This window comes from Aulostomus chinensis, chromosome 12 (genome assembly GCF_037954235.1).
Source record: "Aulostomus chinensis isolate RoL2024-O1b breed Wild chromosome 12, RoL_Achi_v1.0, whole genome shotgun sequence".
NCBI lineage: Eukaryota > Metazoa > Chordata > Actinopteri > Syngnathiformes > Aulostomidae > Aulostomus > Aulostomus chinensis.
Genome location: NC_141331.1, coordinates 12,544,192 through 12,832,549, shown reverse-complemented (window position 1 = coordinate 12,832,549; position 288,358 = coordinate 12,544,192). Strand labels below are relative to the sequence as shown.

At 42.3% G+C, this 288,358-nt stretch overlaps 9 protein-coding genes across 19 annotated transcripts in view; 3 read left to right on the top strand and 6 right to left on the bottom strand.

Annotated features, from left to right (window-relative positions):
• Positions 1-10,033, top strand: part of epsti1 (epithelial stromal interaction 1) — a 15,904-nt gene extending 5,871 nt beyond the window's left edge. The window contains exons 6-10 of the mRNA XM_086221214.1: positions 432-505; positions 1,444-1,528; positions 4,104-4,165; positions 5,777-5,967; positions 7,988-10,033. Coding sequence (XP_086077340.1) covers positions 432-505; positions 1,444-1,528; positions 4,104-4,165; positions 5,777-5,967; positions 7,988-8,127 — 552 coding nt within the window. The 3' untranslated portion in view covers positions 8,128-10,033. The remainder of the gene's footprint in view (positions 1-431; positions 506-1,443; positions 1,529-4,103; positions 4,166-5,776; positions 5,968-7,987) is intronic.
• Positions 10,034-36,627: 26,594 nt separating this feature from the next.
• tnfsf11 (TNF superfamily member 11) lies at positions 36,628-46,433 on the bottom strand. The gene is made up of 5 exons (XM_086220233.1): positions 46,357-46,433; positions 44,948-45,194; positions 42,961-42,996; positions 40,168-40,294; positions 36,628-38,536 (listed from the first exon to the last, which is right to left on the bottom strand). Exons 1-5 carry the CDS (start codon positions 46,371-46,373, stop codon positions 38,097-38,099), a joined length of 867 nt encoding a protein of 288 aa, XP_086076359.1. The 5' UTR covers positions 46,374-46,433; the 3' UTR covers positions 36,628-38,096.
• An 18,164-nt stretch (positions 46,434-64,597) lies between these two features.
• On the bottom strand, positions 64,598-86,235 carry akap11 (A kinase (PRKA) anchor protein 11). 2 transcript variants are annotated; one of them, XM_086220231.1, is made up of 12 exons: positions 85,859-86,235; positions 83,283-83,379; positions 82,377-82,484; positions 82,235-82,288; positions 82,013-82,144; positions 80,863-81,127; positions 76,095-80,493; positions 75,823-75,963; positions 74,284-74,370; positions 70,077-70,123; positions 67,967-68,166; positions 64,598-67,080 (listed from the first exon to the last, which is right to left on the bottom strand). In XM_086220231.1, the coding sequence occupies exons 2-12, from the start codon at positions 83,343-83,345 to the stop codon at positions 66,907-66,909; spliced, it is 5,670 nt and encodes a 1,889-aa protein (XP_086076357.1). In that variant the 5' UTR covers positions 83,346-83,379; positions 85,859-86,235; the 3' UTR covers positions 64,598-66,906. The 2 variants fall into 2 exon arrangements, with proteins under 2 accessions (XP_086076357.1, XP_086076358.1); XM_086220232.1 differs by having other exon boundaries at positions 74,284-74,367; positions 85,859-86,234.
• A 7,302-nt stretch (positions 86,236-93,537) lies between these two features.
• dgkh (diacylglycerol kinase, eta) lies at positions 93,538-144,376 on the bottom strand. 6 transcript variants are annotated; one of them, XM_086220226.1, is made up of 31 exons: positions 144,174-144,376; positions 142,905-143,069; positions 133,169-133,279; positions 132,555-132,713; positions 128,300-128,380; positions 121,096-121,200; positions 119,443-119,575; positions 114,844-114,950; positions 114,486-114,611; positions 112,809-112,911; positions 110,409-110,571; positions 110,172-110,280; positions 109,623-109,844; positions 109,239-109,330; positions 108,477-108,576; positions 108,071-108,368; positions 107,805-107,936; positions 105,294-105,428; positions 104,921-105,038; positions 104,669-104,779; positions 103,923-104,019; positions 102,526-102,633; positions 100,472-100,585; positions 100,246-100,380; positions 99,937-100,097; positions 99,734-99,839; positions 98,388-98,480; positions 98,148-98,267; positions 97,857-97,984; positions 96,112-96,242; positions 93,539-94,983 (listed from the first exon to the last, which is right to left on the bottom strand). In XM_086220226.1, the coding sequence occupies exons 1-31, from the start codon at positions 144,213-144,215 to the stop codon at positions 94,931-94,933; spliced, it is 3,858 nt and encodes a 1,285-aa protein (XP_086076352.1). In that variant the 5' UTR covers positions 144,216-144,376; the 3' UTR covers positions 93,539-94,930. The 6 variants fall into 6 exon arrangements, with proteins under 6 accessions (XP_086076355.1, XP_086076354.1, XP_086076352.1 ...); XM_086220225.1 differs by having other exon boundaries at positions 97,857-97,962; XM_086220229.1 differs by lacking the exon at positions 96,112-96,242 and having other exon boundaries at positions 93,538-94,983.
• Positions 144,377-145,105: 729 nt separating this feature from the next.
• Positions 145,106-217,503, top strand: vwa8 (von Willebrand factor A domain containing 8). 3 transcript variants are annotated; one of them, XM_086220222.1, is made up of 46 exons: positions 145,109-145,401; positions 146,436-146,513; positions 146,699-146,829; positions 147,253-147,363; positions 153,916-154,083; positions 154,338-154,502; positions 155,069-155,118; positions 155,205-155,313; positions 155,426-155,530; positions 155,716-155,847; positions 156,591-156,725; positions 156,812-156,889; positions 159,912-160,072; positions 160,229-160,342; positions 162,319-162,508; positions 163,685-163,762; positions 163,954-164,069; positions 164,222-164,316; positions 165,760-165,866; positions 168,495-168,566; positions 169,402-169,478; positions 171,507-171,582; positions 172,527-172,662; positions 173,120-173,239; positions 173,324-173,529; positions 176,068-176,219; positions 177,874-177,982; positions 178,979-179,117; positions 179,244-179,431; positions 181,814-181,933; positions 182,132-182,196; positions 182,285-182,410; positions 182,596-182,687; positions 183,202-183,353; positions 183,861-184,065; positions 184,161-184,242; positions 184,567-184,771; positions 192,774-192,882; positions 192,993-193,149; positions 197,283-197,391; positions 199,773-199,898; positions 200,520-200,678; positions 202,194-202,292; positions 202,510-202,748; positions 203,871-205,777; positions 217,481-217,503. In XM_086220222.1, exons 1-45 carry the CDS (start codon positions 145,263-145,265, stop codon positions 203,977-203,979), a joined length of 5,691 nt encoding a protein of 1,896 aa, XP_086076348.1. In that variant the 5' UTR covers positions 145,109-145,262; the 3' UTR covers positions 203,980-205,777; positions 217,481-217,503. The 3 variants fall into 3 exon arrangements, with proteins under 3 accessions (XP_086076349.1, XP_086076350.1, XP_086076348.1); XM_086220223.1 differs by lacking the exons at positions 200,520-200,678; positions 202,194-202,292; positions 202,510-202,748; positions 203,871-205,777; positions 217,481-217,503 and adding an exon at positions 199,365-199,473 and having other exon boundaries at positions 145,106-145,401; XM_086220224.1 differs by lacking the exons at positions 199,773-199,898; positions 200,520-200,678; positions 202,194-202,292; ... (1 more) ...; positions 203,871-205,777; positions 217,481-217,503 and adding an exon at positions 199,213-199,333 and having other exon boundaries at positions 145,106-145,401.
• Positions 217,504-223,827: 6,324 nt separating this feature from the next.
• On the bottom strand, positions 223,828-228,600 carry rgcc (regulator of cell cycle). Its single transcript, XM_086220221.1, has 5 exons — positions 228,442-228,600; positions 228,075-228,248; positions 225,428-225,535; positions 225,221-225,283; positions 223,828-224,480 (listed from the first exon to the last, which is right to left on the bottom strand). The coding sequence occupies exons 1-5, from the start codon at positions 228,467-228,469 to the stop codon at positions 224,473-224,475; spliced, it is 381 nt and encodes a 126-aa protein (XP_086076347.1). The 5' UTR covers positions 228,470-228,600; the 3' UTR covers positions 223,828-224,472.
• A 2,492-nt stretch (positions 228,601-231,092) lies between these two features.
• On the bottom strand, positions 231,093-243,789 carry f5 (coagulation factor V). The gene is made up of 25 exons (XM_086220216.1): positions 243,531-243,789; positions 243,033-243,115; positions 241,490-241,612; positions 240,765-240,977; positions 240,507-240,665; positions 239,868-240,089; positions 239,627-239,792; positions 239,115-239,295; positions 238,339-238,435; positions 238,052-238,257; positions 237,598-237,745; positions 237,277-237,489; positions 235,443-237,180; positions 235,155-235,323; positions 234,506-234,742; positions 233,948-234,164; positions 233,544-233,723; positions 233,347-233,463; positions 233,185-233,256; positions 233,021-233,106; positions 232,773-232,928; positions 232,530-232,674; positions 232,313-232,464; positions 232,048-232,230; positions 231,093-231,710 (listed from the first exon to the last, which is right to left on the bottom strand). The coding sequence occupies exons 1-25, from the start codon at positions 243,683-243,685 to the stop codon at positions 231,564-231,566; spliced, it is 5,565 nt and encodes a 1,854-aa protein (XP_086076342.1). The 5' UTR covers positions 243,686-243,789; the 3' UTR covers positions 231,093-231,563.
• Positions 243,790-244,766: 977 nt separating this feature from the next.
• On the top strand, positions 244,767-250,232 carry slc35a5 (solute carrier family 35 member A5). 3 transcript variants are annotated; one of them, XM_086220220.1, is made up of 10 exons: positions 244,767-244,898; positions 246,108-246,258; positions 246,352-246,450; positions 246,537-246,670; positions 246,921-246,988; positions 247,213-247,401; positions 247,535-247,735; positions 247,829-247,956; positions 248,445-248,567; positions 249,508-250,232. In XM_086220220.1, exons 2-9 carry the CDS (start codon positions 246,138-246,140, stop codon positions 248,561-248,563), a joined length of 1,059 nt encoding a protein of 352 aa, XP_086076346.1. In that variant the 5' UTR covers positions 244,767-244,898; positions 246,108-246,137; the 3' UTR covers positions 248,564-248,567; positions 249,508-250,232. The 3 variants fall into 3 exon arrangements, with proteins under 3 accessions (XP_086076346.1, XP_086076343.1, XP_086076344.1); XM_086220217.1 differs by having other exon boundaries at positions 248,299-248,567; XM_086220218.1 differs by lacking the exon at positions 244,767-244,898 and adding an exon at positions 244,936-245,042 and having other exon boundaries at positions 248,299-248,567.
• A 264-nt stretch (positions 250,233-250,496) lies between these two features.
• On the bottom strand, positions 250,497-265,523 carry ccdc80 (coiled-coil domain containing 80). Its single transcript, XM_086220215.1, has 10 exons — positions 264,100-265,523; positions 263,791-263,988; positions 262,002-262,549; positions 261,512-261,859; positions 260,526-260,682; positions 257,181-257,317; positions 255,420-255,571; positions 254,646-254,749; positions 252,372-252,455; positions 250,497-251,646 (listed from the first exon to the last, which is right to left on the bottom strand). The coding sequence occupies exons 1-10, from the start codon at positions 264,773-264,775 to the stop codon at positions 251,324-251,326; spliced, it is 2,727 nt and encodes a 908-aa protein (XP_086076341.1). The 5' UTR covers positions 264,776-265,523; the 3' UTR covers positions 250,497-251,323.
• Positions 265,524-288,358: the final 22,835 nt, after the last annotated feature.

Genomic DNA, 288,358 nt, shown 5'->3' with positions numbered 1-288,358 from the left:
CCAAACATTCCATCTACATTTTTGCAGCTCATAAGGCTATCAACCGATTGAGCCGCGAGCCAGTGAAAACCACGACATACTGACGGATAAAAGGCTGCAGCAGGCGGAGGTTTGGAGAGGTGACCACTGAACAGAACCACACAGGATCACTTAAAATAAAGACTGAAGGAAGCAAACGAGACAGAGGGCAAGAGTGAAAACGATGGAAAACACTTGTTGAAAAAGTAGATATTTTTCGACACACATCTCCCTTTAGATGTGCAGATAAAATGTAACCATCCCAAACTCTCAGTAATATTTCAGCTTTGTATGTTGTAACCGTACTTATTGACGGCACTCACACCTGCATTGTTGGACAAAAGGACTTTTTTTGCTTGTTTGCACACATCGAGTTGTGTGCTGTGGTGTGACTGCCGACTGATGTGTTGCAGGCTGAGCGTCTGGAGGAGAGGAAGCGACAGGAGGATCAGAGGAGGAAGGAGCAGTTTCAGCAGCATCACCAAAGGTCTGGTTTATTACTGACGCCGCGCTGTCTCTTTTGTGCATTCTTGCTCAGTCAGCAATGAAGCATCAGATGACATCATCACCAAACCTGATGACCATGAGCATTTACTGCTGGCATAAAAAAAAAACCTGTAGATAAAAAAACACAGGAAGAATGAAAATTGATCATATTTACCTGTCTTAGCTTGTAATATCTTATTATTGTTACTACAAAAAAACTTTTGAAGTTGAAGAATAATGTTAAAATCAATATTACGGAGACACATCTTGTATATCATGTGATAAACTTTCATTATTGTCAATGAAAAGTGTATGTTTTCAAAAAGTTACACAGCCAATTTATGAAGCAGAATTTGTTTAAAGAATGTGTAGTAGCTTGAAGCTCAACCCAGATCTGATCATCGTGTTGGACGGACTGTGCCTTCCTCTCCATGACTAGTAAATTGATTCAGACATGTAAAATTGCGGGAGCGCCCTTTAAAGTGGACTGGTGTTCTTGATATTATATTGGATATTGAGACAGTAATGATTTAGAGGGTCTACTCTCTACACAAGCATTTCATGCCATATTCTCCAACAGTGTATCGGACCACTTAAAGTTAATTTTCCAGACATTCGTGATGTTATTGGAAGATTATAAGCAGTCAGCTCTGAGGGAAATTGCTTGTCAAGTAGCATCTCTGGCGTCCTTACAAGAGAAACAAAAACAGGAGACAGCAGACCAGTGTTTGAACCTGAAAGAAAAATAAGAATATTAGACATGTGGCTGTGGAGACAGAGTGGGACAGCGCAGCACAGCAGTGTCACTGTGGGACAAACAAACTTGGTCAACCTTGTGGGACTCCAGTGTTGGCTGCCAGCCGGCGGAGCGCCTCTGGAGGAAACTGATCCACCTCATTATTTGTGTCTGTCTTCTTGAAATGTGTATATTTATTGCAGGATGACTGATACTTTTCTACAGAGTTTGGAGAGGAGAGATCCACCTCCACCAGGATCAAGCAATACCACGTGCACCTCACCCAGAGTAAGCCACTTGTGCGTGCGTGCATGTGTGCGTGCGTGCATGTGTGTGTGTGTGTGTGTGTGTGTGTGTGTGTGTGTGTGTGTGTGTGTGTGTGTGTGTGTGTGTGTGTGAGCACTTGCATGGGCTTCCACATGTTTTGTGCATCTGTGGAGAATGTGCCCTAATACAGGGTCCCTGGGTTCAGCATGGAGTCTCATATCTGTGGCTGTGGGGGTCATAGGCTGAATCGCTGTGGTCATTCACACCAATGAATTTGCCTTTGAACGCTGTTTTCTCAGTAAATACACTTGGGTGCGGAGTTTTCATCATCTAGGGCCCGAGTTGGTATTAAGAGCTATCCCCTGTTGGCCGGGTGGGGTGAGGAGCCCGATTCCCCCTGCAATTATCTCCTGGTCAGAGCCGGGGCACACAGCAGTACAGCAGGCTCATGGTTGAGTAAAAGGAAGTGTAAACACAGAGGAATAGGCCACTGCTTTTCCTCTCTCTGCCTCTCCCCTGCCGCCCGATGTCGTCTGTCTGCCCCTTTTTGCCTCTTCTTTTGTTTTCTCTGCTTCCTTTTCTCAGCCTCTTTTCCTCTCCCTCTCTCTCTCTCTCTCTCTCTCTCCTAGTCATCCCTTCTTGGTTTTCATGGGAGGGAATACATGGAAGGCTCTTAGAGTTCAAGGGACTTCCCAGAGTTCACACTGAGCAGAGACGGAGACACAACAAGACCTTGAGGAGTCTGTAGAAGACAGTAGAATGGAATAACCTGTGCTAGTAAAAGTACCTGGCAGACACCCAAACTCCCCACTGTCCTCGTCCTCATTGTTACTGAACCTCCTCTTGATCAGCAACCTTTTTATGACTAATTGCTGCTATTAGTCCTGAATTGAATAGACACTTAAGTATTAAAAGTAATGAGAACAATGCTAATTTTAGCTCAGATCACATAGATGTATTAGAACGTGTTGACAGCTTCTGTCAGGATGCCAGACACCGTGTTAAGAGTGTCTGCCCTCCTCCACCCATCTTTACGTCTGTCGGTGATGTTTGACACCGTGAAGGAGAAAGTGAGCAGGAAACACATTGTTTTCTGCTGCGAGCTTATTATGTGGTGACTGACAACACACTTAAAACTGCACATTCAGCTGCCTCGGGTGACAGAGGAGATGTTTTCTTTCGCCGATTTTCTCTCAGTGTTGCACATTTCTTTGCTGTTTCTTCTTTTGCTCACAGAGACCTGATGTAAATCTGTCACAATGCAACTAAGTAGCAAGAGTGATTAAAAAAAAGAGAGGCACAAGGGTCAGATTATGGTGTAGGAATGAAATATAAAGCATTCAGTTACAGTCCAAAAAGGAATTTTGTGGTGAACACACGCAGCGAAATGCACTCTGGCTAAAAAGAACATGTACTGTAACGGGATGACACCAGGGTTACAGACAGGAACAGGCGCACCTCTTCCCGCCTTTTCATCTCACTTTGCTTCATTTTTCCTGTCTCACCGCCTCTTGCATCTCCTTCTCCCTTCTCTCCAGACTCTCTCAGGCCTCAGCTCTGTCAGATAGACGTCATAGATTAGGAGATGAAAGCTTGCGGCTGCAGAGAAGCAAAATCTAACTTCTTGATGTGGCTCTGACTGGAACCCTGGGATCTGTTGTTCTTTCTCCAATGGCTTCATAAGATAAACTGATCTCTCCTGTATATCCTTTATTGGCAAGTGTTTTTGTGCTATGTGGGAGTGTAGGTATGAGGCAGCTTTGATGGGAGCACAGAGAGGTGCAGATGGGCCTTGCTAAATAATCCAACCCCCAAATAAAGACAAGCACAGACAACTGTAAATACATGAATGAAAAACAGCAATACAGCACCTGTCTGTCAGCGTGCAGCTGAAATCACGTGACAATTCCAAACTGCCTGAAAGAACTGAAACTACAAGCCGTGTTTGTTACTTTTGTATATTAATTGTGCAGTTAAACAGGTTTGGGATCAACTATTTGATTTGAGAAACTAAATAGGAAGACAATGCAACAAGTTGCTGTTGAGCTGTTGAATCTCATTCATTGCAAAAAAAAAAAACCCCAAAAAACAATTTCCAGAAATGATGAATCCCTTCAAAACTATCTGATATTTTATTTTTGTTCAATAGGTACCCTTTACCTTTCCTTGCTGCACACTTGAGTTTTTGTTAAAATGATAATCATACGCTGGAATTAACTTCTCTATTTTTATGTGTTTATAAAACTATATTTTTAACAATTAAGGCTAAACCTCAAGACCGAAATGTTTTCAAAAATAATGAGGAGGACTTAGACCAATTTATTTTAAGACTTATTCCTAGTGGCCAGTCTCAGGACTACAAGACTCAACAGCAGACAAATTGGATTTGCAAAGAAAACATTCTGACTTTTTTTTATGTCAAGAATTTTTTGAGGTCGGATTACTATATTTTTAAGCACACATTTATTTTAATTGCAGTTAAATGGGTATTTAATTAAAGTGTTGTTCTCGTGCCAAATCTGGTCGATTGCACAGTAAAGTTGCCCTCCTTTTCATTTTCTACCAAATGTGATTGAATAATCTCTGCTTTTGTCAGAGTGAGACTGTGGAGAATAAATTGGCGAAAGACATCAAAGACCTGCAGATGGAACACAAGAGGTATGTAAAACATTCACATAATTTTTCATTTTTAGCATTATAATCACATTTTATTTCTGACATTGCAACATCAAAACAGAAAATATTTTAGTTTCCGACAGAAGTATTACAGTCATCTGTTCACTACTCTGTGGTCTTTCCAAAAGCCTTGAAAACTTCAGTAATCAAGCCATTAAAAAAAAAAAAAAAAAAAAAAGGCAGTCTGGATCCATCATTGCTAAATAACTACAGGCCCGTATTAAACCTGCCTTTCATTAGAAAGATCATAGAGAAACAACTCTGGCAGAAAACAAATGCATCAACATTTTCCAGCCTGTATTAGCGTGAGGCCCCATCTTATCAAGAGTATGAATGACATCAACCTCAGCATTTATTCTGCTAAAGTCCTTGTGTTATCAGACTCTACTGCTGCTTTTGATACAGTTGATGGTAATAATAATAACAGCAGACAAAGTTAAACAGTCCTCTGGTCTCCTAAACTGCTTCAAGACCTACCTCCTAAAACTTATTTGGTAGATGTTCCTCACATCATCTCCCAACAATGTGTGGGGTTCCACAAGGGTCAATCCTGGGACATTAAATCTGTACAACCAACAATTTGCTGGTAACCGTAAACATGAAATGGCTTGATAAAACACATATGCAGATGACACCCAAATATACATAGCTGTCATTCAATAGAAAACAGCTGAAGTTAGGCACTTTGTTATCCTCGTTTCAGTAAAAAAAAAATAAAAAAAAACAACGACACAGAAGTCTGAAACTTGATGTCATGATTTAGAGAAACCTGTACATGCTGTCATCTCTATCAGGCTGGATTACCACAAAGGTCTGTTCACTGGTCAGTTTAAGACAGTAATCAGACAGCTATAACTGCCCCAGAAGGCTGCTGCCAGGTTTATAATGAGAACCAAAACAAAACACAGCACATTATTCCAGTTCTTAGATCACTTCATTGGCCACCAGTATCAGAAAGAATTAACTTCCAAATGCTATTAATTGTTCATAAATCATTGACTGGCTTGGATCCCAGATACCAATTTCCTGAACCAGTACAAAACTTGTAGACCACTCAGGTCAGCTGGTTTGGGATCACTTGTGGCTCTCAGGATTAAACCTCAAGCTGGTGAAGCTGCCTTTAGTCACTATGCTGCCCAACTTTGGAGCAAAATGCCAGAAAATAATCAGAAACAGGACTGAGCATTTTAGAATTTCAACTGGATACCTACCTTGGGACAGTTGCTTTTAACAGATGCCATTCTACTATTTTCAAATTAAATGTTTCTTTTTATATTGGCTTTAAATCTAAACTCAAGACGTCTTCTTAAAGTTGCTGTTCTAATCCCTGGATTTGCTTTAATGTTTTTACTGCACATGTTCTTACTTGTTTTGTTGTATTTTTGTGAAGCACGTTGGGTTGCCTTGTGCAGGACAAGGTGCTATATGAACACATCTGCCTTGTCTTTTTTCCAGAACTGTATTTCATTGAGTATAAAGTTTAGAAAGCTGTCAAACACATTCTTCTCAATGCTATTGGAGCCTGCCAACATGTCATATCATCACGTACAGTATTTTCATACATATCATTTTTTATTTTCAATATTTTGACAGAGTGAACTTGGCCTTTCTGGACAAACTCGAGGGTCGCAGTGGAGGGAGTGAGAAAGACGTTTGTGAAAATTTCTGCTTGGCCTCTGATGATTTTAGTCCCCCATCATCCGACACACCTGGATGGACATTACCCACTCCTCACCTGGAACCAGACCCAAAACAGAACTACCCTAGCTGGGAGGATGCATCTGGTGAGTTGATGTGTGAACAACCCTCAGGCAACAGGTTCTCATGCCTTTTTTTAGTCTGCTGGTTAACCAGACTTGTGACAAGAATTGCCCACCTCATTCCTTCTCAGAAGATGGTGATTGTCTGTTTAGTCTGAGTTCAATCAAAGACTCCATGTACTTGAGAAATGTAGGCGTGAAGTTATTCCTGGTACATAGTGATTCTGTCACTCCCTGTGTTCAGATCTTGCTGATACTTGTAGTTTGAGGGTAAATGTGTGTTTGCGTGTGTTTGTATTATGTATAAGTGTGAGTAAGAAAGTATGCATCGTAGGCGTGGAAAGTTGAAGACAGGACACAGAGCAAAACAACATTAACACGCATTTTGAAAGCTAATAAGATTCTGTCAGTCAGAGTGGAAAATGCTCCGGGAGAGGTGAGCTCAGGCTAGTCTCTTAACCTGGAACCACACACAATGAAGGAAACATCCCCGCCCTTTTAAAATTGATTTGGATTGACACACTGCGGTTGGCTACTTGTCTTACACCCACTAATACCTGTCACTCAAAGCCAAAAGTAGAAAAGAGAAAATATCATTTGATTACCTACTTCTCCTGAGACAGCAAATGAAACAAATACATATGATAATTGCTCAATGTGTTCGATTGTTGCTAAGACGGTTAAGTGTGATTTGATATGGCTGGAGGCCGACTGTTTTTAGGGATGTGCTGTTACTACTGCAGATTATTGTCTCGATCATTTAATCATTACGTGAGTAAATGGCAAAAATAAAAAGCATTACTCATCAGTCCCCAAGGAGACATTTCAACTGTTGTTTTGTCCGTTTAAAAAAACCAGAACAGATTCAGATTACAGTAAAATAACAGGAATTTTTTTGCGAGAGAAATGACTGAAACCGTGAAAAGATCATCAATTGTTGGCTGATTGTTTCTCTGACAAGTAATTTACTGCATAAAGTACTAAATTCTTTAGTTTTAATTTACAAAAATTATTAGTATCGGATGAAATATGAGCAGAAAATAAAATTGGGCGTTGACAGGCCTTTGACTGACTACCGGTCCCTCGCCTCAAGTTATTACACAGAAGAAGTAGTCACCTTTTGGATTTGGAAACAAGAAAAAAACAAAAGAGGGCACTGATATTATCGTTTATATGCTGAAAGTTGACATAAGAGAATTGGTTGGAGGAAACTACAGGGCATTCCAATTATTTTTCAATATCCAGTATGATACACATCTTGTAAGCCCTTCACTGGCTGTGCACTTCTATGACCTTGCTACATCTTTGACTAGCTGCCCATCCGAACTTCAGCCGCAGCAGGTCGAAGTCACCAGCCCGAAGCTCAAAGACTAAAGAATATTTCAAATCCGCAGCCCTGGCGCTGCCTCTCTGACCACAATTCCGCATGTCTGAATCCCACAGCATCCTCAGTCCTTGTTAGGTTGCATCCATGAGCGGTCTATATTTTCCCAGAGTGCTGATGAGATCTTTCCACTCTCTCATTATCTGCCTAAGCCAATCTCCTGCCTGCTTGGTTGATGGCCCGTCCCTCACTGCTGCCCAGGCCGGATTTTTTTTTTGTTGTTGTTTTTTTTTGACTGGATCCAAATGCTCAACAAGTTGATGGCAGGAAGAAGCAGCGGGAGTCTAATCCTAAACAGTGTGGGTAGCTGTAAGGAAAAAGATGCCAGAATTGTCAGGCAGATGACAGGAGAGCTTTCAAGCTCAGTTGAGAATCCAACATCTCTGTCTTCTCCTTTTTGACCAAACATCTGAGGAAAAAGACCATTTTGTGGGGATTGCCTCAACAACGCTTTGGAGGCTGATCGTATGTGCAAATGTTCAACCATCAAAGTTTTCACTGGCTGATCACAAAAAGAAAACAGTCAAACATGTGGAACCCTGTGTTAGACCGTGCATTGTATGTCATGACAATTCGTGTTTCTACAGCAGCCTGGTGGGAACAATAATGAATAAATTGGGCTCGATGAGGATTATGTCTTTCCATGTGCTTGCTTTTCAGAGCCAGACGATGAGTGGGCCTTGATGAAACTAATGAGCAACTTTCCTGAATGCAACAAAGTCTTCCTAAAGGACATCCTTGACCAGTGCAACAACGATTATGAGCAGGCCTACACATTAATCATCAGCACGCTCACTTGAATCTTACCTTGGATTGTCTTGTTGCCTTAATCTGGTGTTTGATGCTCCACGTGTCAGGACAATTACAGATACATATTGGGATGTAATACACCGGAAAATTGAACCTACACCTACAGAGCTGTATGTGCTTGTTACGATCTGTTTTTCATTATCCCCATTGATCATCAAATGTTTGGTGTCTTGTATCTGTCTGCATGCGCGAGTGAGTCATGTCAGGTTTTTTTTTTTTTTTTTTTTTTTTTGCCCTGACATGGAGTTGAATTGATGTTTGTTTTCACCAGTTTAGTAGAAGGTCATCGCCATGACTCATAATCTTCAGATCATATTTGCGGCTCTTAATTAATTCAGTATGTGCAGCTGGAAGAAGCTCTACCCAAATACATGATGTTTTTTGTTTATCTTATAATCAAGGTCACATGGGAATGTATCTATAGCAGGATTATTGAGGACAGGCGCAAGATGCAAATCCAAGTTACAACAGCTTTGAGGATTCCAGTAATAAATACCTAAACAAATATCCACTGTATGAGCTGGTGTGTCAAATGTCTCTGGCAAAATAATGCCCACTTCATTAGAAACATTGCTGATCTGGCCAGTAGAGATTGTTATCACCTGACCAAGGAACAAAAAGAATAAAGGGTGGTGTTCTCTCAATGGGGGACTTGAAATCCCCTTGTAATAGCTGCTAGAATGAAGTCATGCTGGGAGTGTTTGTCTGCCGATGTCATCGGATTAATGGAGTCCAACAAGAAACTGAGTATCACTGAGTGAGGTTTGCATTCAGAAAGACCATATAGCTTCATGGTCCACACAGATGGAGGGTCTGGTAATACGGTGTGGATTGAAGTAATAGTAGACATTTAGGCTGAAGTGCTGATAAACCTGTTTGTAAATGCATGTTTGTTAGTTTGTTTTAAAAAATAAGAGTTTAAGACTTAAATTAGTCAGTCAGAGGTAAGGGTCAGGGTTAGGGTGAACTTTATGGTCATCTTACACAGTTACAATCAACTTCCTTCTCTGCATCCTCAAGAGTGGATAGAAGCAATTATGTGGAACCAGAGGAGGATTAGATTAAGTGTGATGAAGAGCAGGACGACGGGATAATTGGTTCGGAGATGATTGAAGTAGATGTCTGGATCCCAGGAGTAAAACAAAAAAAGGAATTGAGGAACGGGGGAGGCGAGGGGTAGAGACGAGATGTGGAATGATTCGAACGTCTTCAGGTATTCTGGCCATCTCGATCCTCAACACCCTTGGTGACCCTATACACGAGCATCTCAGAGGGGCCTCCTTATTGTGATACAAAACTGAATTCAAGAGTTTGCAAGGGCCACTCTCCCACTGGGGCCATGGGTAGTCAGTCCCAATCCCTGTGAAGCCCGGTGCGACCCAGCAGCGGCTTGATAAAACAGAGAACAAACACCTTTTTCATGCACCCCACAGAAATCTATGACAAAAGGGCCTTTTATTCATCCAAAATATTTAATATGTCTTCAGTGGTGACTTGCAGTATCTCAACTAAAAGATGTCTCGTTTCTCCAGTGACAGACGAAAAAGGAAAATGAGCGTCTTCATGACGGTATTGTTCATTGTGCATCTCTGTTTAAGGATTCGATTTGCTTTTCAACAAGACCTTTTTTCCGTCTTTTATTTCTTTGCCTGAGACCACACTTTTATGTCATGTATCTTCCTTAAATTACTAATTACATGTCATTTCTTTATGGAGCACATTAAGTCATTCACCTTGTACGTGTAGGCCCTTCATTGTCTTGCAGGAATTCAATCTTACATGTTCTTACTTGATGGGTTGTTTGTTTTTGTTGTTTGTTTTTTTTTGCCCCACCACAACCCCCCCAACCCCCAGCCCAACATCATGTCAACTATTTTTAGTAAACTTCTAAGTGACCAGCAACAAAAAATCATCAGCATAAATTTCAAAATATGCAGAGAGAAATCACACTGCATCTGCAAAGTCAATAAAAGGTGCCAAGTGAGATGTAGCACGATGATGTTGCATCATCTCATCTGGGCGTAAACGTTCCACAATGGATAACTATACATGCCCTCTCTGTGACAGCTGAAGAATCTCTTTGGTAGAATATTCCAAGTTCCTTTTTTAATGCTGTTGTCTCATGATATCTACATTTAGAGAGTACGGTCATTCAAATACGGCCTTTTTCTCGACCTACTTCTTACTCCTATGTCCACAGGTTTATTGCAGATGTTTTATGTGTGATGTGGAAAAAATACATTAATTTAAAAACTGAACAAAACACTGAGAAAGCTTAATATAGAACTGCATTTCAGGAATTCAATTAGATGAGTAAATAAAACCATGTTGCCATGGTTACGGACAGTGTTTAGATTGGTGCTAACACAGACGATCATAGTTGGGATTTAGCGTAGGTTTAACATATACATGCGCAGCACTCATAGACATAACCTAGCCTTAACTAAGCATTATTATTAAGACATGCTTTTTGTAAAGTGGTGTCTGTTGTTTTTGTTTTTGCCCCTCAGGGCCACCGTAGCTGTCTAATTTCAATATGAACCACTCCCAAGAGTCCAATCATCGAAATCTGTTTGTCTGTCATCAGCGGTTTCCTTTAACCATGAATGTGATCTTTGCACAATTGTAACCATGTCATTCTTGTCTAACCATACCTCAGTGTTCATGAGTCACTCTGTGATTCTGGCCTACTCAGTTCATGCTCCTCTGTGTGTGTGTTTACACAGATACCGAAGTGTGTGTCGATTAGTCCCGAGAGCAAAAGCGAGCTTTTTGGTGTAGCAAGAGAGAGAGGAGGAAGAGGGCAGGTGCAGGAGGAAGACACTGCAATGTAAGACACCCACATCCCCCCAGCAGAGTGAGAGATACTGATCCTTTCCTCTCTAATCCCACTGGTGCACTGTTGGTCTTAATCAGTGATGAGTCACAGAACAAAGTGTACAGGGGAGAGCTGCCATTTCACTCCTTCCATTTCCTTTTTTTGTGTGAGTGATAAATGGACTTCTAGTGAAACCAAAAGAAGCAGAATTTATTTGAATCAACTCAAAGGCTTAAATTCGCTTCATTACTGCCAGGCTGCACAGCTGCAAAAACCCTCTGAACTTTTGGAAGAGCAAAGCAAACGTTTGAGGCTGTTTTTAGGAACTTGTTACGAGTTTGTTCGATTCTCACTGCACTGAGGCCGCCTCTCTTCTTTTTGTACCTTTTCTTTGTGTAACTCTCCCGTTTTAAGTTGCACGGACCACCCACCGGTTGTTTCTGAGGATGAGTTGTCCCCGCGAGAGCGACCATTACATCAGCGTATGGCCCAGCTACACACACACACACACACACACACACACACACACACACACACACACAGTAGATGCAGAGGCCCTACAAACAGTTTTGAGTCGGGGGATTCCCAGAGGGTGGTTCACAGTCAGAATGAGGTCACCTCAAACGAGTGTTGCGCGCACACACCCCAAAACTTCTGGGTGAAAAATACAATAAATACATCAGATACACCCTTGACAGTCACAGCCGCGAAGCTCTGGAGATTATTGGACTGAAGAACATAAAGCATCTTGATGTATCGGAAAGCACCTCCAGTTGTTTTAAAAGCTCTGGAGATTAGAAAAGTTCTCCTGTGTCAAGTTACTCGATGAGCTCTTTGCGTGACAGCAGTGAAAAACTTCGGAGTCCAACTTTGTTCTCCTGCCAGAATCAGAAGGTGTAGAGCAAAGACAAAGCCGTCTTAATCACGGCAGCGATTATTAAACAACCCAGCTCGTGAGGATCTATGACCTGAAGAAAACTTAAAACAGTTCTGGAAAAAAAGAATTGTTTGTCCATCCAGAACAACACATAGAAGCGGTATCATGTCTTTCAAAATTGTCAGAAAATAATGATGTTTTATGAAGTGTCACTGATACGGAGGTCTAGTTAAGTTTAGGTACTAAAACAATATGTTTAAATAAAAACATTTGTTACGGTTGAGGCAACGTTGTGATTTGGGTTAATGTTACAACTTCCTTTAGGCTCGGGCAAAGTTCGTCGTCATGGTTACACTAATAATCACAAACTCAGATTGAGAGAACAATCTTGGTCATGTTTTTAAAAACAGTCTTGAGTCGCGGTTGGATATTTGAAACATACAGTTGGAGGAAACAAGCGAGCAGAAGTCTCTCCTGACAAAGCTCCATGTTTTACTTTAAACTCATCTGTTTCCCTCCTCCTGCTCTGGCCAGGAGGCCATCGCTCACTTCAAATTAGCCATTTTGGATTTCTTTCATATACCAATAATACAATATTTTTCCTGGAAAGACCTGCTTGAGGAATGTCCCTCACTTACATGATGCAGTTGATTTTTTTTTTTTGTTAAATTTTGTTGTAACATATTTATGGAACGGTTAAACTCTTAAATCTTGGAGATTTATGAAATCAGCAAAATCATTTCTACTCAATCTTTCTGAGTAAATGAAATATATAAAGAGGCAGCGACCTCTCAGTGGCATTGCACCACAGGAGGCAGCATGTAATGTGGTAAAACCATGGTGGAGCGACACGCAACAACGGCAGTGTGACAGGAATTCCTTCGTTCGGTAGTACCTCATGATGGTGGCTGCTGTTGGGAAAACTCAAGACAGGCACAGGGAGAACATGCAAACTCCACACAGCAAGACGCCGAGCTTGAGCCGGGGCTCAACCCGGAACCTTCTTGCTGTGAGGCGACAGTGCTAACCACTGCACCACCGTGCCACCCTGTAAATTGAATTTGTCAGGAGAAATTTCTACGCATCCTTTATGTTCTCTTACATTTCACTTGTTAATTTGGCTCTCATTCCAGAGGCAACCAGATGTGCGCTTACTTATTATACACAAAGGCTGAGTATATTCACAGCTGGGAACTGGGCTTGATAAGAAATGTGTCTTCCCAGAAACAATGTCCCGGATGATACACAGACCTCAAACAGCAGCTTGAACAGGAACTACTGGAAATCATTTCCAATGAAAACTCTGACTATGTTCACAGTGAGGTTGCAGTGTGAGATTATCCAGAACAACCCAGACGTTCTTTATAGAAATAGATGTTTTTCAATAGTAATTTTTCAACATGTTGAACACCGCAAACAGGCTCAATCACCTCCATCGTACTGAGGTGGCGAGAGAAATAGCACACGAGGATATATCAAAACTTCAGCACACTTTGCCAAAACTATCTCCATGGTTTAGGTTGCAAGAGAGTCAAGAGAGAAAATCAGTGATCCCTTAAATCATTTCTAGTATGTGAAGCTTTAAGTTTATGCGCTGGGGCACAAGTCCCACACTTGTCTGGTGCATTTGGGTTTTGATTGCACCCTGTGGGCTCCTCTTAGACTTTACATACTGGGTGTAGCCGTGTGTTGTCTGTCCCAACTATCATAAAACATTTCCAACAGTGAGGAACCAGAGGTACACACATATCAAGGCACCGATAAACATGCAAGATTGGGGTCTCAAACCTCTAAAAATGCTTGAGCGTACACAAACGGACAGTCACAAGAATGTAAGCATGAGAAGTGCATTCACAGACACTCCTGCTCTGACTATGAATCCCCCCACAAACATACACACATATGCACTCGCAAACAATGTCAAACCACAACTGAGTCATTTTGCTTCCTGAGGGAAAATTGACTCCACAGAGAGGAACGGTGAAGGCAGACCTCAACCAGGCCAGCTTTACACACACACACACACACACACACACACACACACACACACACACACACACGCTTAATCCACACTCCCCCGCTGGCATGCATTCACAGTCTCTGCTTGAAAAAAAAAACGGAGAAAAAGAATTGATATTAACTGTAAATGCACGTCAAGACAGGGCAAAGATCTCCATTTAGGTCCGTGACACTTTTCTATTGCGATTCCTGAAAATGGATACAAAATATATATATATATGTATATATTTTAATAAAATCTCATTTACCAATTTACTTTAGGTTTCTTGAAATATGATTCATTCGGCTGAGATGCTACTTGTCGTGGAGTGAGTCTGTATCACGTTAAGAGTAATGAGACTTCTTTGACTGGACAAGAGATAAAATTGCACGACTTGCAAGATGCTAGGGAAATGAATTTAGCCAATAATGATATATTTTGTGATACAAGACATTTATGTGTAAAAAGGGACATTTGTGGTGAGGACAAGAACTCTGGATGTGATGTCACACAGTCGAACCTCTGAACCTTCTGTTCTCATTATCCTGAACTTATTAGTTTCAGCACTTGAGTTTTGATCCTTCTATTTATTCCTTCTTTGCCTGTGTTTAATCCAACGCCTTCTATTTGTCTGAAGCCTGTTTTAGTTCGTTCCCCTTCTATTTTGGAGATCTCCACCTTCTAGTCTTTGTTTGCTCTTCCTTCTGTCATACCTTCTTTTTTTTCCGTGGTCACTTTCGTCAGTCCTAGTCAGCCCCAGACCTGTTCCTGTAATGGTCCCGATCCAACTTGCTCGTCCCCCGCATGTTCTCCCGCCTCTGTCTTGTTGTGTGATTAATCGAGTGCAAGTCTCCTTACCAGCATTTTGAAAGTTCACGTCTGTGTTTAGTCTTGAATTGCTAATAAATTGTCAACCTACTTAAAACAATACTTTACCAAAAAAGGGTATTTTGCCCATCAAGTTCTTAGAAATATGTGCCTTGAATTCATAAAGATGTTTTTTTCAAAGCTGTTTTGTGACCCCAGATTGCAGAAAGAGCCAGCCATGAAAATTTAGCTTGAAGCTAATGGCACCTCAGGGCTAAATACCAACAACAGCAAAACTGTCCGTTTACCATCTCTCAACTGTTAATTTTGACCTTGTTTGTATTTGACGTCTTTGGATAGTTTTGCTCTTTGTAGCTGGTGGCTATGGGGCACGATTAGCTTCAAGCTAAGTATACATGGCTGGTTCTGTCTGCAGTCTAGAGTCACGAAGAAGTGATGCAGTGGTGCAAAAGAAAACCATCTTTGTGAGGTATTTGTGACACCTATTTGTGAGTACTTGAAAGACAAAATACACTTTTTGGGTGAAGTATCATTTCAAGTTCCTGTTGTCGCTCCTGCTTCCACTCGACCGACCGTTGAACATTAAAGCAAATGAAAAATAATTTGTGAATGAGCCCGGTGATTCAAATCTGCTCTGGGATCTAATGGTTTCTTCCCTTGGCTCTTGCTCCGCCCCTCCAACGAGTTTCATTGAGATCAATGAAGTCGATTTTTTTTTTTTTTTTTTTTTTTTTTTGCATAATCCTGCTAACATGCAACCAGACAGACAATCACAGGTGAAATCGTAACCTCCTCTGATGGAGGTAAAACAGACATGTCAGGAAGGATCCTGCTGCAAAGGTATGCAGAGTTTTTGGCTGCGCCTCCTCAGAAGTTTCCTGTGTGGTCCATAGTTTTCATCTACTATTACACAGGCTATATTTCACCCAGCGTCACTTACACAGACAAAGCCAGAGTCAAAGCATAGATATTCCCCTGTAATGATGATTTATGGGCTAATTCATTACTCTGTGACATCTGAGAAAATGAAGAGAGGTAAGATAATATACACTCAATTGAATCCTTTGGGATTTTTTTTCAGATGCGGCTCTTCAGTTTCACTTCATCCAAGTCTGTGACAGCTTTGACTGCCTTTTCACTTGCACCACAAATGTGACCAAGAGGAATAAAACAAGAGCCTAATCAAAGCTAGGGGAGTAAGACTAGATGACCACTATGCATGGATCAAGAAAAATATAGCCTGTGACAGGTGAGTTCAGTGCGTGTCAACTGGTGTTTTCTTTAATGCTTCAACCTCAGAGTGGTCTGTACATCCACTCCGTTCTAATGAAAATGACTCAACTGTTTATAATGGCAGGTTCCTGCCAAACACTGCAGTATGACAGCAAGCTATGAGTTCAGCTGCTTAAATGTTGCAGGTCATGAGGTGAAGTTGAGGTGAAAGGCTGCTGGGTTCATTATCATCATCATCGTCATCATCAAACACACACACACAAACACACACATGCGTGCATGCCCTCCCACTAAATGGCAGCTTCCCACCTAGCATCTGTTAATAGCCACTAAAGGCAGTGACATCAGAAGTGTCCTCCAACGTAATAATTTGACTCCGGTCCCGTTGCTATTTATTTGTTTAATACACATGCAGTGGGCTGAAAACGACTGAAACCTCTAATTATTTCAGGCCCGCTGTGTCGATTCCCATTTGCCTTCAAAAAGACACCAAGAGAAAGAGAGAGGGAGTTATTTGTTTGTTTTCCCAGGATTCACATCCTTTACCCTCGACCCAAACGTGGAGCGGCGGTTGAGTTTGTTTGCTTGTCGACAAGGGTGTTAATGTGTGCGGTGGCTGCTTCTATATGTTATTCTGAGAGGAGGTTTTGGAATTGAGACACATCGAGACAGACGGAGCGTGAGACGACTTGCTGGTGGACGCAGACCTGCAGTGCAGCGTGGCTGGTTAGCGTAGCATACACGCTGTGGTCCAGTGGGAGTTGACTGGGAATATAATTAGAGGCTTGTTTCAAGTGGAACAGACCCTTCAAGCTGTATTGGTGACAGATTGATGACATGTAATGGGGGGTTGGGGACAATACTGGAGGTCCTCTTCATGAATGGATGGTCATTTCATCTGCTAGTCTGCAGCATGTCATGTACACGAGCTTTTCTGGGAAAGAAGATAGGGAAAATCCCACGGGGCACATATGTGCACATGAGGCGTATAGCTGCATGGAGTGACACGTTACAGAAGGAGCAGTATGCACCGTTTGTCAGTGATGCAACTTTGCTAGAAAATGTCAATTTAACTGAAACAGACACAAATGACAACATTATCCTGTCATGTCATGTGTTAAGAAGAAATGCAGTTCCCCCCGTATCACAGCAGGGTGGCAGAGAAGAAACACAAGTTTCAAGCTGCACATTAGGAAGGATTAATGGTTTGCAAAAAGCCTCTGTGGGAAAACAATTTGCCCAGTTTCTGTGGTGAAATAGAAATGATTCAGAAAGATTTAAAACTGCACAAATTCTCTTGTACAGAAGTCTGACAAATATCCAAACTTCTAAATTGCTTATGCTGAAATCAAAATGATTGTCCAGAAAAGGCTCGATTCAGAAGCAACAGACAGAAAAACACAAACAGCTTACAGTACACTGAACCCAAAAACACGGGTCAGCTCCTTTCCCTAAAAACATTCCCTGAAACAGACTCAGTGACTTAATTTAGCCATTCCCTCCGGACCCTGCCCTGACCCAAGCTTGACCATGCCCTGACCAATCCTGCGGTCGCTCGCTGTCTCACTAGGATCCTCACTGATGATTCTGAACTCTCAGCAGTGCTTTGGCTCTGCAGACCCACTTCATCAAGTCAGGACATTGCAGAACAAAACACACACGCACACACACACACACACACACACACGCACACACACACTCATACACATTTGTACACTATAATGCTTTCTCAGCATACTGTAGCAGGCTACATTTGCGCAAGAGCCAATTCCAAACAATTATGGTCTTCCTACCAAAACAGGTCTGTCCAACTACTCTGCACAAAGAGCTTTATTTCACTCCGCCAAATCATGGACGCTGCAACGTAAATGCGATGTATATTTTCTTGTGGTCACAGCTCACCATAGTAGATCTATGCAAATATTTTCTATGAAGAAGAAAGATTGTGTTTCTAAATCAGATATTTAGTTTAATAGACTGTTGTCTCTGTGTGACTGTTTGGCAAAAGCAAAGACACTCATGTTTTGGAGTGAATGCCTAGAGATCATTTTTCAAGAGGGTCGCCCTGAAGAGTCCCATTAGATTAGGGGTTTTGACTACATAAATGTTGAAAAGTCTAAGGAAAAATTAAAAAAAATACACTCCATCAGAGGCTGTTCATAAAGCAAGTAGAGTTGCAAGAAACAACATTTTTCTGTATCAGAAAAGAGAAAGAATATGTATTTGTACTGGAAAGGTGATTTTTATCTTTAAGTTGGCGAAGACGTAGGAGTTTCTTATCGCTTTGTACTGCTAAGAACGTCTTGTAAGAACTCAGATTTTTCAGTATCTGTCATAGCACATCTAACATTAAAACACAGCCATATTTCTTTTGCCACATTACCTTTAAGGTTCTTTTTCAAGCTTTGGTTTCTTGTTATTTTTGCACGCTGGTGTGAAAACACCCAGAAAGTCTCGATTGTCCTGACAAATATAAACCAAAATGATATAACTAATCATCAAGATTATTTGATCTCCTTAGGTAACATTAAGGTGAATTTGAGAGTGAGAGACTGCATCGACAATATGTGACGCGACCTCGAGCTCTGAAACACCATTTTTTTTCGTGGCGGTTGCACCATGTGGTGACGTGATGGTGGCACAGGAGCAACGTCAGTGTAAATCATCTTTCAGGGTGGACACACTAATCCTCCCCTTCAACAACGTCATGTGATGGGTGATGGGTCAGGTTGTTAAAACCCAAGAAAGTTAGCATCAGGGGGCCTAACCAACAATGTTTTCCTAACCTTAGCCAAGTGGATTTTGTGCCTAAATCTAACCCAATTGTATTGACACATCATAAAAGATTATTTTCCAACAGTGAATTTCATTTCAAGAAGCTGTTGTCAGGGAATAACTATAAAATAAAGTTTCCTAAACTACAAAAGAGCACCACATTAATGAACTGGGGATTTTATTTGTCCACAACAGAGGGATTCCAGTTGATTTTTTCTATTCGTATTGTTTCCATGGAGACTCATAATGTGACGTTATGAGGTCGTGGTCTGTGAGCTCAGGTTAAGCAACGTTGATTGTGAATCTAAACCCTCGGAGAAAATGTCTTCGTACTTATTTTTCCGCCGACACACTTATTTTTTGGGATGTTTTCTGCCTTGTTATTTAAGAGCGATGATCTGCTGCAGAGATTCCTTCACTCTTCAGCTCAAGACCCCAAAAATAAAGGTGCCAGAGACTCGTGACCCCCACCCATGCACTGCCAATGCAAACACACCCAAATATAAATTGATTTAAGATTCATCAAGTCGCACTGTATTTATCTTAAGAAACCATGAAGGCGTTTTTAATAAATTTGAAATCTCCCCGTCTTTCTCATGGCCCCCCACTTAGGGAGCCCCTGATCTACGAGATGTACTGACTCATGTAGCTAAAGGCTTAAAGATGCCACATATTTGTGGACGCTTTGACTTGGACTCCCCCACCGTACACCCTTCACTGGTGGTGGTCTGATACCAATTAGACTCTGAGAAGATTAATAGTCAAGTAATGCATGCAATGTGGCAGCAAATATCCTGAGAAAATATCCCAAAACCAGACATGATGGGCAATATTAGCAGATGGTGTGAAGGGGAGCCACTGTAGCAGTGAAGTGAAATTGTCCATAAAGTTGACACTGTCCATAAAGTTGAGCCCAGGATCATCAGTGTAACCGCTGCACTATGTATGTGTTCTATTTTTGTTATGATTTAATTAAATGTCCATGGGGTTTATGAGTCAGAGATGATGAACTGCTGCGTTCACCATGGAAAAGTCAAACTGCGGTGTGTATCATGATGAAGGCTTTTATTCTGTCTCTCAACAGCCCTCTTTCTTTTGTTTCACTTTGTGTTTGAGCGAGTGCGTGCAAGCGTGCGTGCGTGTGTGTATGCACAGCTAAGCATAAACACACAAAAAAACATACGGCTGGGCGACACATACACATATGTAACAGAAACACAAACAAATCAACACCCTCAAAAGAGATTAATACCCAGCGTTGTTCTCAGAAGTGAGATCTATACCACAACCGCACTGCCAAACCCTACAACACACACACACACACACACACACACACACACACACACACACACACACACACACACACACACACACACACACACAGGAAGGCAGACACATGACGGCTGCATGAGCGAGTATTTCCTGGCCTTTTGCTCCTCTTGTAAGGGAGTCTTACCAGAAACGTGTCTCTCCAAGATCCACCAAATCTGTCTGAGGTTGGAGACGTAACACCTAGCGTGATGTCTCATCCTCCTCCAACTCTGTCTGCAGTCCCATGAAAAATCAGCCAGAAATGGGTGGACAGGCTTAACTAATGACGTGTAATTGTTGCAATTATTGGCAAAACAAATCAACTCATAAGCCCGTCTTGAAAAGCCAGATATGTGGGTACCAGTCTCCTGGCCAGCGGACATGTAGCGCGGCGAGCACTTGCGCAAAACACAAGAGTAGTTGAGAAATAGATTTTGACTCAGCGAGTTGACTTGCAGCTGGGGGTTTGGGGTCATTATCCAGTTGCTTGTGTTGAGCGTAGCCAGTTTGTGAGAGCAGAAAAGTGAAATGGTTCTTTCTTTTAGGGATTAGTGCAGACAGATGTCAAACGTGTTTTTGTTTGAGAAGTCTTTTACACACGTTCTCATCCCTTTCTTAATGGAAAAGCAACTTCTGGATGTCCTCTAAATTGCAGACACCATCAAGTTGGGATGTTGCTGCTTTCCAGGAAATAAAACGTTATTCCGTCATTTAGCCATTTTCGCTTCTTCTTCTTCACTGAATGATTGTGTATTTCCCCGGGGGGACTTTCATCAAGTTCACTACACCAGATGGAAACTTTTAACATTCAGAGAGTGAAACAGTGACAACCGAGAGTTTCAATCTCTTGATTCAAAATTGTTTTGTGGTTGAATCGCATTCTGGCCTGCTGAGGTAACTGTCAGCAAACGAATAGCCTCTTTGCCTCCTTGAGAATGGATTCCTCCTCATGTGATTATCGCAAGCACATAATTTTAGCGGTGGACACCAATACCTCATCTGCTATTTTACCATTGTTCTCTGCTAAATAAACATTTCCTCCAGATGCTTTTTTTTTTTTTAATTATACCACATTGTTTATGTTTAGCCTGTAATCTACAGAGGTAAAAAAAAAAAAATGATTTGACTTCCTTTAACTACAGGCTGAAGTTGGACAATCAACAGCAGCATACAGAAAATGGTTAAATAGACTGCAGAAAGCAAAGTATTGGCAAGTACATTTGTCTTACTTAAGTATGAAAATCTCACAGCTTCATAAAAGACCCGGTCTCTTAACAAATAACATCCAAGTAAAATAAATGGACTTGTTTTAATTCAATTTCAAATAAGTTTAAAATCATAAACATAATTTCCATTTGTACTGCAAATTTAGAGTATGATGAAATATGAGGGCTGAGATGTCAAGAATAAAATTATTTTAATAAGAATGAAGTCATGACTGAGAAAAGTCGTAATATTCGGGAAAAAAATCATGATATGCCAAGAATAAAGTCCAAGTATATAAAGTTTAATTTTTATAGTTTGATAAGTTGGAATGATTTTGATAGAATCTGACTTCAGGGATCAAGAAATCATAATTGAAAAGTTAGAATAAATTCAAACTCATCTTTGCCACCACCCTCAGTTAGAGAATGAGCCTCAACCTAATTTCACTGGTCTCATGTTGGTAACAACAATTCTCTGAGGTTTATTTCTTCATTTATTTGTTTGTTCTGCATGTGTTTTGGCAAAATTCTGATTGTAAAAATGATTCAATTTATATTTGCTGTAACCTCTGTTCGGCTTTGATGCCTTTGTCTAACGCACATTCACTCCATCTAAATGAGATGCCACAGGTTTATGTGAGTCTATCTTATAATAAGTATCATTTATTTGACAAGTAATGAGACATCATCCTCATTTTTTTGCAGCGCAGCAAGAATCAGAGTTTCCAATTTTACATGATGTTTTGAGGTCATTTGAACTTCTCGGTTATTCGTGGGTGGTTTCCGCCTCATCGTGACCTTTTCTCAAAGAAATGCTGCAGACAGAGTTCTCAGTCCCCCTGCAGGTAAACTAACTGCGACTGATTTTACGTATCTGAAGTGTATTTCAGTACCGTGTTTTCTAAAAGCGCAGACAAAACCACTGTTAACCCTCCACCTCAGTGAGATTTAGTGGAATGATTCTCAGGATTATGGAGGCCCTGCACTCTTTTTGTGAAGCTAAGTCTGGAGAGCGGTGACGTCTGCAGCTGCATTCCAGCTCAAGTGGCTCTCACTTACAAGCAGGGTAACAGAAAATCCTTGTGGCGGTTTGTTTGACTGAACGCAGCCTTTCACTTGACATTGTGAAGAATAATAAAACACATTCTGTGGGAAATGTCAAGCTTGTGTGTGCTGTTCAATAAACATGCAGCCAATCAGGGTTGATGTCTGGTGATTTTCAACAGGCAAAAGCTGTGACAAACACATTAACTGGGGCACTGAACTGTTCACCCTCTGGCAGCATTAATGTGCACGTTGTTTAAATTCATTGAGATTGAGATAAATCCCTCTGCCTGGCAGGAGTCAGTGACACCAGCTTGGAGGATTCCCTAGAACTCACAATTAAGAAGTTGGTGTGGTGCAAGGGTGTGTATTAGATTGAATTTGTCTCTTTATGTGTGTGTGCGCGTGTGTGTGTATCTGTTGGCTGGAGGGAACATAGTGACTGTGAAACCCAAAAAGTGCCCTGCCCACTCCCACGGTGGAAAGAATGATATATTCTGTAAATGACATTATTGACCACACAGATGCTTGTGAGACACTGGGCATTGTGTGTGTGTGTGTGTGTGTGTGTGTGTGTGTGTGTGTGTGTGTGTGTGTGAGTGTGAGTGTGAGTGTGTGTGTGGCATTTTTTTTCAGATTATAGTTTTTGGGTGCAAAAACTGGGAGCCCAGTATGCTTGTGGGGTCTGATATGCTTTGTGGGACCACACAACTTTAGATGGCTGTTTGAGGGTGTGTGTGTGTGTGGGGGGGGGGGGGGGTGTAGGAGAGTGTGAATCACCTTGCGTGCAGCTATCAAAACATTTCTTCCGAATTCTTTAGCATTTTGTGTGTGTGTGTGTGTGTGTGTGTGTGTGTGTGTGTGTGTGTGTGTGTGTGTTTGTATGTGTGTGTGCTCCTGTGCCTGGCACCGCAGCCTCCTGTGGAGTGTTGATCTGCCAAAACTCCAAACAGTGTGTATGTGTGTGTCCAGTGAAGAGGCCGACCTGCTTTCTAATCACCACCACCACAGAGGAAGTTGTTTATGATGTGTAGGTGTACATCCATGTGAGCTGCGGGTGGCTCGCTATCGTGAGATTGCAGGTGCGGATGGTTTTGGTTTATGAGCGTGTAAGTGAGTGAGTAAGTATAGTGTGTGAGAGTGGCTGAGCGAGCGTTTTGCGTGAGAGTCTGCCTCCCTTCATGTGGTCGCGGGATCTTGCCACAGTTAGAATAATTGTGTTTACAGTAAAGATACTGCCTACTTTTGACTGGCTGTGGAACAAACACTTACTGGATCACAATCAAACCAGCAGCCAGAAGTCCTGGAGTGTGGGACTGAAATCCAGCGAGCCTATCAAGAACACAGCATTTCAACATGTAGTCAATATTATACCTTAAAACACACTCATCCACATGGATGCTCATCCACGGTGATGTGAACAGGAGCGTTGCTGTCACATTCAGCCTTTGATCTACAGGTAATTATTTAATTGTTTTCAAAAATGATCTCCTAAGTATTAGCCCCGGGCTTTTTTTTTTTTTTTAAGAGTAGTTTCACAACCTCAGTTTCAGCTTTTTTCCTCTGAGGTCATTATAAAGGGCTAGCCGTACATGCTGCATCCTGTTCCTCTCCACGCACACGTGGAAAAATAAAGGTGCAGCGAAGAATGCTTCTTTTTTTTTTGTAGGTCACGGTTCTTCACGAGACGTTTTAATGCACCTGTTTTCCCATGTGTTGGAAGAGACATTCTGAGAACCCAACGTTGTAACGTTCTATAATGGTTTGGAACATCCTGAACCTTTAAAGAACGTTGCAGATGTTCTTAAAATGTTCTTGTTGGTTTTTATATGCATACTTTTTCAGCAGGTGAGACATTTTTCTGATTTTTTTTTTTTTCTTGAATGGACAATGTAGTTCAAAACTAAATGTCACCAGTTCCTGCACTGCGCCGGGTTAGAGCTGCAAGCTGATCCGCATATGCAGTCTCCTGACAGGCCAAGACGAAGGTGTTGCTTTCCGAGTAGCAAGAAAAGCTGAAGTTGTGTTAAAACAAACAACCACAGCTCTAAATTCAGGAGACCAAAAACATGGAGTATCGGTCCATCTCAATATGAACCGAGCTGGGGGACGTTTAGTGAGCCGTTGAGCTGGTTATAAAAGAGCTCCATTGATTTGCGGCTAAATGTAGTCGGTCAAGATGGTGTGGTGCAATCGCGTGATGATAATCTGGAGAATCTAATAGAATTAACTGAGCCAGTATCCACAAAATCACATCGTGGAGCCGGGCCAGCCCATTGACAATTGCAGAAACCAGACCCAAATTTGAAAATCATGTAAAATTCTTAACGCTCAGTCATTTGTATTTGTTCAGAACCCTACAGGGATGAAAATACATTGGCGGACATTTTAGAGTTTGTTTAATGACTGCAGAGGTCTCACACATGTTCCGCCAGCCCGCCCCAACATCTGATCCATTCATACTCATGTGAAGGGATCATAGCGTACATCCACGTCTAGGCTGCAATTCATTTATACTTTTAATATATATTTCTGTATTTGTATAGAACTTTTCATAACTCTGTAGGGGAAAGTGTGTCGGAGCTGGCAAAATCAGAACGATGACGTAGCAATTTGAAAAAACCGGTGCTTTGATGGAAATAATTATTTCATCCACTGAATCACCGGATGAACAACGTAATTGCACACAGGTGAACTGCACACATCTTTTCACCACAAATGCACTGGAGAGCAAACACATGATTTTGTGTTTACTTTTTTTATTTTGGGAAGTTATCTCAGCGTGTTGGAGACAACCGAAGACATTTGCTGGAACTTCATAACCGGTTGCTCAACAAAGCTTTAGGTATTAAACCTTCGACCCCTCCCTCCCTCCCAAATGGTCGGCTGGCCTTAGCAATACTGGTCTGATATTTCTGAGCAGTTATAGGTTTGACCGTTATGGTTGAAAACAAAAACTTGCTTGTTGCTGTGTCTCTGTCAGAGCCTGCCTCCTGCTGCAGGACATCTTGGACCTCAGAATGGGAGTCGCTCTGCCAGCACATCCATCCTTTATAACCGCTTGTGCTGTTTAGGGTCGCCGGCACGTACAGCCGGGCGGAAAAAGAGGAGCACAGGGAGCACGTCCAGCTCCAGTGGTCATGTCTGTCCAACATGGGAGGTCGAGGACATCACGCAGTCGCCACTGCCAGACGCACGATGAGCTTGATTTCCTGTCTGATGTCTAGGTGACAAAACTTTTCGAACATTTACACTGCCGAATGAAGTTTTCAGACCTAACTGTCTTAAATTTGACCCGATTGTACCTTATTTAAACTTGTGATGTGAAATGTGGGTGGGTGGGCAGGCAGGTTCTCTGAGCTCGGTCGGTGTAACCGCCAAACACTTCAGGTCCTGAAGATGCTCGTGAACTATGATCATGACGGTAACCAGTCACACTGCTTTCAATTTGTATTGTATGGTTGTGAAATTCATTTTCAAACGACAATATGACACAACATTACAACAAAACACCACAAAATGACAGTGTTTGGCGATGATATTAATTTCACAATCCATGAAACCATAATTGTCCCCGTTTCGTTGTTCAAATAATAATGTTTAGTTATGTTTTGACCGCTGAAATAGAAATATCCCCGGTATTCATTTCAGAAATCGAGTCGCCTTACATTCGTGGTAAATTTGAATCAAATTTCTTGGAGGCATTCCTGCAATACCAGGTTAATTTAATTTTTGACCTTTAACCAAACAAAATCTTTTCAGTTCACCCTCAGGTCCTGGTTTGTGGCAAATTCGGACAAATCCAGAACTACTCAGGTGTTCCAGACAGTGTTGATATAATGGCAGGAGTCAGGTGTGTCTTTCACAAGCACCCCCACCCCAGGTTTTTCCACCATACCGCGTTGATATGATGAGGTTGAAGGTTCTAGCTTAAATGAATGGAACCCTAACTGAAAACCACCACCTTCCCTGCAGAGAGTTGAACTTTCCTGTAAGCTGCTTTTTCTTAGCTGAATTTATAAGATGAACAAAAGCCCTCAGGTGGATTTGGAGCCATAGATACTTGTTTGTTAGATCCTAACAGTCGACACGCCATCAGCAGACATCAAAGATGTTACAAGAAATGTACAAAGATTATGTAAAAAATTCCCACGTCCTCATCTGTCTTGAATGTCGCTGTCAGTGAGTTCATCATCAGCCTGCCTAACTCTTAACAGCTGTGTGTGTAAGTGCTTGACTGTCTGCGCATGCATGTAACCCTGTGTGTGTGTGTGTTACACTCAGTGTGTGTGTGTGTGTGTTACACTCAGTGCGTTTTTTCTATCATCCTCTTGCAGACTGCCTTTAACCCCAGCACACCCCGCTACACCGCACAGACATACGCTTGTTGATTCCTGGATTCCTCTCTGTAATCTGCTGCCGCTACCGTGGTTTACAGCAGACACACTGATGGATCACTGCGGGGAAGTGGCTCAACATGACATGTTTGTTTCCAATCAGTGGCAGGATTAACTAAGAATAAATAGATTCCTTCCTTCTCAGGTGATACACACACACACACACACACACACACACACACACACTTCCTCCACTCATAAATGTGGTCTTGTTGCTAGTTAATCCGGCAATAAGAACGGTATTTGAGTCTGATCCTGTCCTGGGGTCAGCTGGATTCTGGTAAAAGGATGTTTGGCAGAGGTGCACAAATTCATGTCAATAACCCTGTGGGTGGAAGGTTTTACTAGCGCTGTGTGTGCAGAACGCTTTCCTTAAACATCTTGCACTTTTGTTTAAAATAGCATGTTTCACTAGGATATTTGTTTATCACAAACACTTAATAATAACTAAGGGTCATTGTGTAAGAAGCAGTGATGAAATGCAGTTTGGAAGGAGAAAACAAGCCGAAATTGAATAAGAGGAAGAGAAAGAAACGGTCTTGGGACTTTTATCATTCTTAGATTTTGCAACGTATCACCTGCAATCCTCAGCAGACATCCGACAGATGCTTGTCAGTGAGGAAGATAAGGACCATTTAATTCAAAAGGAAATACTGATTCTGTTCAATTTCTAAAAGCAGATTGTATCTAATAATGTTTTCATCGAGAGCAGAACATTACTCCATTGTTTATGTCATTTTGGGATAATCTGCCCCTCAATATGGGTTGCAAGGTTTGTTCCTGCAAATGGATGACACTCTGTGGGACAGAATGTTCCCCATATCTGGGGGTGAATGAAAGAAAACAAGCTATTTGTTTGTTTTTATTGACACGTTCCAATGAATTTTTTAATACTGTCATTACAGCTTCTTTGAAGAGTTTCCACACTTTTTTTTTTTCCCAAAAGAATGTTGATGCATCTGTGACAGGTTCGTTGTGGGTTCATTGCAGGATACAATCACTATTAAGCAGGAATTTAGAACAAAGTGCAACTACATTTCGTGCCAAGATAAGCAAGAGAATGCAATGAACCTGCTTGTTTACTTTGTGTTACTGCAGTGGTGAATCTGCAGAAGGTTTCCTGATAATACATGATTCCTGATTCTGTTCTTTTTCAACCTGCAGCATTCTTACAGAAAATGGATATTAGCCGTCTGGAACTGTTTTCCCAACCAAATTGTGGCAGGTTCTTAAACCAATGCCGAGCAACAGTTTCTGAACTTTTGTTCTGTCTACGGAAGCGGCCTGCTTTGTTACCAGTCTTGAGCTGAACCACTGCACTGATAAATATTCACACGCCTCGCGGAACTATTTCTACACCTATATCTAAATGAAGTTGCTGAACTATAGAATGTATTCATGTAACTGCATACAAGCAACTACAAGCTCTAAAAGTTGAATTTCTCAACTGAAAAATATCAAAACTAAATAAAGTGACATAAGAGATTCTTCAATTTTTTGCCTGCTGGTCATCTGATGTACCTATGACACTAAATTATTGCCACTACCATCGAGCCCACTCCCATCCTGGAATTTCCCCCCAAAAAACAGTTCTGTTTGCTGCATTTTTAATAAACACTTTACCTTTGTCACAGTGTCTTTTCCTAAAATGCTTTGGATTCAATGAGTAAGCTGCACGTGTAGCAGAAGAGATATTCCACAGATCCGTGTCTCGTTTTGAATTAAGACCAGCTGGATCTTTTTTGTTGTTTTCCAGCACGGTTGCTCCATCAGTGTTCAACACTATAAGGGTGAAGCTACACCCAAAGAAAGAAAGACAGCAGCATTTTGATGTGTAATACGTGCAGACCTATGGCATGTTATTTCCTTCATATTGAGGGAATGATGACGTGCGTATTGCATTGCTTCTAACAGTGCCACAAGCTAGTAATGCCAGGCGGGATGTGGTGGTCCTGGTGACAAGCGGTCCATCAACCACTCATTGGGTCAAAAGGTAGCCAACCAACCAAAGAAGCAATAAATTTCATAGTCAGATAGAAACCATACTGCAGGGAAAAAATCAGGACCATATGAATGACATTCCAGCTAGACTCAAATCTGGGTGTGTGTGTTGCTTGTTGTTGCTGGCGGTTTGTGGAAGTCTGGGAACCTCTGCTGATTTAGGTCTCAGATGTTGACTTTGTCTGAATCATCTCCCAACTATCACTGGATTACTTACTGTAAAAAGACAGAACGCACACTCGCATATACGAATCAAAAGATCTGCGTCCTATTACAAAAGCAGTGGGAAAAAAATGACCAAAGGCTTTGAGCCGATTGGATGAAGGGTTCCGTCTAGCTGAGGATTAGTCCGTCAATGTTAGCTATGACTGTCCAGGTGTCACCACATCTTAATGTAAGCTAGCTGATCCATCTGAGACACATTATCCAGCGATGACACTGAGGATTGCTACTGTGTGTTTGTGTGACTCAGATGGGGATTCCCTGCATATGTGTGCGTGTGAAGCTACATGTGTGTGTGCGTGCGTACTTGTGTGTGTGCGTACTTGTGTGTGTGTGTGTGTGTGTGTGTGGGCGTGGGTGTGTGTGTGTGTGTGTGTGTGTGTGTGTGTGTGTGTGCGTGCACGCGCATGAAATTCTGGATGTGGTGCGGTTGCATGGATGCATGCATCTCCGTCTGTCTCACTGTATTGCCTGTGTCTATTAACGTAAGAACAACCACAATATTTCCTGTTTTTACATTCCCTCCTGCACTGGGCATCATTCCCATGGTTTAATCTGTGGGTTACCTACTGATCAGAGGCCAAAACACTGCTGGCTTTTAGTCAAAGCATTGGACATTGACCTATAAAACTGGAAAAATATTATTTTACATAAACCTTAAATAGTTCCCATAACATAAATTAGGAAGTTAGGAATGGTAAATGGACTCCGTTTTATATAGCGCTTTTCTACTTTAGCGGCACTCAAAGCACTTGTGTAGCACATTTTCATACAAAGGTAAATTTAAAAAAAAGAATTGAATTTAACAATGAATGTGAGAGGTTAGGAATCTTTCTTTCTCAATTTAAAAAAGAATGTAGTTTTAGTTGTAAAAAGTAAGTCCAAACGTTCAATTCCAGGCTTGCTGCTGAATCAAATCAAATATGGTACACACATGTTTTTGTTTGACAGTTTATAATACATTTATCAATTGCAGGATATCATACTTAAAAAATAATAAACTCTGGTTTATTTCCATCACTGGTGGTGAGGCCAAAGAGTCCACAAATTTATAAATAATCTGCTGGTGTGTGCTGTCAAATTGTGAACACTGTATTATATTTTGTGAGTTACATAAGTTTTTTTGTGTGTTTGTCTTCATCATTTTCCTTGACATTGTGGTCAAAAGCGATTTTGCTTTCGTTGCTCATAATGCAAAAAAAAAAAATGGTTTGGCTTGCTACTCTTAAACTAAGCAACCCAAATATGTGACAAACTCAGTGGAAATTCACAAACGTGACAACATCAAGTGTCGTGCACCAATCGCTCTAGAATCTCTAATAAATGTACGAACAGTCTCACAGTCCCTCCAAGAGCCAAATTAACTAAATACATAACAAGTATTATTACCTCAGACTTCCTAAATGCCATAAACACCTACGTTCATGCAGACATCATGCATCATCATGCAGACCTTTGCATCCTCCTGCACATCTCCAACTGTGGCTGGTGGCGAGAGGGCCTTCAGTAAAATGAAGCTCATAAAAACTGCTTGTGCTCTACCATGTCCCGGGAGAGGTTAAGTGGTTTGGCAATGCTCCCCCTTGAGCTTCAACTTGCCCAGAAACTGGACTTTAAAGACATCGTAAATGACTTTGCGATGAGGAATGTTCTGCACTTGACATTTTCAGTTACACTAAACATGCCACACTAACAGTAGCCAGAGACACTGGAACTATTTCGATTATTTGTGGGGTAAAGAAAAGGTTAGTACAGTGGGTTTAGTCTATTCAATCACTGCATGCCTACATTGGCTCAATAACAATGGGAAGTCTATGGAATACATAACACAACCAGTAGCTTTTGTCACATTTAAATGTGAAAGATTGACATGGCGACTGTGGTTTGTTAACAATAATGACTGGTCTACAGTGCACAAGTATTTAAATGGGACGTTGTTTGGACTGTTCAAGGTCCAGATGTGTTTTATTTTCACATAAATCTGATAGAGTATTTTTAGATCGACTGTTATCAGTTTGACATCGGCAACTTGAGTTTGGAATGACAGCTTCTCAAGTATTGCAAATATGACTACATTTTGGTGGTGAGGCTTCTGGGTTTATTCAGCTTGTATTTGAATTAAATAGTGGGTGGGAGAGAAGAGCTCTTTTGTTTTGCGCAATTGGAACATGTGTTGAGGGTGAGTTATGGCCAGTCAGCAACCCGATGACTGAGACTTGGGGCATCTTGTTCTCACCAAGACACACAGCAGGGTGCTTTTTAACAAGCAGATTACTGCTTTTAATTCAGTTTCTTTTAATTAATGTTTGGTCAGTCATTTTTGTCATTTTGATGTTTATTGCAAGGAAGGCGCAGGAATACAAGGGACACTATAACATAAGAGAGGTCTGTCTGACTTTGAAAGTGAAGAAACCTAAATGCTACATATATAGCATGGATTCATTTTTTAAGTTGGGTGTTTTTGACAACTTTTTTTCCTCCATGACTTTGCTGCCACTGCTCTCTGCATAGAAGATGCCAAACCTACTGAAGGTAAGACCTATTCTGTCAATGGCTGCCTCAAACAGCCTCTCTCCAATACACCCGAAACATGTTAATAGGGAAAAAAAGCAAGTCCATAATTCAGGGAAAATTAAACTAAACCCACAGAAAACGCTTACAAAAAATGTATCATATGGTGAGGAGCTATGTCTTGTACTAATGCTCTTGTCATTAAAAAAATCCAGTCAAACTTTGTATCATTGCTTTCAAAGGCCACTGATCAACAAATGGTAAAGTTTAAAGAAGATCTGAGACAAAGTTTTGTCAGACCGAGGCATCATAAAACAAAATAGAGTTTGTGGTGACTAAAGCATTAAACATCCAAGAAAGTATGCCGGCCTAACCCCTCTACAGCTTATACAGCCTGTGGCAGAGTGCAGTAAACACGCTATCCCCTACTGTTTTCAGTCCCATAACAGGCGTAAGTGTTGCTCAGATTGCTGGCCTAAGACCTAGCAGAGGTACCAGCAGCTCTCTGATACTCCCAAGGTTATTAAAGCCTGTGAGGTCACATCAGAGGAAGGCTTGTATTTGTCTTGCTGACTTTTCCAACTTCTTTTTTTTTTTTAACCAAAGAATGATATTTTACATACAGTGGTGCTAAATTTATGGAGTACCCTCCTAATTTTATAAAATGCACTATAATGCATGACACTCAGTTTGACACGTCCTTTTTTAATTTATGTATTTGTAAGCAAACAGGGACACGTCATACTGTACATGATCGTTAAACCACTGTGACAATGATTGATCTCTCTATTGTTCGAAGGAACTGCTATTAAGTACACAGTTGTCCTCTTTGAGTCCTGAAGTAGGCAACCGCTAAATTCCCCTTTGGTTAGTCAACCTACATCAAAGCTCATTACCATTAAGTTGCCATGTTTTACATTGGCAAAGACGTTCGACCAACTGCTGTTTTGTTGGCTGCAGAGAGATGCTGTCTCACTGAAATTGAATGACTTCCAGTCGGTTTGCTGCTCTGTGCGATCATGTTGAAAGATGCTTTAGTTTGTCTTAGTAGTTTTGCTAAAGCGTTTTGGACTAACTGCAACCTGGTTTCCCAGCTTACACAGAGCATAATTTTGCTAGAGTGCACATTATGCATTCTACATACATACGTACATAATGGTAATAAAATGGGACCAAGAACTGACTCTTGAGGCACCCCACAAGAAAAGGAACACAGGTTGAAACAAGGAACTTCCACTTATACGAAAGAAAAACAGTTTAGTGCAACACTAACATCACAATCCAGCAACAGTATCAAAGGCCACTGACAACTGTAAAGAGCTAAAATGGTAATTGCGCCATGGTGTAACTGTGTGAGCATATCATGACTTACACCCTCTTAATGCTGTGGTTCTGATGAAACCACATTACAGACATAAGGCACAGTCTCCATTCCTAATGGTGTGTAATCCTCTATTCTCTAACACATGATGACCACATGAAAGTTAAACGGTTGGTATTGTGCGGCTGCTACCGCAAATTACCAAGAGCATCCAGTAAAGCACAAAAGAAGGATTTAGGATAAATAATAAAACATCATCTGCATATGTGATTTTTGGAACAAACCCAGCCCATATGTTAAAGGCTTTTCCCTCCGCATCGCCACTGCAGAAACAAGTGAAAACAAAGGAACGCAACATTTTCAAACAAAAGTGCATTTATTCAATTGCAACTACTGGCTGATTACTGGATGACAGGACTAAACCTGAGAAAGAATCACTGGCAAAACTGTTAAAGTATATAAAAAGGAGTTTTGCCATTGAGCACAAATAAAGGTTTTCTTTGCAGTGAGGGAGACTTCAAGGCCCACAACTGGAGCCATCACAGCTTGGTACATTTCCCCATCTAGAGGGGGATTTTCGGGCAGGTTTCTTGGTCTTGTGAAGGGAACAGGTTCTCAATCAATGTACAAGTTCTTAAAATTTTCATTAATTACAGTATAGTACAATTAGAAGAATATAGGTCCCATCTATAGCTGCTTCAGTGGTTTGAGAAGTTACTTGTTGCTTGTTGCTGTAATGGAGTAAATGAGTTTAAGTGAGTACCTCCTGGAATTTAACAGGAGAATAATAACATAATCCATCCATCCATTCAATCCATCATCCATCCATCCATCCATTTTCGATACTGCTTATCTGTTAAAGGGAACCTATAATGCTTTTCCAGCCTTTCAGACTTATAAGTATGTTTAAAATGTTGGATACTTGTTCTAGAGGACGTGGAAGTGTCATATCATGAGGTAGGCGTGTGTTATTATAGTCTATGAGGTAAGTTTCAGGCAGCTTTGCACTGCTGAAAATGCTTTTTTTCAAAAGTCTCATTTTGTGATGTCACAACTTCAGAGGAAGCTCCATATACGGCAACTCACTTGGCTCTGGTCTCGGCGCCCAGTGGTGTTGCCGCCCCACCCCCTCTGCCATGGAAGTATACAGTACAGACGACAGGGCTAGCAGTGTTATCATCGAAATGGCTACCAGAGTGGTTCTTTTTGGGTGCAAACACTTCTTATCTTTTTTACAGACTTCCCAAAGAAGATTAATTAAGGCAGCAATGGGAAGATTTTTTTAAATTTCAGGGAAGAAAGTAACTCTTTCGCCTTTGCCGCTCGTGTGCTCTTGGCATTTCACAAACAGCAGTTTCCTTCCTGGAGTCTATGCCAGCTGACTTTAGGCGAGAGGCCAGGTTCACCCTGGGTTAGGGTTAGGGTCCGCCACAGGGTCATCAGGAGCAATTAAAGGCGAACTTCCACGCTACCTCTGAGCCATGCCACCCCTTGGTTATCAGTGTACCAATGGGAATTCAATACACCTGAAATAGCTGATGTCCTGCAAATTTTCAAACAGGCTCTCACACCCTTTGCCAGCAGCTCATAGTGGAGATGACAGTACAGTAATAACCCTCCTGCTATCTCACACCCATGCGTCTGCAGCATAGCCTGTAAATCTGACTCTGTTATTGTTGCAATAACACCAATGTTAGCATTAGCCAAGTGTTACAAACATCAAAAGCCCAATCCATCGCAGCTATATTGGGGTGAAGACAAAGAGAGCTTGTGAAAATAACTGGGCATGCTGACTCAGCAGAGGGGGAGTGTGTGTGTGTGTGTGTGTGTGTGTGTGTGTGTGTGTGTGCGTGTGTGCGCGCGCGCACGCGCGCGTGCGTGCACATTAGCAAGGATAATTGTGTATGTGTTTGCGTTAGTGTGTGGGCACAAATTTATGCATCGGCAGAGTCTAACCAACCTGACTGTAACAAAACCCTCCAGCTGCTTGGTCTTAAAGCTCCATTTCCTCAAAACCACAAAGTCTCATAAAGCTCAAAGTTTGCTAATGATATAAAATTCTACATTGATGCCCTTATTGGGGGAAAATACCCAGATATGTTTTCCAACACATTACTTTGTTTTTCTTCATCAACATCTCCACCTCTTTGCGGAGGACTCTGAAGTAACGTCTGATGGAGATGCAGCATCATAAAGTAATCGGGAATAGATGACATGAGTAAAGTCCCGCATGTGTTTCTCTGAATTTCTCCTACAAACACTCGTCATGGAATATTCTCCAGGCTGGAGAGAAAACACGAGTCAGCAAGTCATTTAACGCCCTTCAGTGTAAGTTAAGAGCAGTACCTTCTTTGACATGGCCTGGGCCATTGCGTTTTATTACAACAACTTGGTGTGTTTTTACATATGAGAGTCATAAAATAAGCCATACAGTCAGATTTTATGTACCACCAAAGCAAGCAGGCAAAAGCGAGTTAAACCTCTGTATGTGTGGATATGAATGCGACTGGCCTCTATATATGGAGTGTGTGTTTGTGGGGGCGGGGGGTGAGGGGGGCACAGAGCTTTCCATAATGTTTAGTGACATAACACATTTTAATGGTTACTCTTCGCAGCCAAGGACTGAGACATTAAGTCACTTCAAACAGGAATCTTTTACACTCACAGCTTCAGCTGTTTACATCTGAAGCACACAAGGTCACGACTGGATTTTTGGTTGAAACTTAATTTGAACATCACTTGTAATTTGATTTAAGCTGAGCTTTAATATCATGTGACAAGTGAGCATTGCCCCTTCAAAGTCATGATTCTCTGAAGACTTTGGATTTTTTTTGAAGCGGGGTTTGTGGGAAATATTTATCCATATTAATGGTTTTACCTTCAGATGGGACCAACATCTTCCCTGCATTAAGCACTGATAGTTGTACCGCTGAGAAAAATCAGCATCAAAACAAACATTTACACATTCATAATTGTAAAATTGTCATCATTTTCTTTCACTGTCGGACAGTTGTTCCTTTGGGCTCTACGGTTTAACCATAGAACTTTCTTATATTCATGTGTGTCGTGCACTTTCTTACTTTGCAGCAGCATTTCTTTTTTTATTCAAACAGTAGATCAGCGGTGCTCCTGACCAGTAGTATAGTGCAGATCGTGTGTAGGAATACAAGTTCTATAAATGAAAAATGTAGAGCCAAAAGAAGGCCTGTCTGACAGAAAAAGAAATCAACAAAACTGTTACTAATATAGCACACATGCAAATAGATGTAGGGTTTGTTTTTTGGTGGGGGGATAAAATAGGCTTCTTGGCAGCCCCCCATCCTCAGCCGGGCAATCCTGAGAGGAGCTGCTATGGGTTCGGTGCAGGTGAGACAAGTACCACGGATGACTATCTCATACAACCCCTTTGTCAGTAAATCCAAACTCTCTTTTTAAGAGCTTTTGTGCTCGCTGGCTCCCTTGATGTCTCAATATAGCAGGCAGGCCCATCACTGCCGTACATCTGGCACTGAAAATGTCAAAACAAATTGAAAACTAATCAACTCCTTGTGTGCCTCCACCACGTATTTCTTTTCAAACCCCAGATTTGATTTCAAACTCTCTCGAACAATGAGCTGAAAGTTGTGTGAGGTCCAGGCATACAGAACAAATGTGTGAAATCCAGACGTTCTCTGGCCATATGCTGGCGAGCGCCCATGTACAGACAAAAGAGAATTATAGAGCCAATTGTTTAGCTTTGGTTCCAACTTTAAAAGTTTTTCTCACACGCAGTGGGGCCTCAATGATCAAAATGTCTTACACGCGTTACAGTAATGAAATACTGGTCGTGGCTGGCATCCCGTGCAGTCTGTTTCTTGTTTATTGCTCAGGTCATTTTGTGCTGTGGTCCAAACGTCTGCTGTGAGTTAGCAGCGCTGTAGCAACAGTGGGCAGTTTCTCTATACAACCTGGAATGAGCTGGTGGGCTGCAGCAGGCTAAGATATGGCATGACTTCACTCTAAGGCCATTATGGCTGCAAAGATTACAGGGATCATCAAGTTGCACATCACAAAGATATAACAGACAGGGTGGCCTGTTTATCATCCTCTTCACTGCAAGCACTAGCCATGAAACATGGTTACAAAAGTAGGGTTTTTTTTATTAAAACATACACAAACATAAATTAAAAATGAAAAAACAAAACAAAACGCTGAATGGAAAAGATCTATCACATGACACCAGATGAAGATTTTACAGGTATGCTACAATCTTGTAGAATAAACAATATATCCATATTGCTTTTGGCTAGGCAAGTGCACACAGAATTGTCAAAAATCAAGATACATAAATATGGAATTTAAAATGAAGCCCCTGTGTTTTAATAACAAAAAGCATGTCTAATATTTCCTCTAAGTGCTGCGTAATGAATGTCATACAGACATAAAATATAAATGATTTGTACAGCCGAGAGGTCACTCTAACAATGACCCGTCTCTGTATTTCTATAGCTAATAAATAAATATTTAGTGCATATTCCCATTTACCTCACTGAAGAGCCAAATGAAAAACAAGAATTAAGTTAAAGATGAACCAAACTCAACTTGGTTCCTCTAGTTACAGAAGACAAGAGTCTATTCGTGTCATTAATGGCCAGACAGTCCAGCTATCTGCATTGCTTGTTGGTTGTTAACCAACAGATGTCACTTCCTCCGCAGTTTAACATTGTCCTGTAATCGCCTTCAATGAAGCAGACCACTCATTATATTTCAGTAAGACCAGGTAACAAATGAGTTTTGGGGGCACGCTCATGGCCTTCTTATTTCAACTCTCAAAACTTTCATGTATTGAATTTCCACAGTTCCTTGTAGATTCCGAGGGTAGTGAATCAAGGGATTTACTGATGAGTTACCGACTGTGAGGATGCCTCTTTGCCTGCCTTGTTCACACTGACAAAAAAAAAAACAACTTTCAGGAAAACATTTATGCATTATGGTTCAGAGGAAGGCCTGGGAGTTTTGTTATTCTTATCCTGTGCTAATCTTCTAAGTACAAACAGATGCTCTATCAGTGTTTCCATGATGAATCCTTTTCACTGAAAATCAGCCCAACTCCTTTCGTCGCTCCCTTTTGATTTGTTTAATTAGAGCATACACACATTGCTGTGCACAAGTCTAAAATGTCGCAAGTGAAATGTTGACTATTTCTAATATAAACCATGATACAAACAAAAAATAAAATCCAGTGCTATTTTGAATAATGTGTTGAGAGCTGTGTGAGGGTTTGTTGCGAGACGAGTTTCTCATGACGGCTAATGGTGAGAAGCAGTATAAAAAAAAAAAAAACACATGCAAAATAAAAACTTTTTTGACAGACAATTACAAATCAGTGGTTCTTTGGCATCAATGTTCAGTAGCATGTCCGCTCCCAACATGAAAATTCAGTTACCCAATTTTATGGCCCCAACATACGTCCCTTCTCCCTCTGGGTCCAGCATCCAAGCGTTGGACACGTTAACAAACAAAGCGTCTCCTTCCTCCAGCCGAACCCCTCGGCCCTGCTGGGCGCAGTACATGTTATAACTGGTGTTGTTCCAGCGCATAGTGCTGCCCGTCTTCATCAGCACCACAGCTTTACTGTTCTGTTTGATGCTCTCGTGGTAGACGTACTGGATTAGCTGGGTGTTGCTGACATCCACCGGCGGGACTCCGTTCTGACTGCTGTCCTCTGGTACGTACTTGTAGTAGCGGAAGCAGGTCTTAGCATAAATATAGTAGAAACCAGACTCCATCACAAGCAGTTTTCCCTTCTGGTAGCCCACCTTGTGGCGGTATCCGTGCACCTCGTCCCAGTCAATGGTGATTGCCTTTGGTTCCCCCTCTGCGAAGGAACAACAGCGGTGTAAAACAACAACAAAAGTTTGGGTTCATCCATTTGTTTTATAATACACCAAGCAAAAAAGAAAAAAAAAAGAACCATAACACATTTTTGCCACAAAGCATTTCCTGAAAGTGTTCCCGTCACCTTGTAATTCCCTAGGATCTGAACTATCCTTGATATTCCCCTGTCTTGAGTGAGCTTCCAAACATGCAATGCTTCAGGGGAACTGGGAACCAGCGAGGGAAGAACCAATCATCAGTCTTTCCAAAAATCTCTGAGGAACAAGCTACAGTTGACCTTATCACTTTCATTCTTACAAATGCAGCGTTGGTTTGGCGAGCGTCGCCATGTAAATTCAGTGTTATATAAATGTTTGTTAGTTCTCAGTCCTACTGTTGGCTGTTATTCATTAAATAGAAACTACATCACCCACCATGCCTGCTGCAGCGTAATTCCTACTCATACAAAGCTTCTCAGGGCTCCAGTGGTTCCTTTCACAAGAAATACCCTTCCGCAAAAACCCTGATCATGAATTAGCTGAAGAGTTGAACATATTTTATACCAGATCTGATCAGCTTCCTAATTTTCATCATCTTTATCTTCATCATATGAAGGCGAACTACCGTGTTTCTCTCAGTGTTTGCCTTCAGTGTACGGAGGGGGGCGGAGAACACTACAACTGCTCTGTTGAAATTTGTACTGAGGCTTTTGAAAGTAAAGATCTACACCATGCGTATATGCCTTTTTCCTTTTTTTTTCTGGTTTGATCTAGTATGTTGTCTCTCTGACTTTTCAGAGGGTCCAGGTTAACAGGACACTGTTTAGTGACCAGACCGGGACTGTCTCCTGTACCCCCCCAATTTCCCCTCGAGGACCATAAACTTTTATTGTATATTTCAACTGCTGTCTTGAGACCTTTGCAGCTCAGGTGAATTAGTCTGCTGACGTACGAAAAGGTTCAGCATTTTCACTTTGTAAATTGCTAATTCTAATTCCCGATGGATGTCATCTTCATCCTCAACAGCTGGTAAGACAAGTACCTCTACATCGGTCCATCTGTTGTAAGCTTTCTTGTTATTCTGCTCCTTGATGTCGCTGGGATATCACCAATTAACAATAGTACGCCGGTTGAAATAAAATGTGGCGAGCCCTGAACCAATTGCAAATGTTCTGTGGAGAAAGACCCTGCAGTCAGATCAAAGGTAGTTCCTCTGATGGGTTCTAGGTCCTGGGAAAACTAGAGGCTCTGGATGTGAGCAGGGGCTGCGCTTGTGATGTTGCACGGCGTTAGAAATGAAGGAAGTTTATCAAGGGAACTTCCCTCCGCTTTCTCTGAACGAGGAGCAGGGACTCTGGTTCTGGGTTAGATCCCGATTTTTACAAGAAAAACTACAAAGGGTCAAAAGGTCAGAAAAATTTCAGCCTCTGACTTTTATAATGTACGTTTTGATTGGTAGAAAACTTCTGTGTCGATGTTACGAGCAAAACGTGTAACTTTAGCATCTCAAGCTGTTGTATAATTGCCAGAAATCAGTTAGCAGAGGGCAACAATTTGCAAATCCTTGGTTACTGTGTTACTTTGAAAATAATTAAGTAAATATATGCACACACATTAATTCAATGAGACTCACTCTTAGAAAACTCTTGATGTGCTTTGATTGGTAGATGAGCAGACGGCAGGTTTTCCTTTTGAGTTTTGCAACGTCTGTTTTTCCTTGTGTCTCTCAGCGCATTCAGCACCGGCTCTGTCTGCACTTCCTGTAGAAAAAAAAAAACAGGAAAAAAGAAAACAATGAACCAAATACTCAATGATGATGGATGGTTTTCTGGTGTGTGTGTGTGTGTGTGTGTGTGTGTGTGTGTGTGTGTGTGTTATCCTACTCTGAGATGTTTCCCAATTTGAAAATTACACCCACATCGGTTAAAAAGACATCCACAATTAAGCCAGACCCACTTTTGATTTAGCAACAATATGATTTTGACATATTTCGCCCACGGCTGTGTTTTGCTGTCTCTTTGTGTTCTTCTGTGTGCGTATCTGAGGACACATTGATTGCGGGTCTGTGTGCGTATGTGTGTTTGTGTGTATGTCATCCATCCTCTTTGGCGAGCGTGCTAACTTAATATCACAGCGGTGGGTTGTGCTCCGGGCCAGAGGCTGTGACAGCGAGGCCTCTTGGTGAGTTTAAACTTTCAGACAGCTTCTCACAGATTTGGCACAAACACTATCTGGACAGGATTCAGCCCAGAATGCTGATTCTATTCAAGGTCGATGACGCCGCCATCCTCAGCCTAAGCCGGGCTGTCCTCCTCTGTCAGGCAAGACGGAGCATATACACTCTGTCTTGCCTGACAGAGCGCTCAAGGAAAAACATGGTTTCCAAGCAAGTAAACAGTCACTGTAGCAGAGCTGCCAACTCTCTCACACATCTGGCATTAAGATACGAGGCATGACTCTTGTGTTTAGCGCCTGTATCTACAATCCCACCACCATCACCAACCGTCATTTAAATTTGAATAAAACTCTCTGATATGAGTGTAAGATTGTGCAACGGGCAGATAAATAAATGCAACAAATAACAAATCAGTCCAAAAGTCATGCGGTTGAACTTAGAGGCCCGAAGGTGTTACAAGTTGAAGCATTTCAGTGTAACTGGTGAGTGCAGTAATGTCTGGTATGCTGCATGTTTCATGTCACTCCTACTTCTTAGCTAACAGTTAAAAAGGGAAAGCAAAGTGTTGAAATGGATCAACTTTTTTTCTTTTTTTGAAACATAGCGGCTTCAAAACCGCACGTAGCAAACACAGCAGTGACTCCTTTTACAGAGCTGCACCTGCGCTGCACTGATGTTACTGTGGAGTGTTTATACAGACACATTTGTTCTCACAGTCATATTTACAGAATTCGCTGCACAAACATGTTAGGAGTGCTGCGTCTTTGAATGAGGTGGACAACATCTTACCAAGGCCGCTGCAACAAAAAACTACACTTGCCTGATTGTCTCTCCATTGGGGGATCTATCTTGATTTGTGGTGAGACAACACTATATCTCTTTAACTAGACAGAGGATATTATCCAAACACAATAGCAGCGGCTTGGCAGCTTATTCAACAAAAACAAAAAAAGTGTAGAATATTGACAATCACCGCACGGAAGGATGTGTCTGACTTGACATATACATCCAGGAAGGGAGGCGTGATTGCACATGCTTGGTTCTGCAGCACCACACACCGCATACATCCCTCAAGGTCTCTTTCATGTTCAGGAAGGATTTCTATGATGCTCCACTGGAACTGAAGTCCTCTCAATCAAAGCTTGGCCAACAAAGCTGACTGTCTTCTTGTGTTTCACACTCCCGTCAATCAGCTCTCTAGCAGACTGTAAACATCAAAAATCTTCTCACCACTCCCGATATCATGCTGACCACATCCCCGGCCCGGTGTGGGTCGGCTCTGCACATCCTGTCTCACATCAAAGAGCTTAAAGCTGACAGCCGTCTTCTGAGAGCTGCTCTCTAACTGATCTCCCGGACGGTCAGCTGAGCTCCAGCAGTCTCTGGGTGGACCCTACCACAACACAGCCTGGGCCAAGTGGACCTGTCACCCTGACACCTCATAAAGCTCCCAGCTCGTCTCCCTGTATGCCGTGAGAAACAGCCGGGGGGGGGTAAACGACACAATGAAGTCTTCAGTCCAGAGCAGGCTGGGTGGTTTGTGTAAACACCCTAGCAGGAATACCAAGGGAAAACACAAATATATAATTTCAAAGGAATTTAAAGCATTATGGGTAACCAAACACCTAGAAATCCTTTTATTGTTTTCTTTTACTTCCTGGATGAGTTTTCACTTTACTTAAGTGAAACCGCAGCCAAAAAACAGACGGTGACTCTGAGGAGAGCCGGCATGCTACTGATCATCCGAGCAACTCTGCAAAGTGTCGAGAAGAAATTCAAGAATCTGAAATGACATCATCATTGAATCCAGATCAAACACGACCACCTTGGTGCGGGTCTAACTGAAGCACAACTGAAAACACATCATGACTACTGCCACTGCAGAACCATAGATGAATACGGCACATATTTATTTTTTTCTCCTTGAACTCTTTGGCTTTAAAATCCATTATTACTATGCTTCTAACATAAACTAACAGAAGGAAATAGCTGGTATGCTTTAAAACATTCAAGAGGCAAATTAATGTGAACCTCTTTGGCGTTATTTTTGGACTTTGTTTCTCGAGTAATGACAACATGATCGCAGCAAATGAATTTAAGTTGACCAACGCTAAGTAGAAAGGCTGGAGGTTGTGTGTGTGTGCGTGTGTGTGTAATGTCAGCAGGAATGTATGCGAGTGAACTGTGCACCAGTAAGAGGGTGTGTTGAGTTTGTCGTGTTGCCTGGGGTCAACCAGGGGTCAGACGCACCTCTATGGGCCGATGTGGAGCTGTGGTCAAATCTACCTGGAGACAGAAACAAGAGGCGCAGAGGTTAGAGAGGGATGAACCTGACATGAGGACATTTTTTTAGCCCTAAAATTTGTTTTAAAGGCATGGAGCAAAACCTCCAGACACCGATTGCGTGCAGACCTCTTGTAACATTAAACAGACTGAGAGTTACACAAGAGGTACACAATAGATGGCATCAGGCCTAACTTCCTGCCTTTAAGACTAAATTCAGGGCTAAAAGGTTCTACAGCCTGTAAGAAAAGATTTGAGCATTTTATGAATGAAGGCCCCTGACAAGTGAGATAATTATTCTCTACAAAGGATACAGGAAGTCCAGCAGCAGTGTGTGTGTGTGTGTGTGTGTGTGTGTGTGTCTGTCTGTGTGTCTGTCTGTCTGTGCAGGAGTTTAGTTATTTTCCACATAGTCTGCACTGCAGCAGGCAAAGGTCAAAATGATTTTTAGTTTATTAGCAGCACTTCCCTCTCTTAGAACTGGCTTTGTGCGCATGCATGCAAATTAACACACACTCGACTGAATCACAGCACTGCACATTCTTCTGTTGGCAGATTCAAGCTGCCTCCTTTGTCTCCTGGAAGTCTTTCTACAGGTGTTGTGGGCAATTGAGGGCCAAGTGCCAAACTGTAGTTCACCAGTAAACCCTGAGTCACGTTAAGAGTGCGGCAGCTGTCATCCACTTTAGAAAAGACTGTGTGTGAGTGTGTGAGTGTGTGTGTGTGTGTGTGTGTGTGTGTTCATTCAAAAACCCAAGAGTTGTCTCATACCACTGGGTATTCGAGGAACGCTTCAGATCTGTAGCGTCTCTGTACACAATCACGACTATGATCACACAGCCGGATTTCTGCTCTGATTTCAGCGGTTTTCACTCGTTTAGATATTCGCTGCGTTTCTCTCAGCTGACAGCCAGCATGGAACAAGCTACTGCATGCGCGTGAGCCAAAGAAATTAAAGTAACAAACATTCTGGAAAGGAGACAAACAGAAGACAGATGATCTCCAGGTGAACTTAAAGCATCCTGACAGAGCCGAGGAGATGTGGTCTGCTCTGTTGGCTTGTTGAAACATGACTTTTATTTATCTCCAACAAAAAAAACTGCCAAAGTAACAATAACAATCTCAACAGTATGTAAATATTATTTTGAAGGAAAATGCATCCAGACTATGAATGTTAAATGAGCTGACAGAAATCAACGCTCCATTTAGGGACGTCTACTTGATAGCAGGTCTAAACTTCTCAGTCAGACCAGCGCAAACGTCCAGATCCCTTCCTGAACTTCCCCAGACAAACTCCCTCTTCTGTTTATGCTCCAGCAGTTTAGAGATTATGACACACGTAAATTAATAATACGACCGAGCACACTGCATGTAAACACGGAGAGCTACAGCCTGCGGAGCCTCAAGTCCAAACCATCTGTATTTTTTTTTTTTTTTTACAAAGAAGACATCTCTGCAAGACTGTCGCGCGTCTGCAGCAGAGAGGAGCGCTGAGATGTTATCACTTGACTTTGAATCGAGCTGGAAAAGATCTCAAGCTCGGTGGAAAGTTTCACCTCCTCAGATGCTATCAGCCAGATTTACAGTGTTGTCAGTAAATGCCGCAGAGGCGAGAAGCCAGAACTTCACGCACAGAATCGCTTTCCTTTTATTTACCCCCCCCCCCACCACCACCACCACCACCACCCACCCACCGCTTAATAGATAACACCGCTTTACTTCCAAGCCGCCAACTTTGCTCGGAGTCCTTTAAGTGCCATTTTTATGGCATAATAAATTGCGTAAATTGCGCTTGACTCTGTTAACTCGTTGTTACCTTGGAGTGAGTTGGTGACAGCATGTATACATAAACACCACATGTAGCCACTCGCTGCACGATTGAAAACCACACACACACACACACACACACACACACACACACACACACACACACACACACACAAGTGGAGCCTACCTCTTGCAGGTAACCTGTCAGATGTAATAAGATCGCCACGCTAGAAGCCACCTGAAGCAATCCCATAACAGCGAGGGTCCCGAATAGGAGCGGCCGGTAAGTTGGCTCCGAGCTCTGCACCGGGTGGAAGCGGTGCTGCCCTGCCTCCATGTCGACGGTGCTCCGCAGGTAGCCTCGGTATTCGCTGTGGTGGGTAGCTGCCATGATGCGCGCCGTGTGTGTGCCGCGGGGCCAGGTCCCAGACTCACTGCGAGGAAGGAAGCGGAGAGAGTGCAGCAGTGGTCGGCGGTGGGAGGGCTGAGAGAGAGCGAGAGAGAGAGAGCGCGCCAGTGGGAGAGAGAGAGCGCTTCTCCGGAGCCAATCACAGTGTGTTCTAACCCAACCGCGGCGGCCGCACAGACCAGAGCGCCCGACAGGTAAAGTGAGCTTTTTATGGCTCCAGAGGACCTTAACAGACACGTACGACCACGTGATCCACCCCCTCCTAACGTCCGTCTCTGTGTCACAGAGGCTGACAACAGAGATGGAAAGGGGGAAGGAAGTACACGCATTACTCAGTTACTAAGTCATGAAAGAAAATACATTTTGATTTTAGAACTTAAAATCAGATTATTGGTCAATTTAAGTTTGGCCCTCAAATGTACCGGTAGGATCCATTATTGGTCACAATGGAATATATCATTAATAATCAGACTATCAAACTAAAAAAAACAAAACAAAACAAAACATTGTGTTTTCATGAGTTTAGAGTTGCATGTTAAAAGTGATGACCTATTTTTATAGGCATAACCGGAAGGGATGGGTTCTCTTGATCAGAAGCCAATGGGATTTTGGATTATTGCCAAAAAGTGGCAAACAAAGGATTTTTTTTACACTAAAATGTTCACATATTAACAGTTTTCTTCTTTTATTTATTTATTTATTTTTTTAAGCTTTAATGCAATCGTTAGTAGTACAACTCTCTTTGCTCTTGGACCATTCAGGAACCAGTTGCATCTGTGCAGCCAATTGCAACCTTAACAACGGACATTCCTGCTGCCATTATGAGGACATACAGAGGACGAACAGGGATGAGGAAAAGAAGCTGAGGCTGAGAAGTAAGTGGATTTAACAGGTAAACCAGTGCGATAAGTGATGAACGATAAGTGGACGACCTGAGGAATTCCAGGGAGTCCAGTGTCACGTGATGGTCCGGTAAGACATGAATACATTTGAGGGTGGGAAGAAAAGACAGGCTTTCAGCAGTTACGAACAATAGATGAACAATATTTCAGTAATTCTGCAGCCAAGACAGTGAACCGTTAGCCGTGGGGCTAACCATACTTCCTTCCACCAATGCCACAGAGTTGTTTTTGTTTATGTCTCTCTTCATTGGACTAGTATTTCATGAGATCCAGTCTGATACCAACCCTGCACTTTCTTCCATGACTGGACAATTATTTCCTGCTTACTAATTTTTGAGCAATTCTACGCTAACAAAGTCATTTCCATGCAAGGTTAAACTAAGCTTCCTTGTTCTAATTTTATTGTTAAGTTTGGTTGTGAATAAGTGGGTGATGGTGCTGGCTAGTGAGATATCTGAGAAGCCAAATGTAGAGAATTTTTGATGGTACGTTCATGACCCTGCAGGCTACCGTAGGTCATCCTGAGTGAGGGGGAGGGGGCTGTGAGAGGCTGGAATTTCTAGCCTCACCACTAGATGTCACATACAGTGTGTAATTTTACAAAGACACTGAAGCCAAACCTCAACATGATTCACACATGTAATGACTGAGATGAGACTATTTCTCAAAGTGCAACAGTAGCAGTCAGTCCAGATGTGTGCAACCAAGTTAACTCTCCTGACTAGCCGAGATTGTTAGCATGCTATAGCCCCTCCCAGCTCTTGATGACCCGGGTGGGCAGGACTCACAATCCCCATTGCATACAGCCCCAGGCAGGATGCCGCTTCAAACTGATTGGAAGTCGTGACACAGGTTCATGCGAACATCTCAGTCAAAGTTCAATATTTTCGTGAACACGCAGAGGAGATGACCTTCCTGCCACCACACAAAAGCTGGCATGAAAATGGGTTAATTAATGTCTTTGCGTTGACTTTATATGTACTCCAATCACAAGTGCTGAATATCTTTGGATAACATTATTCACATCTTGTAACATACTGATATTGATTAGCTTCTGATTGTGTTTAAAGTATCTGGGAATTCACAAGTATGCAAAAGCAGTGAAGATAAATGTGGATATAGCGTTACAGGAGCCTATATGCACAGGCTAATCTCGCACTGATAAGCTCAATAGCAAGTGACAATATACAAAACGCATTTTGGAGAGGAAGGAGACTTTAGTCATTTGGTATTTGACTATCCTGAGCAACTTGTAACATAATTATGACATTCTTTTAAAAAAAAGTCTCATTGAGCAGTACGTGTTGAAAAAAATCAAACCTGAGGGTGATTCAAATTCATTTTCCTTGAATGTGTTTAGTGTTCCTGTCGATAAATTTAAAAAAAAAAAGTAATAACATGTCTGAGCTAGCTTCTTTCAACACACACTGTTAAATAAATGGAGACTGTTCTGAAGCATAGGTTGTACAGAGGTTCCTGACTGCCTTAAACTTGTATTGTTCCTAATCGCCAGCAGGGGGTGACTTGTGTGGTTGCAAAAAGCAGGCAAAATTGTACAGAAAAAAAACACTTCTCACTTGATTTATGACATCAATAAACATTTTCTTAACATGGTTGTGGTTTAAATCACTAATTTTAAGTGTTCTTCTTCTCACATCATTTTGGAAATCATGGCCCCACTTAGAGTGAAATATCTCAATCAGATCCTCTCCAGTTCCACTGTCACACATGGTCACGGCTGGCAGATGAACGCAAAAACAGCAACAGCTCAAATTCAGAACTAGAGGCTTTAAAACAGGAATAGGGAAGCCAGTGGGACATCACATTTATACCGTCCACTTCTTATATAGTTGATGCTCTTGGAGTGTTCATCACATCCTTTTGTAATGTCATCAAATTGGTTAAAAGTCCCTGGCAGTCGTCCAGCTCAGGGGTGATATGGTGGGCCTCCCCTCAGACAGAGTTTAGAAGGCACCGCCTCACCCCTCCTTATTTTATTTGCTTGGTTTGGCCAAGGTCCATGTTGCCTATGATCTTGATTGTATTATTTGATCCCAGAGTCACTTGACAATCGAGCCAAGGTTGACTAATATTGCTGTTTTACATTACTGAAGATGACAAGAGATACATAAAAGGACGGCACTCAGGTATTCGTTAGTTTCTGCCTCTTGGAAAGTAGGAAATTAGTCAAATTCCCCCGAAAACGTTCTAAAAAAGCACATTTGAGCAACATTTAAGCATGATGTCATTCTGATTGCTAGTCTAATAACCATTCTTTTGAAATTATGATGGGCCCCCCAGTGAGTCCCACCTCCCACTTTGGAAACCTCTGTTGCAGCTCATTGAGTATGCTGCTGGATGGTGAAGAAACAGGACCCCCGAACCCACCACATTCTGACATTTTTTTTATTTTTAATTTTTTTAGCATGTCAATTTTTTTAGGTCCATCTTGGCCACCGTGCCCCCATCCTCACACGATTTAGCCTGCTAGCTAATGTTCACTACCAGAGACAAAATGAAAGCGAAGTCACATAATGTTTATTTAAGTAATTTTATTTCTCTCTGATCGTGCTGTGCAATAAACAATCATGCAGTTATCTTCACAACTAGTGGGGAAATGCTGGGACCCAGGAAAGTGCAGTGCAGGGTCTTCCAGAGTGTTTTGACTATTTTTTTCTTCTTGTTACAACTTACAGTACTATGCACATTCCTCCTGCCAGTCTCTCTGCATCTCCTCCATCTCTGTCAGCCAGTAGTGAAAGCAGAGGAACAGATGGGAAGACGTCTGCTGTTAATACTCTGTAACTCATATGTTAATCGCCATTCCAAAAAAAAAAAAAAAATCGCTGAAAGTTCATCATAGCCCCAAATAGATGAATTTGCAAGCAAAGATCACTTCATCGACCAAATGCAATGATTAATTAAGGACTGCCTCCACCACACCACCACCACCACCACCAACACCACACCACCACGAGGTCCCTGAGGAGAGGAGGAGGTACCAGGAAGACATGATTGGAGGAAGGAGTGCTGGATGAAAGAAAAAGAGAGGGCTAGGAGTATATTTATAGAAGCTGAGGAGTGGCCTTGCTCCTGAAAGTCCTCTAGGTAGTTTCAATATCAAACCACCATTTAATAGGCCTGTCATCAGCCAAACCCGGTAGAACCACACTGCAGTCCTTGTGGCTACAGACGTGCTTGGCACCAAGATCAGCCCAGTTAGCTAGCTCAACCTGTAGCTGCTCTTCATAATACAAATAAAAATGAATGCAAATTAAGTTCATTAGCTCATCACTGGACATGATTTCACATCAGATTAATCAAGGGTACTATGAAGACAACTTCACACCTTTGCAGTATCTTTGTGTATCTTTGCTAGTGAACTCAGGCTAGCATTAGCTTCGTGCTAAAAAGAGTTAAAAAGCCATCAGTTAATTCCCTCTTAGTTTCCATTACAATCCAGTTACATGCATTGTCCAAGAACATCAGCCTGTGATACTGCTGGATCACCTTGTTACGACAGAGTCCACCGGTCCCACATCCCTTCGCTGTTGCAGCATCTAAACACGGCAGCGCCTCCTGTTAGCCCAGAAATTGACCTCCCTAACCTCCCCTATTTTCCCAGTGCCAGCAGAACAACCGTGTAGTATTTGAAAACCCAGCAGAAAATGAACCTCGTTCAGGAACAGCAGTTATTTTAGGCAGAAGCAGTGACAATGGAAAGGGGGGTGGGGGGGTGGGGTTGTACTAGGTTGGGTGAATTTGCGAAATCCAAGCAAATTTCTGGGTGCCAGAGCAGTTCATGGGAGAACGCTGGCTTTTTATATGTACCCCCCTCCCCCTGCCCCAAACCATCAAACCTCATGGCGCTACAATCATTTAATACTCCGTCATTATGGGCTTTCTAACTTCATAAAACCACACACGAGTCTGGTTATGTTTTAGTACGACCACATTCTCCCACTTACTATTACTCTCATTTTCACTACGCTTGTATAGAACGACTTCTATTGATGTTTTGCTTCTGAAAGGACTGGAGTCTCTTCAGCTTGACGGTTCTCCTGACCCTCCTGTCTCAGCACGCCTACCAGGAAGTATCGTTTTTGACCCCATGTCACAGCTCCAGTGACCTCCTGCACTTGGCTGGCCTTGGCTTGTTCTCGGTATTGGATGTAGTACCGTGAAGAGTTCTTTTCTCTGTCAGGGGTCGTTGATACGCCATGAGAACCTGTTTAGCTGTGGCTTTCTTGTACCCTCAGCTATTTCCTTCAGGAGCTCTTTGCTGTGTCAGAAGAGGCAAGGTTTGGGTGGTATTCAGGTTAACGTGTGTTTGTTTGGGTTGTATCACACTTGTTGGGTTGATCCTCGAGCGTGCATGTGTGTGTGTGTGTGTGTGTGTGTGTGTGTGTCAGAGGGAAAAGAGTGTTTGGACGGTCTCCATGCCTCAGTGTTATGCTATGTGCAGGCTGCCAGAGAGTGGAACCTGATGCTCTTTCAGATGATGACAGACGGCCAAAAGCCCTGTAGCTGCAGAGGGGTGCAGAGGGGAGGAGGGGGGAGGGATACAAAAGTGCCCATATACTGTAGCTGCATGCAAAGATAAAACTTGAGACAGGGTGTTTACCTTTTCCACTGGCCAACTCTTGCTTTGTTATGAGCAACTGATTATCTCCGGTTTTTAAGAGCATTCCTTGTTAACCATGCCCCTGCACTCACCCTGACATTAAACTCGACAACCTCACACTTGTCCGTGAACTCTGACGTCTGCAGTTTATCCAGTCTGAGGTATAAGGGTCAAAAGTGAAGGGTCAGGGTTCGGAGACAGACTGTGGAGTCATTGTGAGCAGGGCTTGGTCAGTCTGGTTCCGCCCATGGCTATTTCAGCTTCAAAGCAACCAGCATGATTCCACTGGATTCAGCCTGTTTTTGAAACCAGAAGAGAAGAAATGCATAAATTATAGAAGCCAAATATGAGGAAATGGTTGTGTTTCTTCTGGCGTAAAAAAAATATAATGGCGTAGATCCTGGAAACAGCTGTTGTATTAGTGCTTGATTAGCAGCACAGTTTGAAATGATAACATGCCTTCTCAGGATTCCTCACACATGAAACGAATATCATACGCCAAAGGTATAATAACCATAGATTTTCCACTGTTATTGGCCTTTTATCTGATTGAGAGGCTGCTTTTCAAGACTCATGAAGAGCAACAAATTCTCCCACATCCTGCGGTAAGAGGGTCACTCCAAGTCTTCTTTAAAACACACACATACACACTCTGCCTTTTCCGATGGTCTTTCTTCTTCCTCAGAAATTTTCTTAGACTGCCGCCACCATAGCAACCCCGGTGTTTACATCCCACCTCCGTCCTCCTCCACTTCTCCTGTCACATCACACCAGCCTGCGGTTTTATCAAAACTTCACGTTTGAAAAGAAAATTAGAGTGATGATCAGCCAAAACAGGGATATTCCAGACCATTAGGCAGATCCTGTTTCAGTTGATGTGTGTGGGTGGGAGAGTGTGGGAGAGTCGAGGTGAACGCAGAGCAGACTATCAAAGCAGCTTCTTCTGGATGGCGTAGAGGGAAACGCAGGTGACATTACCACTAACTCCAGAAGAGCCACATGCTAGGGCATCAATTATTTATTTTTGCAGTAATTATCTGACTTATGGTATTTCTGGTGCTTCCCGGATTTCCCTGGGAGCAGCAGCACATGGGAACAAGCCTAGGGAGGGGCTAAGAGAGGAAGAGGATGTCCTATGAGCAACAGCACATTTTGGAGTGCAGCTGTAGCAAACACAGAGCCTCCTGAGAAAGAGTATTCCCTAAATAGATGATGTTAGATGAGATGTTTGAAACTCCTGTCGCTATGTTCCATCAAGTATAAAGCTCTGAGCATAAAAATTGCATCCAATCTCATAGAAATACATGAAAGACCAATAACCACAACGAGGACGTTCTGTTTGTGATTGACAGCTAGCATGCACACAGAGCTGATATATCTAATACAGGGATATCTCGGTTAAACATCGTCAGTTAGGTTCATGTTGACTTGAACAGGACTGCAGCACAGAACTTGTTGGTGTGTGGTTTGGTGTTCCAGTGGTTAGCACTGTTGCCTCCAAGCCAAAAAGGTTGTAGTGCCAGTACTTCAAGGTTCCAGGGTAGTCAGTGGATATCCGGTCCAAGAATTCCTTGTTCCGTCCGTTGCTCTTTGTTTACTGTCCATGTAGTAACTTGAGACTTTTGCAGAGAGTTGGAAGACAACAAATACAAACAGGTTGTTTCAAAAGTAGCCAGTTTAAACTTAGTTAACAGTTTAAAACCTACTACAAAGTCACTCCAGTGATTTTGCTCAATCCTCCGACTACAGTCATTTTTCTCATGTTGTCGGCCAATGCGTTCCGCCTCTTTTGCGCTCCAGGTCCGAGGCCTGTTCAAAGGGGTCAAAACTACTCAGGAACCAGACAGAAACTTCCTGGTCCCAACATTTTCTCCATGGCCTACAGATTCTGTATTTCTATGCAGGATGTGTTCATAGAGGTGACTGCAGGTTAACTGGAAAATCTAAATTGTCTGTAGGAGTGAACGGCTGTCTGTCTCGATATGTGAGCCCAGTGATGGGCGCATCCTTGCCTCTCACATGATGTCAGCTGGGTAGGCTCCAGCCCCCCGTGAGCCTAAACAGGATAAGCAGTGGTATAAACGAAAGATGGATGGAAGTTGTTGGTGCTAACCACGACCCCAACCTGCCCCCGATGCAGACTTTTGCATGTCTTAACACAGTAAACATTGCCTGTCGTGTGACGTTGTGGACACTGAAAAAGGACAATTGCCCGGCCTTTGAATCCGCCAATTTCTCTGAGTTGACGGATACATGCGCTATTTTAACATGAAGCAACATTTACTCAGTCAGGAAAAATTTTTGGGCTAATACCAGAGCACTAATACAGAGAACACTGCAAAGTGTTGTCACGCTGGGTGGCTTCGCTCTTAACCATGCAAAATCAGTTTGTTTGCATGTCAGTGTCAACATAAAACAAAACTCAGACTGATACGTTGGATCCCCCATTGGAAATCAACGAGAGTGTAAGCAATTGAGGATTGGAACTAAATGTAGCAATTTGACAATTCTGTCTGATGTCAAGCCACAAATACTCGCCTGCACAGAACATAAGGCCAGACTTTGTGCTGTACACTCTTGTGTGGGCATACACAGCTGCCAAAAAGATGGACTTAAGCTCTGTCAGGGGGAGTTGAGCGTTCCCTGTTTATTCCACACATCGCTCCCCCACTTAGAACTCAACATACTTGCCCAAAGTTGAACAGCGAGTCTGTCAGCACTCCCCCTGCGCCCACATCCTCTCACCCTCAGCTCCTTCCTCTTTGCTCCCCTGCTTCCGCTCCTCTCATGTCTCAGTCTTACATCACATTACCGACAGTGTTCTCCGTCCATACAAAACAAGATTCATGCTCCCATTTTGCTTTAACTGTGGGAATTAGAAGATTTTCCAGTGACGCAGGAATCCCACACATTGTGTTCACATCAGGGCCTTTTTTTATGTCAGGTAAATGAACCTGAAGAATTGTGAGTTTGCTTAAGCTGCCAGAGCTCTGTTTGAGTATGGGAAGCTAAATAAGAAGGGTTTGGTTTAAGCTAGCAGGGTGCATGTGAGTAAATCAGTGCAACACTGCAGGTTTAGTATCTTGGATGACCTCTTGTACTTTATTCATCTCCAAACCACGTCTCTCATGTACAGCCTCCAGTCCTGCAAGAGGAAATCCATTTCCATCACACCAGGGCAGGTCTGATCATGACATCAGCAGGATAGGTCCCTGCTTTAGTTGGTGGTGTCAGGATCTCGCCGGCATGACCTCCGCTTCCTCTCTGTGGTCACAACAAAGCTGCCTGAAGACACAGACCACAGTCATCGTCAAGGTGGGTGTGGGTGTGGAGGAAGTGCGATGAGGTCATTAAGAGAGATGATTTGTCAAGATGTTTCTTCATTCAAGAGTTGTCTGTCAGAGCCAAACTTACGCACAAACCTGAGTCAATAAAGCAGTGGGTGGACACAGACAAGAAGATGAGCAGAGACACAACAGAGGGTGAGGCAACACCAGTTAGCTTCAACAGTGAAAGCCTTCCTCTTCTGTTTTCTTTCCCTCCGGGGTGGGAACAAACGGTGCACTGCATACATCTGTGGAGGGATACTTGTTGTTTTGTGAGTCAGACAGGCTCACTACTCATGTTCACAGCTAATAGCAAATATTATTTACCACGTTACCAGGTCCACGTCAGGCTCCATCTCTGTTTTCAATCACTAGAGTCAAAACAGAGCTGACGGTTTAGGAAACATGAGCATCCCATCTTGATGAGGATATCGCACCTCCGCCCAAGTTCCACTTGTTCTGCTCTCATCCTATCATTTTCAGATAAACACTCATTTCACTATGATTCAGTCGTTCCCTCTGACACAAACTCTTATCTCTCGCTACCACCTTTCATCGCTGTCTCCGTCCCTTGGCTCCCACGCCTATAGGTCCCATTGTGCCAGCGTTACTGCCCGTCACTCAGCTTTCTCTCCCTCTCACACACGCACACACACACACACACACACACACACACACACACACACACACACACACACACACACACACACACACACACAGTTATAGCTTTATTCTGTGGTCACTCTAGGAAACAAAGGCAGGACCATGTGAACATAGAAGAGCTCCTCACGTTTAGAAAGATGAATGTTTCCAACTCCGGCGGTGACTCCGTGGGATTTTTCATGTAGCGAGGCCTCACTCATAAAGTCAACAGGATTAAGGAACCACAACTCCTGTTACCATGACATCAGCTAGAAAAAAACATCACAGGATATCTAATATTCTACAGAAGTGATTTCCAAATCTGGGGCAGTTTTTGTAGTTGCCAGGGGTTTCCAAGGTAAGATTGTGTAAAAGTAAAATTAAAAGTTCCCTCCTGGAGAGATTGTTCCACCAAAAGGAAAATTATCTTCCAGAATCCCAAGTGGTTTGATCACAATTACCTTGGAAGAATAGTAGAGTTGGGTACCAAAGTTTCTATGTTCAAGGTTACTGACTGAATTACATTGGGAATATTGACTATTTGTTAAATCACTGGTGCTAAATTTCATTGCCTTGAGAGAACATGTGGATGAGAGAGTAAAGAATACAGAGAGTATGTGTGTGAGATCATGATGTCACTGCTGCAAAATGTTCAGGCACACCACATGGACAATACATTGACTGTTGAAACACAAAATTGACTTGCTAACACTAATAGCATGTTAGTAGACAGTAAGCAGCATGTTTGCAAGTTTGGAGTAATTTCTTTCAACTGTAATGACATTGTTTTTCTTGGCACTCTAGTTTCCCAGGTCAGTTGGTGTGCTCAACTGTTGCTGTACATCATACTAGCAAGTATAAGTATAGCAAACAGTTAAGCGGTAGAAAATGGATGGTGATTTGACATACAAACGTGGGCACAAACTTCTATGACCTCCTGCCTGATATTTAGTAGGTTTCCTTTGTGCTATTTAAACAGCTTTGACTCCTCGAGGCACTGACTCCACAAATACTCCAAGAGATTAGCAAAAGATCCTTTATGTCCTATAAGTTGGAATGCGGGTCCGCTATGGATAGGACTAGTTTGGCCAGCACATTCCACATGCACTTGATTGGGTGGCAGGGCACATGATCCTACTGTAAATTTCCATCAAGGGTTGCAAAAATGTTCGCAGAGGTGGTCTCTGTCAAAGTGGCATCCGCAAGAATGGCAGAACCTTCGGTTCCCCAGTAGAACATTGCCTAAGGCATCACACTGCCTCCATACTATATGCTGGTGCCATCTCTTCCCCACACACCCAGCCATCCACATGATGTCAATAAAAATGTGATTCATCAAACCAGGCTTTTTCCAGTGCCCTGTAGTCCAGTTCTGATATTCACATGCCCATTGTACACCCTTTATGAGGTGGATTGGTCAGCACAGGCACTGGTCTGGTGGTCTCAGACTCAACAAGCTGCGATGCACTATGTGTTCCGAAAGCTTTCTATCAGACCCAGCTTGAACTTTTCAGCAATTTGAGCTACTGGCGCTCTTCTATTGGATCAGACAACATGGGTTTGCACTCGCTCCCCATGTGCATCAGTGAGCCTTGGCTGCCTATGAATCCGTCAGTTCCTTGCTTGGACCACTTTTTGTAGGCCCTGACCACTGCAGACCGCAGATCAGCCAGCAGTTAAGGAGATGCTCTGACCCAATCGTCCAGCTATCACAATTTGGCCCTTGACAAAGTTGCTCAGACTCAAACTTGCCCAGTTTTCCTTCTTCCAACACATCAACCCACCCAACCCCAACACTGACAGGTTCCACTGTAATGAGATCATCAATGTTATCCAACACTGCAGTGGTCACAACGTTACAGCTGATCTGTATATAGAACTAATCATACTAGATTAACAGATTAACTGTAGAAATAGCTGAAAGTATTAATTAGATGAGGAAAACAGACAGCAGAGACAATGTATTTGTTATGCATTTCTTGCGTAATTCGCAATGATGAGAAATAAATAATAAAATGAGAAAAGATTTCACATAATGCATGAATAATTGCCTGGAATTGCTGTGCTTGAGGTAAATTAACAAGGTAAGTCGATCAAGTTGCTAGTTGATGGATAAACATTTGATGTCAAAGGAATGATGCATAAAACAGGAGGAATAGATAGCAGTTTTCTGACCTTATAGGTAAATATAATACAGCACAAACCTGAAAGTAGTCATATTGTTCACATGCAAACTTGGCAAAAAAAAAATAGCTCATATCTTCAGTTTAGATAAAGTTTTAAATGAGCTGAAATGAATATAATTTGTAAGATGCTGTCAATGGAGGAAATGTGAGCTACATAACATAGTGACATATGTAGAGAAAGAATTAAAACCTGGAATGGTTTTACGTAAACAAAGTCATGAAATAATAATAAAACATTTGAAAGTACGAAGGTTTTGGCAGGGAGAGCTTTTAAAATGACGTGAGCGTTCCCTTCTTGCATAAACGTGAGGGAACCACCTAAAAACAATTGATCACAACTTCCAGACGATCATTCATGTCTGATTCAGTGTTTGTGTCAGAAACTGCCTCATTACTCTGCATGTTAGAGTACAGTGGGTCATCCAACGTGACCTAAGACCCTCCTCCGTGATTCAGACACTTGGCTCATTGACTGCTCACACCTATTAGCGCATAGTGATGAAAGACAGAACAGATGAAGATAGAAGAACAAAAAAAACAAAACAAAAGATATTTTCTTCCGCCAGCAGTAAACTAAAGCCGAGTCGGGATGATGTAGCTGGATTTCCCCTCTCCAACACAAAGCCTGGTACAGTATATCATGGATTCCATGGACTTGACTCAACCCCCCTAAACCCCCCCACAACCTCCATCCAATGGACTCTCCCAACAACCCAGCCGTTTGTTGCTGTTGGGCTGGAAGTGATGTCAGTGACTCACTAGTCGGCACCGTGGGGGGAGGCAGCGGGGGATGCACCAAGCCAGGACCCTGCCTATCTGATGTCAGTGTGTGTGTGTGTGTGTGTGTGTGTGTGTGTGGTGCGGGGATATCAGAAGACTGTGGAATAGACTGAGGATGGTATGTTATTAGGCTCCTGTCTGTCTCTCTGTACTGCTGACTGATGATTTTCTGCACAATAACTGCCACACATTTCCTTATGTGCTGAGGACAGTGTGTGTGTGTGTGTGCGTGTGTGTGTGTGTGTTCCAGATTAATAAATTTCCTTATACCCTGCTGTTGTGACTATGTTGTGACATTCCTGTGGCCTCACTTCTGTGAAGGAGTTTCAGTCTTCCATTAGGGTTTCTGTGGTCATGTTTGAGTATGACTCTCATCCTGGCTGCTCACTCCACTGTGACCACCTAAATTATCAATTGACGCACTCTAAATGACGGTCTGTGTCACTCAACCGCCGCACCGTGTTAATGCCTTGTGAGAATATCGAAGGCATGTACTGATAACATTATTTGACTTCCTCTACTGAGAAGAAAAAAGACCTAATGATAAAAATCAGCAGGATATTTTCCTGTGAAAGTATGATAATAACACTAATAATAATAATCTGCACTCCAAGATGGATGTGATGAACCCATTTGACACTGAAGGTTCCTCTTATGAACCAGCCAGTTACTGCATTGGGCGCCTAATCTCCTTTAATATTATATCCTTATTTCATCGCTGGTATGTAGGTCTTAACATAATGTCTGATTTTATATGACAGTTTTCTTACCTCTGCTTAGTTGATTATGTTTGCTAGTTTTTCTGTTAGTGAGATTAAATGTAATAAAAAAATCAGGCTAAAGGGTGGAGCAGCTCGGGTAAACATAAACGATGTATTTCTCATCTTTTTTATGATACAGCATTTAATTGACAGAATGTTGGAGATAGAGATGTCAGACACACGCTTGACCTCCCAGCCACATATTCCATAGGAATTTTTCGGCCAAATGTCAGCACCTACACAAATTTTTGATACTGCACTTTTATTTTGAAGGGCATCCATTTTCCATGATGCAGTGTGCATCCAAGTTTATCATTAAGCATTGTGGCTGTACTGTATTAATTTGAGCAGTTTTCAATAAATCCAAGAACAATTACATTCAATATTGAGTTTCTTATATTGATATTAAAAAAAACTGAATACAGGTCAGTGGTCGGAATTTTTCAGAAATTTGGGTCAAGCCTCGCTGGTACAGTACTGTACATTAACTTCAACTGAATCTGTTAATGCTGCTAATATTATTGCACTGTAGTTGATTGTTGTTTATGATAGTGTATTATAGTTTTTACTGTAGTTTATTGTAGTTTCTGCTATTTATTACTCTGTACTTTGTCTGCTGCTACTTCTCTGTTTCTGCTGCTGCAACAGTGCCAATTTCCCAACTGCAGGACGAAAAAAGGCTTATGTTATATTATGTTATCTTATCTTAAGGGTCGTGTGTGTGTGTGTGTGTGTGTGGGGGGGGGGCTGGAGCCTATCCCAGCAGCCTTCAGGTGAGAGGCGGGGTTCACCCTGGACAGGTCACCAGTCCATCACAGGGCCAACACATAGAGACAGACAACCATTCACACTCACAGTCACACCTACGGTCAATTTAGAGTATCAATCAGCCTCGTCCTCTCTTGATGTCTTTGGACTGTGGGAGGAAGCTGGAGTACCACAGAGAACCCACACAGGAACAGGGAGAACATGCAGACTCACACAGAAAGATCCCGGGTCTTTTCTTGCTGAACCTTCTTGCTGTGAGGCGACAGTGCTAACCACTGCACCGCCGTGCCGTCCTTATTTACCAAACATTTGACTGATACTTCTGTCAATCTAACTTCTATTTGAACTCAAGTTATAGTTGAAACACATTGTTTCATCATGTTAATGATGAGATAAAGTCAGTATTGGGACTAATCTATCCTGAGTACAACAATAGAACATAGACAAGTTATGTTCGCATTCATAAAGATTATAAAAATATTGACATTTACATGTATTTCTCAGGGATGAGACTCTGAGTGAATGTCTACGTAAAGACTGTTGCTTTTAACTTCTTAATCGTTTTTAAGATGTATTTTGTCTCACAGGGTCTCAACCTGTAAGCATAGCCTTAAAAATATTATTATTTTTGTTCTTGTGGGACAGTTGAAAGCTCCATCAGCGGCCTGTTAGATGGTCTGGTTTTTAAAACCACAATGTCAAGAATGAACTTGACATTGAAGCCAAGTGTTTTGGATGAAACCAAAACAGCTACAGAGGCTGAATGCTAAGAGATACATATTCTAACGACAGCCTAGCAACAGCTGATGAAGTTGGGGTGATGCTGCTGAAATGTGTGGTAAACAGAGGTGAACCATATTGAGTCTTTTCCCACATTAATTGCCCTTTGGCTTTTCTATAAAAGAACCGCTGCTGAGGTACAGTGGAACCATTTATAGTTATCATATATGCTATTTTGAATGCATTTTTTTCTCCAAATGTTGATGAAAACTCCTTGAAATGTATCATTACCAAAAAAGCGACAATGTCGTGAACTGTTCCATAAACCAAAATCTTTTTTTGTCTTTTAAAGAGTTAAACATACATGCCTTTCTTTGCTAGACTACGCAAGAAACTTCTCCTGATGCGCTGGGACTCTTCATCAGTGATGTGACCTGAGGTCAGTGGTCTTTGGGTCTCACAACATCAGACACCCTCGCTCAGGTGACCCAGCGGTGGTCGATCAGGCTCCTACTCGAGTCCCAGCTCCTATGGCTTTCTCTGTGGCTTCGCTGGCAGATTGAATGGCCCTATTCTTGGCTGCTCCTGCAATTCCCACATGGGTGAGGACTTGGCAGAGTGAGCACCCTGCAAATTCTCTGCAGCCGACTTCAATATGCTCCTAGGAGGTCCTCCCTCTGTCCCTGCACCTCACCGAATCCTGGCGAGTAGCGCATTTCCTCTCTTTGGCTTCGATACGCTCCTCCCAGGCCACTGTAAGAGCCAGCATGATCAGGTATTTTGAGGCCTCAGAGGTGATGATCAAGTCTGGGCAGAGTGATGGAACTTCAGCTGCTCTCTCAGATTAGAGACAGTGTGGAGGAGGCCTGTTGTTTTGCCTGTGCCCAGGGTTTCTCACCAGCTTTGATGAAAGTGACTGCCTTTCTCGGCGCCTGATAATCTTTACTTGTGCTCATGGCTGAGGCTGAGGCCAAACTCTCAACACCTGCCTTTAGTTCCTGGTCATGGCGCCAACAGTAGCAGTCCTCTGAAAGAACCTTTGGGCAGCTGCGAAGCAGAAGCTCTAGAGAGCCTCTTCCAGAACAAACCAGGCAGGAAGGAGTCTCACTCTTCGCCCAGCCATAGAGGTTTGCTGGGCTTGGCAGGGCAGTGTGAACTTTTCTGCAACAGGAACCGGATGCGCTGGAAGTCTGCCTGCATGATGTTCGACTTGGTGACCTTTGGCTGCAGTGTACTCTGCCACTTTGTCCATGCCCCCTGCAGCCAAAGCCCTCCTTAGTAGACAGAAATAGTAAATAAATTGAATTCCTATAGAAGAACAGTGGTTCTAGTCTGGTATCCTCTGAGACATTCCACCGCTGCTGGGAACGCCGACCTCTACAGACCACCAACTTTAACATGTTGCATTTTCTTGGATTTGTAAGCCTGCTACAAAAGGAAGTATTACCAAAATGAAGTAGGCCTATTATATGACAACATGACAGTGTTCATTTTGTTGCTTGTCAACAGAAGCAACAAGCACAACCAGCTAGTGCATGCTAGTCAATGATAGAGCCAAACCAGGAGTGATACATAGTTCACTTTTAGCTCAAACTTTTTTTACTAAACGAACATTTGGGCAGTTTAAGCTCTTGTTAGCTGTCAGTCCCTAATAGCCTCAAGCTAAGTACAGTAAGTGGCTAGCTCTTACTGAATTCTGGACTCTAGAGGGGGAAAAAAATGTCTGAGTGTGTACTTGAAAAGGCAAAAATACTTCTTTTGGGTGAAAAGTCACTTTAAAAACTATTTAATCTGGTGGGGGGGAAAACAGAAAATGCCACTTCAGTCATTTTTCTCAGTAATCCCGATCTTCTTCCTCTCCAAGGGAAAATGATTGTACGACATTTCGATCTCCTCACACTCCCACGCAAACTTTGCCCAGTTTCACGCCTGCTGGAAGTGACTTCACTCAGTCAGGTTGGCCGTGAGAGGAGCCAACTCTATCTTTGTATGGCTGGTCTGGGAGCCTCTTGTTGTCTGTCAGCGGGCTTCCCGCCACTCCAAAGATCAGAGATGTGCTTGTCAGACACATTCCTGGTCTCCTGTATCACTACACAGCCTGCAATTAGGTCTTCCCACCTTTCCTCCTCCCCCTCGTCTTTTCTCTCCCACCATGTCAGACAGATACCTCCATTCATTCATTCACAGGGAGCTGGATGCTGACAGGTGCTGGCCCATGCAGCCAGTATTACCTAAGTATATATTTGAGCATGTGTGGTAGTCTAATCACGCAGCAACAAAGGCTGTGTTGTGTAGCTGCTTTGACGCATAACTAAGGGCTGTAGCTCTGTTATTGAGACCAGTGATGATAAATACACACATCCCTTCTGTTTCCTTTGGCACCTGCAGCACAGGTAAGAGCCTCTAGTAAAATATTCTGACAGCTTTTTAAGAGGAGAAATCTTAACAGCTTCATCACGCTGCCGTCAACTAGAAAATCCACCATAAATACACTCTCACTAGGATTTGACATTACAAAGAGAAAAGAGATAGAATGTTCATCAAAATCCTAAATAAACAAATACTTTTGCACTGACAGAGTGATATTGAAGTGTTGTTTTTGGGTTACCACATGACTGCGGAATTTTAGCGTATTGGTTTAAGCTTCAGGAATGGTATATAGTACATTTAGGTGTCGCAGAGGTGCTTGGATAAGTTCATTAATGTAAAAGCATCTTAAGGTATTCATTACCAGCTTGTTCCAGTGTGGATGTAGTCGATTGTGGGTTTACATGTTGCTGCTTGTACAGGTGGGGCTCATTTTTATAAAGTATTATTTAAAAAAAATGCATTTTTCTTGCTGATGCCAAGATCATGTTTTCAATGGCGTTTGTCTGTCTGTCTCTTTGTCTGTCTGCAGGATCACGAAAAACAAACCAAAACTGAGTTTAATTGTAGGCAGACGATGGAGGTGTATAGAATGAACCCAGGAAGAATACATTCCTTTTTTTGGGCAGATTATCATAGCGCCACCTAGTGGTTACAGGAAGTAAGCCTGATGTAACAAACATCGTTACACTGTGTTGTTTTAATGTGACGTACAGCAACATAACATATGATAAGCATATGTTCTCTTGCTCCAGCTGGTGCTCACACCAACTGATATTTGCACCACTGTGCAGCATTCATTTGCTCCTCCATGTCAGATCCAAATACCGTCAGGTTCCATCTCCTGTTCACTCTGTGGATCCGCTTTCTTTTCAGGTCATCCAATCCTGTTTAATGGAGATCCCCTGTTGTTATCGGCGCTTTGTGACAATGTGTTACATTTATATAGTCTGCCAGTTAGTCGGGTTTGATACGAAGCTAATTATGCTTACACCCACACAGCAGTAAGCATAATTAGCTCATCAAGCTACGCTGGTACTCATTGATGGCAGCTTTTGCTAAAGAAGTAACGTAAAAGCACCAGATGGGTCGATTGCATGTTCCAGTTTATACAGCAGAGAATAGGCGACCCCTACTAAAGTCCTAGATTCCTATTGAATATTAATGGGCGATCCGATCGTCCTTGGACAAAATAATCGTGATACCTCCATTCAATCACTGATTAACGGTCCGATCACCAATCGGAACAAGCCCACTACAAACTGAAGTGCAGGGGACTGCGAGGGTCTGTTCATGATCACCTACAGCTTAATTATGACCTGAGCCTGGAAGTACTGGAAGTTGGCCTGAGTGGAGGTTTGTGGTCTCCTAGTGGTTTATTGTTTTCAATATTTTGCATGTAATCTCCTATTAAGTACATAGTCCAGAAAAGAGGACAAAAATGTTTTCCTTTGATACAAAGTGGAGTTGATGAAGCAGCATAAAACAGGAATACTACTGTATAATACTTAGGGGAGTGAGTAAATATACTTTACCACCACTAAAAATATCCATCGCTATCTTGAAGAGCCCAAGGTGATGAGTAGGGTTGGGTACTGACCAAATCAAGTCAGTACTGCCAAGTACTACTTCAGGAGAAACCAATCAACCGGAGAGTGAAGTACTACGTGACATCACCGCTGTAATGAGCTCAGACCCAAAACACATTAAGTCACACTTTTCTAAACGTGACACATAAGATAACACCTCAGCAATGTTTATAATGTGAGAGTGACAACAGTGATACATCACACCGCAGGGATGACACCTGCTCAAACAAAAAAAAACATATCTACACACTGGGAAGAGTGAATACTACATTAGAGGCAATTCACAGGGTTATTATGGAGAAAGCACCAAAAGAAGTACCTTTAGGTGCCAGTATTGGTTGAAATGTGTACCGTACCCGATAATAAATACTGACAGAATACTAGAGAAGATCCAAATCCTTACACTTTAGACGTTACTACACGGCAATGTTTGGTATTTTTAGCAGATTTAGAACATTTTTAAGATGTTTTAACATCTACTTTGAATAACCTGTGCGTAAAATAGTTTGTTAGTAGTAGTGAGTAAAACATTTGTGTGTGTGTGTGTGTGTGTGTGTGTGCGCGTTGCAGAAACCTATAACTCGTTTGTTTTCTGCGACTATACAAATCAATAAATGTCTTAACCTCAGTAAGAGTATGAACTTCAGACAAATCATCTTTGTTAAACGGATTTTTCCTTAAATTAATTTCACTTAAAATACAGCTTGTTGCAGTTACAGCTTGCCTAAAATATGAAATGAGGGGAAACATTTAAGATCACATGAAAAAGCTTTATTGTCACACCAAGCTTCAACATTAACAATTTTTTTGACCTCAAGCTTCGAATGTGTAAACTATGCTGCAGTCACAAGGGAGGACAAGTAATAGAACTCGCTATTATATAACTTAATAATTTATTAAATATCTTTTTTTGGCAGGACTTTACAAGGAAGCGAGAAAACTACAGAAGTGACTGAAGGTGAGGTACGTTTTGTTTTTGTTTGTTTTTTTATTCCTTTCTCTACAAGAATTTTCCTGTGTGTGGTCATATAGAAGCAGAAAATAACACTGGAAACCACAGTAGCAAAAAAAAATGTACAGAACCTGCTTCTAAATGGAGTCGGGTCTTCGCAGGTACACGTCCATCATTCACCGACACAACACTGTAGCACTACAGGAGGTCTGGGATGCACAGGAATGTAAATATAGAAAGAAAATAAGAAAGAGGGAAAGTCCTACTAAACATTCACGCTAGGAGAGTGTGTGTTCTCTCTTCATGACTCTTAATACATTCCTTTAATGTATAGCAAGTTATATACTCTCTCTCACACCTCTCAGGTTAATACTTCACATTTGATTTTCAACGGTAGGTATAACTTGGGTGTTTTTTTGTTTTTTGTTTTTAAATAGTGCATTTAGTGATATATTTGTTTTGCATGTAAACAAATCATACAGGACATATAGGGTTAATATGACCGTTTTGGCAGCCTAAAGATTAAAAAGGGAACAGACAAGGCATCTGCGAGAAGCCCAGAGCGTACTGACGAATCACGGCAGCTCAATCGGTGTCGGCCGATACATTTAGAAGAAGAAGAAGAAGAAGAAGAAGAAGAAGAAGAAGAAGGTCGAGCTTTTAAATGAAGATTCAGCCATGCAAGTGAACACCACCGACAACACTGACTTTTATGGTCACAGATGCAAGGCTGTGGTATATTACAGTGTTTCAGATAGAAAGTGGAAACTCACGCAGCAACGCTCCTTTTTAAAATACAACACGAAAGGACTCTTTTTTCTTTGGGGGAGGGAAGTTTAGGGTTTAAGGATGGAAGGAGATGTTTCTTACTGCATCTCAGCAAGTGGCTGTGTGTGTGTGTGGGGGGGGGCAGGAGTTTTTTTTGGGAGGAGATGTAGGGTGGGGGGGGGTTACTGAGTGGAAGTTGTGGTTTAAACCCTCCAGGAGGTGTCTGAGGATGACACAAGTGTGATTCCAGTGTTAAACTATGCAAATCCTGTTATCTCGGAGTTTTTGGGGGTTTACAGACGTGTCTTTAATTACTAAAAAGATCCTCTATCTGCGTCACTGGATCTTCCCTGAACTGGACAAAGGCTGCTGACACACATGGACACATACCACTGACTGGGGGGGAATAGGAGGGGTGTCGTCAAGTGAGCTGGCAAATCACGTCAATACCGTGGCTTCTTTCATAGCTTTGGGCAGCATTTTCACATCTGATTAGATGTACTATGCCTTCAAAAATAGACTTTTATTTCCTATACACTGATCATCCTAGTAAACATCGTCCACTCTAAGTATTTTACTAAGTCTGATTACCAAGGTGATTGTTGCTAGGCAAGCGCTGTTACAGTGTTAAGATACGACAGGAATACTGGCAAGAGGCATCCAAGCACTATTTAACCTTCTATTGCCAAATAAATGGCCCGTTCAGTCATTTAACACTAAATTATTATACTTCTGTTTATGAAAATAAATATTACACCATAATTGTGTCTTGTAGCACATCGTCATTACGTGACTCATCAGAAAACACATTCTAAGTGGAATAATACAATTCATAATTTCGTTTTAACACTGATAAATGCAAGGGCGTGGTGTCCTGTGGTGTGTATGAGTATGCGCACAGTTGGTCTCGTTAACATGTGGAAACACGGCCACAGAGGTGAGCCGTGGGTTTGATGACATAATCTGCCCAGCAGCTATGGGGATTCCCTAACAAAAAACACATTCTCTCTTTCTCTCAACTCACTGCATCTCTCCATCTCTGCCAGGAACAGACGGGGTGGGTCTGTCTGTCTCGCTCACTCTCATTCTGTCTATCTCTCCTGCTTTTTTCTCTCAAACACAATGGCAGCAAGGTGTGAAGGAGTGTGGGTGGACAGAGGGGACAGCTCATTAAATCGACATGAGTGACCAGGTAAATCCAATGAAACAGAAGGTGAGAAAACAAATACAACAGAAGGAGTCTATGGCAGAAAATGAAAAATGTGCCGCCCTCATTCATTTAACATCAGCTGATTTATAAGGCGCCCTCTAGAGGAACATTTGGAAAGATGTGTATGGGGGAGAGGGGAGGACTAAGCATGCTCCAGGAGCCACTGGAAGAAGGGGAGGTGTTGAGTTTCTCTGCCCGCCTGGAGTGCCTCGTCTCTGGGCTGACTCGGACTCTCTTCACAGTAGCGCAGCAGGATGTGCAGCAGGTCTCCCACCCTCCACTTTCTCTCCTGAAGCCTTTGGACCACTGCTGGCAGCTGAAATAACACAGTTCCAATTCAACTGAGTAATAGATTACTGACACCTTATAAACTCAGGTTTGTATGTCATTGTAAATTCAATTAAGGAGAACGTTCTGGATGGAACTGATGCACGAAAAACACTTTGTTTGTAATGCTTGATGTAGTATTTGTTGTTTTATTAAATGTGTTCTTTCTTCATAATGTAAAACTGTTTGTTTTGGGATGAAAGACACATTTTAAGGGGTGCATTTTTTTTATAATCATGTCAAGTCAAATCACCTGATCTGAATCAGTTGCTGAGTTTGTGAACTCAGAGCATTTCGTTCTTATGAAGCAAAACTTTAAAAAAATCATTCCTAACCATGTGACAACATTCAGTCTGCTTATTACAGTCAGAAGTGACCGGGAGCAAGACAGCAGGAACCTACAGGTGAAAGGAAGTCAAATTGTAAGAAAAAACATAAATTCAATATTTGAATGCTTAAAAATAAATGAATGACATGCACCAGGGTGACACTGATACTGTGAGACTACTGCAAGGCTTTTTTTAGGGGGGTTGGCTGACAGATGGTAACAAGCTTTATTGTATTATATCGTTTGCAGCTCAAGGTAAAGTTGTGTGCGAACTATGTAAGTATTGTAATTAGTGTGTAAACCCAAATTCTATTTTATCTTGTGTTGAGAAGAAGTTTTGTGGCGTATATGACATGTTTAAAGGTGTTGCAACTGTTGGGGATGCAGATTGTGAGTTTACTAAGAATTTAAATGTATAAATGGCTCTTTCACTCTCTCAGGGCCTGTAAAATAATCATGAACAAACCCTTTGTGATGTCACACGAATGTTTACTGACCTAAAGCACCGAAATACACGATGAAGAAGGGAAATCTGTTTCATGTTCACCTGCTGGAGCTCTCTGTCAGGACTCAGTTGGATCTGGGGGGTGTCGGCCATGGAGGCTGCGACCCACTGCAGCATGCTCCTCAGCTGAGGGTCAAGGGTCACGTGTTGCGGCCCCTGCCAGAGCTCCCTGACATCCGAGTTCACGATGTGCAGTGCGGTCCTGGAGGCTTGGACCTGAGTCCTGTCCACACACAAGGTCCCTGTAGCACACAGAACATGGTTGGATCATGAATAATCATTAATCTTACAAACATCTCTGCAGAACCATTCCAGCTGGTTGATTAGACACATTCCAAGATGAAAGGACACAGATTCCAATGCAACTGCTACTAATTTTCTGATGTGAAATACAAAATACTTCAAGGTGCTGTTCCATGTCTGGACCAAATTACACACCGTCATATTCTGAATTTCCAGTACTATGCTGATGATACTCAGCTGTATCCTCCAATAAAAAATTATAATCATACCCAAATTATTAGAGTACAACTTGGCTGCTAGGCAAACCTGAATGTCACGTAAATTCCTGCTTCTAAGTTCTGATAAAGCTCAGATGTTTGGCCCTGCTTGACATAATCACCGGTTTGATCAAGTAACAACTATTTGATTTAACTGCCAAGAGTCTCGGTGTTACATTTAAACTTAGACTGCCAGTTTGCATCGATCCAACGCAGACTTAATTTGATCTTTTCTGCTCGTGGCTGGTACAGACGGTACTCTGGCTCCAGCAGACTTTAAGATGCTTCAGATGCCCTCTCATGTCTGATCTCTGACCGGCAGGCTGGAGGGCCTTTTCATCAAGCCGTCTGATTTTGTTGAAACCTTTAAATCTACACTTCTATCTTTCTTCCTTAACATTCAATTATGTGCTTGTTTTCTTCTGATGACCTCAAGCTGTTTGACCGAAATCCTGGCAGGCTACACTTGGTCTCAATTTATCTACTGAGCCTTGGTTGAAGTCTACGCAGCCGTCAAGGATACTGTCAACGGACTGAAAACCGTTGTCCCTCAAGACCACAACTGCATTAAGGTGTATGGATGTCTCATTCAATTTTTCTCCCGCTCCTTCATTTTCACTTTGGCTTTGCCGTGCTGGATCATTGGCTGCTGTGGGACCTCCCTCCCTCCCTTTGAATTGGTGGTCGATTCCAGATGTTTTGGCACTGGAATCCTCGTTGTCTCCATTTCCTCCTCTGAGTTTTGCCTCTGTTGTGTGTGAAGTCTTTCCTGCTCCGAGAACAGTTTTTCCCCCTGCATATATGCCTGTACAGGCAAGTTTTAAAGCCCACTAAAAGCAATTGCTCTGAAAATTTGAAAGTCAGCTGTTTTTTTTGTTTTTGTTTCTTTTCTTTACACAGGTTATCTGTTCGTATCCTGCTGATCAGAGCTGATCATTTCCCAGGATTCAATGCTGATGAAACTTGTTCCCACTGCAGACTAAAGCCAGATGTGCGCTGTTTTTTTTAGGCAGTGGAAAAGAGGGCATATGTTGTCAGGAAGTCCCCATGACTCAGGTCCTTTCAGTTTGGTAGCCCCCCGTCTCTCTATCTTGCCTGTCCGTACTTAAAAAGGGCCTTTTGTAAAACTCCTTTCTGTTGCAGATGATGTTCACATCCTAGCTAAGGTATGCAGACCCTAAAGCCTGGAGGTAAACTTGTGATGTGTAATATTGGGCTACACGAAAGGAAACAACGGTCTTTTCCACCCGACAGGCCCCATCACTGGTGTCTGTTCTGGTTTAACACACAAGATGCAGAATGAGTGACTGTGAAGGGAGTGGACATGATGAATGAGCATTAGTGCGGCTGAATATGGGGGTGGTAAAATCCCCGGGGACACACTCAGACAAACCGACACATGCACAGGCAGCCAGATCAAGTTCGAATCAAGACGAACCCTCAGAATCTTCAGGCCCACTTGCCTTTTGTTGCCAAAAAGTGTGCCATATCAAACTATTGTGTGGGTTTTTTTTTTGTTTTCTTCACACAAAATGACTTTTTTTTCTCCGGAACTCTTTCTTAACAATAGCGTTCATGGAATAAGAAAATCTAGTATTACCACTAACAACAGCATACTAAGAGGTGAAGCTGCAGGGAGTGAAGATCCTTACCGCTGGATTCCTCTTTGACCTCAGTCTCTTTGTCCTCTGTATTGTCACTGTTGGATGAGAAATATCACACTGGTTAGTGACGAGGGAGAAACCGCAGATCACAAGCTCGCTGGAGTCAGGGTAAACACAACCTTCTATCTCAGATCAGAAATCTTGAAGTTGTCGTATTTTAAACACTTCAGGACTGAGCAGGGTCACACAGGCGCGCGCACACACACACACACACACACACACACACACACAGGTCAGGACGAGCCTGTCTAATCTCCAAACTATGTTTTGTCACAAAAACACACACACGCTATGTGACACTAGAAACCAGATATCAGGTGCAAGACAGGATGTTCAGTTCCAAAAATACATGTCCCAGGGAAAGGAGCAATTCAAGATGAAAGAGCGGGAGTTGGATTGGGCTGCACGGGCAGACTTTCAAACGTGTTCACTATCTATAGCTCCAGTCCCCCAGGGTGCAACAACAACGGTGGTCCGTGTTGCAAATGCAAACATAGGAAAAAAAACAGTTCCTGTTGTAACAGATGACATCTCCTCGAAGTTCGCCTCACGCCGTTTTCGTGTCGGCTCTCCTGGTCGAAACCTGACACTGACTTATCCAGACTGGTGGTCGACCGATATGGGTTTTATCAGTCAAGTATCCATATTTAGAGAGCAGTTTATGGCTGATGAATAACGTGGGGTTTTAAACAAAAAATACAATTTAGTAAGATTAACAAACAGGAAACAAAATTGCTCGCCCCTGTGCACGTCGCCAGCAGTACCTCTGTTTCTGGGCTCAAAACAACATTAAATTGTTTAAATCATGATTGAATACACGAATAGATTTTCAACACATAAATATATCTGAAATAAAATGAACATGGTCTGCACTCTACATTGATCAGTCGACCTGTAATCCAGACATTTAGCCTGTTGGATACCTCTCCACTCAGTCCACTCACAGCAAACGCAGACACAGCGCCTATTGGCCCCTGATTGACTTGTGTCTTTCGCCAGTGAGCTCCAAAAAAAAAAAAAAAAGTGGGCGAGTGGAAAAATCATGTAGTCGTGAATGCAAATGACAAAGACTTGCTAAAAGCTAACAACATGTATAAAAACAAGCTCCTTTTGGGAGAAGAATAGCAGGATAGAAAAGCCACAAGCGCCGCAATCAAAGCCAACCTGAACAAAAGATTGAGCAAACTATGCCCCACATTTTCAGCCGGTATTAGTTCTATTTTCCAGGAAATTTACTTTCTGGCTGAATGTTATTTGTCGGTTAAGACACAATGACTAAGAGAATGCCTTGATCAGCGTTAATGTTTTTTTTCCCCATTTCCTGAAAATCTATTCAATATCTGTCAATAGTGCACAGAGTGTATTTGCTATGTGACGTGCCAACAAGCAAACAGTCATTTCTCCTCTTTATATGATTGTTAATCACAGTCTTGTTGACACAGCCCACAGCCACAGACACTGAGACTTTCCTCAATCTAAGGATCATTTTCTTCTTCCAAGAAGGAGGTCGTCTAGCAATCATTCGCTGTTTTCGCGAAGAGGCTCATGAAGCAGCAACGACAGTGTCCCGATGAGGCGGGCCCGGTTCTAGACTGATTTGAAGGGGGGGCGGTAAGAGATGTTGGTTAAAAACTACAAGTGTGGCTGAGTAGTGGCAGGGACGCACAACCGTGAGTGAGCTCGCCGGGATAGTGAGTGGGACCCGGTCAGTTTAACTCTGAAGGTAATTGTTAATAAATAGAGCTGAAACGTCACTCAAGATGACTGCCAAGGACACAAACTGACTTGCGTTCAGTCTATAAAATGTAGGTGATGAGACAAAAAAAAAGGCATGTATCTTCTTCCACCTTCTGTCCAGTATATATGAATTTATCTGTTAACAGATAAGGGTTAAAACAGGTAGATATTTCAGATGGAGAACTCGATGCAACGTTACTTCAGCTTGGGAAACTGCTGTTTTCTGTTGATGTTAGATGAGCATCAATGTGAACATGCACAAGCTGTCTTATTAAGTTGGTTTTCCATTACAAGTCATACTTTATACCCCTATTTTTTTTGTCAGTACTGATCATACAGATGGAAGGCATGGATTTCCTTGTTGTTGCATTCAAATGTCTGTGGGACGCTTTGAAATCTAAGAATTGCGAATAATCTAAAACAAACATTGAATTTTGTGGAATTTAGTTGGATTTCTTCCGTCTAAAAATGAGGTGATAAATCAATTCATGTCATCTCTTGGTTTTATGTGCATGAAATCAGATGCACACCACTTTTGGAACATGATTTGAAGTGACAACGAGACTGAGATGGAGAAACAGATTTTAAAAAGAGGTAACAAAAAGACTTCTGGTTTGTCTGCGACATCCTTTGTGGTTGATCTTATTACTCTGACCGTTGACAGCAGCTGGCATAGGTAAGGATCTTGTTTTTCTCTTTTGAGCTTCCTCGACAAACATCCTGTGCCGTTTTGTACTGATAATTCCACGCTAGCTAGTACCTGGAAGCATCTCGACAAGCTTAGAGGAATTTGGTGCCCGGTCAGCTCCATTTACATAGAGCAGAAACACATCTACCGCGCTTGGAGGAGTTATTAAAGTGGAACCATCTCCTTCCTCACAAGTCAGTGGACCATCAATATGATGTTGAAACTGTTAGCTTAAGTTAAAAATACTGGTTTATAGAGCCTGTAGCCCAGATGTAAGAGAAAATACAAGACTGCTGCCCTACCGCCTGATGTGTCAAGCGATCGTGTAGTGTGAGCTCATAAATATCAGGCAGTACAAATTACATAGCGTTTTTACAATAACCGTGTTGAAACTGAATTTGACGGTAACATGTTTTTCACCTCAGTTTATTTGCAGGCTAAAGCAACATCTTTTTTGCTTTTTTTTAAAATATGTTTTACACCCTAATCCACACCCATCACGGTACGAGGTAATTTACCGTATTGTGTCAAGTATGGTAGTATTTCAGGAAAGTCTGATTCTTATCATTATGACATAGTTTACCGTGCTATTTTTAGCCACCACAACAGTTGTGACATGACTATTCAACAAATGAACTAGCAAAGCTTTAATTAGAGAGTGCTGCAGTAAATCCGAGACTTTCAGTTCTCAAACATGTAAGACATTGAACAGGTCTGGATGGACAAATTTGCAGGTCATCACTTAACAGAGTGGGCAAGAATACCACAAATTATCCTACTGAGCAATCAAATTTAATCTAAGTGAGACAGAGCCAGAAAAACCTGAGCATTAAATATACAGCAAAATTAGCATCAACAAGCATAAACTAAATCAAAGACTTTTTATATTCAGAGCTTTATTCTGGCCATTCAAGGGGCTGCTGTTTACTACCTTGAGACCAATCATACTTTAAAATGCTACAGTGGAATGTTCATATTCATATGGTGAAGAATGTCTCTGGATTCAATGAAATGATGACTTTCCACTGAGGGATCAGTAGCACGCATCCTTGCTTCCTTTTGACTTTGCAGTAAAACTCATGGCTCTGTCAGGGTGGATGACACATTGGTTAGACTCACTGTATCATGGATTGAGCTGTGAGGGGTATCATGTGGCCGTTTGCGTCTAAATAAAGCATTCGCGACATGCGGAAAAGGAGAATTCAAAAGATCAAGATGTATTTTGTATATCTGGAGAATGGAGTGGTGTAGGAATAAGTCCTAAAACCGGCACGTGTGTCACTGAGCTTGTTGGCTTTTTTACTGTACTTTTTAATGTATGACATAAAGTATGTCAGTAAATACCACATCTGTTTCAATTTCAAATACTCACGTTTTAAAAATAGAGCTTGCTAACAAGTGGCTAAATGAGGCTACAGATGTTGTTGCAGACATTAAACATCATAACATCGAAAACAGGAGCGCAGAAAAAAATGAGGTTTTCAGCATAGTTTTGTACTCTAATATGAAAGCCTCAAACTTTTCTTGTTTTGTTTTGTTTTTTTTTTACATTTTTTTCCACAATAATCACAAATCTAATGTAAAAATCTGATTGGCATTTGGTAAAAGGAACCAATAAACAAAAATAAGTCATCCCTGTGGCACTCAGTAGCCCAAAAATATCTCAGCACTACGACTCAACTACTGTATGTCTTTGTTCTATTCTACATGAACAGCCAGGTCTTGGGGGTATATGGGAATATTAGTCACGTAAATGTGATGCTGACCGACCTGTCTGAGCGGGAAAATGACGTACATTCCTCGCAAGCCTCCCCCTCCAGGCCGAGACTGCTCCAGCTACTGCTGTTCCCATTGCTGCTGGAGAAAAAAAAAAAAAGACAGGTAATGCATCATTATAATAAGGGCAGAAGGACATGGGAGCTACTAAAATAAAACAGAGATCAAAATAGAATAAACAGCAGTTTAAGACATCTTTTATCGTGACTATCTGTCATCATACTTCAAAAGCAATATTGACAACTCTGTCTGGCATTCGTATAATAGCGTAAATGTCAAGTAGGGTTTAAAAAACAAAAGTCCAACTGATGCAGATTTTCCACCATATGTCCCACTGATTCCTCCTTAATCCTGATTAAGACAATTTGTTGCTCAAGGTGCAAAACGTGAGATCATTACATTCTTGCTCTTCTCACCCATTAATCCTGTGGGCTCCACCAAGACAACCAGCTGGCAACAAGTACAACAGCACTCTCGCTATATAATTAGTCAATGATTATCCTGCTGGCTGGAACCTGTATACTGTTGCGTGCAGCACTATCAGTGAGGATGAAGACAGGAACATATGATATCTAAAAATACCTCCATTAATCTGCATAACCTACAGCTTTCCCCCTGCGGCTTGAGTGGATGACACATGGTGAGAACTTGCTCCTTTAGTCCATCAACATGCTCAGTGTCTCAATAAGCCTTTGAACGTGAGTTTTTTCATCCGTTATTTCATCTGCTGAGCGGAAATTGTTACAGCGAGCTTTTGAAGAGAGTCTAATGAATTACACATGGTGGACTTTGTTCCTGTCGAAACAGTGCCTGAAGAGAAGAGAGCACTCAAAGACACACCTTTAGAAAATATTATGATACAGTGACTTGGCTCTGATGGCCAAAACAACTAGCTGTTAAGACGTTGGGATCTCTCATCTTGGGAAAGAATCTCAAATGTTGTCAGTTTTGCTTCCATAGCGATTGCAACCTTTGCCAGAAATGTCAACAACATAATTCCCAAAGACTGTAGACATGCATGGGACTAATTCAGAGGACTGATACTCAAACTCACCTCCCCTTGTTCCTTATCACTCTCTCTTGCATTAGCATACATAGTAGTGACGTCCGTCTGAGGAGAGTTCAGCCAAAACTACTAATTTACTCATTCATACACTTTCTCTGACGCACCTTGCTGCATGAGCGCAACTGCTGAATAAAGTTTGTAAAATCATAAAATTACAGTTCACCATTTGGCCAAATCAGAGCACACTGAACTTCAGCAGTGAAGTCTGAGTGAAATTCCCAAAACAATACACTGTGTCCTGCTTTCACTTTAACAAAACTCTAATACCAGCAATGAAATAACGCTTCTGATCTGCTCAGTGTTTGAGGAGATGAATTGTACAAACTGACAGTGAAAATTGCGCATTTATTTAAGATCATTGGCATGACTGTCCCTGGGAACACTGGGCACAGTAAAAGAAGGTGGGTCTCCTTTATGAATAGTTGCAGTGTACTCTACAGGTCAGTTTTTGGTCTTGGGTTGCATACCTGTCACTGAGGTGGAGGAAGCTGCTATTGTCATCTGGGTGCTCATCCTCAAAGCTCAGGTTAGACCAGCTGCCCAGACTGTCATCTCCAACACTCAACTGCTGGGACACGGTGGATTCAGTGGCTTCCCTGCCTGGAGAGCTACATAAAACGAGGGATGGAAGGAAGCAACAATGCCACATCTTAAAAACACATGAAACTTTTCTGAGATTGAATGAACGATGTAAAGCACATATAAAACTTAAAGCTGTTGTTCCTCTAGTTGCGCTGACCTGGCGTTGTTAGCTTGGCAGATGTTGGACAGGGCTGACGTCATGATCTCTGCAGTTAGGCTCTCAGCATAGCTGGTCCCATCATGGCCGATGCCACTGTCTGCATTAAGGCTGGTGTTGCTTAACTCACGTTTAGCTGTTTCCATAGCAACAGACACCATCTCCTCTGCAAACGCTGACCTGTGGTCCAGGTCAATATGGATTTTGGGAATCTCCAGGCCAGACAGCCGCTCAGTCCTTGTCTGACATTCATGCCCCTGTTTCCTCTTCTGTGATGAAGACTGGTGATGGTGCCTGCCAAATTTAGTGCAGTATGGGCACTCCAAAAACTGACAATAACGACATGTCCTCTCCCCCAAGGTTTGACCCAGTGCTGTCCCCTCAGACAACCTCTGGGTGTGAGAGTGTCTATCCTGGCCTTGAGATCTCTGTTGGTCCCTGGACAAGGGCCCCACTGAAGCAAGGCTCATCTTCAAAGTGTCATCAACTATTTTCCTGGCATAATGCTCAATGACCTGCATCACCCTACTGCTGTAGCTTCCATCATACAAGCTTCCTGTGCTGTGGTAATGCCTACTCTTACTCTCCTTGGACAACAGAGGGCAAGAGAAGGAATTCCTAATGAGATTTTCTGCCATGTTTTCAAGTTTAGATTTTTTATAAAGACAGGAATCAGTCAGGGACTTGGGCAGTCTGACAGAGGAAAGTTGCAGCTTGCGTGTGACATCACAGGTTATATTGTATGCTAAGGACTCTGCAAAGTTGACCAAATCCATGTACTCTCTTTGGCCCTGCTCTACAGGGTCTCTGCAACTACACTGAGTATCCTCACATGAGGGGCAAACAGCTGACTCTGCTCTGTCCTTCGGTGATGAGGCCTCACTACCAGAAGCTTTCCATTTGTCCGGCAGGGACTTTGAGGAGCAAAGGTGGGTGCTAGAGGACCTTTGCTTTATCTTACGACTGGCGTGAGCTAAGCCTAGTTTTATGGAGCGATAGGCTAAACGGCTCGCATACTGATCTAGGACCAACTCTCTACTGCCTCCCTCCTTTTTCAGTACCCTGATGAGGTAGCCAGCATATTCATCTGTCACACTCTCACAGCTTGGGTACTCAGAGGACAGGCCAGAACTGGTACTTGATACGGTGCTTGAAGTTGAGGTGGGAGACCGGAAGACAGAGGCTATAAGGTCGTTAGACCACTGCTCAGCTAGACTCCCCACCCTCAAGTCTCTGTTCTGGTCTGTGCTGGTTAAAGAATGCTGTTGATGATGCAAAGACTCAGAGCTAGCCCTTTCCAAACTTCTTCTCCTGCCTACGCTGTGATATGGACACTGCTGTACAGAGTTCACCAACCTTTTCACATCACTGATGACCTCTCCTGCCACCTCTCCAGCATATACCCATAAGGTGTTCAACGTCTGCTCAGAGAAATGAGCCACACTGTCCCTCCTTCTCTCCCCACCCTTGCCCATCTCTCCCTCATCCTCTGCAACGCCAAGGGTGTCCATCTCTGTTGCCATGGAGACAATGTGACATGCTAACCGCTCAGCATAATGAAGAGCTTCCTTGTTTGACAGTCTGCGAGACATCTGCTTCAATCCATGCCGTTGCACCCCTGTCTCTGAACATTTCACACCACCCTCTTCAACTACTTCTTCCTCCTCTTCATCCTCATTGCCATCTGCCTCTTCAGAAAGAGATCTCATCAATTTTAGCATGAACTCAGTCTTGTCTGACTCAGGGTTGATGTCCTTCGGCCCCGGGCCATGCTCAGGCTGATAGTGAGGAGTTGGAGGTGGGGTAGCAGGGGAAAATTCTTTGGCCAGTTTGCTTTTCAACTTCTTTGAAAACTGTTTAATCTGTTTCTCCTTAGATACCTCACTGGGCTGCTGTGGGGTAGAGGGAGGAGTGCCAGGGGTCTGACCAGATTTTTGTCCTGAGATTGGAGCTGAGTCATCCTCAGGAACAGATATTTTCCTTTGTCCACCCATCTCTATACCTGGCACAACCAGAGTGTCCATCAGAGGATGGGTTTCAGCCATACGTCTGGTTCTGGAGTCAGACTCACAGATGGCTCTCTCCTGACTTAGAGAGCCTGAATGAAAAGAAACATGAGGAATGATCGGGTTTGATGCTTGATCAACTGGACAAGGCTTATTTGTACTCCCAGAATCCCTACAGTCATATTTGAAACGGCCCATGTCTGTTCCCTGCTTTGAAGGAGAATCTCGAGCGTCATAATTAACCACTTCCTCTTTAGAAGATGAGCCCCTTCGGCTTCCAATTGTCTTTGTGAGGAAATCCGCACAGTCACCAAAACTCTTTTTCATCTTAGAAGAAGTTATCAGTTCACAAGCCTCTGTCACAATCATATCCACCATATTGCCAGAGAAGTTTTGGAATTGTGATTTTCCTTGAGAAGAGTCCTCTTCTCCAACTGGGGTCTGAGTTCCATGGCTGTATAGGTGAGTTTGTATACAGGAGGAGGTATCAGTGGAAAATACTGTTCTTTTGGGGCTACTTTTTGAAGTGTCGAGCAAGCTTGACTTATACAGACACGTCTCATTAGGATCCTGTAGGTAAGAGAGGGCTTGGCCTGCTTGGGGCACAGGAATACAGCTAGCCATGCCTGATACTGTGAACAAAGCTTTCTTCACCATGCAGTTGCCATCATCTCCTGTGGCCCCTGGGACCACTGCAGCTGCACTTGCACTCAACATCTGCTGGTTAGCATAAGTACTGCAGGTATGAGTGCTGGTGTTCTCTGCACTAACATAACAGATGTTGTCCAGAGACACACTGATGGCTGCTTGGCTCGTGAAGGCAACATCAGCTTGAGAAAGCTCAATGAAGGCTTCCTGGATAACTGACTCTGATAAGTCTGAGGCATAGGAGGAAACAACCTCCTCCTCTTCCTCATCCTCATGACCATGGCCGAAGGACCAATCACTTGGAGTGAGAGGGGTTGAGGGGTGGGAAAATTGACACACTTCCATTATGCCTTCAAATACGAGTTCTTCAGCTAGATCAGCAGCAAAACGAGACACAGTGCTGTGGAAAATCTGCTTTTTTACTGTCAGAAACTCCTTCAGTGCCCCAGATAAAGCCTCCCCAACTAGGAAGCCCGCTAATCCATTGACTGCTTGTTCTTTTAACACATAAGCTTGGCGCATCCCAATCTCATGGAAGGCCATTTGAAAAACTGAGGATGTGAGCCTGGCAGCCAAGTGACACAGGGTGGTGGTACAAGTAGATACACCTTTTTGGAGGTCTCGCAAAGCACTGCCGATACTCATTTCTACAAGGTCAGTGGCAAACCTCTGAATCCCATCTTTAAGAGACTGGGACGTCTTCTGCAGCTTTGCCACTGTTACAGTCTCCTGGATTTCTGAGAGCTTCATCAGGTACCCTGAGGGATTCTTGAACTCCTTGTGGCACACACAACTGAGATTCTTGTTGTCACTAATATCTACGGCAGACTGGTAGCCACACACGGATCCCAGAATTTCTTTTGACAGACTGCTGGCAAAGTCTGAGTAGGTCTTATACAAAGAGCAGAGATCTTGAGGTTTGCGTAGCTCTGCGCTGTCTTGTCCATCCTCACCTTTTTTCCAGAAGTATTCCAACATCCCACTGGAGTCTACTAGAGGGCTAAAAGCAGAGGAGCTGACAGGACTGAAGAGTGGACCACCATTGTCATCAGAGGGGGTCTGTACTGGCCGAGGGGAGTCAGGCACCTCAGAGTGGAGTGCATATGGAGAACCTGGTTTTAGAGGAGTGGGTTTTTTCACATTGGCAGGGAGAGTGGGCTGGTCAAAGCAGCGAGGATTCATACCCTTGGTGGAGCAGCCTCTAGAAACATATTTGGATGCTGATGCACTAGTGCTAGACTCAACAGACTTGTGTGTGGTTGGGGCACTGATGGCATCCAGAGGCAGTGTGAGAGTGCAGCTCTCTGAGCTAAGCTCCTCAATATCATCAAACTGGTCAAAGCTGTCAAAGAATTCACTGACTTCAGAGTCTGAGTCTTCAACTGGTTCTCTGGGACCCCCTGGCACCTGGGGAATGTCTAACTTGGCAAGCATGCTCTTCTGGTAGCCCACCTCATCTAAGAAAATGATTGGGCTGGGGCTGGAGCAGTCAGACTCTTCTGATTCACTGACATGAGTAGAAGGTGAGGGGAGATGAGCTCCTGGACTGCAGTAAGTCCACTGAGTTTCCATGCCTGATGACCTCTGTACTGTGACAGAAATATCTGGACCCGATCTATTCTTGGCAGAATACTTTTTTGAGGATGAGCTTATGATAACACGGGAGCCTGATAAATCCTTTCGTCTCTTGTGGGCCGGGATTGTCTGTGATGCCACGTCACGTTTTTTGAAATGTCGATAGGAGGCTGCAGGTGTAGGTTGAATTTATGGGCAAGAAGGTGAGGAGAGAAAGGGGAAAAAATATTACAAACGGTAAACATTACAGAAAAGGTTGTCTCAAAAAAACACTGACTGCACACATTAGCCATTTCTGCTATAATTATAAAAATTGAAGAAGATCCCTGACATTTAATTTCAAGTCACTATCTTAAATCTTTATTATCATTTATCTCTAATTAAGCATTAATTAGCACAGTATAAAAACAGAAGACAAATAATTTAGCCCTATAGTTTGGATTTCTAAAAAGTTTCTGCATTCAATTGATGGAATCCCAATTTTATCTCTTTACAAGCCTCGAAGCAACTAAATTCTAATTATTATGTGTAAAACCTACAGGGATTGTCTCCTGTATCATCCTCTTCAAGATGCTCGAGGGCCGTGACAAAGTCATCTTCGATTGATGACACTGACTGGTTGGTGTCATCTTCCTCTTGCTGGTTAGGCTCAGCTGTGCCCTTCTGAAGAGCTTGTAGCTCCAAAGCATAGCGGACACCTGCGATGTAGCAACCAAGCAAGCCCACCAAAGACGCTACAGTGGCCTGAGGGTATACAGAAGTGCTGGGATTGTGCCTCAGCACACACACAGCTTTTAGCCAACACTGAAAGCAGAGGGGAAAACAGGACAGTACAAATGAGTAAAAATAAAGGAGAGGAGAAATGGACAGCTGAAATGGAAGTGACTGGAGGTTTACGCCATAGTTTTTTGAGAAAAATAACATTAGTTGTAAGTCTTTGGACTGTCCAAGCGATTATGTCCCACAATGACTAAGACCTTGGCTTCTGCAAATTAAAAATAATTCCTATGGGAATTTTCTCATCCTCAGCTTACAGAGAGAAGACAAGAGGGCTGTTAGTGGGTTGTTATGTCTGTACTGTGAGTTGATTATGTTGCATATGCAGAAAACACTTCAAGTCCACTGTGTAACGTGGAGAAGTGGGAGGTCTCACTGTTTGAAACGGACAACAAAACCACAGAGTGAGCTGCAGGGCCTGTCTGAACCCAAATACAGTTCCCAGGAGCAGGAAGAACACTGCAAGCTGGGGCTAGAAAAACAATAACTGGTCTATCTAGCCCACCTGCAAGTGTGAGAAAGACTTGGTTTCGTCTTGGTATGTTTACACGCAGGGGCAGGCAAGGTCCAATTGAATGACTGAATTTTAGAACTTTAGGAGCACAAAATAAGAATGTGACAGGTTGAAAAGTTTTCAAATTTGTGTCTGTATACAGTAATGTTAAGATAACCTATTTTCAATAGGAATTTAACATCTACCAAGAGACTCAGGCATACGAATTGTGAACAACTCAAGTCTCCCAATAGTCCTTGCTTTCCACTCGACTTCAAATCACAAACAAGTACTATCTGGTGTAATAATTTCAAATCACTGATGACTATAGTGAACAGAAAAACAAATCTCAGTTATTCTTTTGATTTTTCATCACGACATGAAGCACATGCCTTCAAAATGAAAGGTCTGTCACCCACCGGAGGCCCTGCGTCCTTGTGCTCCGCCAGCCTGCGGGAGTCTTTGAGCAGCAGAACTTCGTCATTCTTGAGGCAGTGAACATGGAGGGCCCTAAGTATTTCACACAGCCCCCCTGGAAGGGATGACAGAGCCTGGGGACGAAGACATAGACTCAAATTAGGTCACCTTCGGGCTGAAATTCTTTAAGCATTTGATTGATAACCATGGTTATGAAAACATACCTTCTGAGCAACATCATCCCCTTCACACTGACCAGGCAGGCACACAAAATTAATCTAAAAGAGCATAATGACCAGTCAAAATCAAAGCCTCTTGTTTTTACATTTGAGTAGGTTTTCACCGCTGCTTGTATGTCAAACAAACCTCTGTCAATCTCGTGTCCCTGGATGGAAGATCGAGGCTAATGCTGCACAGTTCCTTTCTGTTCCTAAAGAGGCTCTTCACACACTGCGCCCCACTGTCTCTCACAGTCTGCAATAGCACAAACAGTGTTTTTAACTAAACATCTGGGCACCAAGCCCTTCTAAGAAAGGCCCATGAAGATAAAAAAAAGATCTGTTAAGATGGTTATACACTGTACGTTTGAGCTTGTTGCTGCACAGATTTTTGACCTGCAGATTTCTCTGCGAAATTGGCCTCAAGTTCAGCTTCATCCTGACTGCTGTGCAGGGAGCAGGAGATCTGATGACATCCTGACCAGCTGCTCCCCAACAACTGTCCAATATCCAGGTGAATTTCAGACATGTCATATATTTTGGTTGACCAAAGCCAAGTCAATGAATCATACATTTGACACCGGTGTACAGGAGCCGGCAGCGCAAGCGATCTACTCATGCAGTGCCAGTTGGAATTAATCAGCATTTCTAAAATTGTACAATGTACACCACCTTTAAACAGATCAGCCCCAATATTTAATGGATTCTTCCTTGGCACATGCTAGATCCCTCCTCCATGCCTGGTTTGCATAGGGCAGAGACAGATAGTCAAATCAAAAGACAAGTGTAATCATTCCCTCCTTGGTGGAGGTAACCAGTGTGTATGTATCCTTCACAGGGCACAAATGACGATATTTTGCACATCTTCCTGCCTTTACACCTGCTTTTAAAACAGATTCCATCAGATTGTACTCTGGAAGTCTTTTAGACAAGTGCAAAATTGAAGGGAAAGCAAAAAAAAAAAAAAAAAATCATTAGAAAGTAGGGCTTAAAGTTCTCTTACAAGAATACAGTTAACTGATGGTAGTAGCAGGACATTAAAAAGCAGACCGACCTCTTTCCGGACTGAGGCCCTGGACCTTACTGGGGCTCCTCTAATACGGGCGCAAGCATCCATAGCAACAGAGAACTGCACTGGGCTGGCCGCTCACCTGGAAATAGAAACACGCCAGGGGGAGAAGGAAAGCAGAGAATGAGACATTATGTGATGTGACAGACGATCACAGAATCAACTGATGATATGAGGAGACGCGGATAGGGGGTTCTATCACCATTTTTCATCAAGTAAATTAAACTAGACCAACACCTCAGGGGCTGTTAGAAATAAAACACCATATCGACTGTTACATGTATGTTTACAAAAACAGGACTCATGAACAGTTCACCAAAAACAACAAATAGTTTGAGCAGTAAAATACTGAACACGAAACAGCCAACCTCCTGGTCTATGTGATAACAATCAAGCTCTTAAAACTAGACTTGACCTGCTGGTGAGGAGAAGCTATAGTAGGCCTCGCTACTTCTTTGATATCCTTTAAAGCTACATCCCAGATCAAACAGTGAGGCAGGGGGAACAGGGGTCTGTTATCCGAGCAGGGGAAACATACTTAGTAAGCAGCATGGGAGAGAACGGGCAAAGGAGGCAAAATATTTACAGTGTACAAGAAGAAAAAGTTTCCCAAGAAATTCAAGCCTCCCCTTTGAGGTACGGTCCAAAGCAGCTAGTTGAGTCTAGACACAGGCAGGTGGTCCTATTGATCAGCCAATCCTGCATCCTGAGAACCACAGGAGTAGAGCAGATGCCACCGGCTTCCTCTGGTGATCTAGTGCCTCTTGGCTTCTCACGGGTGCTTTGGTGGGCTGTACAAAAACAACATTGCCAGCCAGTGCTGCCTAACCTCAACTATGTAGTGCATTCTAATTCACTCACAAGGGAAGCGGGAACAATGACGTCTATTATTGCTGTGGCTATCGCTAAAAAAAAAAAGAAGAGATAAACAGTGAAAAGTAGCCTGAAAAACTCTGTTTTTAAGCACGGATGTATTCATGTTTAACACAACATCATACGCTAATAATCTGACCGTATGTGTATTAGTACACCCAAGGATATCATAAGTAAGCTTTTAAATAGAAATGAATTTGAGTTGAGATATCTGGAGAGTGACAGAGGATGGAGACAGCACAACAATGTGTGAAGGACAGATGGTGTGTAGTCTAAAACATAGTTTTGAGGGGAGCTGTTGTGGGCTGATTGTTGTGCATGAGTGGGGGTGGCTGGAAGGATAGATAAACTCAGACTGAGGCAGGGAGAGACCGTGAGAAAAATTCCTATCCTTTAATGACGCACAGGCCTTAAAGCAGGAATATCTGCCCAAAAAAAGTTTAAGAATAGCTCTAATTTGCTTGTTAATTTATGAGAATACATACCGCTACACAAACCGACACTCATCTCTTCTCAAAACGAAAACTAAAAGATGAAAATGTGGTGATGATTTCATCCAGAGATTTATAAGGTTTAAAAAAAAAACAAAAAAAACCCTTACAATTTGGGAAAATGCAGACAAATATCACCCTATAATCCAAATAATCATTACAGAAGATCCTTTTTTTTGGGGGGGGTAATATTTCCTTAGACATTAATGAAATGTCCAGATCTGTGGTAAAATCTTCTGGGTTCACCGGTGCTTCTGCTCCTTTCAGCAAGTTTGATGAATACGGGAAGTAGATTTTAGGTAGTTCCGCTTGCAGACAGCCAAAGAACCAGAGGAAGCTTGGGGGGGAACCTCCTTCGAAAATGTAATAATCCAAAAATAAAATACCAGTTTGTCATCATCATGGGTGATTCAATGACAAAAGCCCTCCTGTTTTACTTAAAAAAAAAATCACATTATATAATGTAAATTAAGTATTGAGATGAAACTTTTTAGATAAAAAAAAGCTTCATAAATTTTTTTTTAAAGTAACAGGACGAGTTCATCTCTAAACACGACCCGATGTAATCTGGGGCCATGATGTCATCATCGCCATCCTAACATTTAACCTGTTTTGTTTACAACTTCAACAAAACGTACATAGTTAATCTCCACATGAGTTGTGTTTTCAGAGCAACGCAGGTTAGGTCGCATGTGAACATTTCCAATGGTTTCACTGAAGTAAACCAAGTGCATGTACTGCGTGCTAGGAGTAGGACTGGAGCTGGCGTTGAGCTTCTGGGCTGGTACCCGCAGCAGCAGCAGGCCACTGGGGATGCTGAGGCTGATTCACGACCAGGCTTTACACAGCGGTTCACTAAGCGAGCACACGGCTGCTAAGTATTTGGTTTGACATTCTTCTGACATATAAATTTACGCTGACAAAAGAAAACCACATTTCAGACGTATAAAATGACCTTCGTCTACAGTTAAAAGAGGCAGCCCTCTGGTTGACAGGCTGTCAATCACTGGGCTAGCAGCAGAACCAGGCCGCAGTCGCCTCGGTGTGTGATGTCACCTTAGCATTGTTAGCTAGTAACTAGCAAGCATGTTAACGGCAACACTAACATCGATGAATCCTCCTAACCGATAGCCACTTGTAGTAAACTGCAAGGTTACCCAAACCTCCCTATTTCTCTTTATCAAGTCGTTTACTCACCGCTCGGCGACGGACTCCAGCAGCGCTGACGGTAGCCGCTGTGGTTGATGAGCGATTTAAAACGACTCGCAAGTTTCGAAACTCTTCATCTGAACGTCACTGTTGACAAAAGGGTGCACTGATGTAATTCACCCAGAGTCCTCTCCTACGGTAAGTGTTTACGAAAGTAAATATGGGGAGTATTCGCGTCGGCTCAGCCCAGTGGATGCTTGGTCAGACTTCATGAACAAATGACTCATATCAGTTGTGGGGGACAGAGTTAAACAATTTACGCAGTCGCAAACGTTTTTTAACCGAGTCACGTTTATGTTTTTAGTTCTACTTTCTATTTCAAACAGATCTGCCGAAATTGAACTGGATGAGACCAAACTGAAAAAAAATGTTTTACCATCTTTGATTTTCAATCGATCTCACCGACTCCCAAAATTAATCGAACTCCCCATTTGCTGTGCGTTACTATTCTTCCCATGAAAACAAGAGTGACTGAGGCATCACCAATCGCTGCCAGAGTGAGGAATGCATTGTACTGTAACTGACGAAGACAGAACAATCGATTTAGAAAATTGAATATATGTTTTGAAAAAAAAAACCTCAGATAGGACAGCTTTCTTACTGTGAAAGCCCCACACTCCAATTAATCAAAAATTACTCAAAGTCCCGGGTTCCTGCAGTTTTAAAATTATGCCATGATAATTTAATTTGGGATTTGAATAAAAATAAGAAAAATGATGTTAAAATTAACATTACCTTTAATGTCACAAATAATATTACAATTTTGGAAGCAGTCTAAAATATCAAAAATTGATACATTTTTTAAATTATGTATTTCAAATACAGACTTTCGCTCTTTTGAGGGAACAAATGAACCTCATAAAGTGTACTTGTAGGGACTTTTCTTATGCATCAATTGGTGAGTGTGTATTCTGTGATGACTACCTCACATTAAAACCGAGGGAAAAAGCTGCTAAGTTTTTATTTTAGAAACAAATCCTACTTCTACTGTGTTGCCAGGGAAAAAGAAATTTGGTTGAAGCAACATTTCTTTTCTGGCTTGTTTATGGTGATGCACTGCATATGAATGCCTCTGCCCGATGCTTGTATTGGCTGGTGACCATGTACCACAGCGCTCTGGGGCACCGATTGGCAAAGCTCTGGCATCCCATATGCCAGAGTCCAGTGGCTTCTTTTGGCCAAGCATGGAATCACTCATTGGTACACTACTTCCATGGTTAGGCTGCCCTCTTAATTTATTGGTACATCTCCCACAAAACTAATAATTATCGTATGCGCTCAAATGACATTGTCGTTCTGCTCTCAGTTCACACTGAACTTGGCGAACAGGCCTGTATGTTCTCGGTACCCTGGAGCCCAGAACCGCATGCAGACAGATTTACAGCTGTATGATCTGATACCCATGAGGACATTCAAAAATATAGTCAAGGGTTTGGAGGCATATTCATATGGAACTTTTGCTTTCTTAGGCATGTGACTTGTGAGTGGCTACTGTACGTTATGTTCTACATGCGCTTTTAAATTTGCATAGAGTCAGAAACACTTTATTTCTGCTATCTCGAAAAAAAAACCCAACCCATTACATTTTCAAGTAGAATCACAGGTCAAATGAATAAATGATTTTTCACTTTTAATAAACTTAAAAAAAAACTATTTTTTTTTGTTGTTGTTAGGTTTTGACTGTGTTCCTCATCCAATCAAGAGTAGGAGAACTCAGGTAACTGTTCTCAGAAATGTTGAACTCACCCTCACATCCACAATCTTCACGACATGGAACGCTAGTTAAAGTGATTAAAACATTATTAGTCTACACGCACTTATTTAAAAGAGTTAGCTTGTATGAAACAAGTATAATTAATCATGTAAAAGTTGAGGATTTATCAGGAAATGCTCGACGATTTGACTAGCCACATTTGCTAATGTTTAATTATTTTACCACTTATATAATCTAATTAAAGAATTCCATGCCACAAAAAAAAAAAAAAAAAGGTACAACAGCAAGTGATGTGTTAAGTCCATGTCTACTGGTACACTGCGGTATGTGAGCTGTTTAGTTTACTGTATTGTTTGGATGAATATGTAAGATGTGCATTCTTGTCGTGCCAGTGTTAAATTTCATCTCTGCATTTCTGTTGTTTTATCTTTTATAATGGAAAGTGTCATTTTCAAGCCCCGTGAGGGGTTTAAGGCATTCCTCCTTTACGTGTGTAAATAAACTTAAATGAACTGAACTGAACTTTGCATGAGTTCAACCCAGCAACTTTCCTCTTTGGCTTGGATGTGCGTGCATATACATTTCAACTTGCATGTCAGATCAACAAATAGATGGAACATCCAGTCATATCAGGTGATTTGTGGGAAAAAAGATCCAAGCGTTTCTACCAGTTGGTTAATATAAATCATTAAAACCTGATTCGCCAGTGAAAACAATACAAAAATGGAAGAAATCCTTGTTTGTTGTCATTGCCCATAGCAAATAAGAAATACAAAAAATATGCTATGCCACATGAGTTCACTTCCTCAATTGATCTTTTCAGTTCTTATTTATTTCATGTAGGCTATGTCCCTCTTAAGTACATCTGCTCCATTTGTTAGACAAAACTTATACTGGAAATGTTTGGTTACTGTGGGAAATCAAAGTCGGATAGATTCCATGTGGCTCATTTGCCTCCGAGGGGAAAAAGTTGAGGCGACTCCCAAAAGTTCATGAAATAGAAGAGATGGAAGTGAATGGAAGGAAAAAATAATACAAAGTTAGATGACAAGAAAACAGTGATCAAACAGGACTTGAAGTACAAGGAGCTATGATAGAAGGGAAGCAGCAGAGTATAGTGAGATATTCATCAGAGGGAATGTGGAGCAGAATGTTCCACATGGATGTAAAATTTCCAGAAGACCTTCAAATGTCACAGATGGCCCACAGCTTTCAGTCACAATGGAGCGATTCATCTCCTGGTTTCAAGATCTAGCTATCCTTGACTGATTTATCCATTGGTTTGATAAGAAGTGATGTTTTTTTAAGGGTGCCAAGGGCAGAATGATATACAGTACACTGCACTTTACTGCAGATATTGAATGACACTAAAATGTCTGAACATGTGTGAAAAATTTGGGGCAAATAGCCAGGGGGCGAGTTTTGACCAAAAATCTAGCCTTAGAGGCCAAATTTTTTTCAGCCTAAAACATTCCACCAATAACCTGAAAACTGAAAGTGCTAGAAGGTTCATACTCAGACTCTATCATTCTGAGACGAAGTGGAACGCATCTGCAAAACTTGGGGCAAATGGCCGGGGGGACCGTTTTGCCCGAAAATAAAACCTGGTGAGTCAAGATTATTTTTCTCTTCGAGCCTTTGAAAAATTTTGGGCAAATTACCTCACAATTTCCATCCATCCATTGTCCACCGCTTATCCTGTTAAGGGTCATGGGGGGGGGGGGGGGGCTGGAGCCTTCAAGCGAGAGGCGGGGTTCACCCTGGACAGGTCACCAGTCCATCTCAGGGCCAACACATAGAGACAGACAACCATTCACACTCACAGTCACACCTACGGTCAATTTAGAGTATCAATCAGCCTCGTCCTCTCTTGATGTCTTTGGACTGTGGGAGGAAGCTGGAGTACCAGAGAGAACCCACACAGGAACAGGGAGAACATGGAGACTCACACAGAAAGATCCTGAGCTGGAGCCAGGACTCAAACCTGGAACCTTCTTGCTGTGAGGCGACAGTGCTGACCACTGTATATATACATTTTCTTTTTTTTTGGACTGAAACAAATCGAGCCAGATTGAGAACGGGACGTGTTACTAGGCTCATATTTGGACTGTGCCAGACGGAATGGAACAAGCGAGCAGAATTTGGGGCAGATGGCCAGGGGACCCATCAAGACCAAAAGTCGAGCCTGGTGAATTAAGGTGTTTTTTTTTCCCAGCTTGATGCAACTGCGCTGTAACTTGAGAACAAAATATTGTACAAGGTCGTATGCAAAATGCAGCATTCGGAGACGTTGTGAAACGCATGTGCAAAGTTTGGGGGAAATGCCCTGACAACCAATTTGCACAAAAAATCTAACCCCAAGACTCAAGACCATTTTTTTTGGACTGAAACAAATCCAGCCATAACTTGAGAACGGAATGTGCTAGAAGGCTCATATGCGGAAGTCATCACCTCGAGATGGGGTGGAAAGCATGTGCAAGTTTGTGGCAAATTCCTTTTTTCTCATAAAATGGAACCCTGCGTGGTCAAGATTTTTTCTTTTTCTGCCTGATACAAATCGAGCCATAACTCAAGAATGAAGTGCATTGGACAACTTGTATTTAGACTGTCATCCCGAGACAGAGTTGAATGAGTTTGCAAATTTTGGGCGGATGGCCCGCAGACAGATTTTGACCAAAATGGGTCATCAACCCCAATGGGTCAAGAGATTTTTTTCCGTCCTGACACAAATCAGTGCCTAACTCAAGAGCTGAATGTGCTTGAGGTCTCATATTCGGACTGTACCATCTTCAGACCACAAGGAATGCCATCCATCCATTTTCTACCGTTTATCCTGTTAACGGTCGTGGGGGAACTGGAGCCTATCCCAGCAGCCTTCAGGTGAGAGGCGGGGTTCACCCTGGACAGGTCACCAGTCCATCACAGGACCAACACATAGAGACAGACAACCATTCACACTCACAGTCACACCTACGGTCAATTTAGAGTATCAATCAGCCTCGTCCCCTCTTGATGTCTTTGGACTGTGGGAGGAAGCTGGAGTACCAGAGAGAACCCACACAGGAACAGGGAGAACATGCAGTCTCACACAGAAAGATCCTGTGCCCGAGCCGGGACTCGAACCCGGAACCCAAACCCGGAACTTTCTTACTGTGAGGCAACTGTGCCAGCCACTGCACCACCGTGCTGCCCCACAAGAAGTGTGCATAAACTGCAAGAATTTTCTTTAATAACACACTAATGGCATTGATTGCAACTGAGCTAAGTAAAGAACGCTAGCTGATTTAAAGTAACTCGTACAACTTTTTGCACAATAAATTTAAAGCTCACTCTTACTGTAGTTCTATTAATTCAGACTGCCATGCTTATAATCGTAACAGCTAAGCTAACTGGCAGTCAGTTGTCCAGTGGGGGTCTGGAGCTCTGTAATGCACATAGGAAGCAGGGTATTTATCTGCTTGTCTGGCTATAAACATGATGAGTAAGCATATTTCCCACAAGGTTGTCATGTTCATTAAAGATTCTGTAAAGGAGCAATAAATCAAAACAAGACACAAACAAGCTGCATATGAATTTGGTTTTATTGAAGAAGAGAGATATGAAGAGGTGGCCTATTTTAAGGCACCTTAAAAATGTACAACAAAAGCTGAACCATTTATTTTATTCTGAATACAAAAATACACATCTCAGTGACTCCAAATTGTAATAAATAGTTAACCATGCATTCTAACCATAAAAAGGCACAGAAAACAGTCACTTAGTAGTCATAAAAATGATCAACTACTTTACCAAAATCATCCAGATAGTTATACATGTGACAACTGTAACATTATATTCAAAATGTGAAAACACAATGCACATCATATACCTTAGGCAATAAATATGTAAATATTGTTTATACCTACATATATATTCTTAAAAACTAAAACTGTGCCATTGTAAACATAATGTAAACAAATGAAACTCACGTTACTCCCATCACATGTCAAAAAAACTATAGTTTATCCTGTCTATTGGATTTCCTTGCATGGATTTTGTTGGTTTTGGTCAAACCAGGCAGTTTGCAGCATTATTTACAGACCACTTGAGCAAGGAAGAAAGATGGCGACTTCCACTTTGCATGGAAAGGTCAAGCATTCTCGCGTCTTAAACTGGGGCCGAACTACTAGATTGGACAGCACCTGGCAGACACTTTGGACACACAGACATGAACGTAAACAGCTCAACAACTGCAACAATGTCAGTGAATTCAGTTTGGTGTGATGGAGGTAAAATGAGAGCAGCAGAACTCCAATTAAAGCACATGCTAACGTGAAGGCTATTCCTTTGACTATGCAGAGCATTTGGCCAGCAGAGGTTCACTGTTATCAAACTGATGATCTGAATTTATGTGAATTAAAGTCTTCAGGGAAACAGAGCAGTGCAATACCATGGGAAAGAATCTCTGATGTTTTCAATTAGTGGTTTATAGTAGCTAACACTTATCTTTGGCTGTCTTATCTCACGTGCAGGTGTACAACACCACACTATACTGGATAAAATAGTCTGAGGTGATTGTCAGCATAATATCAAAATTATACACAATGTGACTCAGGGACTGTAGAGATGCAAAATGGGATATGTCGACCTCTGGTGGAATTCTATGAGTATTACATGACTACAGAGGATACATCAGGGATGTGTTTCATTATTTTATCGGGGCCTTTTTAAAGTTGATTTTCCCCTCCTTGGGATCTCTGTGGTCCAAGAGCACCAACCTTATACAGGATGATTTGACCAGGGCTTTATTTTTCATCATCAATTAATCTGTGATTAATCAATGAATCGGTTTATCTAAAAAAATGTCAAATTTTTGGGGGGGAAAAAACAAAACAAAACAATTTCTCAGAGCCCAAAGTGACAGCTTCAAGTGGATTCCTTTGTCCATCAGGCTGTTCAAAACCCATTTTTGTTTTAAAAAAATCGATTATCAAAGTATCTGGTGATCAATTTTCTTTCCTTATTCGAAGCTCTTGATTGGAGTCAATTCATCAACTAATGTGTGGAATGCATCACTGCTATGATTCCAGCCCCTGAAATCACTCACATTCTAATATTATCAGATAAATGGCAAAGCATTTGTGTGCCTTGTTACACTTTAGCACTCAGTATTCAGCTAAATAAGATATTTAGTCTCATTCTCTGTCATAGAGTTTACAAAATAACCACATCTGGTTCATGAGGGAAAACGGCAGGAGAAAAACAGCTTAGGAGTCACAAATTACGGACTGAGGAACAACATGGTGGAACGGACTGGCAGTGGTGAAATTATACACTGCATGCCACTGTTGTATTATACGCACCCAACACACACACATACACACACACACACACGTATATATACACAGTGATACACACTTACAACAGTCATGTCTGCCCCGTCACCTCATTCGTCGACACCGTCCTACTTTAGTGTATCATCTTGGAAGCACAGAGGAGCAAAAACTACAAACCAGTGATCCGCTGGAAGAAATCTGTAGTCGGTAAGAAAAAGCTGTCTGTCTACGGGTTTCATTTCTAAAATCTGATCCTCAAAGCTGGAAGAGGAGCACATGTACAAAAAAAACTAATGGTCAAGGTTTTTCCCACTGAAAAACATCATGCTGTAGAGACAGTATCAAAACAAGAGATCAAATATTGCACCATCATTAGAATACAACAGCATCATCATCGTCATGTACAAGAGAGCTGAGCAACACAATTGTCATGGTGTGATATACACAACCAAATGTGTAAGCTGTTGACAATGCATGCCATGTCAGCGATTTACAAACGCATCAGACTACAACACTTACAAATGTTTGCATACACTGGTATACTGTATATACAGTGCAAGTATATATATATATATATATATATATATATATATATATATATATATATATATATATATATATATATATATATATATATATATATATATATATATCACAAACTTTGCATCACCTATAGAAATATACCCTGTAATGCCACCAGTTTAAAGAAACTAACAAGACAAGGAAGAGAATGTCTCACTTGTATTTTGAAGGAGAAAAAAAAAAAGCTGCACTTCAACAAGCAGGCTGCAGATCAACTGCTCTATTACATTTCCTATTCTCAATAATGATAAATACTGTGTTAAAATTGCCAAAAGTTAAAAAGTTGAGGTGAACCATAAATTTGATGAGAATTTGCGCTTGCACAAAGCAAGAGGTAAAAAGTGTTCCTTAAAAAACAACCCTATGGTGTTGGCTGGAGACCAACAGGTGGACTATTTCCTGAAGGAATCTCTTTCCTGTCTTTAAGCCGCCTCACAAGATCAAGAGTTGGATTTAGAGCATCAGATGTTTTCTTAGACATTCACTTTGGTACTGAATCTCACGTCCACAACTTATTGACTCATATTACTTCATTGACAGTATTTTAAAAACGTTCTTATGTCTATCAATAAAGCACATTTGACACTAAATGACTTAAGATATGGCACTTGACACAGATCTTTGACACGCCATTATCATGCAAACAAAATAAATTAAAGACTTTAAAGTAACAAAACGGTTTTGAACGAAACCAAAGAGGAGGATACTTTTCAGTAGTAACAAATGGCATCGTAATACTTAAGTCATGTAAAACTTGTTCAAGTGTTAATTTGCACACAAATAAATCAAGACACTAATCATGCAATTCAACGTATCTAAGCAAGCAGAGCATGAAACGATATCCTGCAGCTGCGTCCAGATGAGCACCGAGACTCTCAGATGAACAGCGCTGCTACTGAAACCTGAAGGTTGCTTTAATGTCATGTGAGGCAGAAATCTTGCTTTTTTTTTTTTTTTTTTTTTTTTTTTTACACACACAAACTGAAACTAAATCCCAAAGGGGACACTCATGGAAGTCCTGGTTTTGCTACTAGTTTGTTTATCACAACTCAAATGACAAGTCAACTGTTTAGTTAGTTGCATACCTGCTTGTGTGCTATGGATGGATATTAACTACAAAATGGCTTTTTTTGTGAAGATCCATGACTTCCTTTTGCACTTTCATCAGCTTTCTTTGCATCGTTTTGGCACCAAAGTGCACGCACGCACGCACACGCACGCACACGTGCGCGCACGCACACACACACACACACACACACACTCATGTATCTTGGTTCACTACATCGCAAGGTCTTTGCCAACAGGAAGCTCTTCTTTCTCTCTCTCTTCACTGCCTATGGTGCTACTAAACTCCGCCCTAACAGAAGGGGAACTTTTGCTTTTTGTCCCCTCTCAACAAACGTTTGCTTTCGAGGTTAAAGGTCAACCATGGAGGCCTTGGCCAGGTCCTTAGTTCCCTGGAGAATTCTCTTCATATGACCCACTTTCGATATCCCCAGATCCTGAGAAGAGATGAGGAAATACATTAAAAATGACAAACTAACTGTGAGTCAAACACTTTAACCAAAAGTGGTCTTTTAGATAAATTATTCAATTTGACAGATAGGTCATTGATGGTTACCAAAAATAACCAGCAGACATCGCCTCCTGTCTGCAAGACTAAACTGAGTGCTAGAAAGACCTAAAGTGTGTAAGATGATGTCGTGAATGAGGCCCGATGTTTCTTGAGGACATCTTTACTGGACTTCAATTAGCAGAAGGACACTTTAATTATCTTTCAGTTCTTGGTGCTTTTGGACTGATGGTACTTCTTCATAGAGAGACTGAACCGCAGGTACCATTTTATTTCAAGGAACTCATTTTTAGGAACCTTTTTAGCTTCAGGGTTGGTACTTCTCAACACAACAGATATCACGAGTGTTCACAACAGTAAATGCACTTTTTATAAAGCTGTGTTTAAAAAAAAAAGTTCCTTGTCCCCAAAGGCTAGTAACTAAGTTCAAACAACTGCTTGGACCAAAAGCCCCTTTTGCCACGGATGCGAACCAAGTTCTCACCCCTTGTCCACCTGAAAGAAGCGACCTGAGATCAGCTCCATAAAACTCTGACACAAGGCAGTCACTACTTTGATAGGAAGATTTGCACATAAAAATGATGTCATTAATGACAAATGATGTCACATGATCAGTAGTTTCTGTATGAGGAGGGGCGTGTTCATGCTCTCTTCAGTTGTGCTCATGCTTTTTTCTCCTTCTTTTTGCCACGTTGTTACATACTTACACTTTGAGCTGAAAGGGATCCTGTAACTGCTAGAACAGTGCATTTTTTGTAAAACACATATGATACCAACTCATGTCGGTCTGCTGTAAATAATTAAAGGTTGATCAGACACCTAACTGATTGCCTGACAGCTCTGTTTGGACTAATGTTAGTGGGTTACAGCGAGCCTCCGACAACCAAGCAACGATCAGACAGTCAAAGCCAAGCAGAGCGATGCAGCGCAGCACGATAGGTGCAGGGAGAACAAGAAGTAGACCCAAGAGGAGACAGAGCCAAAGAGTTGATTGTTGGTCAAAGGAAGAAGAGTGTTCACATCGAGGTGTAACAAGCTAGCGTGTGTGCGTTCGTACCTTCAAGTCCCTCCTCTCCAGGTGCAGCAGCTCTGAGCCTCGGATGTCGTGTCGGGTGAAGTTGTCTCTGTACTCCCCCAGACTCAGCTGTTCCAGCCAGATGCCCACCTCTTCTGTGCCCCATCTCTCCACTACACACACAAACATGCACACCCACACACACGCGCACACAGGGCAGAGCAGAAAGAGGCTCAGAGCGCCTCAAAGGTATGTAAACATGCACACACGCACCACAGACTTCCTGTCCCCACTCTCACCATCTGTTTCTTACAGTAGCAAGATGTGATCCCACACACACACACACACACACACACACACACACACACACACACACAGAACCTCACAAGTGGGAATAAATCATAATAAGAAGGAGGGAGGGAATGAGCAGAAAAAGGAAGGGAGGAGGAAGAGCGGTGATGGTAGCTGGCAAGGGTCTGTCAGAACAAGGTAGTGGCCAATGGCGTTCCAGGAAGGGGGCATGCATATCGTAACCCAGATCAGAAAACACAGAAAAAAGTAGGAGGTGGGTAGAGGGAGGCGGAAGCCTGAGCGGTCTGCAGGAAATACAGCCCAGCTAGTCAGGAACCAGATCCTCAATGAGAGGAAGGTGTACACATTTGCACCTGATCTGACTGCTACGCTCTTTCTAATTCTTCCTACTACTTGGAAAATCCATGTGACTGAACATCTTATCAGTAACTTAATAACAAAGAAACGGTCAGACTTGTCCTTGGTGCCCTCTGACGCAATGCCCACAGCTGGATGAGAGCATGAACTGAGAGGAGGAGGTGGAGGGTGATGGTTGGGGTCAGACAGAGGTATGTCACACCTCAAGTACTCCGTGATCGGCGTGTTACAGAGAGATGGAGAGAAGGAGAGTGAAGGGATAAAGGATGTGCTCACTTGATATTTAAAAGTTAAAAGGTTGAAATCTGGCAGTGTGGCACCAGAAAAAGGGAGTTTTTCACACCTCAGTAGCTACTACTAAGCTCCAACCAGACTTTGGCCTCTTTTCAGAACTCCTTCAACTTTGATGGCATGAAAGTTTTTAACACATCAATGAATGAACAAAGGATGGCAGGAGTTCCGGTAGCTAATGTGGTGTTGGTAGGTTATAGGAGGTATAGAAAAAGTCAGCAGTGCCATGGGTTCCCTCGACCAATAATGGGATTTTTATGTTGGATTTTTGCTCCAAATAAACTGTGTGGGGAATAAAGATTATGAGACGTTCTTCAAGCAAGATAATCTCTTCTAATAAGCACTAGCTTCATGTTTTTGGAAGCATAAATGCAATCATAAGACGCTGTGATTACGTTAACGTTACGCTATGAACGAACCACACTGCAGGCGCATGACTAGGCTTTTTGTCTTCAACAACACTCATCTGTTAACTGTCAAACAAAACTGAAAATACCTTCAGCTAGCGTGAACCACGGACTGTATTTCAGCCAATTAATGAACTTCCTATTAAAAAAACCCCAATGGACTCTAAGATGGGGGAACCCGATGTTCAACCATGCAACTTACTCCAGGATTTTAGGACTCAATCCTGCGTGACTCTGTGAGTAGGCTCTTCCTCCCTTAGCTGCTGTTATTGAGCTTTCAGTTTGTATTTGATTAAATGCTAACAGGGTTCACTTCGTAGATGCACTGTTGCGATGGCAGTGTAACTTCAAGTGGAATCTTCGCAGCAGACAGACTGTATTTAGTCCACTACGTTGAAGGAAAAGTGGGCACAGCCCTACCTGACTGAGGGCTCGTCTTCTTTGCGGCCTTCTCCTTCTTGAACTTGGGCACTATGCGAAACATGCTGCTGCGACTGTTCCTCTTGCCGTAACCCAGAGAGTGGTCCTGGTACATAAGCACAGTCAACCTATAGCCTTTCATTTAGCTACTCAGCCCTCCCGTAACCTGGAGCCATGTTTTAAATATAGACATACAGTGTATTACGTCTGCGTAGATAGCTTGGAGTCACGAGGGAATGTTAGTTATCTGCTATAGTGGATCGTCTATATGTGGTTGTCAGGGCTGCTTACCTCCTCATCATTAGGCTGTAGAATGTGGTAGAGCCAGGGGATCTCTCCCAGTTTGCCCATTTCCAACTCCACACTCTGCAGAGCGCCAGACAGTTGCTCTTCCTCTGGTGGGTCAAGTTGCTTCAGAGAAAAAAAAAACAAAAACAACTTAACACAACCTAGGAACTACAGAAAAAAAGATAAAAAATAATATTCATGTCAAGTTATTAAGGCGAGACAAAGAATAAAGCCAGGACTCACCAGAGAAACCCGTCCAACCAGAAGCGACTCTGTCTCGTTGTACAGAGCCTTGACAGTGCTGGCCACCTCTATCGCTGTGTTCCTCGTCAGACTCTGGAGGGAGACACAGGAGTCACTTAGGAACGTCTCACGAAGAAGTCAGCTTAGTGTCAGTTGCAAACAGGTGACGTGATTCCAGGGGGTGACTCGTCTGTCACAAGCTGCAGTTCCACTAAAATAATTATGATGAACTGTCACAGACTCATTTAGATTGTTTTTTTTGTCCTGGATTTTCTTTGTTTGATGTTTTAGTTGTGTTCTTTTTTTTTTTACTTCCTGCCCTTTTAGTGTTTTCACCTGTGTCTTCTCACCATCGCAGTCTTGTTCCTGCTACTTCTAATGCTCTGTTCGGGCCTGATACCAAGAGCCTTTAGCAGTGTGAACGCAAATGTGTCCTGGGCCACATTGAAGAACCTCTTCATACATCGAGCCTGACCTGTGTGTGTGTGTGTGTGTGTGTGTGTGTGTGTGTGTGTGTGTTTGTGTGTACAGTATATATGTCATTCGTATATGTCACAAACCGTTAGAGGTACATACGCCAGCTTAAAACTTTGTAAAAGCACGTATTGCAGGAGTTTATGTGCAAGATCAAATCAAAAGTTTTCACAAGAGATGCATTTTAAATCCAGAGCTGTCAGTGTTTCCTCTCACTGGAAGGGTCTCTGTTCATGGAAGACTGTGAGTCTGATTTTCTTCCTGTGAACAACTGACCAATCAAAAGTTGGCTCAAAAAGTTAACTTTTTTCTGTATATCAATCTGAAATCAATCAAAAATATATTTCTTTTACATGTTTTTGAGGTTTTGTAGATGTAGATGGTAATTTTCGGGGATTGATTTGATGGACTGGGGTTTAAGAGTTTTCATGTGTTGTGTTTGCTTGTTTTTTAAGTTTGTTTTTCCTCACCTACTCAGTGTAGCTTGTTTGTCTAATCACCATCAGATGTGTAATTGGGGCGGGGCCTACTGTGTGTAAAAGTGGTTGTATTTTCTGTTGTTGATCTGGAAGAAGGCCAGAGGGCCCAGACATCATCGATACCACAGAACATTGCATAAAGAGTAAGAGAGTGTGAGACTTTTTTCCCTTTTCCAAGTCTGCAAGCAGTGATCAGCACCTCAAGACAAACCCTTGGTTTGTGTTACTTTCCCATTTTAAAACTGTTAGTGTTCTTTAGTGCCCCATATTTGTGTTTTTCTTAAAAGAACCAAATCACAATGTTTTTAAACTAAAACAGCTGATCAGAATACACACACACACACAAAGCCAATGTGTGCTAAGCAACACACCCTCTGCGTGCTAATATCTTACCTCTGGGAACTTTGGGTGCGTTTTGTTAATAGCGTGCGATGCAGCATTGACAGCGTGAGCCAACTCCTGTTCTAAAAGCCCGTTGGTCTTCGCAGCCTCACATATTCTGGAGTTAGACAGAGCGCAGGATTGACAGGAAATATAAATAGTGTATCAGCGCAGCCTGTAGGGTCTGAAGCATGAGATATGACAATCATGTTTACCTTGTAATAAGCTCCTCTGCAGCGCGGGCACACATCTGGACCAGGGTGGCCTCCTCCTCTGTTGCCAGGTCAACAGATTGCTGTGGATAGAGGTGAGGCCGCAAAGGGGGCTTATCATACTTCAGCTTGTCCTCCCATGACTTCAGCGTGTTCTCAAACGCCTGCATGGAAAATCACAAACCACAATGATGACTGTTTATCATGTAAGGCGATTCTTGTATAGAAAAGCTCAAAGCCTAAGCTCTCTATGCATGTTTTTATGTTCCAGCCAAGCTCCACTTCCCCTCCCTCCCTTTCACTGTTTCTCACCCGGTCTCTGGTGAGCATCTGAGCTCTGTTCTTGTGCTGGATCTTGATGACTCCAGGCGGTTGGATCCACGCCTCGCCATCAACCTGAATGGGAACTCCCTCATCGCCCAGGATTGTGATCTTCACTGTTCGACACTGATTTTGGGCCAAGAAGCGTATATTAGATTTTTCTTTTGAACACACAATTCGGTTTTTACCTCAGAATGCATGTAACGTGTGTTCTCACCTGTGCGATGCGATGATGTTGCAGTTTGATGACTCTGGACACAGCCATCTGCATGCTCCCAAACACAGCCACCACTTCCAGGATCTTATCATCAAATGACGGAGCACAGAAGATCTGCGGGACCGGATTATGACAGGCAACAAATGACATAAGAGGACTCAATCTAAATGTTGGTTGGTGCCAGAGCTTTCAACCTGGCACGAAACCTCAAACATTACAGGAAAATTCTGGTATTTTTCCACTTGGCCCCTTTTTCACCATGTTTGGGTGAAAATGATGGATAGGGACCAACATGATTTAGATTCAGCTTCAAATATTCATCAGATTTTTAGAAAGAAAAACATCCCTCCATTGTCAAACTCAGCACATCCATCATTCTACACAAACTGTGGGAACAAGAAGAAAAAACACATTTTTAACTGGTGGGGGAACTTTAAACCTACATCTCTCACACACTGACCTGCCAGCTCAGTTTGTCTGATAAATTGTTTCTGATAGAAAAGAGGAGTCTCCCAACAGGTCTGACATTGATCTCTGCCAGCAAACTGCCAATGAAAAGGTCAAAGCAACGAGGAGCGGCAGAGAGACAGAGAGAGAGAGAGGCTCGGCACAAATACTGTAGACAGATGAAATGATCAGGTGTGTGTGTGTGTATGTGTGTGTGTGTGTGTGTGTGTGTGTGTGTGTGTGTGTGTGTGTGTGCGCGCGCGTGTGCTTGTGGCTGTGTGTGCCTGTGTATGCATGTGTTTGTGTGTGTGTGTGTGTCCTGTTAGGTCTCAGCCACTAGATGGAAACCACATTCAGCGAAACGTGGTGCATCACATGTGGCATCATATTAATGGTGACAACATGTTGATAACTCTCACAATCAAGGGCATTTTATCTTCTGATCTTCTTTAATTATCTTCTGCTTTTGATGTAAATTATGTATATTTTCAAATATGAGAAATAACAGAGAACGAAAACTGCTTGAGGTATCTGCACTTCACCAAAGTTTTACTTTTATTTTCTACATTAGAACACAAATATTTTTTCTTTTTATTGCTTACATATGATAAACGGTTGGGCGGCATGGCTCAGAGGTAGGGTGGCCGTCCAGCAACCAAAGGATCCCTGGTTTGATCCTTGATTCCCCTGGTGACTGGGGGAGCTCCCGGGGGCGTTTCGGGGAGGGGGGCGTTTCGGGGAGGGACCCCCCCCCCCCCGACACTTAATGTATAAGCGGTATAGAAAATGGATGGATGGATGGATGGAAAACAGATTGCTTCTTTGGTTTTGATGCAGACTGGATTGCCCATTCTCAGTGCTGGAAAGGTTCTAAGTTCCACGCCATACTTATAAGAGTTAAAAATTGAAATGAAATGAAAACGGCTGGTCCCCAACTAGCTGTGACATCACAAATCCCTCTTGTAGGTAGGTAGGTACACACTCTATATCAGATTTCAGGTGAGTTCAGTGTGTGTGTGTGTGCGTGTGTGGGTGCGTGCGTGCGTGTGTGTGTTCAATGATTGACTTTGACAAAAACTCTGCTCTCCCTCTTTCTGTCTCCTCCTTTCCAGCCAAACAGTTACATAACACCGAATGCACATACTGTATGTGTGTGTCCAAGGATAACCTCTGCAGGGGCTCACTCTGGGGTGTGTGTGTGTGTGTGTGTGTGTGTGTGTGTGTGTGTGTGTGTGTGTGTGTGTGTGTGTGTGTGTGTGTGTGTGTAAACTGACACTCTAATCCCTCAGCAGCCTGTGTGCTCCGAGCCTTAAACAAACAAACATAAATATCTCTCCAACCATCCCTCAGCCCAGCAAGCTCCAGCCGTTCATTCAGGGTCATGTCAGACCAGAATCCAGGCTTCACAGTTAAATGCAGATAAACAAGAGGGGAGAGAAGGAGGTAGAGCACCGATCCAGGAGTCTTGCCAAGTTCTGACACTGGCCTGAACAGGAAAACATCCCTTTTCCGCTCCAAAGGTGACCTGTGTCGCCTGTCTCTAGTGAGTCTGCGTCCTGCAGGATGGAACATTTCACAGTGTTCAATGTGAACATCGATGGACTCACATCATCCTCCTTGGTGCCTCCCCAGAAGTTGGTCCCGCCTGCGTAGCTGGGAATGTTTAACACTGCGATGCCCTGAAGGCTGGGTAGGGGGATGTACTGGCCGTCACACTGGGAGAGACACGGAAGAGCCAAGTCAATCACAGCAGGACCACTAAAGGTCTAGATGAGAGATTCAGGGAATCTGCGTTGAATGCCAAAAAACAAAGAGCAATAAAGCCGAAGAACATCAACGATCACGTCTCAAACAGCCCGGTCAGAAATATCAAACTAGAGGATTTGCTTTTCTTCAACTTCACACAGTATTCCTGAGATTCTACCTTAATTTAAAAGTCTACCTGGCAACAGTTGATCAAGCATTGTGTAATGAACGGTTTCGTTTTACGGTCGAGTTTAGAATCCTCAGTTTACAGTATATTCACATACGAAGCCTGACATGACCACAATCTCTTCACACCACATTAGGTAATAACATTACCATGACAGCGTAAACCCGTTGGGATCCTTTTTTGAGGTGGACAAACAAAGTTCCTGGTTCAACAACACAGTCACATGATGGGCGGCAGTTGCTGTGTTGGTACGAACAAACATCACACTTGTGTTTGAGTGTTCAAGTCCAGTTTATGACTGTTCCTTAACCTAAACAAACCATTACTGTGTTGACGCATCATTTAACAGTTATATTCATTTCAAACTGCTGTCAGTGAATGAAAAACATTTCCAAACTGTATTAAATGCAGGATCTTGTAGAATGTGACCACCAGAGGATCCTTTATTAATGACTTTCTCTTGACACCCCTGATGCACTCACATGATTTCAACATTTTAAGGGTCATATGAGTATTTTTAGGAGTTTGCATTTGTCCATCCTGCAACCTATTTTGATCAAGTTTACTTCTTTATCTTCACCTTTACTTCATAGCCGAACCTATAGTTATTGTGCATGTTATATAATCATTACTTAACCACAATTAGCCCTTTATTAGTATTACACGAGGCCCTTATTCCTGGAATGAAAACAAGGTTCCCTTAAAGGAACGCTTAATGAATGCAAATGCATAAGAGCTTAGTAAGGATTACTTAACATTAACTGACCTTCTACTAATCTTTTATATGACCTTCATGAACACACAAACCCTTCATAAATATTAACAGCAGACATTTGCTAAATGCTAAAGCTGTGTTTATAGATTTTTTTTGTTAGAATTTAAAATAACTCTATTCATCAAGGTGGAAAATATCCATCCTACCAACAGATGACTACAAGTGGTGGAACTAGTAATGAAATCTGAGAAGTACTAATGAATCTGAGAAGTACTAAGGAAATCTGAGCCCTGCAGCTTTGCCTCTTCCACATGGAGGAAAAATATTTTCTACTGTTTTTTTGTTCCGTCTCTCACCTCCAGCTGAACCTTTTGCTCCAGGTTCTTGTAGGTTCTCTGGAGAAGCTCCTTTGTGCCCAAAACACCATACCACATCATGTTCTTGGTGCGACTCCTGGGTATGAAGAACAAACAGAGAGATAAGATTGAAATGATGAAATGGAAAGGGGAAGATCTGAGAGCAGGATCCAAATTTAACACCCGCAAAGTACCAAATGAGGGTCGATTTTTTCCGTTTGTAAATCTCAGAGGACAATCTGCCAACTAGCGGGTAAATGTTTGAACCAAAATAGTCATGTAATAAAATATCTGTCAGGATCACATCTAAACAAAATTGCAGGAGTGCTCGAGATGCTGTGATTAGACAGAGGAGCTGCAGCCACGGACCGTCTCCAGGCTCCCTCTCTCCTGTAGTACAAACACTTCAGCTTTTAACCTACAGCTGCACATAAGAGGTGCAGTGGTGTTATTTCTGCTTTAAAACAAGATTGAGCGTTCATCTACTGCAACTTAAGAAGCAAGGACACTTCATGGTGCATTCAGGTGCACATCTGTCTGGGCGGACGTGAGAAACAAATATTGGGTTTAAATCATTTAAGCTTGATTTAGGAGAACTATATCAGCTATTGATTTAAATCGGATATGTTAGGAAGACTGTGGAAACCAGCCAGCTGCTTGGACGCTTCCCACACACTTTACTATGTAGTAAAATTAGGGTCATTTCAAATACAAAACAGCCATTATGATCGAGAGACTCCTCCCACCTGCACTTCTCTGGATGCTCCTCTCGCTTGTTGTTGAACTCCAGGGAGATCTTAGCATCCAGACCAATGCCGAAGTAGTTGTTCATCACACATTTCTCCATGTAGCCCTCTCTGAGAGTAGGAAGAGTCACACACACGCACACACACACAGACACACACACAGATGTAAATAAAGATGCCAGCACTTCAATAAACGAGGGGAAAGATGGTGACACCAGTAGAAAGCAGATCTAAATAACTCTCAGTTCTTACAGTGAGTCAAGGTCGGGGTCGATGAAGGGCGTGGCACCAAAAGGGTCGATGTTGGCCAGCAGCATCTTACTAATGATGGAGCTGCCAGCTATAGAGGCAGCCAGACCAGCACGCAAGCCTACACACACACACACACACACACACACACACACACACACACACACACACACACACACACACACACACACACGCATTACAATTGTCATTCAAAGCTGAAATGCCTGAATGGTCTTGTTCTTGAGGGTTGTTTTTTTTCAAAGGTGAGGCGAATGCAAATTAGTTGTAAACATGTTTTCAATGTGATGAGTTTAAAGCTTGTGTGTGTGTGTGTGTGTGTGTGTGTGTGTGTGTGTGTGTGTGCGTGCGTGTTTACCAGGGCAGATGATGCGTGTGTTCAGGACAGGAAGGTTCTCTTTACTGGTGGTGAAGGGGGTGATGGTGAAGGAGCCATAAGCCTGGGTGCTCCGGCTCACCCTCCTCTCCGTTGGAGAACAGGGACTCTTTATAGCTACACACACGCATATGCACACACATACACACACGCACACACACACACACACACACACACACACACACACACACACACAAAATACTTCAGATTAATACTGTTTACCTTCTTTTAAACATGGAATTTATTTGATTAGGGAAAATCCTAAAATCGACATTGTTCTGGAAGCCCAGTCAGCCGTGTCCTCAGCCTTGTCAGCAGCCCCCCTGTGTTGTTTTTGTGTGCGAGTGTGTCTTCTGTCTTGCATGGATCTTTTACCACAGGTTGCCTGCTGTTTGGCTGCATGCTTGAGAGGTGGCAGCTGCTGCCAACATCTGGCTTTCAAAATGCCAGCACTTCCCATCGCTGGGTGACAGCAGCAGCTTGGTTCTGTCCTCAGTCTCAAACCAGTTTGAACTTGTTTGGTTGATTTTGATAGTTGGTTTTGGCCTAAATTCACCCTGATGATTGATGCTTCTCTCTTCGTGTCACCTTTTTCAGTAAATAAAAAAATTCTTCCTGTGTTGACATATAAGATTTTTATTCAATTTGGGGGTTGAGGCAGGAAATTCTTCTTCATTTAAATATTGTGCTCTAACCCAAATAGAGGGGAGTGTAACCCAGCAACAGTTTGTATTTACTGGAAGTGGCACGCAGTTATATCACTGAAATCAAGAGGAAATGAAACACAGCATTTATCACTGGTGTTTTTTTTGTTTTTTTGTTAATCAAAGACACATTGAAGAAAACCTTCTTCTTTGGATACTCTTGTAAGGTGTGAGGAATAGAGAGAGAGAAAGAGAGAGAGAGAGAAAGAGAGAGGCTAATCACTTTAACACAGGGTTGGTACGGCTTTTTGAGAGTGAAATTCAAGCACTTGCAAGGTATCAAAACCTTCCAGACTCTCATGCAACGATGCTGACAGAGACTTGTGAACAGGAGACAGTCAAGGATTCTCAAGACACAGTTTAGGTTTTTGAAAAAGTGATTCACTTTGTGCAGAGAAATTGAATTAATTTAGTTGTGGTCTATCTCGTCTGCAAGCTAAGCAGAAGTTGACTGTATATCACACTCAGGTGCATGGTTTACGTCTCACTCCTTCTCTCTCATTCTCACGCAGGCTCAGTTGATTCCCTCATCTTATTACCAGTCTCATCCACAGTCAACTTCCACTGCAATCACAACCAGTGTCCAGCCTCAAGGGGGATCAATCTCACTGCTGCTCTGAGATGACGTCCTTGTGGAGTCTAAACACAAAAGACTCATACTATTGTTTTCATATGTAATCAATATCATGTTTTCTATAAATGTCTCTCCTCTCTCCTGTCTCACCTTTGTACTGTGACGTGCCAGAGCCAGCGTGTGGTGATCGGTGCAGACTTCACACATGAGGACAGGTTTAAAGTCCTAAAATAAGGTTTGTGGATATTTTCACATTTTGTTTTAGAGTATAAAAATATTGGAAATGCCAGACTTGTGACACGTGGATTTCAAAGCATCAATTTGTCTTAAAAACAGTTGTCACTTAAGACAAAATAAGAACTCCTGAACTTGTCATCTGTGCCCTCCAGGTGGCGTAACCACAGTGACATCACAATTCAAACAAAATCAGGAGGCAGATCTCTAATACCTCCGTCTGTTCCCATCCTCTCCTCGCACAGTGTGTTTTATTTGTGTCCAGTTCAGGAAGTAGAAAGGAGGCAAGAAGAGGAAACAAGGAGAGGACATGAAGTAGAGGCTTTGACTGCTAACTCCTCGTCTTCCAGTGGCTGGAAAATGTGTGGAAGGAAGGAAGCAGTTCCATGATAAACAGGAAGAACTTCTGCCCCTAAGACAATAACACATCCTGTAGCTGCACACACACACACACAAACACACACACACACACACACACACACACGCACGCACGCACGCACACACAGAAGCACACTAGACATTGACACATGCATGTGCTTAAGAAGCTACACACATTCAGACATATAGAAACAGTCAGACTTCATAGTGGCTTATTTAAGGACTTCAGCTTTGCTGCAGGTTGACTGGAAGACTGAAGAAAGACTTTAGCCTGGTGATGGAGGTGGAATTGATGCTCTTCATGCACTTTTAGGACTAATCCTGAATTAATTTATGACAGGAAACTGATCTGTGTCAGCTCATCTTGTGATTTTTTTTTTTTTTTTTTTTACTATGATGCACATTACTCAATATCCACAAGGTGGCAACATAAAAACCCTAATTATGTCTTACTTGCATTCATTTCCTTCCAGAGTGTAAAGAAAGAAATTATGGGAATAGCAATGGCTTTATCTCTCAGTACAGAAAAGATTGAGGTTGTGTGTGAATGTGTGTGTATGTGTGTTTGTGTGTTGAGATGAGGACCGGTTAAGACAAACTTACATGGCAGTGTTTCCAGTTCCTTGGTGTCTTCGTCCTTTTCACTGTCTCTGTTCTCCTCCTCGCTGTCCTTCCTGAACTCCAGAGGAGACGGCAGCTCTGTCTCTTCTGTATGGGCATTCTGCTCATCCACCACTGAAGAGAAGAAAAAAACAGGAATGTGTGAGAAGATTATTCAAATAAAAGAAAATAAAGTCCTTTTTTTATGTTGTTAATATGATATGGAACAATAAAAATCATGTTCAGCATTGTCACAGGGGTGCCTGTACCTCTCTCCGCCTGTTCTATGATCTGTCGCACGGCTTTCTTAAGACTGTTGGCCCGGAGCATCAGCTGCTCCCTGCTTTTGAAAATCACATGAGGGGAACCCCCTCCACCTTTTTCCGTCTCCTCCTCTTCCAGCTTCTCCTTCAGCTCTGTGAGGCTCTCCTCGCTGGCCTCTTCCTCCTCATCCTCCTGCTCCTCCTCAACGATTGGAGGAGTTGAGTGGGGAAGTGGAGGGAGAGCGTGACACTCGGTGTTGAGGGTGTGGAGGAGGGAGTCCAGTTTCTCATTCAGGATGGCACACTGGTGGAGAGGAGATGCAAACAGAGGCGAGATGAAGCGCTGCAGCAAATTAAAGTATATTTATTATGGAGGGAATAGCCTTTTCATACAAGAGGATTTGCGGCTTACTTTGAGGGACATAGTGTCACACTCGTCTGCGTTCTCCGTGCTTTTTTCATAGGCTTTACCCACTTTGGCAACAAAATCCTTCACAGTTTCACACAGGATTCTAAGACACGGAGAGAGAGAATGTGCAGGATTAACCTCTCCGGACCAGGGCCCCGTCCATTGATGGATCAAACAAGTGGACTGTGACTCTCCTGAAAGGTGTGGACTCTTGGTTTCTAAGCAAACAGCAATTTGGTTCACTTCTGGTGAGTTTATATTGGACTTAACACAGGAAGGGAACCAAAACAAAATGCAATGTGGGTTGAAAAAGAGATGCCGCAGGAGGTAAAGAGAGACTGCAGTGTGATCACTAATTACAACGAAATGTTTCAAAGAAGCAATAAGAGGGCAAGTATAAAGTAAGTGATATGTTATACTTTGTTTTTAGTTCAAATCCAGGTATTTGTGGATCACTGAGCCAAACAAAGAAGGCATGGATTATACCGGATGATGCACTTGGGAGTTTGCACTTTGGACAGTTTTGCTGTTGATTGTAGTAGGAGGCCATGGAGCATGATTAGCTTCAAGCTAAGTATATGTGGCTGGCTCTTGCTGCATTCTAGAGTCATAAAGATGTGATGCAGTACTGACAAAACACCTATGTGAGAGTACATGAAAGACAGAATACACTCCATCCCTTTGATAGATCCACAGACTTTTACTCTTTACATCAAATTATATAAATGTACTGCAGTACATCTCTGTACTTTGAGAGTGACTTACTTGGCAGAGGAGATGACCACCGAATGCTGCTCAGAGTTGAGGATCTTTGTCAGGTGAGCTGCTACTGAATCTTCATAAGCTGAAATGTGAAACTGTAAAAGAAAAAGAGTCTTCTCATACGAAGAAATCATTTGGCGAATACTGAAACTTGTTTGACACAAGTTCAGCTCAGGATTTCTCTCATTCCTGTTTGAGATGTTGCATGAGAAGGAGAGTGCGAAAGTCCTTGAGAGACCTGAAGCTAAAATGAAGTTGAATTCAAATGTCAGCCACTATTTCCAGCGTGTGCTCGACTACCCCCGACTCGCATGTCTGTGTGGAGATCCTGCTGGCTTTGATGGAGTCTACTGATGCGTGTGAATGTCTGTCAACTCTCGTGAGTACCTGGCAGCCGTCAGCTCCCTCCGGCGTGGTGGGGCAGCTGTGTTTGGGTGGGATCTTAATCTCATAGGTCATGATGCTCCAGCGGTCCAACATCTTGGTGCTGGCTCTCTCAAGCTTCTCCAGGATCTGGGGCAGCTGGGTGTCATCGTCACATGATGGGCCCCAGCCCAGCACCCGTGCAAGATCGTTGCCCGTGCCCAAGGGCAACACCCCCAGCTGGCACTGTAACGCACGCAGAGGGTTTATTTGGCATCAGGGATACATGCTTGCTGCATGCAGAATGAGGACTGTGTGTGTCTGTGTGTGTGTGTGCGCGCATGTCAGCGGATGCTTGCCTGTGTGTGCATAATGTGTGCGTGTCTTTATGTAAGCTGCCCAGGAGCAAAGGCAAAGAGATGAACCAGCACGCTGACCAAAGACACATCCCTTTTTTTTCCTACTCTTAAGTGAGGTGTCCTCTTTTAATTTCTGTATTTTTAATGTTTTTATTGCAATTCCATGTTTAAAACAGTTAATATTTATATTTACCACATTTCTGTTGTATTTTACCTGTTTGTGTAGATTGAGTTTGTCGATCTCTGAGAGGACCCAGCCCACACTGCCATCACCACCACACACCAAAATTCGAAAGTTGTCAAACTTCTGAAACAAGCGCAGACTAACGACATGCAAGCACACACACACACACAAACACACACTTATTCAGTTATTCATAAATACTGGATTGCAGAGCATGCATTGGTTCTTGGAGGTTTTTAGAAGCACAGCAGTGGTGTTTTTGCTCACCCGAGGTGCGGCCCACCGTTGACCAGGTCAAAGACTTGGGCAGGGTTGAGGAGCTGCTTAAAGCGTCGCAGGAATTTCACTCCTTGGTTGTCCCCACTTTTGGAATTGACAAAGACCAGTAGGGGACTGGCACATGATGGGGGACAGGTGGCCTTCCAGAAGCCTGAGGAGAAATGAAGGGCGCTTCATGGTTACTACAATAGCATCATGTTTTTTACTAAAAGTGACACATTGTGAGCGTGGTTGTCCTTGGGGGCTGCCAGTGCAGTGGCTTGTGTGTCCATGTCCATGGTGAGGAGGACACGGGTGGGCTGGGTTTATGTGGCAGGGATGTAGACTGGGGTGGGCTGGTGACCGTGGAGAGATCTCTGTGAAAGAATTTTTTTTCAAGAGATGTGTTTCTTGTGGGGGGGCAACTGAGCCCACACATTCGGGGGGTGGTGGAAGTTGTTCTTTTTCTGTTGCTGTTGTTTTTTTCACGGGGGTGGGGTTCTAGTTTGGATTGGGCCTGCTGGCTTGTCTTTCAGACCTGCAGGTGGGTTTGTGGTGTTTAGACAAAATAATAATAATTGAGTACTTCCTGGGTGCTCCTCTTTTCCTTTCACTCATCTTTGTCTAATGTATGTATACGTATTGTATTGTATCATGCTGCTCACTTAAAATTTCTTGTATTGTGGCATGAAAAATATGGAAGAGAGTACGTGTGTTGGGTGAATTGATCCTAAACCTCTGGAACTCAAGCAGCAGTGCTGACTGCAGTGTCTGGGTAGGAACATCCACTCTGTCATCTTTTCACGACCTCATCAAAGAGTGTAATACAAGCACACTTGCAGTGAAACACGTGTTCAGCGCATACACCCTTATACACACTGATGCGCTGGGAGGTGTGTGCGCTTATAGCATAATATGTACACCACCGCTGTGTTGACAGCTTTGTGTGTATTATGTCCACGTGAGTGTGTAACACTCTACTAATGGCACTCCCTCCTTTACATTTCTCCTCCACATCCTCCTTCACGTATTCCCTCTCTAACCTTGCTGTCTACCCTCTGCATTTTCCCCCTCAATCGCTCTCTCTCTCTCTCTCTCTCTCTGATCATGTCTGTACAGGATGGATTGAGGGAGGGTAGGTGGAGGAAAAGGAGAGAGAAAGGGAGGGAAGGGGTAGTCACGACACTCCAGCACGTGCTGCAGTCTTCCCCCCAGCCAATTACAACCAGACTCCCCCTTTTTCCCAGCCTGCACTTGGACAGACGGGGTCCTGGCGCACCAGGAGATGCAGCGAGAGGGGAAGGATGTATACATACAGAAGAATTATTTTCTTTTTCATAAGCTCATCCTCCCGTCATCTCTCCTTCTCTTTGAATTCCTTATCCTCCATTTCTTTTTGCCTTGCTTTTATCCATCTACCAATTAGCTGATGCCAGTTTTTTTGTGTGTGGGTGTGTTAGAGAGTGAGAGAGAGAGAGAGAGAGAGAGAGAGAGAGATAGAGAGAAAGAGGGAGAGGATTCAGCAACAGTAATCCAATCACACATGCTTATCTGAGTCTGTCTCGCAGCTGGTGATTTCCATCAAGAGTGGCTTTAATGTGGGCTGTGGCAGCGACATACACATACATGCACACAAAGACACACACACACGCACACACACACACACACACACACACAATGAAACGTAGAAACGCAGAAACACTGTTGCCCTCCTCTTGTTGAACTGAGAGCCTGAAGGGAGCCCCAAGGTGCTTCGCAGCCATCTGTAGCGTATCTAGTGTGGCATCACACACACGTTCTCGCAAATCAATTTGAAACTCTCTGATAGGTGTGTGTAGATCTGTAAGATTGTGATATTTTCACCCACGCCGCTATCAAAGATGCCGTTACTTTCCTGGAACACACACACACACACACACACACACACACACACACACACACACACACACCAGTACACTGTGAGCCTTTCAGGATGCTAATAGGATGAGTTGATGACGGAACAATGTTAATATTGCTTTCACCTTTCTGTTTATAGCACATGCTCCAGTCGTTTACAGTCAAGTGAGAAAAAGTGTGTGTGCGTGTGTGTGCGTGTGTGTGTGTTCATGAATCGATGCCAGCGTGTTTATTTCACCAGTGAATCATCCTCTCCTCCCTCCTGCCACCATCCGTCCATGTGACAGAGCGAAAGACCAAAGTTCAGAAGGAGACGACATCAGACAGCTGAACTAAAGGAAAACAATCAAAGCCTTTTACCTCCCAAATGTGACAATTGCACACAGGTGCTGTCAGTCATCGACCTTTGACCCACTGTGAGTCAGCACGATTGTACAGGTGAGAAATTGAATGTGTGTGCGTGTGTGTGTGTTTGTATGCGTGTGTGTGTGTGTGTGTGTGTGAGATACGTACCATCTGAGTCGATACTGTTGAGCGCCGTAGGGGGAATGATGGAGACTTTGCACTGACCAAGAGGGCACTTGCGAGGGTACAAATCCATACAAGCTGTGTGCACCTATCAGAACAACAGCAAATACAGGATAAAACACTCGTTTCATTTCTGACATTTACAATGGTAACATTTAAAAGAAACATCTTTGTCCCATCACTATTTTAATTGCTCATTTCAGATTCGGCAGTAAAGCTGGAAGTTTAAATTTAAAATATGACGAATGTGCAGTGACAGGCATGCAATATATAAAAAATATATAAAGAAATATATATCATAACAGATAATGCAACTACAAACATAAAAATGCATAAAATCGATACATCCTACAGTAGTATACTAAGTATGCACATGTTTGCACGTATCCAGTACAATAAATTAAAAGGCAAAGTATATGATGTGCAAATGCATAACTTATTAGGTCGTGAAGACCCCTCCACACCATTTTTTTTTTTTGGCAACTAATTGAGGTCTGGGTCAAAGTTCTGGGTCAAAGTTCGTCCAGGGTCCCAGATGCCATCTCAACCCTCTTCCTGCCCACTTCCATTACATTAAGTGTGATTTCAACCATCAATCTTGACTTACTGACGAACACGATATTACATTGTGGTGGTATGACATCTGGTAAAAAAATTACATGTCAGCAGCACAAGAACAAAGCCAATAGAAAGTCTGTGTGGATCCTTTTGCGGAGACAGGAAATCCCTGTTCTGGGAGGTGGTTGATGATGTTTTGTAGTCTCGAAAACTTTATCATAATATCATTCACTGTTGGAAAAATAATGTTTTAAAACACTTCACGATTGAGAAAGCTTCATGGTTTTTATGCGTGTTGTCGAGGAGACTGGAATACCCGTCACTCACTGAAATTTCCCATTTAGTAACAAGGAACACTTGGTTAAGCTTACAAAAACATTGTTAGATAAGTTGTGAAACACTGTGATGTTATGAGCAGGATTTGAACACCCTCCTCCAAGTATTTGTTGGTACTGGTTCCTGTGGTACCACCATGTAATCTCAGGACACCACTTGTCTCATTATTTCAATTCAATATTTATTCCTTTGGGGACATTGAGATATAAAAGGGGAATATACAGTAAATATGATCACTTTAATTCCCTGTAGTTTAACTCACTGCAGTGTTAGGCCTGACACACAGCAGGTCCGTCCGTGGAGCTGAATATGATTGTAGCCATAATCAACTGGAGCAGCTACACTGACCAGCACAAAATGCATCACTACTTTTTTGCCGCTGGTCTATTTTTCCTTCCGTCTCTCAGGCATTTAAAACGACAGAATCTCTATGGAAACGGTGACAGGCTCAGTAAGTGGCAAACACTGAATAGCTTGATTTATGGATGGAGTTAGGCTAATTGAAAACAGAGCCAGAGCATTCTAGACCTTCCCTCAGTCAAGATCCATCAAAGATACAAATGGCAAATGTTTTTCCTGATGTTAAACCCCAACTCAGTCACACTGAATAAAAGATGATCGAGCTGCAAACAATGCTGAGATTGTTTTTTGTTCCTTGTTTTCAATAATATTTGTTTAAGTAGTTATGTACTTAAGCACGGGCCAAATAAGGCATTTACTCTGTGTGTATGTATGTGTGTGTTTGTGTGTGTGAGACAGATGTCTGACCATAGCTTTGCACCAGAGGCAGCGCCAGTCCTGCAGTCTCAGCACGCTGCCACACGTCTTATCACACACGGCACACTTGGCACTGACAGGCAGGTTGCCTTCCAGCCACTGGTGAGGCATCGCAATCTGCAGAATCACACACACACAAACACACACACACACACACACACACACACACACACACACACACACACACAAAGTTAGAGAAATCACAAATCATTATCTTTACTTTTCATGTCTTTAGGGAACACTTCTATCTATTGCTGCTGGTTTCACATCACACACACACACACACACACACACACACACACACACACACACACACACACACACACACACACACACACACACACCTTACCCCATCCTCATCCTCAATAATATCCTTCCCTATGGAAGCCAGGGTCGTCCATTTGCAGTTGTTAGTGGCTCTGACAGCGCAGCGTTTGTGGGCTTTGAATTTGCACACTGAAAAACACAAGTAGTCCAAACACACAACCTGTCAGTCTGATGAGGTTTTACACTGTTTACAAACATTTGTCCAGTTCTTGTTTAAGTTACAGCAACTCAGTCCAGCGAATAACCTTGAATACAGAGATCACTAGTGGTAGACAAAAAAACCCAAAAAAACAAGTTTAAACACATCTTGGCCAGTGAAGAATGATGCAATCATGGAGGTAAATGAAGTCCAGAAAGTTGATTCAAAGATTCTTATTGATGACTTGAGAGCATCTGTCTCTTTAAAAGCAGTAGGGAGAGGCTGCATTACACATTTGTTATATACACATTATATTACGTCATCATTTCCAGAAAAAAAACCACCATCAACTAAGGACACTTAACCATAACAAATTGGAAAATATGACTAAGTTTTCACCATGAAAAAGTGTCAGAACTACGCGCCACAATCACAAGACAACCACAAGTGTGAACAGCTGATTTGCACACACTCAGGGTTGCAACTTCATGCTTTCCTAAAAGATGTTCCAGTGGGAGTGTGGTATTACATGGTTTAAGCTAAGGAGTTTCAATAAATATAATAGGAAATAAATAAATATGAAGTTAAATTGCATAAAAAGGGAAAGAACTAAGAAATAACATGGATAGTTTGATGGTCACTCCTAACTGAGCCCAGAATGCAGCATTTCATACATTTAAGTACATTTCCTTTTTCACAAGCTGCAACTCACTGATGCATGATTCACAAACACACACCCAACAAGGAACAGTGTTCTAATGTATCAAGCCCTAATGAGATGTCAGTGGGCGCAATTACTACCCTCCCTAAGCCGCTACTGCAAGTGACATCGTGACAGACAAACAGCAAGCATGACAGCCCTTCTCTCAGTCCACTCTCTGGACTGGTTGATCTGCCTTTATATGAATAATTATGTTCTGTACTGCAAACTATTAAACTACAAAAATCCAAATATCTTCATCTGCCCAAAAAAACAAAAACATCATGTTTTATTTTTTCATGGGGTCAAGGTTCAGACTATTTCCTGGAACATGATAATCCCAATAAAACCCACAACTTGTTCAGTTCAAGTCATCCTAAAGGAACACACCAGTTTTTAGGGGGAAATTTGCTTATTCTCCATCATTTTTATAGCCTGTCAAGCAGAGAGATGCCCTTCTCTCCTCACTGGGAGCATTACAGAGCTCCAGACCCCCACCGGACGGCTAACTGCTAGTTAGCTTAAGCGCATTGAATCCTTGCATGGGTCAGTAGACTGAGCCATCTTAAAAGACAAATTCAACTTAATCCAAACTGGTCTTTGTCTGTATTAATTGAACTACCTCGGAATATGGCAGGAGATAACGTCAGAAAGTGGTGAAATGAGCTGCAGCTTCATGTAGCCGAAGTTCTCAAATGCTCGTTTGCCCTCAATTTTATACGATGTATGTTAGGAGCTAAGGGAGAATATGCATCAATACTATGCTTGAAACAATCATATGAGTCTGGTTTTCCAACAAAGAACCTGATAATTCTCACCTGAACATCTTAAAAAAAAAGAAGTTTAGCTACCAGCATTGTTGTGCTGCGCTTCCACTAGCAGCTACATGCTACCACTGTGTTTTAGAGCAGTGAAGAACAATTGATTGATATAACATTCATTGAAAGGAGTGTGTAAAATGTTGACTATATATTCCATCCATTTTCTACCGCTTATCCTGTTAAGGGTCGCGTGCACGAGGGGGGGGGGGGGGGGGGGGCTATCCCAGCAGCCTTCAGGCAAGAGGCGGGGTTCACCCTGGACAGGTCTCCAGTCCATCACAGGGCCAACACATATAGACAGACAACCATTCACACTCACAGCCACACCTACAGTCAATTTAGAGTATCAATCAGCCTCGTCCCCTCTTGATGTCTTTGGACTGTGGGAGGACGCTGGAGTACCAGAGAGAACCCACACAGGAACAGGGAGAACATGCAGACTCCACACAGAAAGATCCTGTGCTGGAGCCGGTACTCGAACCTGGAACCTTCTTGCTGTGAGGCGACAGTGCTGACCACTGCACCACCGTGCCACACAATAAAGCAATATTTTACTATGAATTTCCTTCCAACAGTATGTCCATATACGTCCAGTACAATGACTGTCAGAGTAGATGAGAAAACCCAGTTCTATTGCTTGGAATGGCGATGGTTTCACATCAATGCAACATACATACGTATGCATGAGAAGAAGTTGTTCCATATGTGACTTTAATGCAGGTTGCTCTGATTAGGAAATGTACAGACGGTGTTACATGAATATTTCCCATGCAGACGTACGGCTACATAAAGTAGCTCTCGCCTTCTTCTCAAGTAGCAATGAAGCACTTAGTGGGCTCATGAATAATGTCTGTACACCAGGGAACTGATTCCAGCCACTCAAGCCTTGCTTATATACAGCCCTGACACGCACACCATGTCATCATTACATAGTCGACAGATATACAAACTAAATCTGATCAATCTAAAGTCATGTCCGGAAGCAGCAATCGATGTTTCAATCTAGTCTACCACCAAATGTTGTTAGAGAGCATTAGCTGAACATTACGGCAATGCAGAGGACTTGATAGTGCTGCCTGTTAATGGTCGAACCAGAACCTGTGAGTGTGTTTGTGTGTGAGTGTGTGTGTGTGTGTGTGTGTGTGTGTGTGTGTGTGTGTGTGTGTGTGTGTGTGTGTGTGTGTGTGTGTGACAAATCAATCCCCACTGACCTGCATAGGAAATCGAAGGGAAATATAAGCTGCACTGATTGCTGTGAAATTGTTTGTCTGGCGACTCTTTACATTTAATCGAGACACTGGCCTCCCCTCTGTGTAACTTCTCTGTCTCTGATTGTCCTGACCCCCGCTCCCTTTCCTTCCCTTCCTCCTCTTTCCCACTGTCTTCCTTTGACCATCCTAACCAATGATGGGCAAACTACTTCGGAAATGTGATCAGCAAATGTATGGCACCACACTGATGCAACTCCTGTATCTTAGCATGTAGCAGGCTACAGAAAAAAAAGTCAAAAGTGTTTTGTATTTTGATTTTAACTTGGAACCAATTCTATTCAAAGTCGGTTTCTGCTCACTTGCTTAATAAACAATAACAAACGCTATAAACCAAAGCTATTATAATCACTGGCACAAACAGGCAAAAAACATGTGCTACATATTATAACAAGAAACAAGTGCTGATAATAGCGTGTGAAGCAGACTGTGTATGTGTGTGCGTGCATGCATGCGTGTGTGCTTTTGTGTGTTTTTGACAGTGTAAAACAGATCTATCTCTCTCCATGGAGACACGTTTCTGCCAGCTCTACCAGCTCGTGTCAAGTCCAGACGGAACTGGTACGTGATGTCATCACAGATTATACATGCAGATTTTTTTCTCTTTTTTTCCAACGTCAGGTGGCATTTTTCTTTCTATTCTATTTTTATTCAATTTTGCACATATGTCTGCTGCCCTTATATGGGTTGACAGAGCCTTTCCTTACGCTAATTGCACATTGCCCTGCAATTTAGGATCAAACATTTCTCTCCATACTCAGGTAGGTAAGAACAGACATGCATGCGAGCCATTGTGTACATAAATGTAATATTTATACATGTGCAGTTTGGTTTGTGTATAACATGCTTATTGTATGTGCACCTTTCAAGATAATTAAGCCTAAAACAGGTGCCAACATGTCAATACATCTGTCTGTATGTCTCTTTCTTCCAAATGCGTGACTCATATTTCGCTCACACTGAGTGCACGCGCATGTCCATGTGTACAGACTAACAGGGGAGTATTAGCTGATTTAGAGAGAAGGAAAATGCAGATGGTGCTACTAAAGTTCTGCTTCCTGCCACTGACACTTTACAACACCAAAAAAGAAAGCAAAAAATAAATATTGCGTCATCCCGTGTCCACCCCCTCCCCCTTCTACCCGAAAGCGCCGCTTCACAGCAAGGAGGTTCAGCGTCATCAGTTAACAGGTTTTCTTAATGAGAGATGTGACATGCTAAAATAAAATAAGCTGGAGTCAAGGAGTATTTAACACGCAATATGACAGGAAAGTATATGAATACTGGCTGGCGTATGTTAATAAGTCTGTGCGCTTCACCACTGGGTCTTTCTACTCCCTCTACTCCCGGCGGTTTGATGGACATCCCGCTACACAGCCCAGACATTTCAAAGACTCTTGCTGGCTCTGATATATCCAATCTGCTCTACTTGGACAGATATTTGAGCAAAAACTTTTCTCATTTCAATGATTCAAAGGGTGTTACGCAACATAGTCATTTACCTCCCCGAAGTAGCTATAGATTTGCACACTGCAAGACTTATAACTCCAAATAATTTGCTGCAACAGTAAAATGTTTTAGATCTGATCTGCATTTCTGATGAGGTGTCAAATCACTGTGCATAAAAATATATGACACGAGTAAATGCGATGCGTGTCAGATGTCTGTGTGTTTATGTGCGTGTGGGACTCACCTTCGCAGGAGAGGCCGTGAGACGTGACTCCAGACAAGCTATCTTTGCAGACGTTGCAAAAGGTGGGCCGTGCGTGGGAGCAGGCGTACCAGTTGTGCATCCCTGAGAAATGTTCCACATTAAACTGTGCCGTCTGGCAAAGGAGAGGTTAAAACAGGTTGGCAGTACTGGGATGACAATTCCACAAACAAGCAAGCACAGTACACAACTATCATCATAACGCTCATAACGCGTACAGAAGCATCGCTACTGGAAGATTTAATACAACTAGCGGCTCAATGTTTCTGGCTTTTCTGACTTGCATGTAGCATAACTGCTTAACGCTTCACGAAAAATATCAAGTGGAAAAAAAACAACACTTTTTTTGAACACATCAATAGAAATATAAAACATATACAAATTTGGTGCATCTTTGGAATACTGCATCTTTGGAATCAATACTGCTGAAACGGTCAGTGCCAAAAAAAAGTATCAATGATCAATACCAAGGCCTTAGACATAAAATGAGGCGGAACTCATATTTTGAACCACATTGGCACGGGTCCTGCTGGTGGTTTGCGTCCTACTAAATGTCCTCCTACTTCTTCCTGTATAACAACATAGTTCTCCCGTGGTCTGGTCTTTCCGCTCTATAAAGAAGCTTCTGATGACATAACCTGGGAAAATGTTGAACATGTGGAAAGAACACAGCAGGCCATACATCAAGCCTCCACAGGAGCAGCCCTCACCTAGCTGACAGTCAATAGAGTAACTCTACTGGTCAGAAATGTTACAAAATGTACACACGGCTAGGAGAAGTGGAGGAACACTCTGGACTGTACAGTACAAGAGTGGGCGTTGCAGTAGTTGGAGACAGCTACTGTTTTTTTAACAGGTGCTTCTACACAAAGAATTTCTACAGTTACGCTTAAGAGCATAGTGTTGTCATATTGGTGTGTTGGTGTGTGCACTTCTATTAATCTGTGTGCCCAGAAGTGTATGTGTGTGTGTCAGCACTGGGGGTACAGCTGCATTGCAGTGAAGGAAGGGGGTGAGAGATGGGGTCTTATATAAGAATTCCCTCCCAAATCAAAGCTATTAACAAGCTCTCCTTGTATGCTCCCGCTTCTCCTCGCGCTCGCCTAAACCCATCGCGGATATTCTGTATATCTTTAACTGACAGTGAAATATGTGACGGGCCCCTTCTATTCAACTAAATAATGCCACAGTGGTCTATTTCTCTAGATTCTTCTAACTTTGTCTTGGATAAAAACAAATTAATGTCGGGATGTTGAGCAGTGTGACTGCACACGTGTTGCCTGGTGAGTTATTAGGGGTCCGGCTAAAATCAGCAAACATGTTTTGTGATGTTTTATTGAGTGTGTGTGCATGTGTGTGTGTGTATGTGTGTGTGTGTGTGTGTGTGTGTGTGTGTGAATGTGTATCCATGTGAACACGTCCTCTTGTTAGTCCTGTACTTTACACAGCCATCTGTCCTCACAAGTAGTCGATATTCTGGTAGCAGATACAGGAACATCCTCTATACCTAACTCTATATCTTTGCCACCTCTTTTTCTTCATCCCTCTCTTTTTTTGCTTTCCTCCTGCCTCCACATCAACGCACATGAACTCACATGCGTCACTTTATTTGTTGATTTGGAAAAGGGCTCTTACCTCGTAATGCTCCCTGGACTGGACGGACTTCAGCGAACTGATCCAGTCCTCCATTTCTTTCCTGTTCTCAGCACAGAGGATGAGTCTACGAAAAGGAGTGATAACCTGAAGGAAGAGAACGGGAAAGGTGAGAGAGCAAGAGAGTGAGTGAAATAGGAGAGGATGTTTCCAGTCTTCTTCCTCCTCCAGCCTGTGGTGCCACTGAGAGGAGCGAGCGCTCAGCTCTGTCTTTAAGGGAGAGAAAAAGATGAGGAGCCCCCTCCCTCTTTCTTTTTGTCGTCCACTCCTTCTCATTAACTCGAGCTCACTCGTCCCCTAACACCTTCTTCAGTTAGTCGTTTCCTTTTGCTCCAGCATTTTTTTTCCACTCAGCCCTCTCCGTCTCTCGCTCTTAGCTCTTCACGCTGCTTTGAGGCAGATATGTGCTGACAGGCGAAGCGCCTCCGTCAAGGCTAAGAGCTTCTCTCCCTCATTGCCTCCTCCTCTCCTGTCCTGTATGTGTGTGTTTAAAGTCTTCCTGTAGATAACCCAACAGACATGCAGCACCCTTTCATCACCCCATTACTTATTTATGCTCCCTCATCTCTTCTTTCTCTCCATCTCATCACCAAGTCCTTATGTTACTCACCTGAACAGTCACACTCACAACTCTACATAATGCTAATCAATATTGATACATTAGCAGTGAAGCGCATGTATTAATTCCTCAGCAAGATATGTCATTCATGATTAATTACAGGCTAGTGCAGAGGGGTAATGTGGGTCTGCAGGCTAAAGAAGTGAGTTTGTGACCAGAAGGTTGTTGCTGCTTCAATCCCTGGAAAGGCAGGATAAACCTGGCCTGACTTGCTCAGCGGGAGATTAGGGGGTTCAAAGGGCTGCAGAGGAGGAAAGAAAACCCCCTGAATAAATTAGAATTGTCCTGATTCTGATTCCAGTATCATAAATGCCTCTGATAGTGGGTAACAAATGTGAGAGTGGTATCAACAAGTATGCACCCGTGTGATACGTCAGCATTTTATAAGTCCTGAAAGAAGACCCTGCTCTAGAAGACTGCATTGGGATCGGTGGGCTCTGGCAAGTCCCACGGGAGTCAATGGAAATCTCACAGGTGATTTTGATTGTGTTGGTTGAACGAGCAGAAAAAAAACTCAGATGGAAACAAGTGAAGTTAAAAAGAAGATAAAGCAGACTTTACAAAATCAGAGTACATGAACAGAATGAAATACTATTTGAGCCGGACGATAACGATTCAGTGCAACCGTCAGTTTATATGGACAAGTATCAGTGTTGCCAGTTGGAGAATTAGTGGATTATATTAGATGATAACTCTAACAGTTTGTAAATTGACAATTTTTGGACATATTTCTGAATTTCTGGAGTCACAATAGAGGGAAAGACCCCAGTGTGTGAGCACTTTAATGGCAAAATACAGTTTTTGGGTCAAATATCACTTCAATATTACACATTAAAATGAGACATTTCCCTGGAAGTAACTAATGGTAGCGAGCCACATTGTTTTTACAAGCTGTCAATAACAGGAATTAATATTTGGAAAAAAGTCAATATTAAGAGCTGGAAAATTGTTATCATATCAGGGAAAAGTACAGCGAGATATTGCAAAACTGACATTTTTTTCACCCCTATTAAACAAGAAGACAGCTCCAGTATCCAGCAAGAACCGAGCAAACTCCATCAAGAGTGTCACCACCCCAGAGGTTTCCGTGCCCATTGCTGAAAAATCCAAACATCTTCCGAACCTTGAAAATTCCTCATTATAATTCAAACATTAACAAGGAATTACAGCAACCACATGAACCCTGGAACTGTAAACATCCGCCGTAAACGGTGGAGTCTGATTTGTGAAAGTAGGATGTGTGTTCACGAATGCAATCATAAAGAGGTGAGAAGCAGCGGGACGTCAGTCATTTTCACTGGAAAATCTGTTACGCAAGAAAGCATCCACAGATAATGGTGCGAAGATGCAAAGCAGCAACAGGGCAACGGCTGAGAAACCTGGGTGACATCTTGAAACAACACAATACATCCACCCACGATGGTATGTACGGCTGACTCGACAGACTGATCGCCAAATCCGAGCAAAACATCGCATGCTCAGGGCTGATAACACACTCCCATGTGTGCAAACACAAGGAATTTATCCATTCTGGTCTAAAATATTAGTGTTGGCATGACTGCATGTTCACCCTGTCAGTCATTTCCTTGTAGGTGAATGAGAGAAGGATTTGACAGGTAACAAAGGTCTGTCTGTGGCTATACTGTATACACACAAATTGCCATTTCAAAAGCAAGAATATCACTCATAGGCTGCGCACATCATCAGGTAACAGGTCCGGTGCCTGTTAGCAAACATTATTTTGAACAATTTCGAGCCTCCTCACCAACAATTAACGCATTCCGAACTAAATCAAGTCCAGAATCTAACAATGCACCCATGTGTCAGCCTGGCCGGTTCAGTGCTACTGTGTACGAGCACTGTCAAGCAAAAGCAAGGTGGTTCCAATTAATCTGCTAGCATGTCTTGCTCTGTGCTAGCATGAAAAAGGCGACAATCCAGAAAGGTTGTAGTTCATTTGTTTTTTTTTCCTCAAATAAAAGTGTTAGTGGATTACTGAGTGTGCGGCCGGACACAGAAGATGAGATTTACACCAGCTGATGCACTTAAGAGTTTGTTAATGGACATTTTTGAAAAAAAAACTTGGTTTTTGAGGTGCCATTAGCTTTAAGCTATGCATCCAGAAAGAAGGAAAAAAAAACAACCCTTTGTCATTTTTTTAAGTGGAAAGCAAAATACACTTTAAGGATCATTTTAACATCCATCTCGTGGTATAGTTGCATGCCTCCTCCCACCTAGAAGTCACACTGATTATCATTTTCTGACTGTTTAAGACAAAAAAAATGATAATCAGCAGAATTATTAATTATTATTATCAATTATCAAAAACAAAAACCATTGTTGCAACTGAAAAGTGATGACACAAAATTAGAAGCTGAACCTTTAGGTTCGTGACATCCTGAGTTAAATCTGCCCCTCTCACTTAAGAAGAATATTCTGGAAAATTAGCTCCATGAGAGCTTCTTCATTCAACCATTAGGAATGAAAATCCATCTTTTGTGCTTGCTGGCTCATTCACAGTTGCTGATAAATCAATTCATCTATGGCAAGAACGCAAGTAAATATCAGCTGAAATCTCAAACAACACATAAATATCTCTAAAACTCCAGGGCCAGTTCATGGTGGCGTGATTTTTGTCCTTTTGTTGCCCTCACCCAATATCAAAGCCAATCCCATTCGTGTTCCTTTGCACTGATTGGAAACAACTGGCATATTAGAGAAAGTGTGTGTTCAGCTGTTAATGTGTTGTGTATTTGCAACCAGCCGTCTATACTGAGCAACACACCAGCAAATCTGATGTCTTTTCTTCTTCTCTCTACATTCTCACCATTCATGCCAGGTGCTCACGTGCGTTTGTGTGTGTGTGTGTGTCTGTGTCTGTGCGTATTGATCCTTTGAGCTCAGTGTGTGTCTTTAAACAGGTCTGGATAAGATCGGTTACAAGAGGAAACACAAGTCATTTTTAGAAATGGCTCTAGGTATCCCTCAAACGAGGAAAACCTCTCTTGTTGACTGACCTTCAGAGCTGAATAAATGTGGATGTGAGTTTGTGCGTGCCCGCGTGTGTGTGATGACTAATAACAACAGCTTGTCAGCATCTCCATCAGAAAACGATGAGAGCATCTAAATATATCTCATCAACTTTTCATTCTGCTTGAGAAGAAAATGCCCCCCCGCCTCCCAAAAAAAGAACGACAGATGCAAGTGCACAGTTCAAAGCCGATTTGAATTTCCTTGAGATTAATTTCACGGATTTCAAGTGGACAGTAATGACCGAGCCAATCCAATAAGCACGAGTGAGTCAGTGGGAGAGAGGCAGTGCATCCCTGCTGAGTTTGTGATGGGTTGTGGGTTGGGGTTGGGCTTGAGCTCTGGCTCACATGGACTGCAAGGTGCTCTCGCTCTCTCTGTGCTCCGCGCTACAATGACTGTGCCTCATCGCATATTCACACAGGCGCCTCTTCTGAGTCAAACAATGGATTTGACAACAACAACAACGGAGGGAGGCAGTGACGGAGCTCCAAATGGATCCGCTGGTCACAAAACACACACAAACATGTTTTACAAATGTTTGTTTAGTTGTTTTACTCTTGACAGGTCAGTGGTAAAGACATCTGACAAACACACACAACAAAAGGAAAATTGTGGAAATTTGTCATTGGTGAAGCATTTTTACAGGGTACAACACACAGGAGAGAGGCAAAAACTAGTGCGAGATGATGTGAGTGACATTAAATGATTTGCTGGTAAGCAGCTCCCTCTCGATGACCCCCCCCCCCCCCCCGTGTCCGCTGGTGGACGTCTGCAGAGCTCCAAACACCAATGAATCGCTAAAGCATCGAATCAAGGGGAACCACACATCATTCACCAACACAACACTTCAATCAGCACCAACCTGCATCGAGGACGCCAGCAGCATCACTCATCCTCACAGGAACAGCGGACACACAGACAGATCGAACACACAGAAACACAGACACAGTGTTCTTCTGCACAGTCAAAGCCCATCTGCAGTGGTCTCCCCTCGTTCGCCCTCTACTTCACTCTCTCTCTCTAATCACATAACCTGTCTGACGATAGCTGGTCTCCCCCTGTCGGTTAACGTGACTGCGTCTGGTTTGATGCGCATCAGAGCAGTTCGCGCGCGCGCACACACACACACACACACACACACACACACACACACACACACACGTGCGGACTGGCTGGTGAACCTCCATCATCAATCTTACCTACGATTTCTTCATCCCAGTCAGTGTTTTCCTTCTCTCTCTCTCTCTCTGCATCTCCTTCCCCACAACGCACTTTTCACTCTCGTTCGATTGCACTCTACCTCTCTCTCGCTCACTCTCACTCTCTCTATTCACCCTGGGGGAAAGAATACACAAGTGCGACAAGGACTGTGGAACGTCACTCCAGGATTTCCTCTATTAATCTTCCTTGCTGTGTCTATTTCCTCATAGCCATCTTAAACTGCTCTGCGGACGTTCCCCATCAATCATTAGCTTCATGCGCGGTATTCCTGCCATGCCGGTTTTCCATGCCTTTAAATTTCTCTGACTGATTTGTACAGTGATTATATTTGCTTCTCCTTAGTTCCTCCTTTTCTCCTTCCTCCTCTTCCTCCCACCATCTTAGTGAAATGCTCATGAGGGAACGTTGAGCTGTGCTTGCAGCCTCAGGCATGTAAGCACAACACAGCATCATTGATATTCACCTTGCAGCACACACACGCGCCACATGCCACACGCCACACACACACACACACACACACACACACACAGTCATGCTTGACACACGTGAGGCAGGCACCTTTAATCTTATTTATGAATATGGCAGAAGTCAGGCCATCCCGGGGCTCTCAGTGAAGCATTTCAAGGCAGTTACTAAAAATAACAGCCTGCTCTCCCCTGAGCTCTGTTCTCCTGACAACCTCCTCCTCCTTGTTTCTTATTATAGCAAGACCCAGGAGGAGGAGAGACGTTTATAGAAAGAGCAGGACACCACTCGCTCCTCCACTGTTTTCATCTGTGGTGCTGAGAATGTCCATGTTCATTTCCCTCCAACAACCCACACGCACACTCCTGCTGCTCATTCTTTTCTTGAACAAGCATCCATTCATAGTATCATCACTTGTTCTCTCCCGGAGGATGAGATATGAGAGGGTTGTTGCAAAAACAAAAGCTGGGAAATGTATTCAAATCTGATCTAAATATAGCCCATTCTGACATATCCAGCTCAAACAGGTGAATTGTTTTACTTGAAAGGGAAACTGAAGGATCTCCAGAATAATGTCTATAAGCACTGTTGACTGTTCCTGAATAGACCCAAGTGTTCATTACAAACATAGACGAGGTCCAAGACTCAATGAATACAATTTTCAAAAGGGGTGATTAAATCACCTTAAATCTATTGTCCAGCAAACAAGCTGATAGACAGGAAAAGCAGCTCCAGGTATGTGCCTGATAAAATAGCATCTTGTAATTTTCGAGTTGTTTTTTTTCATGTTAAGCACAACCCAAGTTCTATTAATGCTGGCAGAGAGAGAGAGAGAGAGAAGTGTATTTGATGACTTTGAAACAACAGACATTGGTGGGGACAGAGAGACGATTTAAATTTTAACAAAACCTAAATTATCAATTACCACATCTATTATAATACAAAAATTATTAAAATGTATTTTAAAATGGTCTCAGCTACATGTCTGTGTTGCTAATTTTCTGTGCCACTCATTGCCACCATTTTGGACCAGTTATTTTTTTTTTATACAATTCTAAATATCTCTTAAATGCATTGATGGATTTTGGAACAATGACATTTAATTCAATAGCAAACAGGGAGGGATAGTTACTCCATTCAGCCAAACAATTCAAGACGTTGCGGCCAACTGACAATGAATAGTTAAAGGCGGTGACTGAGAGGGACCGCCATGAGTGTTTTGGTGTAGCTACATGAATATATTCTGCACCGTATGGCTACCGCTGACAGCGTTCAGAGAGACTGGCTGACTAGATGTCACTAGAGCAAGCGATAAGTTCTCACAGTACACTTGGGCAAGGCACTGAATCACCTGTAGAGATATTGTTCTCTAAATACTTGAACCACTAGATGTGTGCAGTAGGATAAGGCACATTATGGTATAGTGCGGTATGGCACGGAAAAGTACAGTCTGAAATGGAATGGTGCAGTACAGTGTAGTACAGTGCGAAATGGAAAAGTTTCATATGAAGAGTGTTGTGGTTTGAGTGATGGAATCTAACCGTGCTGTTGATTTCAAGGTTTTAAGTGAATGTCTTTCAGACATTAGAAAAAAGGCAATTCAGATGATGTTTACACAGTTGTGCCTAGAATGTAAAGCCAGGTTATCCACTGTTATCCTATTTTTAGACATCTCTTTGGCTGTGAAAGCATGTTGATCATCCAACCATTTGAATTCAGGATCTGACATCTATAAAAATACACAAGAGCAACATGTGCAGTCTACACTCACGAATGACTCTCATCCATCACTAAAACTCAGTGGTGGTGCTGTGTGTATGTGGATGTTAGACTGCAAGGTGCACTCACTGTGAAGCTGTTGTTGACATTCTTCGTGCTGGATTCTGCAACGCTGGCGTCCGATAGGTCCACCTCGTCAAAGATAAGGGACTACGGAAAAGGGTTGTGTCAGGGAGAGGTCCAAGCAGGAGGACAGAGAGAGAGATTGAGGGCACAAAGGAGAAAACAAGAATGAGCCTCTGCAGTTTATTTTCAATGTGAGGTTATATTGAGCTTATTGTAACTCGGGCATGAAGACAACAGTGAATGACATGCCTTATTGTAGCCACTACAAAGCTGAAACATTTTGATATAGGATGGAAACTGGAATTGTTAAATTTACAATTTCTAAACTAAAGATGTTGCTTACACGCTTGTTCTACAAGATCTACAAGTTTCAGGTAATGAAAAATACTTCTCATGACAGATGACAACATACTATTTACTTACAACAAGACAATTAATTCCTTTTAAGCAGACTTTTACACCTTTATCCAGTTTTGCCATAAAAAGCCCCCATTATCATCATTATGACACCTTGTTGCATTGAAAATATATGAAAATTTTATGAAAACTGCAACAAGGCATGGTGCGATATACGTCGTGTAAAGTGTAACTCAATATTGTCTAAGTTTGGACTGAGGTGTTACAGCGTTACAGCACTATTACTACCTCAGGTTGAGAGGTGGAACTATTTCTTGCAGTGTAAAATAAGGCTGTGTAAAAGGAGCAATTGTAAATGAAGCTTAAGAAATTGAAAGGTATGAAAGAATGAGCTGTTTTTATTTTTTATTTTTTTGGTGGATCACTCAGTAGCTTATTACATCCGCCGTGGTGGTATTCCGTTGAGTGCTATTTGTCTTTCTGTTAACAGAATCACTCAAGATCATGAGGCTGATTTTCACCAAACTAAATAGGGTAAATAGGATGGAACATGAAAGAACCAAATACATTTTGGGGTAGATCCATTTACAAAAGCACAAAAAAATAAACAACTTTTTTTTTCTTTTCAATTCGGATGTTCAAAGGTAACCCTGTTGGAAGAATATGTTCTCCGAGTGCCCTCTACTTAGAAAAGGACTGTTACACTCAAAAACAACATCATAATAAATATAAAAAGGAAATATAAAGAAATAAAACATAAAAGTTTGGTGACTGTTGGACAGAAGCTAGCTGGAAAAGAAAGAAGACCACAGCTATAACGGTTCTTGTTCTCAATTAATCAAAACAGGAAGAGCGGTCGCTGCGAGTAAGCCATGCTAGCTGGCATACTGACGCCTGGTCACGGTGGCTCCACAGGGGGAATGTAAATGCATATGCATATTCTTAAAGGCCCCCCCCCCCCCGTAGTGAGAAATGACATATTATGGGAGCAAAAATAGCTCAAAATCTAAAAAACTGACCAGTGTGAGACAAGGTGCGCGTTGTAACACGGGTTACTACTACTAGACGTGGTATTAATTGTGAGATAAGTCACACACATACATGTGTAAGATTACTGGAGTACACTTTTACATGTATGGCAAAAAACACACAGGCAGTTTGTTTTCACCTTACATATGTAAAATATCTTGCATGGTACATGAATGAAAATCAAAGCTTCAACCACGTGGGCTAGCAGACATGCTTGCTCGCTCCCTTCACGAACCTGACATGGTGTTTTATTTGCCCAATAAAGCAGTCCTTATATAGCTGAGCACGGAAATCTACATTGCAGTGTCACTCTGTCTCCTTTTTTGACTCACAGCCTACATGAGACAAACAATACAGTGAAGACTAAGAACGCTGTACAGCACGTGGTGGGGGAGCTGGAGCCAGCGGACACACAGAGGAGAGGCAGAGTCTACAAATAAGAACATGATATCCTAACAGAGCTGTGATGCGGAAGGCACGCATCTGAGCTGATGCCGTCAAAGGAATGCCCTCTGACTGTGTGTGTGTGTGCGTCTGTGTGTGAGCGTGTGTGTGTCTGTGTGTGTGCGTCTGTGTGTGAGCGTGTGTGTCTCTGTGTGTGTGTTTATGTGCATGTGGAGGGTGGGGGGCTCCTGCAGCTGTCAGAGGGAATGCCCAGTTAATTATGCTCTCCCAAAGCTTTGCTACACACCAGCCTCACCAGGCGGTTTGTGTGTGTGTTTGTGTTTGAATGGTGGGAGCATGCGTCTTAGGCACTGCAATAAATATATGCCTTACACATTGTGTGTGTGTGTGTGTGTGTGTGTGTGTGTGTGTGTGTGTGTGTGTGTGTGTGTGTGTGTGTGATACGTGTGTGTGATACGTGTGTGTGATACGTGTGTATGGAGTGTGTCGGGCCTCTGTGTATGACTGACATGCCAACACAAACATGGCCGTCCTGTGACAGTGCTCTTGGCTGCTATAGCACTGCATCAAGTGTGTTTGCATGTATTTGATTGCCGTTCGAAAGTCTTTTAACACACTCTCTCGCCTTCTGTCAGCCGAAGACACGCTTACACACACACACGCACGCACACTTAAGTGTGTTGAAGGAGTTGCAATGAAAGCTAACAGTGAATGGTGGACAATGGCAAGCATCCAGCTCCTCTGTTGCTCATAGATCCAGACCTGCATCTCAGCGACCTCAAAATACTGACTCTTCTCTCCTTTCACCTTTTCCTTCCTTTTACACCAGGTTAAATTGTAGGTGAGGAGTCCATTAATTCTACCAGTGACCGTCTTTGACTTGGGAACAAAAGAGCAGATAATGGGCCAAATGCTGATGCTGAGATGTAGCCTTGAGGATGGATCAATGAGGAGGTGCAAAGGGCAGCACAGCCAGCCAGGCCACCTCTGGGACACCGGAGTGGACGAACATGGAGGGAACGGGAGCTTGTCACTTTCTGGCAATGACAGAAAGATCTCACTCGCTTATAATATTCCAATTATGCAATATATCACCAATCCTTACTCTACCACAAGCTAGAGGATTTAAGCAGGACAAGCAACACACAGCGGGAGAAAAGTGAAAGCCACAGGCCTCATTGATATTTATCTTAACGTTATAAATGAATCTAGAGAATGGTCTTATAGTCACAGCAGGCTTGGACTGGGAACCTGGCAATTCTGCCCCCTTTGTTGGGCACCACCAGCGGAAAAAAGAAAGCGACTTGCTGACATGTCACTGTGCTGTGGCAATGGTGTTAACAATGTCTCTTCAAAACATCCCACCTTTGCTGTCACTGATCATCCCCAGTGCCACTACACTGCACTTTCTGGCCTCGTAGCTTTTCTTTCTAAGGACAACTGCAATCAACACTCCCAAGTGTAAGCAGGATATGTGAGGAAGTTGCATGGATGTGTTAACGTGTAGATCAATGCATGTAGACTATATCTCCAGCCTTTGAGATTGGTCTCAAAATTGTCATATTGAATTTAGCGAGTCATCCCTTCAACACTTCAAACCGTTCCAATCACATAACATCAAAATTGAAGTGGAAAATAGAGGTCAGACAGAAAGAGTCAATGTTTGAACTGAAAATATACAGGGCCGAAACAGTGGAGCGAATTAAACATATTGATGCTGTAAAATGGTTGGCATTAAAAACTGGCTTAATTTGTGTTATACAAAATTCTGCTACCTGCTACAGCACTAGGATTAACAGTCCAACAAACAAAGAGGAGCAAAGGGTGCTTGGTACAGGTGAGCAGCAGCAGGCTAAATCCCGTAGGGAACAGGGATAAAAGAAGAGGACGCCCCCTGCTGACCAGCCGCAGGATAACAGGCAGCGTCAGGACAGAAAAAAGCTCGCAATTTAGAGACTCTACTGCCACTCCAGTCCAGGATTCAAATGAACCAAGTACAAAGATGATGCAAAAGCACCTCAAGCCACCTTCTGGCAACTGAAGGCAAACTAACCAATACTTCCAGTTCAGGTTGGGCCGGTCAAGAAGGACAATGCCAGGGCTGAATGTTGCTCCCAGTCCAACCCTGAGTCACAGTGATATATGTTTGCTGTCCTTTGTAGTTATTTATTTCTCCAGTATCCAGTGCATTCATGTCTTATGGACAGACTTATGCTCATTTCAGGGAAAAGCCTGGAAATGGTTCGAGCTTAATTTTCCATTAATTAATTCACAAAATGGCCTCCAGAAAGTCAGGATGATTAAACATGCTGTTTTGATATGTTAGAGAGCTCTGAACCAGTCTTGAGCCGGTAGTGCCATAAGACATGAATGTAGCACTATCATGTAGGTGAGTAGGTGGGGATGGAATGGCTGAGCTAAAGTGATCTTGCCCCTGGTCCAGGGCCCCTGGCTGTGCTGTGCTGACCCGGATTCTCACTAGGCCTTCCTCAGATCCACTGGCACCCAGAGGAGGGGGGGAGCGTCGTGCGCCAGTCCAGCACATGGACAGAACTCGCCAGCACACACGGCTCCTGGACACCCTACGCAGCGCCCGCTCCTGCCAGCGAGCCAGTGCACTGCCAGTCTAGTACGGATACATACATATACACCCACACACACATACACACACATGTTCCAGACCAGGGACGTTAGATGCAAGGTCCACAACAGTGAATAGTTCAGAGCTTTTGTTGGAAGGAAACAAGATGAAGGTAAATCCAATTAAGTGATTAAGAACGGAAATAAAACTAGATTTGATGGGTTCAGAATTTATGTATAGAAGAACATCTACAGACCAGGCTATAAGAGTGAGGGGATTGATCAGGTTTAAGGCGGTCCACCTGCATCTGGAACTGGCTTTGACTCAACACACTGAAGCAATTCATTTGTGGGATTACTGAGCAGAAATTGAGGATCAACACAAATGGCAGCTTGTCCATCTAAAGCAAATCAATTTATAGACAGAAGACTTGAGCGCATTATACCTGAGGCTATTTGTGGATGTGTGTTGTTGCACAGGAGTACACTCAGTCAACAAACCTTGGCGTCTTTGGCGTAGTAAAGAGTTCTGCCTCTCAATTTGAAGTAGCGTTTTTTCCACCGCTGGAACGAGCTGGTCTGTTTCAACAACAATCCTTCCTTTATGCTCGTCTGGAGGGAGAAAACATTAAAAAAAGATTAAAAAAAACATATTTCTATGGAGCCTCCTAGTGACAAATTTGATTAGAATCCTAACATGATGGTTAAATCTCTCTAATTATTTGATTTTGTCTGATGAAAACTTTGGATTCAATTTCAGCACAAGTGGGAGAAAAATAATAAAAAGTCAAAAACCTAGAAGAAAAATTCTTGAGCACGCACGCATCCACACGCACATACACATAAACGCATACACACAAACACACACGCATATACACAAAATAGGTGCAGAGCTAAAGTTTTTTTGTTTTATTGTAGGCTAACCTGGAAGTTAGCATTGCAGGGGTTAGCATGGGATCACTCGAACAGAAACCAATGGTATTTTTACAGCAGCTCATTGCTGAAAATTGAAACTTAAACATTTTATAATTCCAGACAACCTTAACAAAGCATATTTAGGATTTTTAAAGCATAAATACCATTGTTAGAGGTACTATGCTAAAGTTAGGCTATCGAAAAACTACACCGAAGACACATCCTGTTAAGGGTTGCGGGGGGCTGGAGCCTATCCCAGCAGCCTTCGGGCAAAGGTGGGGTTCACCCTGGATGCGTCACCAGTCCATCACAGGGCTATCAGGAGCAATTAGGGGCTCAGTATCTTGCTCAAGGATGCCTCAACATGGTCACCTGGGGAAGTGAGGATCGAACCAGCAACCCTTCGGTTGCCAGACGGCCACTCTACCACTGAGCCATGCCGCCCCGCAGAAGCATGTTAAGTTCTTATAGAACATCCATCCATCCTAATTATAATGAGGAGAACAATAAAAAAAAGCAGTACACAGCAGAGATTATATCGTTTGGGAAGATGGAAAACACAAGAAACTTGAATTCAACCATCTCTTACACACTTATTATCATAACCAATGTCAGCATGTATAAACACAGAATGGACATACAGAGCAAATGCAATTGTATATGGAAAAGATACACACACACACACACATACACACACACACACACACACACACACACACACACACATACACACGGAAGCTATTTATAGCAAAGGAAGGCTGTTCTCTGAGGGGAGAATTGCAAACAGAGACCGAAGCCTGAGGCTGACATCCTGCCCACCAGCTGTGTCAACTTAAACGCAGAATACACTGGTGCTCTAGAATACAAGCTCATTGTGGACACACACACAAACACACGCACAGGTATGTCACAATGGATGAAGTATGCAACTATTAAAATAGGAGATCACATTCATCGCTATACTCAACTAGGACCACCGGCTTTGTTGGAACTAAAAACAACTAATAATTCATTTTTATGACTCCTGCTAGGAATCAGACTTGATGTTTTACTGCTTTCACTGGAAGAGTGGCTCCTCTTCATGGTGTATCTGTTGTAAGAACTGAATATATATGGGATAGGCAGTATGATTATTGGCTAATTGCCCTACATTCTGTCATTCCATGAGCACAAAGATTTATTTTCTCTCAGGAGAATTTATAATGATAAAAATCATGAGTCGTAGTCCGAGTTTACATGGTGACTACTAAGTATTGCATTAGAAAAAGTCTTTTTTTTCTCCTTTAAAAAAAAAATTATACAGATTTTAAAATGGAAACAACAGTGAACATTTAATTCATATTACAACCCAATTTCCAATCCCAAGATATCTGAACATGTAGAGATTTTGCAGAACCACTTTGTGAAATATTTGAATGGTTGGACAAAAACTGCTGCTAAAAAAAAAACTGTTGAGGTACTTTAAAGTAGTACCTTCAGAGAGTATAATTCTGCTAATCTTTAAGCTTTTACATGGACTGAATGAATGACGAAGTGAAACATTACATTTGGCTTAGTAAATAGGAGCACTACAACACTACAAGTAAAACCAAATCTGCAGTACGAGCATGTGAAAGGTGAGTGAGTGCTGTGTTTTCCCATAACGAAGATGAAGTATCCCTAAAGCGTGATGCAGTTGTGAAGTGTGAAGTATTTGAGGGACTAAAGCGAGCAGGATCTTTCAGATCGAATCATCTATTTCCAAGATATCAGGGCTTTTGCTGTCTAGTGTGGGTCGAGTTAAAAAGAAAACAATGGATCCTACGTTTCCCATAATGCAACTTGAAAATACTCACATCTTCCAAACCAGTCTATAGCTCAGAATTTTACAATCTGTAGTCTAAAAGTCAAAAGCAAGATTATGAAAACCCCAATCAATAACAGCAAGGACTACTTAATACTATTTCACCATGTGATTCAAAATCTCAATCATCAATACTTCAGGTTCCCCTGTTTTGACAGCAAAGATGGCCGAAGGGAACAAAAAATAGACAGGCGGCTGTCTACCTATGTTATGGTGAGTCCCAGCTCCATAAATCCAGCTGAAGACCAAATTCCTGCAGTGGATTAAGGTGAAATACCTCAATGCTGACTACCCTATAAGGCCGGCGACTGCAGCACAGACACGGCTGGTGAAGTCATCTCCTCATTTAGGGCCGTTGGGCTACCGAAGAAAATGGAAGTGCGTTCAGAAGTTTCTCAGTTAAGCAAAATTTCAGTTTTTAACAAACACGGGGTAGACTTGTTAATGTTCCCTAACACAAAAACCACATGCATCCCCATAGAAGGCACTTTAAACCTCGGTAAAATGATTTAAAAAAAAAAAAAAAAAGGAACTGACCCCTTTCCCACTGCAAACAGACTAGTTACCTTTCTGTGTTTTTTTTCTTTCTTTTCCAACACATTACTCATAACAAATGCATCAGTAAATAAGGGAAAAAAAAACAGAATAAGAGGCAGACAGAAAATTACAGCATTCACAAAGGTTTTATGTTCACATGTCAATGTCAATGTCAGTGCTTGTCTTCTTCAGAGCCATTTGACCCCGATTTGAATCGAATACATGCAGCACATGTCGATTTGGGTAGAAATTTAGGAGGGGACACTCCCCCATAGTTATGGAGCTAGCTTAGCTTTCCATAACTGTGAGTTTTGATAAAAACTAGAAAAATGCACTGTTTTGCTGTAAACTGTTCACCCATGATTGCCTCTAAAGGTGCCCAACATGCCCTGTGATGCCACTTCCAAGTCAACTCCAATGGCAGCGTCTATATCCCGGATATTTGGGCATCATTTTCGTACAGCGGGAGGAGGTAGTGGTCCAACAAACATACACAAAGACCATGGCCTATACTGTACTAGTACTGATAGTACAAGCACCTACTAACTTTATACATGACTATAGTGTTGTTGCTTTGATGCAACAAGTGTCTTTTATTTCATCTTTGTAAAAAAAAACAACAACAACAAAAAACTTTGTGACCAAACTCTAAAAGTAGAACTTTTTTCCTTCATAATCAGAAGAGTACAAATGACTTTGCTCTAGTTGGATGTTCTATTTTCAATTTTGTCCCTCCTTGGCCTCCACAGTTCCTTTCCTTGTCTTCATCTCCTTCCTGTTGCCAAGTAGGCCAGAAGTGATCTATAAATAGTCCTGCTGCTAGCCTCCGTGCACTGCCCCTCTCCTCCTCGGCTAAATTGTGATACAGAGAGCAAGTCCTGTTCCAGAGAAATGAGTAACCTGAGCAGCAAGCAGCTTACACCCACACTCTGCCTGGCCACTGACATGGTGGCACACACACAAACACGCACGCTTATACAATGGACAAAGGCAGTTCAAATGAATTCAGCAGCTGTAGTTGGTGGAAGAGAACGGTTCAGGAGTTCCTTGGAAGACAACATGAAACGATGTAGGAGTTGCGTCTTTGACTAAACCCAGACAAACACTAAATGACTTATTCACAGCTTCTTTAAACCTGACTTGGACATTCATGAGCTTAAGCTTAGCCTAACTGGAGGCAACATACACACTAATGGTATCACTTCCCCTCTTCCCTTCGGAAGTGAGTTAGATACTAAAACAATCAACAGCCCCTTTAATGTTACCATCAAATTCATCAAATTTTTTTTTTTAAAAAGACTTGACTTTCTTCCTCCCTTTGATAAGTGAAGTCTATAAAAGTGGTCAATGAGAAATTTAGGGCTGCTATTTAGTCTGAATGGTCTGAGAGAGTCTGTCTGAAACAGACAAGCTTACATTTACGCCCACTTTAAGCAGCGATTGGCCAAGTGTGTTGAGGTGAGGTAAGAAAATGGGCAAGCAACCTTTTTTCGTGTGCCTTTGAAAACACACTCAGCCAGGAGAACCAGAGGCTTGGCTACCAGATATAAAGCCTCTGATGACGCTACTGCTGAAGGAGCGTGAGAGTGTTTCTTTCATTAGTCCTTCCTCTTTCATCCTGGATTTAACGCAAGTCTTGATTGAGCCGATTACATATCGAGGAAGAAGCACTGAGATCACGTTGCTCCGCCACAATGAGACGTGGTCTAGTTCTCATGAAACCACATCATTTTAGCAGCATCAACTTGACCCCTTGCCACCATTACGCCTGTCATCACCGGAATAAGAGGATGTAGGAACTCAATGGTGTCATATTATTATTTCTTAAGCCTATACAGTCACACATCTTTGGTGAATTGGTTTGCCTGGAACCCAAGAGAGGAACCCAAACGATGTTGTTCTGATTTCTTTGTTAAATTTCCAGCAGACTTGGTGGCATGTATCCTGGTGTCCACTGGTGTACTTCTGAGTTGCCTGCTTGTACTTCTACCAGCCCTGAGGCAACAGAAGGACCCCATCACTTACCTCTGCTTGCTACAGCAAAATCATTTTAAACAGAGCCGGAGTCTTCTTGGAATTTAGGCAGCATACACATATGACTACATTAAAATAGACTGTAATATCCCCATAAAGAGACAATAAGACTAACATGTGAACAACATTTTCTGACTGTAACATGAAGAAGGCCCTAGCTGGAGTAAGCCCCAATCAGATTAAGGCATGTTGGGTATTCTGATCTCAGTCGCATTATTGAAGTGTGCTATTTATACACTTTAATCACACTAGGAATTCCTACTACAGATTTGGCAGTATTTAAAGACACAACACAAACCGCTTGACGATGTATCGTGACCTTGAACACAGTGGTTTTGTACCATTAGCAGGTGAACAATCTAAACTAGAGGGCACTTGGAAAGTGTGTACCAAGATAAGCCAATTTCCAATGTATCACCAAATGTCTGAAATCTGAAAAAGGTCTAACCAGTTACAACAGTTCCATGATCAAAACTGGTCGCCTCGCCACAGGAGCACTGATTAACAAAAACTCACCCCGCTGATAAGATCTTTAGATATTTCTGACCAAATTTATGGTAGATCTGGTTGACCCGGGAGAAGGAGTGCATCAAAGTATAAATACAAAATCATTTTTTTATTTTAACACCAGGTGGCACTGTGAGAATCTGCACCAACATTTAAGTGGTTCTTCTAGTGATATTCTGAATCCCAGGTTTTGAATTATCCTTCTGAGTGACAGATAGACAATGCCACTGAAGACATTACATCCTTGGTGGCGAAACCAAATCAATGCAATAGGAGAGAAACGGTTTCAGGTCAAACATCAGAGTGAAGCCCCGAAATATAACATTGAAATATAATATGAATGACTGGATGTGTGTGTTCAGTCATTGGTCAGACTGATCTATATCATGTAAACAGGGAATATCAATGTATCATTCTGTAAACAACTCAACAGACTCAGGTCAAAAGTCGTAATGTTGCCGTTCATGTAATGGCGTTTTCTAGAATAATAATTACTGCTTACTAGTCACTCCTTTGTTTGAGTGGATGCTGACTGGCTGCTGAGGAAGACCACGGTCTCTGTTAGACCTCCATGACGGACTCGTCATTCCTCAGGAAGAATGCACTGTTCGCAGATCCAGAACAATCAAGCCTTTTAGAGACCAACATATCTCAGTATTTCGCATGCATTCCCTCTTTAACAGTCTCTCCAGCATCTCCTGTTGCTCTCTCCACACATTATCCTCTCTGTTGGATGTAATTGTAACTCTGTGGCCTTCCTATTCCTGACACATGGTAGAATTTCACTGTGGTGATGGGAAAATTACAACACAGTGGTTGAAAAGGGGTAATTCCTCTATCTGTGATCGCCTTTGTGGAACGAATACAGGCACAGTGGTTGTACGTGTCAAGTGGCAACATGTTGATGTTGCTGAAGCCAGCAATTTACACACATTTACCTCATTCAGCTGCAGCGCTGGACATAAACATCGCTTCAGTGCTGCAGCTGATTTATGGCACAACATGTACAATTGGTATTTATGTTAGCGAGAGATGAAGAGATACATACCAACTGCAGTTAAGCGTCAATGTCTCAACTTAGCATCACGTCACTTTCCCCGAAATCTAAATTTAAATGTAAAAAATTTTAGATAAATCTCTTCCTCTTTGTATTTTCACATTTAATGGAACATGCCAGCATTTTTGGGAAACACATTTATTGTCTGTCATCTTTAGAGCCACACAAGCAGATAGACAGCCCCCAAATGACCCCCAAAATGCGAGTTAGCTTTGCTGCAATGAATGCTAGCGGTTGTACATAGGCACAAACCATCTGAACCACTTTTCGCTAAAATGTTCTGTATTTTCTAATACGGAACAAGGTTTCTCTAAAAAAAAAAAAAAAAAAAAATTATTGAAAATCATGACATGTTATTTAAGAGTCAGATACATACCCGAACTACTTTTCTGACCAGATGCTGTGATTTGACACAGCATCTCAAAAGCCACATTATAACTTTGATAACCAAAAACAAAACCCTTGCTGACGGCTGCAAGAGCGACTGCTGATACTTATACCCTTATACCTAAGAGATCATGAGAGGGAGTCATTCTGGACAAACCCAAACACACACGCAATCATAGTTACTGTCAGGGTGTCAATATGCTTGAATTTCAACACATTTTATGCATCTTAAAAACAGTGGTCGCTAACAAGCGAATAAACAACATCAGATTGCCTTTTTGCTTCTTAAATCCTAAATGTGGTGTTAATTTGTCAAGATCATCTTGATGAACTGTAAGTCAAATAAACCTATTTTGTGCCACAGAGCTTCTTTCTAACAAGAATCCAAAATGTGATGCTACAATCCCATTGGCTGTTGACATAGGAAACCTAACTTCCAATTGGCTGACAAAAATACATCACCCTTGCACCGCTCTATTAACACAATACGATTTTTCTTATTCTTTTGTTTGGCTGCAAAATGTCCAACACTACATTAGTTTGACCAGGTCTGCAAAATGTACTTTTTCATCTCACTCCTTGTCTACATTTTCTCGTAATACACCAACGAATGTCGAGGGAGGACACACAGACGAGCCCTTCCACCTAACCAGCTGTCCTCCAGGCAGCATTGTCATAGAGTCAGCCAATGAGGGCCGAACGATGTGGTTGTCTGTGGCAACCGAAGAACCAGAGAGATAGTGGACGTAGGAGGAGATGAACATAGACAGTGTGATGGTCAAGTACACACATACATGAGCTCCAACACACACACACACACACACACACGCACGCACGCACACACGCACACGAAGTCCAAAGCTGAGCAAACAACCAAGTGGAACAACACTCAGTGAGTCTGCGGCTGCATGATCCATTAGGAACTTTCAGCACATAAACACACACATGCACATACACACATACTCTCCATGAAAAAAACCCACTGAACCACACAGCAGCAACTTCAACACACAATGTCAACATGCTAAGCACACTGATGCAGTTACAGTAGAGGAGCTTTATCCCAGTGTAGCCTGCGGAGCAGATGAGCGGTATCTGGGCTCTAAGCCAGCATTTCACGTGTGTGTGTGTGTGTGTGTGTGTGTGTGTGTGTGTGTGTGCGTGCGTGCGCATGCATTACTGCAGTCATTTGGATACATTATGACTCATATCATGTTTACTTTCAAACACATTTAGAACCACTGCCTCATCTTCAGAGGTGTGTAAAGAATCAACGTACGCAGAAAAATCAACGAGTGATGAAAAGTCCTCAAGAAATGTCAACAGGTGACGAGGGACGTAGCTCTGTGTTTACACTCACATTCAATACAACATTCTACTGTCATATCAATCTCATCTAGATATCAATGCAGTAGAACTTACAAACCAAATAGTCAGCAATCAAATCACTTCTGCAGGGTGCGGCATGGCTCAGAGGTAGAGTGGCTGTCCAGCAACTGAAGGGCTGCTGGCTCGATCCTCACTTCCCCCGGTGACCATGTCCAAGTATCCTTGAGCAAGAAACTGAACCCTTATTGCTCCTGATGGCCCTACAACTGACTGGTGACCCGTCCAGGGTGAACCCCACCTCTCACCCAATGTCAGCTGGGATAGGCTCCAGCCCCCCGCAACCCTTAACGGATAAACAGTGTAGAAAATGGATGGAATCACTTCTCTTTCACATCAGTGAACATTTTGAATGCTGACAAGCCAAAATAAGGATTAAAATGTGAAACCACGTTGACAAGGTATTAAGGAATTTTGGTCAAAATATGCTTGATTTTGTCCATACAGCCCTGCTCTACTTTAATCTTGGGTGAAATAATTCCTTAATTGCCTGTATCGTCCAGCCCTTAAAGAGCGAGGGGCATTCATTGGCAAATATTTTTGATATTTTATAGGCGTAAGGTTTCAGAGTGAGCAAAGCTTCTCGGTGGATGTCTTCCTCATTGCAAATGAGCATACTAGGAAAGGTCTGGCCAAGTATTCGCGTGTGCTCAAATGCTAAATAATGTAAACGGCATGGAGTGGAGCAGTCAAGTGGATCCAGTGGTGTGGGAGGACGGCACTCTCTACAGTGTAAAAGATAAGTGGGCCACGGAAGCTTAGGTGTCAAAGGTAAGAATTAGCCAAGCATCTGTTTACTTGCCGCTGCGCGACAATTTATTTCCCCTCTGCACATATCATATCTCGTCATATCACAACATTGTTGGACTAAGAAATTAAATCAAATACAAACATAGCTTCTAACGAATATAAAATAATACTCATTCAAATTTGTATTTTGTTTCTGTTATAAATCAAGCAACGCACTTTCAACTCTCCCTAAAAGCCCACAGTGGCATCACAAAACAATGCAAAAATACATTTGTTTAATTATCTCACATGCATATTAACTATTTTTTATAAGTTTAATTGTATTTAAAAATCAAGGAAATCTAAAAGCTGAAGAAATGAATTGAAATGCTGGACCGGAATAAACGTGCTTAAGATTTATATACAGATATAAAATGAAAATATATGTGGTTTTATTTATGATTTATTCAAAGTCTAAATTAAAAGGATTTGACTTTCGGGATATGGAAACAAAATGGGTTTGTTTTCAGCATGATCATACAGTTACACATTAAAAGTAGATGAAATAAGGTGCTGGGCCTATGTTAAGTTATTCAAAGTGATGGTTTCATATGCTAATATAATTGAGTTTTTATAGTTCCAAGCAACAGGTAAAGCACTTCATTTGGAGGCTATTTACTTACAGTCTGCGAGAGCTAGTGAGCTCCAGAATAACACACATCTCATGTAGTGAATCCCCTTCAGTAGGTGTCACTGATCAGCTACTAGATGTCTCTCTGCCAAACAACAAGCCACCCAGAAACACGCAGTAACGCTGTCCAGACAGATGCAGTGTGTCTCACCTTGCTCCTGAGCTGTCCTGAGGTGGACACTTTTCGGATGAGTTTCTGGGGGCCTTCCTGCTCTGCCTCGCTGTCTGAGGACTCGTCCGCAGCGCCCGAGACGGCCACACCAGTCACCACATGGGTATGGGTTCTAGCCGCGGACGCCGGTCCTTTCTCCGGCTCCTGCCCGGGAGGGGAACAAAAGCATTCGGGGTTAGCCTTCGGCCGATCCGCCGCTCCCTTCCTTTCACGGAGGCGAGAGCTACACAGCGGCTGGGAAGCGTCTCTCCTCGCTGTCATGTCTCGGTGTCTGTGTCATAAAGACGTGTGTGTTTTCAAGAGTGTGTTTGTACGTGTGTGTGTGGGCTGGCAGTGGGGATGGAGCATGTCGCGGCTCAGCGGGGAAGGACTCCGCTGCTATGAACAGCCTCCAGCCAGGCTCTGGGCTGCGCTCTTACCGCCGGACATGTCCGTGCACGGCAGGCCCTAGCGGCTGCTCCACGCCAAACTACTCCCACTGAATTTCCGTTCTCTCAAGTCAATTACGGTGCTCAGAAACTACATTCTAGGCGACACCCACCAATGATATTACCACTATTAGAATACAACCTGCACTCTGAGACGTGCATTCCTACACTGGACGGTAGAAATGCGTTGTATCACTAAACAAATTATCTTACTAACGACGCAAATCAGAGTTAAGCACAATTTTCATGTACAGGCCAATTTTGACAGTTTACTTCTGTCTTCTATCAGACACGTTGACGAATAACGTCAAAAACAGGCTTAAAATGTATCTCTGTTCAGATTCCTGTTCTTAACTTTCATGAAAATTAATGTTGAATTACATAACGCAGTATTTGCATATTTAACCTTACAGAAAAACATTGTAAATATTAAAATAGATACCACACAGTGAACAGAGGACAAGACATAAGACTTGGTATTAATAGTGGCTGGAATATAGAAAATGAGAGAAGAGAAGAGAAGATAAAAAAGAGACTCGCTTCTGAGATTAATAGAAAAAATTGAATTGATCACAAATCCGAGTTCCATTAAGGCAATAGAAACACTCATAAAATGTGTAGCGTTCAGCCGCAGTCAATAGAGACACAAAACTTCCACATGGACGCTTCAGATTAAAGACTTCCAAAGTGAGATGTAACATCAACAATCAGTTCCCGACTCGTTAAATTCTATTTAAGAATGGCTTTATTTCCAGAAACACAATAGTGTAATGGAGGGCAAAAAGTGATTCAAAGGTTTCATGCGTGGACTGTTACTGACCAGTTCCTCCCAGGCAGGGCTGCGGTGGTAAACATCCTCCATAGTCCAGACCTCTCGGACCGCTCCGCTACGGGGAGAAAAGACACCAATCACGGGGAGGTGTTGGAGGTATTCACGTTGCTCTTACACCGCTCATACGCGCTTTGAACAGCCGGGATTTAATTCGCTTAGTCCTTCTTCCATGTCCACCCCCTCCTTTCGCTCCTTCCCCCCCAGCCTCCCTGCCTACTCTCTCCGTGCTCCACGTGATAAATGTCTAAACAGCTTAAACGCGCGCTACTCGGCACGGTCGGGCTGCCGGGCATCACACGCGCACTGCAAGTAAAATATGTGTCCGCGTGCGCGTGAGTAAGTTTAATTGTGCGGGGGTAATGTAAATGACGTAATCTATCCCTGTAGCCTAGTATGTCCTGGGTCCCAAGTTAGATGTGCTCCTCGCTCAGCTCTTTCTTGAAATCATCAATTTATTGAGTTTTATGCTTCAGCTATTATTATGATGATTATTAATTGGTCAACATTTATAATTTGATTTATTTAAAAATACTTTAATTGATCATTTGAGCTTCATAAAAAAGCAAAAGTTATGCATCCGTTAAAGCAATATCAAAGTTGCAACATCACAACTATAGAAATCCATAAAGCGTCATTACAATTAAAGTATTCTTCTTTGTTCCTTGCTTAAACTATTTAGGATTTTTAGTTTTATGTCTTCGAACTATTGACAGTCTTCTCGAAGAAAACGGATGAAAACTGTAGACCTATTCATGCTAAACTTTCAACTGGCAATTTTAGGCTGAAGAGAATTACCTCGTTTACATTTATGTTTAAGTCATGACTTTTTAATTCATTATTAGCATTTTATTATTGCGTCATTATTATTTACAATAAAATACTACCTCGGAACGACAAAATACGAAACCATACATATCATTACGGAAGACTTTAGTCGCGGACCGATTGTGCCTCTTATATTATCTTCCGGTTTCCTCAAAATGACATAATACGGAATGGCCCGGGACATGGTTTTCTCAAAAGGTTATTAAGTTTCTGCTTACTGTGAGTTTGGGTAGGAGCAACCGTGGTTTAATAATGCCCTCACAGATACTATGTAGCGGCAGCACAGCGGCTGTTGCCGCGAGGAGAATGCGGTACATTCTGGGTGCCGTCCTGGGGAGAGACGGCTGGATGTGGAGAACCCATGAGGTCAAACTACTCAACACATCCTCAGGTAACCGGCCTGTCAATACTAAAGAACAACCCCACAGTCACGGCAAGCTCAGAGAGAAAATTCATGTTTTCTACTAACAGCTAGCCAGTGACGTTACATTTTTGTCAGTGGGAATAGCTAGCTAGATAAATAAGTAGCTAGCTTTATTGTCATTCATTAGCTCATAGTTACTGAGGTTGCTAGGCGACTATATTAAAAGTAATTACATGTGCTCCGGTTAGCTTAAAACAATATATGTACCGTCACTGTGGAAACCTTTAACAGAGACAATCAATTAGAAATTGAGTTAAACGTAAGTTGCATAGTTGTTTTGTCAACTAAGTTAACAGCTTACCTGAGTTGTTACTTTTAATCAACTTTAGCAGTAATAAGATTAGATAAGGTAAACCTGTAATCGTCCCACAGTGGGGAAATTTAACGTCGTTACAGCAGCAAGAACAATGGAGAATTTTACATAAATAGTATGAGAAGATAAATAAGAGGGGTGTGCAAATGTAGAAAAATAAGTGGGCAAATATACAAAATAAGTAATAGATAAAAGTAATACATAAAAAGTAAAAGAGGAAGAAGTATGTACAGCAGTGGAGTATGTACAGTCTTAAGTATATGTGTATGTACAGTGATACTGCACTTGAAAATGTTCTGGTGGGTATGTGGTCTGCTGGTTCTACTGCTGCTGTTTGTAAATTGGGGTGTGTGGTTGTGTAATTAACAGTATGATGTGATATGATTATAAGGGAGAACTGCATGTAAATAAGCAGAATGTGGCACAAAAGAACCATAGCTCTTTTTTTTAAGAAACTTGGATGTGTAGAATGTACCTGGTCTTTTCTAAAATGACTAAACGGACACTGACTGGGGCTAACTGTTCGCTGCGATTTATCTACCTGCATGTCTTTTCCTTATTGTATCAGCCATGACCAAAACCAGTACACAGACAAAGTATCATTAGAGAGCAATATTATCTTTCCCTGTTAAAAATATAATACCAGTGAAAGAACCTGCTGATGTTTGTTTACCCTGTATTTTCACAGGTGACACAGTGAAGATAGGAGACATTTCTTACAAACTCAAAATGCCTCGGAATCCAGAACTAGTTCCTGTCAAACACAGTATGTAGCAGCTTGTCTGCACTGCTTATATAGTGAGTGTATTTGTGAGTCTGTAGCTGTTGTATACCATAAATTGCTTGATTGTATGATTTTAGAGGATGTTCACATACGACAAAACTAAGAGATTTTTAAAGTAACCTTTTAGTGAAATGTTATTCCAACATTGTTTTGTCCGGCCTAACTAGTTTCAGACACCATACCTCAGGCTGTGGCCCAGCACCTACGATGGATTATGCAGAAAGACCTTTTGGGTCAGGACGTGTTTCTCATTGGTCCTCCTGGACCCTTGAAGAGATCCATAGCTATGCAATACCTTGTGAGTACACACATATCATGCGCATGACAAAACCCCATAAGGCATTTAAGATTTGATGAATTTACCAACTGACAAGCATTAATAATAATGTACTGTCAAATTGGGTCTATACTTTCACAACTGATCCACTGTGAATGAACACACAGATGAAACTGAAAACATTTATGTCAACACATTTGTGCATAAATTCCCTGAAGAATGCCTGAGACTGTATATGTTTTAACTCCGTCATCATAGATGTATTTGGAGAACCATATATAGTTTTATTATGGCCTATTTACAACCCCCATCTCCCATTCTTTCATATTTTAGGCCTTTGTATTTTGTTCCATGCTCTTAAAATTGCTCAGAAATGTTTTTTTTTTAATTCATTGAAATTGTTTCCCCTTGTTGTATTAATTCAATTCTCCCTTTGTTGACCAGGAGTTGACTAAACGAGAGGTAGAGTACGTCGCTCTGTCCAGGGACACCACAGAGACAGACCTGAAGCAGAGGAGAGAGATCCGTGCAGGGACTGCCTTCTATGTAGACCAGGTAAATCGAAATGACACCATTTTTTTTTAACCTGTTTTTTTTTTTTTACACTTTGACTTATTCCACCTAGTGGGTCCAGATCATCTTGAGTTTGGCCAGAAATGCCTTACGGTCGTGGTGATGTAACCCATCATTAAGTGATGTGAAGACTGATGTTTCTTTGAGGGATTTTATTGTGGCGAGGAGGACATTTTTGGTATTTTGCTGTAGAATTGGAAAGTCCAGTGACAGTTGGTCAGAACTTTTCCAAACTTACTGAAAGTGTGGGGATGCGAGGTCCCCATTACATTATTTGTTGGTTTAATAAAGGTCTGAGCATAAACGTATCAAGAGCCAAAACTTTATCTTAGTGGAGGTTTGTGCTGTCTGATTTTTAAGTTCATTCTGTTTTCAGATTGTTCATCTTATTCTTGTGAATACAACAACTTGAGGAGATTTGGTATAAAAACCCACTTGGACTTATTTTACTCGGGTTTGTTGGCCCAAGGACAAGATCACAGTGACATCCTGAAATATTATTTGCTTCTGACAAATGATCAAAAAACTGTCTAATAGGATGGAATAATAAAGTAAAAATATTTAATTTGAAAAGGTACAATCTTAAATGTCTCGTAACTGCACACTGGATCAACATATCTGCTTTATTTAATTACTTGAAATATTTCAACCCACACCGGATCTTATTCAGACACATAGGACATAACAGGCAGAATGATACGCATGTAGGTCAAAGGTGAAATTTGAAGAAATATCCTCCAGTTATTCTCAGGATATTGCGATTATGTGAGGTGACCTTTACCTTTGTCCTCCATAATCTTTTCAGTTCATCCTTGAGTCTCTGTGCATGTTTGTTTGAGATTTGCAGATATGGACCCCCAAAGATTCCTCAAGGTATCACTTTCTTGGAGATATCTTCATTCTTTGGAGTAAAAAGAAAAAAAAGAAAAAGAAACAAGAAATCCTCATAATCTTGATCATGAAACCATGTCACTAGGCCTCAGGGAGGCAGCCGTGACAAATGATGATAAGCTTTGCTAATTAATATTTACTCCATCATGTTATTATCCACAAATAATTAGCACATGTCTCCGCCTGTGTAAAAATAAATCAGTTGTGTAACAGTTCAAACATCAACTCCATGGAAATATGTTACAATTTTTTTTATGATTTCTTATCAGCACATGAATCCCCAGGACTCTACTTTCAGATCTGGCCTCGTGAAACAGGAAAACGCACAGCTAATTAGTTTGACTTTCTTATAAATAGCCTGGGACTGGAAGAGAGTTCAATTAATGAAGCCGGTGGGTCACTTCTTTTTTTTTTAAATCCAGTAGTAGTAATTGAAGAAGGTTTGTAGAGATGTCTGTACATCTCCAGAATAACACTGGTACATTTTACTAAAATATGACTCGTCGTATCATCATTGTAGTGGGTCTCCAGCAGGGGAAAAAATAATACCTTGTTAGTTTCTGAACAATTTACAGGCAGTTGTTTCAGAAAATGTTCCTTTTTGGTCACTTATGGAAATCTGAAGTTCGAACAACACTAACACTCTTACTACTTGTTACGGCAAAAGTGTTGAATACCAGTTACACGTTAAACTGGCAGTTAATGTAAAGTTTTCATTCATTTAAAGTAACATTCCTGATATTTAATGGAAAAGAAGGCAAATATTCTTAGTCATTTAGCTCTGTTTTGGTGTCAGTGTCTGCTTGCTTGTGCTACTTCTATATGTGCTAGAACTCTGGACAAAATGAAAAGAACAGAGTCCATTCATAGCCAGAAGTGTATTGTTTTTAGAATATATTTATTATTAGAATACTGAACAAATTCATAAATGGAGAATTAAGGTTGAGTTACCAACGACAAGACTCCTTATTCTGAAGCAGGATGTGCGTTCTCTGTACTTTACATTTTTGAAGAGTCATCTTCGTGAAACTCTAGAATTTAACACGTAGTTCTTGCATGATTGGACAAAAATTAACATGACGTGGAACAATCTATTTTATCTTAACTTTAATCTTAATCCTAAACTTGTATCCACAACATAATGAGGTCAGTTCATAATAACAAACTAGCTGCTAATTATACATACAATAGGAAACATGGCAAAACATGGGAGACTCAAATATGTTGTATCATAGAGTCAGATTTACATAGTACACATGAATACATAGCTAGGACATATTGAGAAAGCTATGGAGACAGTTCAAGGTTTTTGTCAGAAAATAAATATTAATGAAATGTTTGGAAAACACAAAAAATATATCCTCTAACATGCTGTTTGTTGTCCCAACAACACACTTCCACTTAATTATAACCATAACCAGCTATTTTTGTCATACATCTGATGTGAATTATGGGAGGTTTTTTGTTTGTTTTTTTCCAATTTTGTGAACATTTTGGAAATGTATCTTACACTCCCTGTACAATTGGTGGTTTTAACATGTCAGATTAGGCACTTGTGTAATAAAATTAACGACAGCCACACATTTAGCTGCTTTTTTTGGTGACATGTCTTACTGAGATGCTCCAATGGAACAGAGCCACTTTTCACCACTTCAGAAATGCTTGTGATATCATAGCAAGTCACCCCTGAAAAATGGATTTTGAAGTGGCTTCAGTACAATTAGCACCGTCTTCAGCAGGCTGGTGTCAGCTGTCACTCAGCGGCAGCGGCAGCTCATCAAATGTAATAAGGGTACGTGTGATTAGGTTTGCCGAGAAGCCAACACTGACAGTATTAACTGTTGTCAATCCTTGCACAACAGAAATTAGACCTGCTGGGGTTTTCCATGCTATTGCCTGCTCGGAGCAGGTTTTTTAATAATTCATGACTCTTTCGAAAACTGAACTCCAAAGAGCTGTTTTATTGATCTCTTACTCAAGTGCTCCAAATCCTGTGTTCAACAGTGTCCAACCTTTCTTGCCATCAAGAACCAATCAAATAAACTTCCACTACTACACTAATGTGCTGTCCTGGGCCCAATTATGAAACGCGCATCATCATTTGTTCTAGACACAAGATAATAATACTAATTCCTTCTAACTGAGAAGCTTTCAGTGCCTGACCTCTCAAGACCTGATTTGATTGGTCAGTGCTAACCAGATATATTTGATGTCTGCTTAGCATTTCTTTCTTTCTGAATGGCAGGATTTTCTTTTCAGTTGTTTTATGCCCTGTCTTGGGGTGTGTATGGGGTTGTAGAATAAGGCATTTGGCTGGGGATGCATTGGTGGGTTCATGTTAAGTAGTTGCCAGCAGGTACACAGTGCAACAGTGTTTTATGTTTCACAAATAACTTATACTCCCTTTATTTACTTAAATTTTTTTCTGTCCCCCCCCCCCCTTTTTTCTTTTTTTTTTACAACAATGTAAAAGATGGGGGGCACGATGGTGCAGTGGTCAGCACTGTCACCTCACAGCAAGAAGGTTCTGGGTTCGAGCCCCTGCTCGAGCACGGGATCTTCCTGTGTGAGTCTGCATGTTCTCCCTGTTCCTGTGTGGGTTCTCTCTGGTACTCCAGCTTCCTCCCACAGTCCAAAGACATCAAGAGAGGACGAGGCTGATTGATACTCTAAATTGACTGTAGGTGTGTCTGAAAGCTGCTGGGATAGGCTCTAGGCCCCCCCCCCCCCCCCCCGCGACCCTCAACAGGATAAGCAGTAGAAAATGGATTTAAAAAGATTTTGATTATACAAAAAAAACAGGTTTTTGTTCTGAAAATTCTCCATTGTTCTTGCTGAAAATTGGCTTAATTTGTATTTATTCGATTTTGTAAATCAATTTTAATTTGAAAAGAATAGAGCACGATTGTTTTTTTTCTATGATAGCTTGAATTTGTATCTTTCAATTGATAAATGCACATTTTGAATTATCAGTAATTTATGTGCTTTTTTCTCACAAACAGAGCAATGACGGACTCAAAATACCATTTGTTTATTGTATTGCAATACTATAAACAGTAATGGCACTATGACTTTTCACCGAATCATTCGGTACTAGTATTAATCTTAAAAAAGGTCAAAGTGTGAGTTGTGACGCACCAGGACCTCTGTTTATCACGTCAGTGATTTCGGAAGTTACATAATGAGCTGAGATCTCATCCTGTATTTGCCCATTAGAGAAGAAGAATTTATGGTCGACCAAAATTATAAAATGTAATGTTTCCCATCCATCCACTTGTTCTAATTCTCTGATGACAAACTAATATGTCGCATTTATTGAGGCCCTTGTCTAAACAAGGAAACCTAGCCAACCCCCCTTCTACTCCCTAAGGCTCATCTGCCTCCCACCTACTCATCAAAATGAAAACAGCTGTCCATTGTTTCCATGGAAACAGGCCATGAAGAGATACAGCTTTATTTATGGTAGTAATAGGTGCGAAGCGACTTCTTATTTCAGGTCTTTCTCAAATCTCATTAACTTTCTAGATATAAATACATAGGAGAAGGCATGTGTTGGTGTTTTGGATCAAACTTGAAGGAGATGTTGATTTTTGTGTGTGTGCGCCTGTGGGTGTGAAAAGCGTGGGTACATGTGCACATGACTGTATGGGTGACAATTATTTTGTGTTAGTGATTAAAGCTGTGTGGGTGCAATTTAGAAATCTTGTCTTTTTTTGTAGGAGGGGTGTGTGTGTGTGTGTGTGTGTGTGTGTGTGTGTGGTGTGTGAACCAGAATGTTCAAGTCTTCCTCAGGGACCTGTGCTGATTTGGAGCCCTATATTCAGACTTAATGGGTCAATCCCTGCGCTAACTCTTGCCTTTTCTCCCTCCCTTGCTCTCTTTCACTTTTCCACTTCCTCTCTCAGTTCAAGCGTGGCTCCACCACCCCCTAAGTTAGCATGAGGGATGAGTCACAGGGATATAATCGCATGTCTTGTTGTCTTTTTTGACTACTCCAGTCACCACTCTCCACTTAGCAGCCGCTTATGCAAGGCAGCTTACCTCAAATCCACCCTGCAAATAAGACTCAATTACAGTAATAAAAAGCTTGACATCTCAACTAGAGCTGAAATCCAACCAATAGTTCTTTTTGATCCAACTTATCTGTTGTTAGTATCTATGTCTTAGGGTTTTTGTTTGCGTGTTTACTTATTTAAAGGCAAACAGTCTTAAAAAAGTGACACAAAACCACAAAAGTTATTAAGCATCCCACTGAGGGTAAAGCTGAAATAGCTCAACCAGTCATGAATATAGCAAGAAAAAAACCTTCAGCTTGGTCAGGCATCCTTAAAGTCATAGGCAGCAGTGTCTGTGGGGTGGGAGGATGGATGCGGGTATGCATCCTGGTTGGGGCATCTGTTGGTGGGGGAGCAGACATTCCCCCAGTGAAGGTCCTCGCTGTCATTTGAAAAGATACAGCTGACGACTCCACACGTGACCGAGGAGGTATGAGGGAGTATGTCATGCTCCATTTGGAGCAAAAACTGTGATAAAAGTCCGTCTTCTGGCTCCTGATAACAAGCTTATTTCATTTCTACATAAAATTTAAAATATAGGATCATATTTTGGATGTCAGGCATGTTTTATTTTAACACAACTTGCAAAAATTATTTTTATATATATATATATATATATATATATATATATATATATATATATATATATATATATATATACATACATACATACATACATACATACATACATACACACACACACACACACACACACATATATATACATAGATATATCATTTTTACAAGTTTTATATATATATGTGTGTGTGTGTGTGTTTTTATATATGTATGAATAGAGCACTGCAGGCAGATTACTCTTCATGCTCCTATGCCGCTCAGCATTCTGCACGTTCACCTTTGTAACATCTGCTCCTAAACTATCTGGTCGGATGTTGCTGTGCCAGAATGAACCCGGGCCTGTCTCTGCTTGCCCTGTTTCTCTCGCCGTCCTGCGTCACTTACATTTCCAACAATTATGTGATTACAGTGTTGGTGCCGAAAATGGATCAAGAGTTAAATATAGAACATCTGGTCCTCACTATAGTTTTATGGCTTTGCTTCCCACACAACCTGCCGCGTATTTACATGTTAACCTAATTACATGGACACTCGCTCTGCGGTCCACCCAGACAGCTAAAGTTTCCTGCCTCTTGACGTCATATGTGCCTTTTTTGATTTCTGCGCAAATGTGCCTCCGTACACACAGGCACTCATGCATGAATGTGTGCGCGCGCGCGCGCACACACACACACACACACACACACACACACACACAAATGAACATGCTGCACACTATGTACACTAACCAGGGATGCCACATGTGATGATAGAAAATGGGCCCTCCAGCAGCTGAAACTGTGTTGAAGTTTGGTTTTGAGTGTTTTGGAGAATGTTGGGGACACAATAACTTGAAAACATCATTCGGAAAAGACATTCAGAGCGTTAACAGAAAGAACTGGTGCAGATTTATACAAGGTCTAAAGTTTCACTTTGGTTGAGATTCAGGGTAGTGAATATGTGTCCTGTATATTTTTCTGTAGTATAGAGTGTTTTGAGCCAACTGATAAGTATTATCTTTTGTACTTAGTGTGCCGTAAGGGCAGCCACTCAGGGGCGAGTCCTGATCCTGGAGGGACTGGAGAAGGCTGAGAGAAACGTACTGCCTGTCCTCAACAACCTGCTGGAGAACCGAGAAATGCAGTTGGAGGACGGACGCTTCCTTATGTCAGCGGAGCGTTATGACAAGCTGCTACAGGTCAGAGCTGCACACTCGACTAAATATGTCTTCACAAACTTCACATTTAAGTATCCACACTTGTCCTTCAGTGTGCCTCGTGTTCCAGAGGAAAAAAATTTACTGTTGCCATAAAAATCCTTTGTGACAGTGTTTATGTTTGATACTTGCTGTTGTGTGCCTTCAGCCCGTTACTTAGAGAAAGTATTTAGTGCACAGCATAGATTTGCTCAGTTACAGTCAATACAAAAAGATTATCCCTTGATGCTTTGCAGGAACACACTGAGGAGGAGCTGGACAGCCGCAAGATTGTCCGTGTAAGTGAGGACTTCCGGGTCATCGCTCTTGGACTTCCTGTCCCTAAGTACAAAGGCAACCCGCTGGACCCTCCGCTCCGTTCTCGCTTTCAGGCCAGAGACATCTACTACCTGCCATTCAAGGTTAGTCGAGGAATTTATCCATGAAATATTGTAATTTTCCGAATAATAGTGGAAAGTTGGTGCACATATTAATGAAGCCATTGTAACTATTAAAAGAAACATTTCTGTACATTGAAAAATGCAGATGATATACGGATGACATTTCCCTCGAGATAACGTTACCGTTGAATTTTATTTTTAAAGAGACTTATGAAAAATGAGGTGCATTATACCTATATCTCATGAGTAAGATTTCATTTCCTTTTTTATTTCATGTTGGTTCATTTACTCATGTCAGTGTATTGTACAATAACATAACAATAACATTTTTTACTCTTTTTCTCTCAAATGTTACTCTTACATTTTTTACCTCAAGTAATGCTCCTAAATGCTTACCTGTCCTCCCTGTTTCTTCAGAACTTTGAAGCCTAAAATAAACTTACTTTCTAACCATTTTTCTCTTTCTGGTGTGTCTATTTGTGTGTGTGTGTGTGTGTGTGTGTGTGTGTGTGTGTGTGTGTGTGTGTGTGTGTGTGTGTGTGTGTGTGTGTGTGTGTGTGTGTGTTTTTTGGTTGTTGTTTTTTTAGGATCAGTTGGAGCTGTTGTACACAGCAGGACCAAATGTCTCTGCAGAGAGGTAAATAAAAGTACTTCCTTAAGGATCACCACCTTTAAGTTGCTTGGTTAGTGTGTGGCTTCATTCTCTCCTCTCCTGTGTGTCAGGGTGTCCCAGCTGCTTTCTCTTGCTACAACATTGTGCTCCCAGGAATCATCCAACCTGGGCCTCCCTGACTTCCCCGTGGACAGCCTTCTTCCTGGCCTTAATGTGTTGGTGAGAAGCCTTCATCAACAACCAACCTCTGCCTTGAGAGGGAGATGGAGAAATGAAAGCACAGGGTTGATAGGGAATATGATACTAATGCATGTTCTCTTTGTTGTCGCAGAACATGTTCCCCATGCTGTCTTTGCAGCAGCTGGTCCAGAGACTTTACCCCTACAACAGTATCTTGGGCAAGGATGGTCGCACTGCAGTGGAGGGCGTTCTCGGTGTAAGTGAAGAACCAGTATAATACTCATAACTGGGACTGTAGCTGGTGTCATCTGATCTACATGATTATTGTTACTGGAAGTAACATCTTAGTTTTACCATTTATTTATTGAAATTTTACACAATTTACAAACTCTTACACAGATGAGGTTACACAGATTTTGTGATTTTTTTTTTTTTTCACAGAAATTCGAGCTTCTGGATAACCGCCATCGCCAGCAAACAACCAGCACCATTCTGAACGTGTCCAGGACAGAAGGAGCAGTGGGCTATGCAGATGTCACCTTGCGTGTTGCGGAAAAGGACATTACATTTCAGGTACCAGTAGACTGGCTTGTCGAGTCTAAACCTCAGTCTGGTAGGTAAACCTTCCAGGCTCAGTTACAGCCCTGTGTAATGTCCTTGGTTGTGCTTCTTCCATCATGTATTGGAGAAACAAGGACAAAGAGAGCTTCTGTTAAAGATTTTATAGAATATTTTGCATAGAATTGATCACAGAGATGAGAATAGATTTTGAAAAAAAAAGGACTTTCCACGTGAGTAACATGTCTTGTCATATTAAAAAAAAAAAGGTTAGTGATGACGATCCACATATGAATCTGTCTGTTATCATCTGGCTAATACTGCGTAGCTCACTCTGAAGTCTTTAATGCTCCTTCTTGGATATAAAATCCAACAATGTGTAAACAAATCATTCTGAATGTTTTGGGACAAAAGATATTCCAGAGTTTTAAGAATAGTGGAGCCATTTCGTTCGGCCAGAAAAACTCTATTTTTATTTCACAAGAAAGAAGAGTTTGTTGAACCGAATCTAATTTGGTGGTCAAAAGTCAAGGTCATTTTTTTTGCCTATAAGTCAAGGGTCAGCCATGCAGTTTGTTAGAAGCCAGTAAATGCTTTAGTGACTGTGGTTGTATTGTTAGTCTCTACGAATGATGGCCAGAAAAGCAAAAGGTGTCACAGTGGTGTTGACCTTTCCTCTCCTGAATATAGAATGTCATGACCTTGACCTTGACATGATATCAGGTGCTCTTTCATCTGAAACTCAAATGAAACCCCAGGTCCCAGCAGGCACCAAGGAGCCACGCCCTCCCAACAGTAGCCCCGCCTTCATCAGCACTCCCAGCCACTCCCAGCTGATATCAGAGATGATGCAGTCACACATGGTGAAGGACATATGCCTGATGGGAGCCAAGGTAGTCAACAAATGATGTATACACATATTTAGCATATCAAGTGGATATGATAAATAGTCCTAGTCTAAACTATTTCATATTTCCAGGGTTGTGGAAAGTCAGTGATTGCCAGAGAGTTCGCTGAGATGCTGGGCTACAGTATAGAGCCAGTCATGCTCTACCAGGTATGTGTTGTGTTGCTTTTTGTTTTCAAAGAACTCACCAGTCTGCCTTTTGTTTTAAATCACCAAAGCATTGACACCAACAGCAAGGGATGAAACAAAGGACCATACAGTTCCATCCAAACTCCTGCCATACATGAGAGCTCATGCATTTCCACTGGGATTGGCAAATGACCAGCCATTCCTCTTCAGATATTAATAGATTAGCTTCTCTCTCCCATTTTTCTTTCGAGCTTCAACTTTTAAAATATACTTACACAGTCCAAAGAAATCTTTAAAGTAATATTGTAACTCCTGAGCCACCTTAAGGCTGTGGATTGAAGCGGTTGAATATATAAAGTTTGTGTTTAGTAATTGTAATTTGTATTTTGTGTACAAGAGCGGCTCAGACGGGCCACAAACTGACAATAACTGACGATAAAGTAGCTAATAAACCCTATATATCTATTCATGGTGTGTGTGTGTGTGTGTGTGTGTGTGTGTGTGTGTGTGTGTGTGTGTGTGTTGGAATGTAGCAAGCAGACTGGTGCTTGTGCAGGAAATGGGTTGTGCTGAAATCCTTATGTATCATTGCATCAAAAAAAAAGCATGCATCTATTTTTAGACGCTGGGGTCAAGGGTGACTTGTGTTGCTATGAGAATTTCAGAATCCTCCAGCTGATTCATCTCGTTAACTCTGGAAATCTGACTTCTGAAAGACACTTTGTTAGGTACACCTGTTGAACTCCTCATCAAACGATCCAATCAGACAGTTTTATGGCAGGAAGTTGTTGTTTTTTGCATGTAGAGGTGGTCGAAACAATCAGGTGAAGTTCAAACCAAGCATCGGGGGAGGGGTTAAACTGCCTGAGCTTGTTTGAGTTTTTCAGAAACCGCTCATCCATTGGAATTTTGCTACATATTGATTTCTCTGTTCTCTTGCCCGTTCATTGTACATTTATCATTTCTAAACATGAACCCATGATTCCCATACAGAGGTATGCACAGTTATATAAGGGGGCATGCTCAAAATATCTGGAGTATCCTCTCAAAATCTTTCATCAAAAGACCCCTGATCCTTCTCACTCCACACCCCTTAAGGCTCCATGTCCTAGCCAATCATAGGCAGAGCAGGGGAGTAGGCAGGTCCTCTTGCCCTGTTGCTTTCTGTTGTATTGCAAAATATAAATTGCAAAGTAACTGACCTCCAACACAGAAAAGTGCAATAGAATGGTTCAAATCAGAACCCAAAGTATGCAACTCTTGACTCTGTGTGTGTGTGTGTGTGTGTGTGTGTGTGTGTGTGTGTGTGTGTGTGTGTGTGTGTGTGTGAGAATTCAATTTTATTTGTATAGCGCCAAATCACAACAAACGTTATCTCATGACACTTTACAGGTAGAGCAGGTCTAGTGCCACACTCCTTCAATGAATTTACACCCAAGAATTCTCCATGTGCAAGCTCATCCTGCAACAGCGGCGACAAAAACCTTCCTTTTAACTGGCAGGAACATCTAGCAGATCCAGGCTCAATGGGGAGGGATGTCTGCTTTGACCGGTGGGGGGGAAGACAGCAGAAGAGCGGGGCAAAGACAGATAATAGAGGAAGACAGATATACAGAAGGTTAGGTTAGGTTAGAGATAAAGAGGGAGAGAAAAGGAAGAGACTGATGGACAGACGGGAACGTGAGCAGATGATGCTATGGGTGGTAGCTTGAGCCTCATCAGGTCTGTAGCCTCCTCCAGCGGCACCCGGGATCTGGGATGTGGGGAGCCCAAAGGCTCCGGAGAAGAAGACGGGTTAGTAACACATATGAGTATGATTTATGTATAACAGGAGGACAGAGAGGAAAGAGAGGAGGGGAGAGAAGCCCAGTGCACCTTGGGAGATCCCTTGCATGTGTGTGTGAAACCAGCTGTCCCACAACACGGCAGTTAATAAACAAACTCAAGTTGCTATGGCGATGTGTAGTTTTTGCTGAGCAGATGCACTGGAAGGCTTTCTGATCGACATACATCCATTTTAAATACATCCTTTTAGAACCCAATACGTTTCCTAATTTGCTCAAATTTGGATAAAAATTTGAAAAAATTTCACGCCATGCCCATGTGTCTGACAGGGCTACAATTGACATTAGCCTCTGGAGGTGCTAGCACCATTTGTGGAGATGTATGTGTGTGTGTGGGGGGGGGGTTACACGGATGGAGGTTGAAAATGTGTCAAAGAGTTGACAAAGGAATAGCCATGATTTTTTTTTTTAGGCTGAGCTGCAACGAAAGATTATCTTGTTACTGTTAAATCTGCCAGTTTTTCTAAGGATCAATCAAGTTGTCACCTTGATTATGTAATGTTGCTATGCAACAGTCTCATCAGGAGCAATTATGGGTTTAGTGTCTTGCTCAAGGACACATCAGCAGGGTCTCCTGGAAAATCAATCACATGATGAAAGAAGGATCAATCAAGTTGTCACCTTGATTATGTAATGTTGCTATGCAACAGTCTCATCAGGAGCAATTATGGGTTTAGTGTCTTGCTCAAGGACACATCAGCAGGGTCTCCTGGAAAAGTAGGGATCTAACCGGCAAACCATTGATTCATAGATGGACAATTTAACTCCTGAACCATGCCATCAAATAGATTAATTTACTGTCAGTAGAGCAAGGGATTGATATGTGAGAAATGGATAATTACTGATTGTTTCAGCCTCACTGGTAACAGTAGTTTCTTGACCCCCTCCCAACCACCACCACCACCACCATATGGCCATGTCATGAAAATATATTTTTAAAGGAGGAAAATAAAGGAAAAAATCGGAAATCTAGTTCAGAGATTAGAGACTTAGATTGAAAGGAAATCTCATTTTGCCTTCTTTCATCATGTGATTGTAGCCGCCAGCACACTAACCCTTCTACCATTGCTCTAAATCCTTCCTCATTCTCTAAATTTGTCCCTCAATGTCCCTTCAACTTTACTTCTGTGCTCTCAACCACATTTCCCCTCCTTCTCTTTTTCTCTCTCTGTCACTCTTGATGTGTCGTCCTCGTCCAGGACATGACAGCCCGGGACCTTCTCCAGCAGAGGTACACGCTCCCTAATGGAGACACGGCATGGCGGCCTTCTCCGCTGGTCACTGCTGCTATCGAGGGCAAGCTGCTGCTGCTGGACGGCATACATAGGGTCAACCTAGGAACCTTGGCAGTTCTCTCTAGGTGCCTCACTCAGTTCACTCATACAGTTGATATCCACACATCGGTTCTCTTATCATTTCCTGTATTCTACTGCAAAATGTAATAAATGTACTTGAAATGACTTGTTTTCACTTCGCTCTGTGGTGTTCTGTTTTGGTTTTTGGTTTTTCCACCAAGGTTACTTCATGACCGGGAGTTGGATCTGTATGATGGGACCAGGCTTTTGAGGTGGGATCGATACCAGGCTCTGAAGGAAGAATTACAGTTCAGTGAGGAACAACTGCAGGAGAGGTATACACACACACACACACACACACACACACACACACACACACACACACACACACACACACACACACACACACACACAGGGTTACAGAGCAATTCAAAGGCATTTCAAGCTGGAATGTTTGGGCTTAAAGCAGGAGTCTGCATTTGTGAAGGAGTGTTTTAAGTAAACCAACCATGATGAGACAATTACAATATCATGGAAGGTCAGACAGTGTGTGTGTGTTGATCCATGTTATTAAAAACATATCAAACACTAAACCACTGAGCAACTCTAGACATTTCACTTGTTTTGTACTGCTTCACATAAATGCACTATTTTTTATACAAGATTTGGATTTGACTGCACTGACCCTTGTGTCCTCTTCTAATGCATTGACTCCTAAAGAGTGTGTGTGTGTGTGTGTGTGTGTGTGTGTGTGTGTGTGTGTGTGTGTGTGTGTGTGTGCGTGTGCGTGCGTGCGTGCATGTGTGTCCATGCGCATATGCCTTAAAAACCAGCAAAGGCAGGAAGGATGTTTGTGGTGGGGCGTCTGTGCTGAAATAAACCCACTTCCTCTCTCCCCACTTCTGTGGCCCAGACACTTGTGTGTGTGTGTGTGTGTGTGTGTGCGCGCGCGCGCGCGTGTGTGTGTATACACACAAACAGACTTTCCGTATGTGAACTGATGTTGCACTCTTATGGGGATCCTCTAGTTCAGTAATATTCGCCCTGCACTCCCGACCTGTCTCCATGACGTACAAATGTCAAACTACTTCCCGTTCCGTTAGAGTCAAATCCAGATCAAATACAAACCCACTGACATCATACATCCTTTTTTCAATCAACAGGAGTCATATTTTTTGGTGTTTTCAGGATCTCTTGTGCCCATCAAGTTTACAGCTCCATAAATCTTTTTAGAAGTCATCGTAAAAGGGGGCCTTTGAAAATATTTCTTATCTCTTCTCCTTTCCCATAATCATCATCTTTAGTGTCACTGGAGTCCTCGTTATCGTTGTCAGTATTGTGTGAACCGCTAGCACTAAAGCAGCATGTCTTTTCATATGTGAGAAATTCTTAACAGCGTAGTTGTACAGCTCAGAGTAACCCTTATTGGATAGAAATCTGTAGAGCGGAAAGTAAGAACTATGTCTGTTTAAAAATGTAGTCAGGAGCTTTCTCATAATTAAACATTTTATGAAAAAAATTCAGCATTTTGTACTCGTATATTTGGGTCTTCAATGTTCCTAAAAACATACAAACTATGAAACGAAACATTTGAATGCGGGCTTGCTTGTTCTGTAATTTTTTTGATTCAATGAGTTGTGTCGGTTTGTTGCCCCCTAATGCATCACAGGGGGCTTCATTGAAATTGTAACTACCCCTGCATCTTTCTGTATGCATTTTCCACTCACAAGGGTGTTTTCATTTCATGCCGCCAACTCCAGTTATGGTAAGGGATGCCATATTGCAAACACACTGTAAGCAGGTGGCCAATCACAACAGAGTGAGATTTTCAGATGGCAGAAAGGAGCCCAAACAGACTGGTCTGACATACAGACCAAAGTGGCCTCTAGAGATGAAACTAGGAACATTTTGAATGTAAATACATGGAGTTGTGAATGCATAGTGCAATGTTGGTGCACTGTTCAACCCAATTTCAAAGGCTCCTAATGTCTCCGTGTATTAAATGCCTTCCCACACACCCATCTCTTGAAGATGATGATGATACTTAGCATGAGCTTCCGCCCACATTAGTGTAAATTTATCCTGCTGCAGTGTGGGTGTCTCTGTGGGGTGATAGTCATGGACTTTTCTGTCGTCTTGAATCAGAGGATTACACGGCCAGCTGTCAAAAGTCATGCTCTTGTCCAAGACATAAATTGGGTGGGACATACACACACACACACACACGCACACATATCTGTAACAAACACAGCATGCACCTGCACCTCCAACTATTTGAACATGAAAAAACTGGTCGTGTGTGTATCTCCAGGTTAATCTTCCCCATCCACCCAGCATTCAGAATACTGGCCCTTGCAGAGCCCCCTGTTGTAGGTGCCAGCACAAGCAGCAACAGTAGCAGAGGTCAGCAGTGGTTGGGCCCCGAGCTGCTCCCTGTGTTCCTCTACCACAATGTAACACCGCTGGCCAAAGCTGAAGAAATGAGCCTCATACAGGGACTGGTGAGACACACGCACACACACACACACACACACACACACACACACACACACACACACACACACAATCAAACACAAAACCTCTTGTTTTTGGTTTTACGTACATTTGTCAAAAATGTAAATTTGGTGCCGTGGTCCAGTAAATACATGGAAATTGAGAAGCTAAAGCAATTCTGTTATTTGGTGTGTATGAAATCACTCAGATCAACACCAGGCATATGAATTGCATCCAATTTTTGATAATTGTGCTTAAACTGATGTATTTAAATGAGATAGGACTACTGCAGTATTCTGTTGAAAGCTACAAGAACCTGAAAAGTTAAAAATATGTGTTGGTCTATGAAAAATTTGTTTGTCCTTTTTGTTTTATAATTTTAGTTTTCTGGTTTGCGTCCAAGCTTTTGCTAGACATGAAAACTTCTAAATATTGAACAGGAGCATCTTTTTTGCTGTGCGATTGATTGATGGAGTTGAGAGAAGTGCGATAGCATTTGGCTGGAACTTAAAAAAAAGAAAAAAGATATTTATATGCTGTACTTGTTTCAGCTTGGACTCAGTGGAAAACAAATGTAACTAGCAAACTAGATTTAGCCCAGAACGTGTTGGGTTTTTATTGGAGTTCATCCAGCCAAAGTGTGACTTGACTGTGATATCAAAGGAACCTTCCAATTTTTTGGAAAATACGCTTATTGTCCATCAATTTTAGTGGCAGACAAACCAATAGATTACCTTCTCTACTCTCTGTTGGTATTACAGAGCCCAAGACCTCCACTATACAATTCACTGCTAGTTAGCTTACCTGCAATGAATGCTAATGAGGTTATGATATGATGTTAAATATGATTACTGCTGCCTTTGTGTCTTTTTAGGGTTATTCCAGTTATAGATACTGTGACACACTGTGGTTAACATGGAAAAAGAATCTTGACAAAATGGTTTTGTGAGTTAGTGTGGGATTCCCAACCCCTCAAAACAGAGTCAGAAAACATAGTGTCAGTTTGTTAGTGTGTCAGGCTGGAAGCTGATTGCCGTTCAGGTTTGAACCTCCATGAGAGCTGATCAGCTATTTTAACTTGATGTTTTGTGTGTGTCACTGCTGGAAAAGAAAAAAATGTTGCTCAGGATTCCTGTAGCTCCTAATTCAGCCATCACCCATTTTAATTTTCTCTCACTTTCTAGTGTCCTAATGTTCCAAAGGAAGCAGCGGAGCAACTTTTGCACCTCACACACAGCCTGCGCCAAACAAATGACCCCACAGTAAGTGTGTGTGTGTGTGTGTGTGTGTGTGTGTGTGTGTGTGTGTGTGTGTGTGTGTGAGATAGAAGGGAGTGTGTATGTGCCCAAACCAGTTTATTCACGTGTTGTTGTGATCTGTGTAATTCATTTGCGTTTTGTGTGTGTGTGTGTGTGTGTGTGTGTGTGTGTGTGGTGTGTGTGTGTGTCTCCAGGCACAGTCCCTGGCCTCCTCTCTCTCCACCAGACAGCTGTTAAGGATCTGTCGCCATCTCGCTCAGTACCCTGAGGAGAGCATTGCTCATGCTGTCAATAAAGCCTGTCTTTCAAGGTAGATGTGTTCAAATTACATTGCATTTTTCTGTTTAAGAATTTTGTTAATACTCATCAGAATGTTATACAACTATATAGATTAATACTATATTATTGTGTGTGTGTGTGTGTGTGTGTGTGTGTGTGTGTGTGTGTGTGTGTGTGTTATAGGTTCCTTCCCAGCTTGGCCCGTGCTATGCTCCAGAAAAACATCATAAACTGCTCCATACAAGACACAGCAGACTCTGCTGAACACAGTCGTGACTGTGCGTAGAAAAGATTTATTCAGCTACACAACTTTGCACTTCCCTGAGTAAATATGTAGTTGTGCTGCCATTTGAGTTTTTAACCAGCGTAGGCTGAGATTCCGATGGTCGACCACCCATTGATCAGTTTCACTTCCAGTTAAATTAAATGATAAATAGAAATACTGTCATTTGCCCATCCAACAAGTAGCTTTAGAGGAAAATGTCTGATAACAGCCGACGTTAAAGCAACAACACTTGTGTACGCTTGAAACATACAGGAATATTCATGTATGATTTATCTCTAATTATTGTAATCAACAAACCACTTTTTCATCACTGCAGGTATAGAAAGATTTTTATCCACATTTCCAGAGTTGCTCTGCACCTCAACAAAATAAAGACACTTTATCTTGACAGCCCAAAACAAAAAGAGGAAATTAATTGTGTGAAGGAAACTGCTCAAAGTCAGTATCTTTATATGACATCAGCTTATCATCAAAAAGGTATGTAAGTAAATAAATCCATACATCATATTCAATAATAAAACCAGTCTTCCCTCAGAATACCACCATATTTTATCCTTCACTAATTGAAACTTCTTAACTGGTCCATTAGAATCTGACCACTCCTTTATTGTCACCCCAGGAGTTTTTCTGCTCCACTGTGTGAGCTCTGTTACACATAAAACTGTCTTCTTGAGGCTGTGAACAAAGGCAGCTTAGATAAATGAAGTTATTACTCCAAGTGCTCTCAGAGAGTGCATACCGCATCAAAAAAGAGGCTACGTGGATGTGGAATATGAACACAGTATTGTCAAAATATGTTCATGCATTTTGTTCTCAAATGGCAAAATACAGCAGGACTTCTCGATGCAGGTCCAGAATATGATCAAGATGAGTTCCGCAGTGGAAAAAAATCTTTCAACCATTTCAGTGGGGTTCATTACTGTTAATTGCAGGATCTACAATTCCATCCAGATTGGCTCCAAATGTGTATCTCTTGTTCCACATATGTCACAATCTGTCAGATTGTTTTTGAGGTTTTCAGACTTTATTTTTCAGATTTTTCGAAAAAGTAATTTGAGCATGAATTGACTTGACAGTTGTCAGAGACTCTCTAATCTGAATAAGTCATTAGAATTACCAGTCAAATGGATCTTGATAGGTAAGAATACATAGTTATTTACTCAACCTTCTTTTCACTTGAATAAGTGATATTTCTCTAGAAACTGCTTCAAACACAATTTTGATTGCACAAAGCCAAAATGCACATGAATCATATTGAATGTGTAAGAATGTAAAAAAAAAAACAAAGATAAAGTTTTTTGAAACATTAATTGTGGCAGTTTATATTTCAGGAAAGCATTCTGCAGTCGTTCCTTGTTCTTATTCTAACCACACACACACACACACACACACACACACACACACACCAGTGACAGCCTCTCCTTTGTGTCTCTAGGTCTGGTCAAAGATGGAGTTTTGACTATTGGCAATGTATCTGCTCCCACCTATAACCCGAATGAGAAAATGAAGGTTCCAGATGTGCTCTTCTATGATAATCCCCAGGTAATTACACACTGATTTATAGCCAAGGATAGTAAGAGAGAGAGATATACCATTATTAGTGATTATGATTAATATTGGCATTGGGGTATGACTCATGATTCATAAAAAATTGCAACTGAGTCCAAGTTGCCATTTTGAGAATTTTTGATGAAATTTCCAGTCGTATGCTGCTTGAAAACCTTTCAGAAATCTTGTTGTGATTGTAAAGAGAGTTGTCAAGAAGTTCATTCCAGGACAGAACCCACATTTTAAAAGCAAGCAGGCAAAAAGCCAGATTGGAAACAATTTGTTTGCCAGTGAAAGGGCAACTGATCCTTCCTTTTCAGCATCATCGCTATTCGCGGTAGCACTCTGTGCTTGTTTCGTTTCATGACATTATTTCATTATGAAAGCTTTAGCTTTCAGTTCTGGTATTAGGTGACATCTCCCAAGATCACGAACTCTGTTGTTCCTTCTAGGCTCTCTGCTAGATCCTTATCACTGTGTTCTGACAGTGTGGTCTGCCTCTAGTAAACTCTTAACTTACTTCTGATTGCTGTTCTCAGAGTTAGTGGAGGTTATACTAACAGTGCAGCTAGCGGAGAAAATATGGTTGTTCCTCGCCAAGCAGGCTGCTCAAGTTCTGGTCCAAGCATGCATAATCTCCTGCCTAGACTATTGCTAGGCAATTGTAGCTAGGCTGCCCACCTCGACCATCAGATCTTTTATAGCACAACAATGAACACACGTTTCTCCTTTCTTCCGGTCACTTCAACTGGCTTCCTGTGTCTGCACAAATAAAATTCAAGGCACTGCTATTCACCTACAAGGCCCCTTCCAATCCTCTACCCGATCTCTTTGCCCCCCATATCGCTACAGGCCCTCAACAGTCACCCATTCAGGTTGCAACTTTTCTTACCCTGGCACCACAGTGCAGGCTCCCTGCTGGTCTCTGTCCAGTTTCAAACTACATCTTGTGTCTTCTTAAACATGTTCTTTCTTTAAAAAACAAAAAACCTCCGTCAACACTGCGACTCATGTCTTACTGAAGTCTTCAATGACGAAGAACAAAATGTGCTATTGTGAGTTGCTTTGGACAAAAGCATCTGCTAAGTGACATCATTCAGGGGCGCTCTCACATTGTGGTGCACGGGTTTGTCTCTCTGACTTATCTTTGCTCTTTCTGCCTCTTCTTTTGCCCCCTCAAGGACAGGGTCTGGATTTCATTGACTACCCCTTCATTGCCTTCATCAGAAAATTGTCATTCCCATAATGTAGCCTAACAAGCACACATGCACCCCCTCTCCTGCTTTTGGGAATAAGCTGGACAAGAAGATGGATACCATTTACTCCTCTGTGCTTGTATTACCGAACTGGGACCCACAGAGAACAGCTGGCTGCTAGTTAGCTTAGCTCAACAAATGGTAGTGGATACAAAGTGTTAACCTACATTAGAAATCACCAAACACACTTTGCTCCTAAACAGTGTTCACTTAAATTTAATATCACTTCGTTTGTGCATACAATTGGACCAGCAATTAAAAAAAACAATTTGAAAATGCAAGATATTTAAATTTTAGACTGAGACACATAGCCAGAGCTAATTTTCCTGATGTAACACCTCAAAACTAAACATCACATAGTCAACATAACAAAGTTTGTTGACTACAAATGCTGTTAATCATGGTTGATTTTCTAAGTGATGACAGGAAGGATTTTATCTGAATAAACCAAGATCCTGATCTGGATTTATCTGAACCAGAATGAACAGAAGAGGAATTGCAGGCTCTGAAAACTGAAGGAACGCTAACCTCTCCATCTACTACCATTCATTGTGCTAAGCAAACTAGCGGTAACCTGTTTCTGTGGGTCTCCCCACCGAATGCACACACAGAGGAGAGAAGGTTCTCTGTCTTGTCTGGCTCTTGGGGATGACAGCAAATAAGCACATTTCCCAAAAAGTTGGTGTGTTCCTTTAACTGTAGTGACAAATATTTGTAGATTTGCAATATGGATTTGTAGCTGCCTCAGTTAGTATGGAAGCAGTGGAGATGTTGTCTGATATAATAAGTAACACAAACATCACAGCCAATGTGCATAATGTAGCTGTTAGAAGGAGAAAAAAAAATGATGTTTGAGATGAATGTTTTTGTGAAAACTTTTGCACCAAACCTAGAACTTTTTTCAGAGTACTACACATACAAATATTTGTTAACTTTGGAGTCAGGGATGCCCTCATGGCTCTGATCCCCATGACCACAACATGCCTTGAGGAGGAAGCAGCTCAGTAAAAGACACTGACATCCTCCAGTAATACTGTGACCCAGATTCATCTCTTTACCACCCTCTTTTTCTCTGCACTATTTTCTCTGGCGGCTTGTTTTGGAGTTGGGAAGAAAAGTGGGTGACAGAGGATGAGCGAGAGAGAGGGAGGAGGATGCCCTACTTTTGAATAACCTGTTTTCTGTCTTTTGGAGTTGAAACACAGTTGTCAAATTCATGAGGAGCAGAGAGGAGAAGACAAACACAATAATCAGCTGAAATCTGAGAAGAGAAGAAAAGAGAGGCTCCTGTGACTTTTTTGTAGATGTTGTACATGTCCCATTTAAGTCCATACTAATAACATTTAATTTTCAATGTCGTCTGCAGCATATGAAGGTGATGGAGGACATGTTGAAAGACTTTCTATTAGGGGAGCACCTTCTCTTGGTGGGAAACCAGGTGAGTGTCCCTGCAGTTCAAAGCTGGAATCTGATGGGCTTCCATTGATAGAGCAGTGGTTCCCAACCTGGGGTCTGGGTACTTCTTAGTGTATAACTGATATCAATATTTGAAAAGAAACATTTGTAATGTAGTTTTTATGGTGTGTGTTTTTGCTCCAATCCACCACTCCACTACCATAGAGAACCAGTCATCAGAACAATAATCTGTCTTGAGCCAATTCAGATTTCCCATAAAATATTAAACTGGGGTTTTGGCTGTAAAGTGGGGCCACACATATCAGCTGCTTGAGCACAGAGAGAGGAATTATGAAACTCTCTTAACCCTGATATGACCTTCCAGCCCTCCTGCTCACTGTGAACATGGAGCACTTCCTCAGGGACACACTGTGCCACTGGTTGGCTCCCAATGGGGAGGGTTAAAAGGGGGAGGGAGAGATGTGGACACTTTTGAGGAGGTGGTGTGTGTGTTTCTACCATAATGTTTATGTGTGTGTCACTATAATGTTTGTGCATGCGCTAGTGAAGCTGAGACATTAGGAGCTGTCAGGTTCGCTGGTCGTCTGAGAGACTGGCCGAGCGACTCAGAAGTCATCCAGGAGTGCCGGGCATTATGGGAAACCAGTGGGAGTCCAAGAGAAGCGAAGAGCCCCCGTCAGAACATATAAGCATCAAAGCTAGGGGACACTCTGCTCTCCTGTTCAGTGTTGCCTCTGTACAGATAGAATAAACACCTCTTTAACTCCATTAACAGCTTATGTCACTGAAGCACAGTTAATATATTAGGATGGATTTCAATTAAACTGATGGTGTTTTTTTGTTGTATTTTTCAACAGGGTGTGGGCAAGAATAAAATAGTAGACCGGTTCCTGCACCTTCTGAACCGGCCCAGAGAATATCTGCAACTGCACAGGTGAGGGGAGACCAAGTGTCAGGATTGTACATTCAAATGCTACTTTCTGCTGCAGGGTTGCATGACTACAGGTGGTTCTTAGTTGATTTTTATGTGAGGGAATCTAGCTGACTGCAACTAATGGACGATTAACCAAAAAGCCCAGTTTTTGCTGCTCGATCCTGGCTTCCATCAACATATGCTCGCCTAGCATGAATTTCCCATTCTGGATAATTTTCCTCATTAAATGACACAGTGATAGTTTTATCAAACAGCTATAGGGTATCCAGTTAATATATTTTTGTGCAGGATTAGTCCTATGTTTGCTGTTAAACTCATCGTTTTAAAAATAGTAAGTCCAGTTTGTCACAGGAATGATTTCTGAAAGCGTTCCAATATCCAATACAGGTTTTTTCCATATCACCAAGCCCCAGTCACCGGCAACTCAGCTAGCTCTTTGATTTTTAGAGGAACCTCATGAGGATTGGTGTGTTGCCAAATTCTGTATTTCAGACCCTGACCGCTCATTTGACTGGATTAGACAGAGGCTTACATACCCACACAATTTCATATTATTTTGATATTCCCTTTTGTTTTACTCTATATTGGCCAGCCCAGCAATAATTAATCATAATTTTGAGTCTGTCCATTTATATGTCATTATCTTTTCGATCATCTTTTGTTTGGTTCAAGTGAAGAAGGGCTGTGCGAGTAATAACATAATCTTACTCATCAAGGTTGAAGTTTTTTAAGAAACATCAGTTTTACTGGTACTTACAGTGGATTTATACAACATTCAGATCACAGCACTAGTCCTGTCATTCTTCCTTTTTAGGAGCAAAAATAATTTTGGTTTGAGCGTCTTAATTTCTCTCAGGCAAGTTGGATCCCAATTTTTATGTTTATCTTTGAGATAAGCTACATTTGTTTGTGTCCTGAGGTTTAAAATGTAATAGAGCTGCCACAGTGGAACAGAAAAACACTTGCTTTGAGCTTGTACCTGAGTGGTCTGATTGACCAGGTTTTAGCTGGTGAATGATAAAAGATGGGGTGACTTACATATGATGCATGCTTTGTTTATTTATAGCATTCAGCCCTAGTTGCCTCTCTATGTAAGGGTGCCAAAATGTATTTTAGTCCTCAGTAAATTAGGCCATCCCTCGGCAGAAGAAGGGCATGTCAAGGCTGTACAAAAGAGGAAGCATTTGAAGAAGTCCTTGTTCATGGATTCTATATATTCACCCATGGTCACACACCTCAGAAGAATTAGGTCAGAGTTACTGAAGCGCAGATCAATGTGTTCCTGTGAATCAGCTGTGCAGTTGAGTGAAGCTTGGATCAATCAGAGGCAGAGAGGCCTCATATCGATGCTGGCACTCTTGAGAAGACAGTGTTTGGCATGCCAGTGTCTGGATGGGATATTGGCAGCAGAGAGCAGTGGTGACTTGGTAGGAAGTGGGGGAGAGGCTTATGAGGTTGAATCATATTCAATAGCAGATCGACATTTGCAGTTTACATTCAGTCATCAACAGCGTGTGCTGGCTGTGCTGACGCTTGTTTTTGTGAACATAGTTTTGTCAAAGTCTTGTGAAAGTCGAGCACGGGCACGGAGCATGAATGTGGCCTGGTTAGCAGCGGCTAATATTAGATGGAGGCAGAGACAGGGAGATCTGTGCATGTGGCTTTTGGGAGCCCGTGACTGGAAGCCTACAGAGATGTGGCTCAAAAAAGTAAGAGGGTTGCAGCGCTCCAGCAAGAAAAGTAGGACAGCTCCTGGGTCAGTCAGAAGAACATGGTGGTGAGAGGACCCATGGTGGCTGGCCTGTTGGTGTCATATGGAAGGGATAATACCCAACAAAGTGTCCATTATCAGGGAATGAATGGATGACGGGGGCTATAGTACATGTCTGCAGAGTCAAAGTACCAGCAGATTCAGCTTTAGGACCAGAAGTCTTGGACCATTGTTTTTCGTGCCACCATCAAAATGTGAATAAACCTTGTAGTGGCAGTCACCTGATTGTAATTGAAAACTCTGTTTTCTTTCCCCAGGGACACAACTGTCCAGACCCTGACCCTTCAGCCTTCAGTGCGAGATGGCATCATCCTGTATGAGGACTCGCCTCTGGTCAGTCAGTAACACACTTCCATTCTTCATATAAATGTAATTAGATCTTCAGAACTGCTGGTCAGTGTTTCACGCTGGTCATACCTGTCACCACTCATGATCCTCGGGGGTACTCAGATGCCGCTGTGGCCTTTTGATCACCAGTGACTAATGCTGCATTTACATCATGGCTGAATACATTTCTGATGCAAGTACCCGTTGAGTCACTTATTTTTTTGCAAGTTGACTCGCTGAGATCTATGTGAATGAATGACAACAGCTTCAAAAATGCATCTTAGCAACCCACGCTGCAACAATAGCTCCCCACCACAAGCTTCCCTATTAGTGCTCACATGTTAACTTTGAAAAGGTTGAGGTGTCTAGTGTATGACAGCAGTCCTTAAACAGTCCATTGATCAAAGTGAACTATTCATTTTGGAGCCTATTGGAGCCTGATAACAGTCACAACTAATACACTGTGAGCTGCGTATATGCTTCATTCTCTTGGTGTTCCGTAGTGTTTTGTACACATGTTTTTGGAAGTTAAATGTTTTGAGAGGATTTTAAAGTTTATTTTGACGTCAGTAACTGTGCACCATGAAGTCATCACCAGACTTTTTATGCTGACGTTTTGTTCGATGTATATTCTATGCAAAATTAGCTAAAAAGCACAGAAATTAAAGTGTAAAACAAAAATAAAATCATAAATTTGGTCCAGTGTGGCCAAAAAACAAGCTACTACAATATGCCTTTTTGTTGCTGGCATAGTAAACTTGTTTTTAGCCCACATCGAAGTGTTTGTAGATTACTGATCATACGGCTGTTTAAAGAAGATGAAGATTATACCGGATTAGAAATAGACACTTTTGGCAGTTTTTGTTGTTAATAGTGGTTGGACGCAATGGTGTGCCATTAGCTTCAAGTCAAATTATACCTGTCTGGCTCTTTCTGGCTGTGGTGCACAGGTGAAAGCAGTGAAGATGGGACATATATTGGTGATCGACGAGGCCGACAAAGCACCCACCAACGTCACCTGCATCCTCAAAACCCTCGTGGAGAGTGGGGAGATGATTCTAGCAGACGGACGCAGAATAATCTCAGGTACTAACACACACGTATAGAGGTACATGAGAGGTTTACTGCCATGACAGTCGACATGTAGCAGATGCAGTGTGTCGACAGAAGCAGGAACATTAAATTAAAGTGCCGAGGACTGGATTTCCTAAAAGACCAACACGTGTAAGACATCAGATTCAGGCCAGTGAAGGAGGCTTACGGATAAAAGCCTTTATGGACAGGTACCAGTAGATTCTGGGCTGTGCTGTGCTGTAAATGTGTTTCCATGTAGTCCAATGTAATTACACCACTTTTTGGCAGGTCCTTTATTCCTGAGAGAGGGAAAATCAACTCAACATAGAGACTTCATAACCACAAACAGCACAGCTTTGATGTTATTTGGACGAGACAATATAAAAAGAAGGAAAAGTCGGACCCAGGAAATATACATGCTTGCTGTGATGGGTTTTTCATTTGCTTACTTTAACTGTTCCATCCAAAGATCCACTTGAAGCCAAGGGGAGGCCCAACACCATTGTCATGCACCCAGACTTCAGAATGCTTGTGCTGGCTAACCGACCCGGCTTTCCCTTCCTGGGCAATGACTTCTTTGGGGCCCTAGGTACACACATCCCCACATATAACAGAGGACCAGTACTATAGCTCTCTTATAATAAGGGCTGATTAGATATTATTGTCAGAACAGGTGACATATTCAGCTGCCATGCTGTGGACAATCCAAAGCCCCAGGCGGAGCTGGCTATGCTCAAGCAGTACGGCCCAGATGTCCCTGATGCTACTCTTCAGAAGCTGGTGGCAGCCTTCGGAGAGCTTCGATCCATGGCTGATCAGGGCACAATCACCTACCCGTATTCAACCCGAGAGGTGGTCAACATCGTGAAACACCTCCAGGTATGAAGACGTACAATCTTTTTTTAAATTTTCATGAGGGTTTTGTCACATAGTGTTTCTTATTCATAATTCATCAAGGTTCTTGGCCTGCACTGCCGGAAGTGTCACTCATCTAAGAGGGTATCCTCTCAACACAGCTACTGCTGACTGAAAGGGAAAGTGTAGCAAAGACATCTGTGTAGGTTCTCATTCATCCAGGTCATCGTAGATCGAAGCGAAGTAAAATCTGGTCAACTGGACGTAAGTTTATCTTGAAGACGTTTCACCTCTCATCCGAGAGGCTTCTTCAGTTCTAGTGAAGAGTGTGGAAGCTCCAGCTTATAAAACTATGTGGGAGTGGTCAGTGCTATTGTGGTGGAAACGACCCTCCCGAGACTCACCTGGCCTCACCAAACGACAGTCGTTGTGCGGTGTCAGGGAGTTTCAGGGGTGGTCGTTAGGGAGTTTCACCGACCACTCAGATGCTAATGGGCTGTGCTGGCATCAGCCGTTCCACATGGGTCTTTCAGCTGAACTCTTTGGGGAAGCTTTGAAAGGACTCGGTTGTAAATAGGTGAAAGGAAATGTCGCAGTCCACCTTCTCTGTTCAAAGATGGTTTCTCTATCCTGACGTGGATGGCTTCTTTAACTCCTCTTTCAAACCATCTGTCCTCTCTGTCGAGGATTTGGACATGGTCGTCCTGGAAAGAGTGGCTTTCTTCCTTGAGGTGGAGGAAAACCGCTGAGTCCTGTCCTCCAGAGTTGGCTCTTCTATGTTGGGCCATGCGCTTGTTGAGGGGCTGTTTGGTTTCCCCTATGTAGAGATCCGTGCAGGCCTCACTGCATCTGACAGCGTATACCAGATTGCTTTTCTGGCTGTGAGGGGTGGGATCTTTGGGGTGAACCAGTCTTTGTCTCAGAGTGTTGTCTGGTTTAAAATGTAGCAAAGACAGTGAGGCATGACAGAACAGGAAGAAAAAAAGCATGTTTTTCCTTCGTTTCACTTTTTCTGTACACCCCAATCTCGCTCACACACACACACACACACACACACACACACACACACACACTCACTCACATGCCTATTTTCTGCATTTACTGCCATGTCCTCCTGTCTCCTTGTGCTCTTGGGTCTACAGTTATTAATGTCCACATTATTTAGACCAGAGAGAAGACCCTTAGAGAGGAGGTGAAGTGGGATTTGCTCTACAGTGGATCAATAATTCAGTTCTCAGGGAAGAGCCCTTTTTAAATTTCCCCACTGGCCACCTCGTCCTGTCATTAATCACCAGCAGGCGTGTGACAGACAGAGAATCATTTAGTGGATGTCTAATTTGCTTGTATCAGGGTTGTAGGTTCTAATTGTCATTTCACATTTACATAACACATATGGCAGATCAATAGAGGCTGGTGCTCTTTCAATCTCTTGCGTTAGTTGTAAACTTGGGATGATTGATTTTGTAGCTATTTATAGGTTCGGCAACAGTGTAAATACATTTTAGTATGAAAGCCTCAGAGGGCAGTTATGGTCCAGGTAGCAGAATCGGATCCAGGATAATTATTACGTATTTTACTGTGTATACATTCAAACACAGTTCTGTTAACTCTTTATTACCGGTATATTTTTTTTTTTTGCTCTCAATTGCCTGTTTCATATTTCGATGAACCAGGGTATCAAATAAAAGTATAAATAGCAAGGATAGATCACTCAGAGCAAATACAAAAAAAAAGTTTACTCTTGGGTACATTTATTTCAATATGTGGTTCTTTACTGTGACTTTGACCTGCTCCTGGTGGATTTCCTGGTTCTGCGCCTGAAGACTTTCCTGTGTGAAAGCTTTCCAAGCACTTTATTGAAGCATAAAGTAAATGTGTCTGTTTCATCAGACAGAATAGCACCACTGATACCAAAAATTTTATCCAATTCAGATTTCTGGCTCTTGTATTAGTGCAAAATATTTTTTATCCAAAGTAGGACTTCAGTGTATTCAATTAAGCTCTCTTAACCGTCTCTTGACGACATCAAACGTAATGTCTGTCTGGGCTTTTGCTTACAGTATCACCTTAGTTACACACCATTTCGAAAATTTATTGAGGCAATATAACTTGTAACTGTCTGTAATTATATCACACATGCAATTTGTTATTGTGTGTGCGATATAAAAATGTCCCAGTGAGACAGTTGTCTGTGCATCCATCTGTCAGCCTTGTTGTTCCAGTCGAGAAATACACCACCTTTCAGATATTCTTCTAGCCGTCTGTCCTCACATTGACCCCTGAGGACTTGTAAATCACAGTAATGGTTGTTCGTTCTTTGGCCTTCTTCACTCCATCTTCTAACGTCTTTTATCGCCTTTTCCTATCTTACTTTCGTTCCTCGCGCCATCCCTCCTGTCTTCTTTCTGCTCTGCCATCCACCATTTTCACCTCCTTTTCTCTCCCACTCTTTGTTTCCTTCCTTGTTTCACACACACACACACACACACACACACACACACACACACACACACACACACGTCACCGCCTGCCATCATTTATCTTCACTTTGTCTCCTAACAGAAATTCCCTGACGAGGGCTTGGCTAACGTCGTGCGGAATGTCTTCGACTTTGACTCGTACAACAAAGACATGCGGGAGGTTCTGATCGAAGCGCTGCACAAGCACGGGATTCCCATCGGAGCCAAGCCCACCTCTATCAAACTGGCCAAGGAGTAAGGCAGACACACACTCTGTAGTCTCCCACCACACGTGACTCACCACTGGCTTGGCTCTGGTTTGGTCACATAGTTAAAGAGAGCAAGCTGGGCTTTATGATTAAGAATGAAGGTACCAGTCCAGTTTAACACAGCCGTGGACAGGATGACCTGAAATCCACGTGAGGTTGTTATTCAAGTGTCGCGTCAGCTTCGGTACTCCAATACCATACGTGCTGCGCCCTGAGGTCCGCCAATAGTACATTCAGAGAGAGCAGGTACTTCTGACCTCTACTTACATGACAGAAAATCAGCTTCTTTACTTTGGAGAACCATTTTCTTTCCCTAAAAAGGATCATCGTCATCTCAAGGTTAACCTTGTGAACTTTGTAGCCTCATAGTCACTTTAACCTCTTTTGTAGGAGAATCAGATATTTTCAATTTATCAAAATCTATTTATAATCTCATTTTAACACTATTTTTAAGTAGCAGCAATGTGACATATACTATATGACTGATGACTTCAAAAAGACAACTACAGTTTAAGAATACATCATCTGGGGCTATGTTTTCCTCAACACGCAGAGTACGCCAAAATATCCAGTTTGCTCCTGATCACTCCCATCAAAGTTGTCCGTATTTGCAACAACAACAAAAAAGGAATTCTGTGCTAATCGCCCCATGGAAAATCTTTAGAATTCTACCTGAAATTTTCCACCCCTATGCAACCCGAATCTGAAGTTAACGCAAACGAAGAGAAGAGTGTAGATGCATTTGAGTGATTTGAGACTAAACCTTGGGGCTTCCATGAAGTCTCCTCACTGCTTCCTGAAATGCGAAATGTATGGCTGCTGAGATTATTTACATCACCTCAACTTTTAAAAGAGAGGAATTTCTATATCCGTTACATTGTCTCATTATGTAAAGTTTTGTCTTTTAAATAAAGGAAAATATTTGTTTCCTCAGTGTCCTGTGGTTTTATTCCAATCCTGTCCACATTCATGAGTAACAACACAAATACTAAGAAACAAAGCAGGGCAGAAACAAGTATTTTCCTTGAACAGTGACATCATTTATGGTCTCTTCTACTTTGTCTGTAGTGCATCATTCAAGGTCAGAGAGTTTTTTCTGTATTTTTTTTTTTTTTTTTACAGTTTATTATCTTTGAGAATCTGTGCCTCTGTGATTTCATTCCCATATTGAACAATTTATAAAAGGCTTTATAAAATGTTTTACCCACAACATCTTGTGTACATAAAAACAAATATTTAGTCTCATTATTTCCAGTTGAACATGGACGTTTCCTTTAGGGGCCTCATTGCTCCTCCAGTCATAGTTTTTAATGGTGGCAGGACTGTCTATCCTCCAACCGTTCCACCCCCTAAAAGTATGTGACTGTGTTGCATTTTCACTTCACCTCACGTCCAATAAGGACGTGGCTACAACTCATTTTTTAATCAGAAAATTCTTTGTTGAGGCCTTCATGAAATCATAAATTTAATCCAGTTTGGGATGTGAATTTTTGACAGCAAAACCCACAGCTCTCTGCCATGACACAATTGAAAAAGAACAAACTGTTTATTTGCATCTTTTGTAATGTAATTGCATCTCTGCAGTTCACAGCTCCTCTGGTCTTACAATGCAGTTGTCACCATGTGACCTTTAACCTTAGGTTGCCCCTGCCAGAGGTCAAGATGACAGGCTACTGGACCATAAACCAAGGTGGTAATGCTCGGCGCAAACTGCTTTGTCCGACAGAGACGCACCACATAGACATCAAGGTAAGGAGACAAGGGAAAACTCAGGTAGACTCTTAAACCTCTCTAACTAAGAAAAAAAAAAATGTATGGGTATTGTTTCTGTGACAGTGAAGAGTCACTTCCTACATGAAAAATTGCTGGTGTGCAAAAAGTATCAAAGAAACACCTCACTACCTCTCAGCTATCTGTTTATGCAATTACGCCTGTGTTACAATTAAAATGCAGTTGCACTCAATTTATTGATGCACCTCTGAATTGTAGATTCTGCTCTAGGAGCTATGATATTTCTATTTATGTTATTGATTTGTTCCTGTCTGTCAGGGGAGGTTGTCATCTTTGCTATTCATCATAACTGACATGAATCCATGACGACCACAGCTTCTCTGAGCCATTCCGAACAAGATGCAATCAATCATTAATATCTCATGATCAGAAGAAGATATACAGTGAACATCTGGGATATTTTTGTCGCCCACTTGGAGCTTCCAATTGACCTGGTTGAAAAATATCTAATAATCAAAGATAGACATAAAAAAAAAATTACTTCAAATCACAATTTATTCTGTTTATTTTGGGAAGTCTAAAACAGCATCTGAGGCATAACTTAAAAATCCTTGAGCCTGACATGGCTTACGTATGAGTTTTCCCTCAAAGGAGCTTTGAAGAAACATGCTCGATCCTTCGATTGCTAGACGGCCACTCTGAGCCATGCCGCCCCCTCAAATGGTCATTTGATAATCAAAATATGAATTTCAACATCTCATCTTATCTATTTATCTGAAAAAATAGGAGGAAACTTATGTTACGCAAGAACGGCACAGCAACAGCAGAGATGCTCTTAGCCAATGAAGTTATGAAAGATTTTTTTGGTAGATTCATTTTTACATTTTAGCATTTTTACTGTTGAAAGTGCAGAGACCTGAAACACAAGATGAAGAATGTCAACCACAGCATTAATAGTGCATGCAGACTTGCGGAAATATGTGTGTGTGGTAACTGTTAATCATATTTTCCCAGGGTCCCGTGTTTCTTCGTGTTCAAAGTTACCCTTGTGACAGACAGGAAAGCCGGGCTTTGAGTTTCAGTGAGGAGAAAGCCCACTGGCAGATACCCATGAACGAAGTCAACATCATCTGTGATGTCACCACTAAAGACGGTATATCCATACACTTTTTTTCATTAGGACATTCACCTTCACCTTTATGTACACCTATTTCTAACCTCAATCCTGGTTCTAATTTAGATGTAGTGTGTGAACAGTTCCTCTGCGGTTGTCTTGCAGATGTGCTGTATGTGGCCATGTGTAACCCCGTGTCCCTGTACTCCATGAAGGAGCGAGGCGACACAATCCAGTGCATGGAGCTTTACGATGTCTTTCCCAGGACCATCAGTGGTGTCTGGCAGCCCTTTGTCTCTGTCGCTCCTCTTGGGAGTCCTTTAGATGGACAGGTGGTGCTACATGAGGAACAGGTTGGTGCACACACACACATAAAGCCAAACCTTTATGACTATGACTCAGTTTTTAAGCTGTGTTCCCTTAACTCTGAACTCAATGGCACGTCATTCCTATAGAACAAGAGAGAAATAGTTAAAATGATACAAGAGACACTGTTCATGTCCCTGCATTTCACAATTCCAGTTGTTAACACACTCTATGTTGTATTTTTTTGCATATAAACATTGTAGCAACATATCTACAGAATAATAGATGAAGGTGAAAGTTTAGCTTATTAGAGACTAAATTAACCTGTCGATGTTGAGGAAGAAATCTATTTCTAGATAGTTCCGTGTGTACTCTGTCCTTTTTTGGTGACCACATTGACATCCAACGTGACATTCAGGCAACAGTGGCATTTAAACCTTCTCTTTTTTTTATTTTGAGGACAACCACAGATTCCTCAAAGATTTAAAATACATGTGCCTCAAGTCTGTTAGTGTCTTAAAATGGTTGGTGGTTAGCCCTATTTAATCTCTTACCCCGTAAAACCCTGGCCTATGACAGGAGAGCGTCAGACAAAAACAATGCATGTTAGGTCTTTCTCCAAGCAGAACACTTCTACAGCTGGTGCATATTAGGCAAGAGGAGGACTTCTAAAAATACCACCATGATGGATCATGTTACAGCTGTCTAAAAAATGAAGAGGCCCAGACAAAATAAAGTTCACTCGCAGGTCAACGGCCTTGCAGGGAAGTCAGGCGAACCAGTGCACGCACAAACAGGTTCTAGTCAGGGATCACACACACGTTTACTGACAAACATATAGTATCACCTTCACAACCATGTAAAAGATGCACTTAAGTCCACAATTACAGCATATGTACATCACACACACAAAATGTGGAATACCCTGGCCTGTCAGAAGATAAATACACATGCCCACGTGTGCTCACACATACAAACACGCGCGCGCGCACACACACACACACACACACACAAACTCCCCCTCCAAAGGCAGTATATGTTTAGAATCAGGAAATGGGATTTGCCCTCTCTGAATAGCTCAACCAGCCTACAGTGCCACTGCGTGTGTGTGTGAGTGTGTGTGTGTGACAGGAATGTGAGACAATAAGGAAACCATTAGTGTGAAGCTGAGCTGCTGGGGCCGAGGCCAGCTCCCCTGTGGCTCACCGTCATAAAACTCAATTGAAGATGAAGCCTGGAAAAATGAAAGCCTCTGCACAGTTCATCTGATACACACACACACACACACACACACACACACACACACACACACACACACACACACACACACACACAATATCTTACTTATCATCTGACATGAACAACAGAAGCACGTGAAGACAATATGTCTGTAGATATTAAAACAAGTGAACATGAAGTGAAGGGACAAGTATCCAGAGCGTTTTGGTAGTTACTGGAGATTTACCTGGAGAGGAGCGCCCTCTGCAGGTGGAAGTCAACCAAATATTCAAGGAATTATTATAAGCAAGCACATTTTGACACTGTCCATATGTAAGTAATCCAAATTATGGATGATGTGGAGATACTAAAAGACATGAAAAATTCACTTCTTACCTTGTTCTGTAGCTGAATAGTCATTGAAAGTCATACTGCACCATATTGTCATAAATCCGCATCCCTTACATTTAAGCCCTCATCAAACAAGTTCTCACAATGCTCACTAAGCTCATCTCTGCCAGAAGCTGAAACATTCCTCTTTTAACCATTTCACATAAACTCAAGGAATCTGTTGGAAATTTATCTGACATGACCTGAGAAATTATGGTGGCATGGCTCAGGGGTAGAGTGGCCGTCCAGCAAAAGAAGAGTCGCTGGTTCGATCCTCACTTCCCCCAGTGACCATGGCCAAGTATCCTTGAGCAAGAAACTGAACCCCTAAGTTCTCCTGATGGCCCTACGATGGACTGGTGACCCGTCCAGGGTGAAATCCGCCTCTCACCCAATGCCAGCCACCAACACACACACACACACACCCTTAATGGATAAACGGTATAGAAGATGGATGGATGGATGTCCTGAGAAACACGTCTAACATATCCTGCTGAAGGGCAAGAACAGATCTACAATTCTGCGACAGATTGCCTTTAATATGTAATATTGGCAATCTTTCCTCATTTTAAAATTCTGCAAAAAACAGACACACTTCCTTATGACAATGTAAGATAAAATAAAAATAAAAATGTGTCAAACTGACATTTGTTTCATGGTTTTGTTTCATCCTTTTTTTAAGACTAGTTTTCTGAGTCAAACCTGTTCTCTACAGATGCAGTACCAGTTTATTTGAATGTTAATCCTTTTCGTTTGTCCAGACCAAATCTGTCATTTTCATTCCATATTTTTCTATTTGTGTTTTAATCTGTCTCTACCAGAGTAACACGGTGCTCCATCTGGACATGGTGACGGGTGCCGTCCGCAGGCTCATGTTGTCTCAGGACAGTGACCAGCCGTCAGCCAAAGCTTCACATTGGTGGAGTAGTAAGGGTCAACAGGTCAGAGGTCACATGTCCCCAGGGAACACTATGATCTCCACTTTTTATTTAAACCAGACTTGGCCTGGTATTTGTTGCTATATGTCAGAACTATTATGAAATAGGTTGATTCATAATTCAAAGAATGAAGAGTCATATCTGAACTTCAAAAGTGTGACAGTTTGATCATTTTATTTGTGTTTGTATTTCTTTTTTTAGGGAGTTTATAAAATGTGCAGTGACTTTGCCCATAAAAACTGGCTGCTCTTCTATAAGGAGGATGGGTAAGATGCTTGTAGCACTCTTAAAACAACTCCGTCTCAGTTTTATGGTACTATGAATTGCTGAGCTGCATTTTTTTTTTTAACGTAGCAACCAGCTGGAGGTCCTGGATGTGCTGGAGGGCCGGGTTCACTCCATATCTCTTCCCATCAACCTGAAATCCGTCTTCCTTGTAGCAGAAGATCGTTGGCTCCTGCTGGAGAGCAACACCAACAAGTAAGGGACATATTTTGTTCTCAAAAACAGAGGGAGTAGGTCCAAGTTCTGGGTTTCTCTGGCCTCATTCATTAAAGGTTCTTATTGTTTGTATAGGACTTTTTGAGCTATAAAACAACCACCCACCCACCCCCCCCAACAGGGGCACTGCATTAATGAGACATACTTTATGTGTCTTTTAATAGGAAGTTCCTGCTCACCAAGCCCATGCACATGGCAGCTGAGGACTCTGGAGTGTGTCAGCTCCACAGCGTCAGTGAGGACTCCGACAACACTGGTATATACTGTATAATAAGAAGAACATTTAATGTGAACAACCCACAGCTGTAAACAAAGGTTAACAGGGCTTTTATGTCCTCCCCTGCTGCACTGCAGGACTTACTACAGACATTATGTCAACTCCATTAACAAAACCAGGCAGGCACACTCACACTCACACACACACACACACACTCACACACACACACACACACACACTGGCAAATAGACCTGAGCCCTCAGCCAAATGTGTGTGTCTGCCTTGACAGGACCTCTTAACTAATCTGTCCACTAGACAAAAGTTTAAACGGAACTGAGCATGTCTCAATCAATATTAAAGATTTGTGCTGGTCATGTTCTCACTCACTCACAGTTCCTAGTCGGAACATAATGTGAAGTCATAAGTCATGTCCAGCAATCTAGTTCCCCCATCAGCCTGTCAACTGACTCATTCTAATAACTCAGTCTTTGTGTCCTTCTCTTCCCTCTTCATTCCCTGCTCGACCGCTGCTCTTTGACTCCCATCGTCTCAGCTGAAGTATCCACACCTCAGATGCTGTCATGTGACCAGCTTCCTAATGAGAACCTCAGCGCAGCCCTTGACCAAAAGATTGTTTCCCCTAATCGCATCATGGCTGATCCCGGCTCCTTTGCACGGATCATCGTAGGCTTCCCAGACCTCATGGTGAGACAAAAAGAAGAGGTATAAAGACCCTAATATTTCCCTTATCTTGCTTTAAACAGGTGTGACATCAGAGGTGTGCCCAAGTAGCTCTGGTAACCTCTGCCAAGCTGATCAACCAGACCACGTGCCCTCCAAAATGTTTTTGATTGGTGCCTCGTTCCTATCCAAGAGCCTTGGCATTGCCAGATTGGTTCGTTTTTCAAACATTAGGTGGGGAACTAGGATGGACAGTACCCAAATTCTCCTTTGGGTGGAAAACTTAGGCCTTTGAACACATTTACTGGAAACAAATTGGGCACTGTGACGGTTTGGGTGTTAATTTACATATTGGCTTTCTTGTAGATTAATTGTTTTTTGTTTAACTGAGCTGGCAACACTCATTAAAAATTCCCGCTTGTCCCCTATATAATGCGATGTAGTATTTGGATATGTTGGCTCAACTTTGGGATTGTGGAGTTTGTTTGTCATTCCTCTACTTACACACTGTTGATTTCTGCTCTGCACCAGTCTCCTAATGAGTTGTACAGCTTTAAAAGGCCTGTCGACCTATCAGTGGTGAAGAGTAGTGAGAGTGGAGCTCAAGTGTTCCTCAGAGGTGGGCTTCGCTCCATCCCGCCTAAACGACACAATTGTTCCAGTTTGCTCTCAGCCAATCAGGTGGTCCGGGCCCTCCCGCCTAACAAGGTGCCAATGAAAGAGATCTACCCCAAAGGTAAGAGAATAAATTCTACCTGTTAGTGTTCTATGAGTTAAAAGAGTTCAGTGTGAGTGACCCCCATGTGTTATGTTTTCTTGTTTGACACGTAGACGTCACACCTCCAATGACTGCGGCCTACCTGGAAGTGACTGATTTAAACTCTAAAAAAATCAAATATATTCCAGTCCCAAGGTAAACACAACTCTGTCTCTCTGCATGAACTGAATTTTATATGTTCTTTTTCCAGCTAGTGGTCAGAAACGGATTTGCCTGAGTGCAGAGACACATTGTTCAACATTTAGTTCCTCTAACACATCCTACTTATTCTTAACTTCCTACTTCAATTATTTAATGAAAGGAAGTAGTTTTTTTTGTTGTGTGTAAGTGGCTTCTGCTTATTATCTTACTTCCTGGTCTAAATCTAAAATGGACAACAAGTAAAACATTATCTCAATGAAAATATTAAATAAGACTTCTCCAAATCACTGCCTTGACATTCGTCATTGTCCTTGCCAGGTCCATGAGTGTGTCCCCTTATACCAACTGGTTGTCCAAGGTGTCTGAGTCTGATGTGTTAATAGCCCCCCTTGGTTCTGGAGGTGTTGTCACTGTGGACATGGGCGGGTGTGTGCGGCTCTGGGAGACAGGACTGGACACGCTGCAGCGATCGCTAATGGAATGGAGGAATATGATTGGGTCAGAAGATGGCAGGCCTTTACAGGTAATACCACAGTTTTTTAGTGAAGAGGTCAAACTTTTTTCACACCTGTAGAGCAACAGTACATGCGGGTCCACTATAGAAGAGAAATCCTGCACACTTGTTATCTTCATTTGCAATTACACACTAAAAATTGGAGATACCTGCGTGTGTCTGAGTGCGGTATTGCCTCACAATCCACAATCCAACCTCTCTGCCTGCAATTTCCCTCAACACCACTGAGTGGCAGTGCAGCTCAAGGAATAACTTGTGATTTCAAAGTGAAAGATCACTCTGGTAGAATGTACTGAGTGCGGAAACATTCCTGTTTTATGGAAACCAGAATGCTTCCAGGGCCAAAATTTATGACCGGACTGGGTGGCTGGTGTGTATGAATGGAAGGGCATTGTGGTGAGGAGGAGGATGATGATGCAACAGGTTTGGCCCTCTCTACAGGTCAGAACATTGGGTACTGAGACGGCATTGTTAAGGTACCCACATGCACAACACAGACACATTCTTTAGATAATGTAGCCTTCTCCAGATGCACTGTGATGCCATTATCTGGACATCAATGAGACATGGAAGACTTCAGATAATGATGTAACTCCTAATTCCGCTAGATCTTTCATGTGATGCAGTATTTTTGGATCTCTGTGATATAAATATTCACATGAATACACTTGGTTCCAAGACTGTGGTATGAAGAGGTCCAGCAGAGTGTCTTGGAATGAGCCTGTATTTAAAATTAACCACACACTCTCAAAAACATGCGCACCTGCAGCGCACACATGGGCCCTCTTACTGGCCTAGATTCCTCAGTAGTCAGGTCTTTTTTGATGGGGGGCACCTCCAGTCCAGTGAAGGTCAGATGTAGACAGACCCTCCCTGTGCTAGCTTCATGCAAACATGAGTAGCTCTACTGTATTTGAACAGACCCTCTCTATCTACTCAGAGATATACGACTTACCAAACACCTTTACCTCACCTCCGTATGTTTGCATATGGCACATTACTCTCTTCATGTCCTGTCTTTGTGACAAGCTGGACACGGTAACAGTCAGGCTTTTCAGCGACAGGTAGGAGGGAGAGCAAAGAAATACACTTCTCTTGTAATTTAATTAGCAAAAAAAGCATCTTATTAGCTTCATCCATGAGGAGCAGTCAGTCATCATTGACCTGTTCACATAACACTTGTTACACTTCAGCTTTCCGGTGTAACGTTGGCATGTTCATACCAATTCATCCTTATAAATCCAGTTATTAATCCTTACACACACCGTAGCGGAGAATGTTTTTGTCCCTCAACCAAAAGCCACTGTGATTGTTACACTGGATTTTTGATCACCGCTGAAAATAAGATAAGATTTGTTCCAACCAAACGTTAATGAGACTTAGATATTTTGATCAGCAAGATAATCGATACAAAGGCACTCCCCTTTTATCACTGGGAAGCGTAAATGCTTCACGTGTGACTTCAGTATCACCCCTACTAGCTTTGCAATGCTTCTCTTGCAAGAAACAATTGCTGTTTTTAAGAAGTGTGAGTTATTTTCTGAAAGTCATGAATGTGGTATCTACATGTTTTATTTTATAGTCTTTGTTTTGTTGTAATGTCAACTACAAATTCATTTCAAAGAATCAAACAAGGACTTTGAAACAAAGGAACCAGACATTCAACAACGCTAACTTACCTCCGGTGTTTAGGATCCATTCACATGCCACTCTCCGTACCTTGATGTTGTTGTTTCAATTGTTGAGAAATGTTTGATTGGAAATGTGTGCTCCCTATGGCAGCCATATTAGTTTTTTTATCTTTATAAAAACGTTGCTACATTCTTCATTCCTTTATCAATATTGTGCGCTGTGACAAGTGAGTGTTTTATCGGCAAGTAGAGAGGGAGGGTCCAATAATGGTGTGTGCTGCATTCAGCTAACTTTTGGCGGATATTCCTGATCATATGTGTGCAACACGGTTGTCTTCAGACCTGTATACTCGATGTCTGTCTACTCCTCTGGTCGGTCATCTGCCACCCTCCCTCCCTGCCCTCACCCCTTTGAAGGTAGTTTATCAATCACAATCATATGCACATTTTCTTCTTTGAAGGTCATGTCTACCACAATAGTGAATATCAGCCCTGTGGCACAACCTGCAAACAACATTATAATAACCCTTAAAATGTGCAAATTATATTTTTGGCCAATAATTGTATTTACAAGGGACACACAGCTCACACCACATGTCATCAACATACTCCTACTGTAGCATACATTGGATGAATAAACTCTCCTCAATAAAGAGTTTTTAACACCACGCATGTAGGAAGTTCACAGGTTCATATACAAGCATGCTGTCATGCACACGTGCGCACACGTGCGCACACACACACGCACACACACGCACACACACACACACACACATACACACACACACTTTTGTAAGCTCCCAAGTTCACATAAGGGCAAACATTTAATAAAGAAGAAGCAATCATTTTGTAGGTTCACACATCTTGAGCAAGCACTCACACGCACTAACACATACATACTGTACACACATAGCTAGATCACATCGCTATATATAATATAAATTAATATATGCATAAATTAATAAATATATTTATTTATTTATATACATTTTATTGTCATTATGGTGGTTTCTATTTTTCTCAATATACTGTTAGAGGTTTAATGACTATGCACCCTCAAAAACAGAGGTACAAGTATGTACTAGAGGGGTACAAATACTTATGTGAAATTGTTGGTTCAGTCGGAGGACAAATGTAGCTTTAAGGAGACATTCTTGGAAAGTGTACCTGTAATTACAGAACTGTTCTTGTCTCGTTCCTGCATTTTTGAGCATATGTATCTGGCCTAGTCCGTCAAACCCCCTTTATTAAATGCAGTATCATAATGAATATGCAGATACTTCGCCCAACAAGAAAAACATCTCGTAAGTCTTAATGCACATAATATCTTGTGTCCTTCTCTTCCAACACGTATGTTTTATATTGACTGATTTGGCTTTCTAAAAAAGAGAATTGACTGATTGTAACAGTCAGCCAGGGTAGCGTGGTCTTACCACCCTGTCAGACTCCTAATCATGCCAATTGTGGGGCAAAATTATTCATTAATCCAATTTATAATTCCATGGTGGCTGGCCTGGGTTACTGCTTTCAAGGCAATCATTACCGTTACAAAAAGTGTCTGGAGTATTCTGTGTTTTGTACGGTTAACCGATGGATCTGCAATCGCTAAGACTATAAATTATTGTAATGGGATGCATGTTGGCTGCATTTGAATCAGTGTTCTGTTAAACAGATTTAGTAAAGTTGAAATCCAGTAATACAGCCTTCTTCCCTAGTAATGGGGAAGCATAAATAACTGGTACTGAAGAAGTGAAACACAAGTTCCTCTTTCATTCATGTTCATCATTTGTATTGTCTAGGAAAGATATTAGACCATTCAAATATCCTGCAAAACTAGCATGCAACTGTGTTGGTGGTAATTTCGTGACCCCCCCCCCCCCGCCCCACCATTCTTCAACACTCCCCACACACCCATGACAACCATCAAACTAGGCGTCTCAAGGGAGTATCTGAAATTTATGAGGCTATTAATCCTATGAGACAAAAGGGAACCACAGATGACGGAGAGACCATGAAAAAAAGAGAAAGTGGAAAATCTTCTTGGGGTTTCTTCACTGAGAACTCGCTCACACACGCACAAACACACACACACACACACACACGTATACCCTTGATGTTGTCTTTTATCATCACTGGGACCAACAACAACAAAATTCAACTATTAAAACCACAACTTTAATGTTATTAGTTTCTAAAGAGTTGTTGAGCTGTAAGATGAGAAGACAGCACGCACGCACACACACATACACATACACACACATACACATACACACACAGACACTGTTTCTCACACACAGTTTCAGGAATAAATGTTAGAAGAAGGCTGAGTTGTCTGCGTAGCTGAGCATATAGTGAGGGAAGAAGATTTACAGTATTTTATCATTTTACTGTGATGGTCTGACAAGGTCCGGCCAGGCTTCCTTGGGACTCTGTTATTATTTTTGCTTAATCAGAGCTAAACTGAAACTTTTCAGAGATGATTGAATATACCAAAAAACAAGAAGTTGTGTGAATTATTGTTAACCCTTGCAGGGCACATAACTTAGCCGAGACACCCCAAAAATGTTGTAAATGGATCGGTAGAAGGATTTGATTGGCTCTTCCTCAGTCCTTGCCACACTCCTCCACCAAGTTTTGTGAATGACTTTGGATTTTTACGCTCAACTTTTGATTATTGCAAGATAGTCTTCACAAATGAACACAACTTTTATGAATTTGAAGCATAAATGCAACGTCACTGCAATTTGCTTCATGCATCTTCTGGTTAAAGCCTGATTAGGTTAATAATCTCGTTTAGCCAATCATATGTAAGCACTTTTTTTTAAACTTCAACACGTCGTATTTCCTGACATGTTTTAACCTTCGGAACAAAATATCACAATGAGCTTGAACAAAGGAACAGGTATTTAAGCAAAGATCCGGATTTTTGATGTGCTTGTAGGTTTTCAAGGCTTATTCCTGCACTGCTTTATATAAGACCCCCCCACCCCCCCACCCCACCCCACCCACCTCACCCCCAAAAAAGTACAAACCATACCACTCCCTAATTATACATAACATTACACCTATGTAATTTAAACGTGTAAGTTACACAAATACTCACCCAGGACCACTTGTGAAACTTAACTGCAGGGGCTAAAGCTGCATTCTATACCAGGCTGTAAACATGTTTACAAGATGCATGTGAAAACATTAACTTCCGAGCAAATTTCATAAAAGCAAAGACTTAGCCTGCTGCATGCAAACAACGATAAATGTCACAGAGCTCCGCATCATGACGGATTATAAGAAGAATCCAGCAGGGAATATTGAATTAGAATGACAGATGATGAAATTAAAAGGAATGCTAGCTCTCTCCTATCTGGGACTTACAGTAGTAAAACTGACAATTCTGCTGCTAAGACCCCTGCCGGGACACTGTAATGGGACCCACCCTTCACATTCCACCCCACGGATGATTCATGTTTCCTCTAACCCCAAAAGTGAGTGATCACCCCTTTACTGGTCGTCAGTGATACAGATTAAAGACCGTTACCAGAAGTGAGACTCATCCACAGTATGACGAGGGTGGATAACCTGGGCGTGTGTGTGTGTGGTGTTTATCAAGGGATCTGTGTAGATGACTGGTCTAGCTTCTGCTAAGCTAACACACATGTCAATGCATCAAGTGCAAAAACTCCTTCCCTACATGGCAAATATGTAGCAAAGCTCATGTTCTTGGTTTTTTAAGGTTTTTGGAGCTGTGTATGATGACACATGAAGACACAAATGCATGTTTGATATGACAAGTATGCACAGAGACGGGTCACATGCTGGAGGTGACTTACAGTGACACAAGCAGCTAAAACCTCTGATCCGTTACCTCACCACAGATCTATGGCACCAAGCTCTCTTTAGTCTGTGGAGTTAACTTCTACCTTTACACCAATACACACACACACACACACACACAGGCATGCGCACCACCAGTCAAACTTGTGACCTCAGTGACAGTGAGTAAATGAACTCTTTGATGATGGTAGTCTGGATGTGAGTGACTCTCCATGTTGTGTGGTAAGAGCAGAACAGGAATAGCGGTGATTAGTCAGACACACACACACACACACACTCACTCACTCATTGACGGGATATTCATTCATTGCAGGTTTGTCAGTGTCCTCCTATATCTGCTGGTATTCTAACAGTCCAATAAGGTCACACAACAAAAAAGTAGAATCGCTTGAAGATTTAATTCATGTTTTGAATTAATTAAAAAAAAGGAACCAAAGCTGAAGCTCAGTGTTTGAGCTTTCAAGCCTCAACAGCATGAAATGTTAGACACACCTGATTCCTTTTGTCAAGGAATAAAAGGACTTAAGCTTCCAGAACTTAAAAATGGAATCATCTAATCAATCATTAGCTCTAATCATTTATTTGCTGGAAAGCTCCTGTGAACTGTTTTGGCAAAACCACCCGCCTGCCTAAAAGTAATATTTGAAAGAGTAAAAGCTCCATTCTCAGAAAGGACCCTAATTCAGTTCCTGCACATCAACTTCTCAGAGTTTTGCTACGCAGTGGTGACTCTCAAATTCATTGGCATTGAGCAAGCACAACCACCTGATAGTGGTGATATTGTCCAGATGTTGTTATAAAGAGAGACATAGCAGATCTACACGACAGTCCATTGAGCAAAGGGCACGCTAACTCATGGTGTGACACTTGTTACCTTTTATTTAGTCTTGACGTATCTTCTGTCATTAAATAGTGTATAACATTCGAATCATATCATTGGCATGTTGTTTATGGTCATCCCACCTCCAGAGGCTCCCTGGGTTGTGTTCTGCTCCTTGAGGCCTGGCGCCCTACCCAGAGTGACATGTGTACATGATTATTTCAAATGTGCAAATCAGTTTTTTTTCCTTTGTCTGTGACTTGCGCTGGTCACGGCTCCCCTCATCTCACAATTCATGAGATGGTCACAGGGTACAATGGTCAAAAATCAGGTAGGCTAAACTTTGAATGCTGCATGTGCACGGGCATGCAGAACATACCCAACTGTGAGCAAAACACTGGTTGCCTTGTCTGTAGCTCCATCTTTGTGGGAGTGGGCCACATCTCCCATTCCAATGTAGTTTGGTTTGAAATTGAATATGTAGTTGATCCTGGTTCTTTAAACACTAAGTGAGGTATCACAACCCTGCACTTTGCATAAGAATGCCAGTTAGGGTGACAGTGGCGATTATAAAAGAGGACGTTTATCCCAAACTTCTCTGGATGGTCTCACGACTGACTTCCATGGTTGGTCGCACCAGAAGAGGCTCCCCATCGTGAGAGAGAGATAACTCACTTGGTTCTTTGAGAAACGTGGTTACCCTGGGAACCAAATGTTGTTGCTTTTTTGCGTTCGGTCAGGTGAATTATGTTTTCACATTGACTGGCCTTATGACACATTTTTCATCAGCGTGATATCTGGAATGTGTCGAGGGAATTTTTTATAGTTTGTCTCAAATTACCACCTGGTCTCAAGGATGAACTAAAAGATGTTGGAGGCCAAAGCTCAGGGTCTCTGTCACATATTCATATCATCATATAGATGTCATTTGGAACTATTAGTTTAGAGTAAATTGCTCTATAGTAGGTCTTTCCTGCAGTGACTATTGTCATGTCCTATAATCTGGCAAGGTGTGTATCAGACTGACGCTCCTAATCTGTGCTAAATATAGAGAGCTCTGCTGATACATCGCTAGCTCAGCTTCACGGAGGTGTGAGAACACAGCTCGAGCTGTGAGCTCGGCTTTGTGTCAGTTTGAGGTGTGGACAGCGGTTCAGCCAAAGAGGAGAGGTCTCTCTCAACAGCACTGCTGCTCTGTCAAGATAACTGCTCAGACCATGAGAAACCAAGCACAACCAGTAAAGATAGGAACTCACAGTAAACAACTAAACCATTCAGATGGCCACAGTATGTAGGAATGCATCTGAACTCCAGGGGAGATCCTTCTCTCTCATGCATGCCAGCATCTTTGTGAGAGCCAGCAAGCTGATCTTGGCTCTAAGAGTGCAGCTGAGATAGGCCTGATTCCCTCTCTGTTTCTGTTCTGTCCCTCTCCTGCAGAGACAGGGCCTGGTCTGTTCTTCTGTCTGAAACCAAAAACCTTACAGATAGAGTCTCCATTTTTTTAATTGCTTTGGACAGTGTGTTGCTGACTGACTCAGCAAAGAGGTTTTTGAATAAGAAGTACTAATATTTAGTTTTCTCCCTTGTTGAATGCATTCTTGTTGTTGTCTTTTTACATTTTTTTCAGGATTATTATTCAGTGCTCCTACATTCTAGCGATTAAACCCCTATTTTTGCGCAATGTCTAAATTGACCTTTGTGGCATTTCTCTCTCTTCTTTGTTCAGATCACCATCCAGAAGGAGAGCGGCTTGGATGTCTCTGCCCCAAAACATGGCAAGATCGACCCCAATAACGCTCCTCATGTTGGGGGAAACCAATGGGCTGGTGGCACAGGTATCGCCACTTAATACGAGCAGTCAATATGAAACAATATGCTTAACATCCTCAGACTGTGTGTTTGAAGAAGTGATAGGTTTTCTGATGTGAGAGATTTGTCCCTGCAGGTGGCAGAGATACAGCAGGACTTGGTGGCAAAGGAGGCCCCTATCGCCTGGATGCTGGACACAAGGTCTACCAGGTTTCCCAGGCTGAGAAGGATGCAGTTCCAGAAGATGTCCGTAGAGCAGCCCGAGAAATGGCTGAAAAAGCCTTCAAAGACAGGTTGGTCCACGTCCCACTGTGATTGCACGATTAAAAAAAAAATCCTGAACAGACGCAGGATACAAGACCAACCAGCAGTGAATGAGTGTTTTGTGTGTGTGTGTGTGTGTGTGTGTGTGTGTGTGTGTGTGTGTGTGTGTGTGTGTGTGTGTGTGTGTGTGTGTGTGGGCACGCTTGCGTGTGCGTGTGTGTGAGAGTGTCTGTGTGTTGGCTGTATCTAGTGTTTCCTGTCTGGGTGGGTCACCCATCACAGGTAAGGTGCTTCACCCTACAAGCTGCATCGACCCGGCTAAATGGATGAGTGCAAGAGCCCACTGGGTTTTATGTGTGTGTGTGTGTTCACGAGGGCTGAGAGGGCACCCCTTTCACCAGCCCTACCATGAAGGCTGTCTCTGTTCTCTCCTGCTTCAAACAGTCCCGTTCTCTTTACTTTCTTCTCGCCCCCTCATCCTCCCCCTCATCCTTCCCCTTTTCCATCATGACCCCTCTGATACACTGACTGCTTTCACACACAAGAAGAAGACGGGCTCCTTGTCTGAATGTCCTCATCGGTCTTTTCTCTCCTTTTTTACTCATTTCACGTTTCTGGTTATTAATGTTCTATTTCAGAGACCTTTCCCCTCCTGCCCTCTCTGGCCTCTTCTGCCTGTCTGTCAGTCGGCCACTAAACCCAGAGAAAATCTTGTAGCTACACGCTAATACTTGCTTTCCAAGTAGATGTCACTTTACTTGACTGCTCTTGAACAACAGTTTTTTTTTCTCCTCCCGCTGCATGTCATGTCACCTCTGTCAAGATTTTTCCATACACTCTCATTCACTGCACCCTCCTTTGTTTATTTAACTTTAGGTTAAGAATCAACCAAACTACAATCCCCCCATAAATCCTGGAGTACATGACACACACACACACACACACACAAGCAAAAACAGGCTTAGGTATGCTTCAAACAAAAAATGTGCACGTGTTCATACCCACACGTTGACTATCTTCCTACATACCTACCATGTGCCAACCATCCATGTCTCGTGCAGGCTTCTGCTTGTTTTTAGATCAGATATTAATTAGCTAATATCCCTCAAGTGCTCATGGACTGACTAAGTACAAATCACTGGGAAAAATGGACAATCCTGAGTGAGATTTCCTCCTTCTTTAGGATGAGTTATTGTACATTTGCAGAAATAGTATAATTGCATTTATTTCTGTGATTGTTTCATTGTTATTTTTGCCAGTGCAAAGTCAGAGATGACGGTATAGCGTGCTGCCAGAAATGCTTCTGCAGACACTCAGCCAAAGACAAAGAAGAGGTCGTGATGGTCGGTTGAGTAGAAAAGAGCGTGATTGGTCACTTGTGTTAATACCAAGTTCTACAGCAGTTTTAACTACAGTGGCACTGAGAGAGCACAGACATCAGGCCAATGTCAGAATTTCCCAATAAAGTCTTAAAAGTCAAGTCAGTTTTATTTGTATAGCGCCAAATCACAACAAAAGTTATCTCATGACACTTAACAAGTAGAGCAGGTCTAGTACCACACTCCATGCCTCCCCTGAGTACCATGAAGATGTTTTTCGTGTAACGATACCAACAGAGTGAAGCAACAATCAGTCAAATGTCCTGGTGGAGGCAAGAATAACATAATAACAAAGAATAATGAGCTGTGAATCCATTTGTTGACTAGGAATAACTCTACAGTGGAAAAATATGAGTTTCTGGATAGTTATTGGTTACTGTTTACCATAGTTTACATACATATTCACTGGAGACAAACAAGGCATCAATTATGGTTCGTAAGTAGACATACATGAGCGATGCAGTGCAACCGACAGAGTGAAAACAGAAAGATATAGAATTGTCTTTAGCTTGAACGTTGGGCGAAAGAATCTAGTGTTTTTCTAGCTTGTTTATTTGCAGCGAGTGTCGTCGAACTCCGCCTTGTTTTTGTGGTAGTTGTGTGTGAAATGTCAGTGTGCTGTATGAGCCAGATCTCTCTCTCTCTCTTCTCTCTCTCTCTCGCTCTATCTTGCACACCCTTTCCTCCTGTTTAAGTTGAGGCTCAGGAATTTGGAGGAAATAGCAGTGGCCACTGGCCAGAGTATCACACACACAAACACGCGCGCGCACGCACACACACGCACACACACACACACACGTGCACTAGGGGAATGTGTGGAGGGAGCAGCTCTACCATGTGCTTCTTTGCGGGCTGACATGATGTGGATTGAATCCAGTGGAGGGACAAACAGCCAATTACTTAAACAAACTATCTGGCACCGGCTTCACACCAATCGTGCTACATTATTACACACTCATGGGTAAAACACCACTCAGTCTGTGAGATTCAGTTCATCGATTCCTCCACTGTAAGAAAATGAATGACCAACTTTTTTTTACTATCCATTAATTGTTACAGTTTTTCATGCAAAAATATAAAACATCTGCCAGTTAAATATCTTGCACGTCTCTAATATTGTTGGGTCTTGGCGTGTTGAATGGAGAAATATTTGTTACGAACTAAACAATTCATCAATTACTCATGAAAAAAGTCTTCAGTTGTTGCCCTGAACAATGTCTGTATTCAAACAAAGAGACAGGCAGACACATTGAATCTGCAGTCATGGAAGTTCCTCCTGCGGTAGTTGTCTGCAGGACTACATTTGTAATGATGACAGACACACACACACACGCACACACACACACACACACAAGGTAAAGATAAAAACACCACCCTGAAGCTGTTGCGTCTGGTAATGTATGGCTAATTAACGGGATAAATTTTCATCAAAGGAAATCCTGCTTGTTGCATTGCATTGTTGCATGACTGCAGTGTTATCTCTCCCAAATAAGTGTGTGTGTGTGCGCGCGCGCGTGCAGTTGGCATGTGTGCGTGGAGCTGGTGTGCGTGTGTACGGTTGGCGTGCATCCACGTGTTTCTTAGGGCTGCATGATTATTTAGACTGATATTGGGATATAACTTCAAATGTTAAAAGCAGTCTTAATTCTCTTAACAAAATTCTCACCACGACTGAAAAAACAACATCAGTGGTGTGGTTTTTGTGGGGATTGTTTTATTAAGATGATGATGAGTAGTTTGCAGCATAACATTATTTAATTTAGAATTGAATTATGACACAGTTAACCTTTAATAAGCATTGCATGTCTCTAGATTAGAAAATTGCTCTGAGGCATATTCTGATTCTCATTGATCTATTTCACTGACCCTGCGTGCGTGCATGCGTGTCTTCGATTGCATGGTTGATACTACCACAGTCTACACAATTTGTGTCGGTGTCTGTCTACTCTCATGCAACGTTTTCTCTTTCTCTGACACACACACACACACTATCTACCTTCATGTTAAAGTCACTGGTCTGTGTCAGTGTGGCGGTCACGGTCTGGTTGTCAGCACCAGTTTCAAACACCTGGCAGAGATTTCACCCACCCACCCATCCTCCCACCTCTCACCCTCACTCTCACTGCAACACACACTTATCAGCTTGTGCAAAACACAGTGCAGGCAGGACCCTCGTCACACCCGGGAGGATTTAGTATCTCTGAGCTCTAGTGATACTAAAGCGCCTGCAGTGCAGGATTATATAGATAAGCTGAGCTCAGAGGATGCACGGCCCACCTGTCTCGTCCACAGGTGTGTTTCCATGAGAACACACACATTCACAGAGTGCTTCATATTTAACAACACTGACCCCAGTGTCATTTTCTCCACAGGTGGGATGCATTGCTTCATCCACTCACTCTTTTCCTCTGGTTGAAGCAGATGCAGGATAGACTGTTAGAGCTTTGAATTTTCAGTGCTGTTGTGCATCTGGTTGCCATGGAGATCTACATTTTGCAGTAGTATTGGGAACTTGTTCCAAGATCTAATTAAAAGAGAAGAGATGATGGATGAGATGAAAATAATCCAATTACAGACTACAGATTTAAAACCTACTGCGATGCCCCTGGTTGACCTCAAATTTTAAGGTATCCTGAGGAGTTCTGGACCACCATGAAACAAAGTACAGCTCCTTTTTTGTTTCTGAAAAAGTAAAACAATAGAAACCAATGTATTGTCTGCCTGAGCAGACGTCGTATCATTCATCTTCACTGAACTTTTATCTCTCTTTCCTTTTGTCCAAGGTTGAAGGAGATCAATATGAGCGAGTACGACGCCACCACCTACGAGCGCTTCTCCGGCGCCGTTAGGAGACAAGTTCAGTCTCTTCGCATCATCCTGGATAGTTTACAGGTTCGTACTACATATGACATTATTATTTTAGGACTGTTACTGTCTGTTTGCATGATAACTCAGAAAGTTGTGGATGGATTTTGATGAAATTTGGTATCATGAGAACGTAGGTTGAAGAACGAAGGGCTAGATTTTAGAATTGACGTGGAACCCGATCCTCTTCACAAACCACACGTGTCATCAGCTGTATGCACTGTTGTCTCAGATGAATCTTCTGATTCTGAATCAGTGTTGTGAAATGCTGTCTGGGTTTATGTGGTTGTTTGGCTTCACTGATGGAACTGACTACTAAAGCATGTTAAGATAAAACACACACACACACACACACACACACTTACAGCTGTACATCCCACCATACAACATGCCAGTTGACCTTTTATTGACCTCGTCATCATGTTCCTTTTGTGGTGCTCATGGCTCTTAATCAGCATCTTGATGTGTCACATCAGTGCATTAACATTAGGAACACTCGTTAACGGTTCTAAACAACAAAACAGACATTTGAGCACATATCCAACATAAATCTGTAGTGCTGGTGGAACCACACACTCAATTGACCGAGGTCAGTCTGATGGCAAAAGATGGGCGGGCAGTTGACCGCACGTGGTGGAACAGGAAAGAGGGGGCGCTGTCCCACAGGAGCACCCTGGTTGGCTGATTGCTGGTCAAAGGCCAGATGTGATATCATTTCGCTCTTATTATTTTGGTTTTGACTTTCCTCTCTTTGTTTGAGCGTCATTGGGGAAGTGCGTCGTGCATGCGTGTGTGCGTGAGTGGGAGAGAGACATCAGTGGAAAATCATGTGAGGTTGGAGAATGATTACAGAGCAGTGACTCGAGGTCTTGTCCTATTATTCTCCTGTCCAGGTGTGAAGCTCTCTTTGTGTATGTTGAGGTGTGCGTGTGTATGCACGTGTGTGTGTGTGTGTGTGTGTGTGTGTGTGTGTGTGTGTGTGTGTGTGTGTGTGTGTGTGTGTTTTCCAGCCAGATGTTTGCCACTGCTGGCTTTGAATGTGAACAGAGGTTATTGTTTGTGTTTGTCCTTGTTGCCTCGGGCTTCTTTCCCCTTGTGAAGATGATTATATCAATAACAGCGGGCGTGAGGCGATGAAGTCATGTTATTTTTATCATACCTGAAGAGTGATTTAACATACACACACACACACACACACACACACACACACACACACACACACACTCCTAACCCATCTGGCAGGTTTTCAGAAAGCTGATGTGTATTGTTTCCATCAGCTTGTCTCCCTAGGGGGAAACCCCTCTCTATTCGTCTCTCAGCAGCACAGTGGCGTGCCAAATATAAACACCTGGATCAGGATTAGTCCAACATTTCAAAGAGAGAAATCTGTCCCAACCAGCACCAATTCTCCAACTCGTGCATATTTTCTTTTTCTTTTTGTATTTGATCAACATTCTTAATCCAGTCATTTATGCTCTTGTTTGCCCGGATGTAGACGTGTGCCAACCTGAGGCCAAGCACCGATTGATACGTTTCCACATTGATGCTTCTTACACATTGACTACTTGCGTGTAATATAGTACGTACAAAGACTGAACTCAAATTAAAACATTTTTTAACCAGTTTGTTTTCTGTCTATCAAATAATTGACAAAAAAGTAGGTTTTCTACCAGGAAAAAGGAGGTGCTTGAAACATGAGGCTGTCTTTAGTGTACATGTTGCAATAATAATGAAAACATATCAGCGTTGTCTTGACACATGTATCTTTTCTCCTTTTGTTCATTTCTGTTTGTACATCCAAAGTGTTGTGTGCTCTGTGTTCACTAACACACACGTATGTATCTGCAGGACACTGACGGCTGTTGCTGAGCGTGTCAGCCTGTTACTGCAGCGCAGAGCTGATGGCTGGTCCATAGAGAGATTATTGTCGACTCTTATAACCTCTGAGTGTTCTGACCCCCACTCAATGTGTGTTTGAGAAAGAAGATCTCCTTTCTCAGATTGAACACTGGAGAAAGTCCGTCTTTCCTCTCCTTCCTCCAAGTGACTGCAGCACAAAGTGGAGTGACGTCATGGAACAGTGGTCGTAGCATCAAAGGGACCCTGCAGGTGGGGGTGGGAGGAAAGCTGGTGAAGAGATTGGATTCACTGGGACTTGACGAGGATCTGAAAAGATTCTGGTGGTCAGAGGTCAAGGTTATTGTTTCACACATGGGGGCGCACCACTGCCATGCCTTAGTTTTTGTTGTATTGTTTTTTCACAAACTTTTGTCTCTGAAAGCTCTGCCTAAATGAAATAAAATTCAACTGAGAGATTTTTGAACATATTCATCTGGTTGATAAGTACAAAGTGTGTATTCAGACCATGTGGTTCCAGCTTAGTGTGTATATTTGTGTCTGTTTTTCAGGCCAAAGGGAAAGAGCGACAGTGGCTGAAGAACCAGGCTTTAGGAGAACTGGATGATGCTAAAATCATCGATGGACTAACGGGAGAGAAAGCTATCTATAAACGCAGAGGAGAACTGGACCCTGAGGTGTGTGTGTGTGTGTGTGTGTGTGTGTGTGTGTGTGTGTGTGTGTGTGTGTGTGTGTGTGTGTGTGTGTGTGTGTGTGTGTGTGCGCGCGCGCGCGCGCGCCATGTTCATACTGTGTTCCTTTATGTGCCACACCTTCAAACACACACACACAGTCTGTCTCACACAGATAATTTTGACCTTTATCTGTCTGACGGTACATTCCAGTGGTGTGTGTGAGATTATTATTGCACTCTGTGTTTCTTCAAGGCTCTCGTATAGTTTCTAGTCATTTCTACTGCTATCGTGTAGTTGAAAGAGCGCGCACGTGTACACACACACACACACACACACACTCACACATCATATAGTGATAGTTCCCGCACTAATCATACAAACACACACTAACCATAATATGCATGTCATGTTTTTCTACCTTATTTAGCTCCAAGCTCTGCATATTTTTGGTCTGGCCTGAAGGACTACAATGAAGTAATTGCAAGTTGTTTTGAAATCCTGGCCTTGTGTTGAATGTTATTTTGAGTTCGCTTCACCAATTTCAACAAAAGACGGTCCAAAGAAGGTATTTTCTGGAGCGGATTACTTGCTGAAGCTTTGTGTTGGTATGTTGTGTGTTTACAGCTGGGCAGCCCTCAGCAGAAGCCCAAACGTCTACGGGTGCTAGCTGACGTATCAGGTAGCATGTACCGCTTCAACGGGGTGGATGGCAGGCTGGAGCGCTCCATGGAAGCTGTGTGTATGGTAATGGAGGCTCTGGAAAACTACGAGCACAAGTTCAAGGTACAAGTGTCACACCAATATGACTTGAGCGAGAGTAAAAAAAAAAAATGTTGGAAGAGAGACAGACTTCTTGGCCCCTTAGTGACACTCAAGCCAACTTAATACGATCACATATCCGCGTGACTCCCTCCCTCACATACATGTTCCTCATCACATGTCAGTGTAACTGCTTACTTTGCATAAAACCCCCAGACATGAGTCTGATAACACACAACTTCATATGTGTGTGCAGCACCTGTCTCCCCCACTTAGGAGCTCAAATTGGAGCACACAAAGAATCCATGTGACTGTGGTTTAATCAGTCAGCATAAACAGAGGTGACACCATGCCGCATTAGGAACATTTGGAAGCCATTGTTTTATTTACATTGAACAGGGAAAAATCCTTAAAAGGAATCATTTAAAGACCACCAAAGAGTCATGATGGGACAAAAAAGTCACATGGATAGTTGAGGAAGACTACAGAGCGACAGTTGAAACACCAACACAAGAAAAGGGAAGTTATAAACAGACGTGAGGTTGACTGGAGTCGCCTGTGATTTAGCTTGTCAAGAAATGCTTGTCAGCTTGTGACAAACAAGACATTTGCATTGTATAAATTCTGAGGGGAAATTCAAATACTTTTTTTAGGTCTTACAAATCAGCTACAGTTTTTTCACTTGTTGGAGGTGGAAACGGTGAATTGAAAGAGGATTCAGAGACTAAAAATGACGATCTCGAAATCTCTTTATTTCCAAGGTTCCTCCTAAATGTCTGTTCACCTCTGCTGTTATATTCCCGCATCTGTATCAGTGTTGTCTGAAGTTTGACTCATGCGCCCTAATTACATCATCTTTCTTCCTCTACAGCAGGAGAATCAGTGCACCACCTACTGATTATTCCCATGAACAAACATCTAAAATTTGCATGATAGAAGGGGAAGGAAATGTACATAAATTTGCATTTCATTTGCAGAATTTCAGAAAATTTTGGTTAAAATAACCTGACTACTGTCCCATGTAGCTGCAGCGGTGTAGCCTGCCAGGTCTCAAGGTAAAATTTGGGAATCTATGATGTAAACTGGCCAGAAAAGATTCTTAACTGCAAACAGCCACATTTTTTCCTCATCTTAAAAGATAAAATCTCCTTTAAAAAAGACCATTTTTCCTGCCCAGCATCAGCAAGACACCCAGCCGCCTCCACCTCGCAGCCCCACATTCATAGGTGCTCTCATTAGAGTCAGCTCATACACATAATATCTACACCCTGAAATAGACAGCAGGCTAACGTGCTCTTATATAAGTCAGCTGTGATGGATGGTGTCTGAGAAGCATGTATGTATGTGTGACGATGTGAACATACTGTAGTGGCTGCCTCTTGGACCACAACATCATATAGGTTACTGTCTGATGTTGCTGCACCATCACAACCACTTGCTATTCTTGGTCCTAACTGATATTTGTTATATAACAATTACAGTACCGACTTTTTTTTTTTTACTCCCCCTCATGTCTTCCCTTTCTTTAACCCTTTGCAGTACGACATTGTGGGCCACTCAGGTGATGGCCACGACATTGAGCTGGTCAGAGTGGACAAAATCCCCAAGAACAATAAGGAGAGACTCAAAGTTCTGAAGGTATCAGTTGATAAATGATCCATTTCTTGCTACTAGCTGTGGCTGGCATTATATTGACGTAAAATGCACAATACAGTTGTCCAAGTGAGCATATATGGTTTCTGTTGCTTGAGTGAACTGAACCCTTAATTGCAAGTTCAGTGTCTAATAGCCTGGAATGTGAGAACTTCCTGTTCTTGTGCGTATCTAATTCCTTTCCCCCTCCCGTCCCCTGCAGACCATGCATGCCCACGCTCAGTTCTGCATGAGTGGTGACTACACCTTGGAGGGCACCCAGGCCAGTATCCTGGAACTGGCACGAGAGGAGGCCGATGAATATTTTGTGGTGGTGCTGAGCGACGCCAACCTCGAGCGTTATGGCATCCGGCCAGAACGCTTTGCCCAGGTCCTGACCTCTGACCCTCAGATCAATGCTTTTGCCATCTTCATTGGATCTCTTGGCGATCAGGCCGAAAGGTGAGGAGGCAGTGGTTTTACCGTGCAACTCCAGAATGCAGAACGAGCCACATACGGAACATTCATTATAAAATACACTTTTAGGGGTGAAATATACATTAGATAGAATGCAGGCAAACAAAACCCAAAGAAGTAAAGTGAAGAACATGAAGGAAATGGAGAATAAGAAGTTAGAGAGAACAGGAAATTAGAAACAGGAAAATAGGCAGGATGGAGAATTCAAATCGACTGGTGTTTGAAAAAGAAGCTTAACAGTCCTTATGATAGAGCTGCAGTCCAGTCTGTTTCCATAGTTTTTTGCAAAGTTCTCAAAGTTCATCCTGCTGTAATGACAAAGAACAAGACAGAGGACTGAAGACCAGCAATCCAGTTCTCTCTAACTGAAGCCTCCCCGTGTTCCTGCCTGCTGCCAGACCTGCTGACCTTTGTTGTCACATCCCAGATTAAGTCAAAAGCTTTGCAGGAGGAACGAAAGGAGGGATAAATGCGCTCTTGCCACTCTGCTCAGGGGCTCCTGGCGAAGCTCCTGATCATCTCTCTGCGGTGGCCCACAGGCCTCGAATGAAGAAGCCGCTTTATGGGTCGGATCTAGTCATCTGAGCCGAATGACAATGAACTGTTTTACACTCCTCTCATGACTCGGTGAAGAGGAGGAGGAAATTGAGTGCAAAAGAAAGAGACTTGTGACCCATGAAAGTAGCTTCAAGCCTCAGCTATGAATAGTTTTTAATGCCACAAGCCATCATCAGGTAGAGATAAAGACAAATGCAGCTCAGCTCCGACGTGGAGGAACAAGATTGATCCGTGTTTCAGTGATGGAATCTGTGGAATACAGCCCTGTTGAGTGTCCTCATTTACAGGACGAACTGCTCTTGAAAAAGACGAATTCATCACTAAATGAGGGAGTGAAAGAAGACAAGAGGAGTGCCAGTAGATGTGGTGGGTTTATGTAAAAGACCAGAAGACAGACTTGACTGTGTGGTCTAGTTACTAAGGCAATGACAGACAGAAACTTCTAGCTCCCAAACAAGCTCTCGTCTGTCTTTCCATTTTGGAATCAAGTTCCGTCCCTCTGTCTAACCCCAAAATTCTCTCCTTTTTTTGGATTTGTCTTTGTCTTAGACTCCAAAAGACCCTTCCTGCTGGGAGATCCTTCGTTGCCATGGATACCAAGGAGATCCCTCAAATACTACAGCAGATTTTTACGTCCACGATGCTGTCCAGTGCCTGAGAGTGACATAACACACACACACACACACACGCACACACACCCATGCTTTGTATCTAACACACATAAAACCTCTTTCCTCTGAACTCTGAACCTTGTCAGGCGCAGTGATTTATCACCATTCACGTGAGCCGCGTCAGGTGTGGGTACTCAGCTCTGTACAGGCCCGGAGGGGGAACACGCTGGTATTTATTATTTGGAGGAACCTTCAGTCCGTCAGCCTGCGTGACAGATTAAATTAGCTGCTTTGTTGCGTCCCTCTGGGAGCTGCTACAGAGCAAAGCCTGTCATCTTGTACAACATGACAGTAACTACAGTGACTGAATGAATGTGGGAATCAAACACGCGGCCTGACCTGTTGTTGTTCTTATTTGACATGTTTTCCTGTTTTGGGAGCTGGAACCTTACATGAAGTGGAAGGTCCATCCTTCTTATTTATCACCTGTCACTTGAAAAAAAAAAGAGGAAAAAAAAGGCAGAACTGACGCGCCACCCGACTGAAACTCGGATGCGTCAAATGTCAATAACTTGGCCCCTCTGGAATGCCGGTGCTGTTACCAGGGAATTTCCCACCTGACTGCACACGCTGTTTAAAGGCAGCCGCTGTTGCACAACCACCACCACCACTACGTTGGTGCGCTCCTATAGCATCTATGTCAACATGCAAGGCCTTTTCCTTCCTGGCTGGTGGACCTTGTGACACCCTGCGTCCATCTCAGTCCTGTAAGGAAGGAGGATCGGCTTTCATTGGCAGACCTCCTGAACCCCCCCAGCCCCCCAACCTCACCAACCCAGTGACAAAGTCTACAGCTGATGTGTTGTTGAGGGGCAAACATTAACATCCCTGTCATCTCTGATCTAACAGTCAGATTAAACCTTCTCTGGGGGCCAAGTGTCACTCTAGTTCAAGCCTTATCATGTTGGACTGATTGGATCGATAGAACCAAATCAGTGTTGATTGATCTCTCTGTGATGGATTCATGTCCCCGTTTATTTTAATTACCCTACTTCCCTGTCTTCGTGCTGCTGGGTCCTGTGAAGGCTTTCATCACCATTACTTGTGGGAACTTGTTTCTGAAAGCTTACATATAAATCCATATCAATGTGTCGGGTATAAAAATCATATAAAAGTTGTTTTTAGTCTTGTTTTAATTGTACATATTAACTTATTATTAAATCATTTATTAAATTGTTTTATCTTGACCTAACAACTGTCTTTTTTTTTGTTTACTGAAACATTTGGTTTATAATTAAATCCATTAATTACATAAACAATGATTTGCTTTCTTTTTTTTTTGCAACATCCTTTGTCATTGTGTGGTTTGTGTCTCTATGCAAACTTTCCTCGTCTTCTAAGCCTCGTACTGTCTCTACACGACCACAGAGCTCTCGGTGTTGAAGAGCTCTAGTTAGCATTCAGTATCCTGATGATATCCCTGATTTCCTGTTTAGAAATAGTCAGAAAATGTAGGACAAACTGAAGGTTGTGGTGTCCTGGCAACCATAGCTGCCTGACAACTAAAACTGAAGGTCAAATATGCTAGCTGGGTATGCTAGCTAGCCTCTCTCCACAACATAAACACAGCATTCTGTCGAAGTATTAGGTGAGTGTGCAGCCTCAGTTCTTAGGCACAATTAAAAGTATTTAGTTGTATGAGTTAAAGAACTACTTGACATTAAAGTATCTAATTCAGTGCGTGTGTGATTGTTTTGTTTTTGTTTCCAGGAGCTCTTAATTCCTAGAAACAAAGGGACTTCTAAGAATCTGTGACCTCTCGGTCTTCCTCTCGTTTCCCCCATGGTGAGTTTTTCCGTCTGTTGTAACAATCGCCAGCACAACCCACAGCCCACCAAACCGCTTCACACTCCTCGTGCAGCTCTTACCTCTTTATGTAATATTCCTCTTCGTGTAATGATATGAGCTGCTATTTTTATTTTTGATCGTATTTGGTTGGAAGTTGTTGCTGCTACAAATCTGTGTCCATCACATATTATGCCTCCGTTACGGCCGTTGGCTGTGAGGATCATGTTTTTGAGTTCTTTCCATTCTCATTAATATCTGCAGACCGCTAAGAAGGATTTTTTTTCAAATTTGGCACAAATGTTCACCGGGATTCATGGATGAAAAGGAAAGAGGTTGGTGTTCGGAGGTCATCGCCACCTCACATGATCGCAATATTTCAGCAACACCTGGAGGGAATTCCTTCAGATTTGCTACAAATGTCCACTGGGACTAACAGAAGAACTGAAAAGATTTTGAAGCTCAAGGTTTTGTTTTGTTTGTTTTTTGAATTTCGCGCATAAAAAAGCCAAAAAAAAGACCAACGAAATATAAGTACATGTGAGGGTGAAGCAGAAACTTATAGAGGCAATAAAAGATATACAAAAGGCAACAAATAGGAACACACAATGCCACCAATCAAGTATTCGTGGTCAAAATTTGAACTATAAGATAAGTTTAGAATTAAAGTTAAAGAAGAGGTCAAATGTAAGAGAAGCAAGTATTTCCATAGTAACAGTAAGGTTCTGACCTTTGCGATATTTGTAGGTGGTTGTCATTTATCTTTTCATTTTCTGGCAAATGCTGTTGTAAAGATTTACTGGCTATCACAGCTTTGTCTAAGTACCTGCTGCTTCCTATGTGTAATTGAAAAACTTAGAGGAATTTATCATCTTGAAAAAGTGATGAAAGTGTTTGAGATTTATTCTTAATGCGTCATTGTACAGCAGTGCTGTAATATTTCACTGCCACAGCCTGTCTTGGCTGTGTGTGACCGATGGATAGAGCGCTGCGACGGTAATAATTACTCACTGCTCTCTGTTCTACTTTCTTCCTTGCTTCCTCTACCATACCACCTTGTTGACACACACTGTTTATCACCCCTGGATTTACAATGACAAACACACCATTAGCATGACTTAAGACACACATTTGTATCGTGCACCTGGTCTGTCTGTTCTAAAAACACCCCGCGTGATTACAATGGAGAGATAAGACGTCTAGACTAGCAGCAGTGTGTGTTAGTCAGTGTTTGTGCAGTAGTTTCCTCTATGACTTCTTTTCTGCAGTTGTGGAGAAGATCTAGCCTTTGATTCATAATGTGACACTGTTTTTATGCCACAAGTCTTTTCGTGCGTTGGCCTGTTGATTGATTGTAGAGGGAGGTGACGGGTAAATTCATCACTGGGATTGATTCCTGACAAACGAGGTGCCCTGCTTCTTCTAAACAGTACAAACAGGAGCGTTTGTGCTCATTTTCAAACTAGATGGGTGATTGTTGCTGAGCTGTGAGTTAATATTGTCTTTATGCAGCAGGAATGTTGCTTGTCCGGCAAATTTCACATAAGGATGTGGTTAGCAGATGAGGACATTTTTTCAATGTGTGTGATGTGTTCTTGTTGTGTGTGTAGGGAGGAAAGGGTTAAAAGTAGTGCTCTAAATGAGTGCTAAAAGGAGACCGGAGAGTCACACTATTAAAGGTGCTTCTTAAAATCAAATCCGTTTAATAAAACCCCACTGTCAAGGAATACAATTTATAAAATAAAGTTTTGTCAAAAGAGGAAACGCTCGCTTATCAAAATACTTTCTTGTTCCCACACACACTTGATGAATGTAAAATGACAAACACAAGGGCCTTCTGTAAATCCCATCTGGTGGATTAGATGGTCAATCCATGAGGCACATCTATCTCAGCGGCCCAATACTTGCAGTAGTCGATAGAGGCAAACTCATGTTTAAATTTTCTTCTGGACATTCTGCGAAAATTCCATTCAATTTTGTTTTATGTTTTTGGAGAGAAACCCGACTGATGTCACTGGAATAGATGTACCACACCTGAGAGAGAGAGTGACACACACACACACACACACACACACACACACTGAGACCACCTGACACCTGGCCCTGTAAAGTCCTAATTGAGTCATATATCGAGTCTTTAGAGGAGCGTTATGAGCGGCGCTGCTGACAGACCCATAGACAGACTGGCGGAGCACCTGACACTCAGAAATGCTGATACTCAGATGAACGAGCAGCCAAGTTGAAGTGGTGATGAAAAACAAGCCGCAGTAAATATAGGATTACAAGACTGTACTTCAGCACATCGTCCCACCTCAATTAATGACACAGAGTTGTACTCAAAAGTTCAGGTGGATGAACGAGGGATGAAAGGAGGTGCTTCTAATCTTTTATTCAGCATCAGTGAGTCTGTATATCATGTTAGATGACGAGGTTGCCACCATTACTCGGTTGCTGGTCGAGAGGTTTCTTGTTCACGTTTTGGATACAGCACTGAATTATCAGACAAACTGGAGATTTTTTTTGGCTGAAGCAACATCGTCCCAGCACGAGGAACAGATTTGTCTCTGATTAGCTGTGTGATTAAGTTTGGGCGTTGTATATTCACAATATGAAGGGCTAAAACAAAATGTTGGTAAGAGATCATGATAAAAACAGGAACATACGTGGTGGCAGGACTTCAAATTGGGTGGTTGAGCAGGTTTGACTTATGTGACCTCAGGCCTCGGTCAGGATTTAGCATTTTGACTTGCTTGAAATAGCCAGTGCTCTCCGTGGAACTGGATTTCTGTGTTCAATCAGCACAGAGCTTGGAAATATGTCGCTGTAACTCACAAGAGGTATATGCTCTCCAAAATAAGGGATTTTCATAAATTGGACATCATGTTTTATTGTTATATTGAACAATGGTTTCTGTTGATAAGCTGGTTATTGTCCTCAGCGGGTTTTCCTTTTTTTCTCCACTGGTAGCAGTTTTAGATTCATGGCAGCACTGAGATATTCACTGTAACCGCTTTAAGTCAACATCCCCAATTTGCTGTAACAAAGGCTTCAGTGCAACAGTAGAAAAAGCTGTTCATTTTAATTCCTGAACAATTAACTCACTCCTTTTGCTCGTCCCGTGTTGCTGCTTTCTTAGGAGGTACGTTGTGAATTTACCGTTTAATGCTATTTAATCAAGAAATTCAGCAAATAAGATGAAATTTTAAAAAAACAAAGAACCTACTTGAACCACAACAGAGAATAGAGGATAAGCAGCAATTAATATAATGGACACTGACCGACGCGCTGGACCATGTTGGACCTGTGGCCCAGAGCTCTGACACAATAATTACTAGAGTTTCCTCTTCAGGTAGTCTTGGTTCACACAAGACTTAGGAAACAAAAAAGGGTTCAATTTTGGAATCCTCCTGGACGTCTCCGGGGTACAACCTCGACCTGAGCATGTTGGAGAGCTTTATATGCCCCACCTGAAGCCTGTAACAAGAACACTGGCAGTCATCAGTAAGAGAAGAAGAAGAAGTTGCAGCAGTGAAACCAAATATCTGGCAGTTGGACTTTCAATTAAAGCCCTAACATCTGATTCAAAAGACCTCTATTTGGTGAGCTTATGTAGTGTAATACAGACCTGTAGAGACATTCACACACCTACCTCACCTTGGGTCTGGAGGGGAAAGACACACACACCCACACACTGTGTCTGTGTGTGCACTTATCCAGACAGTTAATGTTTCAGCATATTAACAAATACTGGCCGACTGGAAAAGTCATTTTCTCAACAGAAACCATGTGCTTAGTTGATGAGTAACTCATGTTAGCCTCGCCGTGCTAACATGGACAATTCCTGGTGGTAAGAGTTGGTCCAGTGTGCAAATTCAGATACAGATAACCAGATGTGCTGATTATTTGTGTGTGTTATCAGGTGAATGAAAACTTGTGATAAAACAAAGAGAAATCTCTTCTCCTTGGTTTGGTTACTGGCACTTTGAGCTAAATTAGACCTGTGAGCGATATATATCTATATAAGGAGATGCATTGAGTAACAGTCATGTGTTGATGGTGAAAGTCTCAGAGTTTCTTCAGTTTTTCTTCAGAAATTAGACATGAGACATTATACGCTGCATTACTAATGTTTCCCGTTCACAAAGTCAGCGTTTACTGTCTTGTGATGACTCTTACATCATGCAGTCAAAGTGGTTTTGGCAGCTTGTTGCTGTGGCCATCTCTCAGAACAGACGTAAGAATATTGTTGTCCTTGACTACAGATAAACAAGCTTTTGTTGACACGCTTGTGGCTGTCAGATTGTTCGTTACGCTCTACTTGCAGTGAGATTAGGTGTTATCCCAGAATCTAGCATGGATTTAGACTGAGTTAAATATGGAGATAATCATTTTTGTCTGTATAAATGACTTTAAAAAGTTGTAATGTGGGGTTGGAGTGCAGTATTTGAGTGTGTCCTCCACTCTGACATGTCCACACGTTTGCAGAAGGACACGCCCGGAGCTGTGGGGGACGCACCACATGACTAATAGGTTTTCTGACCTCCTCTCCTGCTGCTGACGTGGACTTTTTTCTCCGTTTGCTGTTGAAACAAAGTCAGATGAGGTCAAGATGGTTTTATTTAGCTCAAAATCACAAATTTGACCAGTAGGCATTTAAAATCTAGATAAACAAGACCCTCTTTATCTTTGTCAGTCTTGATCAGAACAAAAAAAAAACCCAAAATCAACAACAATCATCACTATGTTACTTAATCTCCATGCAAATAATTGTAATAAGTCTTTACTGCTTATTCCTGTCACCATGACTACTAAACTGACAGCATTTAAAAGTTAATTACTCCTTGAAAGGCTATGCTTTGCAAGATAGCACAAATTAGTGTGTCACAAATCAGTTTCATAAAATGATTTTTTGGTGGGGAAATACCCCTATTGTCCATTGGTATCCTTCTCTCCTGTCTGTGAATATTACGAAGCTCCAGACTGCCACCAGGCCGCTGACTGCTCGTTAGCTTAGCTAGCAGTGAGGCGCAGGAGCCTGGGTGTCAAAAGTTATCAAATAAACGTTTCTCCAAAACATTCTTTACCTGCATTGATAGAGCTCAGATTATGATTAGCATTTGCTGTGAAATTTTTTTTATCAGAAGGTATTTGTTGAAAGGCTGCACGGTGGTGCAGTGGTCAGCACTGTGGCCTCACAGCAAGAAGGTTCCGGGTTCAAGTCCCGGCTCGGGCACGGGATCGTTCTGTGTGGAGTTTGCATGTTCTCCCCGTGTCTGCGTGGGTTCTCTCTGGTACTCCGGCTTCTTCCCACCATCCAAAAACATGCAATTGGGGACGAGGCTGATTGATACTCTAAATTGTCCGTAGGTGTGAATGTGAGTGTGAATGGTTGTCTGTCTCTATGTGTTGGTCCTGTGATGGACTGGCGACCTGTCCAGGGTGAACCCCGCCTCTCGCCCGTTGACGCTGGGATAGGCTCCAGCCCCCCCGCGACCCTTAATGTGTAGGAATAAGCGGAAGATGACGATGGATGGTATTTGTTGATTTTTATTTTTTTTTAATTGAATGCCCCTGGCCCCACTACGACTGTTCACTGCATATAAGCTAACTAGCAGTCGGCCACCATCAAGGTGTTTGCCGGCGCAAAAACGATGAACAACAAGCTCAGATTCGGTTTGTTCCTTTAAAATGACAATCTTGTTTATCACAAAAAGCTTTGAGGAGAGTTATCGCACAACAAAATTAGATGTTGTGACAGGCCTCGTGTTGCTATTAACACTTGATTCTGACATAGGGCGCTGTCTGCAGTTGATTCCTGCTAACTCAAGTTACAAGTATGTAACATCAGCTGTTGTGATGACACAATCAGTCCAAAAATGACACTGTATGTTCCAGTTTTAACAAAGAGTGGATGGCTTATTATTTTATCAAAAGCGTTGGTTCAAAGGGAGCGTGTTTAATATGGCAGGAAAGTATTGCAGTGCTCAGGGAATATAAAACCTTCAGAGGTATTTTTCAGCCAAGCATGCTAATGATGCCACAAACTTATCAAAATGCAAGGAAAAAAAACAAACCCTGAAGTTGTTTTCCAATTTAATTGCGAAGCAGAATATTTTTACAAAGCAGTCAACCCTTTAATTGTCCGATGTGTGGCCCTTTGCTTCCCCTCTGGAAAATAATGTTGCCAACCCCTAAAGTAAGCCAATGATCCCCCTTGCGTGTTTGCTGAAGGTGTGTTTGTTTTTCCTCTTCATTCAAGGCTCATGACTTGAGACCGGTCGTGTAGCCAGCTCATAGTCACATGAGACTATGTGGCACGCTTGCTGACTGTGCACTCGTGTTGCTGCATACTGTACACATCTGGCCATGGACACTGTTGTCATAGCCACGGGCTGGTCTGGTTCCGCTCCCTGCATTCAGTGTCTGTGTGTGAAACAAATGTTGCACTGATTTGTTTAGCAGATTCCTCCCTTTGGTTTTCATCGCCTCACTCTTTCTTCCAGAGCCTCATTCTTTCCTCTGGTGCTTCTTCCTCTCACACCACCACGTTGAACCAAACTGGTCTGGCAACCCCCCACATACACACACACACACACACACACACACACACACACACACACACACACACACACACACACACACACTCTAGCTGCCCATTATCGTGCTATAACTCAGCTCCTTCAGACTAATTGAAATGAATGGATCTGAATTCATGTCTCAAAGGAGTCATAATGTCCAGCAATAAATCCTGCTTCACTCAAATTTAATGCTGCTTTTTTTTTTTTTTTTTTAATAACTGCGTTTTCTTCCTCCCGTTTCTCTCCACAAGCACAAACAAGGGTGGATCTGTAGACTGTCTAAGCCCAAGCTTATCCCCCCAAGAACGGCCCTGAGGAGAGGCAGTAATGACCATAATGATGATGAATGATGATGACTAGTAAAGAGGGGTATCTGGGGTATGCACAAAGAAGAATGAATAGTTAACTAATGCAACAACAGCAAAAAAGAACTTTATTAAAAAGCAGTGTCAGTGCAGCATCCCACCTGAGATAGAATGATGCAAGAATGAGTTCTGAAACCCAGATAAGAGTTAGCACTGCTGAACCTCACAAAAAGTCTGTGGTGAACAATAGCTTGAGATATTTTAACACTTGCTACTACATCGTCAAATATTGTTAAATACCGCACTTGTGTATTTTAAAGCCTTTAAAGTTTCATAATAACAGTTGTTGCCAACAATTAATAACTTGCTGACAAGTTAAATGAGCTGAATAACCTAAAAATTGAAATAGTGCATAGCAAGGTGCCACGATGTTAAAGTCATGCATCCACCGTATGTAGCTAGCTCATAGTATAACGTTAGCTTTGCATTCATATATATGCGTCAAAAAACACAAAAGTGGGGTTCTTTTGTCACCTCTGAATTTATTTTCTGCAATAATTCAAAATCCACTGTAAAAATTGGATTGGTTTTGACTGAGGGACGACAAAGTTAACCTCTCAGTTTTCCTGCAAATATACGTCTCCATACACTCCATACCTCTCAAAAGGAAAACACGGTAAAAGTAGAGAACTGCTCGTGTGTCTTCTTTGACCTTTGAGGGCAGGAGGTCAACTACAGGCAGCAGTCAGTCCTACTTTGGAATAACAAGGAACTATATTTTTCCTGCTCCCTCCCCTCCTCAAACATCATTACCCAAACGGCTGTTCCTGATGATTTACCTCATCTAATAATAGAAACTTATATTGTTTGACTGCTGAGTTGGCTGGGAGATGAAAAAGATTGGAGTAGCACTAATATGCTTTTGTGCACGACTTCAGAGTAAAAGCAGGCGTAAAGAAATTCCTCAGACAGAGAGAGAGAGAGCGCTAAGGAGAAAAAAGCTCTAATTAGGGTAGCCACAGCTAGATTTAGTGTGTTGGGCTTGATGGGCCTAATTACTTCAACAGACAGGAAATACCTCCCTGAATGAACAGAGTTTTCTCTTCTGCTAAATGACACAGATGATGTAAATAGTCTGACTCTTGACTCCTAGATGCCATGACTACCTACCTTAACTGCACTTGTAAATTTATTTTATATGGAATGATGTGACACACATTATAAGTTTCCGTTGAAGCAGGAGGTTGTCCTGGTTTAACGAGGCGTGAATAGGAGCTAGCTGGTAGCCTAGCGTACGGCTAGCATACGACAGAATTTCATGGAGTTGGAGGGGAAAAAAAGGCCATCCTCAAATTAGTCTCATGCTTTCAAGCAGCTGGGATCAGTGCTGTGTTCAAGACCCCTCGGGAGTCCAGACAAAATGAGATTTGAGTTTGGAAAAATGAATTTGACAGTGGTATTGAAGAGACTTATTTTGACTGGGAGCAAATACACTGTATTTCCCGTCTCTCACCACAAATGTGTCCACTCTCAAAAACGTTCCACTTCCAGAGTTGGTTATTCAGCGTTGCCTAGACGTTCAGTGTTTTCTCCCACCACCTACCAGCTGCTCACTGAAAGCACAGTAAACCACTAACTTAGAAATTCTCATTTAAACTAGAATAATTCAACTCGTTTTGGAGTAAAATAGAGGGTTTATAATTGGGAATAATAGGTCTTTTAATATTGCCTATTATTCGTTTATTTACATTGTGTGGAAGGTCCAGCGTTATTACGACAGCTTGACTTGTTATGCTGCGCAACTCATATAAACATGCCTGAGATCTGTACCCTCCGGTCACCAGATGATTTAATACTGTCTCAGTTCTATTACATAATTCACCTGACATAAATGCTCAGTAATGGTTCAGGGAGGGCGCCAAGCGAGTAACGTCTTGTTCAGCTTTTTTGTTCTTTGGGGGGAATGGAATGAGTGAGTGACACAGTGTTTATGACAGATTAAATATTCTTAGTTGGCTGTTATTTGTCATAATTCCACTCACAAGATGATGGAAAGTTGCATTGGCAAAAGGAAATCTTGTGGATTTAGAGACAAATCCTGCAGATCTTTGACGACCAGGGTGATTTATGGCCAAGCTTTGGGTCATGCTCCTCTCATGCTGCTTTTAGTGATTTAAACACGAGTTCATGCCCTTTTAAAAATGCCTATCTAACTCTAATTTATTGTCAGAGAAAATGACAACACTTAAAGAACCATAAATCTGGGAGCGTGGTGGAAGAGAACGTAAAACAATCCATCAGTGTTTTCTACTGGGCCTCCCTCTCACACACTCGCTGGGCAGGGGGCTTAAACAAAGCTCTAAACGCCCCTGTCCTCGGCTTGTTCCCTTTGCTGGTGTCAGGCAGTGATTATGTGTCGTCAATTCATGGATGCCCTGCAGGTGGTTCACAAGATTAAACCCAATCCTTCAGGTGCTGCGGTCTAGGATCAAACAGGAGACTTTGCCCTGGGGCCTGAGGAGGTGGCAGCGGGTCTTGTAGCGCTTGCTAAATGTTAAGTGTTGTCATAAGTGCTGCTTTTCTATCTTAGTAATCTACGATGTGTTTGTGAAGCTCTTCCTTGTCACTGAAAAAATGTAAATGCAAAATGTGTCGAAAAGGCAACCAGTTGGCTCACTAACAGACCTTTGCTTTATCTCCAGCTTTCTATGAGGCGTTGATCCAGATATTCCGTACCTCTAGATGTAAAATAACAAGCAGGGGCGTACTCAGTTCATCACATGAAATCGCAAAGGCATCTGTACATGGAAAGGTTTGATTTAGCGGTGTACGGCAAACTAATCCACCTTCTCACTCGGTTTATTCGCTCACTGAACATTTTCCGAAAGAATTCATTCAGTTGTTTCAAGGCTCTGCCAGCCGTCTCAGTCAGCTGGAAAAGTCACTGACTTGAGCCATGGTGCAGGAAACACCACAGAGCAAGGCCAGAGCAGTGCTTAGATAGCTCAGCACTGGCCCAGAGTGTGTGCGTGTGTGTGTGTGTGTGTATGGGGAGACTGGTGACCTTGCGATTGACAAGGGGATACTTAATGGGTCAAACACTTTCACCCTTCAAATATGGTCACTCCCTTTTGTAAGTGAGCCAAATGGCGGTGGCTGAAATAGCAGCTTGGCATGTATAATAGGGGTAAAAAAAATTATGCAGCTGAAAGTTTCAGTCATACCAAAACATCCTATTCATGAAATATATCTGTTCTTACACACTTCATACTCTTTCAACCCTCAATTTAGTCTTACAGGCATGAAGCCAAACCTGGCATTTATTGTGCACCTCTTGTGTAGATGTCAGGAACAAGCAGGGGCGTACTCCATTCATTACATGAAGTCGCAAAGGCATCTGTACATGGAAACGAGGTTTGATTTAGCGGTGTGCGGCAAACTAATCCACCTTCTCACTCAGTGTATTCACTCACTGAACATTTTCCTAAAGAATTCATGTTGTTGTTTCAAGTCATAAGGCTCTGCCAGCCGTCTCAGTCAGCTGGAAAAGTCACCGAATAGACCACCGAATGCTCCCTTAGTTGCCGCCCACTGGGATAAATAAAGTTTTCTGAATCTGAATCATAAATCAGGCTTTTTTTTTCATCCGTAACACGAAATTTAGGGCTGACAAAAGTCAGAAGATGAAGAAGGGAGACCTCAGAACGTTGTCGCCATCAATCAGGTGGCGAAGGTGAGGTTTTCCCCCTCAGGATCCAGTTCTCATGGAAAGGCCTGTTACACGTAGACTCAGCCTTAATAACAGGGTGCTGTCGTTGGCCCAAAGCTAAACCCTGACCCACCTTTGTAACCCGGCCACAGGGCAGGGAAAACAGAAGGAGGGGTGGAGAGGATTGTGATGGGGAAACAGTGGTGGTAAACCCGCCCGTTCTTAGATCCGCCAGAGGTCGTGTAGAGAGTGAAAGGCAGGTGTGTGATTGAAAGAGAGAGAGGTAAAATACACAATAGGCAAGCTTGGTTGTGAAAGGGAGACGTGCACAGATGAAGGAGGCGGGTGGAGGAGGGGATGAATGACAGAGAGGGATGGAGAGGTAAAGGGGAAGATGGGAGGGGAAGTGAAAGCAGGAGGATGGGTTGGAGAAGTCGGCATCTGTTGAAACCTAATTAGAAACAATGGCCTTTGTCTGCTGAAATAAGATTTATTTCCCACAGATTTGTGAGCATAAACAACACACCATCTGGCAGTTGATATTTCTGTTTACACACAATTGCAAGCTGCAGTATTGGAATACTTGGAAGAATACCTTATCAAGTTTGAAGGGGGAAAAAAATGTACCAATTAATTCATATCTCCAATTGGGTTTAAGTACGTTCCATAACATTTCACGCCATTTGCTCCTGAGAAGAAAAAATAAATACACAGTCCATCATGGGAAAGTGGAGAAAATCTAAACCTTTATAATTGGTGATAATGACTCCAAAAAGTTTTTGTTTGCAGTCGAGGAAAGCAGGTCTTATGTTATCAGAAAGGACCAGCATTGGCAATACCAGTTCCCTTGGAGACTTCACCCAAAAAGGATCATGCTGTGTGGATCATGCTGCATTTGACACCATCGACCACAGCATCCTGCTACAGAGACTAGACCATGACATTGGGATTAAAGGAACTGCCCTAAAATGGTTTAAGTCCTACTTATCTGACAGATTTCAGTTTGTTAATGTTAATAATGACCATTCTGAGTATAGCAGAGTTACATATGGTGTACCACAGGGTTCAGTTTTAGGACCGATTCTCTTCACTCTTTACATGCTCCCATTAGGTGACTGTTATGCAGATGACACACAACTTTACTTGTCGATGGAGCCAGACGACACAAGCCAGCTTACTCACCTGCAAGACTGCCTGAAAGACATTAAATCCTGGATGTCCTCTAACTTCTTATTGCTCAATTCAGATAAAACTGAGGTAATCATTTTTGGACCTAAACACCACAGGGACACACTCTTGAATCGGATCTCTACTCTAGATGGCATCACCCTAACTCCGAGTACAACTGCAAGGAACCTTGGGGTCATTTTTGACCATGACCTTTCCTTCAGCTCCCACATAAAGCATGTGACTAGGACCGCCTTCTTCCATCTGCGAAGTATCGCTAAGATTAGGAATATCCTTTCCCAGAGTGATGCTGAAAAACTGGTGCATGCATTTATCACTTCTCGGCTGGACTACTGCAACTCTCTCCTGTTAGGATGTCCTAAATACTCCCTAAAGACTCTCCAGCTGGTCCAGAACGCTGCAGCGAGGGTTTTGACGGGAGTTAAGAAGAGAGAACACATCTCTCCCACTTTAGCTTCTCTCCACTGGCTTCCTGTAGGATCTAGAATTGACTTCAAAGTCCTTCTGCTGACTTATAAGGCTCTCAATGATAAAGCTCCATCCTATTTGAAAGAGCTCATTAGTCCCTACTGTCCGACCAGAGCACTCCGCTCCCAGAATGCAGGTCTTTTAGTGACTCCCAGTATCAATAAAAACAGACTGGGAGGTAGAGCCTTTAGTTACCGGGCTCCTCTACTGTGGAACCAGCTCTCTCCATGGGTCAGAGAGGCAGACACTTTAACTACGTTTAAGTCCAGGCTTAAGACCTTCCTCTATGACAGAGCCTTCAGTTAGGACTGGTTCAGGTAGCTCTGGACCATTGATAGCTATGCTGCTACAGGCTTAGACTGCTGGGGGACACATCAGGTTACATGGAGCCCTTCCCTCCTCTCCTCTCCTCTCCTCTCCCCCTCTCTCCTCCTCTCCTCCCTGCACATTTTTGGAACTGTCATTACCATTACTTGTTGCACTTTGTAGTTTGGCCTTGGTGTCTCGCAGTCTCTCTGTGTTTCCACAGATCCACCAGAGCCCCAACCGCCGCCTGCATCGCCCCCCCCCCCCCCCCCCCCCCTCTTATTCCCTACTGTTACACCGGCCTGCGCTCCCCTTCCATGAACCAGTCTGCCATCCAGTCCCCCATCAAGCTGGCTTGCTCTCCCTGCCTCCCCTACCAGAAGCTTCCTTCTTCAGCTGTTATTAACATTTCCGTGTTTCTCACATTCTGCATTGTAAACTGTTTTCTTGTCTGTAGCAACATCTACTGCACGTCTGTCCGTCCTGGGTGAGGGATCCCTCCTCTGTTGCTCACCCTGAGGTTTCTCAGATTTTTCCCTGTTAAAAGGGTTTTCTATGGAGTTTTTCCTCAGTCGATGTGAGGGTCTCAGGGCAGAGGATGTTGTTATGATGCCATGTGAAGCCCTTTGAGACAAACTGTTTGTGAAAATGGGCTATACAAATAAAATTGCCTTGCCTTGCCTTGCCTTTTTTTTTAAAAATTTTCTCTACATCAAGCGGGCCTAAATTTATTCCCTTGGTGGAACAAAAGTCAAACTAAATGCTGACCAAAAGCAAACACATGTTGTGCTGCTAAATTGTGTCTTGTCTGTGTCATAAATTCCCTACGTGTCCGTCAGTTCTGTGACTCAATACCATCTGCATCAGTAACAGGGAGTCTCCCTGCCTCATCAGCCTCTCCATACCGTTGCCCCCCCCCGCACCCGTCTTTAATCTGTGTTTTGGCTCCAGTGCAACAGATCCATGTGCATCTGAGAGAGAAGAGAAGAGAGAGGTCATTGTAGCTGCTGCACTGAGGGGCTTTGAGGAATTGAAAAGGAACAAATTGAATCACTGGATAACAGTTCTCAGGGAAGGAATGTTACATTAAGGCTAATTGATCCGTCAGACTTAATCTAGCGCATTAAGAAGGTGGAACCTTTGCTTAGTTGTTTTGGAAGTCTCTGTCTCTATATATAGAGATGATGGTACTGACTGCAGATCTAGACTGACTAGATTGCTGGTAACTATAGATTCCTTGTTAAAAAGGATGCACTATTTCCATTCCATGTACCTACGCTACGCTAGCCGCTACTTACCCACCAACGTTGGCAGTAGCTGAACCTCAAAAGGCTGCGATCACTCATCAGAAAGGATTCAAACGTCTTTGGTCTGGGCGCTGCCTCTTTTCTCTATCCCATGCAAATTCTCGCTGTGCCGTCCGATCAAATTCTGAGAAAATTATCACGCATTGTTAAAGAGGATTTTTAACTTACAAAAACACAGCATAAACAGGGATTTATATCAATTTTAAAAAATTATATCATATTTTTGATATTTAAGGGACTAAAGACTTAGACTTTATGCGTCTCACACCTTAGAAGGTTACCAGTTATCAAAATGTTACAAATTACTTTCCATCTATGTGTGTTGATTAAGAAATGTCCTGCAGATATCGTGTGGGCTGAGTTGCATAACCCAATACCATGTTCAAAAAGACTGCAATAATTTTGTCTTTTTCCTCTTTTGGGGGAGTTACCACATGATCACGTGAACAGCACAGTGACTCATTCATGTGGAAATAAAGGGTCACCCTCACTTAGAGCTCATCAGCCACAAACTCTGAGTCAGAGTCTGACCCAGCAGACATGACCGCGCAGACGTTTCAGTCTCCAGCATCACATTCAACAGCGTTTTGTAGAATGTACATGCTTAGTATCCACGATCAAACATGAATGTAGCGCACAGGCTACGACTAACACAATCTGGTTCTGGTTTTGTCCTCTGCCAACAGTCCAAGTAGCATGTGGGTGAAGAGACATGGAACCAGCGGTTTCAGGTACCCAAAGTTTTGTGACTTGAGGTCTAGATGGTTCTAGCGGATCAATGACTGAAATTAGCCGGTAACTTTTCTAGCTACGCGCTGGTGAATTTTCAGCCGTCTTTCTGACAACAAAACTGAACGTGTTTAACGAGATGTTGGGATTTTTACTTTTTAAGATGTCCGAATCCAAGTTCCCAAGTCTAACTTAGTGTGATGATTTTTTTTTGGGGGGGGGGGGGGGGGGTGTAATTTGTTATTTTTCTCTTGAACCCTGTCTCCCCGCTCTTCTCGAGCACTCATAAGGCGTCTCATAGGGTTTAATCACATGTGATGTGCTACATATGTTGCAAAGATGGGACCTCACATCAGCCAAATACCATTCAATAGACTCAGTGAATCTTAATATGCCAATTTGACCGTGCACATTTAACCAGCTGAGAGCCTGAAGGGGAAACAGACACAGTTGTTTTTTCTATTAAGCAATGTTTTTTCTCTAAGTTGCTAAACAAGACGTCACAATTCTCCGTCCCTCAAGATATGACCCTTTACAGACCCCTCCAGCACCTGCTGCTGACGGTTCTATTTAGCTGCACCAACGTCAACGTCAGTGAATCCACTGGTGTCTCAGTTCCAACACACCCGCGTATTGTTCAGATTTCCCAGTGGCCTCAGTCACTTGACCGTGTGTGTGCGTGTGAGGCATCTGTTTGCTAAGAACATCGTGGCCTCATTTCTCAAGGACTTCGATGCTACAGAAGTTGTTGTTCTTTGTTTTTTTTTAATCATCCCACTGAAAGTAATTATAGTTTGTGTGAAATCAGCACAGGAAGGCAACAGTCAGTTAACCTGTCAGAGTTTTTCCATTTCTAGACGGACGTAGTGACACAGGTCAAGATAAGGCAGCTGCTTCAGCGTGGAGTCACTATGGAGAGGCTCCTAATGCTGTCTGTCAGGTCATCCATGAGTCAGATCATAATGGACGTGTAATTAAAGGGGCTCCATGATGTCAGGGGAAGCAATAATGACGGCACCATTTACAGCCAAACCTGTCAGCCCTAATTTCACTGAGTCTGGGTTCCGTCATAACGGTGAAAGCGTGTCATAGCGAGAAATGTATGCTCAGTCTAAAAGAAGTACAACCACCATCTTCCAACCAAAGCCTTGACTCTTATCACATGTGCTGGCAAGTTGTGCTTTCCACTTCGTGCGACCTTTCCTGTCTTTGGAGGAGGAAATCAGAGCATCCGAGGAAAAGCCTCATGAACATGAGAAAGTGTACACTTAAGAGTAATTTTATCATTCAATGCATTGTTCTCTGAAATGCAGCGTTACAGAGCAATATGTCATATGAATTGCAGATTAAGATATGCAAAATTACACCATGGACATACAATGAAAACATATAAATGTAACCTCGAATGTCATAGACTTGTCTGTTTATCTGGGATCGGGACAAGCACTAACACTGCGCTGGCCTGTGAGTCCCCTGAGGCAAGGGGTGGGAGTAGTTTTGGGTTCAATATCTTTCTCAGTATCTTTAACAGTAAAAGTCATCACGCCGTAAAAGGGAGAAACAAAGACTAATTTACATTTGAAGAGATATGAGAGAAAACACACACACTCTCCCTCATTCAGCATCTGAAACGTAGTCAACATCAGCAGACTTGAGTCCAAAAAAAAAAAAAAACAGTCCCAAAGAAGAGATTAAAATGTATCATATAGTAGAAACACAATACCTCATTAATCATACTAATATATAGCTTTTACAGTAAATTTGCAAAGAAACATTTGCATGCTACACACACACACATGTACGAATGCTTGCACGCCCTCTCTCTCTCGTGTTCCCTCATTCTGAGCTGCAGGAGGGGACATCTGGCCACCAGCGATGTGAAGACCCAGCAGTAAGCTGAACCTGATATTTGGCTCTTGTGTATTTATGTCTCTTTGTGATGTGGACACACATCTGTGTCTCTCTGCCCAGCTTATTCATAGCTCGGCCGCTTCAGCCGTCTTGAGGGGGCCTCCCATAAGAATCCATCTAGATATTTGGAGTGACACATGGCTGCAGGACTTCCTTCTTTCACCTCATCTTTCTGTCTCTGAAGGATTTCACTCCCTATGCTGACTTTCCCACACTTCCAGCGCCGTACATACAAGCTGTTCACTGCCAACTTTTCTACTGGCCAAAAGAGATGTCCACTGCTGCCAAGCGGGAGTGTTGTTTTAGAGCAAATGACAGCCCCCAATGCCCTCAGAGGATCATATGTAGTGTCAACATGGTGCCAACCCTCCAAAGATCATACTTATGATGTAGAACAGTGTAAATAGGCAACACATTCCAAAATCATCAAATATGGCAGCTTGGTCAGGGGTTTCAAATGATCTCATAACAGGTCCAGTAGAGTACTACCTTCCAAAATAAAAGATGTTTTATGATGCGTGTAGCTATAGTCCGCATTGATCAAGCATCCGTGTTTGACGAGTCGGGAGTGAGAACAGTAGGTGAACACACAGTGGAATGGTGCCCAAAGCTTCCCGCTGCCAACTGCACTGGAGAAACAACATAGAGGCGGGTGTCTCCATGCCAGCTTCCTGCCGTCACATTAACACAGACTGGCAGGCCCTGACAGTGGCTCGGCCAGATCCACAGAGTGTGAAGAGCCGCTTTACACAGTCGTTGGGACTCAGCTTGAGGGCTGACGGCTCATTTCAAAACATGAGTGAAATGCAATCAAAGGCTGCAGCACAAGATGTAAAAATAGTAACTGGTATAATAGCGGTAGAGAGGCGGGGCCTTCAGTTCTTCAGCAGAGAGTGGACCCACATTAATACAACCAGGCTCTTTTATTGGCTGCACCTGCTGCCGTGCTACCACGCAGCCAATATAGAAGCGTATCTTAGCGACCTTTGACCACGGATGGCCAGCAGACAGAGGGGTGCCTCTGACATAAGATTAGTTCGGCCACACCTGCTCCTGGGCCAGGAATGGGTCACACCCTCCTGTGTCCCTCCACCTCTGGAAATAGACCCTGTTGCCACAGACGTTACATAAATCCCTGCTTTGTTTAGTGCTTGATTGATGAGCACAGAAAGTAGAGTTGTAGTATCTATTTCTGTGTGTGTGTTTGTGTGTGTGTGTGTGTGTGCACACACGCACATAGGAGGTTATATTGCAGTATAAGATGATCAAGATTTAAACTTCTTAAAACACTACTTTACCCAAAACGTGTACTTCATCTTTCTTCTACTGCGACCGCTCAGTGCTCATAAACAAACATGTCGGTTTACTAACTCTCAAGCACATCTTCGGGTAGACTTCATCTCTTCTTCATCAAGCTTAATGAGATCTTTTCAATGACCAACACAAGAAATAGATGTAAATGAAACGCAATTTTTAAAATGTACAATTCTATATGAAAAATGAACTCAAAAAAGAGAGGAGACGTGTAATTAAGAACATTTTATACTTTAATATCATCTCTGGCAGGCGTTAGCTGTTTTAAATACATTTATTGCGTTCCAGTTTTTCTGAGAGGATTAAGTGTTCACATTTAAGCATGTAACCAGCTTCCAGTCAGTGAGTGCCAGACCTGTTTAATATCAAAGCAAATAAAATCTGAAACAATTGTTATTTACATATGGTACAAAAATATATTTCACAAAAAATGACCAATAAATTTACAATAAGTAGCTCTATAAAATTACAAATATATTTCTTTTACAAAAAAGCCGTCTTTTGAATGCGAGGGAGTGTAACCTGATCTGTGTGATATTTGGGAATAAATGTTCCAGTGTGTGTCCGTGTCTTTGTTCCATTTCAAACGTCTGTGACTTCGTGGCTGCTCCGTGTCCTGGTTTGACCTAAAAACCTGATCTGTCCTCCGTCTTTCCTGCTCAGTAGCCAGGTGGTGTGGAGTCACTAGAGTGCCACTGCCAGGTTGACTCGAGGAGACCTGATGACGGCGTGGAGCCATTTAGCAGTTGCTGTGCCATCCAGCTGTATCCTGCTTGGGGTGGGGGTGTGGGGGTCAGTATGGGGGGCAGGTGCTGCTCAAGGGGGGTCCAGACATGCACTCCCTAATGACTACACTCCAAGATGACGCTGAGCTTCGGTGTCACATGCCTAAAAACAGACAGAGAAGGACAGACAGACCTGATTAGAACGGGACTCCCAGCTTTGTGGTCTCTATTCTCAGTTCAGTTTTACAGGTTGGTCATCGTAAACACTTGTGGCCCTAATAAACAGGCCATTGGAGCAGGGCTAACAGGGGCCTGGCTGACTGCCAGCCTGACTGGCTGATTGAAAGTGAAGTTTTACAGAGAGAAAAGATGCCTGCGAGCAACGAAAGACTGACACTGAGAGGCTGGAAGACAGTATTTCAACTCCGACTTGCGTCTCATTCCATGGGTGACATTTACAGTTGGAATTCATGCTGCTGTTTGAACCAGTGCACATTCCTCATACTCCGATACAAGTTCCAACAGTGCTGTAGAAACGACGCGGTCTAACATAAATGTACCAATGAGCGACGATCTAACCCTGTGGGATTAAGCGCGCAGAAAAGGACAGCTCTGAATATCTCGCACTCCTGTATATTTGCACAAAACAAATGGAGAAAACCCAGAGTTTGCAGCTTGGTGTGTGCAAAGTCCATGCTGTCTGTAGCAGCAATTGAAGGTTGAGGGGACACAAAGTGAACTCCCCAAAACTTAGAGGGACTGTCTCCGATGTCACTTTAGGAGCAGCCATTAGCATAGCTGACACAGAGAATACCCGCTCGTGCTAATCCACACTAGCTAGTGGCGCCAGCATATGGGCTAATTCATCAGAGGGTGTGACAGCCAGGTCGCAGCAGGACTCACTCTCTAATGTCTTATCAAGGTCAGCGATGAAGTCCTCCAACTCTTTTGTGTCACCGAGTTTGGCTGCAAAGGAGAGAGAGAGAGAGAGAGAGATCATGAGGAGTGTCGAAATGGTAAAATGTGATCACTTTCTCAATCTGAAAGGATTCCCAACTGTGTGTGTGTGTGTGTGTGTGTGTGTGTGTGTGTGCGCTTAAGCACGCTCACGTTTTGGAGACATCAGAGGGGGTGAGGAGGTGGTCGGGGAGAGCACGGTGGGAGAGTTCAGCCTCTCATCGCTGAAGCTGAAGCTGTTTCTGTTGAGCGACTCTGCACCTGATAGAGAAAAGACAGACAGATTTGATCAAAAGTTTATTTCAACACGCACCAAAAAAAAACACACGCGTGTGTGATGTGTGTCAGTGGTGCAAACCTCGGTGTGTAATCACTGCATTCCTCCTCTAATGACACCCTTCTATGACTTGTCGCACATGCATGTGCTTGCATTTGCAACACACAGATGTTTACACATGTGGCACCTCTCTACTACTGCAGTGGTTCCTCACTGGTCGAGCCTCCTTGAAGTCAAGTCATGACCTTAACTTCTGAAAAATGTCAATCACTAAAAGGTATTCCATTCATTTTCAATGTAAGAAAGGCTTCTAATGTGTTCGTTGTCATATTTGCCCTTCACCATAGGGTTCACCCTGGACGGGTCACCAGTCCATCACAGGGTCATCAGGAGCAGTTAGGGGTTCAGTATATTGCTCAAGGATACTTGGACATGATCATCGCACCAGCGACCCTTCGATTGCTAGACGGCCACTCTACCTCTGACCCATGTTGGCCCACTACTGGAATTTGCCACTTCAAAATAAAAGCACAGTATTCTGTATAGACTTCCCTTGACAAATGTCTCCTCAGGCGGTGCTCCACACTCCACTAAAATGGCTCCTTGGGTCCTGACACACCAGGGAACCACTGCGCCAGAGGGTTAGAACCTGTATCTGGATTTTTTTGCTTCTCCTCAACAATAACATAAATATCATTTCGCTTGTAAAAAATAAGTCAACTAAATTTCCGTGCATGTAGTTACGTCACCTAACTTGAGACTCCCGTTGGCTGTTGCCTCAGTTGTGTGTTTGCCCTCATGTTGCAGGGCTCTGTCTTTTTTTCTCTCTAAACTTTTCTCTTACTCTCATAAACTGAAATTTGATACCAATGTGTATCATGATTCCGCGCATTGTAATGATGTTAATCAGTCAGTACCACAGAAAGAGTACAGATAATAAAATAAGAAAAAGATGAGTAAAGACAACTCCACATCTAATATTTGTATTCCTAGGAATCGCAGTTTGCAGCTGGATACTTGTGCAACTGGATTCCACATCTGAGTTCAAAGCTGCTCTCTGACACACTTCTCCATGCTAGCATGGGCAGTGGGTGTGTGTGAGAAAAGAACTTTATGCTGCACCTAAAGCTCTAACTCACAGGAGCCCTAAACGCTGTCTCAGATGTCAACCACTTACTTACTCACTCCCCTCCCTCACTGACCCGTGCAACTCCCACCACTCAGCGCTGAACACACACAGCATGAGACAAGAGACGCCACGCACGCACACACACACGCACACACCAGTATGCATCCCTATGCCGCAGTTTTGGTTAATTTATCTGCGACTTAAACAGTGCATCCATTCATCAGGCTGCAACATAATAGCTTGTCCCTGTGTGAGATCGGTCCCTCTTCATTAGAGCGCCATGGAGAGGACAGAGCTCAGGCAGGAATCTGATCCCTTGAACAAGCGCAGGTTCGAACACCTTCCCTCTGTGCTGTGGGATCCTCGGTAATAATGTAAACAGAAGCATTCTTGCTGGACTGCCCTGGTTATACGTCAGCCATCTGTTATCGCATGATTTTTAATTTTTTTAAAATGAGTGTGAATTTTAGCAAAAGTGCCTGCTAGCCTCCCAGGAATCGATGGTGCCTGAGTCTGCAGGGCTGTCTAGTCTGCAATGACCTGGACATCCTCTCCTGCTCTTAAATGCTTTCACAGACTCACAGACACCCCTCTCCAGAAAAGACATTTGCAAATTTTCCCATGAAAGTCCCAGTCCCCCCCCCCCCCCCCCCCCAACACACACACACACATGTTGGGGAAACTACAGTAACTTTGCTCACAGGGACCACAGGCATATTTTTCTCTCGGCGTCAGCCGATGAGGCATTTGGGTTGTCGTGGGCCAGCTCTGCAGCTGCACAATATTGCACTCTTTATCTTGTGTGTGCGTGTGTGTGCAGCCTGCGTTGTTGATATCAGATGATAAGATGCTGCACATGATGCAGGAGGAGGAAGTGGGGCAGACCGAGAGCAGCAGCTGAGATGGTTACTGATGTAAAGATACACAAGTCTGGCAGCCTCCGTGTCAGCGGGCCTCTTTCAAGAAAGCGCATATTTATTGTTACACACCTCAGGACTTATTTAGCCCTCATTTCAGTCTTCCAGGCAGACAGTAAAGCCTGGAGGTGATTTGTAACTTCTGAAATCTATCTTTAGTAATTGTCTGGGCTTGCAACGGTTTTAATGACAGAGGACTAAATTGAAAGATTCAAAAGTTCCATTCGTCACAAATTCGTGGTACAACATGAACGATATTAATTTCTCTTGTCTGCCAGGTGAAGGTATTCCCCACTGGGTGATATCTATTGTACGATTCTCACTTCCTACCTGATAAATCATAGGAAGGTGACATATCTGTCATGACACAGTGCAAAGAAAGCCAATATTTTATCCGTCACATTCAAAGGAGATCTGATGTGACACCTGGATGGTGATTAAAGGGTTAATACTGAATGAATGAAGGAAGGCACGTACTCTCTGAGTCGCTGATGCCGCTGTCGCTGACGCTGGCGCTGCTCCGCCTCTTCATGGTCTTCAGGTGTTCGTCGTACCTGAAGTGTCGCTTCTCCACCGGGGACGTGAAGTCTTCGATCACCGCGTCAAACTCGCACAGCACGTCGTTCAGGTCCTCCTCGTTCACCAACTTTGCTGCGAGAAAACGGTCAAATTAAACGCGTTTGTAAGTCCAACACAAGATTTGAGTCACCAGAAAAGCAGGGCATTCATAATTCCCCCGGAAGGTATTTCTTTTCTACCGAGAAAAAAACAAATATATAAAGCCTGTCATATCAACACAAAATAACCAGCAAAACTTTATTGGGAATTTAAAACAAATATTTACCTCGAGATGTCAGTTTTGGAGATTTCATGATTCCAGTAATCAGGTTATCCGATTCTGTCCTGAGATAATTGTTTCAAACGTCCCTCAGTGTTAAGTCCGCACTGTCCAGCACTCCTGAAGGTCTTGAACTCATCCCTCCACCCGCAGGACCGCCGCCTTTTAAGAGCTGCTGCTGCTGCTGGAGCTGGGTGGGTGGGGGCGGTGACCACTGAGGCGGGGAGGGTGCCTGTGTGTGTGTGTGTGTGTGTGTGTGTGTGTGTGTGTGTGTGTGTGTGTGTGTGTGTGTGTGTGTCTAAGTGTAAAGAATTCCTTGTGTTGTGAGGACATGAAGCTGTTTACGCCACCAACTTTGGGCAGCGTTGGCCAACAAAAACATCCCCCATTCAAAAATAAGACTCTAATTATACCTCGAATCACCATTTAAAATGTTTTCTTTTTCTTTTTTGAGAGGTTAAAAGGTAACCTTTTAAATATCTATAGGATTCCTAATTATTGCTTTTTTTTTCATATTTTGATCAGGTAGCAGAGTGACAGCGTTTTCCCTCATTTTTGATGCGAGGGAAGTCAGAAAAAACGGAGACGCAGAGACTAAATGCATGTTAACGACATAATATGCGTTTGTTTTCCCCCGAAGGCCGCGGTTTACTTTCACTTTCGACCTAATCCCGGTTAGAAGGCCGTGGATGGATACTCGCCATATTAAGAAAAAAAATAAGTAAAAAAACACCAAAACAAAGCAAACATCATGAGGCAGGTTCACGCCAGGCAGGGAAGGGAGAGACTGCAACGTCATTGTAGTGTGTTTATCATCGGACGTTTACCAGGGATTCCTCATGTTGTGAGGACGGTAATGTGTTTATACATGGTGGGAACTTGCATTCTTTTTAGAGACTCTAAAATTAATCCCCACGATGCACAGCATCAAGTTGGGTTTTGGTTGGGATCTCCAGGAAGTGACTGTAATGCCATCTGACGTGTGTGTGTGTGTGTGTGTGTGTGTGTGTCAGTGACCAATAAAAGCTTTCCCGGCTGGGGTTACACTCCTCTGACGTCACCCTCATAGCAGCAGCATGTTTGTAAACAACTTGTGTGTCACTTGCCAGGCAGAAATAATGCAATGATTTACTATTTATAGTCCCGTCCGAGAGCTTTTAATATTGTATCACCGGGCAAATGTTTGGAGGCCAAACTGGGATTAACAGATTGTTTCAGGACCCTCAGCTGTTCCGCCGCCATGATAGAAGCCTGAAATGAAGTTATATAAACGTATTGTAAGCAGCAAGTTACACCTAGTGAGCTGTTGTACCTGGCTGTACTTGAGTATAACTACAACTCTAACGCAGTACTTTTTTGTCCACAATTTAATCATGCAATAACCCATTATTTGTATTACTTAACACATACTTACGTGCAAATGGTACAAGCAGGTAATAACAAAATTCGAACCGTTAGAAGTTTACTCTCCCTTTCCGTTAAGTACTTTTATTTTTAATCAATTGTTTTAGGGTTTTTCTTCTTACTGACAATAAAATATTTTGCACCACAAAACTTCTACTGCATTTGAATTATTAAAATATATATTTTCTATCACGATACATAGCATTCGGAGTTTGTGAAAGAGATGCAAGCTGTAGTGAATGGGTGGTTTTCAATAATTGGCAGCGTTTTATTTAAAGTTAGACTTTGAATCTATAGAATCATGTTTTAATATTGAAGAAGTTAAAAAAAATTGCCACCAAATTTTTATTTAACGAATGTTGAAGGTTTGGAAGTCACATTTTATTTTTATTTTATTTCATAACTTCATAATTTGACACGACAATGTTGTGGTCTTCTTTCGTGTCCTGGTCGTCTAGCAAAGTTGACTTAGTGCGACATCTGGTGACCTAATGTCGCAAGTGCTTCCGTCCATTACTCCGTGTGGTTAATTTATTTCTTTTTAAACATTTCAGTTAAATAAAGGGTTGAGCTTTCCTACTTGTATTTCAAATCCTTCTACCCTGATCTTTTTCTGGTACTCAACAACAAATTCAAATCGATGTCAACCGAAAAGATGTCTCTTGTCTTTTTCACTTCACCTCCATTTTAACCAATGTTGCCATGGCGATCTCTGATCCTTCCTATACCTGACATCAAGTCCCTACTTACCTTCAGTGGAGGAAAATGCCAGTTTCATTTTGCATCTACTTTTTATATAATATATTCAGTCTTAGTGTGCAGGTCCAGATAACCACCAACCATATATTAAACCTGTAGGAACTTTACTCCTCAGTCTTTGCATTATCATGTGGAGGATTTCAGCAGAGACAAACAGCTGCTTCTCATCATTAGCCTCACATGTCCAATAAAACTATTTGTCTCCACAGATCAGTAGCATCACCAACAGCCATGCTGAGACGTTCACACCTCCAGCGTGCGCTTTAACATGATCAGCAAATGGATAAACATGCCATGTGTTTGCAGCTGCACGTGTCTGTTGACTCTGGGGGCCCATAGGTGCTGCTTAAGGATGGGCCCAACCTCCAGTCTCGCCCAGCGTAGGTGCTAAAATTGACACCTTCAAGCCACCATGAGAAGAGTTCAGCATTCACGTACTCACACCACTGATACTGAAGCTTTGTGTTTACATCCTTTTATGCATGTCAGACCAATAACAAGAACAATAATTCTGTTTATTGACAAGGTTAAATTAGATGATCACTACTTACATATTTACATTCATTTATGAGGGTTACTGATATTTAATAAGTCATAGTGGTTTAGAAATACAATACATTCTAAGAATAATATTTCAAAAACATACAGCTATTGAGAGATGTTTTCATCTGCTTAGTGGTCAGTTACTTAATCAGGAGTTTACAGACATCCATAAGTCAAGTTAATAAAATGTAGAGCTCTTAATGCCACAATTTCAAATTTGTCTCAGGGGATTTACAATCTGGACGATACACTCCACATGTTCTTTCTGCATTCATCTTTCATTCACATTTTCCAGCAGGAGTAAAACAGCTCTGTTGGGTTATTTTGGCAAATAGTTTTAATGATATTCAACAAATTTATGTGTGTGTGTGTGTGTGCACGTGTGTGAGCACCTTCCCTGGTTTGTGTATTTAGTCTTTGCATCACTCTAAGTCACAGCCTAGAAGCTCCACCCTCATGGTAATGGAGTTCATCCAGCGTTTCGGGTGGATTCGGACCAAGCGAGAGAAAATGGGAGGGTAAATGTAGTTCCTCACATGCTCATTATTGTCTGCATTGGCAGTAAACATCTAGATTGGATAAGAGACAGAGAGAGAAACATTTAAAATCACATGACCTCTACTGACAAACAAAATTACTGTTCAGGGTGGAAATGTTTCCGACACAAGTTTTTCCTTGGTACTGATTATGATACCTGAATGTGTGCATCAGCTGATACTGAGAACTGGTAATTTACGGGTGCATTAAAAACAAATATCTGTTTCATCTATTCTGAGAGGTGCCCCTCCAAACTGGGTAGTATTAGTCAGAGCTGACTGGATAGAGTGCGGTAGAGTCACCTGGCTAATACATAACAGTAGATGGTATCAGAGCGTCACATACGCTTGCATTCTTGCTGATACCTACCTTGAACGGACGGCTCTCATCGTCTGTGTACTGGGTCCAGAGTAACCCATCATCGCTGTACTGCAGAGTGAAGGCGATGACGTACATCTCTGTCCCCAGAGACTTTGCTCCCTGAGTAATGATACCTGTGATCTTCTTGACTTCTGGCAGCTCCACCATCAGCCACTGGTTCATGTCACTATACTGTTGAAAAGAGAACCGAGGGAGAGAATAAGTGGATGGACCTGCAACTGAAACGTTTCCTAATCACAGCTGATATTTGTACCTTGGCTTGCCATGCGTTAATAGTGCCTTGTTTATTGAGGCGTGCCAGGGAGGGCTTCCAGGGTCCAGAGTACCAGCTCGTGGCTACGGAGCTAGCAGTGATGTGACGGTCTTCTATTAGCTGGCTCTCCATCCCGAGAGGCACCGAGCAGCCTGAGGAATGTTAGATTAGAAAATGTCTTTGACTCATGTTCTCTCTTGTCCTGGGGAAATCTTACCATCAAGCTCACAGCCATAGAACTCCATGCGGACTGTGGCTTTGTTGTACCATTCAATGGGATGGAGCCGTATAAACCGTCCAACTACAGGAGGAAAGAAGGTGTTTGTCTTTGTCTCGTAGGCTTCCTGGTTCCCCATAAAAACCTGGCGAGGGAGTGAAAGACGTGACAAATAAAAAGGTGCATGCTCCTCTCGTTGTAGCTTTTTTTCTTGTCAGTTATAAGTGATCAAAGCTCTCCCACCTTCCTGAGATATTTGCTGTCGCCTTTATAGAAGATCCACTTCCTGCGGTCATTGCTGTATGAGATAGCAAATTTCTGCACAAACTGGGACTGGAACAGCTGCTTTGCTCCCTGCGTGGCCACCTGACTGATCACAACTGGCCGCTCAAAGTCCACCTGTACCCAGGGGAGTCCACATATCGGGGTCACGTACAAGGAAAATTAAGATATAATGACGTATGCCCACTTATCACAGTGCTAGTACAAACCTGAATCCAACTGTAGTTCTGTTCTGTGCTCCATGCATTGAATTTACCACCGTTATTTAATCTGGCAAGCTTGGGCTCCCAGTACCCTTCAGAGATGGATATATTCTCATTATTCTAATGACAACTTTGTTTCTAGAGCTTTACTGGACAAAAGGTCTGGCTACCTCTCGTGTTGATTGCCGTGATCTGGTCGTCTTTCACGCTGCCTAATTCTAGACCCAGCGGGCGGTAGCAGTCTTGGAGAACACATGGAAGCAACATGTCAATATCAACCAAAAGTAATTTTCTCAATTGTGCTGTCAGTTTAAAAAAAAAAAAGTTTGTACCCTTATCGAGAACCAGAAAGAGGGTCTGCATGCCTCTCTGTTGGATGAAACCAATTTCTGACTCCAACTGCCACAGGCCAGGCTTCGATGGGTACATCTCCAGAGTAGCAAAGCTCCCTGTGAAAACAGTCATTAGACTCACACGACCTCTGTTACGCTGTTGACACTGAACATCAATTCCAAACGATGTCGTTCACCAGGCAGCAGCGGGAAGACAGCCTGTCTGTAGCTTGTTGTCTGCTTGTTGAGGAATGTCTGTCCATGGAAGTGAACGCTCTGGAAGTCTTTGGGAGAACCCATGTTGATCAGGTGCCAGGACACCAGCTGGTCGGTGTACATCCTCAGGCCCTTTAGGTTATATGTGATTCCGTTGATGGCTAGGGAAACAACACACAAAGATATTTTAGAAACATTTCAGATGAGTGGGTCTCTTGTTTTGTGACTGACTGGCCTTGAATTCATTGAGGAAAGGCACTGAAGTGAGTACAAGGATATTCCATTAAATAATGACATAACCAAGAGTGTATGTGTTTTTAAATTAGCCTTTTATAAAACCTATAAAACGAATATATACTGAGACTGGAATATGTTGCATAATTACAATGAAATTTGAGGTTGTCCTTGAAGTTGGGGTCCATAATTCGTCTTCGTTTTTTCCTTGCCATTATCTCACGGTTCCTCTCGTAGTACCAGCTCTGAGACTCGTCAAAGGTCATGAGAAGCAGTATGAACTCCCTCGTGTCGGTCATTTTCTTCTTCAAAGTGCCCGCGCGACACACCAGTAAAGGTCCGATCAAGCCAGAGTGGATATCCCGCTCCTATGACAGAGGGATGTTTGGTTCAGTGAATCTGTGTTGATCACCACACTTGAACGATACTTTGAATGAATTACACGTATTTTTAGTTGAAAATAAGAATATGATTTCATATCCTTGACGCTGTTCTAAAGACCCACGTTTGTGCATGGAGGAACAAAGTGAAACTGACTCCCGTATTAGAGTTGCTTTTTGGGGGGATTTTTTTGACGCTGCCACTTGTGGGAGTGAGGGAAATTGAACTTCTACATTAAGTGACTTGAACAGGCGATCACATACATCACTTTTAAAATGCCTATCATTCTAAGTACTTTTTTGCATGCACATCTTTTGCAAGTACTCACAGGATTGACACCTGAGTAGTAGACCCAGGTCCGACAGTCAGCCTCATCTGACGATGGCCCGACCTTTGCGGGTACCTTCCAAATATAGGTGAAAGTGGTATTGGGTTGAACCTCATTGTCATATTTATACCAGTACTTGGAGCCATCCTCGTATGATAGACCTTCTGTCCATTTAGTATAGGAAACTCCGTTTGGATGTAAAGAGAAGGGACGGTTGGCATTGTTCTTGAACACCACCTACAGTAAATACAGGAAGATATGTTGAGGGGTTATGGCATCAAAGTAAATATTCTAAAAATATATTCATGTCATTAGTGTTGTGAAGAAAATCACAGTTCTGGGCTAAAACCCATGGCTATAGTATCTGAGCCAGACATGCTAGCAAGATAGGTTAATCTGATGGCTAGCATGTCTCTTACTGTCAGAGAGTGAGGGGTACTCTCACCACAGGACTGGATTTTAGTACAAATTGGAGTTGAGTACAAATTCTATGACCAGCGGCCTATTTTGTGATCTAACACTTGGTAAGAAAGCCAATACGTATACATATAAATGTCGTACTATTGTTAAGGTAATATGCAGACAATAAATACATATGCTAGACTTCATATTGAACATATGAAATGAGATGTAAAGAAAATTCACTTACCAAAATGCTCTGTCCAACCTCGGCCTTGATGAGAGGTCCAAGGATGCCCAGATGCTCATCTAGCTCACCTCGGACATCAGGAGTTCTGAAGAAACCATCCATGTAGCCTCGGAAAACCACCTTGGTGAACTTTGTTTCTCTGGTGTCTTGCTGTAACTTTTCTTGTCTTCTGTTGGTGATGGCAGAGGAACAAATGTCACTTTTCTATACACGCATTTTTGGAATTGTCCAACAACTCTGAACCTGTCTTTGTTAAATGTACTCATCTGCCACCATCTCTGAGCTTACCTCTGTCCGTAGCCAGCGTAGTCCCACTCCACTTCCTCTGCAGCGATGAAGTAGGTCCTGACATTCGGGCCAGAGTGTTTCAAGTAGTATTTGGTGGTCTCGTCCAGGTTGAAATTCCTGATGTCCTCATGACTGCTGTAAGGGTCTTTGTAGCTGACATACTCATATTCGTCTGCTTTCACATCTGGCATGTCCAGATGCTGCGGCTCATCTCCAGGAATATAAAGCTCATAGTCACTGAAATCAGGCCGAGGCAGACCAATAACCACGGGCTTGTTTATCAGCTCCTCCTCATCTGAGACCGGTTGTGGTGACATGGGTCGTGACCCCCTCGGGGTCATGCCTGGATTGAATCCACGAGGAGAGAATGGTAAACCACTTCTGACTTGAGGCTTGTATTCCTTCCTCTTCTTTGTTTTCAAGCCCTGGCCCTTCTCTGGCCTCTGTCGGAATGTCACCTTCTTGATCTTTGGTTTCTTTTTTGGCTCCACTATGTATTTCACCATGTGATCAGGAATCTCCATAGGTACCATTTTGTGAGTTCCCTCATAAGTCCAGTTGTGTTCCTGGGTTTTAAGAGAGGTGGTTTTAATCACCTGTGTCTTGTTTTCTTTGAGGTATATGAGCACTTCTTCTCTGCTGTCTGACGTGTCTAGTTCCTGTGAGGTGTTCTCTAGCTGTGATTCCCTGGAGACCGAAAGGTTCCCTGAAATTATCGTTTCATTGGAAAAAACGTTTCCAGATGTGTAGTTTGACTGGTTCTCAATACTGACATTCCCGGATGAATTTGATTGGGTTATATTCTCTGTGCCTCCATACTCCAGCTTTGTGGCATTTATCAGCACGTCACTGACACTGGTTGTGTTGCCTGCACTCTTCAATGGAGACATGGTCAAGTTCTGTTTGTCGAAGCAGCTGATGTTAAGCCATCTAACATTAGCCGCTGGAAGAGGTAATGAATGGTTTGTTCCATCTGCTGATGCGTTGACATGATTTGTTGCCATTTTATTCACATCTTCCTTTAATGTCCTGTTGCATGCTGGAGAGGCAATATTACCTGGATCTCTCAGAGGCTTCTCATCATTGTTCACTGAGCCCAGAGAAGTCTGGGTTAAATTCTTCAAGATGGAGACGAGAATTGCAAGCGTTGTTGCCGTAACATTACTTGTGTCTGGTAATGGGAGGGAAAGATTGGTCGTCTCTGTCTCTGTAGATGTATTTCCTAACACTACTGACTCCATAGGCACGCTGGTATTTAAAGTCCCATTGTCAATGAGGATTTGGTTCAGCAAATGAACTCCTGTGACGTTTGCTCCATTCACCTCAGTTATACTTTTTGTCTCCTTAGTTCTAAAATTAAGGCTAGTATTTTTAATTCCTTCATTAACATCAACAATGTCATAGTCCAGGAGAGAGAGGTCCAGTTGTTCAACATCCAATTCTACAGACTGGTTCTTTCGTGACCTGAGGCCTAATTCTTCTGCGAACATTTGTGTGGCTATATCTATCTCCCCTGCTGTTTCTTGCACAACTGTTAGCTTCTCCTCTTCCTTCTTAATTTCTTCCTTCTTGATATCTTCCATGCTTGGAGGCTTCCACAAGTTAAATTCTTGGATCTCCCCTGGCTCGTTATAATCATACTCGTAGTGGTTTTCACGAAAACACTCTACGTCCTGAAACTTAAGGTGCATCCCTTTGGTTGTCTGGTGAGAGGATAGGGAAGTCAGGAGCCAAACACCTGAGTGTAAGACAGACACACAAAAACCTCCATGAATAGATATTTGGATAATTGAACAATTAATAACAAAACATTGAACCGTCAGCCCTGACTGACCAATGTTGTCCATGTTCATGGTGATAGTCTCTCCAGTCATGGGGTGGAGGCTGAGAAAGTCCTCCGTTCGCCCATTCAGCTCAAATGCATGGCCGTAGAATGTCACTGTCTGGATGTGGTCCTGTGCCCCGATGCTGGACACGTGCCATGTAGCAATCTCACCGTTGCAGAAGCCCAGGACTTGACCGCTCTCAAACACGTAACCGTTTATAGCTGTCAGGATATTAACGTGAGTGTTAGTCACCGAGGTGGACGCTCATAGGGTGTGTGCATGTGTAGAATACATCACGATATTCCAGTTTGATGGTTGCCCAGACTTACTGTTCATGACATTGGACTTGTAAAAATCAGGGTCTGCCTTGTTGACTTTGGATGGATCGGTGAAATGATAAATGTTATCTTCCAGGTACCAGCTCTTGTTTTCATCGAACACGGAAAAAATGGCGTGCTGCTCCTTGTCTGCTTTTAACTATAGAAACAAAAAGAGACCTAGAATTACGTCTCATTTAATCTTTTAACAGGTGTATTACACAGTCCTGACCTTTAGTTATCGACCATTTATTTTGTAAGCTGCTGAACATTTTGTCCCCTCACATAAGGTTACAAAAACTGTCAAGCAATCAAAAAACACTGTTATGTTCGCTGCAAAAATCAGACAGAATTAAAGACAAAAAAGTAAAAAAAACAACAACAAAAAAAAACATTTCTTGCAAACATTAGTAAATAATAGCTTGATTTAAAAAAAGAAATTACTCACAATGACGCCAAAACCTACTTGAACATTCCTGACGTTGAGGGACTGACTCTTGCAGATGAGTATTGGTCCTATCAGGCCAGAGGCGATGTCACGGGGTGTGTTCACCGCACTGTGATACATCCGGGTCAGACATCGTGCATCTCCTTGCAGAGGCTGGTCCTCATCCACCACTCTCCACACGTATGTGTGTGTCTCACCAGGATTAACACCATGGGTGCTGTTGCCTGGCAATCACAGTGAACTTTTTTAGGTTATGATTTTCAAACTGTGGAGCTCAGTTTGTTTGTGAAGTGAAAACACACTACCTCCTTCTGGGTAGTTGACCCCCTCCTCTGACTTTTCTATTGTCAGCCCATGTGGATAGATGCTATAGGGCCTGGAGGCCTTGTTCTTGAAAACAATCTGTAAAAGAGCGTGTGAGGGCAGAAAGTCTATAAACAACGCTGGATACTCAGAGAAATCCCCGAAAAGTCCAGTGTCAGAGTATCACAGAGTCACATTCGCAGTTATTGATTCAAAATAATGACTCAGATATCCACATACGTAGATGAACTGAATTTGAAAGTAATGTCATCATCATTAATATTTGTAAGGCTGCAGGCAGTAGCTGAAATGTAAAACACAGCTATCAGCACTTACACAACATTTCGTGGTGATACTCCTTGTATTTGATTAGCTTTACTTTTGTTTCAGGGACACTTAAGTTCAGTTTGTTCTTTAGCAAGTAACAAGTTCTTGCTCTTGGACAAGTTGATCAAAAACAAGTCAGAATTTAATGATTGAGTATGCAGTACATTAACATGGCAAGGGATCCTCAGGGATCATTGCCCTGTTAGATCGCACTGAAGCTGGGGAACTGTGTATGGAAAGGTCATCATACTTTAGTTTACACTAGGACTTAAAATGAACTAAAAGTTAGAGTCAAAAGTCCTGGAGGTCATCAGAGTGTGTCCACAAGGTCTGATGAGGCAAACTGTTTTAGCTTAGCATTTACAGATCAATCTGATCAGCTTTTTTCTCTGTACTCCAGAGCAGCTGTGTAAATGATGTTGGTTTTGATAAGAACTGGATACAACCTTACCTTAATTACGTCTCTTATTTGTGCTCTGATCACAGGACCCAAGATCCCAAGCTCATCTTTCCTTTGTTTGGTCTCGATCCGTTCAGTGAATGACTCGTTTTTGTAGAGAGTGTACACTGCCTTCTTGTACTTCCTGCCTATGCGTGTTGGTGACTGTCTCAAGTACTTGAACTTGAAGTCCCTACATAAAAACACATGAGTTGTTTTTTTCTTTTTCTTTTTTTTTTGAAATACAGAGACAAATCCTGGAACCTGAGACATTGATGTAACTTTCGTATGCAAATAACACTCTCTGAACTGCACTTCAGGCAGTGTGGCACTGCAAAAAACAGAGTTGGTATTATTATTATTCTTTATTATTATTCTACTAGTGCAAATATGATAGTTATTTACATCTTAACTCAGAAACTTGGAAAAGGGACTACTTTACAGCCAAATAAAGCAATGTATATAGCTTCATTCAGTAACACATCTAAATAAATGCTTAAAAGGTGGCTGGAGTTCTTGCTTACTCGTCAATGTGTTCTGGCATGTTCGGTGCATAGTCCCAGATGACCTCCTCAGCAGCGATGTAATACGTCCATTCCATGCTATCATGTTTCTCTTTGATGGTCATCATCCGTTTGGGTGCTTTGAACCCCTCACACATCTTCACATCCACAAAGCCGTGCATGCCCTCTGCAACAGTAAAAGATTACATTCGTAAAACGTAGTGATCTATAGAGTCTCTAGTGAGCTCAGTGAGTAACTGACCCTCTAAGTGCTTGGTGACATGTGAGGACAGCATCCAGCGGCCTGTGTGGAGAGGAACCATGCTGGCGGTGGCTGAGGAGCCACTGATCAGGCCCACCGATGATACTTTATGTCCCATCTGCTGCAGCACCTGGCCGTTCATGTGCACTGAGAATAACTCGGGCTCGGAGCTCATACCCAGCAGATGCAGACTCACGGAGGAATAAGCGCACACACTGACATCTGCAAAGACAAGAGTATTTCAACTTTGAATGGTTTAATTCATGTTCTGAATGTTTTTCTCTGACTGGGAATCAACTCATCACAAAAGTAAGATGTGATGGGGGATATAATCAGATCAGATCTACCTCTGATTGGAATAGCATGGATATTGTGTACACTAAAACACTGAGACAGTTTCTTTAGCTATTTGGAAAAAAAAGCTTTTATAAATAGAGTTACTACATTTAATGTGTGAATAATAGAAGTTTTTTTGCAAAAGCATTGTCCCTTTATTCTTTCTCTCTCTCGCTCTCTCTCTTGAATTTAATGAAGCCTCACAGTAGTGAGTGATTTGAAAAAAGAAAGATTCCTAACTGACAAATAAACTCCCTTGGCTGACAATCACACTCATGTATAATGACGATACGACTGACTGACCTGGCAGTGACCCCTGGGCGTATCCATTAATGGTGTATTTGGGGCGGTTGTCTGAGGTGTGGCTGCTTGATTTGTCCTTGCCTTCTTTCTCATCAAACACCCCAAACAGGAATACTAACTCCTGGTGTACACCAACCTGCTGTGACTCGTCCAAACTGCCTGCAAAGAGACTGAAGATCAAAACTAATTTCTGAGGAGCAGATAGAGATATTTTCCTATTTAGAAATTGTTTTGTTGTTTAATAAAAAAGCAGCTTACTGGGTTTGCAGAGAAGCAAAGCACCAATTAGGCCTGAGTTGTAGTCTTGCACCACATTTCGGTGGGAGATGTACGAATAGGTGAGGCAAGTGGGGTCGCTTGGCTGCGGAGACACGTCTGATGTCACCTCCCAGTAATAGACATGTTCGCTGTTCGGCCTCACCACGTCATCCTCTTTCTCTTTCTGGGATGTGTTGTCAAAGTAGTTGGCTCCTGAAAGACAAACGGAAATTATAATGGAAATATGAGGAGTGATTAAAACATCAGATTGGTTAAATTCATTAAAGCATAATTGTCGTAGAGGCCTGAGGAGTGTATTAACGATGTGAAGTGACGTTCCTCTCAAGAACCCCAAATAATGAAGACTTAATGAAGAGTTTCCTCCAAGCTTCAGTTTAATTTCCCCTGCCTGCACTCTGACTTGTACATTTGATGTGAATTAAGGAGCCTTGTCTCGATATCCAGTGTCTTTTTAAGTCTCAGGACACAGACAGAGATTTCCAAAGGCTCAGCCGTCCTTCCTGTTGGACTTCAGTACCATCTAGTTTGATCATCCGTATGTCCTGGTTAATATTTTGGAAAAAGTCAAACACGATTGTTTGTTGTGTTAATAGATCTTGTGTAATCATACACCCGACCTGAACAGACGGGTAGAAGTCATACTCAGGTCTTTCACTTAGTCACAGCCGTCAGTTTCATTTGCAGGTGGGTTAGCAGCCACCCACCCTCGGACTGTTTCCCATAAGCGATCCCATGTGGGTGGATGCTGTACGGTTCGCTAGCCAGGTTCCTGAAAGTGACAACAATGGTCTCCCCTTCCTCTGCCCTCAGCGTGGGTCCGAGCAGACCTGCAGAGAAACATTTAAGTGGAATACACACATGTACCTCGCTCAAAAAAGTTCTGTCAGTTCAAACAGAATTACGACTGTCTCTACCACCGACGAGGATATACAGTTTGACCTTTGACCCATACAGTGACACGAATGGAATGAGGGTAAAATATATTTGGCTTTTTAGGTATTTCTATTTCTTTTCTTGCTAGAAGGATTTAGATATGTAAGACAAAGTAGAGAAGAAATGTATTCCCTCAGTAAAAAGAAGTTTATTCTACTGTACCTTTTGTGAAATTATGACAGTATGGATACAGTTTACCTTCTCATGTATTTACAACACATACTTCTCAAAATCATACCCAGTTTATACTGAAAAGTATGCGCAAGAAGTATATCACTAGTAAACCGGCTACAAGTAGTTCAGTGCATTTGTAGTATAGTTCTAGTACACATAAAAATCTTAAAACTGTTGTGTACTCAGTTTGCTTATTTCAGACTGTAACATATAGTTTTATAAGCTGTATGTAGTTCCAAGAAAGTATTAATATGATGAATGAACTGCATCTGTAAAGTACTTTCTAACCAAGTTGCATTTACAGTAACTGATTACCAGACACCCCTCAAATACACCTGAACATGATTATTTTAGAAAATGTACTAAATGTTCTTTATGTTGACAATATACACTGAATTACAGTGACATTGTTGAAGTAAAGGGTTGTCTGTAATGATGAAAAGGAACAGAAGTTTAACTGTTTTTTGGGTTTTTTTTTTTCCAGGAAATTTGTGAATTGAGAGCTTGTCATACCTGACTAACTCCACCACCGTATACACGGATGAAAGGTTCTCTCTCAGGGTCTTTACAATTAATAGAAATCCAACTATGTACTGAATCCTCTGAGAGGGCTGCCAAAACATTTACCTAAAACTGAAACTTAACGGTGGGCCGCAGGCAAAGCACAAAATGGTTCCAAGATTCCAAGTTTCCTGAATCAGATACATTTAAGCTTTTGTATGTAGGAATAACAACGAAGCCTTTTTTTTTTTTAAACTACCAAGAAAAAAACAGCACAGTGAATTACAGTATAGTTTTAATGAAAACATTTTGTAATAATGATTATTATGATTATTTGGGGTTTTATTTGGTCTGTTATTCTTAGTTTTGATAGGGCACCAATCTGGGACACTACACCATTATGAAGATTTGTTGATTTGTCACCAGTCTCCACTCGGCATAATTACATAAACATTTCTTTATTTATAAAATAAGTTAATTAAAGTAATTTGTACAAATTTAAACTTTAATGTGGATTTAAATGGCACTGTTGATTAATCAAATCTTTGGAGTGTTTTCTGTCTGCGTGGGTAGTGAACAAAAATAAGCCCAAGTGTTGCTTCATTAGAGCCAGACGTCCAGTCATGTAAACACGTTTACCTAACCAGGAGGGATGCGTCTTAGCCTGTCGGAAGTCTTTCTCATACTCCCGAAAAACCACCTTCCGATATGTGGGACCAAACCTGAGGAATGATGGAAAAACACCAAACATGAATCAGCCCACAGGAAGAAAACAAGTCAACATATGAAGAAAAAGAAGCCTTTGAGATATGGAGTCGGTTTGTGTGTGTGTGTGTGTGTGTGTGTGTGTGGGGGGGGGGGGGTCACAGAGCAAAGAACAGGCTGCCAGGAAAATACAATACAAGTCATACTGGACTGTTTCGAAAGGAACAAGTTGCACTGATAACAGACTTGATACTGCTAAAAATTATATGTGTGTGTGTGTGTGTGTGTGTGTGTGTGTGTGTGTGTGTGTGTGTGTACACACATATATAACATTATATTAAATTACATTGATTGCATTAAATTAAATTAAATTCAAGAAATCTAATTCAGACTACAAATGCCATATATACTGCAGTCTGAGGAGTGTCCTACCTGTCATTGCCAGAGTAGCTCCAGTTTATCTCCACAGCAGCGATGTAATAGTGTCTCTCCCCTGGTGGATCCTGATCCGCTTTGATGTGGAGCACCGTCAGAAGACAAAGACGGAGGAGGACTGGAAGAAGACCAGCACTGGCACAGATCCTCATAATATCTGAGAGGGTCCTCCAGGTGAGACCTGTGGGTTCTACAGAGTAAGAAACAATGATGGGATGGAGGTCTGCTCTGAGCTTTATCTGTCACTGACACACACACAAAGTGTAAACATTATGTCCCAGGGCAATGAACTGTGTCTACTCATATTTTGCTCCCTCTAATTGGAACCTCCTGCTTCAGTGTGAGTCATCTTGAGCAGGGAGTTTTCCCATCTCCAGAAAGAGAATGTTTAACAGTTTATTGCATTTTTCCAACGAGTCCCATTACTTTACAATAAGTGCTGTATTACTGTAAGTGCACAGGTGGTTTATTTTGACTTGTGGTACAGCGTCACATTCTTACAGTAAATGCAATGTAAACACTTCTCCATTTATAGTGCATGTTCCAGTAATATGTACATACATGCGCCAGACATTTTTAGACTTTGTTGCACTACTGTTGTCACATACTGTGTTGTTCCTTTCTTTTTTGACATTGTGAATACATGCAGATGTTTTAAATGTTTGTTTTAGCCAAAAGCAAATACGCATCATGTCGTTTAAACATGATACGGTGCTAAGATCCCAAGTTTGCGAAATTAAATAGCATTTCAGCTTTTACATGTTTGAACGCAACTCAAAATGTTATGGTAACATGGAATATAATTTTGTGAGGTATCTTAAGTACAGTAAAGGTCAATTTGAATGTGCAAATGACTAAAAATAATTATTTTTTAGGAATCCAATATATTTCAAGAGCTTCCTTTTTAACTCTCAAGAAAGAAAAAACAGTGAATGACAGTATTTTGTATTATGTCTGTTTTTACTGTTAATAATAATAATAATAATAATAATAATAATAATAATAATAATAATAATAATAATAATAATTCACCTTTTGATCTTATGTTGGGACAATTTTGCAATAGTTACCCCGCTGAGAATATCGGCAGTAAAATATGGCTTCATCACTGCCAACCATCATACGAATTAAGAAAAGTTTGTAAACCAGAAGCCAAACCAAACTTCTGTAAATCAACTCGACCTTTTTCTCTAAATTCCCGAAATTAGAAGCGAAACGTTCCCTCAAACATCGTCTTGGTACGCAGCGTCTATGGTACGGACTAGCTGTTCGTGTGTGACGTCATCACGCACCTGTTCAAACACGCCTGCGCAATTTAAGCAGGAAGAAAATGGCTACGTATAGCGAAGACGGGGAATAACAGAAGTAAGTCTCACCACCACTGTCTCGTTTCTTTGTGCATTCCGTGGTTTAAACATGTGTGCAGCAGCTGTGTGCTTCACAGCTTGTTTCCAGCGGTAGAACAACACCAAGACAACCGAAAACAACTCTCCTGTAACACGTCTGTCGGTAATGAGACGGTTATTGACACCGTAAACATAGTGTGACGTCCAATCGTTGGTATTTAAGGGGAAAAAACTGAGACGATTTTACTTTAAGGGAATCATGTTCGCTGCGAAGGATTTTGAGAAAGTAGTTAAAGTCGAAAGGCGCTTGTGAATTGTGTTGTTTATCTAAAGAAAAACCGCCACATCACATCTGGTTTGTTGGTGATATTTGTTTAAATACATCTTGAATGAGTTCCCGCCGTTACCGCTTCGTAGGTACGTGACTGGTGGTACTGCTTCTGATCCACCTTCTCAAGTCTCATGAAAAGTTTTCAGACCCCCATCCATCCAGCAGATTGACCATCTTGGCTGCTGCCCCCCCCACCCAACTTAGTCAAAAAGAGTATTTCCTATTGAGAAGTTGGAGTAGATACAAGGTAGAAATATGACAATGAATAAAAAAGAAGGACGTAGAAGCTGTTAAATACTTTATCTCACAATAACATGTTTAGAGTTAAAGGGAAACAAGACAGGCTGCTGGACAAATACGGTCATGTGATGCTAATGTTCTTGAGACTGTCATTGTTTGTACCAACTGTGGTATTTGTGCTTTGTACTGTCTTTTGCGTATTGGTTCATGATTTGCTTGTATTTTTAAAAGCCCTTCTAGTTGGGCTGGGTGATATGGAAAAACCCCACTATATTTAGAAGCTGCTTTATTCAATACTGATATATTACATTTGCAATGGAGTGGAAATTCACATGTCAGATAGTAAACAAAAACAAACATTAACATACTGAAGTGAATATACTGAAAAAAAAATCCATATCCAAATCTCCATGGATACCTTACCCAGCTTCCTTTTGGGGACGGCTTTGCACACTAGCTTGTTGCATCGGTGTATGTTACATATTTGTCTAAATCCAAAAAACAAAACACAAAAAATGGATCATATGTTAAGAACTAGAAATATTCCCAAATGAGCGGACAAATATTTCATCACCAGGAGCTTCAGATGTTCTGGACCAACCTGATTCCAGTACAGTTGTTCAACCAGCTTAGTGAGTTTGTTTATTGTCCCAACAGGTTTGACTACCTCCCGTCGGTGTCCCAGCCATGGCCCATTCCTACCCCAGGCTTTGCTCCCGCTCCTCAGCCTACACTTTGGCGTTGGCCTTAGGCTTTGTGACATTAGGGACCAGTCGTATTCTGCTGCTCAAGCTCTCAGCCAATGCTGGTGAGTGGGGATGAAGAAGATATTACTTTGTTTTCTAAAACAGCGAAATCACCTTCAATCAGCCTACATTTTTGTCGTTTTGTGGCTATGCAGAGAACAAATATGACTTCCTCCCAGCATCTGTCAATCTCCTGGCGGAGGTGCTCAAGCTGCTCTTCTGTTTGATAATGTCCATCTGGGTCTTAATCCGAGGTAAACCCTGAAGTCACGGGAGACGCTTGCTGTGTATGCTTGTGCGTTGGTTAGTCTTATTTATTTGCTCCTCTTTGTTTCTTCAGACGGACGATCATGCAGAGATGTGTGCTGCCCGGCCAGCTCTTCCCTCCTGGCCTCCCTGAAGTGGGCCATCCCCGCTTTCCTCTACTTCCTCGATAACCTCATCATCTTTTATGTGATGATCTACCTGCAGCCTGTTAGTCAAGACTCAGTATATTAATATGAGGGGGATACACACACACACACACACACACACACACACTTGGACATGCAGAACATTTTGAAGGTTATGAAAGACAGATGATTTAAAACATTAAATCCAGTTTTTGCCTTCATTCTACCAGCATTTACCCAATCTACTGCCCAAGGACTGTGTGTGATACAGTTGAGTTCCTCTATCACCGCTCTTTTATCACTTTGCTGTCTGTCCTCCCTCATGTTCCCAGGCCATGGCAGTGCTGTTCTCTAACTTTGTCATCCTGACCACAGCTGTACTCTTCAGATTTGTCCTGAAGTAAGTCAACAACTCTGTACTGTCCTGTTGGTTTGAGAGATTTTGCGTGTTGTTGTGATTTAGATAGATCATCATAGATGAGAACTAATGACTGTGCTTGGTTTTATATACTGTGTTAATTCTGTTGATCTTCACTGTTTGCTTTGTTTACTTTTAGAACCTTTGAAATTTGAATGCTGCCTGTAGATCAGATTCTCTCAAGTGCTTCTCCCCTCATCCATCAGGAGGCGCCTGTCATGGGTTCAGTGGGCAGCGTTAGTCATCCTCTTCCTGGCCATCGTTTCCTTGACGACAGGATCAGGGGGCAAACAGAAACCCATTGTGGTGCCAGGTCTCCACTCCAACCAACTCTCCACTCCCTCCAACTCCTGCCGGCTTTACACAGAGCTCGTAGAGCAGATGAAGAACAGCAGGTAACGTGCGTGTCAGTTACTTAACAGATTAAAACAGGGATTAGTAAAGATTCTCTAATCAAAGTATATGTCAGGTTTTAGTGTCGCTGTGCAGCTGGACAGCTGATCATGATCTGTCTGCTGCTGCCTACAGTGCCAGTGAAACTTGGGTGTCATTAATACCTGGCCAAGCCTGGAGGGACAACATGGTGGGAAAGCTGCAATCTCTTGGGGTGGGCCACATCCTGCTCCTGGTCCAGTGCTTCATATCAGCCATGGCCAACATCTACAATGAGAAGATCCTCAAGGATGGAGACCAGCTTACTGAGAGCATCTTCATCCAGAACAGTAAACTGTGAGAAGCTGGGGGTGAATTAGATATAAAAAAAAAAGGTAGTGGATGTGTGACTCCCATCCTGACCCTGGTCGTCTGCCGTGTGTGTGACAGATATTCCTTTGGTGTGGTGTTTAATGGTCTGATCCTCGGCCTTGGACGTGAGGCCCGGGGTCTCACAATCCACTGTGGTCTCCTTTATGGACACAACATCTACTCTCTGGGTCTGGTGCTGGTCACTGGTGAGTAGCGGGAGTCACTCTTAACAATTCTACATTGTTTTTTCTGTGTTTTGTTTTTTTTACCTGAAGGACTGATTTGACTCCTTTCTATCAGCAACTAAAGGCACTCAGTAGCTGTGTTCCATCACTGAATTTGTATTTTGTAACTTGCTAAATTACAGAAAATATTTTCAGTATTTTCTCAATTTTGGAGGGTTTTTCATTTTTAGAAGAAGCGTTAAGAGAGCATGTAAGGCGAGATGGATGGACCTTTCTGGGACATAGCAAATGTTAGAATTACAGTATGAAAACAATAACTCAACTCAATCAAGTCACACTCTCGTCTCCACTTCCTCATCCTAGCTGCTCTCGGTTTATCGGTGGCCTTCATCTTGAAATTCAGAGACAACATGTTCCACGTGCTGACAGGCCAGATCACCACAGTTCTGGTTACCGCCCTCTCCCTCTTCCTCTTTGACTTCCACCCATCACTGGACTTCTTCCTCCAGGCTCCCATGGTACTGCTGGCCATCTTTATCTACAACGCCAGTCGGCCAAAAGACCCGGAGTACAGCCTTCAGCGGGAAAAACTTCGAGTCATCAACGGAGAGGTTCTAAAGAGGTCTAGAGGGGTAGGGGCTCAAACCACAAAATACACCAGTCTTCACTAGTCATGCACACTCCTTTTCTTACACGCCTAACCCCATGTAAACCCCTTTCTGTCCTGCCACACACACATACCAGCCTCTCTGTAGGAAACCTGGCTCATGTTTCTCTGTAATGTCATCGCTTTACTGCAGACAGAAACTCAATTCCTTGCTGTGAAAACACCGTTCTCACTCACGCTGGGGCCTTAACTTCATTTGGTCAATGAACTCTATTGGATTTGCAAATAGGAAGTTATTAGGCAAGCGTTAGTTTAATTTAGCAAAACCATGAGATAATCAGTGCCTTGTCTGAGACTGAGGAAACCCTTGTGAGTGTGTGAAAACAGTTTAACAGCTCTCCTATTTAACTTCTCTGTTTTCAAGACGTCTTTTTTCTTTGCATTATCAAAAGCTACAAATGTGATAGTAAATGTTAATCTGAGAAACATTTAAAAGAATTTATCAATTTTAGGGGACATAAGCTTATTGTCCATCCTCCTCTGTGCCAGAAAAGCAAATAGAAAGTCTTTCCTCTGTGAGTGCGTTAGGGAGCTGAACCCCACAGCTGACTGCTACTTAGCTTAGCATAATGAATGACAGTGAATGGGCTGTCCCATTTTCGGGGACGTTTCCCTACTTTTTCCCTTGCATTGATAGGTAATGTTACACACAGCACTATGAAGGAACAATTCAAAATAGTGAGGTATAGAAATTGTTATGATGACATTCATAGCTGGAACTACTTGTCTGGCTGGGCTCAGTGATTTGAAGCAGATGGTCCGATGAAAGGAAGCTGTCTGTCTTCTTGTGCGGCTTCGGGTAGCCTGCAAAAAAGCTCATTCCCCAAGAAGTTGTGGCTTCGGCTGTTTTGCTCACTGGCTGCACCACCTCTGATTTGCTTCTTTTTTTTTTTTTTTTTTCTTAGGACGGTGAGGAGGTGGAGCTCCTGAGAAAACCCAGCACAGACAGTGACCCCGAAGAGTCGTCTTTCTAGTCCTCACATATTGCTCGGTGGTGTCGGTGATACTGAGCCGCTCATAGACGCGGATGCCCGCTGACAGAATTGTCACACGACATCTGTTCAAGGATTTCATCCCTGTTTTAAGCTGGGGAAAAAAATGACTGCTGGTGCTGATTGATTCCTTTGTGATGAACTGAGACTGCGCCGCTCTCTGCCAGGCTGTCGTGTGTATTTACAACATGTGCCTGTGTGTGTGTACAAGGGCTGTCATTTACCTGATAGGGGATTCACTTGTACTACATCCGTGTGTGCGCTTGATCCAGCTATATGACTACTTGAAGATGATTGTGGGAAAAGTACTTTGACCAATTTTATGACTGATCAGGTAATCTGCTTTTAAAAAACTTGGGCAACTTGGTCTCTAGCAGAAGCTCTCAGAAGTGCATCACCAGAAATGTATATCTGTTGCTTCTATTTCCATGCACAGCTATCTTAAAAAACCTGATGGATGATAAACCACTCTTAAACGGCTTTCTGAAAGCACAATACTCTTGGTTCTCTTAATTGGTCTTGAAGACTTTTTTTGGAGTATTACTGAACTGTGAAGTTGTGTTGAAATGCTATTCTCCTTTGTGCCATAAGATTTTAACACATTTGTATTAATGAGCTCTGCAATAAACGAATAGAAAAGCGCATGAATGGTGTTTGGGAAACAAACCTGGTGGGATGATGGAGAGGAGAGCTGTAATCATGTAAGGTTTTATGCGTACCATTTAATACTGACAGATTTTAACGTGACGTGTCTGGAAACCCTGCAAGAAAACCGATTCAAGCAGTGGCATATTTTGTTTGCATTGATGGACCTTCTGCTTGGTGATGAGGTGCAGGAGGTTAAAAGGCATCTTAAATAGTTCATTCACACATTAGTAGAAACCACATTTTAATGGTAAACAAAATAGTTATTGCTACAGAAAGATACTGTCAAGCAAAGTATTTCCTTTTCATTATCTTATTTAGCCACTAAGAGGAGCTGTAACATAAAACTTTGAATGTCCTTAAGTCGTCCAGGTCACATCTGAGTACTTCATGAAGGAAACTGGACTTGCTGGTAGTTCTTGCATGTAAAAGGCTCCTTCAGAATAGATAAACTAGTCCAGCCGCCTTCATATAGATACTTCTTGGATATGTATCTTAAAATACTCCTTTAATGCATACGTTTACACTCAAGTCAAATAAACAAGACTAGTAGGAAAAATATATAAGGGTATAAATAAGAAAGCAATAATGGGACAGCTCGATAACTGCCCCTGAAATGTAACAGATGTCCAATAAATACATAAATGACTCACTTTAGCTTGTTATCTACAAAATACAGGTATGAACTGATAACATGGATGTTATTTTGACCTGGAATGCAAGTTAAAGAAATTGGTAACATAACGTGCGAAACACTCTTTGTTTGAAGTCAGAAGACAAACCTAAGTACACACCAGATCCCTGAACCTCCAGGTTCATCTACATTTATTGACTAACCAGCACTTGCAAATTACTTGGAGCTTTCTAAGCTATATGTCAAAGAACCGCATAGTTGAAGCTTCCCTGTAGTGCTACGAAACATTCAAGGACCTCATCATCCATACCAACTGCTCAGTGGAAGAAGGCTATGGACAAAGGTTGCAGGTCAAAGGAAGGGGACCACTAATGCCGAGCACCGGCTGCAAGGCTGAACAAAGATTTAGCTCGTGCATTGTTAGCACACAAGCACATATCTACAAACCCTTTAATAACCGTATCCCTGGTGATAGGCGTCCTGGTATCCGTGTTCATAACCATGCTGGTGGTAACCGTAGCCACCGTACTCATCCTCAGGACAGCGCATGCCAAGTGACTGCTGGATGGCCATTTCCTGTCTGCGCAGTTGCATAGAGTCTACCAGGTCATAGATGATAGCCATCGACCACATGGGGGACGGGTACCAGGATTTGACATTGCCGTCCTTCCCAACCAGGAGCATGGAGAAGTATTCCGGGCTAATCTGGAAGTAGTTCCTCATGTCCTTCACAAGAGTGGCTGACAGTCCTTCACGCTCCACTGTAGAACTCCCTGGAGGCAGCAGAGATTCTAGTTAGCAGTCAAATTTGAATTCATACAGCAGAGAAATGTTTTCTTTGAAGACAAGTTTGCCAAAAGTAAAAATCACAACCATTTCAGTCCACTGTCAACAACTTTGGTTTCTACTGCTTTGCAAAAACCTGATTCTTATTCTACGGTGGTGAAGTTAATGCCCCGGCGTGAACAGAGCATTCCCGTTTGTAGCAAATCCTGGAGGTTCCTCTGGAGACATGGTGGAATGGTAAAAGGACCTTTGAGATCAGCTTCTCAGCACTACGTGTTGGAACAATCAAGACAAGTTGGATCCAGGAACAATTTTTTGAGTTTAAGTGAAGGAAAAACAGATAGGAATTGTAGCCCTTTACTCATTAAATGGTCCACATTTTGGGGCTAATCTGAAACACTCTGAGTACTTTTGGCTCAGCACTTGAAGTGTTGCATGGGACTGACCCGGTCCAGATGCGGCCTCAACGTTCTGACATGTCATGTGTGGGTCAGATGTGGCTCTAATGTTGTGAGCTGGACTTGATATGGGAACAGATCTGGGTCATATGAGGGGGCTCAGAGTCAACGCTGCCATTCAAGCCCAGACATGAGCCATGGGGGAACTGAACTGAGGATGTGGGCCACACGTTCATTGCTGTCTGGGGAGCAGTTCTGAGTCGGACGTGCAGCTTGAGTTTGTCGTGTGCTACAATTATAGATAAGGTTCTTACCATTGAAAGGATAGAGTTCCAGAACTCCGCCCATATCTACCAGCTCCGTGCCAACCAACTTCAGAACGGCGATGTGCCTTAAACCTATGTCACCATGGAAACAGAAACCGTATTATCAACACATACCACAGAAAGCCCACTTCTTAGAAACAGTCACACTTCCAACAAGAAAAATGTGCTTCTTATTCATCAGATATCTCAGATGATTTAATTATTGGACCCCTCCGAAGTAGTGGTCTCTCTGTAAAGGGAGAACATGGTGGTCCGCTGACTCCAGCCAAAAAGCTGTTCCCTCTGATGCGAGAAAGCCCACATTAAACAAAGAAGAACGGTGGCTTAAATTTACTCAGTGAGAGCCAAGTGCTGAATACCAGGATCAAACCTCTCAGGCCTTCAGCCCAGTCAGCAGGACCGGCCTTTGTCTGGGACCGGGAGGGAGGGAGCGGCCCTGGGTGCCAACCGAGCCAAGAGCAACACACGAAGAGAAAAAACTCTTTCTGGGCACGCTGATAAGCTAGACTTTTTCCCGTTAATCACTAGACTCATTGATATGGAAAACAGACAATTTTTTTTATAGATTGACTGTGTAAGCTATAATAAATGGCTGCGCTGATGGGTTATAAATGATTTCTTCTTGCTATAAAGATGAGTAACGAGTCATAAACGAGAGGTTGCAAGGCGTTGATGGTTTTGTGTCACAAGCACCCTCAAACAGAGGGGTTCCTCTCTATAATTTAACTTTTACAATTCCAGAATTGCAACAAAGGTGTAACAACTCCCACCTCTGACCAGATCGGAGCACACCCACTTAGTGGTGCCGGCAACTGAACTTGTTTCTCTCATCTCACTAACTGCTGGAGAGTTGCAGGCTCCAAGCCCTGTGAGGGAGTTAACCCTCGCAGGCCTCCTTGGCGGCTTGCTTTGGTTAGTGACCAAAAGTACGAGCTTGCGGATACAAGAGGCTGAAATGAATTTCCAGCCTGTTCATGCAACAGTGACTCACAATCTTCTCTTGAAGTTCAAAGTGGTTCAAGGTAACAGCTTGTAAGCAGTCCTGCAAATTGCCCTTTTAATGATGAAAGATTTAACGCAGTTAAATGTGAGCAAATGAGAAGATGAGAGAACACGGTTTTAACGTGACTCTTGACGGTAGCAGCAGACATCTCTGAAATGCTAAGCGCGTAAACCCAGTGGTTGTGCCTTTGGCTCAAACTTTTGCTTCAAATAAAGTTTTGACTATTTCAATGTACAGTCGTTTCTTCTTGAACTGTCACAGGCTTAAATGAAATAGCATCGAGCACAGGAGTCAAAGTCATAACTGTGATGAACTCAGCTGTGTTCCCAATTATTTTCAGTACTTTGAAAATGAAGTAAAAGGAAAAGAAATACAAGCCAGGAACCTTAAAATCATATAAACAAGACTGAAACATGAGGTTCAAGTAGGAGAGAAGCTCCTGATGACGGCATTTATTAGGATTTACTGAGAGGCGTATTTCATGTTGGGATATTCATCTTTTATACAGGTTGTAAAGTTTAGATATATTTCTTTTTGGGATACAATAAAACACATTTGCGGTACTGTAGCTGTAAATAACTGGCCAATAGAAGAAAACAGCTGTATTCCAGTTTGATCAGCTTCACTATAAAACATGGATGAACTTTGTCGTGTGTTTAATGTCTTCAGATGTGGTCTGACAACAACTCAGCTACACGGCAGTGACAGGACAGGCTTGGGAAACGTCAAGGTCACCATAACACTCTAGTATTTATTAGTGCTATGTTGGTTAAATACCTAAACAGTTGCGAGAATTGCAGTCAACCAGAATTGCATCTACTGTAACTCTGGCATAGTTTTCTTAATTCCTGCTGTAATTAAAGATATTTTTTTTGTTCTTCGGTGATCTAGATTAATATAAAAACCCTGATTTAAAACCTATAGTTGCATCAAAGATTTTCTAATAGCTTCTTTGGATGTGTTCATTTTCTGTTTGTTTGTTGGTGGCTGCAGCAAACAGCTCAGAAAGATCGGTAAACATGAGAGCACTCAAACCCACGTGAACAGTTCTCACTCGACCGGCTACGTTGACAAAAAGGACGAAGAGAATGAGTTGAATTTCTACAGGGTTTTTCAATTGTCAAGAAATCTGAGGGTGAATTAACTAAAAGTGCACATGTCCCCCCTAAAAAACTGAAAGTCTTCATTTTAAGGTTCTATTTTTTTATTCATCACGCACAATTAAGTTGAAGACAGAAGGGTCACTTAAGGTCACTCACCCAGGTTGCAGGCCTGGCTGCTCAGACCGTAGAGCTGCTGCTGATAGGCCCACTCCTCGTCGTTGGGGGCGGAGATGATGAACAGACGACGTCTCCAACGGAACCTGCAATCACAGAACATTTTAGCTGGGATTTAAGTGGCACGTTGGTGCTGCAGTGAAAGCTCTGCACTAGGACATATTACTGCCAGAGGGTGGCAACCCTAAATTATTGTCAAAATCCTGCCAGATCCCCGTACTGTGACCTGCTGAAATGCAGGTCTCCATGGCGATTAAAGATAGCCTGTCAAGTTTAGACATCTCATAAGGAACAGCAGGGGGTTTACGTTGCTTTTAATATCTGTGGCACACAAACAGACTGCCACAATCTGCCAAGCACTGCTTATAAAATGCTCTAAATTGTGGTCAAGCTGATTACTGAGTATAATAACAGATGTTTGAAATAGGAAACAGCCTAATGGGACCACCCAATGCTTCCTTGGCGAGATATTATTTAAGATCCCAAACTACTTCCATCCATCCATCCATTTTCTATACCGCTTATCCATTAAGGGTTGCGGGGGCTGAAGCCTATCCCAGCTGATACTGGGTGGGAGGCGGGGCTTATCCTGGACAGGTCTCCATCAGGAGCAATTAGGGGTTCAGTATCTTGCTCAAGGTCACTGAGGGAAGTGAGGATTGAACCAGTGACCCTTTGGTTACTAGACGGCAACTCTATCACTAAGCCATGACCCCCCCCCCCAATACATTTCCAACTTTTCGGAGAGAACTGTACCTGGAAAGGAAGTTTTCCAAAGATCTCGGCTTGTCCTCTTTCTTACAAACAACACCATCTCTCTTCTGCTGCTCCATTTCTCGAATACGGGAGGAGAAAGTGTCGATATAGTTGAACACTGCCTTCATGGCGATGGGAACCTCATAGGATTGCTGATGGAAAAAGCCAATAAGAAATCAAGTCACATTCTCCTAAATACACCAATATAGATCATTTAAAAAAATCGACGTTGAAGTTACGGGGAGTATTCATGCTCACTGTCAAGTCGTGATAAGTTCTGGGAAGCAGCAGAGTTTAATGAACAACCACAGTTTGCATAATAATTCAGCCAATACTAAAGCATCTTCCTGTGACTATCTAACACATGCAATAAAAGAAATCACACATCCTGACTCATTCCTCAGGGTTTAGTGAATCTGCTGCACAGGTCGTTCTAGCACTCTCACACAGCGTCTGTCTCAAACTCACACCCACATCCTCATACGTTAACAGACTCCCCTGTCTCTGCCTCTGTCAGCACAGGGCCGAACACTAGCCTCTTTGATGAACCTGTCCAAAAACAACCCAACGATTTAGCCTGGCATTTACACACTCACGTGCGCGCGCACACGCACGCACGCACGCACGCACGCACGCACGCACACACAAACCCTCAGCTCTTGGGCAAATTTCATGTGTTGTGAGTTCAAACAGTGTTTTTGTGAAGGTAGTGTGCCGGCAGCCTTAGAGGAGGTGAATGTGTAGGGCAGATGGGTGGTGACGCTTTAAATAGAGAGTGAAGACCAGAAAACCAACAGGAGAGCTGCAAGGAAGTCAGAAAAACAGTTTGTATAGGTAAACAGAATCAGGAAGGACAACACCCAAATGTACAGCTATTTTAACCTTGAAGGGAGAGTATTGTTGGCCTTTAATCTGGCTCCATATGAGAACCTGAAGCCTTCAAATAAGGCTGATCTGCTCACAAAACTAAAACGCATCAAATGTTCTAATTTGTAACAATGATGTTGCTACAACAGCTAAACGCCAGGGTATACTTTGCCTTTCAGGTACTCTCAAATATGTGTCTGAAGTGAACCAAGTGCAGCACATCTTTGTGACTCCAGAATGCAGTAAGACCCAGTCAGGAATATTAGCTTCAAGCTGACAGTATAAACCATTAAGCTCATCCTGGGTGTGATCCATAATCCACAAACATTCATATTTGAGCTAACTAGAATCCCTCTGGTTTGGCACCTGTTCATGGTAGCGCCAAGCATGACCAGCTGGAGCATTTAGTTGAACCGACCCGCTCGTGCTCGTTAATGGTACCGCCTAACTAGAAGTTTTACAGTTTGTACATTTCCTGTTTAAAAACTGACATTTTTCTTTTGTAGTCAATGGCTATTGGGTGCCATCAGCTCCAAACTAAATATACATGGCTGGCTCTTTTTTCTGGAGAGGTGTAAAAAAATATCACACGTGAACTCCTAATATGTCGCCTACCTTCCTCAAATATGAGTAAATGGTTTAACACCTATGAGGGATGAACATCAGATTAAGACCAAGTTACGACTGTCAACGCATCTGCTCTGGGGTTTCCAGGGCTACGTCTGCCAGTGCTAGCACTGTTAGCGGTGCTACTGAGCTAGTTTAGTGGAATTACTGTAGTCTCCTTCCTGAAGTTGTGATATTAAGGCTGCCATCAAGTTTCTATTCTATTCTCTCTCTCTCTCTCTCTCTCTCTCTCTCTCTCTCTCTCTCTCTCTCTCTGCGAACACTTACCTTGACTCTCATGTCAGTGTCAGTGAGGACCATGTAGAAGTCATCATGCGTCATGCTAAACTCTTTCCTCAGCTCAGTTATCAGGTCCTGGTTCACCAGGTCCTCTTGACGCAGGCCCTTCATGGGCTTGTCATTCTCTGGAGGAAATATGAGAAAAAGTCATATACTGCCAGACAGGTTACATTTGTTAAATCATGCTATGTTGACTTTGAAGATAAAGGTGGATGTTGCTTTGATATATTAGAAGTTTCCCATAGAAAAGAAGGATAAACCAGTGGAACCAGGGCACGCTGGTAGCTGAATGCCACATAACCACCACGCCCTGTGCTGATTCCAGTCTGGAACCTCAGCTGCATGTCATAACCTCTCATAACGCCCTAAAATCCCAGTTAAATAGAAAGATGTGGAACTAAAACATGGGAATATATATAAAATATAATAATCTGTGGTGTCTCAGCTTTTGTTTAAAGGCTTTGCTCTGAAAAAAGTTGGTTAAAAATGTACATTGGACAACATTTATTATTTGTGAAACTGACAATATTAAAAAAAAAGATATCCCTGATGCAAAATTATGTATTTAATGGGAAATCTTTTCATAAACAGGATCGATGCATCAGACTCAAAATGTGTGACGATTGCTGAGTTCGAACGGTTTCCTCAAAAATGGTTCTTTGAACTGGACTCTGCAGGGAAGAGCAGAGAGGAATGATGCCGAGTGAATCAGGGGCAAACTTGACAAAGAGCAGCTTTTATTCGCTGGAATCTGGCAGGCTCGGATGCTTCAGAAATGGACTGTAGCTGGCATTTATATAGAGGCCGAAGCAAAAGCTTTTAATCGCCACTCCCTCCGTGTGTGTGTGTGTGTGTGTATGTGTGTGCGTGTGCACTAAACAGACACACACAAACACAAGAAACATTTTCACCCACTCTGTGCTGTGTCATACGTATGAGCAATCCGACGTGGAAAACCCCAGCAAATGCTGGAGACGCAGAAATATATAACAAACTCACATTATGTTCACTGAACTGACGACCAACTAATTAAAAACTATGATGTCACCTTAAACCTAGGGAGGGGCGACACTGAAAGACCCAGTTGTTTGTATACAGTACAAGCTCTCTCACACACACACACACACACACTGAGTCTCTGAGTGGAAGAAAGTGTATGCCACGGGTGGGAGGAGGTGACATCATCGCAGAACTTTCCATCTAAATAAATCCTCTTCGTGTTGAGGGACAGACACATAAAGTTTTACAAAGTGCTTTTAACAATCTGGACGCTAAGACAGCTATAAAATATCTCCCTGAGTAGAAGGGCGTGTTTGTACTTTGTGTGATGAATTAGCTGTCTCATCAGGAGGATCCAGAGGTTATGCTATACCCTGATGTTATGTATGATATGGTATGCACTGTATTTCTCCTCCCCTCCCCCAGTCCCGTGTGTTTGTGTGAGCATTATGTTTCAAGGCTAACCGCTGCCCGATCCCAGCTGCTGCGCTCTCATCTCAGCACTAAAAAACAGCACCATGAATGAGCGGTAACTATAAAAAGAATACTGTAACTGGGAAGTGGACAGCACCAGAGGATTACACGCTAGATGAATTCACAATGCTGTAAACTATCCTCCAGATTATGCTGAATCCGTTTAGATATCATCGCTGAAGTATCTACAGTCACATTGCATCACGCAAGGGGACGAAAGCAACACTGCCAACAAGTCCACATTCAGAAGTCACTGACTTACAAAAACACAGAACATCTGCCACAAGAATGCTCTCCTTAGGAAGCAGATCACCTCGAGGAACAGGAACTGACATCAGTATTGTTGGTGTGGAGAGCGGGGAAGAGCAAATGGCGATAATGCAAAGATGAGAAAACTGAGGACTGAAAACGAGTAAATGGTTGGATCGTGTTGGAAAATGTAAGCCAGTTTTGCTGCATTTATGTGACATAAGACTAATCGGAAAAATTACATTCCAACTGGTCAAATTTAAGTTTATTGGAAAAACAACTTGATAAGTTTGAGTATCTCGTAAAATGAGTTGACATCATCTATGCAGCGACAAGGCAGACAAAAGTCAATGTTTGGTTAATGGTAAATAATTTTTTTCCTTTATTGAATTCATGTTGAGCTCACAAAAAATGTGTAATACTGTATTCTTACCTGCAGCAGTGAGCTAGATTTGATATAAAACTGTATTTTTTAGCATCAGCCCAGATAACAAGTCATGCAAAGATCACAAGCGTAACAGATTCAGCCAAATAGCGTCACGACGACGGAGAAACTTTCTGACATCACGAGAATGCAGCATTTCTCACCGCAGTGCTAAGTCAGCGCAAATTGTGATTGAACACAAAGAATTGACTGAGAATATTTATCTTCGTAGCAATCGTAAATACGTAACTACTATACCACTATATCATCTCAGTCACTGCACCTCTCTGTTAAAGAATTACCTAAAAAAAATACTCACAAAACTCTGAAAATGACTTCTGGACTGCTACCCTAATGGTTTTTTGACTCAGCAGACATGTTTGACTCAACACTGTGAATTTGATAGGGCATCAAAGCTGAAGTAATATTCATCTACTTAAAAGTACTTTGCCTTCAAAGTTTAAAAGTATCAATGTATATTTATATCAGAGCCTATCAAGCTGTTGTTCTAAACTAATTTTAAGTTGATATTTGTATGTGTGTGTATGTTGCCTTTTGCCTTTTCAGTCGTACACATGTGTAGTGACGTATCATAGGTGAATAAATGAATACATGGTAATTAGCTCTGTTATTCCAACTGTCCAGTCAAACACAACTATCAATAAATATTACAACGTGAAGGGGTTGGTAAACATAACCTCATTAGCGGATGATTTTTTTTATTTTTTTTTTGAGATAGACAGAAATGTATGATGTCATGACCCTGATATCTTTTCAGGTTCGGGTACCAGAGGAGGACCGCCGAGTGTTGCATTCATCCAAAAACAGTACGAGGACCTGGCACTGATGTCAAGGAGGAAGGCCAATCATCTCCTGTTCATCCTGCCTACGTTAAAAAGGATATGAACGGAAAATATTCCTCTGTTGACCATTTTTAATAAGACAATATTTTGACAGCGGCTTAGCTGCCATTAGTGTCGGTTTTGTAACATGAATTGGATGCTGGGTTATGTGTCATAAAGCAGCTCGAAAGTCTGAAAATGCTGCAAAAAGTCATAACTGGATTAAGGTGTTCACATCACTATCAATGCACCTCAACCAAATCATAACACTCTACATCTTGATGTGATTATTGCTTGAGCTGACTATGACCACATTTGAGTTCAGGCCACGCAGGAGCTACTCACCCAGCTGGTAGTGGTCAATCTTCATGGTGGAGTTGACCAGGGAACCAAAGATGGTGATGATGGAGACTTTCCTGATGGCCATTTCACACACAGACTCCAGGTACTCGTCCCTCTGCTGAACATACATGCTGTTGTCCTCGCTGGGTGATGTAATCAGCTGGGGGGAGGGGGGGGGTAGGAAGGGGGAGTATCAGTGAGACACCCACAAGCAGTGCAGAAGAGTTGGTGTTTACATGAATCTGAAAGTAGAGGATGGGACATATGTTCCCAGTGATATGAACCTATACTGGCTGCACACCAGAGACGTGCAGTCTGTTAGCACACAGTTGTGCAGCCTGTCACATAGTGGTAGGGCGACTGCCACTGAAGCAAAAAAGAGGCCAGAAAGCATTCATCTTTCTATATCTGTTAAGGGTCACAAGGGGGGCCGGAGCCTATCCCAGCTGACACTGGGCGAGAGGCGGAGTTCACCCTGGACGGGTCACCAGCCCATCCCAGGGCTATCAGGAGCAATTAGGGGCTCAGTATCTTGCTCAAGGATACTTGGACATGGTCACCAGGGGAAGTGAGGATCGAACCAGCGACCCTTCGGTTGCGAGACAGCCACTCTACCCCTGAGCCATGTAATAAATCAAAAGGTTTGCAACTGGAATAAGACTGTAATTCCAAAAGCAATCTAAGAATGTTTCTATGTCTTCAAGTTCTTTGGATGGTTTACTTATCCAGATGTTGAGAATGCTGGCTTTTAATCCTTTCAGTTACTCTTGAAACATTCCAACATGATCCATGATCCATATGTTATACTGTTTTCAGACATTTATAGAATAAACAAATAGAATTTTTTTTTCAATTATAACTCCAGATAATACATGTTAATAACTTACTAGAATGTACTGAGTTGGTAAATGAGTGTATTTGATAAGGCTACTTAAGTACTTTTACTCAGTGAAACAGGAGCCCTGCTGGGTGAGGAACTGTGATCTCACCAGCAGCCGCCTCCGGGTCTCAAAGTAGTCCAGGAAGGAGGCCAGAGATCCCTTTGGAGGAGGCGTTGGCCTCTTGGTGGGCTTTGGATACTCTTCTTTTTCCGGGTACTTTGACAACTTCTTCCCATTTTTCTTTCCTCCACTCTTCCCCTCTTTCCCTGCCTTTCCTCCTCTTCTCTCAGCTTTCTTGGTGGCCTTCTCATTCTTTTTCTTTTTTTTGTCCAGCTTGTCTTGCTTGTCCTTGACCTTCTTGGTTGGACTGACGTCGGTGAAGGTTTCCGTCTCTTCAGGGTCGCTCACTGTTGGCCTGCTGGGTTCATATTTGTCCTCGTATTCATTAGTAAGCACCTGCACATTGGAGGTACAGGAGGAAAACTGATGAATATCAACCACTGAGCCACTACTGATATTGTAAGACACCATCAGTAACTTCCAGTGACGACCTGTGATTATCTGTTTATGGTGACAACCTTTGTATAAACCAACTCACCTTGTCTCCTCCGTTCTTCCTCTTGGAGGGTTTCAGCCTGGAGGGTTTCCGTGTGGAGGGCATCAGCCCCGGCTGCTTGCGGCCGTATGGATCTTTGCTGCTCTTGTCCGTGTGGTTATCTCCAGCTGGGGTGGTTTTCGCCGGGTACCTCTCCCTCTCTCTGCGGTTGTAGTAGTAGGGGTCGGCGGTGGTTCTGGGAATGGGGAGGAGCAGCCCAGTGGTGTGGGCTCTGGTGGGTGGCTGGCTGGTAGTGGTGGTGGTTGTCGGCCATTTTGTGGTGGTGGTGGTGGTTCTTCTTGTGGTTGTCGTGGTGGCTTTGGTAGTTGTTGTTGTGGCTTTAGTTGTTGTGGTGGTTGGCCTTGTAGTTGTTGTTGTGGTGGTGGTCGGCCGGGTGGTTGTTGTTGTTGTAGTGGTTGGCCGGGTAGTTGTTGTTGTTGTGGTGGTGGTGGTGGTTGGCCTGGTGGTTGTTGTTGTTGTGGATGTTGTTGGGACCTGTATGGGCTTTCTTGGGATCTTCTTCGCTGGTGTTCTTACTGTGTCTGATGTGTCTACTCAAATGTGTGACCACGCACACACACACACACACACACACACACACACACACACACACACACACACACAAAAACACACACACACAAAAACACACACATGGGTAGTCAATGTATGGTTTGAAAAAATAACAGTGACTTTGTCATTTTAAAGGCTCTCTTTAAGCATACCTCAATTTCATTGGTGGCATTTTTTAAGGTTCTGTAGCCGAAAAGGCCAAAGCCTTTACCATCACCTTTAAACCCACAGCAATCAACACATATTTGCACTTTTTTTTACCAACTGCTCACACTAACTTTGGGTGTACATGTGTCTAGTTTTAGCGCCAGGAGCAATCAAATATGTTCATTAAATTATTATTTTTTTCAATCATCAAAAGACATTAGGGGGGGCAGATTGGGGGCAGATTAAAGATTAGAGAAATGAGACCATGACGGGGGGGGGGGGGGGGGGTCACCGTTTCAGTCCCTAATCTAGCAGGTAAAATCTGAGTGGCAAAAAGCATTATCCTCAGAGAACTCTCCACGAATAAACTGAGGTTAGAGATTAATTTAAAAACCAGGCATTGTTTTACGGATTGTATTAGAATTCAAGCATATTTCTAACCTTCAAAACACAACCTTTGAAGAAAATTGCATTTTGCAAAAGTTGAAGACTTTGTTCGACTCTCACGCCATTGACGAAATACAAATGTCAAACCGGAAATCTGGACTAAACATGGAGCGCCCGGTTAACCGTATTTTCATTGTAACATTTTCTTTCTTCTTTATCATTCAAATAGCCTGTATTAAAACTGCTGGAGTTCCTAATGTCTCTTAAAAGTGTGGAATTTTAAAAGGTGAATTTTCATTGCTGTGAGGAGCCCTCTACATGAATGATTTCATCATTTCACAGGAAGTGCTGTGTGTGTTTCCTGGGTGGCTCTGATCAGTTTCATGGGAAGCTCAGTTTATGGAAGTTCATGTTACATTACTTATCGAGTTTACGTTAAAGAGGTGGTTCACATGCAGCAGTTTGAGGGGAATTTTCACTCTCAATATTAAAACCTAACAAGACAGGCCTTTATATATTAGGTGTTATCTGAAAGTGCAATATTAACCATGATCCTATACGACTTAGAAAAGGGAGGAACCTCATTCCAGGTTTTGTCTGAGGGGAGGCCACATACACAACCTCTATATTAGTGGTATTAAAGTGTAAGGCAGCCTCTCACCCCAAAATGCAAAAAAAACAATCTCACCTGTGAGCGTGCCCTCCTCCACTTGGCCCTCCACACCTGCACTTCGACACTTCTGGACGAAGCCTTTCTGGCGAAGCTTCTCCAGCCTCCTCATGGGCGCCTGGTCGATCACTTCATACATGGCCTCCAGCCTGACAGGATAGGGATACCTCTCCTCCACCTGAAGAGTTTTTTTCAGCAGCACCATCCCAAACTTACCTGCAGGTCACCACATTATTGATCAGATTTGAGGATTGCATGCAAGACATCCTGCACACATAAGCAACAATTCTATTTCCTCTGATACAAGGGTACATCAAGTTTCCTCACCTTTCTCCAGCTTAAGGAAGCTCATGAGTCTGGGGATCAGCGCGGTATCCAGAGGCTCCTCCATCACCTTGCCCTCTGTGGTGATCCTCCTCACTTTTCCTCCCATCTCTCCCTCCTGGTGAAACATGACTATCTGGTGGACGTGTCTCTCCGCCAGCTCGCAGTACACCTCTGGCTTCAGGAGAGACATCATCAGCCTGTAGTAGCCATCTGATTCATGGGGTGCGGAGATCACAAGGACCCGGTTCTTCCCTGCAAAGCTGGCCAGCAGGTTTGGTGACCCTGCGCTGTTGGGCATCCGTGTGACCCGGGCTCTCGCTCCTGGAGTGCCCTCATCCTGTAGCATTCTCAGCCCCCCAGCCACCCTTCTGTTTGGCACCATACCCCGACCTCCAGCTCTCCGACTCGGCAGAGCCCCTCTCCTGGTGTATACAGGAGCCCCCTCGTCAGCCTGCACATCTTCAGCCCTCTGGTAGCTGTGCACGGAGATAGCGGAGCCAACTCCAGGACGCCAGCGCGTAACGTGCCGATCCTGGTCCGTTATTGCGCCCACCGGGGGACGTCCCAGCCTTGATCGCCGGTGCAGCTGCACCGTTTTGAGGTGATTCTGTTTGTCAGCTTCGCCTGTGCAGCTCAGCAAATATATCAAAGCTAAACTGAGAGTGGCCCTCCACATTCTGCTCAGATAAAGTAACTTAAACACTCACCGAGGGGGAGAGATCCAGAGGTGGACCCTGATGCGTCTTTAGAGCATTTGAAGTTATAATTCCAGATGAAGATATACAGAATATAGATCGGCACATCAGAGCACGAGGAAATTCAATATTTACGAACCAGAGAAGAGTTTGCTGTGCGTCAAGAGTTACATAAAAATCATCTCAGCAACAGATCCCACGTAGGGGCATGTGGATTATATATCATCTCTGTTATGCAATTAAACTTCCAAAACTTTAAATCCTCAGATCCAGACAAAAGACTGGTGAATGAAAGACTTTCCGTGAAAACTTTGGTCCACGTCACATCTCGGAATTTCCCTCACGCGTACCTTCACGCAACAATAATCCAATTAATCCTTCAGCGTTTTTTATTCCCAGCACACAGTGCGGGGATCCTCTGGGTGCGAGAGGGAGGAACCTCCGAAAAAATTCAAGAAATGTGCTCAGGCTGCGTCTGACCTGCGCTGGAAACCTGCTCTGTGTGTGTGTGTGTGTGTGTGTGTGTGTGTGTGTGTGTGTGTGTGTGTGTGTGTGTGTGTGTGTGTGCAAACGCGAGGTTCTACTTGGCAAAAGTGCGCTGTGGAGGTTTTCCCAGAAGTGTCCGCACAAACCAGCCTCCTGGCCAAACCTGCCCCGGGACGCTCGGTCGCCAGCTCAGTCCGCACCCCTTTCCACCCCTTCTACCCCTCTGGTTTGATGTTTCAACATTTTAGATCACTTCAATAAATGACACAGACAACTTGTTGGCCTGAATTCAGGGATGATAACGACCATCATCAGACTCAGTGTCAAACTCCTCCTTTAAAGCCAACAGAGTAACGCCCCTAAATCCCATCCTTTTGATACTCTGGAAGTATATTTTCCCACTTTGCCCTACAAAGCTACTTCTTATATGCACAGAAACTTGCAGAGAAACATATTCACTATTTCTCAGTTGTGAGAAAAAGCAGAATGATCTTTGCATGTTTGTGGTCAAAGCAGAAAAATTGTGATGACTGCCTGTGGTCCTTTTTTTTTCTCCCCCCCCTTTTTGTGTGTGCGTGTGTGTGTGTGTGTGTGTGGGGGGGGGGGGGGCAAAATCAGTCTTTTTCCATTTCCTCTGAGAAAGTTTCCCAGTTTAGTTTGTAATTAGGGCCTACATAAAGAAAAGTAAACCACTTGGCTACATGTACTCTCACTCTGGCAAAAGGCGAAAGGCTAAAGACTATGCAAGAAGTGTTACAGTTTAATACAGCTGTGTGTGTGTGTGTGTGTGTGTGTGTGTGTGTGTGTATACATATACATATATATATATATATATATACATTCTACTAGTCAAAAGATTCACTTCATTCAATGTTTTTTTCTTCAATTTTTCTACTTTCTACATCACATATGCATACTGAAGACATCAAACATATGAAGCAAGATATAATAATTCTAAATATGTTTGATATTTTAGATTCCTGCTTTGTCGACAGCACCGCAAACAAACAAATGAAGCCAGCGGTTGAACCCAGAACCTTCTTGCTGTGAGACGACAGTGCTAACCACTGTACCACCATGCTGCGCTTCATGATACTGTCTCCTGAAATGGTTTTCACCTCTCAGGTTTGCCCCGTCAGGGTTCATTTGTGGAATTTCTTTCCTTCTTCATTTTTGTTGTGCAGAAGTCAGGTTGGTACACAACTGACAGCTCTATTTGACAATTGTTGGTCTTCATGTTATGGCAAGAACCAATCAGCTAATTAAGCAGAGACAACAGTCCATCATTACTTTAAGAACTGAAGGTCAGTCAGCCTGGAAAATTGCAAAAACTTCGAATGCGTCCCCATCAGGCGCTACGAGGAAACAGGCTCACATGAGGACCCCCCAGGAAAGGAAGACCAAGAGTCTCCTCTGCTGCTGAGGATGAGTTCATCCAAGTCACCAGCCTCAGAAATCACAAGTTAACAACACCTGAGATTAGGGCCCTGATAAATGCCACACAGAGTTCTAGTAGCAGTCCCATTTCTACATCAGCTGTTCAGAGGAGACTGCGCCGATCAGGCCTTTATGGTGGAATAGCTGCTAAGAAACCACCACTGAGGAAAAGCAACCAGCAGAAGAGATTTGTTTGGGCCAAGAAACACAAGGAACGGACATCAGACCAGTGGGAATCTGGGCTCTGGTCTGATGAGTCCAAATTTGAGATCTTTGGTTCCACCTGCTGTGTCTTTGTGCAACGCAGAAAAGGTGAACGGATGGTCTCTACATGCATTCCCACACTCTGAAAGTTCTTTTTTATCACAACATTACTTATTTGTAACTTCAGAATGCAGTAAGAACCAGTCACGTATATTTAGTTTAAAGCTAATGGTGACTGCCAACAGCAGCTACAGAAAAAGCAAAAATGCTAAAAATCTCTGATTACAACCTCTCTTGCAAACCGCCATGAGTGAGCATCCAGCCAGAAATGTTTGTTTGTTTTTCACTCAAATCAAAGAGTTTGTTGATTACTGAGTTTACTGCTTGATGAAGAAGACGTGGATTATGCTGGACGATGAACTTGATATCAAAAATCTTCTAACTCCGGAACAGAACCTAAATCCAAATCTACTACCACTGATTGGCAACACTCGTCACCTCCATTAAGGGTAAGAAGTTTGATTAAACCAACACATTTGGACTCAACAAACAGCTTCAAGCTTCGAGCACAAGTCCAGACAACAACAGAACCACAAGATACCAAGATGCAGCCTCCTTCAGCGCTGAAACGATCGCTGGATGCTATTTTTGAGAGCAGCAAACGAGCTTCAAGCATCCTGTTTCCTCTCTATGTCAGCAGATAAGAGCAGCTGCAGGATGGAGACTGATTGCTTGTGTGATTTTTGGAGTTAATACAAACAAGAAGACTCCTGCAACAGCGGGTTGAATTGTACAGCGAGCTAATTGGCGCCTGTGTCCTTTTTTTTTTTTTTTTTTAAATGTAAACCATCCTCAGAAGCCTTGATGGTTTTACTCTGTAATTACATTCTCTGTGTGTAAAATCACTGTATTCCTTCAACCAAACTTCAGTCTGAATGAGCCAGACAGCAAATCCCTCTCGTCCGTCTATTTTACTTTCATCCAAATATCATACAGACATTAATTACATTCAGACAAGCTAGTATACCATATGATTAATTTTCATTGGTACTGTACGTTGAACATGAGGTAAGCAGATGTGCCAGAAGGAGCTATTTTGTGTAGTTGTGTACTAAGTGTAGTTTGAATTGTGTGTTCACATGTGTTGTTTACATGTGACTTCCTGAACCACTGACTCCAGGGTACAGCACATCTGATAAAAGCTCACTTTTCTGAAGTTTATATCAAGTTATTGAATGGCACATTTACCAGACTCACTGCCCTCAACTAAATTGAGTCCGTTTGAAAGAATTATACTATTGGCTCACTCATGCAAAAAGGAAACGGCAGAGCTTCCTACAGCTGGAATACATTACAACTACGTGAAAATATAGGATGATTTTGAAAAGCAAACAAGAAGGTGTTAACCCCTTGGAGGCGCACTGGGCCTCATTCACAAAGTGAGCTCACACACAAATTTGTTTGTACACGGTAAGGTTTAAGGGTAAAGGACCATTTTAGCCCTTAGTTCAGTCGTAAAGACAGGAAGGAAAGCTATTTGTAACTCCTCCAAAAGCGGTGTCAGCAGGATGCCTAAAACCTAGCAGTAACTTAGCAAACATCTCAAACACAGCGATTTTTTTTAAACTTGGTATTTGGGCCTTAAATAAACTCTGTGGTTAAAAGTACTTTAAGATATTTCAATATTTTGTTCTGTGGTATAAAATATGTCAGTAAACATCACACCCATGAATTTTGAAGCCTTTATGTACTTTATATTAGAAATGGCAGTTGTAGCTAAAGGAGACTGTAAAGCTGCAAGAGGTAAATAATAGATATCAGGGGCAAAGTGGCCATCAGGCTTTGCTAAAACAAGTCATGTAGAGTATAAGGACAAATGTACGCATGTGAACGTGTTCTCTCCAAGTTGAATGGGCTTTTACAAAACAACGATTTGATAAATGTCCCTCAGTGCATGTCTTCTGTCTCCGTCCTGCTCAAATGGTACACAATGGGAATGCGCATGTCATATAAAAGAAGTCTTTTACTTGGCCCTCAGGGACCAACTCCAGATCCTCTGCCAGTACCTCAGGAGCAACAGCAAGAGTAATCAACCTAACATACATGCTTTTTTTTGATTGCAGGGGAAACAGGAGCAACTGGAGAAAACCCACGCAGACACTGTGAGAACATGCAAGGGAAAGTCTTTAGGATGAGCTCTGGACACTTCGGTATGACAAGGACATTGTAGTTATCCTCTCCTATTAGAATCAACCTCTTTAGAAAGTCTTACATCTTTGCATCCATCTGCATCTTGTGATTTTTCAAAGATTTTCTTGGTTACACACATTTAAAATTACCCTGACATGGTGTGGTGTGCCAGTGACGGATCCCTACTTTTATGGTGTTCAGGGTCAGTGGATGTGGCCACATTGAATTTTTCTCCATTTTCGACTAAAATCTATTTATCATTAGTTTGACTTTTCAGACACATGCGCGACACTGTTGTGGTGTGTTTCCAGTCTCAGTTCAAGGTGTTCAGCATCATTTCACTCTCAGCTTGACAGTTATGTTGAACGTATCTCACTCTACAGCCCACTCAGGTGGAAATACGAAACGCCGTTTGGCAAACACCGTCTCACTCCACAGTGACATCCTGACCCTAATGAATTTTTGTTGATGCAGCTCGTTTCGTCTAGTGCTGCATTCATAAACACAATGACATTTGACCTTGCCCCGTGACCTTTGAACTCTTCTGTTTTATCAGCCCTCTGACAGTTCAGTGGGAGCCAGACATTTTGCACACATTTACATGACACTTGAGCACACACAAGCCCATCCATGCTCATTTTCATGAATGGGGTTTTTACAAAAGAAAAATCGTTAAACGCAGCTAATGCAACTAGTAATACTGCCAGATGGAATATCTTATTGACAAAATGAGAGGTACCACATCCGTGGATATTTGCCTTCCAGGTGTAAAGGAGGAAGATGTGATCACAACTGTTGATTATAAAGAAGAAGAAGTGCCCTTTAATTTGTATCGATAATTGGTACCAACGTGTGGCTGAAGCAGAATCTTTGCACCTTCCCACCCACAAAGTTTGCAGCTCAGAAGCACTTGAGAGAGTTGACCTGGTTTAGAAATAATAGTGCAGCAGTGCTTGTATGTCTCCTCTTACCTAATGATTTTCATATGTCATCATTTAATGGAGCTCACTGCCACTGGAGCATGAAACTATTCAAGTAGGACATGTGCAGATGGTGATTTTAGAGTTTACTAAGAGGGAACATCCTTGTTCTTTTGTTTTATATCCCTTATTCTCTGCCTGTTTTTTCCAGTATTGTGGCCTGTATTTTATTATAGTTTAGTATCTATTGTTTCCCACTTTAGCAGCGCATTACATGTAAAAACCGAGCAATGAGTTTGTGAGCGTCCAAGTCCATGTATAAATCAGGTATCTTCATTTTGTGGGGGTGTTTTCAAAGTCTCTTTAGGGAACAGACGGAAAATCCTGTAACATAAATCGCTACATTTTAGGGTAAAAACTAAGGTGTGAGTTTGGGGTTAGGCTGCATCTCCTGGAAATGAACGTAAAACAATGTAATGTCATCTGAGGTGATGGAAATATGTCTGTTTATGCATGTGTGTCTGTGTTGCTGGCTCATGGGTGTGGAGCTTAATCCCAACCACAAGTGTTTTGCTTAAACTAGAAGCCCCGTCCACTCCTGTTGCGCAGGCATTGTGCAAACAGCACACAAATTAAAACCCACAGGAGAGTGAACGACTGATTTATTGTATTTCTGTTACATTTCAGAGGGAGAAAGCACAAAGTTTTGGCAAGCCTTGAACAGGAAAGGAATAACAGAGTTTTGCTTATGCTGGTTAAGCTGGTTTTGTTGAATTTAAGCTGAAACTGAGTTAGTTACATGAATTGAAGCAGCTGCAATTTGCTTAAATATTATAAACTATACATGTGACACAAATGCCTCTCAGGCCATTCTTTGGCTTTTCAAGCTGTCCAATGTACAAGAATGAACAGATACAGAATATCTGAGTAAAATACAACATATATTTGGTACAACATATATTTGGTACACATTCAAATGCCTTCACCCACTGGGAAACTGAGTGGGACATTCTGGCCCATTTCTAAAGTGATATTATGGCTTACCAGTACTCCTGCCAATTTCAAATTTAATAGGACAAATATGCCGGAGTTCCCCAAGGCTCAGTTCTGGGACCTCTTCTATACAAATGTACATATTTCCATTTGTTCAGGTGATGAAATAAACAAAATATGCTACCATTATTACACAGGCAACACATACATTTACATCATTATATCACAAGGGATGGATTTTTGCAAGACAACCAGGAAGTCATCGTCATGCATTGTCATGGGATCCGTTGACTAAAAGTTAATTGGATTTTTACATTGGATTACATTTTGGATTGCTGGGGAAAATAATCTCTGTGGCTGACAAAGGTGTTAGAGACTTACCTGTTTAGTTCAGCAAGATGATGTTTCATGTTCACAACAGTGTCTGTGTTCTCGTTAAGCCAAGTTAACATTCTCCTTTGTAAAAAACATAAAGGTTTCAAAAATATGGTATTTACTGACGAGGTTTATTCCATAGAACAAAATGATGAAATGGATCAAGATGATGTTAACTTAAGTTGAGGCATCTGAGTAAAAAAATTCAAAATACTTAAAGTACAGAAGAGACGAGGAAACTCTGCCATGCTGATTCATTTACAAGTTTTCGGACTCATTCTTGCACCACTCAACATCCCATATAAGCAGTGAGTAGGTGCATAATTTGAACAAATCAGTGACTGGACATGCCAGCATTTTCCTCAATGACACATACATAACTGCAGTAATTGTCTTCGGAGCCAAATAAGAGCAAAGAATCTTAGTGTAGTCATGACCTCCAACCACAACTACAAAGTCAGCCTACTATCACCTGGAGAGTATTTCAAGGGTTAAAGAACAAATGTTTCCACAGGATTTGGAGAAACGTGTTCATGCATTTTCCTTTGGTAGACTTGACTACTGTAATGGTGTCTGTTGTCTCCCTAAAAGAGCAGTCAGACAGCTGCAGCTAATTCACAACACTGTTGCTGGAGCCCTCACTAAGTGGATCATGTCACCCCAGGTCTAAGGTCGTTTCACTGGCTTCCTGTATGTCAAAGACTTAAATTCAAAATAATATATATCAGCTTTGCTGCATCTCTCAAGTCTCAATAAAATATAAGGCTTTAGATTAAAATCTTGCACTGCGCATTGAGCTTTACTGTCCTGTTCTTACCCTATTAAATTCTTTTCTAATTGAATTTGTTCTTTTAAATACTGCCTTATGTTGCTTTCACATTCTGTCTGGATTCCTTCACTTTGGAATGCCCTGTTGTTAAATTGCGCCTTAAAAATAAACTTTTCCTTGCTTCAGAGATAATGCATTTACTTCAATTCGAGTCTCAAGTCTCACATTGAACCTGGACCAGTCGGAAAAACCTCAAGTTAGACAAACTACCCATTGACACGTGAATAGATTCTTCAGTAAAGTTTGTTCAGCTAAGTAGCCTCTTAGTGTGTTAACCTGCCGATGCATATGGGTCTACATTAGAACGCTTATGTTCATGTGTAAACCAAGCTGGGACTGGTGACCACCTGGCTGTGACTCAATTTCCCTGAGTGCTACGTAGTGAGGCCTGACCCATTCATCATGTCAATAGGGAGCCTTTCATAGGAGGAAACGTCACAAGGGACTTGTGGGGTAGGAGGACAGGCTATGAGTCAATCCCCACATGGTTGCAAGCTAATGACCCAAACATGCAGAGCTCTCATATCCTACTTGTTTTCTCTGGTCTGAAACACATTTATTCCAGAAGTATCATCTGTATGGGTTAGGTTGAGATAGCTGGAGGGGGGTATTTGTTCAAGTGGATGGGAGCTGGCTGCCACTGAGGTGTTGCTCATGCTTGTTGTCAGCAATGGAAGCATCTAAATGCAGGAAATCTCCATACGTGTATGTCTGTATGTCTCTGACTTGATCAAGTCAGCAAACATTCATCCAATCATTCATTTTGCTGTGTGCGGTGCCGAGTTTGAGGGACTCAGGTCCACAGTCTGGTATGACGGACCTCTGGAGATGGCATATTTAGATGTGCTTTGATGCTGTCTGTCTGTCTGTATGTACATGTATGTGAAGCCCCAAGCCGTCGGAGATTAATATTACAGGATGACAGCTAGAATTATTGAGATCAAAGTCAGAGATTGTCAGGGAGGTTTTATCATATGATACAAACCCATGAACCACAAGTATCAAAAAACAAACACTGCAAAGGCTAAGGAGGCAGGGCGTGTAGAGTAATGTAATGTCAGACATACGATCAATGTCAAATAAGAACTCCTGTTATCAAAATCAAAACTCAGAGTTCAAAGCCAGAGATTAAAGTCAGAGCCCCACGATTAAAGTCAGCACTCTGAGACCAAAGTCAGGGATTGATCAGGGAAGTTTTGTGACATCACACAACCCATGGCCTCTCACACAGGTACTGCACAACTTAAAATAAATAAGATTAAAAAAAACTGTCAAAATATCCCATCTATCAGAGAATTACACACAGTATCAGGGGCATAACCTTTACTCAAATAATGTCTTGAGTATTGGTTTCGAGCTTGAGTGCTGTGAAACAGATATACAGTAGGGTCCAAAGACTCGGCTTGACTTTAGGTAAATACTTTTCAAATGTCACCTGCACTGAAAAGATTTCATGCAAGTAATGTGAAAAACATCCACATAGCTTTGAAAGGAAAATGCTCAAATGCTGCCACATTTTATGGTCAGAGATTCAGAGACCTGAAATATTTGCGTCATGACTCACGTTGTTCTCAGGGAAAACAGTCTGCAGTTGTTTCTTTTGTCTCCTTTGATTTACGCCGTGTCCTTTCATATGCGCTTAAATGTTTGTTGTCGACGTTTTACCTTTAAATTACGTGTGTAGAAACTGCAGATGAAACTCACACTCGTTGCGTTTTACTATAAAAGAAAGTGAAATAGATTGTGTCTAGGATTAGGTACAGTTCACCTTTGAACAAATACTGATACCCACCTCAGTGACTTAGAAAACAAAACCATACTTGTCAATTTCGAGGTGCGCTGGCAACGTTTGCTGCAGATGCAGTGGGGAACTTAACTTTACGGCTGTAAAGTACAGAACACTTCAGCTTTTAGATATTTAACCAGATGTTTCCAATGAAGTCCAATGGAGTATTAATAGCTGCCAGTCTTAGAGTGCTATCATTGAGGAGTTGCTTCACCGGGTTTGGCTGAACAATGGAAAAAATAGATTGTGTGACACAACATAACATATAAGCCATCCAGTCATTACCACACACTAATAAATAGAGGTACAAGTGTGCGCAAATGCTTGTTGCTGTGGTTGAGCATCTTGAGAGACAATTGTGTACCCTTCAGTCTGCTCTGTATCCTCCAAAAAAGGAGAATACTGCTCTTCTTGAAGCCAGAAGTACACATTTTGATTACATGAAGGAATACAGTTGTCTCTCAAAATGCACAACCACAACAAGAATCCTTTTGGTACATACTGGTACCTCTATTTTGATTTAGTAATCATTAAATACACGTCCTGTTGATTTAGGGGTGGGTTCATGAGTTATCTCACATGATTTTCACTTGCATGTCAGTCAGGGCATTTAGTCATATTTGATCTCTGACTGCACTGATCACGGCTTACATAACTTCAAACGTGCAGCCAGACAGCATCAAAGCGATCCAGAATCTCTAGACCTTCAGACCCCCTCAGAATCCAGATTTAAAACTTGGCACTCTCTTTGTCAAGGCAGCAGTAATGCACATGTCGCGTTTCGTGTTGATCGGATGAATGATTTTCAAGTTAATGGAGTCAGAGTCATCCTCTCACACACAGAGATTTATTGCATTAATGAAGTTTATGCACAAACTCTGAACACATTCTTTACTAATACCTTTTGGAAAGGATGCAAAGACCTTTGCACCTTGGTAAATTAACAGATAATTGTCACTGAAGAAAAGGAAGTATTAAATAAATATAGAGCAGTCCAATGCTCTGTGCTTGAGCTGGGGTGGGGGAGTCATGGTCACATAAATAGAGCCAGTTGCAATGAGGTGGATCCCCAAACAGCAGGATAAAGCACATTCCTGCATTGCATTAATTTTGAATAAAGACGAGGAGAGGAATGTTGCCTGAACTTCGGTGGTTCTGGGGGCGATACTCGAGCCCAAATCAATTCCATGTGCAGCTTTTGTTACTGGTATGCTAATGGCTCGAGTGCAGTGAAACTTAGGGAATGTGTGAAGGAAGCTGTGGAAGAATGTCAGGAGGATCTTTGAACACCACTGAACACTGTTTTCTGTTTGACAGACACAACACTAGCTAAAAAAAAAATCCCCTTTTTATTTAAAATACACATCCAAAATTGTGTTCTGAAATATAAGATGGGAAAAGAAAATATGAATCCGAGCAGATGGATATAAGATGGATGAGATGCAGAGAGAGAAAATGTACCAGAAATGCAGAGTGAATTATATATGCAGACCTATATTTCATAGGTTTGAATCAGCTGCATGCGCTGCCTCTGTACGCAGTTTTTTGTGTTAGTTGTACTGCTGCACAGACTGGGTAATGACTTACAGATTTCCATGTTGAAACTTGAACTCTTAAACTTCGACAGGTTACACATACATATGAAGGCGAACATCTGTAACTCCAAATACATATATTAAACAGAAAAAAAGATACAGAAAACCAGTGCCTTGGGCAAGGAAATTGAGGATATATAGCACAGCACAGATGAGAATGATAAGGGACAGGCAGTGTGAAGGCTGGACCGCTGATATTCCTACTTGCATTTTGAGTTTGATAGGCATCTCTTTTAATAACCCTGTAAATATGTCAGCCTTCTACATTTGTGCCTTTTGATGAGTTTCACTACGCAGCAGCAATTCACATGTTGCGTGTCGTGTTGATCAGATGATGAGATTTAAAGGGGAAACATACAAAGTTTACAAGCACATTTAAGGGACATGGTTATAATTTATGCGAGGCAATAACATAGTTGGATCATTTCTTGAAAAGAGGTAACTACAGCTGGTGTAGATGTTAGGAGAACATGAGGAAAGGAGTTGATTCCAACTTTTAGATGTCATTAATTAAGTTGAATTTTGCCATTAATTGCGCTACGCTAACTAGCAGTCAGCTGGTTTCTGTGTTCCATCTGCCCACTACATGTGCAGAGGAGAGAAGGGTGTCCATCTTCTTGTCTGGCTCTGGGGAGGATGAGCAATCAACCTCCCTCAATGTCATGAGATAGCTTTTGCTGTGATTTGGCACTACACAAATGAAAATGACTTGACATGGACACATGAAAGCAGAATGGCAGCAATGGCAACGCTGTTGTGAATACTTCAATCACTGGAGAAATATGGCCATATATAGATAATTTTTTTTTTTTTTTTGGTTTATGTACAAGTTTTGCGTCTGTCTACAGCCCTTTCAGGTGCCATCCCGCCAGGATTACCAGACTGGATTCCTTTGTGATGTAAATGAAGATTTTTTTTTGCGTATCCTGTTGCAGACAGAATTGCCTTGTGGCAGTGACGCTACAGAGAACCCACCTAAAGGCTGAAGGTGCTGTTATTCTGTTCTCTGGTTCTGGTGGTTGAGCCCCATTTGAGCCTCTAACAGATGCTGTGCCTTCACCATGGATGGTTTCATGTTCGCCTCACATGTTTCTTGGACACAGCGACGCCTCAACCGGTGCATTTAATGAGTTTGAGGTTCCATATCCTGCTGCAGCATTTAAGCATTGTAATGCTTTAAACACTAAATATTCATGACACAATATGCAACAATAAGACTCAAAGTCTGCCATATCAAAACAAATCCTGAGAAACTGTTTAGCTCTCAAAAGCTCTGCTGAGTGATGAGTGTGTGGGCGCCGTGTCAGGCGAGAGGCAGCGAACAACCACAACACTGGAAGGACTGCTGGTCGAGTGTTGATCTTTAGAAAGTCTTTGCCAGTTGCTGCGGGCAAATCTGACTTTTGTGGAGAACTTTACAATTGTGTCAAATATTCAAAGGTTGTATATTTCCAACAGGTGTGTTCTTTCATGCTTCTTGACTCTGTGTTAGTATTCGATGCACTGTGATTCCTCATGAAAATAAATACATGAAACAAAAGATATCATGCAGTACAGCATTTAATCCTGCTTCTGGCAGGAGCGTGAATTAATTGTTGTAGTTCCGAGCATACAAAGATGGATGAGTAATCTAAGGGTTTAATAGCAAGCAAACCATGAATGACTTCTGTTTGAGGGAAGCACCTCTCAGGTCACGGTCAGCTAAGTAGAGAGAAACCTCCTTGGGGCTGCTGTAGGTTAGAGGAGAAGATATTGTTAAATCAAAGTATGTGTGAGGAAAATATACTCGCAGTCAAAGCAATATGTTACACGCGGTGTAGACTTACTGTGAGATAAATCAAACAATATGTGTTGGCTCTAGCTCCAAGATTTTTTGGGAGTATATCAAGTTGTGACTCTAAAAATGGGGAGATACCCACATATTGTAAAAGTTAGAGGTCAGTGGATGTCGATCGCTCAACATGATCATTTGTCCTGCCTCCTAAAAGGTCCTCTGTCAGTCAGCGTATGTTCACAATCTCACGCATCACATGCTTGCAAAATTCCTCTTGGGCTGAAAGCTGAAGGCATCAGAAAAGAGAATTTTTGAGTTTCAAGTTCCAAGTTGTCAAGATCAAAGTTTACTGACCTGTCAATCAAGAATTACTTACTCTAATACAGATAAATACCACTGTTTTGGGATCCAAATGACATCATGTCCTAGATTTACATGATTAAAAACACTATTACAAATGACTCATCCTATTTTGTTGTTATTCCCATCATCCACATCCGCGCTTAGATCTACGGATGTAGAAAAATGACTGAAATGAGCTCCACATGGCCAAGAACAAACAATCAGAGGATCAGAAAGTCGCATCAAAAACAAACACTTGTTCATCACTGGCGTACAAACGGATTCTTTGGAAGTGAATTCTTTTAAGAATCCATCCCAAATGTCCTTTATGAATATCTCTTGTAGAGACAAACTAAATGACAGGTTTAACCAAACCTTATCTGTTCACTAGTTTTCACTTCCAATAGTTTTCTTGTTGGTATGTGATGGCTATTGTGTGCGTCTGTTACTTGACCTACTTGACTCAAGATTCAGCAAATAGAAACATGTGGTGAAAATGAGGAATTGATGAAAATCAGAACATGAAAGAAAACAAGAAACAAACCGCATCTTTATTTTTGGTCGTAGCCAGAGGCAGCGGCCCTGCTAACATGTCAGGGTCGTAGTAAGAGAGGTAGCAGAGCAATTAACACTCCGGAGCAGAAGGTGGCGCTCGCAAGGCAGATGATGACTGCACTGACTTCCTGTGGAGTAAGACAATGGACGTCTAGCTGATATGGTTACTCACCCCAGCTACATGCTCGCAGTAGATATCGCAACGTGGGTTCAAGCCTGCCTGGGGCTGTTGTCGAGCAGGATGAGAGCAGACTGACTGCTGATGTTGCAAAGAAACAGTTATGTTTCAGTCTATATGTGTGGGAAGTAAGTTGACATTTGTTGCTGGGGAAAATCTGAATGGATCAGATCATGACTAACATGCATTTAAATACATATTTTTTGACAAATGTAGATAAACACTGCCAAGCATATGTGATATTTCTATTCACTGTACTGACCCACATATGAATAAAGGATGTATTTTATTCCACAGAGGTGCCACCCTGATGTTTTCAATCAGCATGTGAAGGGAACATAGTACAGTGTGTGGGCAGGTCTATAATGTTTGAGTAGTGCATTCCACAGTCAGGCTTTAGAATAACATTCCCTTCATGCACAGCTACCGCTACAAATAACTCCAAGTGCTCCATCGGTTAATGATCCAGGCCTTTAGTCCCACTTTATACCTTTCACATGTGGTGCATCAGAGTAAAAAGAAGGAGGTATAGACGGTTGTTAAAATTTTTCATAATGTTCTCGTCCATCCATCGTCTATACCACTTATACTCTTCAGGGTCTGGGGCCTATCCCAGCTGTCACTGGGTGAGAAGCAGGGTACACCCTGACCATGTCACCTGTCAATCACAGAGCTGATAAACACAGTTTAGAGTCTCCAATTAACCTAACTTGCATGTTTTTGGCGTGTGGGAGGAAGTAGAAGCACCTGCAGAGAATCCATGCCGGCACGGGTAGAACATGCCAACTCCAAAGACAGACCCCTGCGGATCGTCAGATTCAAACCCAGAATCTTCCTGCTGAGGTGACGGTGCTAATTACTGCAGCACCGTGTCGCCAAATGTTTTTTTTTTCCGTGAATTTCAAAATGAAAGATAATGTTATGGTTATGCAGCTCTTTGGTAGCTGTTACATAGCAGCTTAGAGGTGGAGGTTATGTAGCATACAGTATAGCTAGTGGTGGCCAAATAGTTTGGTAGTGCTTATGTAGCAGTTAGGTAACAGTTACCTCATGGTAAGGTTCTAACCACTTTGTCTACTTAACCTTTCAACTAAAAAAAAATTCCCATTTCTGGTCAGCTGACCAAAACTGTCCTGTTTGCAATTAGTCTGCATTGATCTGTGGAAGTAGAAAGAGAGTCCCGTCTAGTGCACAGCATCCTGACGCTTGGGCACATCTGGTGGTCAAGTTGACTTTGCGGAGGATTAAGGAAGAGAATGTTTGCCCCCTCACTAATAATGGCTAGAGTCCTTCAGGGTCTCCTTTCGTGCCAGTTAGCATCTCCTGTTGCCAAATCCCCCCGCGGCTAACAGCTCTGACGGCCACTGGCACCAAAACAGCTCTGATGTCTGGAGGAGGCTGAATAGACCCCCTAATACCAGCTTCAAGATCTTAAATAAGATCAGACTCACAGGCGGACTTAAACTCACATGAAGCTTTCTGCACACACACACACACACACACACACACACACACACACACACAAACTTGCAGAGGCACCTGTACAAACAGATGGATACACACATCTTACACACATCTTACAGTGTGGAGATTTAAAGAGGTCAAAACTAGATGTTCAGCCAAAGACCACAGAGAAATGGAACCATGGATCCCCCAAAAATAGTTTTTCAAAGACACTGGCAGCAAGGCACGGAGTAGATGGATGCTTTAAGCTGTGTCTTTTTTCCTCCTCAAACTGTAATAATAAGTAAATTCTTTAATAATGACTCTGTAGTTTATTTCTGGTGAATTACCTCTCCTTTGTATTTCCAAACAAACATGTCAGCACAGTTGATGAAATATGGCACCACGCATGCATGGTGAATCATCAAAATTTATTTCCCACAACCGCATAGCATAACAAAATATCAAAGCCTCACAATTCAACATCTCTGAGGCATCTTGTACAGGCTGAGTACATTCAAGTTTTCATTAGCGCTTGTTTGTACGGCTCCCTGTCAACATCAGAAACTACAGATCTGGACATTTTCACTCATTTCTCAGAAAGTATTACTTGAACGTCATACATGGTCACTGAGTGCACTTCTAGTATAAACTTGTTTTTGTAATCCCATGGTCCGGGTGAAAACTTGATTCTGATTGGCTGCTGGGTGTCAGGTGTGTGTAAATTAATTCATGATACCCAGACGCCTACTAGGGAGTTTGAAACAGAGCCTGTTCAACTTCTAATGGGCTGGTAAACTTTGAAAAAAACTAAGTTGATCTGATTTTTGACAATTGCTGTAAACTCACTTTTTAAAGTTTTAATACTTTTTCTAGTGACAGTATAATCAATTATATGCTCAATATGTGGTACTTGTATCCAAATGCTGGTAATTTTTTGATGTTATATGAATCCTACTTTTCTTAGAGAGGTTTGTTAGTTAATTAAAAACATAATCGTAACTTCAAACATGTGCAGCAACATTTTCCGGTTAGATTTTTTTCCATCAAATCTGTAACATTTTAAAAGCAACACAAGACACAGCTGCTACTTGAATTTTTTTTTTTTCAGTGCGAGTGTTTGAGAGAAAATGAAGACAAGGGTATATACAGTATATACTGTAAATGAGTAATCACCATCAGTTGCCCAGAAAAAGGGATTTGAGAATTCTCTTTCATGTTTGTCTGATGTCTCTCTAGCATGTCGGCAAGTACGCTCCAGCCGTCGTAGCAGAAAACCGGAGTGTAGTTAGGACACATTTGGAGATTGGTTACTGGGGAAAGAACCCAAGAAACTGCATACGCTTTGGAACAGAGGCTTGAATTTCCTACAAAACACACAGACATAATCCGAAACAGAGCCAAGCTAAGCTTTCCCAAGTGTCCCAACTCTAAAAACTTTATCATGTCTTTGACACTATCACAACAGTCCCATTGTGGAGCAGAGAGGCAGACAGTCTGCGCTGTACTAATGTTGACATTTCACAGAGACAATGTTACTGGTGTACGGCGAGATGAAACGGCCGCAAAGTCCCCTCATCACAAACTGTACAACTTTCTCACACAATTAAAAAAATAACAGTGGAAAAATAACATTTGCATTATCTGAGCGCAAAATGTATATATTACAATGTGTTTGAACTGAAAATGACATAAACAGATGCAAAAGTAATAAGAATAATGATGATCTTGACAATATATCGTAATATGTTAATACTAATTGAATTTAGGTCTCTCTTCATCGTGGTCAGCACGGGTGGTCCTTACTGCCAATATTTTAGTCCTTTGAGAAAAACATGCCTTTTTAATTAAGAGCTATTAAGAGGTTAGAACGTGGGGTGGAAGTGTTTTAATAAGACTGAATCCCAGAGACTAAAACACAAGGAGTGTTTAGTACCAAAACAAATGAAAACCTCCTGAGGTCTCGGTGAAATTGACAATTTGAGGAAGTCAAATTAAGTCAAGTCAATCTTATTATGTAGTCCAACGTCAGATATCACCAATTTACCTCAAGGCATTTTATAATCTAATCAGGATAAGACACCTTCTGTCCTTAGGCTCCACCCCTTTAGCAGGAAATAATGAAAGAAATCTCAGGAAGACCAACAGAGGAGGGGTCCCTCTTACAGCAACTGCTGACAGAATAACAGTATCCATCCATCTATCCATTGTCTTCTGCTTATTCCTTTTGGGTCGGGGGGGGTGGGGGTGGAGCCTATCCCAGCGGCTACGGCTCCAGGGTTCACCCTGGATGGGTCACCAGTCCATCGCAGCGCCAACACATAGAGACAGACAACCATTCACACTCACAGTCACACCTACAGTCAATTTAGAGTATCAGTCAGCCTAGTCCCCTCTTGATGTCTTTGGACTGTGGGAGGAAGCTGGAGTACCAGAGAGAACCCACACAGGAACAGGGAGAACATGGAGACTCACACAGGAAGATCCTGAGCCCGAGCCAGGACTCAAACCCAGAACCTTCTTGCTGTGAGGCGACAGTGCTGACCACTGCACCACCGTGCCGCCAGAATAACAGTATGTCAAATTAAATTAAAATTAATAAAGAGCTATTTGGTGTGCCATGGACAATGTGCCCCTGGACACGGCCATGGAATGCTAATGGCTTAGCATTTTTGGTAACAGAATAACTCTAACAAATTACGTCTAAAAGTAATGCTATCTAACTGTGCATGGAGGTAACAGAGACAAGGAAAAAAACAGAGGAAAGAGAGACAACATGTGAGTCTGACTCTCCTGAATGGTGAACATCCAGATCCAAGACATCTGGAAATGTCACCAACAGAGAGAGAGAGAGAGTGAGAGAGCAATCACAAGATGGTGGATGATAAAGTACAGAGAAACATGAGAGCAGAGAGGTCAACGAGAATGAAGTAGGAGGAGAGAGGAAGAAGAAGAACTCGTGATCATGTGGGACAATAAATAGAGGGTTAGAAACGTATATTGGTTTTTAGTAGTTTAAAGTTGGCAGCACAGACAAAGACTTAAATGAAGGCTTGGAAGATGAGTTGAGACCAAGCCCAAGGATGATGGTAATATGACTCAGGTCAGGCTCTCTGATGTCAACAGCAGAGAAATGAGGCCTGACCGGGACTTGAACTCATTTCACCTCTGGGGACAGATAGGAGCCCTCTATTCTGAAAGCAGAGATCAGGATGATGCAATGTTGAAGGAGAATTGACAGGTTAGGACGCATCATACACCCTTAAGCCAACGCAAGCAACCCAAATGTGTGTCTCTTGAACTTTCTGAACTATCAGGTGTGTTTAATGTTTATGCATCAGCCAGAAAGAATGAATATGAACCTTACTGGTGGAAAAGTCTTGATCGTATATGTGCTGATAACACAGAGATTCTTTTTTCTCGTGTCCATTATTTGATCAAATGTGTGTCTGTTAAAAACTTGTCATTAGCTTTTAATAGACCCAGCATGATAGTAAGATTGCTTAAGTTTTGACCATAAAACCTCTGGGGATGAGCGTTCTATTAGCAGTGTGCAGCCTCGCAGGCCTGACGTGCTTGTTTAGACACCTTGACCAAGAGACCAGTGTCTCAAGAGATTGGTTTCGACACTTCAGAGTTTGGCTCGAAAGCGTCTGATCATAACTGACACCGTAGCTGTTGAACGGTTTTAAACACACGCTTCGTCACAGTTTACAACTTTTAACCCAAATTGGACCCAAACTGCTCCTCTCCTTTAAACTATAATTGAAACAGGAAAAAAACAAAACAAAAACATCATTACCATCACTGATCTTTTTAAAATTTTGCCAAGGAGAATTTTTCATTTGTGTGTGTTGGTTTTTTTTCAGCCAGGTTATGCAAAACCTTCGGGACTTTTTAACATAACTTTAGTTGACAGATGCACTGTGGCTCAAGTAAGAACCCATTAAATTTTGTTGAAGATCTGGATCAAAGGGCAGATCCAGGGCTTTTTCCTCTGTCTTTAACAGTGCGAGGCATTTTCATTTATCTCTCTTGGACTGTTACATGGACCATATTGTAATCTAACTTTTGGAATCGCTCCCAGGCATGGTTTCAGTTGTGGGTGTGAGTGGGCTATCGGCCTTAGTGGAGGTCAGTGGTCTACTCAGCTCAGAGTCTATTTCCAGAGACATCTGTGTCTGACTCAGATCTTGTTGAACTATTACGCCAGTCCCACAGCTGGTATGCCAAGTGAGAGCCATGAGAGCTGCTCAATAGTGGGCCTGTAGTTTGTGGGCTGACAGATGGAGGAGAGGCGGAAGAAGGTTCTGGCGGAGTCTGTGGCTTTTTGAACCATAAATGCCACAATGTCCACACCACAATCACTGGCTAAAACTGCAGCGAAACAAAAACAAAAAAAACACACACACACACACACACACACACACACACACACACACACACACACACACAGGGTCTGGAAACATCACATTGTCATTTATTGAACTACTGTGTTTTCATTATATTCTGTGTTGGATAAAACTTATAACTTGAAGCCAGACAAGCTGGTTTTCCCGAGTGGTCTCATGACGATGTGAGTTCATGAAAACAGCTGCCAAGCCAGATGATTAGTGGGTCTATTGATAAACGCATTGCTGTGCAATTTGTTACGCATTATGATGGCTCTCTCTCTCTCTCGCATTATCCTCAGTGTGGGCATTGAAGCATTCTTGTAAAGATAAGGCATTACTTGCCAAACTGCCGCCGTTAAAAAGTACTCACATTTGTCGCACTACTCATCACAATACTTCAGTATTACTCAGCAACATCACTTGCATTGGCCACAGATCAGAATAAAGAGGACATGCGCTTGATCTTTAAATGTCACGTAGCTGAGAGTAAAGTTTAAGGCAAAAAAAAACCCAAAACAACAACAACAACTTGCGCTTTACATGAAGAAAACTGACAAAAGGCATTTAGAGATCAGCTAAATAAAGTATGCAGAATCAACAAAAGTTAGCCTATATGTGTAAACAAACCTGGACAGGGTACAAACAAACCTAAACATGTACATCACTGTATATGTTGAGAACAAACACATAGTTAAACTTAGGCAAAAGCTATTTCCCTATTGTGAGTTGAAACAGGCCTGTGTCCAAAAAGCTCTCAGTACTTTTCCAAAAAGCCCTCCTTGTTTGGAAGAGGCAAAGGAATTTGAGTTTTCTGTTTGTATCTTAAGGAGAACCTCTGACCCCAAAGAACGTGAAGCCTGTTTTGAAAAATCACACATGAAGGAAGTTGTATCAATTTATCCAAGAGGCTTTACGCTTTCATTGTTCCAAAGTTGTCATCATTAATTTCACAAACGTATCAAAGCTGCCATAGTCCTGAAAAGTTAAATAAATATCAATAGCCCTCACATGTGAGTTCACCAGTGATGTCATCATAAATGGCAAATGTGAGTAACAGGTTTCCTGCTCTCTGTTATGAGCAGACATCCTGGAACCAGAGGAATCTGAGTCTGTGACCCCAGGCTGAGACAGAGCTGAATCACTGTCACCCCGCATCCATGACAGACAGCTGGGGGAGAGAGAAGTTCATCATTACAGCATCCTCCAGCTATGAAGTGCCTCTGCATACTGGTTGGTTGCCAGGAATCCTGCAGTGTGACATGCAGCAGCAGCAGCAGCAGCAGCAGCAGCAGCAGCAGCAGCAGCAGCAGCAGCAGCAGCAGCAGCAGCAGTCACAGACTTAATTCAGTGTCTAAGCTGAGGTGGAGAGTCTGTTAAAACGATCAGATGTAATTTTAATTATCCGTGACAATCCTTCAAAATAACATAACTCTTCAGAGAACTGAGGCTTCACATAAAATTGTACTATTTCACCAGTAAAGAGTGATATTAATCATTATCACAGACAACATGATACTTTCAGTTTCTGGTAGGTTGAAACTGGAACCACCAAGCCCGACCTTTGCACACGTTCATAGCCTTTTGATCAGAGATGGAGGAAAGAATTGTCTGTTATTGATAAGAATTTGAATTAATCATCATCAGAGTTATTACACCTAAGATATATATGATAATGCACATGAGGACAGCCCCTTATTTGCTTTCAAAGCCCCGGTTCCTGAGGGTTTTTGTGTGTATTATATAAACCACAAAATTATGTTTGCTTTTACCTTTCATGAGGCCAAGACTCTGAGCTTAAACAGGTCTGTGTCCAAAACCTAAGTGAGGAAGCTCAGACAGGATGAAACTAAATATTCCGGGAATGAGCGAGGCAGTTTTCCTTCATTGTCTCCAAGTTTGCACCTGTCATACTCAAGTGGGTTTTTGACTTTAGAAATGAATGATCCTCCCTGAACCATGGATGAAGGCTCCATTACTTGAAGTTAAGCCTGAGGTACTTCCTCAAAATAATGACAGAATGTTCCACCACTTCTAAGAACCCCACCAGACAGGATGCACAATCCACACGTGAGACTAACCCCTAATGTTCACCTGACTGTCAGCAAGATTCCGCAAAAATAAAAAGGTCAGTTTTCACCAGAGTTGGAGGAGGGGTGTATTATGAGCTAAGAACCCCCTGAATTTTGAGATTAGTCACAGCGCTACCTAGTGGCCACAGGGAATCCTTTTTACCCTCGATGTACTACTTCCAGTGCAGGGGCAGACAATTAAGTTTAGCCTTGTGTCAATTTGTTTAAAACATCAAATGATGAGCTGGAAGATCAGATGATCAGAATAAACTTAATCAAAGGCTAAAATTGATTTTAAAAAGTGTTAAATTTGTTCACAATTAGGTTGTATACAGAGTGAAGTTAGCTAAAAATTAGCGACAGAAGCTGACAATGGAAGCTAGCAACAGAATGTTTTGAATTACCCTCAGCACCTTTGAGGGTGAAGGCTGTCAGCTTGGCTAAGAATTGTTGTATTTTTGCAGATAAGCAAAGAAAGAATTGATTTCAAAAGTCCGATTATCAACCACTGTCTTAGAGGTTCGAAGAGCACAAAAGTGTGTGTTCTCTAGCGCCACCTAGTGGATGCAGGTATTTGCATCACAGTGCATGCATTAGTCTGCTATTTCATGCAAAGTCCAAATATGATGAGGTGTCACCTTCCTCCCAACAGCCACACAGTGCCTGCTCATCACCGCTCTGTGTGTGTGTGTGTGTGTGTGTGTGTGTGTGTGTGTGTGTGTGTGTGTGTGTGTGTGTGTGTGTGTGTGTGTGTAAGAGGGAGCTCTGATGTGTGTGCAGCATTTCAGCGGTGTGGTGTAACCTACGAAGCAGGTGGTCTGGATGTTTCATTTTTTAATGCTTGGGCTTTAAATATCAACAGTTTTGGAACATCTTCTTGTGGAGGTCATGTGATTAATGACTGAAGTCTCTCAGGATCCAGGAGCAAAGTGATGCCGTAGCTCGGATTGACACAGAAAACACTGCTGACCTATAAGTCTCAAACGTGAGTTTTATTAACTCCAGTGCACTTTTACTCCAACATTAATGTTGAGATACAAATAAAACCAACAGCCAGACTCAAAAGCTGCATCCTAAATCCTCAACCTTATAGTTTCTTTTCCTCTGTGGCCTCCGCGTCTGATTTCCACTTTTCTCCTTCAGAAAATCACTGTCACAATGGAAGACTTTCCATTTTATGTCAGCTTGTTTTTTTATGGCCTTTATTTTTGCCTTACATCGTCGAACGATGTTCCAGTGGGAACTTGCGCATGTAAAAGACAGTAATCATAGCAGCAGCAGCCTGAGGAGCAACAACCGCTCAGCTCTAATCTACAAACACTAACACATCTTGCATCTAGCTTGCTGAAGGAGCCACCAAAAAAAAAATTTAAAAAAAAAATAAAATCCACCAGAGAAAAGTGCAGTTAATGTCAGTTTGCCAGCTAGATAACACATTTGCTGCTCAGCTGCAGCACTTTAAAACAGCATGGAAATGAATTTGTAAATGTCACTTCAGCCTGTCTGCTGGTGCTCAGTCACTTCGCCAGCTCCAGCGTCAGGAATGAAAAGGAATATGTCCTCATAAAGTTTTCACACTTTCTCTCAATGTACCTGCAACAGTACCTAAGAGCAGGATGCATTCATTTACTAAATGAATAGAAATCTCGTAGGTTTTGAACTTCTTTAAGCATTTTTCAATGTCAGTTTCTCCTGGAACTTGTGATCTAAGTAGATCTGGGACTGCTAAGTGAGACAAACTTCTTGCCAATTTGATGAAGATGAGTATGCACAACCATCCACCCTCATACACACAAACACACACACACACACACACACACACACAAATACACACACACAAGCACCCACACACACACCCACGCACACATTCCCAAAGTTATGCTGATGCATATCAGCATCAGAGTTTTTTCTTTTTCTGCAGCAACGCACAACAACAGTAAATTCTCCACACACACACACACACACACACACACACACACACACACACACACACA

Excerpts from the sequence above, each read along its gene's own strand:
- tnfsf11 (XM_086220233.1), bottom strand. Across the intron at positions 42,997-44,947 it reads TGACAGGTTACCTGCAAGAG|GTAGATTTGACCACAGCTCC; the intron begins GTAGGCTCCACT and ends TTCTGTCTCCAG. Across the intron at positions 38,537-40,167 it reads ACATCAAGAGTTTTCTAAGA|AGGGGGAACCAAAGGCAATC; the intron begins GTGAGTCTCATT and ends GTTCCTTCGCAG.
- akap11 (XM_086220231.1), bottom strand. The coding sequence starts at position 83,345 with ATGGATGCTTGCGCCCGTATTAGAGGAGCCCCAGTAAGGTCCAGGGCC. Across the intron at positions 80,494-80,862 it reads TGATACAGGAGACAATCCCT|CCTCCTATCGACATTTCAAA; the intron begins GTAGGTTTTACA and ends CTACACCTGCAG. Across the intron at positions 67,081-67,966 it reads CTGACAGAGAGCTCCAGCAG|CTGCCAGCAGTGGTCCAAAG; the intron begins GTGAACATGAAA and ends GTGTTATTTCAG.
- dgkh (XM_086220225.1), bottom strand. The coding sequence starts at position 144,215 with ATGGAGGATGTTTACCACCGCAGCCCTGCCTGGGAGGAACTG. Across the intron at positions 132,714-133,168 it reads ACTACGCCAAAGACGCCAAG|ACTGGCAGTGCACTGGCTCG; the intron begins GTTTGTTGACTG and ends TATCCGTACTAG. Across the intron at positions 100,098-100,245 it reads AGATGCTCACCAGAGACCGG|GCGTTTGAGAACACGCTGAA; the intron begins GTGAGAAACAGT and ends TTTTCCATGCAG.
- vwa8 (XM_086220222.1), top strand. The coding sequence starts at position 145,263 with ATGCCCTCACAGATACTATGTAGCGGCAGCACAGCGGCTGTTGCCGCG. Across the intron at positions 155,119-155,204 it reads CCAAATGTCTCTGCAGAGAG|GGTGTCCCAGCTGCTTTCTC; the intron begins GTAAATAAAAGT and ends CCTGTGTGTCAG. Across the intron at positions 169,479-171,506 it reads GAATATCTGCAACTGCACAG|GGACACAACTGTCCAGACCC; the intron begins GTGAGGGGAGAC and ends TTCTTTCCCCAG.
- rgcc (XM_086220221.1), bottom strand. The coding sequence starts at position 228,469 with ATGAAATCTCCAAAACTGACATCTCGAG. Across the intron at positions 228,249-228,441 it reads TCCAAAACTGACATCTCGAG|CAAAGTTGGTGAACGAGGAG; the intron begins GTAAATATTTGT and ends GTTTTCTCGCAG. Across the intron at positions 225,284-225,427 it reads CCCTCTGATGTCTCCAAAAC|CCAAACTCGGTGACACAAAA; the intron begins GTGAGCGTGCTT and ends TCTCCTTTGCAG.
- f5 (XM_086220216.1), bottom strand. The coding sequence starts at position 243,685 with ATGAGGATCTGTGCCAGTGCTGGTCTTCTTCCAGTCCTCCTCCGTCTT. Across the intron at positions 235,324-235,442 it reads TACGCTGGCTACGGACAGAG|AAGACAAGAAAAGTTACAGC; the intron begins GTAAGCTCAGAG and ends CATCACCAACAG. Across the intron at positions 231,711-232,047 it reads ATGAGAGCCGTCCGTTCAAG|ATGTTTACTGCCAATGCAGA; the intron begins GTAGGTATCAGC and ends TATCCAATCTAG.
- slc35a5 (XM_086220217.1), top strand. The coding sequence starts at position 246,138 with ATGGCCCATTCCTACCCCAGGCTTTGCTCCCGCTCCTCAGCCTACACT. Across the intron at positions 246,671-246,920 it reads TGATGATCTACCTGCAGCCT|GCCATGGCAGTGCTGTTCTC; the intron begins GTTAGTCAAGAC and ends TCATGTTCCCAG. Across the intron at positions 246,989-247,212 it reads CTCTTCAGATTTGTCCTGAA|GAGGCGCCTGTCATGGGTTC; the intron begins GTAAGTCAACAA and ends CTCATCCATCAG.
- ccdc80 (XM_086220215.1), bottom strand. The coding sequence starts at position 264,775 with ATGTGGAGGGCCACTCTCAGTTTAGCTTTGATATATTTGCTGAGCTGC. Across the intron at positions 261,860-262,001 it reads GGAAGAACGGAGGAGACAAG|GTGCTTACTAATGAATACGA; the intron begins GTGAGTTGGTTT and ends TCCAATGTGCAG. Across the intron at positions 252,456-254,645 it reads CAGCCAGGCCTGCAACCTGG|GTTTAAGGCACATCGCCGTT; the intron begins GTGAGTGACCTT and ends ATGGTGACATAG.